Raw genomic sequence first — 283240 nt, forward strand, 5'->3', positions numbered from 1 at the left:
AAGTATAACACATTGTCCAAGCAAGAGTGGTAAGTGCTCTGGAGAAAATGAGTGCCGTCCAGCGCTGTGTTCCGGGGCCATTTAAATGCGGACAGGGCACATCAAGGGGATTGTGATGTTAAACGACAAAGCCACACGAGGCCTGACCCGAGGAGACCTGAGTGGCGGTGACGTCTGGAGGGGGTACAGGGAGGCGCCTCATGAAATCCAGGGGAAGAGACTTTCTGGGAGAGGGGACGGCAAAGGGCAGAGGTGGCTTCCCAGGGTGGGCTGCAGCCAGGGGACGGAAGGGCCCAAAGGCAGAGAGGTGAGGGCCCAGGCTGAGCAGGGCCTTCCGGGCCCCCATAACCCGCCTGCAAATCCTCGTACGGGTCTTATTTTTGTACCCAAGTGTGTGTTTCTTTCAAAACGATAATTTTGAAGAAATAGAGAGAGCAGCACAAGGAGCACGCCTGAGCTGACGCCCAGACGCCGAAATCAGTGGGCCCACCTGCATTTTACCACAGCCCCGCCACCATCAGGGCCAGCTGGAGCCTGCAGGGAGGTCATTGGTGGGTGCAGGCTGCCCTCTGCTGTCACCTTGCGGATCAGCACCCACCAGTTCCCCCAGAAGGGAGGCCCCAGCAGAGGGCAGATAACAGTTCTCAGGACAACCCCCCACCTGTACCCCACTGACCTGGAGCCGGGACAGGACAGACCATTCACCCTTGCAGTTCCCGGTCCTTTCAGCGGTTCTGCTGAGGGTCAATGAACCAGGGAATGCAAGTTCCTTGGAAACACTGTACACTGTGACAAGCCACAAAAGGGACAAACGTGACCCCTCTAAATAAAGAATCAGGAGGTGGTAAGTGAAGGGCTTCTTTGCTGATAGCAAACCATCTTTCCCCTGCGTACTGGTCTGCGGCAAATGTGAGGGCAGCGCCGATAGATGGCGGTGGTTTGCACGGTTGCATCCAAACCCAGGAGAGGTCTGACTCCCCATCCGAGATGGCGAGAGAGAGGACGACGCTTGCTCGGGAAGGCGGGGGGCAGGGGTGACACCCGGGAGCTTGGGCCAAGGACAGATAGGCTGGCAGACACCCTGCAGGAAGGTTTTCACCGCGTGGAGTTATGTGCCGCGTGGGGTGCGGGGCAGAGTTCTGCATCACTTCCCTACTAAACCTTCAGTTAACGCTTAGGAATGTATGTTTCCTTTCGCAAGGGATGTGAAGAAATACCACGTCCTGCTCTGACTGCACCACCTGTGAAAACTGCAGTGACCCCCAGGGAGAGGCCAACACACGGCCCCGTAACCTCCATGGCCTCAGGAGTTCCAACGACACAGAACAAAACATCTTCATTACAGAAATCACTAAAACAAAGCCTGATAAATATGGTAAAGGCTGTTCTAGAAATACACACAAGCACTGCAGGCGTGCAGTGGAGGGAGCGGTTCCCTACCTGAGAATCCGAGGAACCTTCCATGGGTGAGATGGCCGTTGTCAGACGGAGACATGAAGAGAAACCGCTGTGTGGGAGCTCACAGACACCGTCCCCAGGCCGTCACGCCTCTCCTCGATGCTGTGGGTACCAGAGCAAAGGAGGGCAGAGGCTTAGGAAACTTACTGACAATCAATTAGAGCACTAAAAAAAATAACACTAAAGGCCAAAAAAGAAAGCATGAACCACGTTATAACTGAGACTCGAGTTAAGTAGAAGAAGAAAGTATTGAACTAGGTGAAAAGGTCCACGTCCGTGATGATGAAAGCACAGCCCACATGAAGACTGAGCCGTCGTAAAGGTCGGTACCGTGACGTGCCCTCAGAAGCTGACTGCAGAAACAGCAGAAATGGCAAGGAGAGTCCCGCAAACACACAAGAGCAGTAAACGTTCACTCGAGTTTCTTAGCCCATGACAGATCAAGCACATAAAACGTAAGTAAGGTTACAGAGCTTACAAAGAAAACAAGGCTGAGCGTGTAAGTAGAGGCATAAACGTGCACGTGGGTGCTCAGTCTAAAGCTATTTACTGAGCGCCTCCCCTGGTCTACCCAAGACCCGTCCGGGTGCTCAAGCTTATGGGGTGAATACAACAGAAACAAGCCCAGCGCCATGGGACGGGCATCAGTGCAGAAGGGCTAAGGTGGCACATCCCAAGGGTCCCCCCGTGAGGAAGTCACTAGTGCCTTTCGCAAGGAATACATTTCTCTTGGGGACATGCTGTGAGCGGACGGACGTCCTGTTGCTCACCATCCACTCACTTGCTGGGTTCAGCATCCACTGCTGACTCGTGCCTGGTCACTGCTGTGCTCATTGCCTGGGGGCCCTCTGTGCTGCCCTCATTCCTGCACGTTACTGGCTGCGATTCCACAACAAGCCAGAGGCTTCCCTCCTCCCCATCTGGGTACTTATGCAGAGGCGCTTCCGTCAGCACAGACCCAGGCATTACTGTAGCGTAGGGATGGAAGGACCTCCTCCATTCCCATCATTAGTTACCAGGTGTTCACAGCGCCCTGACGGGGCTCCTGAGTCCGTTTCACGTGCTCCCCTCCCTCAGTCCTTCCCTGCTTCCCGGTCCAGGAGGCCCCAGGCTGACATCCTGGTTCCTGCCCCTGCCTTGGAATCAGCCATTTCTCCAGGAAGCCTTGACTCACTAGTGGACAATGGCATTTAGAGAACCCCACATCTGAACGCGTTTAGCTGAACTTGAAATTCTAAGTTCAAAATTATTTTCCCTCACAAATTTGAATATACTGATCAAATGGTGTTCCAGAGGCTTCCAGATTTACCCTCCATATTTCTTAATTTTTCTCCCCATAACTTCTTTTCTTTCCTTTTTGTCCTTTTATGCTGCTCGCTGGGACAAACCATCGCAGATTCTATGTTCAACGATGTATTTTCAATGAGTTAATGTATCTTAAGTTTTTCACATCAGAGTGACCATTTTAAGGTATTTAGTGGTTCATATCAACCTGTAAGATATTTTTGTGAACGTTATTTCTTGTCTAGTAACTCTTAAAATATAAATTGTGCTCATTTTAAAGTCTTTCTTTTCCACATTTCCTATTTTTCTGTTTCCTTGTGTGTGTGTTTACTCAAATTGTTACCTACTTTTTAATAATGTCATTTCCCAAATATTTGGTGATTCCTGAAAGTATGCTTATCTTTTAACTGATAAAAAGAATAACCAAGAAGCTCCAAGAAATAAAAAAAAAGTAAAACCAGTTACCAATTGAGGAAACAATAATAATATTGTGAGACTGCTTCACACTGAATGCCAAGAGACAGAGCAACGACGTCTGGAAAGTTCTGAGGGAAGTTATGTGGGATCCAGACTGCCAGTCCTAATCCAACTGTGAACAGTCAGTGCCTGCAGGCAAAGCCCAAGCTCATGAGAGAGAGAAAATCAGCCCCTGAAACAGTACGGTTAGGTGAGGAAGCAAAAGAAAGATGTTAAAATTGTATGCATGATAGTTTCAGAAACAGTTGATAAGAAATCACCTACACTTAAAAAAAAAAACCACAATGACATACCACCTCACCCCAGTCAGAATGGCTATCATCAACAAGACAAATAGCAACAAGTGTTGGAGAGGCTGTGGAGAAAAAGGAACCCTCATACACTGTTGGTGGGAATGCAGACTGGTGCAGCCGCTACAGAAGGCAGTGTTGGAGAGTCTTCCAAAAATTAAGAATAGAATTACCATATGACCCAGCAATGCCTCTTCTGGTATCTACCAAAAAAATCTGAAAACATTTATCCATAAAGACATATGTCCCCTTATGTTCACTGCAGCTTTATGCATAATGGCCAGGCTATGGAAACAACCAAAGTGTCCTTAGATAGTTAATCGGAAAAGAAGACGTGGTACATATACACAATGGAATACTGCTCAGCCATAAAAAAAGATGAAAGACTGCCATTTGTGACAACATGGATGGATCTTGAAAATATCATGCTAAGAAAAATAAGCCAGACAGAAAAAGTCAAGAACCATATGATTTCACTCCGATGTGGGATATAAAACTGAGGGCAACAAAGGAACAAGCAAAAACTCATAGACACAGACAACCGTTTAGTGGTTACGAGAGGCCGAGGGGGAGGTAAGAAGGCAGAAAAGGGTAAAGGGGTCACATACATGGTGATGGAAGGAGAACTGACTCTGGGTGGTGAGCACACAATGTGATACACAGATGACGTGTTACAGAATTGTACACTTGAAACTTATGTAACTGTATTAACCAATGTCACCCTAACACATTTAATTTAAAATTTTTTTTAAAGAAAAATAAATACTTACTTGGAAATTTTACCACCTATTAGCAAACTGCAGACGTTACAGACCTCGCAGCACAGAGGGAAGGAACCGCGGCAGGAACACGAGTGTCCACGTCTCTAACAGCATCAAGAGACAGTATCTAAAGATAACAGAACAAGAAATGAAAGTTTAAAGAGCATATTGATATATGATCTCTGTTTCTTTGTGCACAATTTAGTTGTTTTAATTTTTCATTTTTAAATTACAGGTGACAATCAATATTATATTAGTCTCGGGTGTACAGCATAGTGGTTAGACATTTATATAACTTACGATGTGATCCCCCCTGATAAGGGAATGTAAAGTACGGCACAGGGAATATAGTCTCTAATATTATAACAACTACGCGTGGTGCCAGGTGGGTACTGACTTAATTACTTTAAAGGAATAATTGTTAGAAGTACAAATAATGAAGTAGCTAAATTTGCGGTAGGATTTTAAGTAAGACCATTCCTTAACTTTCAAAGTAGAGCATGAATAAATAATTTATCTATGATAAATTACAAAGTATAAGTATAAAAATATTATTAAAGTTGTAAAAGCAACAGCAATGTATTTAAAAAGAGAAATGATTAAAAAGCACATTATTCTCGGGAGCAGAATGAGGGGCGGTCTGGAACCGAAAACCTTTTGCTTCTCACGTGCTGCCTTCCTGTATTGCTCCGCTTTTCCCCATATTTGTGCTCTAATTTCGTAATGCTTTCTTAATGTGTTAAACATTAGGACATCCACTGAAGAACAGAATAGGATCCATAACTTCCAAAACCCAACGTAGAAAAAACGAATCAAAGAAGCTCAATCCGTGCGACCAAACGCCGGAGAACAGGGCGGGGCAAGAACAAGGAAGACGGCAAAGAGAAAACCTTAGATGACAGGAAAAACACACACAAACCTCTTTAAAGGCAAACTGATCAGAAGGTAAACGTATCGTATTAAAGGAGAGAAAGATTAATTTAAGGAATAAACGTACAAGGGTTTGGATGCATGACACGTCTGTGGGTTCACAACCTGGGATGTCGTCCCCCACCCCGCTGCACGGAGGCCAAGGTGAGGCTGAAGAAAGAGACAGGCCACTCCAGACCGGCCGGTGGCGCTTTTCACAAGCGCGGGAACTGACTCATGAGGCTTGTCTTGGGCGACCGCGAGACCAGTTGACCTCTGCCCCCCAGAATCTGAAACTGGGTTCGGTCACGTGTACCATCCAGGTGGTCTCGACCACCCCTTAGTCTCTCGAGGCTGCATCCTTGGCAACGGCCTCCCTGTGGGAACAGTGGGCAGGACAGGGGAGGGGCTGAGGACCCACTGATCGCCCGGGGCCAGCTCGTGGGTCACCTGTTGGTCACATCCTCTCACTGGCCTCCTCCAACAAAGTCAAGTTAATGCAATAAAATTAAGTTGTGAATTCAGGGAGGACCTGAGGAGGAAAAGACTTAAGAAGAAGAAGGGAGAACAGAGGGTTGTATATTCTTGGGGCCCCAAAGCCACAGCTGAGTCCAGCTGGGACTGGCTGGGACAAGGGCCCTGTCTGACCACTGCCTTAGAGGGTGCTATGGACTGAAGTGTGTCCTGCCCAAATCCGTATGTGCCAGTCCTGACCCCCAGGACCTCAGAATGCAACTGCATTTGGGCAGAGGGTCTGTCAGAGGTCACTAAGGTACACAAGGTCAGGAGGGTGGCCCCGATGCAATCGGCCTGGCGTCTGTCCTCCTGAAAAGGAGACATGTACAGGGGACGACGACGTGAGGACACAGGCCGGGGACGGCCACCTCAAGCCAAGCAGAGGGCTCAGAGGAAAGCACGGTGCTGGCTCCTTGGTCTTGGACCTCTAGCCTCCAAAACTGTAAAAATAATCTCGAGGGTTAAGCCCTCGGCGTGTGGTAGTTCATCACGGAAGTCCAAGCAGACGCACACACAGGGTGTCTTCTTCTTGACAATATTAGAACGAGACAATCACAGGAAGTGAACAGAACAAGCAGTGAGTACAGGCAGAACAGCATATGGTGTAGCCAGCTCCGCCCTGACAGGTCTGGGGACCAGGCAGGAAGGTTCTGAGCAGCAGGCAAAGGCTGAGAGTGAGACGGTTTGGGACGTGAATCCAAGGCTCTGGGCTGAGCTGGGAGCTGGGCAAACTCTGGGCTGGTGCAGCCCGACTTTATCCTTCACTGCCACAGTCACAGCTGAAGGAGAAAGGGCTGCTAAATCCATGCTTCCTCATGCTTTCAGCTGATGGTCATGACTGAGTGCAGGAAGTCACAGGGGAAGGCAGAGCCCTCGTCCTGATGGCTTTGGGAGTCGGCGTACAGCAGCGGGCAGCTCTGCTTGTTTTCCTCTCTCATCCCTCACTGTTACCAAGAAAGACTGGGCCTGATTAAAGAAATTAGGACATACAGAAGGGAGTCAACAAGCTACATCAATAATCTCCAATTACAAGACAAAGACTGGATGAGGCTGGGCAAATAGATCAATGGAACAGAAGAGAGCCCAGGAAGACACACATACTCAATCCACTTACTTTCCACACGGGAGCCAATCAATGCAATGAGGAAAGAGAGGAACTGGTAACAAACGACGCTGGCACAACAGGGTATCCACACAGGAAATAAATGTCAGGCAGCCGCCACCTCTGCCTCACTCCACACACAAAACTGAACTCGAAATGGATCATGGACCAAAATGCAAAAGGCACAAAGCCCCATTTTTAAGGGCAAAACACCTGTGCACAAGCTTGAAAGCCAGCAACCACGCGGAACGTGCCCGGCATCACCAGTGATCGGGGAGACGCAGAAAACAAACCCTGTTTGTTTTTAAGTCCTGCTACCCAGCTACGAGCTGCACATTCCAGAAACTAAACTACCCCCCTAAGAAGTGCGAGAAATAAAAAGGATGGAGAACAAGGACTCACTGTTAAGAATGCTAAGTGGCGTGACTGTTTTTGGAGAGCAATTAGGCAGAATTTAACATCACTCTACGCGCAATGACCTTTGACCCAGCATACAGTGGAGGAACTACCTTAAGAAAACTCCCCCGGGGCACAAAGATAAGTGTACAGAAGTGTTCCCCGCAAATGTGTTTGGAGGGGTGGAAACGTGGGGAGTGGTTAAGTTACGGTGCCGCTACCACCCGCAGGACAGGACGGATGCAGTCGTGAAAATAACCAGGCCGACCTGGATTCACTGACGGGGGAGACCCGGTCTGCAGACCTCCCGCTAAGTAGAAAGCAGGGAGTCACTGAACAACGGAAATGCCCCATTCCTGTCACTGCAGATTTAAGTGGAGACGCATTTTTGCACACAGAGGCAAAGGCACGTTTCTAAAGGATACACAGGGGACGGGAACAGTGTTTACCTCTGCACAGAGGGCATGAGCACACCTTTCTGCGCTTTTCACTGTTTCCGTTATTAGAATTGTTTCTAACCAGGATGAATTTGCTTGTTACCTATGTAACTGAAAAAAAGCACAGCTTTGAAAGGTACTGCATGTTAATTATTCATGGAAGTGACGTGGGCAGGGCTGTGTCCACACGCTATGCTGAAAGCTTACACACACCATCTCACTAACCCCGTGAAATGAGCACTGGTGCTCAGGACACGAGGAAGCTGAACACAGAAAGTAAGTGCGTCCAATGGCACCTCTGAACGAAAGCATGACGGTGGGGCCTCCCCGGGACCTGGAAAATCAGAACCTCTGTGGGGGAGCCCAGCAGCTCTTTCTGTGAAAGCTCCCGGAGGTGATTCGGGAACCACTGGTTCACCTTGGTTCTCACCGCTGGGGGGGTCACACAGCCACGAATGGTAGAGCAGGGGCTGGAGTCCAGGGCTACGCGGCACTCCGCACATGGAAGGTGATATAAACACAGGCACACAGGGGCTGTGGACATACCCACGGGTGCGCACACTCAACACACGCGTTTTTCAATTACTGGTGAAGGCGTCTCAGGTAGAAAATATGCCAGGCCGTTTCCTCTTCTAGCTCCTTCCAGGACACGCACCCCTCCCCCCCGCTGCCACCTGGTGCAGGGGTCACCACAGTCCTCACAGACAAGGGCGCCGACACTGGACAGCCGGACAGCACAGGTGCGGAGCCCCAGAAGGGCCTCTGACCCCGTGATCGCCGGGTTGAACAAGTGAGGGCTCCCCAGGGAAAGCCACAGGGGCTGGCTGTCGCTCAGCGGGCGCGACACAACCACTGCCCACCAGCTGGCACGGAGCAGCCCCTGCTTTGCCAGCTCGCAGGGTGGTGCCGCGCCGGCCTGGGCCTGGGCTGGGCTGCGTGCTGATGTATTCACTGCCTGGAGGTGCTCTGCTTGCCTCTCAGGAAACCGTCTCGTGTCTCTCCCCCAAAGACGGCTGCTTGAGTGTTGGGAGAAGACCACGGGCCCGGCAAGCAACCTGTGGCCCACACCGCGCTGCCCCCGCCGCCGTGTACCCAGCAGCCCGCTCCCAGCCCCTCACACCCAGCTCCCAGGGGTCGCCATTTGCTGGTTGCGGCCACGTTTCCATCCTGAAGTGGCAGCTCCACTTATGTTTCCCAGATAATTTCCAAGATGCTAATTGCCACCTGCTGATTTCCTGTAAACACTGTTCTTTACACGTGTGATTAATCAGAGCTGTGGACGGCTCAGAGGAGGGTGTGTGTGTGTGTGCACCTTCATTACCGTGGCGGAATCATGTCACAGGCAATGTTTGCTCACAAAGTTGCACTACCTAAAACATCAGGGAAAACAAATTATAAAGTGCGGTGAACTGCTAGTTCCCAGACGGCACAAAGCACCACCTGCGTCAGCCCGACACTCGGAACAGGGTAGGTAGCGTGTCTACAGGAAACTGCGTCAGACGGGCTGTGTTCCCCGGAGAAGCCGAGCCCGAAAGCACTGTCAAAGGTTTCTGTAAAGCACACTCTCTGTGGACCCAGGAGCACCTGCTGCCAAATCCTAGCTCTTGCCCTGACGGCCTGTACGACCCCTGCAAACCACCTGGAGCCTCAGGCCTCCGTTTCCTCACCTGTAAAAGGAGACGACAGTTTCTAAGTCGCCTGAGACACCGTGTCAAACACTTATTTTGTGCGTCAGTCAGAAGTGTTTGGGTTGTGACAGAAGTTTAATTCAGTGTCTTAACCAAACAAGAAATGTACTGGTTCGAAGAATAACGTAGACCAGGGGCTCTGGCTACAGGTGCCGTTGGAACTAGGAGCTCAAGTAGTGACGTGAGAACTCGGTGACGCCCCCTCTGTTTGGGGGCCGCCTTCTGCCTGTGTGGACCTCTCTGCCAGGTGGACGCTACTGAAGGCCAGCTGGCCGCCAGCCAGCAGGCCCACACATCTCACCTTCTCAGCACCCCAGGGCACTGCAGACAGCGGCTCACTTGGAAAACGACCCATCGGCCATCGTCAGGCCACGTGCTCTGGGCAGGGCTAAGCGCCTGCTCAGCCTCCAGAGATACACATGTAAGCAGCCACGCACATGAAGACACAGCCTGACCTCTGACCCCAAAACAAACAAGCCAGTTGGAAGGGCACCTGGCCCCACCTGCCAGTGTTCATAAGGGGGGAAACTGGGGCTCTGGCATCAGGATGAACCCCAGGACTGAGGCTCAACCTTCCGTATAAGCAGATGACGAGAGACAGAAGTTGGCTCCGCTCAGAAGCAGCCGCCAGCCCTTCCCACACATGCTCACTTAGAAGGAGCTCATTTCAGTCCTGGGCCAACAGGGGAAGGGGTGGCTCACGGACTCAAACCCAGGCACATCAGGCCATTGTGTTTCCGAGCCTCTCAGAAGCTTATAGCATTTCCTACGGGAAATTCTCCCAGTACTCTAGCCTCGCCCCCTTATTTGCAGGGCACACGTTCCAACACCCCCCGTGGGTGCCTGAAACCGTGGGTAGTACTGAGCCCTGTCTATTTTTTCTATTGACACACACGCCCCTTTTCACTTGCAGGCAGCACCTCCCGGCTTCTCTTGGGCGTATCCCAATTGCCAGCAACACTACTCGTGCTTTGGGGCCATCGTCAAGTAAAATCAGGGGGACTTGTACACAAGCGATACTGTGACAGTCGATCTGATAACAGAGACGGCTGCTAAGTGACTAAGGGCAGGCAGTGCACACAGTGTGGACACAGGGGCAAAGCGTGAGTCACATGCTGGGCAGCACGGAGCACGACAACACGAAATTTCATCCCACTGCCCAGAATGGCACGCAATTTAAAACTACGGATTGTTTCTTTTGGGATTTTCCATTTAATGTATATAAAGGGAGGCAGCACCTCCCTTTCCTACAGAGTAAAGCGGTGACTATGGCCACAAAAGGGGGGGACACAGAACACTGCCACCCACCCCCCCAGGAGGGACGGGAAACATTCAAACCAGAAGCAACGCTACCAGAGCACCCTACCTGGCCACACACCCAGTGTCTTCTAACAGCTAAAGGTAAGCTGGTAAAATCAAAGTCATCGTCAAAGGTAAACACAGAATACCAAGCTCAAATACGAGAGGTGAACGGGTCCAGAATCCCCAAATATATCGCACCATCTAATCTCATGGTCCCTTCTCTGTCCCCCTATTTAATTTCTCAAGAGCCTTAATGGAAGTGCCACTCCCTTCGTGTTGCAACACTTGTTTTCCTTGGCTGCCAGGACACCACACTCTAGTGGTTTCCCTTTTACTTTTCTAGCGACTTCTATTTACTCTTCTTGCTAGACTCTTCTATAGTGTGCCAGGGTGGCTGTAACAAAATAGCACGAGCTTAGTGGCTTGACATAAATTCATCATTCCACAGTTCTGGAGCCGGAAGTCTGAAATCTGGTGTCAGCGGGGCCACGCGTCCTCTGAGGCTCTGGGGGAGGGTCTGTTCTCGGCCTGTCTCCTAGCTTATGGGAATTCTCTGGCTTGTGGCAGCATGAGGCCACGCTTCACATAGCATTTTCCCCGTGTCTGTGTCTACTGACAAATTTCCCCTGATACAAGGACACCAGTCACGATGAATTAGGCACCCACCTTACTCTAGCATGACCTCATCTTAACTAATTACATCTGCAACGACCTCACTTCCAAGTTAGAACAACTTCTGAGATACGGGAATTTAGGAATGTGGGGGGTGACAATTCAACTACAATTGTCCCAACTATCTCTAAATTATGGGGTGCTCAGGGGCACAGGCCTACCTTCTTTCCCTTCTATATCTATACTCTTCCCCTATATGTTTTCATCAAATCTGATGGCTTTAAATATATATTGATGACCTTGAGTTTTATCTCCACTCCTGACCTCACCCTGGACATATACCCAACTGTCTACGTGACACGTGCATATCTCAAAAGTATTGCATCCAAAACAGAGTGAGTGATTTTCCCCACCACAACTCCACTCCAATGAACCAGTTCTCCCCACACCAAAAACTGGGGTGCCATCAATGCAGGTGCTCAAATAAAAAAACCTGGAGGCCATCCACGAGCCCTCCCTTTCTTTTATGCTCCAAAACCAAACTATTGCACGTCCTGACGGTCCTGCATTCAGAAGACGTAGAACACACCCACTTCTCTGCACCTCTGCCGTCACACCTCAGTCCAAGCCATCACCACTTTTTGCCAGAACTGAATCCATAGGCCCAGACCTGGTCACTCTTCCTTCACTCTCGCCCCCTTCCCAACCACTCTCAGTGTCACCCAGTGACTGTGTTACACAGCAGGTCATGTCACTCAGAAGCTCAAAGTCCTTCAATGACAATTTTTAGAACCGATCACATGCCCCTCACACGGTCATTTCCACACTGTCCAGCCCTGCCCACCTGTGTGACTGGCTCTGGTCCCATTCAAACCCTTGCTTGTTACGCTCCGGCCACTCTGGTCTCCTCTCGATCTGCAGAACCCATCAGCTTCCCGCCTTGAGGTCTCTCTACGTACACCTGCTATCTCCCCTCAGGAATGTTCTTCCACCGTCTGCACATACATGGCTCCTTCTCATCCCTCAGCCTCCAACTCAAACAGGAAGCCTCGCAGAAACTTCTCCCGACCAAACTTTATACGTTAGCCCCAGTCCAGTTAGTTACTGTCTGTCCCATCCTCCTACTCATTTCACCCTTAGTATTTACAGCCTGAAATTATCCTGTTTATTTATATGTTTGCTTGTATAGTATTTGTCTCCTTCTCCAATCTCCACCAGAACATAAGCTCCTTAAGGGCGGGCAGGAGTCAGTATTTCACTACTTTACCTGAAACATAATTAACTTCTATACATGCGTTTAATGGACAGTGGGTGCACAGAAAATTAAGAGACCCTAGAAATCATCATATTCAAACCTGTCTGCTGAGTGCACAGCGGCTCTAGCCTAGGAGTCTGTATGGGAGAGACGTCCCCCGAGACACTGGTGCCCTCACCTTCCTACAGCAACGGGCACGCTTTCTACTGCCTGCAACATGAAGTGCAAAGTCCCTCCAACCTGCGTGACAGCTCCGTCTTCACCCCCCCCATACTAAGTTCATGGCACATGGAGCTTCATACATGTTGATGGTATCACCTGTCTCCCGCTAAACATCCTTCCCGACTCCTGCTGTGAAGCTTCTCCTGGAGGCCAGAGGAGCTATTCCCCTGTGCTTCATGCGCACACCTACCACCTTCTAATATATAACAATTATGCAACTAATTGTCCCCACTTTACTGCTAACACTTTGAGTAGAAGGGTTGTTTTATGTACCTATCAGTCCACTGGTGCCTCAGAGACGTATGCAGCCAAAGCCTGCTGACTGCTAAACCTGCGTATCAAGAATTAGCCAAGAATTTTTCATTATTGTATTGCTCAATGGAGTGAGAAGAACTGGAGCATTTTAACTGTTGTTATTCTGTCAGCTATCTGACCACCACCAGTGAGCCAGTGGGAGAGGCGACTTCTAATTTGTGAAATGGAAATTTATTTCAATTAGTTATAGCTTGTTTAAGAAGTCATATTTGAAAATATACTATGCCCGAAATAGACACACCAATACACACATACCCAACCTTTTCACTTTCCATTTTCAATTTTTAAAAATACAGATTGGATTTTTAGGATATAAAAGAAATAAGAGGTAACTGGCATTACTAGGAAATTCCCCAGCTTGGACTTTTTCTTAACTTAGCATAGGCACAGACAGCACTTCTTGAAAGGGTTTAACGTTCACCTTTGTGATAACCCTACCTTCAATCCCATTGGCCAACGCAAGTTCTAGCGCCTCTGGTTGCCGGCCAAGGGGCTGGAGGGTCAGCACCATGGACAGCGGGCGCCGCTTCTAAAACGACCGCTGGGCCACTCTCAGAGGCACTAACTACCAAGGAAAGGCTGGTTGCAGCGCTCCTCTGGGGTCGCGGGGACGGAGTGCGGGTTTGGGTCAAATCAGAGGATGGGGTCTTAGGAAAATAACCACTCTTCCAAGATGCCTCCTTCATTTATTGACCTGTATTGATTCACTACTCTTTCGATAATCTGCTCCTCTGTTCCCAAGGCGCCAGCATTTTCATGCTGAAGCAAATGCAAACACCTAACTGGAAGATGTGGAGGAAACTGTCCTTTTCACCTACCCAGTATCTACGATCCTTTCTACCTTGCAAACCACCTTTCAAATAAACAAGCTGTTTTAAAAAGATGCTACTAAGGAATTGTTGATGCTGAGGGGAGGGTTTGATTATATTGAAGTTGTGTTTAAAATGGGAGTCTGGCTTTTAGCAATACAGTCTGATAGTTACAAACAAAGTAGTATGTCTGAGATTTGCTTCAAAATAATACAGGATCAGGGGAGCGGGTAGACATACAGGAAAGAGAAGATTGGCAGTGAGCTGTTAATTGTTAAAGTGGTAAGATGAGAACATGAGAAGCTAATTCTACTTTTCTATGTTTGAAATTTTCCATTAAAATATACACATATACACAAGTGTGGGTGTCTTAGGAGAGTATTCCTAAGAAACGAAACCGTTCGTGTATCTCCCTGACAAACAGCAGCTGGGGCGCCTGGAGTTGAGGGCTTGGGGCTGAGTGTGAGGACAAGGTGCCTGGCTGTGCTGGTGGATCCAAGGTCAGTAACTAAAGTTCTTACCGAGTCACTTTTAAATATAAAATGGGCTAGACACGTAGAGGGAACCAAGGCATGATGCCAAGCACATTAGGGTGGAGAGGCACAAAAGAAAGACTCATAAATATTCCGCCGGGGTGGGGGTGCTCTTAGGGGCTTTCCCTGGAGCAGCCATGTCAGAAGTAAATAAGGAGCCAACGGAGAAGCTAGTGGATAAGATTTTAAAATGAAAGTAAAAGTGCTTCAAAACCTGTGAAGCTGCACACACGGGAAGAACTGCTGTATAGGCAGCAGGTGAGGGTACGTGCCTCCTATGCGAGAGGCACTGCTCTGCGCCCCAGCCCACGTGGTAACGAACAAGCAAACAAAACGCCCGCTACACTGAGCTAACGTTCTGGGGGGGATGGGCACACGCCTCTGCCGATTACTTAAGTGTGGTCATTTCCCCCGGCGGTTTCCTTCAGACAGGAAATGGGGCCTCCTGTTGGCCGCAGGCCCCACCATTCCTTATTGCCTTTTACTCGGCTTGCGTCACTCATTTGTTATCTGCCTGCGCCCTGCAAACGTGAAAGTTTGTGACCGCTGCTTGCCATGTCCCTGAGCTGCGTGTGACAGCTGCCTCTCCTGAAAACCACCAAATGGCCCGTGGACCATGGAAAAGCCCGTTCTTGTCTGACGCGCTATCCTGGGTCACCGCTTCACGGGAAGTAACCTCGGGCAGTTCCAGCACCTCCGTGTCCTCACGTGAAGGTAACTATGTCCCTGTCATGCGGGGTCTCTGGTCCCGCTCCCCACACAAGAACGCAGGTCACGGTGAGGCCAAAAAGCAACACCCACGGGGCCATAGGTAGGGGAGTCACACCGCTATGGTCTCGCTGGCGGCGGGAGAGACACAGGAGGCAGGAGCCACACCATCCGCACCCGCCTGCCGTCCGCTTCTCTGCCAAGCCACCAACGCGCCACGGCAGTCACACCGGCGGCTGACGGCTCCCTGGTCACAGCTGCCCGGCATCTACCACCCCGCCAGCGCCTCCCCAGCTGAGGCCGGACCCTGGAAGCCGCTCTCTGGGCCTCCGGCCCCGCGGGGCCGCCCAGCACTTCTGTGGGGCCAGACTCGGAGGTCAGCCTCGTGCTGCTTCCACTCCCTGGCAGGGCAAACCCTCGACGCGACGCAGGTCCTGGGCGCCACGTTCCACAGTGACCTCGGCACCCGAGCTCGGGGACGCGGAGGGACGCCCGCGTGTCCCGCGTGACGCGAGAGCTCAGCGGGGCAGGGACGGCGTCCGGTGACCGCCCAGCGCCGTGTCGGCCACAGGACAGGCGCCCGATACCCGTCAGCATGAAGGGCGGACGGCAGGGGCCGGGCCGCGGCGGCACGAGCGTCTCCCGTCTCCCGTCTCCCGCCGCCCGCGCCTGACGGCTGGTGCACACGAGGCTCCCGCCGCCGGGCGCCCGGGGAACTGACTCTGCGGAGCCGCCTCCCGCCTCACGCACCCGAGACCCAGGCAACGTCGCGTGTTAACTGTGAGGCGCTGAAGTTTAAACCACTTCGACACATGTGTCACCACACTGCCCCGTGGGCGCTCTACCCACACGGCGGGGTTTCCGTCCTCCCCGCCGACCAGGGCCAAGCGCCCAAAACACCGGCCACGGAGGGAGCGGCGGGCGGGCGCGGCCGCGCTTTCCCCTCAGCGGGACACGCGGGGCGGGGCGGGAGCGGGGCCGGGTGGCGACTGCGCTCCCACCGCGACAGCCACCAGCCTCCTCAGAGCCGGCGGCACGAACCCCCGCGGCGCCCTCCCCCTGCTCCTCGGGACGGCGGGAGCCACTCACAGGCGCGCCGGCACGACACGGACCCGTCCCGCGAGGAGAGCGGGCGCCGAGGCTCCTCCTGCGGCCGCCGCCTGCAGCACAGCCGCCGGCCCGCGCCAGGGGGCGCAACGCACGCTCCGCCGGTCCCTCCGCCGGGAGCGGAGTCCGGGCGCGCGCGGCCCTCCTTCCGCTACCACAGGGCTTCGCGCCACCTCGGGGAGCCCCGGGCGCGGCGGGCTGGGCGGCGGGCCCCGCGGTGACCCCGTCCGGGAAGCGCCCTCCGTCCGGGAAGCGCCCGCGCGCCCTCGGCCGCCGGCCCCTCAGCGGCGTCCGTGCGCCGCGCGCTCTCGCGAGACCCCACCGCACAGCCCGCTCGCGGCCCGAAAGCGTGAGCCGGACCCCGCGGCGCGCGGGCGCGGGCGGCGCATGCGTGGCTGCGGCTCCCAGCGCCCCCCGCGCAGTCCCGGGGCCGAGCAGACGGGGCTGCGCGCGGGGACCCGGCGGCCGCCCCCTGCGAGGCCTGGCTCGGTCCCCGCGGCCGCTGTCCCCTCAGGGACGGGACCGCTCGGCGGCCTCTCCTCGGCCGGCGGAGGCCTCCTGAGGACGCACGGCCGCCTCGGGCCCGCAGGAGCGCGGCCTGGCCTGGGACCCCGCACCGGCCACCGCAGCGGCCTGGACGCCGCCCGCCGGGGCCTCGAACCCGGGCTGGCGCGGCCCGCACGTCCCGCCCCTCCCCCGGGCGTCGCGGCCCCGAGCCGGGCCGGGGGCCGACACACCCGCCCCGCCCACCCCGCCGTCAGTCCCGCCGATTTTCTCCGGGTCCCGCAGCCGCGCCGTGTCCCACATGGCACGCGCAGAGGTGCGCCCTGGGCAGCCACGTCGCGGGGAGACACCCTGTTCGGAGAGGAGGCAGTTTGGGGACCTCGCGGGCACAGTCGCCGCTTCAGGGCCCGAGGGCAGATTTGCTCGGGCACCTGAGGACCCGTCCCGCTGTCACTGAGCAGGTTGCCTCGGAGGCTTCGCTGGTGTGAGTGGCGGAGTAGACGTGAGGCTGACCCTGGCTGGAGCGCGCACCGTGGGATGGACGCCCCCCTGGAGCTCGCGGGGCGCCCGACAATGAAGGTGGAGCAGGACCCCGGGTGGGCATCGGCGCCGGTGCCGGAGGAGCCCGCGAGCTCGGAGGCCGAGACCTTCCGCAGACGCTTCCGACAGCTGTGCTACGCGGACGTGAGCGGACCCCACGAGGCTTTCACTAAACTCTGGGAACTCTGCTGCCGCTGGCTGCGGCCAGAAGCGCGGTCCAAGGCGCAGATCTTGGAGCTGCTCGTCATCGAGCAGTTTCTCACCATCCTACCCGAGAAGCTTCAGGCGTGGGCACACACGCAGCGTCCGGAGAGTGGGGAAGAGGCGGTGGCCCTGGTAATACATTTGGAGAAAGAGACCGGAAGACTGAGACAGCAGGTGAGAGCATGTTCCAAATTCCTGCGTTTGGAAGTTGGGGAGCGGGTGAGGCAATGGGTAGGGACGCTCGGGCGGCAGTGCTCTTATGGGAGGATGGTAGTTCTAGTGAGACATTTAACGTGAATCCACTCAAAGGGGGATCAGAACTTCATATTAAATGGGGGGGGGGGGAAGCTTTGGTTGAAATAATATCCTGCAAAGGAAACTAAGCAGTGTGCATCTAAGTGTTTGTTTGAATGTTTGGCATAATGTTTCTCAAATGCATTATGTTTCACAGGGTTTGACTTTTGCAGCCTGATTCTAAAGACGGCTATGGGGAGGGGGGGACTTCCTCGGCTCCCCCAGGGCCCTCTCTCATCCCGTTCCAATCCTTGTCGTCTGACGTGCCCTCTACACCATCCATCATCTTTGTCACTGTCCCCAGTTTAACTGCCAGGTCTTCGTTGGTCAGTGGCTTTGCATGTTCTTCTAATTGTTTTTCAACAGTCCTTCCATTAACCTCATGAAATCCTGCAGGATTTGCAAGATTTGCAGTTTTGCCTTGCACCAGATTTGCATTTGTGTGAAGACATGACGGTCAGCACGTTGCCGCCCGCTGTGTTGGTGAAGGACAGACAAGAGACGCGGAGATTAATTTTATGGTTTCAGTTCACTAGTGAATGTATTTGTGTTCTGATAACTGTCACTTCTCGGTGAACCAAACAGATGTGAGGACTCAAATAACATCTATTCTGAAGACAAGAAGGCTCTGTGTTTCACGGCTGCCAGCCCACACCCCACACCCCACGCCCCCCAGGGAATTAACAAAGGACACTCCCTGTCCCCTCAGGTCCAGACCTACGGACAGTACTGCTACCCGGATGCCACTGGCGACGCCATTGGGAAGGCACTGAAATTTTCATTGTTTCTCACATCTCTGTCCTTTGATAGCTTTCTTGGGCGAGTTTGGCCCTCATCTGGTCCTCTTTCCCCCGCTTTCTCATGACAGCTTTGGCTCTTATTTCCCAGGGTGGCAGTCCTGGGCACTCAGAGAAGCGAGCCCCACTTGGAGCGGCATGGGACATGGCAGACTCTCACCCTCAGAGCCAGCCCAAGGTGCTGTCCCGGGAAGGAGCTGGTAGCCTCCACTCAGGACACCAGGAGCCGCTGAACCACAAGAGAGCACACCCAAGGACACGCTCACCCAAGGATGGTAAGGACTGAGGCCATGCCCAGTGCAGAGGCCATGGAGGGTATTCTGTGGCCCTAAGTGTGACTTGCTCAGAGTAAGGTGCCTTCGAGGCATAGTGGAGAATAAACTGAATATTTGGGGGAAAGGTTTTATTAGTTTCAAGAGTTGGGACTACAGCATAAATAAAAGGAATCTTAAAGATGGCACGTGAGAAAAGTTAGACTGCCCAGGCTGGCCTTGCGGTCTCCTAGTGTTATTGAAGAATCTGCATTCTAATGCTGTTCTAATACCTGAAACTAATACAAAGTAATACTGACTGTCAACTGTAATTGAAAAATAAAAATTAATTTTAAAAAAGAACCTCCGTTCTACAATCAGCTTGTGTTTTCAGTCCTGCCACGTGTATATGTGGGTCTGTTCTTGGCTGACTATAAACAACTCGAAAAACTGCCTGGAGAGGGAAACAAGACATTTATAATCAAAACTTGACTCACACGGCATCAGGGAAGTGGCATGTGAGGGGCATAAACAAGAGGGATTCGTAGAGAAGGGACCACTGCCGTCCACAGCTGCCGGAGTCATTGACCAGCCAAGTGAAAAGTGAAAGGCAGTCAGGAGCAGCCCGCCCGCCCCAGTCCAGTGACCTCCGTCCCCTGCAGTGCGCTGCCCGCTTACAGGGAGGGACGGGAAGGTCGCTGAGTGGACACCTCGGCTTACGTCCTGTCCCTGCCCCTCTCTGAGCTCAGGCAGGTAACGCACACTCCGCAGTGACGTGACTGGGTGACCTGGGTTCAGAACATACCTGTGCCATTTGTTGTCTGTGGCCTTCGTCAGGTCACTTCTCAAACTCGCCATCCTGTCACCTATAAAAGGAAAATAAGAGGATTGTTGGTGTAGATGAAATGAGGCAGCGTACAAGGGCCAAAGCATCGTCTGCTCAATCGATGTCAGTTTCCTCCCTCCCGTGATGACACAGCCGTCTGACCTACACAACCGCTCCGCCTTGTCCCTCCCCAAATTCATACTCGGATGGAACGCGCTGTGAATACCAGTGGTTCCTGAATTTTCTAGTGTGTGTGCATCAGCCTCTGAGTCCCCTTGACAGGTGGACTGGGTCACTATAGCTGAGCAGCCGTGTCCAGCAAATTCCTGGTGTTCCTGGATTTTGCCTTCACAGGGCGAGAAGGAATTCCAAAAGTGGAAAGGCTTGTTGGGTTGAGGTACTTCCTGGGGGTGTGGAGGACAGAAAACGGGATAAGAGGGATAAATGTGTCAGGAAGGTGAGTCCGTTCTAAGACAAGAGCTGGGATCTCAGGCACGCGTGCCGAAGGGCTGGTGAGACGGGACTCGGTTTGCTTGTGTAGGAAGCACCGGAGCAAGCTTTGGATTCTGGGTCCAGCAGTGTTTCTCCTGGAAGGTTCCCCAGACAGGGAGCTCTGGAGTAGAAGTCAGGGCACAGACAGTGCTGTGTGCACTTGCCGGGAGTGTCAGAAGCACGTGACTCCTGCATACGGAAGGGGATGAACTTCCACTACCGACTGCAAGCTGCTCACTCACGGCCAAGTCCCTTGTTTTGTTTCACTGTAGAGGGGATGGTGGCGGGGGGCAGATTTTGTTTGTTGGATTTTTAATTCTCAAGGTTTAAGACTTTGGCAATTTCACATAAAAGTCCAGATTTCTGGCTTCTCTTGAAAAACTGAGACGCTCTGGCTGTACCGGGGCCCAGGGGCCCAGTGAAGCACCCCGCTGAGCTCTGCTGCACCCTTTCAGTAGGACATGTCTCCCCAGTTCCGTACGCCCCTCTGAGCATGCCCTCCACCTGCCTGCTCCCTGAGGGTATCGGCAGCTGTGACCTGCCGTAGCCCCTGGGCTTCAGATGTGTCCTGAGCTCACTGAGAAGTGGCCGGCTTTTACTTGTTGCCCTTTGACACAGCTCATTCCCTAAGAGCAGAGGCAGCGGGAATTAAAGGGCCAGCGCCCAGAAGGCTAACTGTGCTGTCTCTTACAGTGCACTCTTCTCCCTGGGTTCCGGCCCCCGCTGGAGAACGGGACACCACATACCAGGAAGTGACAGCTGCCCGGCTTCCTGCTGGGTCTCAGGTAGGTTCTCCTGTTCTCTGGCTTCCTTCCTGGGGTATTCAGTCTCCGTCATTTCCTGGGCCTTCGCTCTCTTCAAATTTCTATGCTCCCTCCAAGAGCCTTGCCCCCTTGTCCCTTTTCCAGCCAAGACTGGACCTTCTTCTGAGCCGTGGGACCCCTTGCTGGATCATCTCTCTAGGATTCTTTATCTTCTGCTTTGTTTGGCACGTGATACACACGCGGTCCCTCGATTTCAATTCTTCTGTAGGCCCTTCCGCTTCTCCCGGTGTCGTTTACCCTTCGAAGACCCGTATGATTTTCTTGGTAATCACTGCTGTTGTGTCGTTCCAGGGGCCAGTGAAGGACGTCCCCGTGGCGAGAGGTTCTTCCTGCCAAAGGCGCGTGCGTCAGGTTGCTGCCCACAGAGGCCTCTACCAGGACGCTGGGAAAGGCGGTGCCGGGAACGTGGTCCCCCTGGGTAAGGCGTCATTCTCTTCTCGCCATGAACACGGGCACTTCCAACATCCGCATTTCTAGTGATGATGAGACAGTTACAATGTTAGCACTTACGGGACCTCCATGGGTGGGCTCTCGTTTCTGGGACTGGCTAGTGGTCACTTACCCATGTTCTCTCGCCTCACTCCTCCTTTTCTTCCAGTTGAAAATTTATACACCTTGTGATGCTTTAGTGATTGAAACGTCAGAGAGGCTCTTTTAGCGCAAGTGTAAACTTACATACCCACTAGACAAAGCTCCCCAGTCACAAGGTCTCCTTAGGGTTTGTTTTTGTTTAACTATATATAGGAAACCCAACAGTTTGCGCAGAACCTGACACGTGGGTGGGTGCCCAGCAAATATTTATGGGTTGATGGGAATCTTGTAAATGGAAGAAAAAAATTTCAATACAATAACCTTAGTAGCATGTTGTGAATTATTTAAATAGCACAAATGTACGGGCGTATATCACCCCTGGAGTGTCACTTTACAAGCCACCTTTTGAAGGATTCTGTCACCTGCTTTAGCAGGAGGGCCAAGTATGGTTCACTCCTATGTAAGGTACAAGTCAGACTACTTAAAAATAAAATTACATGCCTACAACGTGCACTGATACCCATGGGGATACTTTGTGCTGTCTGAGAGGGTAGCCAGTAGCCGTACGTGGCTATTTAAGTTGATAAAATTAAATAAAGTTCAGAATTCAGCCCCTCGGCAGCAGTGGCCACATCTAAGGTGTTCGGTAGTCGTACTGGGCAGCACATCACAGGGCATGTTCATGGATGCAGACAGCACACTGGACAAGGCTACACACAGACGCGAAACTATAAAGTGGGCCACACCAAACTCAGTGAATATAGATAAACCACAACTGTTTATAACTAGAAAGCAACTCAACCAACCGTAGAACAACGTCCGCCTTCAGATGACACACCAGTAACCAAGTGCCCTCCCCAGAGCAGAGGCGTGCCAACATACTCAGCTGCGTGCCCGACAGACGTCTGTGGGCCTCACCGTGGCCGCACCGCATCCAGACCCAGGAGGACGCTGAGCTAGCATCCTTAGTAAACGCTGCCGCGAGTGAGATAGGGACCATGCTTTGAGAACTCAGATTTAGCCAGCGCCTTCGCAGAGATTTACAGTGTTAAGGACCCAGGCCCAGAGACGCCTGCCCGGTCGTGTATCAGACTGAACGAATGGTTCCTGGGCTGACACTAGCCTAGGCACATATTGTGGCCTTGCAGTTTTAATTAAAAACTGGTTTGTAAGTCTGGAGTCCCAGTATCTCTTGAAAAATCCAGTGCCAGGCACCATGGGCCACCTCCCTCCTCACAGAGCACCAGGTGGCCAGAGCTGAGGGAGCTTGTGCCCATCTGCCACCACCCACACTCCTGCCACCTCACGCGTTTGCGTCGCCTGCCTCGTCCCTACAGCTCCTGTACGTGGCTGTCCCTACACTTCATTCTCTCACGTAAGAATACAGTGAGCCTCTGGCCCCAGGGTTTTCAGCAGTGGTTCGATTTGATGCTGCTTCTCTGGGAGAATTCTGTGAGCCTGTGTGTCGAGAGAAGAAAACTAAATCTTACTGTGTAGCCCTGGGCCTGGGACACTGCGCAGATTCGTTCATTCAATGTGCCCAGCGCCTCTCGGAGTAGCTGTGTTATCCCCTTGGATACGGAGGCTCAGAAGAAACCTCCCCGGTCTGAGTGCAGTGAGAGGTGACGTGAGGGTCCACATCCAAAGCGTCCCTCTCCCCGGTACTGGGACAAACTCAGTTTGCTTCCCTGTTCTTACATCGCTCTCCCAGCTGCGTCCAAAATTCCTGACTCCCATCTCTGACAGTGTGTGTGTGTGTGTGTGTGTGTGTGCGCACGCGCGCGTGTGTTGTCAGGGAGGCGGGAAGTGTGCGGAGCCGAGAGAAGCAGTTTATTTCTAAGCAGCAGTACTGGTCAGGGGCAAACTCTGAACCTAACACCGTGTTCCACAGAGGAAATAAAATACGCGTTGCTCACCCTCAGAGGTTTCCTCTAAGAACCGCTGCAGACAGAAGTGGTACATACATGAGAAGTAAAATGAGTGTCAGTCAGGGGATGGCTGTGCCAGAGCGCTCGTGTAAGAATAACTAGTACGCACGGTCGCGGCTGAGGCGTCCCTCCGAGCCGGTGACCGGACGAGACCTCACAGGACAGGTGTGGAGCGTGGTCCCGGAGAGCGTACTGCAGCGGGGAACGGGCACGCACTCAGGACCCTGGTCTCGCATGGACTGTGTTTCTCTTACTGTAGGAAGTGCAGAGTGTCCCTCTAATAAGAAAGCCCCGTCGGAGCCGAGAAAGGAGCCCTGGGCCACAGGCCTGCAGCCGTCTGGTGGCAGGACCATTCCGGGCAGCATCTCCGTCCGGGAGAAGTCAGCTGGTGCCAGGCAGCTGCCTGCCCGGGCCGCGGGCACGATGTGGAGAGAGCAGCAGCAGTGGGGCCTAGAGGACGAGAAGGTAGCCGGTGTGCACTGGAGCTACGAGGAGACCAAGACGTTCCTTGCCATCCTCCGCGAGTCGCGCTTCTACGAGACGCTCCAGGCGTGCCCCCGGAACAGCCAGGTGTACGGCGCCGTGGCCGAGTGGCTGCGGGCCTGCGGCTTCCTGCGGACCCCGGAGCAGTGCCGGACCAAGTTCAAAAGCCTCCAGAAGAGCTACCGCAGAGTGAGGAGCGGCCACGTGCTCGAGCCCTGCGCCTTCTTTGAGGACATGGACGCACTGCTGAACCCTGCAGCCCACGTGCCGTCCCCCGGCAAGCCGAAGGAGGCTGTGTCTGTCCCCAGGCCACAGGGCGCGGGGCTCGCTGCTCAGGGCCGTCTGGGCCTGCTGGCGGAGGACGGAGCCGCAGGAGAATCGGACGGGGAGGAAACCGGCCTCGAGTTCATCCGGAAGTCCAAGCTCCGTGGTGCTCCGGTCTTGTTCCAGAACCTGAGTGGTAAGACCTGTGCTTGTCTCTGGTTTGGAAATGGACGGTGTGGTCTTGTGGGAGGAGGAGGGTCCCGCAGGGACCAGACCTGGGAGTGCCGTCACCCACGCCTTCCTCTGTCACCAGGACTGGCTACAGGACTGACAGGCTCTCAGGTGTCGTGCCGCCCCCAGTGCCACCTGAGCTACAGCACTGAGTGGCCGTGGCAGGGGCTCTCTCGGGTTAGAGCACAGCGTGGTCTGAAGTATGGGGGGTCCTGTGGGAGGAAGATGAATGGGGTGAGAGGGTCGAGGCGCCACCGTTACCTGAGAGCTGGTATAAAGCCGTCCGTTGTGCTACGTGGTGATAAGTCAAAGACACACTATTATACTATCTAAGGTAACTGGTAAAGAATGTGTAACTGACACAAAAAATGAACGAAAAAATGAAATTCTAAAAGAAAAAAGGAGAAATAGATCAGTCAAATGGAAAAAAATAGTAAGATGGTCAGTGTGAATTCAAATATATAATTAATTACAGATGTAAAAGACCAAGATTTTCAGACATTTAAAAAAACAACCATATGTTGCTTATGAGAGATACATCTTAAATGAGAGAATAGAGAGAAACTGAAATTACAAGGACAGAATGTACCTTATACCACACACAAGAAAGCTGGCGTTGAAATTTGGGGACTGGGACATGCAGAATTGCACGGCCAGGTAAAGACTGTGTGACAGCAGACACATCCTGTAAATACCCTGAGCCCCCGCGTCCTCATCTGTAAAATCTGACAGAGAACACCAGGGCTGTCGTCAGTGGGAAATGACATGACATACGCAAAGGTTTCCTGCAAGTGTTACAATGCAGGACAGCACTGCCTGGCATCTCTGTTACTAGTAACGTTTCTCTGCTCCATCTGACGGAAAGGTGAATTCTCAGAGGGAAGAATCAACCAGGCAGGAGAGCTGGGAGTGTACTCGTGACTACACCTGTTCAAATGAAAGCTCTCAGGGAAAGATGGAAAGGTGTGTCCTGCACATACAGGTGGTCACCAGCCTAGAAACCCACGGACGTGAGGCAGGGCTCTGGGAGTGGTCCCGAAGGGCCCGGCGCTGGGCCTGGAAGGGAGCACCCAGTGACAATGAGGATAGAAAGACTTTTTCCCACTTGCTGAGCACATAGAAGCAGAGCCTAACAAACTGCATTCAGACGTGTCCTAGAAACTTCCATTCTGCTGTAAAAGCAGCACCTGCTTCTCGTACAGAGCCTTTCATCTCAAAGTACAGGACGCAGTGACATGAGAAATACTGACTGTTTATCCAAGGTTTGCAGACGCACATCAACCAGCAGAACAGTCTGCGGACCCCTGCTGGCACCCAGACGTCTCTGGTCCTCAGTCTCCTCGAGCCCTCCCATGTCCCCTTCCCTTGAAATAAAAGTGGCCTCAACTCTGTACTTTCTTACGATGCATTTGAGGCATCACCAGGGCTCCCATCTTCCCGGCTGGCACCTTCTCAATCATTAAACCTGCCCTGACTCCAAACTCTGAATATAGTTCTGTTCTCAAGGAAGACTGGTTAAAAGAGAGCTAGGAACTTCGGGGGAAAGACCCTACTGAGTGTCCTCGTCCACTACTCTTAGCCATTTTGAAAAAACAGCTAAATCCTTCCTTCATCACCTTAGCAGTGGCAGACGTGGGGACTGACTGCATTTTCACTCTGCCAAGCAAATCGAGATCAGTTTATTGATTTCAATTAAAAATCCTACTGGGATTTTGACTTCATAGACTCACTTGAGAATTGTCATCTGTACAACTTGAGTCTTCGTACCCAGAAACCTAGTATCTCTCCATTTTTCTAGTTCTTTTATGTCCTTCAATTAAATAGTGTAGATTTTTTTATATAGACCTTCTCGTTTAGGGCAGAGCTCGTACCAGGCATATCAGACTTCCCGTTGCTACTGCTTTCTCTTACTCCGATGTTCCGTAGCATAGAGGCTACAAACGCCTTCTCTTGTCTCTCACCTTTATCCTTGGACGGCAGGCGTGCACTGGGGATACGAGGAAACCAAGACTTTTCTTGGCATCCTCCGTGAGACTCGGTTTTACGAAGCACTGCAGGCCTGTCACCGAAAGAGCCAGCTGTACGGGGCTGTGGCGGAGCAGCTGCGGGCGTGTGGCTTCCTGCGGACCCCGGAGCAGTGCCGGACCAAGTTCAAAAGCCTCCAGAAGAGCTATCGCAGAGTGAGGAGCGGCCATGTGCTCGAGCCCTGCGCCTTCTTTGAGGACATGGACGCACTGATCAACACTCGGGCTTCTGTGCGCTGCACTAGTGCCGCAGAGCAAGCCCCGTCCCCCTCAAGGCCAGAAGGACAGGCCGTTGAGACGGAACCTCAGGAGGCTCCAGGCTGGGAGCCCGAGGAGACCTCCCAGGAGGCAATGGGAGACGACGGAGGCAGCGAGAGAATGAGCGAGGAGGAAACTGTGCACGAGGCAGAATGCCAGGGCTCTCCGCGTCCCCTGCAGGGCCCACGTGGTAAGGACCAGGGGTTGTGGTGCAAAGCGAGAGCGTGACCTGCTGGGAAACCAGACAGCTGCGTGCCCTGCAGGAGTGTCCACTCACTAAGCAGTGTTTGGGCATCAGTGCTGTGTGGGGAACAGGACAGAGCAGTGAAGGGACGGCATCGGATCCACTTCAACATGATGTGGGTGGAGGGAGCAGGGAGTGCGTGGGGCTCAAGACAAAGCGACTCGCGGAGTTTGCACAGTAAAAAGTGAATGCAAAACCAGAGTTAATAAGTGACGAGGACGGAGGCAGAACCAGAGCGGCCTGACTCCCAAGCCTGGTGCCTTCTCCACTTTCTGCTCCGTCCATAGGGGACGGAGTGAGGGGATCGTTCTGGTTTGGGGGACACTGAGAACTGAGGTCTGTGTGTGTGACGGCCAGAAACACAAAGTGACAGAGAGGACATGAGCTCAGAAGTCCATTGAGGAATTTGGACCTCATCGCTAGAACCTACTGTAAACGTTAGTGTAAGGTAGCGAGTGGAGGAAAGATGTGGAATTTTGAAAGCAGGATGAGTCAGAGTGGAAATTCCGGGAGAGAAGCCAGCTTGCTCCCATGTTGATCAGGATACAGATGGGGAATAATGGCTCGGATTATAATTCGATTCTGAAGACATTTCCGAAGGCCTGCTTTGCAATTGGTGTCGCTGGCTGTTCTTGGAACTGAATGAAATAAGGCCTAATGAGTCAGGGAACAGTCACAGGCCCTGAGGCCAGCCAAGCACGCGGGGATCATAACACACGAGCCTTGTAGGCCACACTGTCTGTGTTCAGACAGGACTGCTGACATTTTTATGGTCTTTCTTTCAGATTTTGAAATTGGAGGCCGTCCGAAAGGAGATGCGATGCAGGTGACCTGTGAGGACCCGGGGCAGCGCCAACCATTACTCGGCAGGTCAGAAAGGGCTGCCACCCCCCAGAACAGCGGCCCAGGCACATGCCGTACAAGGGAGTGTGTCTCAGGGAGGCCATGGGAGACCCTCCAGGGAACGCGGGCGGGAAAGCTGGTGGCGCAGCCCAGAGACCTGGGGAAAGCTCTCGTGGCTCCGAGGCCATTCCTGGCAAGGAGACCCTACAGGCTCCTCAAATATGGAGAGACTTCTGGAAGGAGCGCGCGTCTCCTGTGCCGGACGACCCACCAGAAGGAGAGTCTGTATAAGTGCGGGGTGTGTGGGAAGGGCTTCGGGAGAAGCAGGAGTCTGATCCGACACCAGAGAACCCACCCGGGGGAGAAACCGCTCAAGTGTCCGGACTGTGGGAAAAGCTTTCAGGACGCCTCCCACCTTGGTGCCCACCAGAGAACCCACACGGGGGAGAAGCCCTGTCAGTGCGGGGACTGCGGCGGGAGAGGCTTCCCCGGCAGCTCGCACCTGAGCGCACACCGCGGCAGGGCGCACGCCGGCGAGACTCCCTACAAATGCGTGGACTGTGAAAAGTCCTTCGGTACCTGTGCCCGGTTCCGAGAACCCCGCAGAGCGCACACTGGAGACAGGCCCCACGCGTGTGCCCTGTGCGGCAAGCGTTTCGGCAAGAGCTCCGTGCTGGGCAAACACCGGGAGGCTCCCGGGAGGGAGAAGCTGGGGCCCCACCCAGAGACCCCACAGAAGGGGAAGAGCGAGGAGCTCAGGAAGGCTTGTTGACGGTCGCCTCCCTTCCCTGATGTGCCCGTAGCCACTTCACCCGCCTTTCCCTCCTGGGAGCAGCCTTTTCTTAGCTGTAAAGGGGGACTCCCGAGGTGAGCCCGAGGACGAAACAAATGACCAACGGGGCCTGTGCCCTCCCCACCCCAGTGCCTCCTTACTGGAGTGGAGACGACGCGTTGTCTCAGTTCAGGCTGGAGCTCCTCCGGTGTGTCGCTCAGGAACCTTCACACAGGCCCGTGCTCCCGGGAGACCGACGTGCTGGGGGGCACTCTGTCCACTGCACGAGACCCGGGGGCAGCTGATCAGTTTCCCGTTTGGCCAGAACTTCCGGGAGTCAGGGCAGAACTCCATCAAGTCCCTTTGGTTCTGAAGATTTTCACGAAGGAGACAGATGTTGTCGCTTCCTTCAGCAAACTGTTGCCGTGCCCAGTTTCAGTGTCGAGCCGCTCACCCAGAACTAGCACAGAATCCCGTGTGGGGGCGAGAAGCAGCTGCTCACCCATCAGCTCCATGCACCGGCCTCTCCTGCCCGAGGGGGACCCTGTGGCCGCTGCTGCTCCGGCTGGAACGCCATCCACTTCCTGTGGCCATTGCCACACGTCCTGCTCCTTCATCTTCAGGTCCCAGTGCCCGTCCCACTCCTCTGAGCCATCACGCACCCTCACACCCACTCGGCTGCTTGCCCACGGCACGTCTCGTCAAGATGAAGTAGCTTTCAGAGCAGTCTAGCTCTGCCCTGTAACCTCTCGGGTTCTGTCTCGAACACGGCTGTACTGGCGTCCGTATGCCTCCCAGCCCCCACTGGAGCTGTTCCATGAGCGTGGTTTTCTGAAACTCGAAGGGGTCCGGAAGAATGAGGTGGGAGCCTGGATCGTCCCACCTCCCTGACACGAGCTGGACGCCTCAGGCCTGGTCCTCGGGGAGCAGCACCCCGCCCAGACCACCACCTCCAGGCTGTCTGCCTGCAGCCCTCCTCTCCTCGCCTAGTCAGGCGCTCTCACGTGAAGACGTGTGAGGCCATCTTTCTCCTACGAGTGCGTCAGAATCTGTTCAGACGTGTGAGCAGAGTACAGGGCCGTGGGCAGTAGAGGGAGAAATCCAGCTTGTGGTGCCAGCGTGGGGTGTGGGCTGCTGGGAGGTGGGGATCCAGGGAGGCGCTGAGAAGTGTCTTGTTCACCTGCCGAAACGCTGTGCTTGTTCACACCTGAACAGATCGAGCTCTCGGGTTGTCTGAGTGACAGCCCTCGGGGGTACATGCCGCTTCATGCCAGCGTGCCGTGCCCAGGAAGGTGCGTGGTGCCCATGGGTGTTGGGGGGCCCCGACTCTGGTGTGAGGTGCACAGTAATGGACGTCACCCCTTAGGAATACGCACGTGCGGTGGGTGACGAGCGAGTGACACGTGGCTCGGGCCGGGCGGCTGGTTCCCGCGTCTGCCCTGAGCTCAATGAGGGGGACGCCAGTGAGAAAAGGGGGCATGGGGCCTGTGCTCCAGGGACTTGAAACGCAACACAGGAAACGGTGCTGCCAACTCCCTGTGTGTGCGGCACAACCGCAGGAGGACGTCGCTTCCCTACAGAGGGTCCTCTGACTTGCCTGCGACGGGTTCTGTGCCTCTCAGACGCCCCCAGTGGCAGGAAGGGTGCAGAGCCCCCCATCTGCAGTGGGACAAGCTGCTGATCTGTTCCAGTCTCGTGTCGGGGATCGAGCGAAGGTGGAATTCGGGTCCCTTCCCGCTACTCCTGATTGCGAGTGTGTTAAATTAGCGTCATGACCTCATGACCTTCGTCTGTTCTGAAGCAGCAGGAGGCCCTGCCCAGCCTTAGGCCGAGACTGTGCGTTCCATCTTTCTCCATCCGGGGCGTGGAAGTCCACGGGACAGGTGTGTCGTGTCACACAGCACCTCCCTTAGGAAGGTCCCCAGGAAAAGGGTTATTTCAGCACCAGGGAAAGCTCCGGTCCTAAGCAGAAAAAAGGGTTATCTGACAAACACTGTGATTTTTATGACTTAATGTTTTTCTCTCTTTGTTCTTCTGGGTACTGGAAAGTGCGGCAAAATGCATAACCCACCTCAGCCAACTACCTGAAACCTCCAGTTATGTAATCCTGTCTTATTTCTTTGAAGTTCTCCCAAATCCTGTTTTTCTAAGTGGCATAAATGAGCAGACGCTTTATTCTCAGGCATCTTGGCGAAGGCGCCTGGACACTGGCCGTGCTCCCTGCCAGGCCTGCGGTTTGCCTCACAGACGCCTGCAGAGCCTGTGGAGACTGTCACACGTGCTGCCTGAGGTGCTCACGTGGAAGGAAACCTGCTTGTTTAGGAGGAACGTGTCACACACACAGGCCGCCCAGGGCCGCCTGCCATGCTGGACTGGGTGTCACAGCAGAAGCCAAAAGCTTGGTCTCGTTACTGCCACTTCCCAGTGTTGTCCGACAGACCACAGACTTCTGGGCCTGAGCGCCGTGTCTGCGGAGGGGCTGCACTTGGCTGCCAAGAGTGCTCCAGCCCTGGTGTCTCAAGGCCGGGGAGCACGTTTGGGTGAAGGAGAGGCTGTAGGACCAGGCCCCCCGCCCAACCCCCACTGCACACAGTGTTTCCTGCTTCGGGCAGGCACAGGGATGCACTGTGTGGTCCGGAGCCTGCTCAGAGAGAAGCCCCGACCACTCACGTCAGCAGCAGGCGGCAACCAGGCACCTCGATATCTGCGTGAGGGAGCCTACTGTGTGCGGGCCAGTAACCGGCTGGGGAAGCCTACTGTGTGCGGCCCAGTAACCGGCTGGGGAAGCCTACTGTGTGTGGGTGCCCTGGTGCCCAGTAACCGGCTGGGGAAGCCTACTGTGTGCGGCCCGGCGCCCAGTGACCAGCTGGGAAAGCCTACTGTGTGCAGTCCAGTAACCGGCTGGGAAAGCCTACTGTGTGCGGCCCGGCACCCAGTGACCAGCTGGGAAAGCCTACTGTGTGCAGTCCAGTAACCGGCTGGGAAAGCCTACTGTGTGCGGTCCAGTAACCGGCTGGGAAAGCCTACTGTGTGCGGCCCAGTGACCAGCTGGCAAAGCCTACTGTGTGCGGCCCGGCGCCCAGTGACAGGCTGGGGGAGCCTACTGTGTGTGGGTGCCCTGGTGCCCAGTGACCGGCTGGGGAAGCCCCACGTGCGAGGTGTGAGCTCCGTCTGCACACGTCTGTCCTCTGTGGTGTGTCAGTGTTCAATTAGATGTGTGTGAAATAAACGTCTACAGTACCTGACCCCCGTTGGTTCTGCCATCATTTGAAGGATGTCTCTCATTCATGGAAAAGCGAACTCCTCCCAGAGGCAGCAAGAGCCGGTGCTTGTGGCTGAGCCGCTCGATGTCATCACACAGCCGGCAGGGGTCTCGGTGTGTCCACAGCTGTTCAGGCTGCAGTCCTGACAGTGAGCAGGACACGCTCCCAGGGGAGGGCCGGGTCGACCTTGGTCCTGGGGGGCACTCGCCCACAGCCTTTCACAGGCAACAAGTCTCCACAGTCTCCCCAAGCTCTTGTGATTTCCAGTCTTGGTATGAAGAGTTCCAGTGGCTGCCGCCTCCTCCCAGCTCCGTGGTCATGGAGTCGGCACACGGCTCAGGCTGCTGGCTGACCACGCGTGCCCAGCTGTGCTCTCGAGACCAGGAAGAGCCACGGGGGGAGCGGGGTGAGACAGCCAGGGCGCCCCGACACGAAGCAGCGTCCACAGAGCACCTCCTGTCTGACCGCATGAGCCTGTACTCTGTGCGGCCGACACCAGTGGCCCCAAGAACTCAGCATCTAAGAGCCCCTGTGTGTCCCCATATTTTCCTTGGGTAAATGGCCACGAGCTTTTTGGAGGAGCTAACATACAGACTTAGGACTTCCGTGTGTGCTGTCACCTCCGAGTTCTCCCCCATTCCCTTACAGAGATTCAGTCTGGGAAGGAGGGGAGAGACTAAATCCCCAAGGGCCACCGATTTCCAATTCCTATAAACCACTTACAGCAATGGGACTCTGAGGGGGGGAATGGGTGCTCTGTTTCCGGCACTAACGGGACACAGCGAGTCACAACCCCAAGCTCTGGACAGGCCCAGGGACTTGGAGGGGACGTAGCTCTGGGTTCCGAGAGGCGAATGCCTGACCCCCCCTGAGGTGTGGGACACCAGAGAACGGCGGTGGGGAAGGCCAGGGAGGCCTCAGCCTCAGGTGCTTGGACCCAAGGGCCTGGAGCCCATGGATCGTGCAGGTGTGGTTGGCGGGGGAGGGGTGGAGTTGCCAGAAAAGGGCCCCCCCCTCCAAGAAGGCACCCTGGCCTGGTCGTGTGACTGGGCCACAGCACACGCCTGAGGACGCATCCAACAGCGGCACCACGTGGCAGAGGTGAGTGGCAGCAGGGCTGGCACCAAGTAATTTCCCTGCGAGTAGCAGACGGCAGCCTCCTTCCCCTTGGGCTGCTTAAGCTCACAGAGTTCTTGGGTGTCTGAGGGCGAGCTGCACAGTGACAGCCCAGACTCCTCACGACATGGCCGGAGGGGAGGGGTCAGCACTGACCCCCGGGCTCTGGAGCTGGGCCCGCCTGCTGCTGCAGAGGGAACGCTGACTGTGCCCCAAGTTCCGCCGGACAGCGCGATTGCTCCCAGCCCTTCCCCAGCGGGAGGCCCACGCATCCCTCTGAGGGAAGCTGACTGAGAAAACACACCTGTGCGGACTCCAGGGAGGACCCCGCCCCTGGCCATGGCACGCCGGCAGAAGCCTGGACTAGACAGTGACAACAGACGTGGGGTGAGTGTCCGCTCCCAACGTACCAGGCACCAGCATTACACACCTCTCACAGCCTTCTGAGGCAGCAGTTCCATTTTACAGACGGGGAAGCTGAGGCCGAGAAAGGGGAACTCCTCCTTCAAGCTCCTATGGCAAATAGCTGAATGTTCCAAGATTTAAAGTCGGGTCTTCGTTGGGATGCAAACTCGTAGCAACTACCTTTTACTGCTGTCAGATTCCAGCTGTAGTAACTGCTGGGACCTTGTTCCTGAGAAGACAGGCAGCAGCAGAGGTCGCGGTCAGCCAGGTGAGAAGGAAGTCGGGAGTCACTCGGGCCAGCCTGCGCCATCCCTTCAGTCAGTGAGGACTCAGTCCGTTCTGGGCAGCAGGCACTGAGCCAGACGTGGAGCGACACAGACGAACCAGCACTGACCTTCCTCTCGGGAGCTCATGGCCTGGGAATGGACATGAAGACCAGGACGTCCGATCCACTGCAGCTCAGGGGTGGAAGAGTGGTGACACACGTCCTCCTGTGTCCCTCCCCTAATGGGGCACTAACAGGAAGACACACACTGTCCCTCAGTCAGAACCAGCAAATGTGACGACAGAGACCACAGACCCTGCACAAACCCCTGCAGCCAGAAGGACCCGGCCTTAAATCCTAACTCATGAGACGGCATAACGTCATCTCCTGGAACCTGTTTGCTCCTCTGGAAAGCGAGACGAGAAGGGTACCTGCCTGCGTTAGTCTCCTGAGGCGGCCGTAACAAACCAGCACAAACCTGGTAAAACAAACAGCACAAACGTGCCCTCGCGGTCCTGGAGGCCGGAAGTCTCAGATGAAGGCGCCAGCAGGGCCAGGCTCCTTCCAAAGGCTGGAGGGGACCATCGTTCCTGCCTCTGTAGCTCCTGATGCCTCCCGGTCCTGGCGTGTGGCAGCCAGTCTCTGCCTGTGTCCTTCCCCCTCATGCCACCTGTGTCTCTCTGTGTCCTCTCCTGTCCCTTGTAAGGACACGCCCCTCGGATTCAGGGCCCGCCCTAATCGTGTCACCTCACCTTACATCCACAGAGAGCTTATCTCCACATAAGATCACATTCTTAGCTTCCAAGGGGACATGAATTTGGGGGCACACAATCTAACCCACTGTCGTGGGGAATAAATGAGAGAACACATGTAAACGATTCTGCCCAGTGGGGCCCCACAATAAACTGTTAGCTGCGCGTGTGCGTGCATGTGTGTTCACAAACCCAGGTTATTTACTAGATTTACCAAAGGTCTATTTCACTATTTCACCAAAAGAAATAGGAACATTCAATGTTTTTCACTCTTTGTGAGTGTGCTAATTTGTTTGTTTCTGACTTTATCATATTATTTCCTCCCGTTTTCTTCAGTAGGTTTGCGGTTGTCATTCGTGTTTTTCTTTTTGTTTTGGGCACATAGTGTCCATTTTCTCAATAAGAACTTGGTGATTTTCTCGAGGGAACATTTTCTTCATTTCTACTCAGGCAAGTATTTTGCTCACCTCACTGCAGTGGGTGAGTTTCTGTTTGTTGTTGAGGATAATTTTCCCCTGGTATTTCTTCACGGTGTCCTAACAACCATCTTCCAGAAATGACCCAGAGGTTCTCAGAGAGAAGATACGCCCTCTACTTGTAAGGTGTGAAGTTCAGGAGGTCTTTTTATCCTCTTTTATCCTTTCTTATCATTATATTCACATCTTCCATCAAAATGCCACTGTCCCCCCAGACCTGTACTTCACCCCACTATTTCCTTGGGAAACCCTGGCAGCTCTGGCCCCCCCACCCCCTCCTCGTCCCCATCTCAGTGCAGTGAGTGGCTGATCCGTGTCCTGGAAAGTCCTGGCGACTAAACCAGACCCTGGCCCCTGAGGGCTGAGATCGGGAACTGATTCTGACCAGTGTCCAAACCGGATTCTAGAATGAGGTCCAGGCAGAGCTGCAGCGGGTCTGGCTGAGGGGAGGCAGGCAATGGGTGTGACCTGTGCCCTGGTACCGTGTTGGCACTGTGCTCAGAGCCGGACTCAAGCCCTAACCAGACCCTGGACGCCGAGGCCCTGCTGGCCTTTGGCTTCCCCCCCAGCAGTGCCCATTTCTGAGACGGAAGGCAAGCCAGTGGGCACGCAGGAGGAAGGACTAGGCTATTTATTGCAAAGCTAGATTGGCAGCTGCAGAAGCAAGGCAATGGCTGACCACAGACGGCGCCCCGGTGACAGCGATCAGAGGGAGAGGAGAAGGCTGGTGGCCGCACAGCCACCTCTCCCGACGGCCCTCCCGACGGGGACCTTCGCTCTCAGCCAACACGTGTCTCACGTGCTGCCGACCCCTCCCTCTGGGCAGTGCTGGCCACACGTCCCCCGGCTGGGGCTCTGAGGAGCAAGGAGCATTCCCAGGGCCCACAGCACCCTCGGGACTCAGCCTGTCTGTCCGTCTGCTCAGCCAGGCCCAGGGAAGTCAGGGCAACACGTGGGCCGCTGCTCTGGGCCTGTGCCCCACGGGAAACGCGGCTGCCCTGCCCGCTGAAGGCGCCGGGCAACACAAGTCCCCCCTCGGCTTCACCGTCCCGTTAGGATTAGGCGGGTCTTCCCATCGCCAATGAAGAACCTGCAGAACGGCAGCCCAGTGAGGTCTCGGAACCCCTGGGGCAGAGACCCAGCCCTCCACCCACATCTCCTGAAGTTTCCAGCCTGAATCTCCAGACCCCCCCCCCCCCCCGGGAGAAGGAGAGACACTTTTCCTGAAGATGCCCATGGGTGCTGTTCTGAAGGCAGCAGACAGGACGACCAGTGACACTGAGCCACAGGCCACGGCCGACCCGCAGCGCAGTGAGGACACCGCGTCCTGGCCCCCCAGGGACAGTGAGGCAGGTGTCGGCCCGTGTGCTGGGTCCACACCCGACCCCTGCACGGCCCGGAGCAGAGAGAACAGGACGCTGGGGGCTCACATGACAGGCCGTCAGGCAGATGTCACCCTCCTGCTAACGCCAACCTGTCACCCACTGCACAGCTCCGGGAGCGCTGTTCCCATGACAGTCTATGTCCCTGACACACGCTCTTGGGGGCAGTGTTTGCACGGTTTCCTGCGTGGGTGGGGCCCCTGAAGTTGTATACACTCCACGGGGAACTACTCCCCACACTGGGAGCTACCGAGGACAGAGGCTGTGAGAGGCCGGGTCCTAAGACACTGCGCAAGCAGCTGCCAGACACCACTGCTGCCTGTACACGTCTCGGTGACGTGCGCCAGGGCGTCCCCTCTAGGACGTGACTGTGTTCCCAGAGCCCTCATCCTTGCCTCTGCAGAAGCTCCCTCTTCTCTTCCACAAACCCAGGTGACACCAAGTCCTCCAGCCGGACTCTCTGGGAATTCTCACCAGGTGTCGCCAGGTGGGCCAGTAGCCTGTCACCCGTACCTGACAAGTGCGCCCACGAGCAGGCTGGCCAGGAGCGGGCCGAGCCAGTAGATCCAGTGGAAGGTCCAGTGGCCGGCCATCACAGCGGGTCCGAAGGCCCGGGCAGGGTTCATGCAGGCTCCAGACACAGCTCCCCTGCAGACGCCAGCCACACACGTCACCAGGCCCCAGCCAGGCCCCAGCTCCCCTCAAGTGCATTTCCCGTCACCACCCAGAGCCCCCCAAGCTACCGTGTCATGGGGCTGGGGGCTCCAGAGAAGGCGCAGGGAAAGCGGCTGTTAGCAGTGCAAGTGAAAGGCACACACACACACACACACATCCCGGGCAGAGTCACACTCCCACAGCCCCTTCTGGAAGAATGTGCAGAAAGGGCTGCCTGTTCGGGGACGGCAGGAAGAGGACAAGGACCCAGGTTCCCCCCAAAGGTGAGAAGGCGAGGGAAGCAGCTGTCAGTCATGTGACCTCTGGAATCAAGCGCACCTAGAGTTAAAACCCAGCCCAGCTCCTTCTGGTGTGTGACCTCTGTCTCGGTTGTGGTCTGGGTTCAAGAGGAAACGCACAGGCAGCCCAGGTCATCGGTGTGACTTGTGCCGTGTTTAGCTGACCCGGCACCTCCCACAGTGGCCTGGGCCCAGGTGCACCTGTCCAGGCCACTGGCCGCACCCCTGCCCGATTCACGCACGCTGGGGTCCTGCACACCTAGCCCCACGCCCCACCCAGGACCAGTGGACACGGACCAGCCCATAGGCTCACAAGTGAGCAACAGCCACGAGGGGGCGGCAAAGCACTGCCACGCTTTCCACCTGCTTTCACGGCACCTGCCAGAGGATGACTGGGCTGGAGGGAGAGCCCGGAAGGAGCCGGACACCTGGGAGGGGCTCCCTCACTGTCTTCAGCAGGACGGGTGGGCTCTTGTCCCAGACTTTCACTTAATCTGCAGCTGCCCAGTGACCTTCAGGACGTCACGTGTCCTTTGAGCCTCAGTGTCCTCATACGTGAAATGGGAGCGATAACCCTGACCCAGCCTCACCTCCCAAATCCCGTCCCAAGTCTACGCAGAGGCAAGCTCTATAAATCCAAGGCCAAACGCTGGCCGTCCACCGGCTGAGCATAGCCTGGAGAAAGGTTTTCTTGATACCACGAAAACTGGGTGACTTCACATAAAAACCCAGTGTCCTGACTCCCTGGGAGGAACTCAGAGGTGGCTCCCTGCAGGCCCACCACCGAGTGTGTGACACTCACCCTGCCAAGATGTCCACGGTGACGGACAGGCCGATGGAGAATGGAGCCAGAGGGCCCTGCGTCTTCTCGTTGATGGCGCCCATGCAGACAGCCAGCACCAGCAGCGTGGTCAGGACGAGCTCTGCCACCACTGCCCTGGCCACCTGCCCCGGCTCCTGCACTGTCACGAAAGCTGCCCCTGACGCATTCCAGAACCTCTCCTCGGGACTCACGACCTAAAGAGAAGGGGGTGGCCAGAGCTGAAGGGCGGGGCCTAAACTGGCGGTTCCCCCCATGTGGTGTCCGTCAGGCACCTCAGGCCACGTCCCAGCTCTGCCAGTTTTTCCTGTTTGCTCCGTGTGAGCTACTGGACTGCCCGGGGCCTCATTTTGCTCACCTGTGAAATGGGGGAACCCAGCGGGGGCGCAGGTGTTACGGGCCTGGAGCACATGTAACTCAGTGGCCCTCTTTGAGAATACAAGACTGCCTTATTTTTACTGGCTCTGCAAACATATGTGACCCAGCGACTGCGTCACCAGCCCCTCTGAGGTCCCGTGAAAGGGGCAGGGAGCCCTGAAGCTCCACCGGCATCACAGGAAGTCAGTTTCAGGCAGGGGTCACCGCAGAACACAGAAGAGCCAGGTCAAGAGTTTCTCAGGAAGGATAACCTTAGTCATTCTGCACCCACTCAGTCTTTAGGGAAATGTTTATAGCATGAATGAATGAATGAATTAATTAATTAATGAACCAGTGAAACAACACTCCAACTAGCACATCCAGTCCAAAGCCGGAAATGGGCTCAGGAAGAAAAACCACTAGTCCTGAATTCTGCCTCCTGGTCTGTCCAGGGAAGGGCCTTGTCCAGACATGGACAGAAGGAGGCGGGTTTGGGACCAACCACAGGCCCTTTGCATGTTCCCCTCCCCAGCAGAGAAGGGCCCACCCGACCCCACTGGAGAAAACAGGAGAAGAATGGACAGACCCTCTCTCGCCCCCCCCCCCAGAAGCCCCATGAGAGCCAAAGCCACCAGCCCAGCTCCTCGGGCGCCAGTCACCCACCTTGGCCAGGGCAGCCCCGATGAGCCCCCCGCAGAGCTGGGAAATGCAGTACGGAAGCAGCAGCATCAGGTGGAGGCCTCCGACCAGCACGGCCGCCAGGGACACGGCAGGGTTAAAGTGTCCACCGCTGTCACCGCAAAGCAGATGGAAGCAGGAGGCCCCGGTTCAGGCCGTGCCCCGGGGCAGGCGTCCCAGCAGCCCTCCAAGCGGGCTGGGCAGCGCCAGAGTCAGTCCAGGGCCGGTCCAAGCAGGAAACAGGCACCAAGTCATACCCACCCCCACCAGGCGAGGGGCACGGGGGGCGCAGCCCGGCCCCGCCCCACGCTCAGACCCCCGATGCCCCAAAGGAAGAATGCGGCTGGACCATCCCCACCTCCATGCAGACCCCTCGGAGCCCCTCCCAGCCCATCAGACACACGCGCTGGTCCGAGCGAGACCCCAGGCTCCACACTGGTGGCCTGGTAAGGCCTGGTAAGCAGGCCCTGACGGGTCTGACTGCCCAACCAGGAAAACCCCCTGTGTTTTCCTATATCACCATCAGGAGGACCTGACTGAAATACGCATTAGTTCAGACGCACAACACAGTGATTCGGGACTTGTACTGAGACGCGACCCTCGCAGTTAGTTCACATCCATCAGTGTGTGTCACAGCTGGGGAGCGGGGCTGACGAGCACCCGGCCAGGGGCGGCTGTGGGGCCGCGTGATCACCGTCTGGGACATGCCTCGATCGTGCCCAGCTCGCATCAGCATTCTGGTGCACGCGTGGGTGTGCGGAAAGGTAACTGACGTGCACTCTGTGCTCCCATGTCCCAGGGGGGGCCCCGGGGTTTGGAGACACGGAGCATGTGGGCTGCAGAGCCAGGATGTGAGCCCAGGCAGCCCGCCCCCAGCCCGCACCCCGACCCACAGCGCTCCCAGGACCTGCATGTGCGGCCTGCTCCCCACTCAGTGCGACAGGTCAGTGCACGGACGGGTCTCACCTGATATTCCCCAGCGTGGCGATCACAAGGCCCAGGGCCAGCCCGTGGGCCAGTGCCGGCTGCAGCAGCCCAGTTTCCGGCCCGTTCTCGATGACCGACAGGCAGCCGATGAAGATGAAGAGGGCAGAGCCCAGCATTTCCACCAGGCAGGGCTGCACCAGCCGCTCGTACCAGAACCCACGGCACCTGGTTCCCATGCTCGGTCCCTTGTCCTTGCCACCGCCAAGTTCAAGGTCACACATAGACACAGCCGCCTGCAGAACAGGACAGGGAGAGTGGATGGGGAGCAGGGGAGCGTGAGAGGAAGCCCTCCACCCCCCACCCAGGAGGGAATTCCCAGGACGCCCTGGGCAGGCCCGGCCGCGAGGGAGAGGTCAGCAGTGGCTCACGTCTCCGGACATCAGCGCTGAGGCCACACGGGACCAGCGCCTGCCTGAGCGGCTGGGAACCCACACCTGCTGCCCTCTTATCTTGGGCCAGCTGCTGGTCCCGCTACAGGCTCTGCCCTTTTAAAGGTGCCGGCAAAGCAATAAAGCCTGGGTGGGAGGTGGCTCTGGGGCCCAGAAGAGGAAACAGTCATTGTTTCCAGTCCTAGCTGGGCAGGGCAGGCCAGGCCAGGGGTGGTCAAGGACCACTGAGCCTCCTGCCAACCAGGGGCAAAGGCGCTGGCTTCGCGGGTCACCCAGGCTGCACCCCAGGCCGCCCCAGCAGGCGAGGGAGGGCCCAGCCCCCAGCGTCCCACAGTCACCATCAGGGTCCAAAGGGGCCGTATGTATAAGTGGGGGGGTCCCACTGGCTTAGGGACACTCGTGGGAAGTGACAGCGAACTTCTCTTCAGAGGTTTCCCCACTGAATCCACAGATGTCTCCCTGGACGTGAGGCCCAACCCCCCCCCCCCTTCACTCGCCCCATCGCTGGGCCAGGGCTGGGCAGGCGGACGGATGGTCGTCCACTGACAGACACAGGCAGCAGACGCCAGCAGGCTCCGTGCAAAGCCTCCTGGGAGCCAGCAGGGCACAGCTGGGCATGTGGGGATCAGATCTCATGTTTGCCCGCTGTCTGTCCCCTGCCTGTTTCCACTTCTCTATGGGCTGATGGTGGTACCCTCCCCGCCCCTCCCCACAGGCCTGTTGTGTGGATTAAATGAGACGATGCACTTAGCACGACGCCAAGCAAGCAGCAGCTATTCTCGGGTGGGCACTAGTCAGCCGGCCCCGCGTGTCACAGTAACCGCGACATCGCCATGGCTAAGAAAAGGCAGTGTGTTCACATGTGGATCCCCATCGGGTCCCCAGGAGGCTCTTGGCCACGGGGTGATGGGGGACCCAGGCTGTTTCCATCTGGGAGACCCCCGTCAGGTCGTCAGACCTTCCCCAGCAGCCAGCACACAGGGCAGGGAGGGTGTGGGGCTCGCTGTGCAGGGGGTTCTGTGGGCTGGGCCCCGACGTGGCCAGTGTCCCTCTCATCCCGTCTGATTGGCTAGAATTCAGTCACACGGCTGCCTGACCACAGCAGCGCTAAGGGGATGGAGCCGAACTGAGTGCCAGACACAGGAAGGAAAGGCACTTGGGGAGCACGGAGCCATTTCTGCTCCCAGGTGTCCCCGGGCTGTCGCTCGAATCACGTCCTTCCCAGACATGCCACCTTCCAGTGCGTTCTACGTCTTTCAGGGCAAAGCCGGGCTCCCTTAGCCAGGAGTCTCCCGACTCGTCTGCAGCCACGTGACCCTCAGCCACTGTCAGAGGAGCCATGGCCCTCGCCCTCCCTGCCCATGCCGCCCCCTCCCTCCCCTTGGACTCTCCTGTCCTCTTGGGCACCTTCTCGTCATTCAAGCCTCAGATCAGGTGCCCTCCCTGGCCAGAGCCAGGGCTGGACTCACTGGCTCTAGGACCAGTACTCTCCAGGGAAAAGCTGGATGTCATTCAGGCAAAACAACGTATTTCACAGCACGGCAATTTTCGCACAGCTGACATGTCCCTATGCAATGAAATGACAGGTCTGCCAGCAGCGCCAGACCAACCAAGACTCTTCCTAAGACACTGTTTGATTGGCACTTCCCAGTCTTCCAATCCCAGGTCTCGCTGACATGACCAAAGCCTCTAATTTTTATGCCCATTTGAATGGCAACAGTTCAAGACGTCTCTGCCTCTGCAGGCACCTGTTTGCCATCCACCACTAGGTCCGGTCAGAGTGTAAGAGCAGGTCACACTGTACCCAGCACACCGCCCTTCCCTCTTTTCTCCAAATGATGGCGGCACTGCCATGCAAGAATGGGATGCTGGCGCCATGGCAGCTATCTTGAGGCCATGAGGTACAACTCGCCAGAGGGGTGCATGGCTGATGGCATCACCAGGCCGCCAGATGAGCCCCAAGACCAACTGCTCCAGACTTCTTGTTAAATAAACCTGCGTGTCCCAGACTGTTACCAGGGCACCACAGAGAACTCAGTGGGGCCGTGGGGTATTTTAAATTCCCAAGGAAAACAGTAATACTCAAAACCTCAAGGTACTTCACAGTTTGAGTCTAAAAAAGCCCCACATTCCTTTCGATGACACGCACAAGTGATGGCAGTCTCTAGGACGTGTCCTCGTGTGCCCGGCTTATTTCACTCAGCATAACATCCTTAAGGCCCACCCACGCTGTAGCACGTGGCACGTTTCCTTCCTTTTAAAGGCTGAATAATATTCCATCGTGTGTGTAGACCACACTTTATTTATCCTTCATCCATCGAGGGACACCTGGGTTGCTCCCACCTTTTGGCCATTGTGAAAAATGCTGCTATGAACATGAGTGTAGTAAATCTTTCTTGATTGCTACAGTCACTTCTTTCCTTAAAATTACCAAAGTCCCTTTTCTGTCAGTGGTTGGCTCCCCCCACCCCACCCCCCCTTATCCCCGCCCCCCTGCTCTGTACCTGTAACAAACGTCCAGCACTAGCGTCTGCTCAGGTCTAATCTCTCCTTCCCTGGGTTACAGCACCTTGACTTTCCTTGTGGAGACCACAGCTCCTCCACTCTGTGCACACAATTTGGGTCCTGCTGACACCCCTGCCCTCAGCACTCAGCCCCCACCCCATAAGGGCTGGGCATCGACCTATGTCCAGCCGACCAGACACCCCACATCCCAGGCCACCGTGACCCATTCAGGGATGGGCACAGGATCCAAGTCAGGCCACTCACATGCAATTTTGGGAATTTTTCTGGAGATTTTGGGGAAAGAGAAGTGCCCTTTCTCTGGGGTTGCTGGGGGGGGGGGGGGATATAGTCCCGCAGCTGCCAGCAGTCACCTCTGCCACCACGAGGGACGAGCCTACAGGGAACAGAGCCACAGAGGAGAATAGGGTGCTGACATCTGACCCCGGCCAGGCTGGACCACCCTGGTCTTTCCAGGTCGTTTTCTTTCTTATGCCATTTGGAGCTGGATTATCTCTTGAGGGGCAGGGAGCACCCCATTTACGACACTCCAGCTACCATTTGTTTTTCAGATTATGGAATTCTGAAACCAGGGCAAACGGGTCCTTGGTGTTTCAGGGTGGGTGGGGTCAGGGCGCCCTGAGTCACCTGGGGACACACCTGTGTATCCGAGAGAGATGATTGAGAGAGAATCTCTCAGAACTTTACAGTCAGATCAGGGAGTTGTGTCAGGCACGTAAATAACTCTTACAGAGGGAAAGATGTGAGGGCAAAAGCCACCGTCAGATAAACTGCCCTGCAGTTTATGGCTGACACCAGGATGCCCTCACCTGGGCCAAGAGACAGCTTCTGTCCCTTTGTCACAGGGCCAGAGGTTCCAGCATTACAGTGGTCGTTTGCATTCGCAGTCGTTATCTATTCAGGTCGTAGCTCTCGGAGGGAAGGGCAAGCTGGCAGGGCCAAGCAGAGGGCTCAGAGGACAAGGTGACCTCTGGCTGGACAAGGTGACCTCTGGTCACCACGGGTGGCAGAACTCTTGGGGCTGCGGTGAGAATGGAAGTCAAGTGACGTAAGTGGGGGCAGGACCCCAGGAGTAATGGGGGGGTGGACAGCAGCAAAGCCAAAGGCCCCCGTTTGGATCAGCATGCAGGGCAGTCAGAAGCTGGAGCCCAGCTGGAGTCAGGTGAGATGGGGAGGGGTTAAACCAAGGCCACAGTTCCGAGGGTGCCCGGATGCCAGTGGCTAGGCCCCAGCACCGTGGCTTCTGGCTTCATTTATGTCACTTAGTCCTCCCACAACGGTGAGGCACAGGGTTTCATTATTACGCCCAATGTCCAGAGGGGAAGCTGAGGCCGGGGACCACACACCTGTGAACAGGGGCTGGAATTCCACCATGACTGCGTCTAAAGCCGGCGCCTTTTTTAGTTCAAATTTGGTGGAATGTCATCTTACAATGTTTTCTAACTCTTTAGGCTTGGCAGCCACTCTGCAAACTAGTTTATTTCCATAATCATGGTGACAGCCACATGCGGAGGAAGTATTCATGCACAGCTACCTTTCTCAGCACAGAATAATTCCATCCTTCTGCTGCTGGGAAATACACACAGTCCTGTCACCCTGAAGAACACGAATTTTATCTTTCATATACAAACTGTTACGAGGTTAAAACAAAAAAAAGCTTCCAGTTAAAGAGAAGGCATACCTTGTTTCTCAAGGCATTCTTGAAGGGTTGGAATGGTTCTGATCTTGACTGCAGGGCACACTATCGTTTGTGAGATGTGTCCACTGCGGGAACTGGGCAGAGGACACAAGGGACCCTCTGGACCTTTCCTCACAACCGCAGGTGTATCTGCCATTATCTCAAAATAAAAGTCTTGATTTTAGAAAGGTAAGTACGATTGCATTAAAAATACAAAACATCTACAGAGAAGACCTCACATACACACAAAGCCAAAGACAGAGAGAGAACTAGGAGAATAGTTGCCACACATCAGACACACACGGCGCATTAATCTGTTGACTGACAAAGTGCTCACACATAGCAACAAAAAGACACCCCCGTTTTTAATCAGGCAGCATGTTGGGGAAGAAATGGCTAACGGATATCTGAGAATAGCTCAGTGTCACTCATTACGGCTTAACCTGGCTCAGAGGACTGCAAAGCAAACTAAGTATTCTGTTTTGTACCCATTCAGCATTTTATGTTTTTCTGGGATGACAGACATGAAAAACTGATGCTTTCAAACCCCACTGGTGGAAAGTACAGACTTGTTAGGAAAAAACTTGGGGAGCATTTTTCAAAATACAAGATTCACAGTCCCTCTGATCCAGCAACCCCACTGCTAAATCTATCCTCCAAATAAATGCACAAACACTTCCCATAATGGGTGTTCAAAGTACCTGTGGCAGCACTGTACAGAAAAGAAAAAACCAGAAATTATGGGAACACCCATCAATAGTTACATTTTGCTACATCTAAACCAAGGAATGCCACACAGGCGATAAAAGGAGTAAACCTGTACATACTCATATGGGAAGACCACTAAATTTTTTATTAAATTGAACTATAAATGTTTCATAATGTGAAAAAAGCAAGCAATAGCATCTAGGGCATGAGCACTTTTGCGTAAATTTTTTAAAGATATTTGGGTGTGTGTTAGTTGCAAGAATGTAATTTCTGGCATATTATAAATATTATGGTTGTAAGTTAAATCCATCCTGTCATCCTCTTAAAGGTACAAAGTGGAATGCCTGCCCCACGAGGTCTTCTGGCCCAGCAGGGGAGCCCGGGCTCGGCCACATCGTGGTCACATGTTTCCCAAGAGCAGCCAGAGAAGGGGGCCCAGGGCACAAGCAGCTGCCACGCTGCTGCTCACGGTATGTCTCTTACCTCCCATTGGCCAAGAAGATCACATGGCTCCCGGCGAGTGGGGAGATTTCAGAAGACGTTACGGCCCTTCTTCGCCATCCACCCCATGGCACCATCGGCACCACGCAGCAGCTGCCTGCTGTGACTCCTTCCTGCACATGGTGTCCTGGAATGGTCGTCTTAGAGTGACTGATGGTGCCTGGATGTCCCCCCCAGGACCAGCAGCCTCTCACCCCCTGAATGGGCCCGTGGCCTTGTCTCTAAACTCTGTCCCCTCTGCCCTCTGGAAGCCGCCATCCACCCTCAGGCTTCAGACCTCTTCTGTTCACCTTCGAGCTGACAGCTATGAAGCACGAACAAAGCACAGGCCCCAAACGGAGCCACGTGTGCCGAAGCCCACGACAGCAAACCTAGACTGAACACCCAACCTAACGACGGTTTTAACCTTCTGCAGTAACGTATCCTGTTAAGTCAGTCTGGAATTCTCCAGCCAGTACCACTGAGATAATCTGTCATGATCCATAGAAGGTGCCTGATAAATACCTGTGGGATGAATACAGATGCTGACAAATTTAGACAAGGACCAGAGGCAGGAACGGCTTTTAAGGAGGGGCGTGGGGCAGTCGTTTGGATCTGAGGCAACTACCGTGGAGGGCTCTGCCGCAGGCTTCCGTGTCCCTAGGAAGACCACAGCCCTGCCTTGTCGCACACCTCTTCCTCCCACTGAGCTGCCCGCCTCCCCTTCTGAGGACCCCATGGTTCTACTGGGCCCACCACATTCTCCTGGATAATCTCCCATCTCAAAACCTTTCATCACACCTGCAAAGCCCCTTTCGCCACATAAGGTGACATATTCACATTCTCGGGGCCATCACGCAGCCTGCCACAATGACTGAGGGAAGCACTTCACAGGCTGGTCTGGTGATGGCAGAAACAGGAGCAGAGCTCAGCAGCGGTGGCCTCGGGTCAAGATACAAGGTGTAACGTCACGTGCCGCAGACAAGAGTACACCACAGAGTCCCATAAAGGACCAAGGGCACGAGCTGCGTCTGACTCACAGGTCAGGACCTCTGGCTTCACTCAGGCTCAGGAGAAGCACAGCCACCCAGGGAGCAAAGGACCGGCACACAGGCAATGGAAACGTAGGTTTATTTAGAGGACAAATCAACAGAGCGGGAAGTGCTGTGACCGCCCTAGTGACGGGTCTGGGGTGGGATGGGCCAGCAGATGAGGCCTGGCTGGCGCTCGGGAAAGTCCAGGAAGACCAGGGCCCTCAGCATCCACTCAGCCCGAGCCTTGAACAGATGAGTACGTGATCTCCTTCAAACCTGAGGGAGGAAACACGCAGACGCTGTAAAGAGACTCCCGGCGTCGAGCAGAGCAAGTAGACAGGTGCAAATGCCACCTGCCAGGCCCCCTGGACCCCCAGGCCCCCAGCCCAGTGGCCGGCTTGGGCACAGGCCACATCCGATCATGGCAGCTCTGGTGTCCTGCTTCGTAAGATGAGGCTTCGCAAGGAAGCCCATGTCAGGCAAGGCTGACCACAGGGTGGGAAGGGGTTGAGAGCACTGCAGGGGTGTGAGCTCTGCAGCAAATGCCAGGCGCGCCCTCCAGGAGCACGACGCAGCAGGTGGGGCAGACCCAGCCCTTCAGCGCAGACATACAGGGCTGACGGCACAGCAGCCCGACAGAAGTGGGGGCCAAAGAGCCCCACGCAGGACAATGCCTGATACACTGTCGCTCTGCAGAAACTAACATCTGCTCAGTAGGCTCAGGGACAACCCACATTTCCAAAGGCTGGGAATGGCACAAGTTCATAAAGCCACTAGGGTTACGCTTGCCGAGCGTTTTCACAGCAAGGGGGAAACTCGTGCTGCAACATTAACTTGAAAAGACCTCGAATCAAAGCTACGCAAACACATACATTCGCTCTGCTAAAAACGGAACCAGAGCTAGAAAAAAAGGGGGACAGAGGGGGCAATGAGAGGTTCTGAGAGACGGGCTCTGGCGATTTTTCTTTCTTTGCCACACCTTTGCAAAGTTTCCAGTCTCTACTAAAAATTACATTGTTTTTAAAATGGGCTGGGGGGGGGGGGGATAACACTGTATAAAACCCAGTAACACATGACTTTAAATCAAAAGCAAACTGAAAAGGGTTTTGCTCCAGTGCACAGCTGAGTGAATAATGAAGTCGTGGAATAAGCCTCAGAAGGCTCAGGAGCAGCCTCGTGACCACCTGCCGTCTCCACCGGGGACACAGCTCTCGCCTGTCACCTTCTGCTTTGGACAGCGGCCCGTCTAAGGCTGTGTGCCACCGACGCGTCTGCAGGAAGCTAGAGCAGCTACAGCGTCCAAGACCAGAGCCTGCACCTAACAGGGCGTTCGCAGGGCTGGGGAGATGCCCGAGGGCGCCCCCGGCGGGAGCAGGACCAACGTGGGCAGCTACGAAGGAGGAATCAGATCAAGACCAAGGGAACAGGGAGGAAGAACAAGGACCGGGCACTCTCCCTGCGGCCCTACTGTGCCCACTGGGACACTGGTCCCGAGTCTCAAGGGTCAGGAGGGAGAGACCAACACACAGCTGCGTGGGTTTGTTAGAGGCAACGGCCTGTGTGTTCAACAGCGACTAACCTGCTGACCAGCTGGTTAAGACAAACATGGTCACTTTTATTAAGATTGTTATTTTAAACTCTCAAGGTCTCCTACCTTCCAACTGAGGAAACTCCACAGCCGACCAGTAAAGCGTCGCTGGTTGGTTGGTTCTGGCACACGGGCCCTACCTGACCGGCTGTCCGGCACGTGGGCTCTAACACACAGGCTGTGACATGACAGCTAATCCTGGCCACGCGGACGGCACACACGTGTGGTCCTCTAGTTCTCTCCGGCTGCAAGTCCCAGCTACACCTCACCGCCTTTGCAGGTTAAAAGCCCCCAGGTTCAGGTGAAAACGAAGGTGAAAGCAGGTACCTAGCTCGCGTCCTCCTTTGGTGGCCCAGCAGAGGCAGTAATGCTGCATGAGCTGCTCCAGAAGCTCCATTTCATCCAGGAACTCGAGGCCCTCTATTCTGTGGGGGGGTTAGAACAGAGCAACACAAGTGGAAACAATTCCAAATGATACAGGCTCAGTGAAAAGAGGCTACAAAATGGCACGTACGGTATGCTTGCAGTTTGATACATTTTTATGGACAAAAAGGAAAAAGTTCCACAAGTCAACACACAAACTAGAAAAAATTATTTGCGTTACAAATGACAAATGGAAGATCTCCCTGCTATGCTATTGCACTTGAATAAGAAAAATGTCAAAAATTCATTTAAAAGATGGGTGGGGGTGGGGAGATGGATGAAAAGGGGAAGGAGAATCAGAGGTTCAAACTTTTAGCTATAAAATAAGTCCCAGGGATATAAAGTAACCACGGGGAATACAGTCAATAATATCATAATAACCATGTACAGTGAAGGTGGGTCCCACACTTAGCGTGGTGACCACAGCGTAAGGTAAACGTTGAATCACTGTGTTGTACACCTCAAACAAACATGTTACATGTCAACTATACTTCCATAAAAATGGGCAAGCCCAGTTCACTGGAAAAGAAAAACAAGAGGTTTTCCATCATTTATGAGCAAGAAATAGAAACTGAAAACAAAGTAACTTTCCAACCATCAGATGGACAACAAGGAAAGGCTGACACATTCTCTAGAAAGGGCTCGGGGCAGAGGCGCTCGCCGGCGTCACCAGCGGCATCACGAAATGGGACAGCCTCTCTGGGTTTACGTGTGCACCTGTCGCTCAGCAGTTGTGAAGCGTTTACCCTCAGGCACAAAGACCCGTGTTCACAGTCCGTTGCGGCAGCCTCACAGCTGCTGGGCAGCAAAAACCAAAACCCTACAGACGGGAAGAGCTGGCTGGCCACACGAAAGCACAGGCGCACAGCAAGAGACTCGCAGCTGTTTAAAAGGCCAGGGCAGGTCTGTCTGTACGTGGTGACATGGAACAGCCTCCAGGACACACCGGGGAATTTAGAAACAAGTGGCTTTGTCAGCAACATGCACAGCTGACTACCAACTAAAGGAAAAGTCAGGGTGCACACGCGCATAGGTGAGGAAGCGATTCAGGGAAAAGGGACCTGGCCACGTGGTCATCTGGAGAGAGAAGGTACAGGCAGACAGTGGGATGAGGGCTTCTTTTCACTCTATACTAATTCTTCTTTTTTTAATCAAATGCTTGTATAATTTTTTTTTCAAAAAACATTTTAAGTGTAAACGTTTAAATATATATACACACACAAACACACACAAACGTATGAAATAGCTTTTTTACATAGTTGTTTTCGAAATATGCACACACCATGGGGATAGAATTCAGGCATTTCCAAAAAAGTATAAAGAAGAAAATAAAAAATGATCCATGTTCCCACTCTTCACAGCAGCATTTGCTAATGTTCTGGTATTACCACTGGTCCAGGAGGTGTGTGTGTGCACGTGTGTGTGCACGCTTGTGTGTGTACACATTTGTGTGTGCACGTTTGTGTGAATGCTTGTGTGTGTACATTTGTGTGTGCACGCTTGTCTAATGCGAGACTCTCTAGCCATAAAGTGCTTTGGCTCCTTCCTAACTAATCAGAAGACGTCCAAGACAGGTTTCCGAAAACCAAGTTCTAGAAGAAAGCAGCACCGTAACAGGTGGGCAGTACCAGGTCAGCTACCAGGAGACACGAGATGGTGACACTGCTCATGAGAACGTGGGCTCCACACACAGGCCGAGGCGTGGCCTGTTTTGATCACACACGGCACACAGTAGGCATTCAGCATCTGTTAAATCAACAGGCCTGCCTGAGGCCTCTTCTCATGCATCTGACAAGAGACCCTGGAAAATGTGGACACAGCACTTGGCACTCAACAGAGCTGCGGGGACCACTCAGCCTGGGGTGGGCAGACCAGAGCCGCCGGCCTCTGCTGGGGACACATGTGGTGTCTCCAAAAGGCCACGGCAACACGAGATGAACGACCGCCCAGAAGGTGCCCCCTCGTGGCCGATGCCAGGTGCGCCTCCTCCCTGGGCACCTAGGACTTCTCCATGACAGAGGCCAGACCAGGGCTATGAGAGTCGTCTGGACTCACAGCAAGTGAAAACCAGCCCATGGGCATGGAAAACTCTAGAAGGACCCAGGAAGCACTGTCCTGACCACAGAGACAGCGCAGACCCTCCAGGCTCTGAGGTACAGACTTGGAAAGGGTGACACTGCTAAAGGTGACGAAGTTCTGTGGAGGAGCAAGAACGAAGGTTCTTCTCACCGTCTCGCAAGAGACCGGACCCTCCAGCACCTCATACCTGAGATCGCCCAAGACAAGAGGACGCACAGGACCGTCGCCTGAAGAAGACCCGCTGCCACCCACCGTGCTGACAGCTGTGTGGGGAGCACCCTCCAGAGTTTTCTGGAAGAGGGCAATGAAAGCAGAGCACACGCAGCACAACTAACCCCACACACGCACGTATCGCAGGAACGCTGTGCACCCCCAACAGGCTGTGTAACCCTCGATGCTCTGATTCATAAAGATAAATACAACCTGTAGTTCGGGTCTTTAAAAAGGAGGGTGGTCTGCAGACTAATATGCGTAACATGACTCTACTGATTCAAAACACAGAAATCTGTGCATCAACACAGCTTTCTCTGCATACGCGTAGGAAGAGAACACCCCCCCCCGCCGAGCTCTCTGAAGGGTGCAGCTGAAAAGCACACCTAGTACACACTCCATGTGGCCTGAAAAGGGCTCGAGAGCGCATTGTGTGTATTTCTTTATAACGAGAGAAAAGTCCATTTAAAACTCCGTGAGCAGACTCTCCCCTTGTAGCAGCCCTCAGGCAACCTGGTTCTCGTCCCACCCCCACGCTCACCCCCACCCAGGGCTCGTGCCAAAATCCACCTCCCAGGCTGCTCTGGGAACTGTCCAGGTGTCACTGCTTACTCTGAGTAGGTCACCGTTTTGGCATAAACCCCATCGGGGTCACGAGCTAACGAGCTGCTCTCAGGGTCCCAGCAAGGTCCCACCGAGAGCTGGTGGCCCGTTTCACAGCGAGTCTAGCAGGCGGGGGTGGTTTCCGTGTGAAGGCGAGGAAGCGGGGCCGCGACCCCCGCACACCGTACCTGCTGACCTCGGCCCGCGGCAACTGGCTGTACAGCTCCATCATGTCCACGGCGGACGCAGCCTCCCACCCGTTTGAAAGGAGCCGTTCCTTCTAAAACGTGCGGGCAGAGAATGGAGAACTCTCGTCAACCAGGTGCCCTCTCAGCACATGGGGTCTCTGTCACTCTCGTCAACCAGGTGCCCTCTGAGCAGGTGGGGTCTGTCACGCCTCCTCTCACAAGCCCGCCTGGCTCGTCTCCTCCTTCTCATTGTCTGGGGTTCTCCACTGACCACTCACTGCTACCTACTTAAATGGGGCCGGGCTGGGAGGTGTCTCTCCTGCCAAAAATGACGTCTTTAAAAAGAGGGGGGACTATGATAGATTCCAAGAGATTTAGGGAAATATCGGCCAAAGTGTGGATCGTGTTTGCATTGATTCCAATGTCCCAACTATCAACGTGTTTTTAAACAACTGGGGGAACTGAACGTGAACTGGGTGTCAGACGCCACGAGTTACTGCCGATGTCACATGGAGCCGTGATCACGGTCTCGTCACCGTCCTGGGGGACGAGGCTCTACTGGTAGGAGACTCACACTGACGTGTTTATGGGGGAAAGGACATCCTGTCTGTCTTTGGCCTTAAAACATCCCAACGCCACTACCCACAGAGACTTGGAGGGGCGGGGGGATAAACAGATCAGCATTTGCAAACCATTAACTACTGAAGCTGCATGACGGGACACGGGGCTCACTTCACTGCTCCCTGTACTTTTCTGCTGTGTGAAAAACTGCAGACTAAGAGGCGGAAGTAACAGGGTGGGGGAAACACGTCTTTTCCGTGGGAAAGCGGCCTGGGTCCCAGCACGGTATGACTCAGTGGCCCACGTCTCACGTTCTCTGACACGCGAGGGGTGGTGGCTGAGGGCAAGACAGGGCGTCCCGCCCGCGGTCTGACCTGCGACTCCAGGGACTTGCAGGTCTCCACGCCTGCCAGGTCACACTGCCGCCTGCGCAGGTTTTCTATCATGATGTGTCCAAAACGGTCGCCCATGTTCACCTGCAGGGACAGGAGGCTGGGCATCAGCACGCGGGCTTCCTCTCCAGGCACACAGGACACGACACCCCACAGGGACCAGGCCAGCCACAGCTGTCACCCAGGCCAGGCAGTGGGAGGGCAGCCACCATCAATACTGCCTGTGGTCTCACGACCCACTGCCACCAACCCCTCCCGCAGATGTGCCTGCATGCGTGTGCAAAGGTACAGGCTGCTCACTGCAGCACCGTGCAGAATAGAAGAACCTGGAACGAACTCAAATACCCATCACTTGGGCTTAAATAAATTCTGGTAGGTTTCATATAATGAAACAGTGTAAAGCGACAAAAACAGGAAAGGAACACATACATATATATAGATACAGATACGGAATGAGCTCTAAGATCAAAGAACTCTTGAAAAATAAGACACAGAGGAATGTGGACAGTATTCTCCCGTCTGCCTTTAAGAAAAAAAAAATCTCTACATTAATGTGCGCATAGAAAAATTCTGGAATCTGGCAGCACCGCTTCCCAGGGTAGAGGGCTGAGGTCTGGGGTACGAGGGACTAAGTTTTCCTTGTCTACCCTTTTGTACTATTTGGTGTTTTTTAATTCTGCATGGGTATCACTTTTGAATAAAAAATCAAGTTTCAAAGGCCATAATCAACACGCCACAAAACATAACCTCATGTGCGCTACTGTAGCATATACAATACAGAGTGCGCCAAAAAAAGTACACACATTTTAAGAAAGGAAAACTGTATTAATTGTAATACTCAATATATAGCAATAACAAAAAATAAACACAAGTCACGTTTGACTCCTGCAATTACAAGAGGTGCTCAAAGTGGTTCCCGTCAGCGTCCTGACACTTCTGATTATGGCGAACTACTGCTTGAGCATAGATAACATTCTCTTAAAATGTGTAACTCTTTTTTGGCACCCCCACATATATACATTGTTACGTTGTCACATGTGCTACTGTAGCACATACACACTTTTACTCTGTCGTATGCACAGTAATAAAAACTCATCACTAAACATGGAAAATGATTCTCCGAGTTCGTATGACAAGGACCAGTGGACGCTCTTTGCTGGGTGCGTAAAGCTAGGTGGCACTGGTCACAGAGCACACTGTTCGTTCAGGGAACAGGGGTTTTGTGATGACATACGCTGTCGTTTCACTGCCTCGCTTGAGTCCTGGCCTGACGTTTAACAGCTGTGAGACCGCAGACAAGCCGCCTACCCGGGTGCCCTGGTCCCGTCCGGGAAACCACGACAGTCCGAGGACCCACCTTGTGGGGTGTGGTGACGATGAAGTTAATGTACGTGAGTCTTGTTGTGCCCATGCAGAGTCAGGAGAGTCTAAGCATTTGCTGTCATTGTGACCGTTACAGAAGCTACTGTCGTCCGTGTAGCTGTCATCGTAAACTAAGTAGGAAGTCATGTAAGGCATCGAGCAGCTGACACGGGAGGATGCGATGGGCCTAGACTTGTGGGAAAACTATGGAATGAAGGTCCATGTATGTTATTCACGAAGTGCAGGTGGCAGGTGGTGTGAGCAGCTCAGGGCCAGCTACGGACACGCTAGAGCAGCACGCTGCCGGGCCTGCTCCAACGACAGGATCCCCGGGCAAAATTCACTCAGCCCGCCACATCCATCTGGTGTTGGATAAAGGCTCGCTGAACGGAAGGACACCCAAATGAAGCCAGGTGGACAGAGCAGTACACACCCGACGTGTGGGGAAACGGGGAAAGCAGATTCATTTCCCCCAGGTGTGGTGTCCTGAGAGCAAGGACAGCTCCCAGGCCTTATTCACACCAAGAAGGAAAGACCAAGGAGGCCAGCTGCCCGCATATCCACTCACCAGGACTGGAGAGCTAGTGTGAGGACCAGCCCCAGGGAAAGAGGGAAGGAAGGAAACCAACCAGCCCGGAGCCACTGAGAGGGGGGGACGAGGTCAGGAGGCCAGGGTATAGCCCTAATGTGTCAGGATTGCATAACCTCGGGCAAGGCCCTCCCTGGACTGCTCTCATCTGTAATAAAATTTAGAAATAAAATGAGGGAAGATAGAATCAATAAAACTAAAGTAAGACAAACAATAAAAAGAATGAGCCCATATTCAGTGCTTCTCCTGTGCCCACAGCGAATGCCCATGACAACCAAGAGCTGCATCCTCCTCTCTTTCTGAACAAAGAACGGGGCCCAGGGAGCTGCCATCAGCGGCCACCACACATTCACACTCAGGGCAGCGTGGTAAATGCTGCTGCACGTTAACCCATTCACTCCTCACAACGACCCTAGCAAGTCGGGACTTCTGTTTTTAGGTGAGGACACTGCCCAGAGAGGTTGTGTGACTTGTCCGGGTCACACAGCTGGTCAGTCTACTTCCCGAGCATGGACTCCCAGCCCCCAAGCAATTCTGCCTACAGTCACCCAGTCAGTAATAAGAATGAGAGCTAAGAGTCGGGCCTGGCTGGATGGTTCTGAAGCTCTGAAACAACCCTTTCTGCACTAGATCAGAAGACGAAAACGGCGGCCAGGGAACCAAACCTGGTGATTTTCCAAATCAGGGAATTCTATATTAACATCCTGCATTTCCAACTTCTCCCGAAAAGCTGGGTCTTCCGACAACCCTGGGCCCAGGCCCTTCCCCCCCACATGGTGACGACTGCCTGGGCCTGAGCGTGGCTGCTCCCGTGAGACGGGACATCGATGCTCCCTCACCCCCACCACCCGACACCGCTCACCTGCCCACCTCCCTCCGTCTGCACCACCCGAGCCGGCTGCCCCTGCAGACCACAGCCCAGGCTCCTCCATCACGCGCTCTGACTCGACAGGAAATACGAGAAAGTAGGAACTCAAAAACTCTTACAAGGGCCAAGACAGAAGTTCCAAAACCTCTGGCTGAAATCTAGCAGGAAGTCAGGAGTACTGGGCCCGTTGGCATCAATTAATAAAGAAAACGTGTGTGTGGCCGGAGCAGAAGGACGACCATGAGTGGGGGCTTCCAAGGACCAGCAGAGTCCACGGCCCGTGCCCCCCTCACCTGTTCTCACCTGTTCATAGTTTACGAACATGGCCGTCCCAAAGCTGCTGGCCGCCCACTTGATCAGGTTTGCAGACTGCTCAGGACTCATGTAAACCAGCACACACTCGGTTATCAGGAGCGTCGGCAACCTGGAGGGGAGAGAAAGCAGCACGTGAGCCTCCAGCAGCCGGGGCTCCAGGTGAGCACGTGCGGTACTGGGCGGGCACGTCAGGCCCAGGAGAACAGGAGCGCCACACGAACACTGCGTCATGGCACGTGACACAAGTGTGACACCATCGCCACCCCAAGTCTGATTCTGTGCAAAGGTGAGCTGCGAGCAGCGGTTCGTCTGCTGGTGAAACGTGTTCAATGGCTACGAATTCTCCTCCACCCGCAGGCAACACGAAATGGCAGCTCCATCACTCGAGAACTGGGCTCATGTCCCTCCCTTGGAACCCAGGTCAGCACGAGCTCACAGTGGCCCAGGGGACAGCAGCAGGCACAATGCAGGGAGCAGCTTCACCATCACTCACACACACGCTGGCTCTCCGGCTGGAGGAGGGGAGAAGGAGGCAGCCTACGCACGTGCACGCGTGCACACACACACATATACACACACGTGTGCACACACACATGCACACAAGTACACACACGACTGAACTCCAGGGGACATCAGCTAAGCCTGCCCCAGCAACAAAACCGCCTGGCTAAGCCCAGCCCAAACTGCCAACTCAGACTCCCGGGCAAGTGAACTGTGAGTCGTTTTAAACCACTGAGTCTGGAAGGATTTGTTACAGTCAAGAGCTGACTGATACAATGTAGAAATGCTGGTATTTATTCATGTAACAGAATCTAATACTTCTTATATAAGTTTTTACCATCAGGAATTGAAGACGTGAACAGTCTTCAGAAATGATGTTATTAATTAGTATGCATTCTGACTTACCAGACCCAAAGGACTGAACAAATTATGAAACAGGAAAAGCAACAAACTCCTACGTCAACATCTAAAAGCCTTAATTTTTGTAAGAGGTCACAGATTTAAAAACAACACAACAAAGAAAACTGCCCCTCTCAGATAACTACCAAGCAGGAGAGGTCAGACAGGAAACCGGGTACGAGTCCCAGAAGCAGAGGACCCCAGGCCTATGATTTGCAGCTCTCACCAACCCACTGATGCTCGCTCACTAACGCACCCAGAAAACCAGCGCTGACCTTGAATGTGAAGACATCCCTCCCGCTGTAAGAACACACTACAGCCCGCAACCTGCGAGCCGTACCAAGGGCTCCCCAAAGCAAGAAGAGGCATGACTACTCGGCACAGGGCCCTGGCATGGCTCTCCGAATACTCGGTGAGACAAGCACGCAGAAAATGAAGCTGGAGTGACAGCAGCGGGCCCGTTACAGCCGTGCCTAACATTTGGGCGGGCGGGTACCGAAATCCTGACGACAACCTGCTGGGTGACTGCAGGCTAAACGCGGAAACAAGAGCGGCATAAGCAAAAGGTGTAGAAAGGTCGAGCTTTCACCCCTGCACTTCCCTGCCTCCGCCGCCCAAAGCTCACCGGTGTGAACCTGCCTTTACCCGCCTCCCTCCCCTCAGAAGAACGGGGGTTCCCTTCCCCCAAGGCTGTTAGCCTCAGTCCGCACTCTGCACCCTCCCTCTCTCTCCAGCGAGGGTCCCCCAGCTGCCAGTTGCTTTAACCATTTGCCACTGATTCTCTGCCTTCAATTTATGCTTTAAAATGACATCCCCTGACTGTACCCTGCCCTCAAACTTCTCCCTGGAGTTACTCACTTCAAATATTCTTAAAAATGTCATCTTCACACACACCCCCACCAGGAGGCTGTGTAGACATGTCTCTGCCTCCTGCTAACTCCTACTCCAGTCTAACCACGGGCAGCGTCGCTGTGCTAAGCCCCCCATCTCTGTGCTCCTGTGCTCCTGTGCTCCCGGAGGCCCCCTCTCGAGAATTTGGTGTGAAGGCCTCCGGTCCATTTCAATAGTTCTTGTGATGTCTTGTGATGTATATAAGGGATCATGAAAATACACTTCGGCGGGGGCGGGGGGGGGGGGGGGGGGGGGGCCTTGGTATCACACTACACATATGCTATCACACTACACCATTACTCTGTACCCTGCCTGCTGTTTCCACTCAGCATTAAATCTGGAGCTCTCCATGCTGACCTAGGCCAGGCCGGCAGGTTACATGCTACTCAGCCACTCTCCTCCGAAGGACATTTAAGTTGTTTCTCATTTCCAGCTACAGAAAACGGTGGCAGCAGTGAACGCCCTCCTGTGCATATGTGCAGGGGACACGCCTGGGACTGCAGCTGCCCTGCCTGTGGTTCACACAGAAGTACTTCCGGGGTGCACCTCCCCACGGCCGTGCCAAGTTCACTGCCACCAGGGTTGCAGAACCGTCCCTTATCCTACGGACCTTCGTCGGCACTTGAGAATGTCAGACTTTCACATTCTTGCCCAGTTGGTGGGAGTAAAATGGAACTTCATCTAATTACTACTGAGGGTCAGTACCCTTTCCAAGTGACATGCAGTTTCTGCTTTGAGCTGCCTGGTCATCTGTTCTGCGCCCATTTTTCTGTGGAACGTTTTCTTTTTTTTACAGTAGCTGCTCTTTATATATTAAGGATGTAGCTAGTCCTTTCTTTGTACATTGCCGTTGTATGCTTCTATGTACACAATTCTCTTCTCTCAAACTGTTTATACTACATGTCAGTAATTTACAAAAGCAATACAGGTGATTTGGGTGTAAAAACAGACTTGAAAAATAGTGCTTCTAAAACATTTCAGAAAATGACTCTACGTAGCAACGAAATAATTGCAGAACAAAAAATGGGACATGGTATCACACTGCACTTGCAGCCGGCCTTATCTCGTGTTAGCATGAAACCACAAATGTGAAAGAGATTAAAAAACAATCTCACTGTGTATTCATGTTACATTTCTTTAGTTTCTCTTCCAGTTCAGGTATGTCGCGGAGATCGGCTCCAATGATGGCATATCTCTTTGAATCCAACATGTGTCCATCTGCAAATACAAGCAGACATCATCGCAACAAAAATTAATTAATCAAGAGATTATAATTTCAGTGGATACGGTTTCTTCAAAATGAAATTCTCTGTTTTTCTCCATTATAAAAATATACTCTCATCATTTTGAAAAATCAGATAAAAGGAGGATGAAAAATTAACTAAAATCATGCCTTCTAAAGACAGCTTTTAGTGTTTTGGAGTGTAATATTCCAGACTTTTTTCCTTTGTGCTTAAACTCATATGCACAACAAAAACACAGCCTCTCTCTCTCTCTCTCTCTCTCTCTCTCTCTCTCTCTCTCTCTCTCTCACACACACACACACACACACACACACACACCCCATCTTGAAAAAGGAAAGCAGGAAAATGCCAAAAGACTCACACAGTCCTTGCATTGCTTGGGTTAAGAATACTTGCCGATTTGAAGTGGGCCCTCTGAATGTAACTCTACAATAGGTTTTGACAGGACAGGCTTGCACCTATGAAAGGTGGGAAAGAGGACAAAGGTGAGTCAGGTGGCTGAGTGACCGCAGAAACGCCGACAGCATCTGTGAACATGACCAGCCTGGATTGCCACGGTGGGGTCTCCTGTTCAACTCCGTTTGACCCGAGGCACGTACAGTAAAACATCAGTGGGCACAGGCCTCGGCTTAGGTCCGCTAAGCATTACACTCAGAATTTGACTCGATCACAAACTGATCATGAAACAGTCGGACTCAGAAATAGCCGAAGACAGGCTAGCAAGAAATTTCCCCAATGCGCCAGTGTTTGTCAAGCCTCTCTAGTTTCTGTCTTCTTCTCAAACACAATTTTAAAGACAGCTACTGTTCTCACAGATAACTGAAAAAGCTGACTCTTACTCAGACCTAAAGTTCAGTAACATTTATGTGACAACTCCCCTGATCAAGAATACACAAATCAGAAACTAGAGAGCTGAACTTTCGGCCTCCCGACAACTGCACAGACGCCCCAGGAAGCCACGTGGCCTGAATTTGGAGCCTCCTTCCTCTCCCTTCACGGAGTCTGTCCCGCGGAACTGGCTCCGACCCGACCAGAAGCCACACTTACTTGATGCAATGAAGCTTCCTGGTGACGATCGTTGGAAAGTCGACCTCAAAGTATTTCCTTGGGAGAAGACCTTGATCCTGAGAAAACAGTGAGCTTTATAATTCCTGGTTCGCGTGCACATTTACAGACCATCTACACACACCAAACAGGGGGCCCTGAAGAGCGCTGGGCACCGAGGGTTTCCAATCAGGGGAATCACAGTCAGGAAGGCACTTAGGTCACTTAGGTCTCAGCACGGAGAACGGACGGAGGAAAAGGTCAGGCGGTCACTGCAGTCGCCGGGTAAGAAAACAAGGGAGCCTGCGGCGGGCAGCGGCCGCGGGATGGATGGAGGTGGGAGCAGGTGCTTTTGGACGTGGGGCACGACAGCATCTGTCAAAGGCAGCTTGGGACCGAGCGGCGCAGGTCTGGGAATCAACATAAGCAGTGGGTGTGGCCAGCAGGTTGGGGGTGAACGAAAATGAAACAGCCACTGTCTGAAAGCGTCACAGGTAATGAGGGCAAGTGTGACCCAGTGACCCATGTGTCTGAACAGTGGGGCACAGTGGGTGGAAAAGGGCAGGTACTGGCGGGGACAGGGTTCTATCCCAGCCCCACTGCGGGTTTGCTGGGAGGCTTCCGGGGTCACGCAACCGTCTGGCCAAGGTTTCCTCATTTGAAAAGTAGAGAAAATGGTAAGACCTCATGAGTTGTGAGGGTTAACGAGGAAACACACGAGTGACACTCGGACGCGTGCGCCGTTATGTACAGACACAGGTACGTAGGTGTGAGCCCTGCCTTCCCGTGTGAAAGGCACACACACACTCACACACACGGCCCTGCTTCCCCCTCTGCTGGCCCCAGACCACCCAGTCGCCCACGGCCATCCCAACACTGTCTCCAGCCCCACCCTGTCCTGTCAATCAGCCAGCCCCGCCCACCATTTTCGAAGGCACGGGTCCCCTGGGTGCTGTCACCACCTGTGCAGACAACACCTGTATAACAACAGCTCTCCGTCTCGGTCTGCGACTCTCTTCAACCCCTAAGACTTAGCAAGAAGCCAGGCGCGCCTGGCCGCCTGCCGGGTCTCCCCCGGGTGCTCTAAACACGCTCATGCCCACCTGCACCTCAAACCCCAGGAGCACGGAAAGTGTTTAAAAAACGATGAAGAAGGAAGAAGAAGGTTGGTGAGAGCCAGAGCCTGGTGGTGCATGGGGCGAGGGTAAGGATGACACCTGGGCACGCAAAGGTGACAGAAACAAGAGGCGGAGAACAGGTGACAGGTTCGGAGGGCAGCAGACCCCTGAGCGCTGCGGAATGGGGCACAAGTCATGGGCGATCATTTCCTAGTTGGAAGGGGACCCCGTAAGACAGGCACCAGGCTTGTGGGACCCAGGGTTGTCACGTGGAGCGGGGTCCTCAGTGACAATGTGAGGGTCTGGTCTGGGGAGTGGCGGCATGAGGGGCAGAGAGACAGACGAGGTGGTGTCCTGACGTCTGCGCCGACCTCAGTCGGGCTAAGGAAACACTCCTGGAGGACGCGTGCAAATACCTTCCGCTGGGGAACTCTACAGCTCCTCTCAAGGACTTGTCTCCCAGGGTATAAAAGGGAAGGTGAGTGTCACATTCCAGAAGACAGTGCGGACAATGCACACAGGTGACGAGGAGGGCAGAGCACCCTGCGTCGTCTCTCTGGAAAGCCCTGCACGCTCCCCAAGCATCTGCTCCCTTACCCCTCACGAGGATTCCGAATAAGAGGTCACCATGGGGCTCTCCAGAGAAGACGTCCCCTCTCCCGCTGTCACGGCTGTGGGACTGAGGCTTCAATGGTTCTCTGTGGCCCTGGGGACACTCCACTTCCACGTGGCTCATGTGTCACAGAGGCAGAGGACACCCAGGACTGTGTATAACAACCAGAGAGCAGCCAGGATACCCCCCAACTCAAAGGGGACCCGACGTGGCCGACGGCCTCTCAGGCCACGCAAACGGACCCTGCTGCCCCCACGTACCTGACCCTTTGGTTGTGCACAAGCGGAATTCAAGGGACACCATGAAACTGGGGCCCCGTAAGGGGCTTCCCTCACCCTTTAGTCTTTATGACACTACCGGCCTTCCCTGGTCCCACTCTCGCCCGCCACCGGAGACGGGGTCCTCAACCGTCCAAGCGGTCTCAGGCCCTGGGAGCAGTGACCGAGCTCACACAGCAGTGGCAGCTTCGCCTCGGCTGGTGCAGCCAGGGGCCCCCTGATGGGGGGGCATCAGACAGCAAAACTGATGACACAGTTTTCACGGCTCTCCCAGGAGCACATAAAACAGGAATTAGCAAACGTCTGTGAAGGGCCAGAAAGGAAGCATTTCGGACTTTACAGGCCCGCTGGTCTCTGCTGTCACAGCGCCAAGGCAGCCATGGACAGAGGCAAACAAACGGGGATGGCTGCGTCCTGGGAAACTTTAGTCACAAAAGCAGGAGGCAGGCCAGATTTGGCCTATGCAACCTCTACTCCAAAGAGCAAACAAGCATATATGGCTTTTTAAAAAAGAGGAACTTTGGATTTTTAAAAAACCCTTTTGAGCAACACAAAACTTCCACAAAGGACTTTCATAGCCTGTGCTATTCTTCCTTCCATCCTCACTGCGGACGGACAACCTTTCTCTTGGAAGGGGCACGGAAGCCTCGGGGTCCCCCGCTCAGGTTTATCAACTATTAACCCGCCGACAAGACAGGGAAGAAAATACCATGTGACCACATCAGAGGGTCCCAGCCCAAATGGGGGACATGCGCAGGGGCCCGTCCACCAGCCGCACATCCGGGCGTCTGCTCCACTTCCTCCTGCCACAGCACTGTCACCTGCGGTGACCCCCAACAAACACAGGGTGTCACAGAGGACAGAAGGAGCATGAGTGTGACGGGCTAGAACCCAAGGGTTGGGCCACGTGCCAAGGCCACGGGCGGTCCCTTGTGGGGAAGCCACGAGCCCTTCAGCCCCAACTGTGGGAACCCCCTCAGTGAGCTCTCTGTGAATTCAGGGGTCCTGGGTGTGAAGGCACTTCAGCAACGTGCGTTAACCATCCTGATGGAGAACCGGGCCCAGCAGCCAGGCCTGAGGCCGTGTGGAGGCTGCTGATTTCCCGCACAGTGAGCGAGGCCTTCTCATCGGGTGAGCTGAAGGGGCCGGGAGCTACGCAGGCCGGGCTGCACCAGACACACTAATTTATCTCCCTGTACGTCTCAGGGAATCTGGGGACACGCACATCCCATGCCTGCTACACAACTGACCTCAGAGAACCAAGAGAAGTCTGTACACACCCACCAGACAGGAAACGCTGTCAGTGAGGTCGCTGTAGGGAAGAGGTTTGGTGGTAAGGTTCCGGCCCAGGAGTCGCAGGCCTGCCGTTCAGTGCCAGTCCTGCCACCACCTGGACCCAAGCCCCTCACCTGTCAGTGAGTGTGGCTGAACCTGCCCCTGGACCCTAACGGGGCAGCTAGGGATCGTGTCACCATCACCCCACTGTGCAAGCCGCCAAATTCCACCCAAGACCCTGTTGTGCCGACAGCAAAATGTTAGTTATCATCCAAATTACAAATGCACGTCCTCGGTCTCAGCGCTGCCACTGGTGGAATGTTTTCTCCTGATACATCTCCACACGTGCAGAGGGAAACGTACACTCGGATGTTTGTCATAACCCGGTTTGTGACAGCGAAAGACGAGACACAACACACAGGGGCCATGACGTGTGGCCTGTGGGGACGTGCCAGCCGCTGGGGACAGGGTGGGACAGGCCGCCACAATGTCCCTTTTAACATATTTTTAAATTTTTGGAACCAGGTGAACACCTTCAAAACCTCAAATGCAAACCGCTGGGGAAAGAGGAGTTTGATCTGACCTTTAAAGTCCAGAAGGTGGTGTCCATCCCCGCCCCGAGGTTGATAATTTGACAATGACATTCTGTCTTCCGCAGAAACGCCTTTATAAGCTGACTAATGCCGTGGACTCGAGCAAAATACCCTGAGAAAGAGGCAGAGAAAAAAGCTGTCGCTCGCTTGGTGGCGACAGAAAGGGCCCCTCAAAGCAGCAGGAACGGGACACAACCCTCTCCTGTCTTCTTCAAGGTCACGGTGTGTCTGTGGACTTTCACATTTGCTTCCTTTTTGTTTTTAAAGCCATTGAACCAAAGGAAGCACAGTCTATTTAACGGTGGAGTTAACTATCTTAAGAAAACATCGTACAAGTGTGCTCACGAAAGACATGGTTTTACATCAAAACATGGGAGCTAAACGTTCCTCTGGGAAACGACCTCTTGGAAACTTGACCTCTGGACCTTGCCCGTGGCTACAGAGAAAGCTGCTGAGGGTTCTGGTCAAACTCAAAACTGCAACTTCTAATGGGAAATAATATTTTTCGGTCAGGAAATTGGGCAGATGAATGTCAGCACGAAGGCTGGATTTCTTCTCACGCTCCTTTCATTTCCATCTGCACGAGGGCATCAGATGGGGGCGGGGGGCCAAAGCCCAGGGCGGCCTGATGAAGGGACCTGTTAGGCTTAAGGCCTCTTAGCCAGGCCTTGCCCAGGTTTACGATGCCTGGTCTCACCCTCAGCTCAAGGTCAATACCACGTCCTAATTCTCAGGAAGCCCCACTTTAAAATGTCTTCGCGTTTCTTACATTCTTACAGATCCTTCCTCTCGGATCCAGCCTGCAGGGCCAGGCCTCCCTGCGCACACAGAACTGTTGTCATGCGGCCGACGTCTCGACCTGGCTGAGACTAAATCAGGCTGCCTCGCTGCCGGAAGTTACTGGCACAGCCCAACGGGGTTGCCAATGATTTAAAAAGGCAACAAAAAGTATCCCATCTGTGAACAGACAGTTCACAGTGAAAGATGTATACATGTGAATGTATGAGAATGCTCCTCAACCTTCCCGCAAATAAGAGGAATATAAAATAAAATTACTCCCAGATACTACCGGCATTTTTCAAGTATCAGATTAGCAAAGATTAAAAAGGTGCGTAACACACAGTGTTGGTGAGGATGTTGGGAAATGAGCCCTTCCACACACTACTGGCCCGAGTGCACACGGGAACGCTCTTTCTAAGAACGAACCCCTAAAACTGCAGGCCTCTCAGCTGATGAGCAGATGCTGGGGAGAAAGTGCACTTGCCTCTGTTAATCTCAGGGGCCTTCCTTTCTTTCGACAGGCGCACGAGATGCTGGATGTAAGGGTCGTCCCAGTAGCCAATGCTGACTGCAAACCTGCAAGGGATGACAGAGAAGGCAGGTGAGTGGGGTCCGCGGGTTCCGGCCAAGGCCACGACCAAACGCATCGACCTCACACAGCCGACAAATGCCCAGTCAGTGCACCGGACACACTACGCAGACTCATCCATCCATCTTTACGTTCCCATCCGCGTCCCATCACGTTTCCCACGGTGGCCGTTTCTCACCTCCATCTTTCCTCATGTCACTAATTCCTTTCCCAGAACACTAGACCACCTCACCCCATACTTCACAGAGACCTGCAACCATTTATTCACTCAGCAAACTCACTAAGCAAAGCTTGGAGTGTCCAGAGGAAAGAAAATGCAAAACGACTTGGCAAAACCCACCAGTTACACCCTGAGTGTCTTAGCTGCCAGTCACCGGCATCCGCATGGCGGTCACAGTGGGGAAGCCAGGAACAAATAAACTAAACAACTGCAACGTGGAGAAAGCCGTGGTAGCCAACCTCTCTCGCCCCTGGTCTACACTGCAAGGAGTCCAAGGGTGAGCGTCCGAGCCTGGGGGCTGAAGCCCGGAGCACCCTGGGAGGCTCTGGCGAGCATGAGCGGGGCAGCCGTAGGACCCAGAGAAGACAGGGAAGGAACCTGGGCCCCAAGGCCACACCACGTCACCGTGGGCCTGGGGCTGCTCTACCGCCCGAAGGATATTCTGTGAGATGATAAACGTCCACACTCATTTCCACGTTGCTTAGTAAGTAAGCGGAAATTTAAGGTGTGTGTGTGTGTGTGTGTGTGTGTGTGTGTGTGTGTCTCAGATGCGGTCTGAGCCCCAGAAGCAGGTCTCCCCGCTTTCCTTTCTATCCACCAACAAGGCTTACTGCCTTGACAAGCCCTGATGCCATAGGGGCTGGTTCTGCAGAAGGATGTCCGCACCGTTTGCGCCCACGTTTGCACGACCACGGACGTGTGTAAGGAGGCACGGGCGGTCTCACTGCAGCCATCAGCGCAGGGGCACACACAGCGCTCGCCACCGTCTGCCACAAGCCCAGACCGTCCACGGAAAGCGACCCAGAGCTTTACAAGGGCAAATTGCTCATGGCCCAAACTGTTCTACACACACTGACCCACTGAGATCAATTTCATAGTTTGCAAACCTGAATTTAAAAAATGAACTCAAATACAGCGAGATAGAAAGTACCAGCATCCGCACACTAAGGGCTAAGACTGTTTTGTGAAGCTTTTGTTTCACGTGTGTGCTGGGGAAATCATCTTTTTTTCCATTGTGATTTTGATGAACAAGTTTTCAAAGGAGTCACTTAGTGCCATCTAGTGGTAAAAGCCACATTGGCATTGAAGGGAGCCGGGTAGTCATGAGAACACACAGCAGGTTAACGGCTGGAAGGGGCCTTGGAAACGACCCAGTCCACCCGACAGCCGGTGCACACGCGCCTGCAAAGACCACCCAGGGAGAGTGACAGTGTCATCTCAGCACCTGGATACTGAGAATCCAGCTCTGCAGCCATCTCCATGGCAGCCTGGCTTCCCAAAGCCCCGAGAACAGCCCCCCCATTTCACGTTGAAAACCCAGAGAACCAAGACGCTAGCCTGGGATAGGCCTTAGGGCGTCCCCCGCTTTCATTCAGCCCACGGCTGTCCCCACGCATTCACAGACCACGCCCTCAACTGAGCGTGACTTAAACCAACCCGCTCTGTCGAGTCCGCAGCTCTGATGTGCCGCCTGACATTTCCTTCTAACACACACACTAATAACTCACTTGCTACAAAAATTTAGACCATCTGTCTCTGGACCGCCTGAAACCATCTTGCATTCCTCCCACGGGAAACACTGTCCAACCACCTGTCATCCAAGGAACACGCTCTGGCTTTGTCCTGCTGCCCTGCACGTCCGCTGCAGCAGCAGAGGCTTTGTGAGCAAGGTGGGGGTGCCCCACAGGCATCTCTCCATCAGGACTCAGATGGGAAGCCCCCGTCCCCCCCACACCCCCCCTCCAGACGTGGATGAAGGTTCACGATGGCCCCAAACTGGACACATCTCCGACCCCAGCACCGGTGAGCAGACGCACAAGCGGTCACACAGCGTGACAAGGAGAAGCGCCTTCCACTGACAAACGCCCTCTCCCGGCCCAACGTGAGCCAGGCTCCTCTGGCCCCTTCTCGGCGAGGCCCTGAGGGTACAGTGTGCCTGAAAGACCCAGGCCCTCAGGAAACTGTCCCCTTTCCTGCGAGGTGACCCAGTGACCGCTGGCATGTCCAGGGGGCATTATTTAATTTGGTTGAGAAAGCAGATTAACTGGTATCGTTTTCACAGGGCAGCTGCAGCCTCACAGCCCTGGTCTGCTTCCTAAAACATACCGACCGCTCAAAACCAGTGAGACAGAAAAGTGGATTGTTGAGACCTGTCAGGTGGTGTGACCTCGAGCGCCTGCATTCAGCCTGGGCACGTCGGCCCATGACAAGCACTGAGGGTGTCTGCAGAGCCCTGGGCACTGAGGTGGCCACGGGCCCTGCTTTGTGTCGTGGGAAGTCAGACCGGGCGCCTGCATTACAACTGCCTGCCCGGCCACCACAAAGCAGACGCACAGGGTGTCATGAGATGTGCAGCGGGGCATGTGCAGGGCCTGGGGGTCAGACAGGCCCCCTGGGAGGAGCCTCCGGAGGGAGCCAGAGCCCGGGGCTCCCCCACATCGGTCTGTGAGGACGTTCTCTCAGTGCCACCGTCAGAACGAACCTGGAGCCTGCCGGTCCTGCTCGTCCGCCCACCTGATGCAGCCCCGGGCGCCGAGCACGCACGGAGCCCAGCTGCCCACTAACTGACCCCGCCTTCCATCCTCGCCCTGCAGTCTGCTCTGCACAGAGAAGCTGAAATGTCCCCGTGACAACCAGTCAGGCCACCTCCGTCTTCAGTCCAAACGACCCTCCACTCCAGCCCGTGGCGCCTACCTCCAGCACCAGTCAGGTCCTCACACGGCCTAGAACACATGTCCCCACGGCCCCAGGCAGCAGGTCAGACCAGCTCCTGCCAGGGCCTCTGGACTCTGCTGTTGGCCGGGGACACGTTTCCCCGCACACGTGCCCCCGTCTCTCCCCAGCACTGAGCCAGCTCAGGGCTCCCTCCGGGGCCACCTCACCTCCCACTACAAGCCCCCCCAGCACTCCCGCGGCACCCGCCCTGTGACGCCCCAGATGCTCTGCCTCTGGCCAGCGGCTCCTCGGACGGGCCTCCGGGCGCCCAGCAGGCGCTCAGCACAGACGGGCAGGAACACAACTGGTCTGAGGCCTCCAGAAGCCCCCCTGGCCAGGGAGGTGGGGAGAGGAGGATGCTGAGGCCCGGAGGCCCCGGAGGAATGTGGGTCTTTTTCTAACAGCAACAAAAGCCTTCACACTAGGGAGCGGCAGGACCAAGCGTGCCTTTCAGACCTCTCACGGCAGGAGACCCAGATTTGGGGGACGTAAGCGCACGTGGGAGGGCTCAGCCGGTAGAAGGAGCCAGCGCTGGGGCCACAGACGACCTTCGTTCGGACTGCGCCGGCAGAAGCAGGGGTGGAGGGAAGCAGGCAGATGCCAGACATACTCAGCAGATAAAATCAAAGGTCTGGGTGAGTGATGGCGGAAGGGGCTACGTGAAAGGGCAGCTTCAGGGTCACCCCACCTGGTTAACCTGTGAGCTGAATGGCCAGTGGCACCTTCACTGAGTTGGGGACGAGGGTGGTGAGCAGAACGTGGGAAGGTTACCCTGAGCACAGTTTTAGAAATAATGACTGAGATGATCCTGAGACATCCAAGTGGAGACGTGCTGTTGGCAGTGAAACTTCCAGGGCAGCAAGACCAGATCACAAACGGGGCGGTGAGTCAGGCAGTGTCCGGAGGTGAACCAGGTCTCAGGTAACCAAGTGCTACAATGTGAGGTTCTGAAAAATCACCCCGGCCACTGTACGACCACTTGGGTGGGGAAGGGGCGCGCCTAGAAGCGGGAGGAACGATGTGGACGCCCCACAATACACCAGGCGGGCCGGGAGCCCGGAGCAAGCGCTGCCGCATGGGGAAGAGAAAGGAACAGGCTGAGGGGAGTTTTCCAAAACACAGCCCCGATCATGGCGGCTCCCCCACGCCCAACCCTCCGGACCGTCCACACTTTGTTCTCTGCCAACGTCCCCAGAATCCCCTCTTGGTATCCACTCCACCACCAGCGACGAGACCCCCTAACACCCCACTGTGCTCAGTCTCTACGCTACTCAGCTCCCACGATTTTCCTCTGCCTGGCGACACTTTTTTGTCTTTTTGAGACTCGCCTCCCCCACTGTGAAAACAGAAAGGCAGTGCTGACATCCAGGCACTGGCCCGGCCCCGATGCGAGCCCTGTTCTGCTGTCGGTGTCACCTCGCGGAGTATCAGCAGCAGAAGGTCACTGCAACAGTGAGAAGTGAGACCAGACCCGACCGCGTCATAACTTTATCTAAACCGAAAACAGCAAGGCTGGCACGCCACCCACAAAACGGCAAACAGCCGCTATGAGGGACGGTGGCTCCTTTACGAGTTACAGCACTTGTCTCACTGTCGTCACGCCTCCTTCCAGAAAGACCGACTGAGCGACTCGGTCACAGAAGCACCCCCGCCTGCTGTCCGCACCCAGCCCAGAGTGAACCCCTGCTTCCTCAAACTCGCCCCCAAGTTATCCAAGCAAAACGCAGATCCTGTTAAGTTCTTTCTAGCACCCGCTCACTGACAGGCTCCACAGCCCCGGGACGTCAGTTCTCCCTCTTACAATGATCGACCCAACTTGATTAACTACAGGAGTGTTTCTCGTGGTCTCTGCTGGAGGACGCCAACAGCTGGCACCAGACGGATGGTTCCTTGGAGGGAAGGTAGGGGAGTGCCAAACTGCCGGCTTCCATTTTTTGTGAAGCCAAACCCACAACATCACTCACGTTATCTTGAGAATGAAGCGAGGGTGGGGTCGAGGACAAGTGTGAGAAAAGCTAAAGGGTCTGAAGTACGCTTTCTGGAGAGCAGGACAGTGCACTGAGCAGTCATACCCCACTGGTCATTCTCCAGAGACGGGCACAGGGGAGGCTGACACGAGCCTCCTGCTGTGTGATTTCTACCACCCACGTTCAGTGTGAACAGGAAGTCTGGTTCAAGCAGAGGTTGGCGTTTACGAGGACCGAGGACCCGGAGGGTCAGGGAGAAAATGGTATTGCCAAGAGAACTCCTGAATGACTCACTCTGAGCTCTACGCTCATCCGAGAGGTAATGGACTAGAGGAAGCATCTAAAGGGTGGAGAGAACCATGGAGGTCCCGTGGAAAAATATGCTGAGGGCAAAGCAGAAACAACTGATCCAGCCAGCTGGAAAGAAGCGTCCAAAAAAGCTTCGACGAAGTGTATCTGATGGCGAATATCTCTGGTCTTCCCAAGCCGGGACCGATCCCAGAAGCTTCTGGTTCAGTGGGTCTAAAGCAGGCCCCAAGCACCTGCTTGTTAAAAAGCCCCACAGGCCATGCTGCTGTGCAGCTGGGGTGGGAATTAAAGCGTTCGATTCTCTGCAGCTGCAAACCCAAACTTCCCCTACAGGACTCGGACGACTGTAGACACAGAGGGCCCTGGAAACTGAGGCAGAGAAGAGCTGAAATGATAAAAACTATCCAACAGAGAGCCAAAGAAAACCAAGCTCTAGTCCTCTTTCTGCATACTTTTCTCTGTACCTGAACTATTTTATAGCTAATTTAACTAAGCAAGTTTCCAAAAAAATAAAATAAAAGTTGCAATAAATATTAAGTAAACCAATAATGAACAAACTATGGAAAAGCATTTTACTTCCCTCTGATAATTCTGATGGCACTTCAGATTCTCTTAGCAAACAGCAGTCAATATGAGAAATATTACTTCTAATACAACAGCACCTAACAGCTGGAGAAAAAACAAAGTTGGGTGTAATTCCTCCACATTCACAAACGTCACCAGGGACGGCCTCCAAACCTTAATTCTTATGCACATATTTATCTGTTTCTTTAATCCACCACCACTAACGCATACTCCATGCCAGACACTGACCTAACATTAAATGCCATTTAACCTTCCCAGTCACCGGTGACGTGGGTATTCTTACCATCCTGACTTTACAGATCAGGAAACTGAGACACGGACTGGTTTAGTAACTTGCCCAAGTTTACACAGCTAGCAAGTGGCAGGGCTCAGACCAGTGTGACCGTGGCTCCCGAGTCTGTGTTCTGAAGCACGAGGCTGACAGTCCAAGAACCCACAGGAGTGCAAGCCTTCAGGCCACACGCTGGTTTTCGCCACCTTCCTGTCCCCTCTGGCCCCAGCGTCCAGGGCTGTTCAGTTGTGCTGATAGCCCACACCCCTCCCCTGCTCTCCCCAACACACTCCACCCTCCTACCTCCCTATTTTGTTTTAGCCGTTTGTTTTTAGCTTAAACCTCACCGCCTAAATTACAAACGCCAGTGGCACACCAATTCTCAGCGCTCCACACCAAAGTGTAATTACGCATTCATGGGTAATTATTCGTTTCCTCTTTTCCAACTAGGCTGTGAGTATACCAGGCACCATCCATCTTCGTCATCAGGCGTGTGTCCCCAGTCACTGATTCCCCCCCAGCCAGCGCGCAGGAAGGGCCTAAAACAAAGTATGGAGGACACTCAAGTCTGGCGCTTCCCTTCCCATGCGCTCGGGTGTGTGACACACGCGTGTAATCCCAACGCCCCTCCCCCCACTCCACCCCTCACAGTGTGGCCTCCTGTAGGTCGCACACAGGTAAGAGCGCTGGGAAGTGCCAGCTCTGCACGTAAATATCATGTGGCCCTGGGCAGGTCGTTTCCCCCCGACTGGCCTGAGTTTCGGGTGCACAGTGGGGATCGTGACAACCCCCCGCCCCCACGGAACGTAACCTACGAAGAAGGGGGAGCCCGCACGTCCCCTAACCCACGTGTGTGCTTCACGGCTGTCTCTCCGGCCAGACCTCAGCTCCGCGGGTGCCCGCCCGGCTCCGCGCCGCACCCCAGACACCGTACCCGGCTGGCCCCGTGCCTGGCACACGGCCCACGCGGGACAACCAGGAGTCGCACCAAGGAGCCCCCGCCGTGTGCGCCTCCAGGGGCCGCACGAGCTGACCGGCGCCTGCGGGCGTCCGAGCGCGTCGCTCAGACCCAGCCCGCCTCCCCGGGGCCCCAGCCGCCCGGGAGGCCGCCCCGAACCCCGCGCCCCGCACGCACCTCTTGCACATAGAAGCATCTTCACAGGTGCCGCGCACGCCCTCGTCGTCCGTCTCGGCCGCGGAGGAAGAATAGGAGGTGAGCGCGGACTTCCGGAGGCTAGCGGCCATGGGCGTGGAGGTTCCGGGGTGCTGCGCCCACCCCGGACATGGAAGCGGGGTCAACAGCCGCCGGGGAAGGAGCCAGTGTCGGGGACGGCAGGAGAGAGGGGCAGGGCTGTACCGGGCTCAGCTGGCGCGGCTCAGTGACGCCGCCCACGACCGCTGCCCCAGCAACCTTCGCGCTTATTGGCGCCTCTGCCCAGACGCTCATTGGGCAATTTCCCCGCCCCCTCAGCCCGCGGAGGTGATCATTGGACAACTCCCTTGGCCCCGCCCACACAACCCGGAAGATCGCCGAGAGGGGGGAAGTAAACTAAAATTGACGCGAGAGCACCGCAATGCTTTCTGGGAGTTGTAGTCTCCGGTGTGTTGGCGAGCCACCGGGTTTCTAACTGCTGGTCTAAATTTTGCGACTGTTATTAACTCAGGGCGGAAGGGCTAGCAGGATCCTAGCATTGGGGCGAAGGGCAGAGAATCCAGCCGGAGGAAACAGGTGTCAACGTGACAATCATTGAGTGCTCTCTGCGCCAGGAACGTTCACCAGAGACCTTCCTGTCCCCGGGCGCCAGGCGGCGCCCCAGCTTCCTCCTGAGCGTGAGCTCGGGCGGGGGCGGGGGGGCATCTCCAAGGCGCTGCGACGCGGACTGTGGGAGCCGGACCCCTGGAGACGGGGCTCAGCTCTGCCGAGCAGCGTCGCCAGCCCCTTTGCTTCCTCTGCGGTGTTTGTTCTCCAGCTCGCGGGGCAGAGAAAACTCTCAGCGGATGGCGTCTGCGGAGGGAGTGGGCCTGCAACAAACAGAAATGTGCTCTGTAGGGCAATGGGGGTGGAGGCACAGTTTCAGTGTAGTGAGTGCGGGGAGCATTTCGGGGCACGGGGTACTTCCGAGGTTCCCTTCTCAACTTAAACTTGCTGAGTTAATGCACCGTGGAAGGAGGTCTAGTGCTTGCTGAGCAACGGACAAGGGACAGGTCAGGATGCACCCACATGCAGTTCTGTCAATGGAACAGCTCAGGGCAGCCAACACCGGTGGCATGTCCCCGTCTACTCCCAAGGGAAGACGCCAAATGCGGACCTCCGGGAGGCACTGCCATCAGAGCCACCACCCAGGCTGTCACCCACACTTTGCTCCGGTCCCACCCCTCTTCCAACTGTTTCCACTGGAAGCGAGTTCCCTTGGAAAGTAATGGCTTCTGACCTCTGCACTGGGCCTGTGGGGCTGTGCATCGGCCCCCGGGAGTCTAATTGTCTCTAGGTGACAAGAGACGACGTCAGGACTGGTGGGAGCAAAGGAAGGGCCTTACCCATGAGCATTCACAGGAACAGCCAGTCGACGTCTCTGGGGCACCTGGTGGCTGGTGTCACTGCTGTCATCAGGCCCTCTATTCTTTCAGACGTCCTCAGTCACAGTGTGACCCCCGATGTCCTGCCCACAATCCCACCTCGTTGCGCGTGCGCACACACACACACACACACACACACCACCACCACCACCACCACCGTTCTGCCTCCAAGAACGATAAAGTTTTCATATAAACCACAGAATATATTTAATTCAAATTAAACATGAAACTAGAATAATGTTCGGTCCTTATCAAGTAGCAATTACATTGTTTTTTAAAAAAAGAACAGTACATTTCTTTCTACACTCTGGCAATCCAACAAGGCACAAGTCACATCCAGTTTGCCAAGGTGACAGATCCAGCAGTCACCATGAGAGCGAACGGGACACAGGGCACAGGGCACACAGTGACCCGGCGCCAAGTCTGACTAGCGACAGCGTAAGGGGGCGGGTCCGGTGGGGGGTGCAGGCCACGTGCACGGTGTGTTTCGTTAAACACTGAGGCTTTGCTGCTTTTTCCCGATGGCCGTGGGTGCTGCCTGCGCGGGCGGCGGTGACAAAGCTTCCTGTGCACGGCTGCGCAATAGCACTCTTTCCATTCTGGGTATTTTGGGGGGCGTTTTTTTGGCATGGTTTCTTTCCCACGTAAAGAAAGCCAACTTCTTTAGGACACAGGTCATTCAGCTTAAGTGTCAGCCCCACGTTCTCGTCGGGCTGTGAGAAGAAGGAAGCCAAGTCCTGTGTGGTCAGGCCTCTCTCTTGTCCACTGAAAGCTGTTCACTGGTCCGCAGAGGTCAAGGTCAGCCTGCCCGCCCCGCCCACCAGGGGGAGGGGGCGCTCTTCATAGGGCGGTGCTCTCTGTGTCATTGTCCAGGTCCAGTAGGACGTGGCCGGGCAGGTCTTTGCTCCCCGAGTCTGAATGCATTTCAGGAAAGATGCTGTGAGGAGGTTCTGACACTCTAGAACTGGCGTCTGGACAAAAACAAAGATGTGGAGTCAGTGCGCGGTCACGCCCCAGGGGTCAGCCGCGGGCGCTCCGAGAGGAGAGAAGCTGGAAAGAGTCAGCTCATGCGCGCACACGTCCCCTTCCCAGAGGCTCCCCAGCCCTGAGAAGCTGAGTCAAGCCTTTGAGAACCCGGGCAGCCTCGTGGCAGAGCCACACCTCCTGCTGTGCTGGTCCCTTCTGAGCCCCTGGTGGTCCTGAGATGCCAGCCTCGAGGCTTTGCTTGTCCTGATGTTGGAAGGGACCTTCACTCTCCCCAATGCCTGTGATGCCCTAATTGAGACGTGATAGCACCTGGGCTGCAGGGACAGGTGAGCCTCACTGGTAGAAGTTCCCTCCTCCCAGGCTGACAGCTGTTCCTACTGTGACTGCTGGGCCCTCAGCCTCGGCACAGGTGACATTCTGGGGTGTGGGGGTGTCCTGTGCACTGCAGGATGTTTAGCAGCCTCCCTGCCCTCTAGTCACTAGATGCCAGTGGCACACAGCCCTCTCCCCTAGTGTCTAGTGTGACAACCAAAGACGTCCCCAGACACTGCCAAACGTCCCATGAGGGTGGGGGGCACAATTACCTGTGGCTGACACTCACTGAGATAGATTGCCAAATCTCCTGCAAATATTAATTTTCTCATCTGTCTCTAAAACTTCCATTTCCAATTTTTTCCCATGTCTTCGTATGTTGGCTGGAACTCCTTTAGCAAGACTGCAAATGGATGGCCACTCACTCCTGTGGCCCAGCGGCCTTAACCATCACAGCCCCTTCTCATCAGGCGGGGCACCCCGTTCATTCATTCACCAACACCACTTACTGAGCACCTGCGCGGGCCAGCCACTGTTCTACCTGTGAGGACATGGCATTGGGCAAGCCAGATGCAGCTTTAATGGCGCCTGCGGTCCAGTGGGGGAGACACCGCCCGTCAGGACAGAAGGGTTCGCTTCTCCGAATGATGCAGGCTTGAGCAAACAAGGGCCTTGTCAGGATTTTAGGGCTGGGACAGGAGAGAAGGGGGTGCTGAGACTTGCTGTGGTCTCCCTGGCCAGGTTAGAGCGAGTCTTAGAGGGAGCTGGGAGACTGCAGTGGAGGCGGGGTGCTAGGGAGCCCCTATGCCTCAGGGCTGCTCAGGGTCCCTGGGGGGTGGGCTCTCACCACATCCGCCCCCAGGAGTGGCTTTGGGTGGCACTGTTCTGCCTGCCCTCGCCCACAGGTGCAGTGGCAAATGCACGGGCACTTCTGGGGGGCTCAGCGTGGGGGCTGCTTCCTCCCCTACAAGGCCCAGCTCTGAGCTGCGAGATCTGACCTCCTGGGGGTCCCTTTTCTCATCGTGACTCCTGGGTTTCCTATGCACCACAACTCAGAAGTTTCTGGATTTACGGAGGTGCCGAGGTACTGAAGGTCATTTCAGACGATCAGGTCTAATGAGGATTGTAAAACCCAGTGAACTGTGCTGAGGCGCGCTGTCCAGCGGTGCTCGTGCCCAGCACGAGATGTCTCCATTTGTCCTCAGCGGAGCGGAAGTCAACAGGACAGGGACCTGTCTGTCTGTTCACAGTGCCTGGAACAGTGACTGGTTAGTGGCAGCTGCACAGTAAGCTTCGTGGCTGGCCAGCTGGACGGACAAACAGACGGAGGAGTGGATGGACAGCCATCCAGCCCAGCCATCTCTGCAATGCTCCGGTAAAGAGGTGGCCAGGTCTGGAAGACCACACCGGTACAAGAAACCCAGTGCAGATTCAATCCCTTTTCCCTAAGCCAACAAGACAAGGATGGACACGCCTAGTGGGCATGATGCAGAGGGCGTGGCCACGCTAAGTAGATTTCTACCTGTTAGCATCTGTATTTACACGCAAACCTAACACCTACCAGCCCTGTGTCTTCGCAGGACTCGCTGCCGTCTGTCTGTGTCACACAGATAATTTCTGGGTTTGTACTCTTCTGACTTCCTGCAGCTACATATAGCGCACACACATTACTCGCACGCGCAGAAACTCCTGTCTTCTGCCCCCCGCCTGCCCTGTCTGCTAGTTTCTTTCCCCAGCCCCTCTCTCTCACTGACACGAGTCATTTCTTAAAAGAAAACAACCAGTTTACACGGGAAAGCGGTAAGAGCCGCAGCTGCAGAAAGAGTCCGACCCCCAACACAACAGGTGATATTACCGAGCAGCCACGTCTACCAGGCATGGTGCTTGTGTTCCAACACATCACCACAGCATCTCACTGGGCCCCGGGCCGCGGGGCCTCCTCCGAGACAAGGAAGGGGATTCACAGAGGCTCCACGCCCCGCATGAGCGACACCCCAGCACTGGACTGAGGCCGGGAGCCAGGCTGCTTGGACTCTGGAGTCCAGTTCAGTGGGCACGAGGTGTGCCCTTCTCCCCAGAGAAGACTGTCCCGGCCTGAGGGTCCTGATAGAGAAGACACTATGTGAGGACACAGGGGGTCGGGTCTTAAACAGTCTGGTTCATTTCAGTAACAGGAGAAGGTGATTTTAGAAATGATTTAAACCTCGTATGCCCTCTAAACATCCGCTCTGCATTTGCATAAGGCATCATCTTGCATTACATGGGCAGTGAGGGCTGGTATTAGATTAGAAAAACAAAAACAAAGGAGAGGCCCAGGGAGCAGCTTCAGCTCAGGCAGGAAGTGGGCCCCCCAGGGCCAGGGCTGGTCCTCTGTGGCTTAGGGTACAGTCCTGCAAGATTTATGTCGCTTCTACAATTTTCAATATGTGCTTAGGTTGGAAACCTACCCTTCAAAAACTCCAAGCTTATTCTGACAGGTAACGGACCCAAATGCATCCTAGAAACGAAGCATTTCAGGCAGGAGTGCAGGGTCAGCCCACCCCCGCCCCCACCGCTCATGTCTCTCCTAGAGTCTGAGGGAATGACTGCCTTCCACTCCTCAGTTTTCAAGGGCTCTTAAAAGCTTCCTGGCCTGTAACAGGCTTGGAGCCAACGTTTCATCACTTCAGTAAAGGACAGAGTCTGCTCAAGTCCCACTGGGTGTTTACTGTGACAAGATGCTGGTAGCTATTTACCAAAAAACAAACCGCAAGCGAAGCCACTTAACTGTACAGCTATGGGCAGCAGCCCTCTGCTCAATGAAATGTTATGTGGCCCCTGAAAAGACGGTGAGAAGGACTACATACAACATGGGAAAGGGCATTCGCTGTCAAGCAAAATAGAGGTGCAAGACCTCTCTACGCCAAAGGGTCATGGTCACGTACTCCCTTGCCTTTTAGGGGAAAAAACACAACACGAACAGTGGACTTCTTCCACTGTAAAAAGGTGATTTCTGATTATTTCTAGTCCCCCAGTTTGCTCTAATAGCTATGCTCACTTTTAAAATGCATCCCTTTCCTGATATAAAAAGAGTTTGATTTTATGAAGGACATACTATGAGAACCAGCAGGGTGGAGTTTGTACTGAGCACTGTGGGAGTGGCCGGTCCCAGCTGGCACCGCGGGCAAGTGGCTGCTGGGGTGTCTTAGGTCACTGACTTAAGACAAGTCTTTTACTCCCGAGCACCTGGGCTCCAGGCCACCGGCGTGCAGGTCCTGCAGGCTGGGTCTGGGCATACGAGGTTTAAAACTGCTGACTTATGAACCTAATACATAACTGAGGTGACCTATTTTCTAGATAAAAATGATAATAAACAGCTCGCATTCATTTGGACCCACCGCACGTGAACAACCATAAGATGCTTCTCTTATGTAATGTAACGCCTGCAGCAGTAATTCCCACGAACACCCCATCTTACAGGTCACCCCCGGGCACCCCGCCTGACTATATCACACAGAGCTGAGACGGAATTCAGGGCGTCTGATTCACTGTATGTCCTTCCTCCCACACCTCCAGCCTGCCCGCTATAGGAAGGAATGGAAATTAAAGGGGGACCAAGGCCAGCCCTGTGACCACCTATCACACGTCTGTGAACACACTTAGCAGTCAGAGAATTGGCAGCAAGCGTGAACGAGCAAAGCCAGCCTCCGTGGGCGCATGCGTGGTTAGTGGGCTGCGAGCGGGCAGGGTCAGTGCCGGTTAGTGAGCCACTAGCGCAGCTCTGATCTCCAAACAGCACAAACACGCTGGCCAATCAGGTGCCTTTTCCTTACCATCAAATACTCCAATTTCAGTTCTGACTGATTATGGCAGGTCAGACATCTAGATTATTTAATAAAACGTTTAAATTAGAACACTCTTTGCTAAAATCTATTACTTTAAAGACAGCAAGATGGAACGTCTTGTACTCGTGACACGAACACCGGCCTGCTTTTTAGTGACAACAAAGATAAGACACAACACGGTGGGTGGGAAGACCCTCCTGGCAGCAGTGACCTTCCCCAAGAGCTCATCTTAACCCCCAGGCCTTAACTCAGCTTTTAAAGATTAAATGCTCTAAACGAACAACCTGTTTTCAGGAATGCGTCTGGGTCAAGTTTTGCAAGTGAACACCTGATGCCACAATAACAGGCTGCCTGTCAAAGGAAGTTCCATGTTCTATTTTTCCTTCTCGAAACACCCAATGACTCTGTCCAAGAGTGGTTCACGCAGCACGACCGACCAACCCCGGATGCAGACGTGGTGTGTGCTTCTCATGGCAGTGCAGGGCGTTTGGGGAGTGAAAACTTGATTCTGTAACACAAAGGTAACTGTGGGGGCTGGTAATTTCCTGAGTTATGAGAATTCATAGCACAGGTTGGTTTTTAAATATTTCGCTAATATCCTAAGGAAAAGTATTTTCACTCTGAGTTTTCACTTCGCTGCAAATTGTCAAGCGAGGAGCTCTCACTACAGGGCTGAAGCAGACCAACAACACAACCTTCTGGGACGAACACACCGCAGGTAAGGGTGGTGCTGAAGAACAGACATAATTCTAGTTCATTGTCTCTCCTCTAAATCAAAGGAAAGGTCTGGGACTAAAACTGTGGTGTGTCACAGACACTGACGTGTTCAAAGGCTCTGCCTTAATCAGGGTTTAGTCACCTTACTCTGCAAGTGACTGCAACACCCAGCCTTTTGGGGGCACCTCCAAGGAGTTGGGAGGTAGAATGACGCCTGTGCCCTCCTCCCTGCCTCCCAGGTTGCGCTGTTTCCCCTCCAGAAAGTCTCATGCAGGCCACACTGTGAGTAATGGCTACGTGCCCAGGAACGGCTTAAGGCGGGACCAGCTGCCAGAAGCAGCTGCACACGCAGTGACAGCCCTGCGCCGTCCCAGTGGGGTCCCAGAGCAGGTGGGAGGGGCCTCACTGCACCTTCTAAAAAGCTCGTGAGGTATGAGGAAGCAACATGTAAGTATGCCAGATTACAAAGGCATTTTAGTGTGGGGTCCGTGGAGGAAGATATTTTATTTTTGTCCTGAGAATTTTAAACATCAAATTAAGAAGCTCCATGCAGTTAACTTGCACTTAAGATGTAAACTTCAATTTTATCAAATTAAAAATTAAAGCTCCAGACACGAGGGACAGTTTCCCATTCTGACTGCACCAAGTCCCCTCTGGTTGGATGCGACGAGCCAGTCACTGACAGGTAAATGACACCGAAAAGAGCCGACGCTTGGGAAAGGCTTACCACAGCGAGAGAAGACATTCTGAGTATCTTATCTGAGCGGCTTGAAATCGAGCTCTCAGTCTAGGGACATGTACCTCGTGGACTTGGAGCGCTGAGGCTCAAGTGCTTCTGATAAAAACAAAAGCCACATGTACGTGCCGCGGGCGGCTGCCCCGAGCGCACACTCTAAAGCACACGCAGAGCACAGCTAAGCAGGAGCACGTGGACACATGGGCAGCTGCCTGGGGCTACAGACCTTAGTCCTGGAAAACTTCCCCACCTGTGGGCGCGCTAGGGAGGGCATCTATGGGAAACAGACAAACAATCAAACAAACCAACGTGGCTTTGTTTTCCTAAAATAAAGGCAGAGGTGTCATCAGAAAAAAGATATCAACCACTTACTTACAGCATGTGCAAATTACCCATGATGTTCCTGGGGGAAAACAAGTTATCAGGAGACAGACTAGTTGGGTACCGGTTTGGGGTGCCCTGGTTCATTTTCAGCTGAGAAGTCACTGGGTCTGGTTGGGAAGCCCAGAGGTATATTTCAGCTTCTTCTCTAAAAATAGCTCCACTTGGAAAAATTTAAAACTCAGCTGTTGCAAGACATGATTCAAAGCTCCTAATTACCATTTAAAAAACACATTTAAAGGAATATCCATCCTTCCCATCCTTGAATCAAATAGTAACTTAGAGCACGTCGGATGGAAATTTTATTATAAAACCATCGCTAAACAAAGTGGTCACATTCTGGATTGCCTGTGAGAAATGCCCCATTAGGGAGCCCCTGAGTCTGTACAGGCACAGCCCACCCACACCAGGTCTCCACGGAATCGGGGAAAACCTCGATCCTCCCCCTCTGACGTGATTAGGCCTCAGAATTTCCCTTCCCTGAGCCTCCAATTTTGCACAAATCAGGTTTTTTAAAGTTATACCTGAAGTACCGTGTTTCCCCGAAAATAAGAGCTAGCCAGACAATCAGCTCTAATGCATCTTTTGGAGCAAAAATTAATGTAAGACCTGGTCTTATACAACACAATATAATTATAGTATAGTATAATATAATACAATATAATATAATACTGGGTCTTATATTAATTTTTGCTCCAAAAGACACATTAGAGCTGATTGTCCGGGTAGGTCTTCTTTTCGGGGAAACACAGTGTAACTTCACTGACTATGAACATTTTTACCCTTAGAAGGAAAATAAGCATTTAATGAGGAATTCACTAGGAAAAGCATTTCACGCTCATGCTGTAGAATACCTTCCACCTGGGTTAGGGCACTGTATGCAGACACATGGGAGTGCAGTCCGACCGTAAACACATCATGAAACTTGCAGTCAGGGCTCAGCAAACTTCAAAGGCCACGCACTACGTATTTTAGGCTCTGCCAATCATGTGATCTCTCCAATAACTTAGCTGTTTCATCACAAAAACAGCCCGAGACAGCATGTGAACAAATGTGTGTGGCTATGTGCCAATAAAACTTTATTCGCAAACACCAGCCTGGGGGCTGGATCTGGCACCTGGCAATTTGCTGGCCCTGCTGTGAAGGGAAGCCCGCGGGAATGGGGCAGAAGCCTGGCACAGAGCCCCACTCACCTGTTACTATTTTGGAGGCGGTGGACACCGTGTTGCTGAGGCTGCCATCCCCTGCTGGGTGGGCGCCCGGAGGGTGAGGGGGTGGGGGCACGCTGGGTCGGTTCCTGGGCTTTGGTACTGGCCGCGGTCTCGGTAAGGTCCCGCCATGTGCTTGCGCAGTCTCAGGGTTACCCACCGCCTGGCTCTGAGAGGCCAGCGGGCCGGGGCTCTGCTTTCCCAAGGGCGGGGTGCTGGGGGGCGTTGGTGTCTGGGGAGGGGTGTGGGCAGGCTGCTCCAGGCTGGGCTCTCCGGGCAGTGCCGTCAGGTTGGGCAGGCCCTGGCTCCCCGGCCTTGCCTGTGTGGGGGGCTGTGGCGGCGGGTGGCTGGGCGCGTGGATCGGAGCCAGGCTGCCGGAGGACCTCCGCAGTGCGGGGGGCTGCGTGGAGGTGCTGGGGGCGCCAGGGGCCGGGCCTGGGTGCTGAGCGGGAAGAGAAGGGCTCCCGGGGGCAGCCAGCTTTGGTGACACACTGGGCGCGTGCTGCGCTGTTCCTGGGGAACTCGAACTCTGGCCCCCAGGATGGCCCGGAGGTGGGTTTCCTGGTTTCGGGGGGGCGGGAGCAGGCTTCTTCACAGCTGCACAAAGAGCAGAACACCGTTCAGTGAGAGGGCGCAGTGAGAGCCAGTGTGCACACGCCAGGGGTCAGGGCTCACCTGACGGGTGGAGGTACGCTGACGGCTGCACCCCAACCAGGACAGGTCAGGTAGCAGGCATGTCATCTCTATGCTCTTCCTCCCCAAACCCAGAGTCCGTCTCACCCTGAGAAAAGCATCTGACTGACCAGTGCAAATGGAGAGGCTTTCTTCAAAATGCCATGACCAGGGCCCCCCCAAACTGTCAAGGCCATAGCAACACATGGGAAGACGGAGGCACTGCCGGCCCAGAGGACTAGGGAGACGGGTGAGGAAGCACAACGTGGCGTCCTGGAGGGCAGCGAGCCTGGACAGGAAGCGGCCATCATGGGAAACGCGGAATCTGAACCAAACATGGGCCGCAGTGGATGGCGATGAGCCAGGGTGGGCTTCTAGCCGTGATGAATGGTGCCATAAGATGAGGGCAGGGGAGCGGGGGAAGGGCATGCGGGGAGGGGACTCAGCACTACCTTTGCAACTTTTCTGTAAATCTAAGATCATTCCAAAATACAAACTGCCTTTTGAAAAAGTCCATCCCACACACATAGGCCTCCAAAGACCTGCCTTTTTAACATCCAACAAGAACATTCTGCTAACAAGAGTCAGGGCTCCAAGCCACCCAGCAGCCCTTCTGTCAGCACCCTTCTTGAATGACAGGGGTGCAAGGGAAGAGACAGAGAGAAGCAGGAAGAGCTATGGGGCGACCCCCGGGCACGACTGGTCTGCCTGGACACACGGAGCCCCCCTTTGCCTAAGCCTCTTCTCCTAGAGGGCTGGATTTTTATTTATTTATTTTTTTAGCTAGAAATGCTACCAATTCCAGAATCATTTGAGCTACAAGCTACATTCTGGATGAAAGTACAAATGGATCTGGAAGACGGCCTTAGAATGAATCGCCTCAGCGAGGTTTGAGGGGGCTTTGCCTGGAAGCTCCTGGGAGCGCTTCTGGAGAAACGACCATTCGTTCAGCTTTGCAGCTCAAACATGTTCTTAAACGAGTGCTTTTCTGCTGCCTGGTTTTTCATTTCCCTTTAAGGATGTTTCTCGTTAACGACTGATTTTTCTGCTTGCCATTTTATAACGGACAGGGGAGCAACAGTCAGAAGCCTGCCAACCCTCCCTGATTCTCCCATAGGGGCCTACACGTCCCACCCCGAGGGCACAGGGGACAGGTGGTCACTCACCTCTGCGCAAAGTGTGAGGGCTGGAGCCGGCTGAACCATGCGCCAGGCCGACAGAGAGCTGATGGGAGCTGGCCGCTGTCTGCGCCTGGGTTGGGCCACCGGCCACCTGACTGCTGGCCCTGCCAGGCGCGGGTGCAGCTGCAGAGTCCTTGGGTTTGGGAGGACTATGGGGAGAAGAAGTCAGGTCAGACGCAGGCGGCACAGCCCGAGCGCTACGCACGCTCTAACACAGACGATTCCAACCAGAGTTTTCGCCTCAACAGCAAGGAGTGATCTGAAATTTTACGGAGCTCCCACTGGGCCTGTGACGCTAACACTGATTTGGTGCCACACAGGTTCACGGATTTTATGAGAATCACGGCATCAGACTGTCTCCCCACTATCGGGCCACTCAAATTCCACAATAGAAACGTTTTCACAGCAGCCAACAGGAAATTTCAAGCTCTAGTTTGCTTGCGCTTACATTGGGCAATATTAAAAAACGTGGAGGGGCTTTTGGACTTCAAAATAATGCGACTTTGACATATACGTGAAATAAAACTAAGCTAATGCTCGGTGCTGTCTACAGTGTGGGCGTGGGGAGAGGGAGCCCTGAGAGGCTCAAGGGCTGGTCAAGCCCAGAGCTGCTGGGGCAGGGAGAGCAGAGCTCGGGCTTCCAGGTCCTGCCTCAGGCCTCGTCACTCTGAACTTGACAGCGACACTTTGTCAAGGTTGCCAAAGAGTGAACGCCATTCCTGAAACACACACAGAAATCTCTATGGACTAAAACAGGAAAAGAAGCCCTGGAAGTTTGAAGCCTGAGTTATTTTTAACCTAAAAGTGAACGTCCCCAAACTGCGCAGCAAAAGGAACCCAGGAATGCACGAAGCTTTCAGAGTCAAGCTCAGAGGACTTAGCCAGATTCTTATCTCAGTAGCTGTGTCACAGCTAGAGGCACTCCCTCCCACCAGAGAAGATAAGGTGACAGGTCCCCAAGGCAAATTCATTTCCGACTGTAGATAAACAGGTCGTCCTTGTTTCATGCATTTACTTGACTCTGTATCTGATAATTGGGGCTGTACAGGCAGCCAAAGTCCGGGCACAGTGCTGGCACACAGCCTGCAGGCACACCTCACCACAGCTGCCCATCTGAACCCTGAGAGGCCACCTAGTGGCCTTGGTACTGGCCTGCCTGGCTCAGGTGGGGACTGAACTCACGCCAATTAAATCAAACTCTCACGTTCAAAGGGGCTTTTTCTTGAAGTTGTTATGTATTCATAGTCCACTCCAGGTGGCTAACCCTAAGGTTAAGCAACAAAAGAGCTCCTTAAGAAAATCACCGTATTTTGTACCTGGTACTCATGGGTCAACTCCCCTCCAACACTGAAAGCCTGGGGGTGGGGGATCTTAGTCACCTGGTGAGCCTAGTGCCACACCTGGCACATATTACTCAGCACTGTTCTTCAGTAAATCTGACTGGCTGGCTGGCTGGCTGGCTGGCTGGGTGGATGGGTGGGTGGGTGGTGGGTGGATGGATGGACAGACGGACGGGTGAATGGATGGATGGATGAATGAATGAATGAATGCCAGGAATATTCTAACCTAACTAGCGTGCTACCTTCAAACGTCTGCTCGCTCGCACACTAGACGACAGCAGCGAAGGGCACATGAACACGAGTGCACATCACAGGTACAAGAGGTCACACTGCCAGACACCGGCTGGCTCCCAGCTCTGGGCTCCAAAGCAGGAAGTAAAGAACGCAAACAGAAGCACTTTCTTTGGAAAACAGGGGAGGAAGCAAGCGACTTGCAGTCATTTCCTTTGCCCACCAGGGAGTGAAGGCAGCAGGGCTCACTGCACACGGGTGGCACTCGGGCGTGCACACCGTGCCCACAGGCCAGCACCTGCAGGGAGGAGGGGCGCCCGGCACCCCGCCAGCAGAAGCCGGCCTCCTTACCTGCTGTCGCCTGGGCTGGGCCCCGGCTCCAGAATGCCCGCAGAGGAGGGGACAGTCCCACCCCCTGTGCCGCTCTCGGCCCTAGAGCTCTGGGCGGGGGTGTCTGGGCCCGCTGGAGCCAAGGTGCTGCCATCTGGGGGCGGGAGTGGCGGCTGGAAAGCAGGGGACACGTGCTTTCTAGTTAGAGTGCCACCCCGCCGGTAGGCCTGGAAGTCCATAAGCTTCACAGCAAAGCTACAGAGAGAAGAAACAGTCAACACACCATGCGAGCCGACTACTGACATGGAAGCCCGTCGGCCACGCGTGTTAAAACCCACATACGCAGACAGCCACCACAGTTGCCCGCGTGCAGTGAAGCGGCAATGCCCAGAGGAGTGGGCGTCCCTCGTCCCAAGGCAGCAAGTAACCTGGCTTCACGCTGAGCGCGCCAGGGGGCCTGGTTTGAGCAGTGCCCTTCTCAGTGTGGTGTGAGCAGTGCCAGCACACGGGCCGTGTCGTAACGTCACGTTGGCACGTTACCGCTACAAGCCCACCGTGTTTGTCAGATCTGCATGTTTGGGACACAAGGTGAGAGCTGGGTGCAGAAATCGCACTGGAGGCGGGGGAGGGGTCAGGCCACACTGCCTCTCAGCTCAGACGTCCACACACTGGACACAAAGACTGTCTGAAGGACAGGGTTGGAAACCGCTGCTTGGAGCAGGACGTTGGTGAGACACAGGGAGGAAGGAAGACTCACTTTGCATGTGAGCCCAGTGGGCTGTGAACTTTAAGACTCTCTTTTCAGTTCAGAAAAGGAAAAGATTCATGGTGCCCTGAGCATGTTTCTGGGTTGCTGGCGGGGAGAACCCACCCAGGCAGACACCCGCGAATCGTTTGTCGTTGCTAAGGGACCATGAGCAGTACGTGTTGTAACTCACAGTGGAGGCTGACTGCAGTGGGGACTTGAGGGGGCCCTGCCGATGTGTGAGTGGGCAACGGCTGCATGTGACAGATGCGGTCACGTGCAGAGGGCAGGACAGGGAACTGAGCTTTTTCCTTTGCAGTGGGTTTTAAAAAAAAAAAAAAAAAAAAAAAAGCAAAACAAAAAACAAACCCCACTCAGCGACTAAAATGAGAGCTTGTTGTTTAGTTTTAAGGCAAAAGTACTCCCAGTAATACTAGCGCACATGGACAAGAAAGCACGTGGCTGAGCAGGCGTCTGACTCCTAGCGCTGCCAGTGGACACAGTGGCATTTCATCCCACAAATTGGACAGGCTGGCATCTGAAGGCAAGAGTTACCAGTAGCCTGAACAACCTTTGAGAGTCGCACGGAGCCTCGGGTGGACAGCAGCTGCCCCCACCAGTCCGCCAGGCCATTCCTCCCCTTCCGAAGGGGCAGCACCGAGGCCCCCCGCTGCCCGCCAGCTCCAGTGGCTGGCTCCCACAGAGGGCCCGCTCCCCAAACGTGCCTCCTTGCAGACCTAACCCACAGCCACCACGAGGTGGGCGGTTCGCCATGTGTCCTCAGTAGTGAACGTTTTTTCTTTCCTCTCCAATCAAGTACATTCGGGGAATGTGTAACGTGCGTGCGATGCCATCCACTGTGGGCATGTGGCAGAGCACCAAGGACAGCCTGAGTGCCAAGGGCACAAGAGTGAGTGACAGCTGCAATGAGCTACAGCACAATCCTGAACCGTCTGGACCCTCATCGTCGCGGCCCACAGAGGGCCACTCGCACGCCCAGCCCCCCGAAGGCCTGCTGTGAGCGCCGCGTCACCGTACCTCTCCTTCTTCACCAGGTCCCCCTCCATCACCGCCATGCTGGCCGGGCGCTTCCTCTCCAGCGTCCCCGAGTCAGACTCATTTCCAGTGTGGGACGAGTGGTTGGAGTTTGGGGTGGTGAGAGGTACGAACGCTTCTGATACATTAAATTCCACCTCTGCAAGAAGAGGAAGAGACGTGTGACTACGAGACAGAGACCAGAGGTCGAGAGCTGGAAAACAGCCACGGGACAGGAGCTGTGGCTGTTTCCAGAAGCCAAAGTCCCAGACACGTCCACCTGCTTAAGCACGGCTGATGTAAGCAGGGGCGGAAAGACAGAAGGACTAGCGGTGATGTGGGTATGATTCAGAATGTAAGTCACACAAGTCCTCTGGTGTCCTTTTTGTTAAAAAAAAAAAAACACATGGAACATGGAAAAGGACAAGGAGCATGGGTTACTTACTTGAATCATAAAATGAGATGTATTTACTTTGATATAAAACAGAAGTAAAAGCCTGTATCACCTCCATACAGCCTAGAGCAGGGTTTTGGGTTTTTTTTCCAAGACTCTTTTTGCCAAAGCAAATCTTGGGCAGAGTGCCAGTGCCCATTCACCCATCACACGCTTAGTGAGCCGCCTGCAGGAGTGGGGAGTGATTCCTGGAATAGGGACAGCAGGCTAGGAGGTCCAGACTTCCAACACGTGCCCAAGCAGAACCCCCAACGGGGGCCACGGAACCTCTGAGGACCCCAGGACTGCCATGAACATAGTTTGAAAATCCACCGCCATAGGGCGAAGCCCTAATTCTCAGACTGAGACCCTCACACACGGGCCAGGCCCTCTTTCCTGCTTTGCCTCCCACCTCGCAGACCCACAAGCTGCCTAGAGAAGCAGATGCCTTCTTCCCAGAGCAGCACTGCTGCTCGTCCAGTGCCACCTGCTCTCAGGGCACGTCCGATCTGTCGCACCCTTGTCCATCCACCACACAGCATGGGTCAAAATTTCTCTGCCCATGTGGCCACTTCTGCAGTGGCCTGAGCACCTCCGGGGAAGGCAGCGTGTCTCACCGGCAGACACATGGGGCCTAGCAGGTATTCAGAGCACGCTGAGAGTGAACGACCCTGGCGTTCAATGAACCAGGTGAAACATGAAATCGTGCGGCTGCCATGATGTCACAACACGAATGCACAGCAACGTGTCACCAGCTCCGCACCATGGAGGGGACTGAGCACCTTGTGCTGTGCCTTCCCGGCTGCTTTGCCGTCAGCGCAGCTGCAAAGCCACTCACCTTCGGGGAAGAACCAGTCAGCATGCTGGATGATGGGCTCGATGACCGCAACCACGTGCACGGAGGTGGCGGCTGCCATCTCAGCCAGCGTCCTGCAAGGAAGCACAGAATCACATGGCCCCGCAGCCTCGAATTCCCGCTGAGTCAGGGCCATTCTTTCTAAAGGATGTGCCATGGAGGTACAAACGCAACACTTAAAGCCACGAGGCCCTGGCCTAGGGGTGTGGGGATCGCCCAGGAAGAAACGTGACTCGGCTGGCTGGCTATCACTCCTTAGCCACACGGTGGTCACACGACAGGGTGCGGGAAGCCCGCACGTCACATGCTGGGTCTACACAGGTCTGGGATGGGGCTGCATTTCCCACTGGGGCACATGACCCACGTTCAGTTACTCTAAGACTCTACATGACCATGAACCAACTTTGCCTAAAATGTAACGAGAGTGTGGATTGTTTGTGTCCCTCTGATTCTGTCCAAAAACCTGAGCCCTCACGGCTACTCGTATTTTTAAGGCTGGTTCCCATATGCGTGTCCAGAAGTTGAAAGTCTGAACGCCAGGGCTCAGAAGCAGAGAAAGCGCCACCATCCTGGCCGTCATGCTCCTGGTTCTGGTTCTGGGTGGGAACGCGATGAGGACAATCGGTGCACAGCCCCCACGTTTACCCCGCGCCCATCACATGCCACTGCCTCAGGTTCTTCTGTCGTTTAACTCCATCTCTCCAACACGGGGACTGTAACATCACGTCATGTCGTCTCATTTTGTAAGTGACGACCTGGACCCCCAGGAAGCTGGGTCCCAGGGCTGACCACCCCAAACCTCTGTCCACTCTCCTGTTATCGCTCTGACCTCTCTCCCCATCAGTAGGAACATTCTCACCCCAATTTCCAGCCCTGAAGAAAGTTCTAGCTCCTTTCAAATTCCAGCTCAACGGAGAAGATGCACCTGTTGGTTCCCCTCCCCCTGGGTCCTGTCCAGTCCGAGAGGAGCCATCCACTCACGTTCTCTGAGGACGGACTGTCTACTGATTCCCAAGACCCTGTCATACATTCAGAATCCTTCTGGAGGAACTCCTTCCCAGGTTGGGAATGGCTGTTTATTTAAGGAGCTTTCTGACACACAGAAGTTCCTAGCTGCCATCCAGCCAAATCTGTCACATTTTAAATTTGTTTCTTGCTCTGCTTTTATGTTTAGAAAATCCTTCTCTGTCCCAAAAGCTAACAAAGGTCTACCTGCCATGTTCAGGGTATCACTTTTATACTGAACCCTTTGGGCGACCTGGAATTTATTTGCTCTAAGACATGAAGTACGCAGTTAACTTTGTGTGTCAACTTCTCTCCCATTTCACTTTATGATGTTGAATATTCGTAAAGAACCTTCTCCTTTCTGCATCGCGCTTCGTAAGGTCTGTGGTGTCTGCATACACCACTGCACCGGGTCACCTGCCCACTGCCCGTGAGCCGGGCCGGTGACAGCTGGGACAACGTCTCTACGTCCTGCGCATCAGCGCAGGGACCAGCCCCAGCTCACAGAGGGCTCCGAGAACGTCAGCGAAATGGAAAGCCCAACTGCAGAACATGCTACATGCGTCTGGGCGGCGGTGTCTGTGTTGTATTTCCACACCCCCGGTGGAAAGCAGGAGCAAAACCCCACGGTGTAGGGCGAGGCCACTCACCCTTCGTTTCTGGCCCACAGCAAGTTGGGGCCCAGCACGATGGCAATGTTACTGGGCGTCATCTTGTTGATGTCACTGGTCTGAGCGAGCTTTGCCAAGAACTTGATTAAATACCTGGGGGGACAGAAAAGGGGGCATCTGCTGAGAAACCTGCCGAGATGCCATCTTCCTGCCCATATCACTCAGTGCCAGCTGCAGACTGCGCCTCAGTTACACCGTTTACAAACATCTGTGCTTCGTTTCAGAGAACGGACGTTAGGGCTTCACCCTCGAGTCGCTGTATATTTCTAATCCATCTCTCCGTTGGGCCCTGCCTGCTCTCCCCCTGAATAAATTACAGTGTGATTAACAGTGGCTTCAATACAGACAAACACAGTGCATACAAACACAGTAAAAGGAAGAGAAGAGTATATACAAGCATAGGAAAAGACAGAAGTGTAGGGATATTGCTTAAAGGAAACTGCATTTGAAAATGCTTTATGTTGTCATCATAAAAATATCCAGTTTACGACAGAAATGGACTCTCTTCCACTATAAAAATCAAACAATTGAGAACAACCCAACTATCCACCAATAGGGGGCCAATTAAACAAATTGCAGTATACCCAGACAGTAGAGTACCACGCAGCCATAAAAAACAATTAGGCACCGATGTAGAAAAATCCCCAACATGGGTGTTAAGCACAAGAGCCAAGGAGAAGAAGGACGTACACAGAAGACACTACCATCTGGTTTGGGGAAGCAGGGGCTGAGCGAGAAGAGAATGCACGTCCATTTGCACGCGTGTCTGCTCACACACGCACCACCGCCCGCTGAGCAGCTACACAGCCAGTGTCTGTGTCTCAGGAGGGGCACTGGGAGGCAGGGGACAGGCCCTGTACACTTCCTGAATTTTGAGCCATGGAAATGTATTCTTATTCAAAAAACAATTAGTGAAAATTATAAGAGTAAAATAAAACAAAAGGCCAAATCTCAAAGGACCGAGAACTGGAATTCAGTCCCCACCACCGGACACCGACTAGATGCAAACCAGCCGCAGATCCAACCTGGGGGTGTGACGTGGTCAGCGAGGGTCCTACGCGTACTAGCGCACTCCAAAGGCCAGGCTGACACTTGCCGTGTGAAGAGGGACAGTGCTCCTAGCTTCGTGACCCAGCCCAAGGCTGGATTTAAAGGTCAGGTGACGTAACTGGCCTTTCAGCAGGAAAGCATCTGCCTTTCTGGACCAAGGCCTCTTACAAAAGTTTCTGTGATTTTAGACGACTTTATCACCAAGGGCTGGCGACCACTTCCCTTCTCTCTGTGCGTCTTCAAAATTACGTTTTAAGTCAAAGGGAAAACAGAGGTTCAATTCCAGAAATTTATTCTATGGGAAATTTTCTTAGCAACACAGTTATCCCATAAAGTAATCCATCATGTCCGTTTCTTCAAAGTTTATAATAGGATGATTTGTGCTCTCTTTAAAACACATTCTGCAGCATGTATGAAGACATTACAGAAAGTACAATGATTAACTTTTGCCTTTTACATACCAGTTTGGAGTGGGTCCCACATACGGCCAACCAAACTTTTCACAGTTTTTCCCCACCAGCTGCCGCCGTGGTAGAAGGACGGCGGCTCAGCTGTGATGCATCAGGTGCCTCAGTGGCCCCAGGTGACCCCGCAGCACTCTAAACGTGCCAAGCAGACCCTCTGCTGGGGGCTGAACCTACGTTCACTCTCCAGTCATTGCCATGTGGTGGCCTAATTGGCAGAGTGCTGATCGTACGTACCTAAAGTTGACAAAATTTTGTGGTGGCAACTTCTGACAGATTCTCCATAAATCCTGAAGTTTTTTATCTTGATCCTGCACACTGAGAAAAAACAATTTTGTCCATAAACCTTCACGGAAACACACCCGTAGTACTTGTGTTCACATGCGACATTGACAGTGAAGCCTCAGTCAGAAAAGACCCCCGGCTTTGGAAACGGACTGACTCAGAGTGAAATAGTGCTGGTGAATTCGACCAGCCACGCCATTCATGGGGGGCCGCTAGGTCTTCATTCCCACACATCACACACAGTTCAGCCAATTCCTTGCCCACACTAATGACCACAATGCTCAGTAGTTCACCCCACACTTAAGAACAGAGGCACAGGTTAGTTCACAAATATGTTACTTTATGATTCCCGAGAGTAAGACGGTTTTCAAATGGGACACAGCATTACATCACTTCCTTTAAGTTTTAAACTCGGGGTTCTTTAAACTCACCTTGCAACTTGGGTCCACTCCTCATATAGACTGAAAGTCATCAGCGGTTCAGGCAGTTCCCGTAAGTAAGACTTTAAAGCACCTGAAACATTAACACTTCCTTTGAGTATGAAGGGGGGAGGCTAGGAATGTCAGCACGTATCTTGTGCAAACTGAAATGATCGCAATGACAACCTTCCAAATATAGAACATATCATGACTTATTGGCAGCGCTTAGAGAAGAAAATGCTCCTGAAACAATTCTATCCCTGGCAAAATGTACCGAGAGATGGTGGAAAATGAAATCCACTTCCACAGGCAGGTGTGGGGCTGGAGGTGAGAGGAGGGAAGCAAATACAAGATGGTCTCCCAATACTCGTATGATCAGCTACCTTCACCTTTACCAGGTAATCAGAAAACCAAACAACAGGCATAGACACACACACACACACACACACCTTTCCCATTCTGTCACCTACGTGTCTAAGGAGACCGTTTCACTTAAACCTAAAATCCACGCTGGACTTAGCACTGGCCATCGGTCAGAGACAGGATTCGCCCACCCCCTGGAGGGCCACCCCATGGGCTCACCTGCTACGGCGTGAGGGTCGGAATAGAACTCATCCAGGTGAGAAGTGGAGCAGTCTAAAGCAGCTTTCAGTTTCTTTAATTTCGAGGCCCCAGCCCCAATTCGGAAAAGGCCCTAGAGACAATGAAAAGCCACTAGCGTCAAGTTCAAGCGTGAGCCTGACACTGAGCAGCAGTGAGATTGACTCCAGCTGCCCCCAGCTGTGGCGTGGTCACCCTGGCCGCCTCATAGGCTGCAGGAGCGATGGCAGGACCCAGCATGCCCGAGCAGAGAGCAGGCAGCGGGCCCGAGCCCTGGTACCTGTTAGAAATCTACTTAAAAGTCACGGGTGAGCGCTATAGATTTTTCTAAATGTAGGACAACTTCTAAACAACAGACATCGCAAGACAAACTGCCAGGCTAGCGTGCTAGTCACTTTCGCTGCCCTAAGTGGTACCTAGAGAGGAAAACACGGGAGGGGCCGACCGGGTGAGGTGGCTCTGAAGACGCTGGGCCAGACTGGAAGGCGAGGGTTTTCGGCAAAGCCGACCCTGGCGGGGCGCCTCAGCCTCAGAGCTGACCTGCGGACCTCTGCAGTGGGGGCCACCCTGTGCGCTGTAGGGTGTTGGCAGCGTCTTGGCCTCTACCCTCTGGATGACAGGGCCAGACCTCATCAAAATGGCCCCAGGGGGACACAGCGGGCCCCCCTGGACGAGAAGCGCTGGTCTAGGCTCTTGGAAGTTGGGGTCAGGGCACTGAGGGCGGGGTAGTGACTGGAAGCAAACACTAGGGGGGCTCCTGGGTGCTGATTGCGTGGTGGCTCGGTTTGTGAAAACTTACCGAGCTGTTCCTTCACTCCACACGTCTCTGCATGTGCGTTACACTTCAATACAAAGTTTTTACAAGGAAAACGAGGACCTTTTGATTGTGGCTCTGCCCCAGCATGAGCCTGCACGCAAACTCCCATCTCCACTGGAGGCACAGGGAGACCCGCCCACCTGGCTCCTGGGCTCTTCTGGGGTCCAGGATTTCAGAAAACAGAGCGGGAAGAGCCCTCACCCGCAATGGCACAGCACTGCATACCAGGACGCTTGCTACAGAAACTGGAGCTCATGGAAGCTGCGGTCCCTCGGTGGGTCCGAAATCCACTCTCATAATCACAGCCAGTGATTACGAAACAACCAAGTAGGACCAATCAAGTCAGTGGTGTGCAAGGGGGGAGGGTCAACCTCTGGGGGGAGCGGGAAGCCATGACGTCCTTTCTAGGGGCCCCGGAGAGCGAGGCCGGGGCCTGCCGCCCGCACGTCCGGGGAACCCGGCGCCCTCACCTCCTCCTTCATGCCCGTCTCCAGCAGCAGCATCACGCAGGCTTCGATGGGCAGCGCGATCTCACGCCCGCTCCGCTTCAGGTGCTCCTCCAACGGGGTCCCGAAGGCCGGCTTTTCCGCCCACTTATCTAGAGCAGCAAACCAGTCAGTAAGACCCGACAGACAACCTCGTGGTGTCACCGAGGCACTGTCAGCCCCCAGCTACCAAAGGAGACTTCTTTTAGCAGCCTGGTGCTGAGGCTTTGGGAAAGTGAAACGTCTGTTCTACCTGCTTTTGTTGTCTGCCTTCTGCTAGAGCACAAATAGGTGCCGGGAGAGCTGACCCGTGGGTCAGAAGGCCTGACGGCACTGCCGGGCACCAGTGGCAGCTGCGGGGAGAAGGGGCGCTGCCCCCTGCGCCGGCCTCACGCCCACACAGCACGCGACAGGTGGGCACCTGGCGCAAAAACCAGGATGCTCAGAACACAGTTTTCCCCGAGAAGAAATTTAGTCTAGCCATGCAAGGAAGACAAGAAACAGACTCCTCCAGCAGGAAAAAGGAAAGACCTTTAGACTTCAAGCACAAGCCACGCGTGTCCATAGGAAACGGGAGACGCCAGTGTGAACGCGTGCTGGGTGCACAGCTGCACGCTGCACCCCAACACGTCCCCCAAGTCCCCAGGAGGAGGGAAGGTGGTGTCTGCAGCCCCAAAGCGGCCCGGGCTGGAGGCTTTCTGCCACTTTCAGGTCACATCCTTTGCTTCGTTCCAGGAAAGACCAGAAGCCACTCAGCAGAAACACACAGTGAGGCGGGAGGGCAGAAGCAGGACCTGGGAAGGGCTGCACTGAGCCAGAACAGGCCGTGTTTGGGCCGTTCCAGGGGCCGCAGGGCTCCAGTACCACCTGGGAGGCACGAGAAGCACTGAGGGCACTGGCTGGTGACAAGTGTCCAGCGACAGGGAGGGCTCCCGCCCTCCTCACAGCAGTAATGGGCATGGGTCCTCCCGCCCCTTTGCTGTTTGAACCCTGGATCCAAAGTGGGCGGCATTCCCTGTTCCCTTACGCTCACTCAGCAGGGGAGCGACACACAGAGAAGGGAGAGAAGGGACACCCGACCAATCCATGGACCCAAGTGCTGGTGAAGAGTTAAAATTCAACAGAAAAGCAAGTGGGCAGAGGCTGAGGCAAGGGCTGAGGGAGGGGGAGTGGACAGAATCAGAAGAGCCAGCAGTGCCCTCAACTCCGGCCCAGCCCCCCTAACAGAGAAGCAGCCCGGGGGCCGTGATGCTGAGAGGTCACACGCTCCAACCCCTCCTGGAACTTTCTGGTGACCCCTGGGGAGTGTATACCCCCCACACTTGGTAAAATGTTGGCAGAGGGTGGGTGTGAGAACCGCTGACCTGGAGACAAGTCCTGGGGCAAACTCGGGCGCAGGTAGGGGCCTCCCGAACAACAGACCTACTATGTGCCAGGCACCAGGGCTCACAGGGACCCCCACCCTCGGTGTCAGAGCGGTCTGACTGTGAACAAGACACAGGACACACATGTAAACACGCACCAGCAATGAATGAGACAAGACGCGTTTGCAGTCATAGCAGAAAGATGGTGTAGACAGGGTCTCAGACAGAGCCTACAGGACCAGGGGGCCTGCCCACGGGGTCCCCCGAAAGCTAGTGCTGCCACGCGGGACAGCACACCCGGTATCACCAGACCTTCTGAACTTTCAAGGACAGCCAGAAATTAGAGTTGTGATGGGAAAGGGTCTGGTTTTTAAATGATGGCACAAAAATGTTTTTAAATGCGATGTGGCAGTTTGCGACTCCTGGTGCAGACCACACACGCTGGAGCAGTTCAGGAGATAGCGGGGTCACTGTCGCTTCAGCTGTCAGAGAGCGCCCTCAGGAGGGGAGCGTGGCGGGTCTTTGGAAAACGGACAAGAATCAAACAGACAGAGGAAAGACCAGGAGCTGGAGTGAGTCTGGGAACGGACACTTCGGCCCAGGGCCCAGCACAAGGTGACGAGGACACGGAGCTGGAGCTGAGGGGCGGTGGGAGTGGGCAGATCCCACACGGGCATGAGCAGGCAATGGGCAGATGCTCCGGACGTCACGCTGGGAGTGTGTGGAGAACAAGACAACTGGGGTGAGGGACAGTCACTAAGGTGACAGCCAATCATTAAGTGACTGACCTCTGGGGGCTGCGAGATGTAGGTGGGAGCCCAGGTGTCAGAACGAGGGTTTTCCAAGGACACAGGGAGGACAGAGGGAGAGGTGGGAGAGGAGAACATGGGGCAAGGACAGGACCCCCGGAGGGCTGCTGTCTGGGGGGGGCAGCAGCACGGAGAGAACAGCCCCGACAGTGAGACAACTATCAGGAGATGTGAGGGAAACCACCTCTGCCAGGAGAAGGCCAGGTGGTGTCCAGCGCCAGGGCTGACGACTAAGCCCCTGGACCTTTGCACTCAAGCGACAGTGCCCTTTACTTTTCTTCAAGAGCAGAGTGACTGGGAGAAGAAAGCAGGCTGCAAAGTGCCCGGAGAGAAGGTGGGAAGGTGCAGGGGGCAGCGGGCATGAGCCACTCAAGGAGCCCCCAGAAGGATGGCGGGGAGATTAGACAGGACCCTGTGGACAAGGCCCGCCGACCGTGAATGTGAGAAAGCTGCGCAGGGGCCTGGGGCAGTGGGGTCAAGTCTGTTTTCTGTCATAGGACACTCGGGGTCTTTCTGAAAACAGAGAAGACAAAAGGAGAGGAGACAGGACTGAGAGGAGAGGTAGGTCCGAGGATAGGCAGAGGTAAAGGGGCTGAGGGCCGAGGCTTCGGGGAAGGCCGCGCCCTCAGAGAAAAAGAAAAGGGCATCCTGTTCCCTCCACAGGCGGTGCCCACGTGCCAGCTCCCCTCTTCCTGTCCCCTCCTGTCCCCCTGCCTTTCTGACATACTTCTCTAGGGAAATGGCCTTGGGAGAGAAACAGAACGGAGTTAAAAAAAGAACTGCTAAAGACAGCTTCTCCCTTTGTGCTTGTTAGTCAGCTCTTCTGGACCAGAGCTGGAGCCCCGCAGAGGTGAAGGTGGCAATGTGTACCCACTGTCCCCTGCATGCAGCAGGTACCCCACATGCTCTCGGTGCTCTGAGCCGGTCCAGCAAGTCCGCCGAGCCGGGCTGCCATGCGCCAGCAGTTTTGTTCCTCTGCACTGTCACTCAAGCTCATCAGTCACCAACTAGAGACGATGTGACTCACGCTCATCAGTCACCAGCTAAGGACGAAGGACAACTCGTCCTGCGGAGAACGGCCGAGCACACCGGACACACAGCCACACCGCCCTGCAGACTGCAGCGAGGCAGGGGACAGAACCTTCCAATTCCGTAATCTAAAAACTTTTAGGCACAAAGCAAAACCTGTTGGGACCTCCTAAAACTTGGGGCACAAGTGGCATTCTTGAGGGTGCCAGTGTGTGCGCACCCCCACAACATACACAGGGGCACCCCCTCTCTGTCACCACACTCAGCCCCTGGCTCCACCATCCTCCATCATCCTCCAGCTCAAGACCAGCGTTCTGCCGGGGGAACCTACGCACCACAGGCCGGGTCTACACCACAGGCCGGGTCTACACCACAGGCTAAACAGCACCACAGGTACACAGACAACAGAGTAGTTTCTGCCGCAGCAATGCTTCCTGGTCTGTGCCGCTAAGTGCCCTGATGGCAGATCAGAGAGAATCTGAACAGAAAGCTGTAACGTTCAAACAGAGGAAAAGGGCAGGGCAGAGCTGAGCACACTCAGAGCTGTGGGTAAGATCTGCCATGTGCTGGTCTGTGTGGCAAAGACAAGGGCCTCATGCCCAGACGAGCAGGAGGTCTGAGAGAAGTGGCCACGGCCCTACGATTCTACCACCCCCATTAAGTATGTGATGATGGCGCATCAGGACTGGCTGGCTTCTAACATTCCTCCGTAACGTCCAAAGCTGTCCCAGCACGTAGCTCGTGCAGGCACGGGCCAGAATCAAGGCTCGGGGAATAGAGACTGCCCTGGGAAAAGACCACGAGAGGCTAGAAGTTTTCCAACCCACTTAGAAAACAAAAACACACAGGTATTCCCCCAAAGGATCCAGCTTTCACTTTAGCTGAAGATTTCAGAAGAACTTAAAATGTGCCGTTAGTGTGTTAATGGGATTTGGAAGAAATTAGAGAATGCAGCCAGAAAGATGAAGTTATGCTGGGAAACGGGACCCTCCCAGGCAGAGAGGCTGCTCCCAAAGGCAGTGCATGCAGAGGGCTCGGGGACAAAGGACAGAGGCACAGGTAGCAGTGGGGGGTGGCAGCCAGCACGCAGGTTACGTTACCTTGATGGGCTTGCATTTCGGGCAGGGCCTTTTCTAAGACTGCTAATGCTTTTCTATGGTAATCTGCTTGGGCTTCTAATAACTGAGAACAGACCCACATTCAAAAACAAAAGTAACATTAGCATCGGATGGACACGCACACAATGGCTGAGCAAAACTGAAAATGACATCTTTTGCAAAACAAGCTGACATGGCTGAATTCGTACAACGCTTCATCGTGTCCGGGCCAGTGCTTACCGTGACAAAGAACTTGCCGTACTCCCCTTCTTTGGCCATGAAGTTGTACATGTCCGCTGCGAGCTGATCCTGGGTGAGTGAAGAGAAGGCACGTCACTGAGGGAAACGGCATCTCAGTGAAAACTACCCTCTACGCTCCTGGAGCAAAATGAGATGCAGACGGCGCCGGAGGAATGGTCCACCCGCGGACGGGGAGCACCAGTGTGGGGACAGCAGACGCAATGAGGAAGCTGGTGACAGACCCGCACAGGAAGGTCTCCGAGGTACACTGCTAACACACCATGTGAAGAAGCCAGTAGGTGCCCTGCTTACGGGACGTCACTATGTGGGTAAAAGGAGGAGGAAAGTATTCTACTTTTATTGCCGTATTTGTATAAAAATATCTCTAGAAGAAAAACAGAGAATCAGTAACAGTGGTTACCTGCTGAGGGCAGTAGAAATAGGCCAAGGGTGTAAGAAATGTTACTGTTACTGTATATTATTTTATATTTTGGTATTTTTTAACTAATGTAAACGAATTACATAAAAATTAAATAATTTTTTAAAAAGTGATAGATTAGCCAATTGGATATACATAATATTTTCAATGTTCATATATATACACATACACATTTGAATTTCATACATATATATATACACACACACACACACACACACACACACACACATACATATCTTTAATGGACCAGCTTCTGTTTTTCAACATCAAGGTGCACAAATAAACATGAAGGCCCCTTGTTTATAAAAACTCTGAAAATCTAGTTAGGAGCAGTAACAAACATTCTTTTAGAATAACTAGGAAAGCAACAAAGTAAATTCATGGGTCCCCACCTCCCCCAAAACAATAAATAAAAAGAGAAAGAGAAGGGTAAGGTAGGGGAGGGGACGGGAGGGGAGCGGGGAGGAGAGTCCACCGTGGACAGAAGCTGGGTTGAGCTGCTGTGAGTCTGTGCTGGGCTTGGTGGCCAAAGCATTGAGTCTAGCAGTCACGTGGGATCAGGAGACAGAAGATGAAGCCTTGGGTCTGGTGAGCTGAGGAGCCATAACTGACACAGGTGCAGACGTGTCACAAGATAAAACTCCTGAGAAACTATACCCTCAATAAAGGGTGGATTAGAAACAAATCACTAGCAGCACGTGGAAATAACAAGCTGTTTTATCTTTTTGGATTGGGGTCCGGGTCTGGGAAAATAAAACATTTCCCTGAGATTTCATAAACATAGACCTGCTTTCACGAGGGTTTGAAGTTTGAGTTTAACTACATGTGTGGTTCAGGAATCTACAAACTGAGGAAGTTGAATTTAAAATGGCCCACCCTGGTGATACTCTTTGGGGAGACTCACTCCTGAATCCCCAGGGCCCCCCACAGATAAAGTCCCTCTTAAAATGAGTTCACAGGCCGGCCCAGTGGCTCAGGCGGTTGGAGCTCCGTGCTCCTAACTCCAAAGGCCACCGGTTCGATTCCCACATGGGCCAGTGGGCTCTCAACCACAAGGTTGCCAGTTCAATTCCTCGAGTCCCACAAGGGATAGTGGGCTCTGCCCCCTGCAACTAAGATTGAACACGGCATCTTGAGCTGAGCTGCCGCTGAGCTCCTGGATGGCTCAGTTGGTTGGAGCGCAGGCTCTCAACCACAAGGTTGCCGGTTCAACTCCCACAAGGGATGGTGGGCTGCGCCCCCTGCAACTAGCAATGGCAACTGGACCTGGAGCGAGGCTGCGCCCTCCACAACTAAGACAGAAAGGACAACAACTTGACTTGGAAAAAAGTCCTGGAAGTACACACTGTTCCCCTTCCCCAATAAAATCTTTAAAAAAAAAAAAATGAGCTCACAATACAAAATTGCAAAACACACGAGGAAACAATCCACTATAAAGCAAACTCCTATAACTCCCACACACAATTTCAGAAAATAGAGTTACCAGAAGATTGTTAAATAAGTATATGTAAAATAATTAAAGATACTGAAAATTAAGTACTAAAATAGAAAAACGTACTATCAAGAAAGACAAAGAATTAGGACTTTAGAAATGAAAAATACAGTCAATAAAATTCAAAACTCCATGTTAACTACTTAAACAGCAAATCAGACACAGCACGAGAGAGAATCAGTGAAACAGAACTTACACCTCAAGAAATCACCCAGAAGTTAGCATAAGGAGAGAAAGAGAAACTATTTTCCTAAGTTTTCACCATTTGAAGTGACAAGCCATGTGTGGATTTTTAGACAAGAGACCTCAGCCCATAATATACGAACTCAGATTTCCCAAACTTCTAGCCAAATTTAAGTCCCATAAGTAGCCAACAGCCAAGATCTAGGTGAGACCAGATATGAATAAGACTAGTGGGTGAATGACACTGGCAAAGCTAAAACTCTTCTAAACAGGAATAAGCTAGCATGAGACTATTTTATCAGAAGCATTTATCTGAATATCATCTTTTTAAATGCAAAGGCTATGCATGACTTCGGGAGCTCAGTGTTAATTTTAAGTGACTATATTATTTTTAAGAAATCATTTTACTGCAGTTAATAGATTGAGGTCCGCTATCTTGAAAAGTGAATTATAGCATGACCTGAATAAACGAAAATATAACAGACCTACAGCTGTCTAGTAGAATACAAAGATCATTTTTGGAAAATGATGAATAACAAGAGGAGGACAACTCGAAGTTGATTATCCTAAAAGTCATCAAAGACCTATGTCTTTACCACCTCAAATAACATTTGGAATAAACATTTTCATAGATATATGCACAGAAAATGTGAACACTTAACTGTCTAATCTGGAATTTATGAGATAGAAAGTTATATTTATCTCAAATTTCAAAACAATTGTCCCAGCAACATTTAAAAAATAATCCTTCCCCTCCCTATGGATATATGATGACCCCTTTACTATATATTCAATCTTTTAGTATAACAGCATTTGTTCTAGGAAACCTGAGCTATTTTTGTGCCTGTTGTGCATTGTATTAATTGCTGTAATTTTATGACATATTTTGCTATAGTTTTATCTCCTTTTTAAAACCCATTCTTTATTTTAAATAAGCTTAGACATTTTTGTCAAGTTTTCAAAAACTATCCTACTTGAATTTTTTTAAATAATGCTTTATTCTGATTATAAAGTAATGTTGAGTCTTGGAAAATAAAAAAAAGGAAGAAAATGAAACCACCTTTAATATCATTCACAGTATTCTGACAAGAAGTGTGTACAACACTAAACAACTTACAATGTTTGACCTTTCAGCCACCACTGGCGAAAACCACAAGGTTGATGAAAGTGCCTATGGCCGTACCTTGCACTGTTCTACTTTATTTGCAGCTTCATCCATCTCTTCCTTTAGGGTGTCGATTTTTGATGGGAGCCCCTGAGAGGTGGTTCCTGAAGATTTGTGAGCCTGGTTCCACCTGCAAAACACACAGGCAGCCAGGATGTGAGAACTAGCTGTACAAACTCAACCTTGGGTCCTAATGGAGACAAACTCATTTCCCACACCGATTCTTCCTGGGACGGGTACCGGTACCCAGGACGCCAGCTTCTCTGGGGTTTCTCCTCTGAGAATGGGAGCAAGCAAAAAGGGCCATTGGCTTCACCCAGCCAGGACGCGTGTCATGCTGGGAGGAGATGTCTACTTGGAGCAGAACGGACCACATCTTGTCTCACGGAAGCCCCACTGCTGGAAACCAGCCCGTGAAACTGCTCCCCTCCGGTCACAGAATCCTTGCCAGTCAACACCCCGTCGCTCTCCTGCTCCCATCTGGGAGGCCCCTGTGCCACTGGGAGTCAGTTCCTGGCTCCCCAACTCGTCTTACTCCCCCGCCCTGTGACTACTCGCAGCAGTAAAAAGCCAGAACTTCACTCAGTCGTGCAGCTAGAAAGCAGTAGCTACGGAGGCGCTTTAGGAACGAAAAACACCTGCAAAAATTAATATTCTAAAGACAATACAGCAAATCTCAAACCTAATATGGAATACTTATGTTCCCTTTATAGTAAGCCAAAAGGACCAAAAAAAAAAAGGAAAAACAATTACACGACAGCAATAGTTGAGGAGGGCGCGGGGGGAGTAACGGATCCGGGCATTTCGTGCAGTGCTGTCCCCACAGGAGACAACACTTAGTGGCGCGTCTGATACTCAGCGGCATCTCAGGAGCGAGGGCAGGCAGCAGCGTTAGGGATTCCCTCAATCTGTGATGCAAGCACCTGACACGGAGACACTCAGTATGTGACAGCCACGTCTCCATGCCCCGCCCAGCAGAAACAGCCCTGCCCCCTTCACAGGAGTGCAGCGAGGACCGAAGGAGTGTGTGGGTGGAGGAAGTTTTACTGGGACACGGCCACACTCATTCACTCCGCTGTCCAGGGCCGCCTATATGTGACCCCAGCACAGCTGTGCAGCTGCGACAGAGACCCGCTGAGCTGAGAAGCTGAAGACACTGAGTGCCTGGCCCCTCACAGAAAACTGCCAACCCTCGTGAGAAAGCAGGAGAAAGGACCGATGGTGGGGCGGCCTCCCCGCTGCCAGCCCCCACGCCGAGGAGAGACCACCAAGGCCGCCAGGACCGCGCCGGCCGTGTTGGGCAGCAGCACACAGCCAGCAGCCTCTAGGCCGGCTTGGTGTGACGTGAGTGGCCCCTGGGGAGTGCAGCAGCATGACTCGGGAGCCATCGCATGGGGCGCAGACGCGTGGGCCCGCACAGACCTGCCTGTTCCCCCCGGCTTTGCCGAGAGCAGGGCTGGTGACACAGCCTGCCAGCGCCTCCTGTCCCCTGGACACTGAGGCTTCTTTTTCCCTTTCCTGTCTCTTCCCCGTCGGGTCGCTGTGAGACTGCCATTTGTGCATGGAATGGTCTTTCTCTCGCCCGTGTTGGGGACATAGCTGGGGGCTGGAGAGGCGACAGAAGCTGGGTGACAGGTGACCCTTCCGGCGTGGCCTCACCTGGCCCTAACGGAGTCCCAGTCTAACACCAACTTGGCGAGCTGCTTCCTCTGCTTCTGGATGTTGGGAATCTCCACCTGCAAGGAAACAGCACACACCAGATGGATGCTCCAGCCCGGCTCCACCTCCAAAGCACAGCGCTCACGTACAAACGGTTTTTCTCTTAGGTGAAGGACCGCATGCCCTCAACTCACTGCCCTCATTTCTAAAAAGAAGTGTGTACCAAAGGCACCGATTCCTGTGAAAGCTTGGGACACCGCGAGCCACGTGCCACCCCACGCCCCGGAAGCACGCACCTCTGCTATGGTGCACAGGGGTTCCACGATCTCCCGCTCCACGAAGACCTCGTGCTGGGACAGCTCCACAGCCAGCTGGCTCTCGGCATCGCCACATGTCTCCAGCATCTTCCTTTAGAAACAAAACACCCGACAGCAGGCTGTGCTCACTTCTGCTCTCCTGAAACACCCAGCCCACTCCCACGGACCCGCAGGGCGCTTGGCCTTCTCACCCCAGGAGAGAGTCGTCGAGCTGGGAAGCCGCCTCCTGCACGTTCTGAGCGAGAGCCGTCAGCGGGAGCTTTTTCTGGAAGGAGAGACAGGGTGTTGTGCCGTCGTCATTGCCTCCCCCTCCATTACCCTCTGCAGACCCCCACTGCCTGCTCTGCCAGGCCACCGCTCAGGTACGACACAGTCCATGTGGATTCAGGCTCCAGTCTCAAGGGACCTGTGTGACTTAATCCCTGTGCCAGTGTCCTCGTGCCTGAAATGCAGGGACGCTAACAGTGTGAGGGTGCCAGGGCCGTCTGCTGACCTCAGAGGTACTCAGCACCAAGTACCTAGCACCTAAGTGCTCAGTGAACGATAGCTGCTTTTATGCTGCTGTTGCTGTTACTATTGCTATCAATTAATCAAGGGTACACTACAGCCCAGGACTGGGGACATAAGACAGACACCTTGCCGATTGTCACTGCAAATACTAATAAATGCAACAGGAGCTCAATTTCAAAAACTTTTACTGAAATACTCTTTACACTGGCTCTTAATTTGGCTATAATCATAAAAATTTAGCACGTACCTAAAAATATCTAGCTAAATACCCGAAAGGGTGTTTTTAAGCACAAAGCCACTCATTTTCCTCTCAGAGATTTGTTTTCAGCTGGAAGTGGCCATAGGGTCATCTGGCCACTGTCTAATTGGACAGTCAAGGAGCCTGAAGGCTGGACATTAGGTGGCCTGGCCAGGTACCCCAGTGAGGGCCACCGAACGTCAGGTGGCCTGGCTACGTATCCCAGCGAGGGCCGCAGAGCTGGACCTCAGGTGGCCCAAGCCCAGGTCAGCGTCTTTTCACCACTGGCTGATGGCTTATCTCAGACTATGGGCAGAAGAGGCGCGGATGTCACAGATGGGTTGGCTGGCACCCACAGCCTTACAAACACTGCTGGCAGGGCCGCAGGGCCCCACGTGACGGCCTTCCCACTGGAAAGGACCCTGCTGTCAGACAAGGACCCCCCACCCTCCGGTCACGGCTCTGTTGTGCCGCAACCTCGGGCACGCCCCCATCCTTCCCGCTTTCAACAGGCTCCATGCGACACACTCACACCCCTATCTGCTCATACTGTACAGACCATCTCTGGAAGGTTCCCCAAGGACTGCTGACACAAGTGCCCTGGAGAGGAGAGCATAGCTGGGGACAACCCCCGGTACGTTCTTTTGTACCTCGTGGATTTTGACCGCGTAAACGGACAGCTATTCAAACAGCAATTGACACTTATAAATAAATAACAGCAAGTGTATCTACCCACCTCTCCTCCCCCCCGTTATTTCACTGAAGGAACAGGCTTCACCCACCCCACAAGGGGCCCACTCGAGGCGTCCATGCTTGTGGACTAGGAGGCAGGAGAAAACGGGCTTGGATCGCAACGGGACAGTGCCTACATCCCAGTGTTGCTGCCCTCCGAGGGGATTTAATGCAGTAATCAGGAGAAATACACTTTGGGCAACTCCGAGCTCTATGGGGAAAAGCCACAACGAGAGGGTCATCCAGCTCCCAGCTGCAAATAGCCCGTGGGTCCCGTGCCCCGACCCCAGGCCACGCAGCCCTGTTTCCTGATGTCCCCAAGTGCAGGCACTCTGTTTATTTAACCCTGAGCTCACTGGTGAAGATGCTGTCTGCCAACACCAGACTCCTCCATGGAGGGCGGGCGGCCTCCCAGGCATGACCGGCCTTTTCTCACTTAAAAAGCTCTAAAGTCGTAATTTATAACGTGCATGCCAAGTGCACAAAAAGAAGTATTTCCAAATCTACTACGACCCACACCATAAGCTCTGCCATGTCACTGGCTGGGGCCCGAAGGCCACCTGCCCAGTCCCTTTCCTCAATTCCTCCTCTTTGGCTTGTGTGGGACCTTCTGCTGGGGCTGCTGTGATGTTCTCCACGTTACAACCGCCTGTGGTCCCCTAGCTCCTAACATTTCCATGGTGACTGCACTCCCCGTGGAGTGGAGAGTGCAGACACCCTCCGAATCCTGTCTTGGGACTTCTGTCTGAGGTTGGAAACGGAAGGCTAAGGCATTAGGCTTTAGAAATGAGGGCCAGGCACCTTTTGTGTCTGCTCCCTGGCATATGCTCAGCACCTGCCACTCATTTCCCTCCTTCACAGCGAGGCTACCGCCTCCTCCAGGAAGCCTCACCTGACTACCCTTCTCCTCCTCTGGTGCCATTCTTGGTCTTCCCATAATGCCCTGTGCGTGTTTTGTTTCTAATTATCCATTTGTGCGTGTCTCCCCCTCCAGGCGGAGGTGACCTCTTACTCATATCTCTAGCCCTTGTACACAGAAGCTATTTGATAAATATTTATCTGCTTGTTTTTAATGGATATATGTGACCGCTGGGCTAGGTCTCAAAGCAGACACAAAAGGAACAAGGCATAACTGTGAAGGGCGATGGCACATGGGCCTGAACGGCCGGAAGCGGGACAATGAGATCAGAGAACGAAGTCGAGCTAAGACTGGGTTGAACCCCGCCAGCAGGAGGCAGCACGTCCCCACAGGCACCACTGGCATTGAGTCACCTCCTGATGACCAGATGACCAGCATCCTGGTCCCTGCCCTCCCAATGCCAGTAGAGTCCCCGTCCCTAAGGCAACCAAAACTGTTTCCACACATTTCCCAATGTCCCCAGGAGCGTGACTGGGGCCCTGCTGAGACTGGAGAATGTGACTCGATTCAGATCAATGCGATGCCAGACGTTCCTATCTGCCAAGGGCTTGGGGTAAAGGTTTCTCACTCCATGAAGAACAGCGCTGGACGGGATGCTCTCTGCCCCTGCTGGACGCATGCAGGAAGCCACTGGGGGCCGCCCTGCAGCCATGAGGGCTGCCCCCAAGGCAGGGACGGAGCCGGCGCCAAAGGCGGCAGAGCGGAGACAAGGAAGGAAACGGGGCTCTGGTTACGTCGCTGAGACGCCAGGCCAGCCTCAGCTCAAGTCCATCCCAACGCCTGGACTTCCCAGTTCATAAGCCAACAGTCTACTTTCTAAGTCAGTGTAAGACCCGCTTTCGGCTCTTTGCCCTCAAAGGAAGCCTAACTGACATGTCTGTGCTTTTATCAACGACACACGGCTCCAGTCCAAGCACCTGGGGAGCTCAACACGAGCAGGGCTTCCACCTCGGCGATGCCCTGAGCACAGCGGAATGTGTGGGCAGGCAGGGCCAGGAGCATGAGTGTGAGCGTGAGCGTGTGTGAGTGTGAGTGTGAGCGTGTGTGAGCGTGAGCATGTGAGCGTGAGCATATGTGCGCGTGAGCATATGTGAGCGTGAGTGTGAGTGTGAGCGTGAGCGTGAGCGTGTGAGGGTGAGTATGAGCATGTGTGTGAGCATGTGTGAGCGTGAGCATGTGTGAGCGTGAGTGTGAGTGTGAGCGTGAGCGTGAGCGTGTGTGAGCGTGAGTGTGAGCCCGAGCCTGGGCGCATGTCTGCCACAGAGGCCTGGGGAGGCCCCACCGGCCCAGGGCAAAGCCTCTCGCAGACACGCTGGGAGCGCGTGGGTACTCACATGTCTCCTCTCAGCGTCCGTGCCGTGCTGGCCCTGGAAGCAGGCCAGCAGGCGCTTGTGAGAGTGGTGGCACACCGACCGCACCGTGTCCAGACGCCGCTCAATCTGCAAGACAGGGACGGACGAGCTGTGTGAGGCTGCGGCGCAAACCCAGCGTCTCAAGCGGCGCTGCCTTAGGCAGTCGGCGAGCTCTGAAGTGAGTGGAAGGGCTTCTCGTTCCTGGCTGGCACTCTGGGCCGGGTCCCTGGGCTGCGGCCAGTGGTCCTGGGTATGGCAGTGTGCTTAGCGTCACCTCCACTCACTGGAGGCCAGCAGCACCACTCCCCCGGCTGTGACAACCAAAGACGTGTCCCGACATCGCAGAATCTGCCGGGCTGAGAACCCCTCAGCTCTCTCCTACACCAATGGTTTAGGGTCCCAAGGCTGAATCTGTCACAGGGAGAGGACAAGGTCCCGCCTGACACTTGCTGTCACAAGGAGCGGTGGCAGGTAGCGGGGGGGGGGGGGGGGGGGGGACAGCCACGGGGCATTCAGCTCATCCTGCACCAGGCATGAGGCCGTCTACACATACATCAGACAGAAGAAACAAAATTAATGTCCCACATTTAAACCCAGGACCCGTGGTTTCAAAATTGTTCCTCACTGGGCTTGGGATGGTTTTTGTTTTTGAAATAACTGTCTGAAGCAGAATGGACAGCCAGCAGTAAGAAACACTGGCTTAGGGGACCCCTGCATCATGATTAGCTTCCCAAAGTATGAGCACTGTTTATGGCAAAGGGAGCTGCTTTTTACAGGAAGGAATGCCAAAAATGCGTCTTCTGATGACTCATTAAGAATGAGAGCTGGCCCTCAGGGATGCTTTCTATTTTAAAGAAAAGTCAACAGATTCAGAGCAGAGTGCATTTTTACCCCCAAACATTCCACCCAACTGGGTGGTTTTGTGCGTCCTTCTCAGAGGTCCTCACGGCACCAGCAGTTTTTCTGCAGACTCAAGCTGGGGTCCTCAGGACCCCGTCTGCCAGGCATGTTTCTATTGAGGCACACCAGCTTCCCAAATCTGACATGGGCCAGATCTTAAAACACTGGAAAACTAATACACACTCTTCACCTGCCACAAAAGCATGGGAAAAAAGAAAAACAAAAAACCCAAACTCCATTTCATTTTGATTCCAGTTCCCTCCAGAGTGTCAAGTCCGGGGGGAACGGGGCCTGCTCTCTTCTGCTCCCTGATTTATCCCAAGTGCCTGGCACACAGATGGAAGGTGTTCACTAACACACATGGCAGGATGCATGCACACTGAGTCCCTGTGCAAGGACAGAAAAACCAGTCAGTGGGTGCTGGTCCTGCGCTCCCGGTGAGACAGCACAGAGCGAAACGCCTGCTGTCACCGAGATCTACAAATGAGGGGGAGGGCACAGGGCCAGCTCAGGGGCCTTTCACACCAGAAACAGGTCACCTCCGGGGCTCCCCACGTGCTCTCCCTGGTTAACTCAGGAACCCCCTACAGCCCCAGGAGGGGATACCTCTTAGGGTACCCTAGGAGCTAATACCTTCCGAACAAACACTTGAAATATATGACAACAAAGAAAGAGGAAATATTATGAAGAATGTGATTCTTTGATAAACCTCTGCAAAAAACCCAATCCTTATCGGAAACTTCCAGTCCTCCAAAAAAGAAGAAGAGGGGCCCTTACAAAGCTCTCCCCGCAGGCAGGGCCTCGGCAGGGCGGGGTGGGAGCACCACTGAAACATGAGGCTCCTCCCTCCACAGGAAGAGACAGACCGTCACCTGCAAGCAGGTCTTTGGTCCTCAGGGACTGGCTCGGGCAGAACTGCACGTTCTGGAGCCTCGAGAGTCTTGGGGACAGGCGAGGCGGCGCCACAGCGACCTGCGGGAAGCCCCCGGTGCAGGGGGTGTACGAAGGGTCCCGGGAGGAGCCCAGCCCCAGAGTTAGGGAAACCCTGAGTGATACAGTGCGGCGGAGACCGCCCCTCCCTACAAAGAGGAAAGAAAGTCAGAGCTCGGGACATGAGGCCACCCTGCAGCGTCATGATGGCTCCGACAGATCCGGTCACTGTCACTGAGACCCTAAGTCCCTTGGGACCCAACTCAGCCCAGAGTCAGGGAACAGGACTTCTGAGAGGGAGCGAGAGGCCAAACCTCTAGGTTGGAGCCAGTGGGGCCCCTGCTGCAGCTGCAGGGCCTGTCCCATCAAGGGCACTGTCACAGCCCTGAACTGGAGCCCTCAGCCTGCAGGGGACCCGTGACCAGGCCACAGTGCCAGTGACCGGCCAGGCCCCTCCCCACCCCCACTCCAACACCTGGCACTTGAAAGCACGGCTGGCCAGCCCCGTCTGAACTTCAACATGACACCAGAGTTTCAGATCCCCATTTATCATCACACTGCTCAACTGCTTTTCTTTCCTGCTCAAAGCTCGCACTCAGCTTTATTCGGTTTTAGGGGAGAGAGACAGAGAGAGGAAAAAAAGAAAAGAAGAAAAGAAAGAAAGAAAGAAAGAAAGAAAGAAAGAAAGAAAGAAAGAAAGAAAGAAAGAAAGAAAGAAAGAAAGAAAGAAAGAAAGAAAGAAAGAAAGAAAGAAACCATCAGCTGCAGTTCTTGCCTACGGATAAACACAGCATTTGAAAAAGGCTTAATTTTGTTACCTGTAACAGGTCATCACTGAGGACTTCTGTTTTCTCAGCTCTGTGGGGAAAATTTAAAGTTCAGAGTTAGAAATCCAGAAATGAAAAGCAACTCATGATAGTTAATAATCATAAACATGGAGTTTAAAACAAAATAGGTAGAAACGAATGATAACAAGGGAGACAGTTTATGAATTTTTCCATCAGAGGGCAACTTAAGCAAAACCAAAGAAAAACAAATAAGTCTGCAGAGATTAGCAGCCCCAAATGAGAAGAAATGAGCTAGATAAGTGGCTGTCAAACTCGGGGGGGGGGGGGGGGGGACTCTCAGGACTCACCTCTGGGGGTTATGAGTCACCAGTTTTGGAGCGAGACCCCGTACCTTTTACAAGCCCCTGCCTGCCCAGAATTCCATGACAACCGCACTGAGAAAGGACTGCTCTTACAGACGAGGACAATCCCGAGTGTCACCTCACTGACTAGTCTGCCACAAGCCCAAAGCACTGCACAGTGACACCCAATACCCATCAGCACTCCCTCCTGCAGATCTGTCCTCATCTTCACTTCACTTTAAAAGTGATTTTCACAACGTTCCCTCATCTATGCCGTAGAACTGTTAGCGCCACTGACCTTCCAGAAAACCAACACGGAGGCCAGAACGCAGCAGAGGAGGGTTCTGCGGGAGTGCCAGCGGCCAAGTACAGAGCTTTGTGAGAAGACACTGTTCAGCATCGCTCTATGATTCCCAGAGTCACGGCAACCGAAGTGCCCGGACTTCTGGTTCGAATGCTGGTTGGAGCCAAGTCAGCAACAACCCCACCAGATTCCCATTAAAACGAACAGGGACATTTCTAACGGGACAAGAAAACGTCTGTTGCAGCCCTCACCACTGGGGGTAGCGGAGGGAAGGCCATCAACGAAGCAGGAATTCTGAAGCCTTTTGTATGATCCACTGCAGAGCAAAGGCTGCAGGACCTTCCCCACGAACGATCGACTGTGAGACAAGGAAGCGCCATTTGCCCAGAAAGTGGATGGGACCCCCTAAAAGTGACCTCAAAACACCACTAAGCTCACAGCAGTACCAGCTGCCGGAAGTATGGCGCTGCACACCTCCAGCCTGCGCTCGCCCGTGGCCTGTCAAGTCAAACCTGGCATTGCCACAGCAGAGCCCTGGTTCACGTGGAGATGCCCAGGGGGTGGGCCCTCTCCGGTTTCTGCAGGAAACCCAACTCTGATCGCACTCAGTGCCTCGCCAAAAGAACCCACTCTATTTTGCCATAAGCCTTTCACCACGATTTGACTTTCTTAACTACATGTCTACATAGTTTCAAGTGTTTTAAAATAGTACATTAATTGCATTTTTAAGTACCATGCTTGACACATATGTACTGATGCATGACTTCAAGGGAAGCCTAACTCTAAAGCACAAAAGTCCAACACAACACATATCTCAGAGTATCCAAAATACAAGGCAAACCAGAATACTTATTGTCCTTTTTACAAAGTGACAACTGGACCTTTGCTTTACATTTAGAGGCACTTTACCTGAACAGGTATCTGGAGGGTGAAAAATATATGAAACACATTACATGGAAATGTGAAGAATCTACTAAAAAATAAGTGTACCCTTTATTTCCTGCCTTTGTGGACACTTTGTATATTACACTGATAAAATTAATTTTAGAAAGAGATCCAATGCACCTTCTTCACCGGGTTTTAGGGTTTACTGAAATTATTAAACAATGACATATAATCAGGAAAGGTTACTTTCCCCTCAGCTTTACTGATGTATAATCCACAAAACTGTATCTATTTAAAGTATACAATGTGATGATTTGACTTCCATTTTGAAATGACTAACGCTACCAGGTTAGAACACACCCCTGGCCTCCCATAGTTACCTTTTTGTAACAGCTGTTGCAAGAATGCTTCCGATCTACCCTCTTGGTGCATTTCCAGTAGCACATAACACGGCGTTGGTAACTACAGTCACCGCCCTAGGAGACCCCGTTAGACCCTCAAATTTATTCATCTTATCACGGAAGGGTTTGTACCCCTTGAGCAGCAGCTCCCCACTTCCCCCACCCCCTCGTAACCACCATTCTGTTTCTTTGAGTTCTTTTCTTTTTTAAGACTCTACGTGTCAGTGAGATAATTGGTTTTTGTCTTTGTCTGGCTTGTTTGCCTGGCATCATGTCCCCCTGGTTCCTCCAGGACGTCCTCGTCACGGTGGAATACACCCCAGTGTGTGTGTCTCACAGCTTCTCTATCCATTCAGACACTTAGCTTCTTCTCGTGTCTTGGCCACTGTGACTAATGCCGCAGTGAACACGGGGGTGCAGGGAGCTCTGAGATCGTGGTTTCATTTCCTCCAGATAAACACCCAGAAGTGGGATCCCTGGGTCACATGGGAGTTCCAGTTTTAATTTTTTTTTTTAAAGATGTTATTGGGGAAGGGGAACAGGACTGTATTGGGGAACAGTGCAATTGACTTTTTTCCAAGTTAAGTTGTTGTCCTTTCAGGCTTAGTTGTGGAGGGTGCAGCTCAGCTCCAGGTCCAGTTGCCATTTTCTAGTTGCAGGGGGCGCAGCCCACCATCCCTTGCGGGAGTCGAACTGGCAAACTTGTGGTTGAGAGGACGTGCTCCAACCAACTGAGCCATCTGGGAGCTCAGCGGCAGCTCAGCTCAAGGTGCTGTGTTCAATCTTAGTTGCAGGGGCGCTGCCCACCATCCCTTGTGGGACTCGAGGAATTGAACTGGCAACGTTGTGGTTGAGAGGACGCGCTCCAACCAACTGAGCCATCCGGGAGGCAGCTCAGCTCAAGGTGCCGTGTTCAATCTTAGTTGCAGGGGGCAGAGCCCACCATCCCTTGTGGGACTCGAGGAATTGAACTGGCAACCTTGTGGTTGAGAGCCCACTGGCCCATGTGGGAATTGAACCGGCAGCCTTTGGAGTTAGGAGCATGGAGCTCAAACCGCCTGAGCCACCGGGCCGGCCCTAGTTTTAATTTTTTTTAAGGAACCTCCAACTGTTTTCCATAGTGGTTGCACCCATTTACATTCCCTCCAACAGGGTAGAGTGTTCCAATTTCTCCCTATTTTCACCCACATTTACTTCTTATGCTTTTTATGACCGACACCCTAGCAGGTGGGAGGTGGTATTGCACAGGTGGTTTTTCATATACACATTAGCCATCTGTGTATCTTCTTTGGTCTACAGTCAGGCCCCTCATGACATTTCAGTCTACGACAGACCAAGGTCCCACACGATTATAACGGAGCTGAAAATTCCTATCCCCCAGTGATACTAACACCATCATAACACAGAAGAATAAAGGCTGCAAAGGTCGCCAAGGCTGTGGCTGAGACAGCAAACGACCTAACCTGGGCACAGGTGAGGACGGCATCGGGGGGCTCCTTGCGGGGTCCCCGAGGAAATGACTGATGAGGTGCTGTAACGGAACAGGGGCACACAGCTGAAGAACAGGCCAGAGAAAAGGAAACCGCAGAAGAAAAAGAGCCCCCAAGAAAACTCCCAGGGAAGGGTTTAGCAAAAGCCTTTTCAGACCTCAGCAGGCTCCCTGCAAAGTTTAAAACTGTGGGCTGCAACATGGAAAGGTTTTCACGGTACAGGAGAATGTTCACACTGCAGTATCTGCTTCCAAGCACATGGATGATGGAAAAGAGGAACAAAGCAAGCAGACCGCCGGGGACACACTGCTGAGGCGTGACACCCCATCAAGAAGAGCCTAGGGCCTGTTCCTTGGGAGGTGTTCCCAAGGCAGTGTTGTCACAGAAGATGACAGCTCACGGGTGTCACTGCCTGAGACCTTCCAGTGGGACTAGATGGGGAGGGAAAAGCAGTGGTATTGACCAACCTGAACCTGTGGGGCCGAGGCTATTGTGTGTGTCTGGGTCTTAGTACTTAAAAAATAAATGTAAAAAGTAAAAGAAGAAAAATTTTAAATGTTAAAAATAGAAAAAAGCTTACGGAATAAAGATATTAAGAACATACTTTTGTACAGCTGTACAATGGGCCTATGTTTTAAGTTAAGCGTTGTTACAAGAGTTGAACAGAGTAAAATACGTAAACGTTTATAAAGTAAAAAGTTACAGTGTGCTGAGCTTGTTACTGAAGAGAGAACAAATGTAATACATTGAGTGCAGCCTAAGTGTCGTGTGTGTGTCCCAGGCCTTCACACTCGCTCACTGAGCCAGTCCCGCAGGCTCCACACACAGCTGGGCCATTTGCATCTTTCGTAGCATCTTCATGTGCCTTGCTGTGCTTCAATACGTTTAGATACACAGACACCACTGTAGTACAATTGGCCGGTGTGCTCGGTACAGTAACGGGCCGCACAGGTGTGCAGGCAGGAGCAGCACGCGGTGCATACGGCCCTGCGAGGAGTATGGACATTTAAAAACTACCGATCCTTCCAATCCATGAATATGGGATATCTAGGAAAGATTACTTTTAAGTGACAAATCATGATTCCGGAATGTAATGTACAAATCGGGGTGGATCCGTCCCACAGAGAATTCCCCACCGGCCTGTCCAACCCCACCACTGTCCCCAACTGCCCCAGGACGTGGTCCACATGACCCGATCTCCCTCCTTACTGTGACTGGTCCAAAGTCGGCCGTCTCGATGCCGAACTGCTCTGAAATATTCATCTTAACCAGAGACGTGGAATTTTTACCTAAGGAAGTGCAGCATTTACTCAGAATACTGGCCCAGGTGCCCATTCAACAGGCACTTACGTTAGCCAAAGAAATGTGGTTTTTACTGAGATGTGTTATCTTTGATCAATTGTTTGTTTGTTTTTAATCATTAATAAAACAAGGGGGAGCAACATACTGAATTTGTCAAGGCACCCAAAGGCAAAAAAGTGAAGCAGTGGACCAAGTGACCCAATAATAAGAATAACGTTTGCTAAACTGGTCTTAAATTGGACACTTCACTACCCAGATCTAAACTTTTTTTTTTTTTTAAATAGGATAGTTTATTGAAAGCAAAGAGTCAGAGCTCCCGAGAGGGAGGGGGTCCCAAATGGGGGTGGCCCCCCAGATCTAAACTTTTGTATGTGCGTATTTTTGCTGCTTTGTCAGAGCCTTCTTTGTCCAGTGTTCTGGGCTTGAAAACAGCCCTTGAATGTTTCCTGTCTGTAGATGGAAAACAATACAAAGCAGGAAGGCCCTTCCGCCACGTTCCCCTGGGGCTGGTTTTCTCCTATGCAGGTCACTGCGCAATCTCACTAGCCATTCAATCAAGGCTCACATCGGGCAGGATTTTTCACTTACTTATCACTTTTTGGTAAAGCGCAAGATTTTCCCAAAGCCTGGAAGCAGTAGCAAGATGTCTGCCTTTCCCTGGACCGGCGGCGGTACCGTCCCACCCGGCAGTGGTGACTCACAGGAAGCGCCTCTCGGCCCACTTGCTGGGCCAGGAGGAAACAACATTCCCCACGTCCAGTAGTTCATCGGAAAAAGCGTAAATGAGGAGACTGGTCACAGGGCAATTCCCTGTGGGCCTGACAGTTTCCATCTCTGACTATGGACTGGCCTCCGGACGAGTGTCATGCTCACCGGCCAACGGCACCACGGTGGACTACCATGGCGTTTCGCGGGGCACGGACCTCATGTGCAGCGCCCACAGGGCCTCACACAGCACGGCTTCCGGGAGCCATTTGTGCTCAGGGCCATACCGCCGACGCCTGCGACCTTCCCAACACTGAGCGGCACTGGCCTCGTCCCCGCTGGCCAGAGAGCTCGTGGCACAGAGGCCACCCCGCCGCCGCCATCACCACTCCCCCAGCTCCTCCCTTAGCACCTGCCTGCCCCACAGCAGGTACTGACTATAAACTGAAGGAATAAATCAAAAAGTAAATGGCTGTCACCTTGATAAAGAAAGGTTTGAAAAAAATAATATCCTAGATGTCAAATGACAGAACCAGAGAAATATTCAGTAAGACGAGGCAGGACAGCACACATCTATGTGCAGAACTGCCTTCCATGGTAAAATCCACAGGGACGAGAATGAAAAGGTGATATCGCCTTCCAAAAGTAATCTGTTTTAATGCAGAAAACACAAAAAGTAAACCATCCATGTAGCCAGGAGTCAGCAAACTATGGCCCGCAGGTCAAATCCAGCTCACCGCCAGCAGGCTAAGAATAGATTTTATTTTTAAATGGTTGGAAAAAACCAAAAGCGGAATAAATTATTTTATGACGCAGAAAGTTCCATGAAATTCATGATTCAGTGTGCACAGGTCGCGTGTCCTGCAGCGTGGCCAGGCTGAGGGATCCACGCACGGCCCGCGGCCACCTTCACGCTCCAGTGTCAGAGCTGAGTCTGTCACACAGACCACGGGGCGTGTGGAGCGCGAAACATTCTCTCTGGCTGTTGACAGAATCAGCCTGGCGGCCCCTGGTCTGCACCCGTGCCGCTAGCAGGGCTGGTGCGTCCGGCCGGCCTGGACGTGTCCTTTCCCTCCCTAGCCGTCCGGCCTCATGGTGGAGACGCAGCTGCCAGGATGAACGGGAGAGGCTGACCCTGACAGCAGCGTCCAGTGTGGAGGCGCCGGCGACACTAGTGACAAAGGGAAGTCAGACACTATGTCTCTCCTCCACCTACTCACTTCACCCCCCCATGTCGTCCCAAAACGCTGAGCTATGACAATGATTGTTTTCTTTCTGAGCCCTGGTTATAAACAGGTTTCAGGACAAGATCTAAACAAATACAACCGTCTACGTTAGGCGTCAGCTACCGTTTCTGGAAAGCCCGAACAGTAAACACTTCAGGCTTCAGCCATGGAGTCTGTCACAACAGCCAGCTCTGCCCTGGAGCACCAAGCAGCAGCACCGACAAGCAAAAGGAAGGAGCCTGGCTGTGCCCCAATAAACTTGCTCTCTGGACACTGCAATTGGAATCCACACAATTTTCATATGTCACGAAACCTTCTTCTTCTTTTGATGTTATCCAACCATTTAAACATGCAAAAACCATGCTGAGCCGCTGCAGGCAGATTGGGCCCCCAGCCTAGGGTGTGGGCCCCGGGTCTGTGTACAGGTGACATACAGTGTCCCCAAAACTCCAACCCCTTTTAATCACTTCCCAATTCCTCTCCCGGGGAAGGGGGACTTCTGCACCTTTCCAACCTGCATGGCAGAAGCTGAGGTGCTGCTTGCCAGGACCCCCAGGTTGCCAGCTTGCTTTTTCACGCCTTACAGCCTCTCTGGGGCCTGGAGAGCAGAAGCGCCCATTCCCAGTGCCCAGCGCACTCTCTGCCCACCCAGGATGGCACACGAGGCGCCTGAGAGCCAGCACTAACATCAAACAAACTTCAGGGGTTCCCCACTGTCCCCACAATCCCGGCACTACTGTGTTTGAGCGGACACTCACACAGACCACAGATCTGTTGGCTTTTTACTTACACACTTTGACGTATCAATTAAAACGAGCAGAAGAGGTGGGGCGTGGGAAGAATGTTTAAGAAGCTGACTTTAAATCCCGGTTACCTACACGTATCTAAGTGCACCTTTGCTGAGTGAGACAAATGCTGCCGCCCCAGCCCCACCCCGCTGATGACTCCCCCACAGGCGCTCGGGCAACGGCCTGCGTGGTCACTGCGCACTGGACTTCTCTTCGCAGTGACAGCACCGTGGCCCGACCGTGGCCACATGGCGCTTCACCTGCTGTCACTGGGCTGGCGCAGCAAGCCACGGGAGCCCGTGCGCCCACTCTGGACGACACTCGGTTCCAATGTGAGCCAGGGGACTACTGAGCTTGTCCTGTTCTGTCTCATTAGATTAGCTGTCTTCTTAAATTCCTGGGAAGGAAGCTGAAATCTCCCTAAGTGGATTTTAAAAATGAAGGACCTGCCGACACTTTAGAAACAATTTGTTACACGTTCCACAAAGTAGCTGAAAAAGTTTTAAAAGCGGGTTCACAGAACTCTAAAGGGTTAGTATGGGACAAGAGAAACAACTGCCCCTGCATGCCACTGAGGAGAAAAACAGGTATTTATAAGAGGGCAAAGGGTCCAACAGAAAGTATTCTGGTAATAACAAGGGCCAAATACACGCAACAGTTCTATGCTCTGAAGCATTTCCCCAAACGGTGGGGTTTTGCCGTCACACTTACAGCTTCTCTAAGAGAAGCGACAATTATTTTTTACTTTCAACAACAATAACAAAACTCTTACCAACCGTAACTGCATCTCCATAATATGACTTGAACGCCAACCAGTGACAAAGACGAATTGTTGTATTTTAAAAGCAACGGAATTGAGTTTTATCGTTTTCCTACACATGTGAGTTGATCGGCAGCTTTTTGTTTGGTCAGTTGGCACTGTCCCCCTGGCACTCGCAATGGAATCTGGCCCTGCCATAACCTGTGCTGCGTCTAAAGCCCCACCGACCGTTCCTGCTTCTGGCCACCAGCACACTCAGCGACTCCCAAGTCCCCCGCCCCCCTCCAGCCGGCTCTAGGCCCGCACAGGACCTGCTGGGACCTGGAGGCAGCTGAGGCTGAGATGGCGAGATTTCTGTCAGCAGCAAAGATACGTGGGAAGTATTCTGCAAAGTTTCGACGCGGACAGCGCACGTGGACCTCTGGCCCATGAGGAGGACACGGGAGGGGCCCAGGGCACTGCCATGGCAGTCAAGCGAAAGTGCCAGAGGCAAGGCCACCCGGCGTGGGGGCTCAGCTCTGAGTCAGTGCCTGGCCTGGCAAGGACGGAGGACTCCGCCCCCGCTTCTCCCCAAGCCAGCGTTCCCATCGCAAGCAGGTTCCAGTTTACAGCTTAGCTGAGGGACAGCCCCAGCAGGAGCCATGCTGAACCCAGGGGACAGTGGGAAACAAATGCAGGACGTGGCGGTGGTTCTCAGCCACGGCTCCACATGACAGTCCTGGAGGCTTTAAAAATAACAAAGGCTTTTAAAATAAAACGGTTCCATCTACATGAAACGGCCAGAAAAGCCAACGTATAAAGGCAAAGAATAGGTTGTTAGCTAAGGGGGGGGGTAAGGGGGGGTGCACAGTAAAGGGCGCTACAGGGCCTACTGGGGTGATGAAACTACTGGAAAACTGGAGGTGGTAATGGTTACACAACTCTGCAAATTAACTGACAGCACTGAACACTTAAAACGGGTAAGTTTTATGATAGATGAAGTATCTCAACGAAGTTGTTTAAAAAACAGAGTAACACCTGGGTTCCCACCCAGAATGGCTGAATCGGACGTTGGGGGTGGGGCCTGGCTTGTCTGAAGCTCCCAGGCCAGCCTGAGGTGCCGCAGGTGACAGCACCCGTGGCTGCTGGGTGGCTCCTCGGGGGCAGGGCGACTGTAGGACAGGGCAGGAGGAGGCCCAGCAGTAAGTGGTGGCCAGAGGCAAAGACAGTCTGGAGTGTTCCAGGAAAACAGGCCACGCGGCCCTTCTCCAGGTCAGGACTGCCTGGCATGTGGTCTCCTGAGCGTGGGCTTAGTCTCGTCCTCCAGGCAGAGAACACGAGTGTGAAGAAGCCGGTGGATCCCAGGTGCTAGGTTTCACTGTGGCAAAGGCTAAGGAGGGCTCTGGAGTTTTCAGACCTGACAGCTGCCGGGGGAACTACAACTGGGACTCGGACGCCCCCTCCCCATCAACGGGATGATCCTGACTATAAAACAGGAGCAACGATAAACCAGCCCCACCCTGGTCGTCCGGAAGCACCGGGGGTGTCTCATTAGTGAGGCTCCTGCAGTGTCAGCTAGTGTGAGATGACAGCAATGAGAGCCCCTCCCGATGAGTCCTGTGCAGTCAGCCTCACGAAGAACGACCTTCCCGCAGTCACCAAGCTGTTCTAGCTTCTGGAAGAAGTCCCAGCGCAGCCCAGACCACACAGAGACAAAAGGCAGTGGCAGCTCACAGCAGGCGCGGGGCAGGCTGCTCCCTAAAACCACTCGGCTGTGCCGGGCTGGGGGCTGGAGAGCCACAGGCACACCACACAGACCCCGGGAGGACGTGCTGAGGGGGCAACACCCTGCAGCAGCCGATCCACGTCCCACAGGCTGGACTGGGCTGTAAAGCCAGCAGGCGCGCGGCCCGAGAGGGTGACAGGGCTGCAGAGAACCCACCCAAGGACGGTCCTGACACTGTATTTAGATGCTCGTTCATTCACCAGGATTCACGGGGCTCTCACCCACCGTCCAGAACTGGGGAGGAACAGAAGGAGACAAATGAGGCCCCGCCCTCGGGGAGCTGATGGGAAAAGCAGGAATGTAAACAACCAGCTTGTTCCGGGAGCCCAGAGACCAGAGTGATGGATGGGCTGTGTGGCCAGGAAAGGCTTTGGGGGCCGGGAAGCAGTCCCAGCAGATCTCAGATAAGACAGACACCCACAGAGCATGGGGGAGGTAATTGGGGCACAGCGCAGGGGCAGGGGGGCGAGGGGACCTGGCTCACTTGCTAAGGACCTAGGGGGCAATGGAGTGGCAGGTCTGAAACTCGGATTTGAACTTGAGGATGCCAGTGCTGGCGGCGCCCTGCAGGATGGAGGTGGGGAGAAGGCCTGGGGCCCCTGCGGCTGCCCAGGGGACAGACAAGAACAGACCCCACCCCACCAGTCCGAGCAGGGCCAACGCGAGTGCTGCTTTAACAGAACTAGCGAGGCATCAACTTAAAAACCACTTCAACAAGTTCAAAACATTTATAAAATAAGGCGCTCTGTCTGGTCAAAAGAGAAGCCAGTCACAGAAACTGGGATTCATATACGGAGCACAACCCATTCAATCACCAGGCTTCCAACACTAAACCGAAAAAATGTTAAGTAATACTTTGCACATTCTTTCATGAAAGTACTTTCACATATGTTATAACATGTACCCTCTTATGGGGCAATTTTGATTATCCCTATTTTCACAGGTGTGGAAACTGAGGCAGACACCCATTAAATAAATTACATAGAAAGCCTCTGGACCCTCAGAATGAGAACGGTTTCAACATCGCTGACCAAAGCTGAGTGTCTCTTCGTCAGCTTTCGTGCTAGCTGCCGGTCTTGGCTGCACCACAAACCAGCCATATGATCCAAAAATATACCCCTTGACCTTTCTGTACCTCACTTTACATTTGCATCAACAATCTCACATGACTTTTCAAAGACCGCAATAAAACAGCAAATGAGAGAATACTGTGAAACCTTCAAAACCGTGCTTTGCAAATGTAGGACTGTATCTCTATAAACAACAATAAACATTCCGTATTTTTAAAAAACAGATTGTACTGAGAAATTGGGTAAGTGTGGACCTTCTTGGTTTATACGAGGAATATACATCCCAGATGTAGCCCGGAAAGTTCCACGATTAGCACAGTGCCCGAAATGAAAGGCAAAAATACTCGCCTGGAAAACTGGGTGAGACAGCTTTTAGGGGGTGACCGATGGACTCTGGGGGAGAACACCAGTCTTTCCTTGTCCTTTTCTAAAGGTCAAAGAAGAGTGTGCCAACAGCACAGTGACGGGTGGAAGCAGGCTGCCGATGACTCAGAAGGGTGTGCAGGGTAATGCAGTAGCCAAGAGGGACCACGCAGCCGGGCCCTGTTCTGCCACGGCTGCTGTCATGCATGCTTCACCACTAACCTTTCCATTCGCTTAGTCACTGAACAAATATTTGTTGGGTTCCCTTCCATGAGCCATCCTGAGTAAGAGATATGGCCCTGCTCTGACAGGGCTCGAGGACTGTCGAGGAAAACACGGATCCCACGCCCGTGCGACGAGGCCTGTGACAGGACAGGCTCAGGGCCCCTGGGAGCTGCGGGCCGCGTCATCAGCGGCATGGCTAACATTCGCTGAGCGCATGCCCTGTGCCTGGCACCGTTCCAGGTGCTATGAAGAAAAAATTCCCTGAGAGCTCACAGTAACTCCATGAGGCGTGTATTATCACCACCTCATTGCAGATGAGAAAACTGCACAGAGAAGTTACGTGACTTGCCCGAGGTCACACAGCTGGGCTCTGGATCTGGGCTGCTTTGCTCCAGAGACCCTGTCAACTTCTGTATTAAGGTGCTGCCTACAGAAACTCATTTGGTCCTCCAGATAATTAGGAGAGCACTACAGTTACTATACCCATTTTAGAGATGAGAGACCCACGCACAGAGGGAGAAGTTAGAGCTTGCGTAAAGTTACAGACATGATGGGGGCACAGGTAATGCCGACCCAGGATACCACAAAGGTTTCCTGAAACTGCTGGTGGCTTCTGAGACCTAATCCATGAGCTGGAGCGAGAAGCATGGGTGTTAGGTGGCAGAAGGGTCCTTCAGGCAGGGAGGACAGAGGTAAGAGAGCAGGAGAAGAACGGACAGATGCCTGAGGGAGACCCTGGCCCCCCTGCCCCGTAAGCTTGGGTGTGCGGGGCCTGCTGAATTCTGAGGGCAAAGCAGGGGCCTCAGGGCAACCGTGCAGGCTCTGGGCCTTGAGGTGACTGCCAGGCAGTGGTCCTCTGGCACGGGGAGGGCTGGGCAGCTGAGAAAAGGCCTCCTGATGCAACTGCACTAGTCCTACTAAGTGTGAGCGTAAGCCTGGCACTGAGATAAACAGACCTGCCAAGGGGGTTCTCATCCCGCCCCCAAATAAACCGAAGTCTGCAGCGAGCTGAAGGGACCAGGAGCAACAACCACGCCCAGACTGGTCGGCCTGAGGCCGCACACTCGCAGCCTGGCAGGGAAGAGGCGTGTCCTCAGTGCCCACGCAGCTGGCGTTCAACCAGAACTTAGCACAGGGTAAAACAGAAACTAGGGTGCCTGTTTGAGACAGAATCCAGTCAGCAGACCTAGCTCCAAAGACAGCCAAGATTGGAACTGCCAAGCAGGGATTTTAAAACAACTATGATAAGTATGCTCAAGGATCTAGTAAAAAATGTGGCCAGAATGCGTGAGTAGATGAGGGGTTTCAGCCTCTGGGAAACTGCAACAAATCATCCAACCTAATATACAAAGAGGAGAAAACTGGAACAAAGTAGTCAAGATCTGTGGGGCATTATCAAACAGTCTATCTATCATGCATGTCATTAGACTGCCAGAGGGAAAAGAGAGAGAAGTTGGGCAAAAGAAGAAATATTGAGGAAAAAATGGCTGAGAAGTTTCCAAAATCAATGAACAATAACCAACCCCCTGATCCAAGCTCAGAGAACGCCAAGGAGAATAAACACAAAGAAACACAGCCCTAAAAAGATCAAGGGCCGACTGCTGAAAACCGAATATAAAAAGCAAATCTTGGAAGCAGAGAGGGGAAGGTGTTTTAGGGAAGGTGTCTTACATACAGCAGCCCCAGGAACAGTGACAGCTGACTTGTCACCAGAAACGCTACGACCAGATGGCATGCAACGGCATCTTCAAAGTGCTGAAATGCTACAGGAAAGAAAAACACTCCTCAGAGATGAAGGCAAAATAAAGACATTTTTGGCGAGACAGAGGAGAAAAGGATTCCCCCTCCTGAAGATGTCACCACTCTGACACTGGCGCAGAAGAGGAGGGGAGAAACATCAGCTGGTGACACCTGCACTGAGCCTGTCTGGGTGGGGACGCCGCCTAGGGAACCATGGCCACCAGCTTTACTCCCGATGCCAGCGCTGGTTCGTCATGGCTGTGGGCAGCCCTGCACAGAGGAGGACCCGGGGCTGCAGCAAACTCCTGGGAGAGACAGCCGGACGGGCTGACGGACGCACGGGCCATTCTGACGGGCCATTCTGACGGGACATCTTTTGCTCCAGGTTAAACGTCGTCCTGGGTGTCACCTTAAGGGTCACTGTGCAGGCAGAGGAGGCACGTGAAATGGCAGATGTTACCTACTGTCTAGTAAACTGCTAGGCTAGTTGGCCCTGAAGTGGCCAATTTCCAGCTTTCAGATTTTACCTTCTATGTCTCTGAGGTCTTGGGGCGCAGAGGAAACGCCTGGGCTGCCAGTCTGCTGTGCGATTTAGAGTTAACTATTCTCAGACGTGGCACTACTATGCACGGACATTCTGGTCACCCCAGTGGTGACAACCAAAATCATCTGGAGATTTTGCACATTGGGGGATCTGGGGGGAGGGCTGCAAAGTGGCCCCCAGTTAAGGTGCACTTAGTTAACGGAAAGAACCTAGTCTTTCCGCGTGAAGACGAACGGGGGCCGGAAGACGGGAAGGAAGGGGAGGGCGCGCCTCTGACTCCGCAGTGACCGAGAACGTAACTCGTCTGCGTTTTATTTGCACGATTCCTGACGATGTAAACTTGGGGGAGTCCTATGTTCTGGACAATGAAAGAACAAAAACTTGCCTTACTTCCTTTCGGAAGACTTTCTCTTAGTTCCCCGAGGCTTTTCATGAACTGCTGACACTATTATATTTTTTAATTTCCAAAAACTCTTATCTGTTGTTAGTCACCTGCTCTTTTATTTTGTTAAATGGACGGAAAAGGCTTCCCTCGGATTTTTCGTGCATCGTCTCCTGCCTTGGATGGTGAACGAGCACCAGGAAACTGCGCTCGCTGCCGTCACCCACAGCTGCTCCTTCAGGGCACTCCTTTTCTGAATGGCTTTCAGCACCATAGCTTTCAATTTCCCATTTCCCAGAATTGTAAAACATGTGTCTGCTAACATTTCAGTGGATTTTAATGGGCAGGGTGGCCGAGGGGGGGAGGGAGAGAGAAGCACGTGTGTCCAGTGAACCCCCTTGAACGATTCTAGAATGTCTCCCATGAGGCCTGCAGTTCTGTCAGCAGACAATCTTCCTCCCATGAAAAATTTCAGGACCTTACCAAGCAACCTGTGCTGCTACGACACCTTAATGTGAATTTGTCGCAAATTCCAAATTATAAAATCAATGAACACAACGGCAGGAAGGGGAGTGGTCAGAAGTGAGCGTTTTAAGCAGGCCTAGGCATTTCTGCAGCATTACTGGGCAGATCGAGCACTTCCTCAGGTGTGGGGGCCGGTCCACCAGGGCACCGGCCGGCCGTTTGTCATCAGCACAGAACGTCTCGTGCAAACACGTCTCCTTTGCCACCAGCACAGAAAACGCCCGTAAAAGCTCCAGTTCAGACTCACTCCTTGTATGTGGGTGAGGTGGCTGAGCGTAAGAGCTCAGGTCCCCATCTAAAAGCTGTGTGACCACGAGCAGGTTACTTAACATCTCTGTGCCTCTATTTCCTTACCTGTAAAAAAGGAGGCATTCAGAGTTTCCAACTTATAAAACTGCAAGGAAAAGAGATAATATATGCCAAGTTCTAGTTCCTAGAAAGCTCATAGTACAGTCAGTTTGTTGTTCTGACATAAGTAGTGAAGAGACAGACTTCCCAGCTCCGCAACCTCAGACAAGTGACTGAATCTCTGTCTTCTCTCCAGTAAAAGAGGGTGGTACCGAACCGATTTCTCTGGGGAGTAACGAGTCAGTGCACGGCTGGCACACAGCAAGCATCTAGCTGCGAGCCGTCATCATTACACTATTTTGGGAGGGTCTTCTGGCAACAGTGTGGGAGCCACAGGAGAAAGTGGGTGAGCAGAGGGGGTCGGGGCTACGAGCAGGCCTTAGTGATGTGGTGCAGATGGAAGAGAGGAGAGCCAAGGACCATCACCGAGGTTCCAGCCGGGGAGGAGCCAGCCCCCAAGGCTCTTCACCCAGGGAGAAGATCCGGGAGGGTCGGAGGGGGGCAGTGAGGTCAGCTCCGGAAAGGCTGAAGGCAAGGGGCTGCTGACTGACCGTCGGGTGCAGACGCCCGGTGTGTTTTTGGCTGTGTGGCTCTGGGTGGGAAATTGGAGCGCGCGGTAAGCAGAAGCGACAGACACGGATCTGTCTGTCATGCAGGGAGCTCACGCAGAACGTGGACCCCACAGAGATGGTTGAGGCTAAGGACCAAAGCCCTGGGAACATGACAGATGGAGACCCAGCTCTTCTGGAACAGGAAAGGAATTCCGGGAGGGTGGGAAGAAGCAGGAGTGTGGTGTCAGAGAAGTGAGGACCAGTGACTGGCGAAAATGCCAGCTGCGGCAGAGAGCGCAGGAAAGTGCGAGAATGGCTACTGGACCAAGACGCAAGCCACGCCACGGGAGCCACGCCACAGCCAGCAAGCTGAAGAAAACGTGGACAAACGAGCCGCTGCGCAGATCCAGTGGACGGGGGAAGGCTGGCCATTCCGGGCGCAGGGGAAAGCCCGGCACGGGTGGGGACTGAGACAGAAGGGACGCAGGTGGGCACACTGGAGCGTCAGGGAAATGCGACGGTGTCCAATTTTCTCAGGAAACCAGGAGACAGGTCATCTGAGGAGAGTGGGTGTGTCTGGAGTGGGGTGGAGGAGGTTTGAGGAAAGTAAGAGTCTGGCAGAAGCACTTAGGAAAATGGGACCGGAGACCAGCCAGGGACTGCAGGCAGCCGTGAAAAGCCAGCTGAGCTCGGAGGCCGCACAAGTCGGGCAGCCCTAACCTGCCAAGTGATGGGCTCTGCAGGCCACGCCCTGCGTCACAGGTACAGGAGTGACGAAGCCAAAGCCACAGAGTCAGGCTGTTACTGGGCAGAACCCGTGAAAGACCTTCAGAGCTGGGCAGAGTCCTCGGTGACGTCACCCGGAGGCTGCTGACTGACAGGTCGGAGGAGGAAGGGGCTTCAAGGGCGGCAGAAACTTCAGGGCAGAGGAGTCTGAAGGATCAGCGGTCGCAGGCAGATGGCGGACAGAGAATTAGGGCTCCGGTTTTACAAGTGGCTCCTAACACACAGCGGCAGATTTCTTTCTGGAAAAGAATGCCGGTTTGCAGCAGAGGACGGAGCCTCGCACGCGTCTCCCAAGACAGTGACGTATCCTCCTCCCGAACTCTGCCAATGCGGTTATTGGGCAGCGGGGCCCAAAGCTTGGTGCTGCTTCGATTACTCGTCATTCTGAAGGGTCGCATGGATTCATGAATCGCCTGTCTTTCCTCTGTGAACTCTCTGCTCCTGGTATCTGCTCATCAAACTGAGTGACAAGAGAGCCTGCTACGTGCATTACGGAGTCAGTCCTCTGCTGGGGCTGCCCCACTTCTCCCCGTTCACCATTCGTCATAGTTTTCATTATAAGACAGACAAGTTGGCTTCTAATGTGGACTTGACCTACAGGTTACCCTGCATTGTTCGTCTTCCAGCTTTGATGCCAGGGCAGGAAGTACTTTCCATATTTCCTTCTGTTTATTTTACGTTTTTGTGGGGTTTTTCTGTGTTTGTTTTTTTACATGCAACTCGTAATCCATTTGGAATTTATGTTGGCACCTGGCGGTGAGCTGCAATCTACCTATTTGGCAGACACTACCCTGTTTCCTCACTGTCTCGTGATGCCTCCTGTGCCAGCTTCTTCACCCTGCCAGGCTGCTCCGTGCGGTACCAAGAGCCCTGTTCCACGAGGGTGGGAACACGGCAGGGAGGCGGCTGCGGCCAAGGTCAGAGAGAGCTGGGGCACGGCACGGCCGGCGGGTCCCGCACACCGCTCACCTCACACCCCCGCCCTGAGGCTGCGTCAGCTCGCGGAAGCCCATGTCCACACACACGGAATTCATTAGCTGTCAGAAAGCTGATCACCAAGGGAACATATCTGACACGTGAGCGCCAAATCGCATCCTGGAGAGAAGTAGATTCCTGCTTTTGGGAGAAGCTCTCATCAGACGGCCAGCACGACGCACACAAGCAGACGTGCAGGGCGCGGACGTGCGGGGTGCACACCTGCGCAGCTGTAACGCTTCTCTAGAGGTCAGTTCGCAGCACGGGCACCGCACCCAAGCAGCTCCCCGCTCACTAGTACCTTCCTGCGCGGCCAACCACAGGTGGGTTTCCTTCAGTGCATGGGCTAGCGGATGTCTGTGAAGCCCGTGAAATGTGTGTGGAGGGGGGCTGTTTTCTGGGAGGGGCTGCTAGAACCTCCATGTAAATCTAGGCTCCTCCGCCCGAGGCGCGCTCTGCGGCTCACACTGCAGAGGAGTCCATTCCTCGCACCACTTCTCACCTTGCTCCGCCAACGCCTTCCGCATGGAGCGCACTGCCATCGTTTTCTCGACGTAGCTGGGGCCTCACTAATTCAGCACTCTTCCTTTAAGATCACCTGCCAACCTTACAACTAAGACACAGCATAAAAACTCAAATATCAGACATACTGAAAGGTGCGTGCCTCAAAACAGTGAGGAAAAACGCTTGCAGATTTCCACTGGGAACCACTCAGATTGGGACATCTGCATTTTAGTGGGTCAGACATTCCTTACCGTGTTTCTGGAATGCCCACTAGGGTGCAATCGCATACCCTTTAAACAGCGTTGCTATAAACAATCAGACTGCTGCATGTTATGTTGGAGAGCCTCACCGATTAAATAAGGGATGAAAAACAATCACTGACGTAAATAATAGGAAAGAAGGAATAGAAACATGACACAGATAATATTCTATACATAGAGTCAAAGAAGTGACAAAATGATTTGTAGCTAAATAAGTTATAAAGTGAATATACATACAAACATGATTATCACCCACGTTTACCAACTAATTAGGTGCTATTCTCAACAACAACAAAATACACAAAAGCTCTGTGTATGTAAGATGTGCCATGTTCACACTACGAAGATATCACTTCTCCCCATGGTTTAGCTCAGACATTTATTAGCCCGTAGCTCCTGGGTTTTATTTTCCTATCCTCGGACGAAGCCCAGGGCACGCACTCAATAAATACTATGTGAATGAATGAGCACCAAGCTAATCAAATTCCCAAATGAATTTTTCTAGGAACTAGAAAGGAAGTGATACCAAAATTCATTTTTATACAAAAACAGGAAAGAATAACTGAAGAAAAGCTGAAGGAGACCAGTTCCACCAGATTTAAAACACATTACAGATTAACAGTTCTTAAAACAGTGTGGTCCTGGCGCGTGCGCGCGCGCACACACGCAGAGCCATACATCAGTGGGAGAGAAAGCCCAACGAAAAGGCAGGTATAAGAATTGTTTTTAAAAAAGAGAGCAGCAGTATCAAACAATAGAAGAGGGAAGAATTATCGTGACCTATTTCAGTAAATAAGATGGAACCATAACCCCAATCTCCTCACTTCTTCCCTGTCTCTGTTCCTCGGCCCAAACGCGAAGGTGTTAAATGTTGTTCAGCTCAACCTGCAATGCCCGTCTTAGCCCCGGGGGCAGCCGGTCTCCGGTCCCCTAACCAGCAACGGCTCCTAACCAGGCTCTCACCGCCTCCTCCTTCCCTTCCTCCACCATAACTCCGCCTGCCCAGAGTTGTCTTCCTAAAGCACCAGCTTAATGTTCTCAACCTTCTGCACAGAAGGGCCCCCTGAATTCTACCACAGTGGCCCTCAAACCGAGATTCCCCCAAAACTGACACAGAAGCTTTTCTAATGATGGTTTTCCACAGCTGACAGCAAAACCAGTCAATGCTGCTCGTTTCCAAAAGGTGAGGTTCACGGTCATGGTCATGTATGTGAGTCCTGCCTTCTCGGGACTGGACGGGAGCACTGATTATTCACCTGGCACGTCCAAGAACACAACGCAGGGCGAGTACCCAGAAGGCTGGAGGAGGAGAGGAACGAGTGTCATGGGACCCGAGCTACGCTGTGTGTGGGGCATGACGCCTCGGATTTCCAGTGGACGACAACGCTGTCTGCGTGGGAAAGACGGCCATCAGTTTACACGAGCAAAGAAAACTGAACGTGCTGGTTTTAAAGCTTCTCTTGGATGGAAACGCAGCCGGGGGACTTGGGAATTTAAATCCCAGTCACTGAACTTGACAACATGTGTATCTACACACAGCATTTGCTGCCTGAGGAATTTGAAAATAAGGGCCGGGTAGAGTTTTTCTGCTGTCAAGAATCAGATACAGTGTCTTTTTCCAGTTTAGTGACAAAAAGTATTAAATTAAAGGCTGCAATTTTCAGGGTGCTAGCTTTTCCCTGCGTATTTTTCTACTCCCAGAACTCTCTATCGCCTGTATCTCCACCCGCCTGTTATCAAGACTGCCCGTGTCACATGACAGAGCCTGCCCTGGGCCCCAAGCACGGCTCAGAGCCCCCACGCCCAGGCCTGGCTCCCTCTGTCCTAGCACTCACCATGGTAGCCAAGTAGAAATGCTTTGGTGTATTTCCCCAAGGTACAGCTGGGCGTGGGTTCAAGTGGCCACTCTAGCCCGTGCCTCTGAAAGGATCCAATGACCACGTGAAACCCAAGCTGTAGGTTTATGAATGTTCACACTGGCAGGTGACAGGTAGCTAGCTGGGAGCCGCTGAGAAGTCTGTGCAGCTCTGGACATTTACTCGTTTCAATGTTTGTATTCATCTGCACCCCTGCTTACTCAGCCTGGGGCTTAGGCTTTAGTCTTCAGGAGGCATAGATTTGGCTGCCCGGTGGCGAAGAACCCCGAGAAGCTACCGAAGTGCTGATGAAACTTTAAAGACCAGATCAAGTTCACTGCTAGACCAAAAGGTATCTCTGATAAGGAGACACCTAAAGAGCACTGTGGGAAAGGGGAGCCTGGAGGAAACCCCTTAGGTTACATCAGAAGGAAGTGGCCTATGCAAAAACCAATTAGCTGTAATTAGCATGAAATATCAAGACCAGGAAACAAGCCTTCACCCTGGCATGGGACATGAACTGAATACCGTTCTCATATCATTTGGTACAAGTAGGTTCTACCTGTTCAAAAGCAGTTTCTTACATAAATCACAGGTTTGGATTTTCCACAGAATCAGCTCCACCTTCTGAAGCTTGTCCCAAACCTGCACCGACGGGCTCTCAATATTCCATCATCGCACTCATTAAGTGACGCACCTGAGAACAAGAACACTGACTTGTCGCTATTAAAATATGTGGCTGAGTGAAGACACGGCGCGCACACTTCAGCACTGACACCTGAGGTCTGCTAAAATGGGTACAATGGGCTGTCTGTGCGTCTGCCTCCCCACCCGAGTCCCTGGGAACTGGTTACAGCTCTAACCCAGCCTCTACCTCTGCGCAGCTTCTCAGGAGACATTTGTTGAACTGAACCGGTAATTGAACAATGAAACTGACAACAGCATTCATTCCATGGCAATGAAATAAAAAAATGACACAAACAGAAAATCCATGTAAGGAAATACAAATAAAGGAACAGTGGGAAAAAATAGGTAGCAAATTTTTTAAAGGCAATATCTTACGCCACTTAGGTGGTGCTGAAACGGGCCTTCCATCACGTCCTGCGACGATATGTGCTGCGCTGTAGACTAAATGACAGCACTGTCCTGTAAGAGGGCGGTCTGGCAAACCTGTAGGAAATGTAGAATTTCCTACAAACGTAGCAATTCTCAACTCCAGAGAATTCACAGCAGGGAAAGAAAATTCAGAGGGGAGCACTATACCCAGAAATGGGAAGGGCTGCCCCATGCAAGAGACCAGGCTGGTTTATGCTGCCCCGAGGATGCCCACGGATGCCCAGCTGGAGAGCTAGGGAACGGGCTATCTCAGGAGGTGCTGGGTCCTCCACTCCTGGAGCGCATTCAATCTCTGTCATCGGGGAGGGGCAGCAAGGGGTGGCCAGATCAAAACAAGCCAAGCAGACCCTGGGCGAGCTGACGGCGTGCCCCAGACAGATGGGCCAGCGGCTGCTCAGCTCCTGGGGAACACCAGACATTGTCAGGCCTTCCAAGATTTTGGAAGATGCTGGAAATCCCGGTTTTTGTGTGAAAACTCTGGATTTTTAAATATGGGCCCATGATTGTAAAACATACATACATACTGAACAAGCCCAACAGGACACATCTACATGAAGCAAGCAGTGTGAACCTTTGCCTTTGAGAACTCACACATCCAGAACCGGCAGCACTGGACAGTTTCCCAAGCTCAGCACTCTTGGCATTGGGGACCGATCACTCTGTGCTGGGGGACCGTCCTCTGCACGAAGGATGTTAGCAACAGCCCTGGCCTCTACCCACTAGGTACCAGTGGCACCTCCACCAACCAAGTCATGACAATCAAAAACATCTCCGACATAGGGGGCAAAACCATCCGTGATAAGAGCCACTGGACCGAAGCAACAGCCAACTCAGCCTCCAGGATTTCCTGGAAGCGTCACTTGTAACTAAAACAAGGGATCTCTCACAGAAGAGCTGCCCAGGTTGAGTACGGATTTACAGCTGCTTCAAGTCAGGAACCTGGGTCTGAACTCACAGTGCTGCCACTTACCAGCCTCTTTGAGTTCTGGCTTCCTGTCAGTAAATCAGGAAAAAATAAAATCACCTCGTAGAGTTGCTGTGAGAAAACAAGGAGATAATTTACGCCAAACACGGAGCCCCGCAGCTCAAGAAGCACCAGAGACGCTGAGTAAACGTTAATCCTGGGCAAGGCCACCCAGTGTCCGGTGTCGGACGCCCTGGACCTAGTCCTGCCTCAGCCACTTAGCTGTGTGAGTATCACAAAGTGTCCCTCCTTCTTTATAAAACAGAAGTGAGAAAGGCCGGTAGGCAGGACCCAGCCAGGCGGTGTGGAACAGCACTCAGGGAACCAAACCCCTATGGAAACATCGGTGATCGTTGCTATCAGATCTTGTAAAGATTTCTGGACAGGACAGGACAGTCCTGCAGCAGATTCAAAGAACAGAGAAGGCAGGAATACCAAGGGAAGGTACAGGAAAAACAGTAACAGGGATCATTAACCTCCAGGCCCTTCTAGACAAGCAACGGCCACGGCCCACAGGCCAAATCTTCCGCTTCGCCCCACCAAGTGTCATGGTGGTGCTTGAATTCGCATTGAATGCCATCTAGTTCTCATTAAAATCCAGATTCCAGGCTTTTCTCAAAACTTCACAGGTTGGTCACACTAGGCCCATATTCCCATATGCCCGTGGTGAGACAAGTACCGTTCAGGTCCCCGCAGGTCCCCCACCCCGCAGCCCTCACCTGGCCTAAGTCACTCACTGATTTTCCTAGCCTGGCCCCTCTAGGCATTTGAATTTGTGACCCCGGCTTATCTAAAGCAACTTATCTGGCAAAGCATTCCAGACCTGCAGGGAGCACTTCATCCGTGGCTGGGACCAACACCCACCGAGACACTCCCTTCCAGAGGCTCGCCTCGGTCCGTAAACCCTCCTAGTAGATTCCTCTTCTCCTTGGCAATTCGACTTCACGACCACACAGGCAGTCCTCAGGCCCCTCATCCTGGTATGCCCACCCCTTCTTCGACTCAGGACATCAGCCCCCCAAATCACCTTCCTCGACTCAGGACATCAGCCCCCCAAATCATCAGGTCCACTGGATTATCTCCATCAAGTGTTCTCAAGAAACCAAACAGGGCGGCCCGGTGGCTCAGGCGGTTGGAGCTCCGTGGTCCTAACGCCAAAGGCTGCCGGTTCGATTCCTACATGGGCCAGTGGGCTCTCAACCACAAGGCTGCCAGTTCAATTCCTCGAGTCCTGCAAGGGATGGTGGGCTCCACCCCCTGCAACTAAGATTGAAAGGACAACAACTTGACTTGGAAAAAGTCCTGGAAGTACACACTGTTCCCCAATAAAGTCCTGTTCCCCTTCCCCATTAAAAATAAATCTTAAAAAAAAAAAAAAGAAACCAAACATCTTTCTTTTTAGTGGGACTCTGAAGACGCGACCTCTGCTGGTAGCAGCACTCCAGTTTCCTTCGGGGAGCCAGAGGGACCACTCCGTCTGTGGTCTGGGTGGGGCTGACTCCATGGCCATTTCCAGGGAAAGGCGTGTGACCCAGTCAGAAACATTCAGCCAGGCCTGGGACTCTGGCCGCAGTGACTGGGAGGCCGGTGCTCTCTGTTCCTCTGGGACTTGAATGAGGACGAGGGAAGACTGGGGTCTCCTTGTGCACAGGGCCTGTCTGAAGAGTGGCACCCAGCCCAGGCCAGGCTGCAGCCATACTCCTCGTGGGCTCTTGGGTTACATACCAGCTAATGAAATCCCACCTTTGCTTAGGGCAATTCGAACTGGCTTTTCTCACAACCAAAAGAGACCTAATCAACACAAGAAATTTCAAAGAAGTGCTGGCAGATGGAAAAAGGAAAGGCTCTGCTCAGATTTCCTCCTGTTTTTTGTCACCTCCCGCCATGCAGGAGGAGCCGGCCCCACTCCGGGCATCGAGCACCCTGCTGCACACTCAGCTCTCGCACACGACTGTCCTGCTGGCCTCTTGCCCCGCAGATCTGCTGAGCTCCTCCAGGGGAGGGGCTGTGTCCTGTTCACTGTGGGTCCCTGATACCTTGCACACAGCACACAGTTTGCGCTTATCTGCTGTCTGTTGAATGGATAGATGCACAAGGGGCAGGCGGATGAAAGGAACCATCCCAATTCTCTTCTCAGCGACGGTCAGGGCATGAGACCACCGCAGAAGCCTTGCCCCTCTGACACACAAACCACCTTCTGAAACAGACTCCCACCCACTGTAAACCAGTTGCATCATGGGCACTCACTCCTCCCAGCAATTACTAACTCTCCCACAGGCCCGCCCCAGGGAACCTCGCCGCGGGGTTACTCACAAGGTCCTCACTCTGGGAAGGGAACAGTTCATTGCCAAACACCATCGCAGACTCTACGAATTGATCACACACACCAAGGACACGCTAGGCACACATGTAACTTCACTCACGGGGCGGGGGGGGGAATCCTTTGCTTTGTGGTCTTCATCCTGACCCAGCTTCACCCAGAATCCTGACTCTCATGCCCACCCACCTCCTGCTTCCAGCAGTAATAATTCTAGGCTGTCTCCAGCCTTCATTTCCCCTCCCTCGTCCTTCATTAATTACTCCATTGGAAAAAACGACAAATATATCTAGGAAATCAACAGCAGTAAAGCAACAGGTCCCAGGTAAAAACAGTTTTGACTTTGGGCACATAATGGCCACACCCTTACAGCTCTCTAATAGCTGCCGCTCCCACCGGCATCTGGCAATAAAGATGTTAGACCGTCAAAGGTCAGGGCCAGAATTACGGGGCGGGGATGAATCACCACTGACTCCATCCAGTTTTCCTCTTCCCATACTTGGGCGCACCCCACCAGGGTGATCTAGTAAGAGCTCGATGAACAATATCTACGGAGCAGCGACCGTGTGATGTGACAGGAAGCACGCAGACCCTGGAATCAGGCGAAATAACCGGCAAGGCCCCGCAGGCGGGTTGTCTACTGGGCAACACCGACAAATCCAGAGGCAATTACATTCTAGCAAAACCGGTGCTGTGTGGCATTAGGAAAGCACCCAGGAGGGTCAGCCCGTGTGGGTGGGAGCAGGGGGAAGGCCTTTCCGAGGCAGACGCCTTCCCGGGGAAACCTGAAGATAAGCAGGGGGCGGCTGGAGGGCAGGTGTGGTGAAACAGGTTTATGGGGCATTCCGGGGGCGCGAGCTGGTGAGAGCACGGCCTCCTCTGGAAACTGAAAGTCGGCAAGTATGGCTGGAATTCCTAAGCGTGAGACAGAAGCTGCCACACAGAGGAAGCAGGGGCCGAGAGCCCCGGGATGGCTTTCAGTTTTAAAAGCCTCAAGGCTTTGCTGGGAGCCAACAGCCCTCGCCTGGCACAGTGTACAAACAGGCCAGGATGGCAGTCTGATGCACGGACCTCGGCACCCACTAAATGAGGGTTCCACGGAGCGTGTTACGGGGAACATCGGAGGGGTAGGACACGCACCAGGATTCCTTCTCAGGTGCTCACAGATTCCTGATGGGAACGTTAGCTCTCATCACCGCTCTCCCTTCCTCTCAGCCTTCGCTCCGTTTCCTACAAACAGCAGGGAAGCTGGCGGCCCCCAGCTCTGGGAAAATAGTGGGCAGTGTCTGGAAAGAGGGAAAATGCCCCTGCAGAGGTCAGGGTGCGGTACCAAAAAAAAATGAAACAACGAAAGGAAGCAAAAAGTTGGGGGAAACGAAACCCTGAAGAGCAAATTTAGCACACCCAAGAGGAAGTAAAAGTATTTTCACACACCCGAAAGAAAGAAGTGCCCCGCGTGCTTTGGCCAAACCCAGCTGCCCCCTCTTGCTTTACTGTGGGGTGAAAGGGAGCGCGAAGTGTGAAACATTCACAGAGCCCACAGTGAACCCCCACGGTACCCGGACCCCGCGGAAGACGGCGAGACCCTCCCCGCGGATAACCCGGCACATGACACCCACCCGGGGACGTGCCCCCGCGTGAGGCTGGGCCGGTCTGTCGTTTCAGAACCAAGTGTAGGAAGCCCGGGTGGTGCAGGTGGTGCTGCCGCCCTGGGGGGGTCGCTCCCCACGGCGTCTACGCGCTTCACCACGGCGCTGCCCACCTGCACCCCGCGCGCGACCCAACGCAGCCACAACCGCAAACTGCAACACAGGCGGGACGCGCACTCGTGTCCGGGACGCTGACTTTCTGCCAAACACTCGACCAAAGGCAAAAGCCCACAGCCTCGCCGGCCTGGCGACGGCCGCGGCCCACAGGCCGAGCAGCAGCGTCCGCAGCGGCGCGAGAAAGACGCCGCTGCCCGTTGTCACAAGTGGGCACGGCGTCCCCGCCGCCTGCCCGCCCGGCCCCGACGTGGGCACGGCCGCCGCGCGCGGCCTCCGGCTCCGGCTCGGCCCGGCGTGGGCGCCGCGGCCCCGTCGGCCCCCCGAGGGCGCTGTGGGGCCGGCGTCGGTCGCCGGGTCCCCCCCGAGGCCGCCCGGGCCCTGGAGGCGGCGGCCGCGGGGCCTCGCTCGGGCGGGACCGGGTGGCGCGCAGCCCCGCGCCCGCCCCGCGCCCGCCCCGCGCCCGCACTCGCCTGCCCACGGTCTGGTTGGCCAGCTGCTTCATGCGGTTGAACTGCTTCTTCATGGCGGCGGCGGGGCCCGCGCTCGGGCGGCGGGAGCGGGGCGCGGACGGCCTGCGGCTCCCACCTCGCCTCCCGGGGCGGCGCTGGCGGCCGGGCCCGCCCTCGCGCGTCACTTCCAGCGGCGCCGCCCGCCGGCCGGGTCCCGAGGCAGAGGCGTCGCCGCCCGGGCCGCTTCCCGTCCGTCCCCGCGCGTGGGACCCGGCCGGGCCGCGAACGCGCGCCGGCGATGGGCGACCCCGTCCCCGCGCCCGGGACCCCGACCGGCGGACGGAGGCGGCGCGCGCCGGGCCGGAGGAGCGCGTCGCCGTCGCCGGGGGTCGCTGACGCGCAGGCGCAAACCCCGCTCCTAGCGCGCCCACGGCTGCGTGTCGCCGTGGGGATTTACCTCAGTTTCTAAAAAAAAAAAAAAAAATAGGAGGGGGGTGGTGACGTGGGCATCACCAGCCGCGGGACAACCTGCACTGTGACAGGAAAGGCGCAGGCGACGGGCGCTCGCTCTGGCCCGCGCGCAGGGGACGGTGTGTGGAGGGGGCGCCTGGGGAGCGGCCGTCATGGCGGCGGCGTCGAGGCGGCCGGGGCGCGACGCGGCGCCGCACAGTCACCGAGGCACCGGCGACCGCGGAGGCACGCGGGCCGCGTCCCGGGCCAGGGGTCGGGGTCGGCCGCGCTCCCAGGCGCCCCGCCCCCGCGCCGCCGTTGCCTAGCAACGCGCCGCTGTGATTGGTTCTCCGCCGCGGGCGGGCAGCACTTCCGGGACAGTGGGCGGGACTGTCCGCCGGCGCTGGACACTTGTGGCGGGCGGGCCAGGTCAGTCCCGTGTCCCGCGGCGATGTCCTCCTGCTCTGGTGGCCTTGGCTCGGGCGTAGGCCGTCCCCTGGGGCACGTGGGAGGCAGTGTGGCTTCCGTCACGGACCCCAGCTCCAACGTCACAAAAGATGTGCTGATGAGGGACCCCAAAAGGGGGAAGAGTCACCTGACTCCCAGAGGAAGGAGGTTGGAGCCATTCGGGCGACCTTAGGATCAGAGAACGAGAGCCTGCAAACTGCGCTTAGGGATGTAGGACAGAAGCAGGAGCAACACCAGAGCTTCCAGTAAAGCAGCAGCGTCTGCTGCATCGGAAAGAGCAGAAATCAGACTTCTTAGAGGAAAAGACTGCGCGACAGGGTTAGTTGCTGAAGCTGCAGGCGGCCACTCGGTAAATTCTGGAGCTGGCGCTGCGCCGTCGACCCCTGCGTGACCTTCAGTGGGACTCGAGGCTGAAGTTAGTTACTGGAAGCGTGTTGCTCAGACTTGCACGGCCAGGAGCAAACGGCTTTGATCACAATGAAATCCACAGGCTGCAAAACACCGTCAAGGAACTTCAACAGAATCCAACTAAGAAAACTGGTGACCATCAACTTGAGCTGCCAATGTTGCAGAATGTTCATCAACCAGAAACTGGCAGAAATAACTGCCAGAAACTGCCAGAAATAGGCATCAAGAAAAAATAAGTGAGTATGAAGAAAGGATTGAAGAACTAGGAAATCTGTTCTTCACCTTGAGCAGGGTGGCTCAAGAAATCAGAGTTAACTGATGCCTCTAACATGAATGATATGCAAAAAACTGTTCAAGTTCTACAAGCTGAAAAAGAGTGTGCCAAGAAGATTGAAAAGCTTGAGGATAGACTAAAGTTCATAAATTAAAAAAGTTATCTTCTGCAGAAAGTGAGAGAGATGTTTTAAGGAGAGAACAGGACCCAATAAATGAGGAAAAGAAAGAAAAAAAATTGAAGGATGTGAATTGAAGCCTTATGTCGGGAAGCAAAGTGACATGTCACAAGAGGAAAGAGTTCTTCCAGAGTCCAGACTGCAAAAAGCTCTGATACTGAAAATGAAATAACGGGACTGAGCAGCTTAAACCAGGATCACAATCTCATTGATGACAATCTGAAACTTAAAGAATGAGTTCAAGTTTTCGAAAAAGAAAATTTGTTAAGAAGAGGAAGAACTTCCCAAGGGGAGGAAGCCTTTTCTGGGCTCCACGGCATCCAATGTCCCTTCAGCAAAGCCTGTTAGAAATTTTCTCCCTGTGGCTGAAGCCCTCATTAGCTCGGGAACCCCTGCGAGCAGGGACCATGTCTGGCATAGAGGAGGGACCCATCATAGTTTTTAAAAATACAAATAAACATATAAAGTGTGAAGTAAAAAAAAGAAAAAAAGAATGTTTAGCAGACGGATGCTGACCATAAAGAAACTAAGGAAATGTCATCTAGTTTAGAAGAGCAGAAGCAATGGACACAACTAATAAAAGAGAAAGAAATTTTCACTGAAAAACATAAAGGAAGTTCAAGGCTCCAGGATAAATATATTCAAGCCTTAAGGAAAAATGAAATTTTACAGCAAACCACAGAGGAAAAAGACAAGTCTTGCATCCATGAAAGAAGAAAAGTCATCTCAAAAAAGAATAGGGATGAGTGTGGGAGCCACAGAGTCAGACTGTACCTATGGTTGACCCTAAAATGCTAGATACTCGAGTCATTATTTCAGTACTAGAATCTAAGGTATCGCAACTGAATGTCATAAGAGGTAGTCTGAAAGAGGAAATAAAACATCAAAAAGTGTCTGGAGTTCAAAACCAGAGCAAGCTGCCACACTTCAATCTTTACAAGAGCAGAAACAGGAACTGACCTTCAATACCAGTACAAGCAAATGAACATGAAACACACTCAGCTCTTTTCGGTGAAAGATGAGGAAATTAAGACTTTGCAAAGCACAAGAGAACAAATCAAAATGCAATCGCCTGAAGAAAACCAGCACACTCAAGCAGAACATTCTGATGGGTTTCAGGTAACAAAAGTTCAGAATTTTAATATAGAAAGTGAAAGTGAAAAGCGTGATTTATCTAAAGCTGAAACTGAAAGAATAGTGAAAGGAATAAAAGAAGAGATTAACTTCTAACTGAAAAGAGCATTTCTTTAGCTGAACAGACAGATCAGTTATCCAAAGATGAGGTTGGTAAACTAACTCAGATTATCCAGCAAAAAGGTTTGGAGATGCGAGGTCCTCAGCTTCCTACATCCAGCAGCAACTGCAAGCATATGCTTTGAAAAGAGAACTAGTATTAGCTGTTTTAAAAGATGGGAAAAGAGCCGTCTGAAAGAGAGTATCACAAAATGATGGGTATAATTGTTGCCAAAGAAGCAGACCTCGTAGGGCTGCAAGGTGAACATAAAGAACTCTCCACTAGATTTGAAAGTAGTGGTCAGAAACCACTCAGAATTTATCACACAACCTCCGAGAAACACATAGAAATAGATGCATTAGGGCAGAAATGTCAGACTTTACTGACAATTTTGCCAACATCCAGTGCTGGTAATGAGGTTACAGGTATTAATATGAATCAGTTTGAGGAGCTTCTACAGGAATGAAATAAATCCAATAGCAAGTTAAGATAATGGAAGAGTGCAAACAGCAGGCAATAACCAGAGTACAAAATACGCAGTGTGAGTCAACCCAGCATCAGAAAGAACGCCCACACCTTCAGGCCAGGTTTTAATCGACAGTGGTAATAATTCCAAACTACAGATGAACTATATCGACATGATCCAAAATGATAAAGTCAATGAAATCACACTAAAAAATTTGGAGGCGTTAGCACACATTCAGCTCAGCGTACGGCAGCTTTGCAGTGCCAAGGATATTCTTTTAGGTAAACCTGACCTTATTTCACCACACCCCTTCCCAGTCAGAATCCGCACACTCTCTTGAAGGCAATTAAATCTGATGAACCGCGTGAGTCTTGTAAAATGCTCCAAGAAGAGGTAGAAAAGCTGAGAAAATCAATGCAGGGAAAAGATACAATTAGAACCCTCCAGAAAGATAATCAGAGATTGTCTGATGCAATTGCTGCCACCTCAGAACTAGAAAGAAAACAATGTTTGAACAAACTGATTCAGAAATCAAGCAGCTAAAGGAGAAACAAGGTGTTTTACAAAATAAGGATAAAGAACTCTTAAAGCCAAAAGAGATGAATTACTTTAAGTGAAAATTTCACTAATGAAGTGAGCGAAAGTGGACTTTTGAGGCAGGCAGTAACAAACCCAAAGGAGAGAATATTAAATTTTGAAATGGGTATTTGTGAACTAAAACAGGAAAATGAAAAAACAGTAGAAACATTTACAGAAAAGAAACATAAAACCAAGCATTACAAGCAACAAATATGGGACTTTCCGTGATGAGGAAAGAGAAAGAATTTGACTATATTGCCATGAAAAAGAAGGCTCTTGCTTTTGAGCAACTATTAAAAAAAAAAAAAAAGGAACAGGGCAAGACCGGGAAATCAAATCAGCTTTTAAATGGAGCTACATCAATGCAGGAAAAGACAATTATATTTCAACAGGAGAGAGATGAAACCACGTTGGCACTGAAACAGAAACAAATGGAAAACTGCCGTACAGAATGAGGTCCAACATTTACATGACAGAATCACGCTTAAACCAGGAGCTGGGGAGATGGCATAACGATGCTTTAGAATGAGAAGATTGTGTGTCCACGAAGCTTTGGCTACATATGATAGAGAGGCTAAGCTACGAATGAAAGTCACAGTATTGGAGGAAAAGCTACGTTCACCCTCTAATTCAATAGGAAATGCAAGCCATCAAGCTGTTTTTCAGGTGGAGTCACTGCAGGAATAATTGAACATTGTCACCAAGGAGAAAGATGAAACTGCATTCTGTCTGCCAGGAACAAGAAAAGCAGCATGCTTGCACACGAGCTAACCTGGAGTTGGTACTAGCTGCATGGGTGGAGAAGCAGTCTAGAAGAAACACTGGTGTTGTTACAGAGACGTTTGGATAAAGCAAAGGCTTTACTTTGTTTAATAAAAATATTCTTCGTACTTAAACGTGACTTTTAGGGACTGCAAAGTTATTCACCAAACTTAGAACAGTGGTTACATCTTGTGAGAGTGGGTACTGGCGGGGTTGGAGGCTGTGGTCAAAGGAGACGTCAAATATCATTTGTGGTCCTCTCTTTTATTTTCTGTTTTTTGGGGTTTTTTTTTAAACCAGGAACAGGTACTTATGTATACCTTGGGTCATTAAAACATGAACTTGTGTTAAGGTTCAAAAATTATATAAAATACATGAGTGCACACTCCTTGTAAAAGAAAAAAAGGTGGAACAGCACAAACGTACACGATGCATAAACCAGAAAAAAGGAAAGTTCCGTTTTCCTGGTGAAGTCCCACTCCGCTTTCCATGGCCTAGGAAACCAGTCCGTTGGGAACCTGTATTCTCTCAGGCCTTTTAGAAATCTGTGCACACTTGTATTGATGGGAGTATATTATTCTCTGACTTGCTTTTTAAAAAAATCACTATACCTTGGACATCTTTCCAAATGTGAATGAATTCCATCTTGTTCTTTTAAAAAGCAGCAGTCTGTTGTGTGGATGTACACTCATTTATTTCACTCCTACTGATCAGCATTGAAGCTGTTTCTACCCCAAATCCTATCAAATGCCCCTGGTCAACTCCCTTGTCCATTTCCCTAAGAGAAATAGATGATTTTCATGGCTTTCCTCAAGCATGACCGTGTCTTCTACTTTCCTGAAGATATCAGAGGCCAGCAGTCAAGAACTCTGTTTCCCACACCTCCTTCCTATATTCAACCATCCACCCATTTTTCTCCATCTCTAGTCTTTCCCTTTTGTTTTAGAGGAAAGGGGATCCAGCTTTGCAGTTCAAGGCTAATTGCTCCATTGTACCGTGGAAACCATCCATTCAGACGTCTTCAAAGGCCTCGGCACTAATTGTCCACCCTGCTGTCTCTCCAGCCTGTGTCTTCCCCTAAGCACGTGAGCACGTCCGCCCTCTCCCAGCACACAATCCTCTCCTTTGTGTTCCTCCAGGTGCCGCCTTCTCTCACTACCTTTCCCAGCCAAGCTTCAAAAGAGTTTGTACTTGTCACCTCTCACTTCTCATTGACTTCTTTTTGAAAGCTCCACAAAACCTTGTCTCAGGACTATCCCAGGAAATTTCTAACGCACACTCTGTAGCCCTTTATTTATTTAAACTCTCCGTAGTGTCTCATCAGTATCATCCACGTCTTTGTTCTTTAAAATTCTCTCTACCCTCTTTCTTTTAGGGATGCCAGGTTCCCTTTCTACCAGTAGATCCTTCTTTCTCAGCCTCCTCCGTGGCTTCTTCTGACCGCTCCTTAAATGGATATATTCTCTAAGGTATAGTATTTTTACCATATATGCAGGCTTCTCTGAACAAGGTTAGTTTCCACCACTACACAGTTTACCACTGGGTTAGTTTTTCACACATTCCTCTCTTAACATCTCAGGCGATTACGTGTGTAGAACACATAACACCTTCTGGAATGTGGCGTGTGTTCCGGCCCCAATCCTGAATCACAACAAGACATGCCTCCTTATCTTGATGCACGTCAGTCTTCACGTGCCGCCCATTGTTACAGCAACCTCCCTCGACGGCTCCAACCTAAAGAAAATGAAACCTACATGACTCAGCGTGCATCAAGGTCAAGCCCAAATTGAGGCTACCGGCCGTGTTGACAGGTGAGGCCCCGCGTGGGGCGTGAGGACTGGTCTTGCATTAAAGCCGAAATGGCATCTCGGTAGAAGCATCTCCAAGGTGCCACAGAGACTCCATGGCCCTTGCTGGGGGAGGGGGGGTCACCACACTTCTGTCCCCTTCCCCTGGCATTGCACACGGCAGAGCTCCCCAGGCAAACTTCCACCTTCCCAGACTCTTCCCCACCCACCTCCACCTTCACATCCACACAGGTGTTCACAAACCAAACGCAGTGTCACTTACGTGACAAATGTCCACACACTTAGCGGCTTAAAGCAACACATTTACATGTGGGAGTCTGGTCGTCTGCGTGGGTCTCACGGGGCTGCAGTGAAGGTGTCCGTGGGGCTGGGGTCCCATCTGGAGGCTCACCTGGGGAAGGAGGTACTCCTGAGCCCCCTCAGTTGCCATCAGGACTCCTGACCTTGCGGTTGCAGGACCTGCTACTCCTGGGCATGGGGGCTTCCCGGGGTGGCTGCTCCCCCACCACGCGAACGCCAGGAAGTGGGGGTCACTGAGGGTCATCTTAGGGTCTGTCCATCACACACATCAAAATGTCCTCACATGTGGGGGATTCTGAACCAGAAATTGTTTTTGGAAGTCCAAAAGCGAATTGAGCAGGGTTCCATTTCCACCCTCTCTACCTGTATATGAATTAGGTTTTTATGCATAGCAATAGGTATAGCCGAATGACCCAAAAGACATTTGCACACCATTTCATGGTAGAAACTTAGCATTTTTGTTTTCACACAAAGACCCTTAGAATTGAAGCCAGGTCTTGCAAATAATCGCTGTGCGTCCTCCAGGTAAATACTGAGGGCTTCCTCTTCCATACACGGGCCTAGACCCTGGGAACCACCCTGAACCCCAAGCACGGCCTCAGCCCAGGAGGCTCACAAACCAAACCAGCCCCCAGGAGGAGAGGGAGGACGTGGGCACTCCTGGCAGGAGGTGACAGGGCTGAGCAGTGGTGACAGGCACACAAAGTCACGTGAGAGGCAGGCAGTGGGCTGGCGAGGTGAGGGGAGCGGGGGTGGGGGGGAACCATGACAGGCCTTACACCCCATCACCCCATGTGCGGGAGCTGTCAAGGGCCGGAGGGGCTATTGTGGGACGAGGGGGTGACAGTCTTCTCTGTATGCAGAACATGGACCGGAAGCAGGAGACCCGCGGGCAGCTGGCCTAGATTCCAGTGGACATGACAGACAGGCGGATACATTGTCAGGGCGGCGGAGTCAGGACGGTCCCCAAGGTGAGTGCTGGTCATGGGGCTTTGAAGTTCCACGCTGCCTAAGGCCAGATGGCGGTCACCTCACAAGCTTGACCCCAGGGAACTCACTCGGTGCAGGAACAGTGTGTGTTCCTTGGTCAGAGGCGCCACCTGGGAGCAGGGGCTTGTGTATATGAGCTAAGGAGCCAGATGACATTTGTGTGAAGGTCATCCAGTCATTCATGTGCCAGGCACTGTGCTTGGCGTCAGTGTGGCGTGGGGGACACATCTGCCCTCAGGAGCTTCTGATGGGCGACAGCTAAGCAATCAACAGTAAAGCAAAATGCCTGCTTTGAAGGCACATGTCACAGTGGAAGTGGGGTGACCCGGGAGGGCTTCCTGGAGGAAGTGATTTTAAGCAGAGACAAGTCAGCCAGAAGAGGAAGGGGGATGGTTAGGCAGAGGGAAGACCAGAGGCCAAAACCCATAGATTGGCTACTTATCAACCATACGTATGGGCCCCCTGCATGCCAGCCACCATGCTGTGCCCAGAGGAACACATGGGAAGTGTGGGTACGAGGCGACCTCAGCCTGCGAAGGCAGAGCCATCAGAATCGAAACTGCACAGGGGCCTGGCCACCAGGGCTCTTGAAATTCCCATCATGGGGACTGGCCCGGTAGCTCAGGTGGTTGGAGCTCCGGGCTCCTAACTCCGAAGGCTGCCGGTTCGATTCCCACATGGGCCAGTGGGCTCTCAACCACAAGGTTGCCAGTGCAACTCCTCGACTCCCGCAAGGGATGGTGGACTGTGCCTCCTATAACTAACTGGGCCGGGAGCTGAGCTGTACCCTCCACAACTAAGATTGAAAGGACAAAAACTTGACTTGGAAAAAGCCAAAGTCCTGTTCCCCTTCCCCAATAAAATCTTAAAAAAAAAAAAAAAAAAAAAAAGAAATTCCCATCATGGATGTGGACGTCGTGCTGGGAGTTTGGGAGAGGCCACGTGGCCACGGTCAGGCTGGAAGGTCTTGGGGTCTCTGCTTACTTATCCGTTGACTCTGGATGGAAAGAGTGAATAGCCAGCCTTCTGAGACAAGGAAGCTTTCACGCGTCTCTCCACTTAGAGCTTCTAAGCTCCACTCCCTTTCAAGAAGAAAAGAGTAAATGTCACATTAAAAATGGCCCATAAACACCCTTGAAGCCTTGTGGTAAACAAACAAAACTTTATTTTTTTTTCCCTTCATTAAAAAACTGGGGCGCAGTGAGCCCCCGAGAGCGTGGACCCCCGAGCTGACCGCGCACTAAGCAAAGTAGCCCCAGAGGAAGACACCGCAGCTGACACAGGCGACGAGGCTGACGTCCAGGAGGGTCTTCACCCAGGGCTTTTCCTCCAAGGAGGCAATGCTGGGCCCTGCTGTGCTCGGGGGCTGCGCCTGGCCCTGGCCCCCCATTCCACAGAGCCACAGGAAGGCCCTCAGTGCCCTGGACTTCTTTTGGGTCACATCCCCTGAAAAGAACCCAAGCAGAGGTCAGAGGATGGGCCGTGTGTGCAGGGAAGAGAGGAGGCCATAGCCTGGTGTGTTCCGTGCGCTGCGATAAACACCTTAGGTTCCTTTTCTGGAAGCTGTTCATTAACACCTTAATTCTGGAAGACGGGTCGTTTCAGACGTGTCACCCTTTTCAGGTCCCCACTGCCTGTGCAGCCCACATGTCCCTCACCTCCACCAAGCAATGTCCTCTCTGTCATTTTTCTGGAAACACATGGCTTTCTGACTCGGTCCTTGAGTTCCCACTTCAGGTTGATGTGTGTGCGTAGCCACAGTTATTTTGGGGGAAAAGGCCACGTATGGTAAGTGACCACCACAGCCCCGGGGTCATGGAGACAACAGAGGCTGGTGGGGACCTTGGCTAACAGAGGGGCGCTCCCGACGTTTGCCAAGCAGACGTGTGGGCCCAGTGTTGCCAGATCTTCCCATTTTCCCAGAGAAGATGGACAGCTGGGATTTTATGTGAACTCTCCCAATTTAAAAATCTTCCCTCGCATTTTGGTAAAACTGTAGGTAGGCTAGACTGAAATACATCTGTGGCCGCCGGTTTGAAACCAGTAATTCCGAGAATGCAGCTGCTCCAGGCTCCGTGGGGTTGAAACAAGCCGTGTTTCCGCATGCACCCCACAACTGTGTGCCGTTACTGCTCCTGAAGAACCCACTTGCGGGAGGTGGGGGGGGGAGCCAGACCCTGGGGGTCAGGGGACACCCAAATCCAAGTCTGCCCTCTCCTGGCTGTAGTGATGGCGGATTTACTCTTAAACACGTAATGCTTCTAGAGGCGCCCCTGTACCCGAGGGAGACGCCACTCACCGCTGTGCATCTTGGGCTTGTCTTCGGGAACAATGTCCAGCTGGATGCCGGAGCCACTGGCCTCCGCTGTCCCACATTGAGACAGCACAGGAGGCAGGGTGCTGGCTGGTGGCCCCTGTGCCTTCTGGATCATGGCGTCATGACGAGTGAACCAGGTCAGGCGGCTGACCTGCAGGGCAGAGACGGCACGTGAGGCGGCGGTCACCCCTTTCTCCAGCCTCTGCCCAAGGCTCAGTCCAGCCTGCACGTCCGAGTCTGCGGCCAGTCTTACCGTCTCAGTCCTATAAGATTCCGCCCCCACACCCCTCAGGATCAGTGGGCCTCTCCCCCCTAATTCTCAAGCTGGAGCCTAACCCTCCCTCGTTCCAGTCCCCAGAGCGTGACCCTAGCCCTGCGGCACTGGGGGACCCCACGGTCGGCCACTCAGCTCATCTGCTTCTCTGGCCACAGCAACCAAATTGGTTGATGGGTGAGCGTGTTGTGTTGAGCTGACCCCATCCACGGGGACCGGGGACTTAGCTGGGACACACATGCTCACGCTTCTGCTCAGTGAGAATAAGAGGACAAAGCCCGAGACGCCCACCCCAGTGGCGCCTGAGTGCAGCAGCGTGAGAGCTGGTCCCGATGGGCTCCTCGGGGTCCTGAAACCCCGCTGTCCCTGAAGCCCAGCCCTGGGCCTCGAGCTTTGCCAACACTCCATCCTCTTGGCTTTTCTGCCACTTGCGGTGACAGAAGGGATCTGTGGATCCAGCATGAACCTCCACGTACCATCTCCTGGGAGGGCGGCTGTGTGGCCCAGCTCACGGCGGACATGACGAGCAGGGTGACGCCAGACAGAACCATGGAGAAGTAGAGGTAGTGCACGTCCTTAACCACGGAGGGGCGCTCGTCTCGCTGGTCACAGCGCGGCTGTGGGTAAACGAAGTCCAGGAGCAGCCGGATCAAGCCTAGGAGAAGGCCCCAGATCAGACCCCAGAAGGCGCCCTGCAAGTCAGAGCAAGGACACCTCAGTGACATCTGGGCTGGCGGGGGGCGGCTCGGGCTCCAGAAACCCCAGCGAGCCGTCACGAGAGCTTGTCTGTGTGGGACGGTCCTCGCCGGGGTCAGTGGTTCGAAAAGGGCTGTAGCTACTGATGTGTTTTACCTGTAATTAGTCAGTTACATACAATGTCCTGTTCCCTGTCCCTCCACGTTCCCCGTTTTATGGCAAAGTCCCTCCAAATAAGACCCCTTTGCTTGTTCCCAAAGGTGAGGTACCACCCCGCCTCGCCCCCCACAGAACGCATCCTCTCCAGCGACGCCCCAGCCCCCGCAGTTCCCTCCGCCCCTCCCCATGGCAGCACGGGGTCCTTCACAGCTACCTTTTCGTTGGCCCGCTTCCAGAAGCATCCCAGGATGAAGACCACGGCCACCGGCGGCTGCAGGTAGGAGCTGATGGACTGGATGTAGATGAAGAGCTGGCCGCCCTGGCTGGCCTGGATCACCGGGATCCAGAGGATGGAGCCCAGCACCAGCAGCAGCACGAACACCCTGGGGCCGCGGGGACACAGCCAGCGTCACAGCAGCCCTGAACGTGCTGTGTCCCAGCGTCACTGACAGAGGCCACCTGACTGTTGGGAGCGTCTCAGAATGTCCGCCTCCCCGGAAAGGTCCCCACGACCGGGCACAGAGGGCTCTCGTTCCCGCCCCAGGCACTGCCGCGGCAGCCGGGCCCATTCTGGCCGTTCCACGTAACCATGCGCACAGCACGCGTCTGACCGCGGGCCCTTCCACGCGTGTGTCTGAGGTTTGTCGTGCATCAGCCTGTCCTGCTTTCTGGCCGCCGTCCTGTGCCCTGTTTATCCTCTACCTGTGTCTGCTGCTTTGGGCTGTTGTGCAAGCGCGGCGGGGAACATGTGTGTAAGTCTTTGGAAAGACGTATGTTTTCATTTCTAGGATTGCAACTGCTGGGTCGCACGGTAAGTTTATGTTTCACTTTTTAAGAAACTGCCCAACTGTTCCGAATAGTTGAACCATTTCACATTCCCACCTGCGAGGCAGGAGGTTCCATTTTCTCCCCTTCTGGTGTTTTTTTCTTACAGCCCTTCTGGTGGCTGTGTGTGTGGCGGTATCTCACTGGAGTCTTGTAGGTTACAATCTTGTTTTCTAGATTGTTCTACATCCCAAGTCCTTCATCAGATATATATATATGGTTTGCAAATATTTTCTCCCAATCTGTGACCTGCCCTCTCGTTTCCTTAATGGTGGCTTTTGAAGTGAAAAGTGTGACTTCGGTGACGTGTAATCTGTCATTTTTTCCTGTATGGCTCATGCTTTTGCTGTCGTACCTAAGAACGCTTCCCCCAAGCCAAGGCTGAGCTAGCCATCAGCGAGCCGACTAGCATGTACTTTACATAAAACTTGCATGCCACTCATTTCCCTCACGCACTCCGCATTCCCGTTGCTGAAGGCTGGGGAGAGGAACTGACCCCAGTACCCAGGACACGCTCACCCCTTTCACCCAGCTAACTCTATTCACCCCCAGGTCCCGGTCTGGCCCCAGGCACAGCCCTGTGGGGCACCAGTCTGGTTACCTGTCCTCCTCTAGTTCCGTGGAGGCAGAACTGAGTCTTTCCCTCCCACTGAGTGTGTCTGGCCCCTGGCACACAGTAGGTGTTCACTGAACGCCTCCTGAATGAATGACTTGCACTTGGGGTCCCTCACTTTTGCCACGAGGGGAGGCTCGGCCTGGGTACATGGTGCTTGGACGTGGCCTCTGGGTGGCCTCAGCCTTTCCCTCCCCGGGCACCTGGCCCCCCGGAGACCTCACCTGCCCACGATCATGAGCTCCTGCTCAGACGCCCGGGGCCGGACGCGGTTCCACAGGTCCATGGTAAAGATGGTGCTCGCGCTGTTAAAGATGGAGGTGAGGGAGGACATGAGCGCCGCCACCATCACGGCGATCATGAGGCCACGCAGCCCTGGGGGCACAAGGGAGGGACGGCCTCACTCAGGACCCGGACCCGGGCCATCGCCAGCTGACCGGGGAGGTTCAACTCCGGGGACACAGAGCCGGGGCAGCCGTGAGGGAGGCCGCAGCAGGTGGGGGCAGAGCCCTGCACGGCCCGGGTGCCAACTGGAGGCCTCGGCCCAGAGCCTCTTGCCCCACCCCCCGCCGTGGTCCCTCCTCGGATCAGAGCCCAGCCAGTGTCCCCCTGCTGGGTGCTCCAGGGGACCCGGTGCAGGGGGGAGGGCCATTACCCGTGGGCAGGATTTCCAGCACCAGTTTGGGGTACGCAATGTCGGAGCAGCCGGATGGGTTGCCACAGACCTTCTGGCAGATGTCCGGGTCTGCACAGGCCACTTGATCTGCGGAGGAGACATGGTCAGAGGGCAGCACACAGAACCTCAGGCACCAGGCCTCGCGGAACCATGACCGAGCAGGCCCACTGCAGGGCCGGACGCGTGCGTGTGAGGAGATGGCTCACGGATGACAAGGAGCCCAGACTTCACCATGACCTTTCACGTGACCTTTCTGAATGGCAGTTTGCATACCTGCGAATTGGGGACGATAACAGAGGGGGACTGAGAGCACTTAGCCCAGGGTCTGATGCAGGGGATGTGCCCGGTGTGGCCACTGTAGTTCCTGTGACCCAAGTGGAGCCGAGACGCCAAGTGGCCGGTCCCCCCCCCGGCAGCCCCCACAGGACACCGGCAATATCCATCGTCGCCTGCGTTCCCGGAGGTGCGGAGGAGAAGCCACGGCCTGGCGTGTGTGCGGTTCCTCTCCTCCCCCTTCTTCTCGGGGGCTCAGCGAGACGCACGGCCCCGCTGTCAAGCCCCACTGCCTCTGTCCCTCGCTCTGCATTGTGGCCCCAGCTCTTCTCGGCCCTCAGCGGCCTTCTGGTTGTCCCATGGAATCCAGCTGCCTTCCCGGCATCTCCTGTCCTTTATCTTCCCGTTAGCACAATGACCGCGTCGCCCTCGAGTGGCACGAGTAGGTGCCTGGTAAGTCTGTGTGGGGACAGGCCCGCTGCCATGTTATTATTGTGAACGTCTTCGTCACCGTGTGAGGAAGGCAGGGATGAGTTTCACCGTTTCACAGGTGAACAGAAAGTCTCAGAGAGGGAGGTCACATCAGAGGCAGAACTTAAACACAGGTCTCCCGCCCCCGGCATGTTTCAGAGAAGGGAGGCCAAGAGCGTGGAGCTTTGCCGAGTCCGGCAGTTCCCGTCCCAGGGCCTTCATAGCGCTCTGTGCTGTCTCGGGCTTGGCCCCTCTCAACTGAGAGTTTTCATGTCACCTTCTGTCCCCCTCAGCTCCTAGACCTGAGCTAACCCATGGTGCACCACCGTCCCAGGCCTGCCCGCAGCACGCACCCCGCTGGACCACTCACCACTCGTCCAGGCTCCCCTGCCGGCTGGAATAACGCCCAGAATAATGCCAGGCCCCAGGCGCCCCTGCTCGGGCCAAAGCCTCAGCCCTCGTCCTCATTCCGATGCTGACGCTGCCCTTGGCCCACCTGAGGGCGACTGGGAACGACCTCAGCTTAGCGGGGACGCAGGGCCCTGCATTGCTCGCCCCACCCCCTCCCTGCTCTGATGCCGTGTCAGCGTCCAGGTGACCAGGTAGTTGGGGCCTCAAGTTCACAAGTGGCTCCAATGCATATGTTTGACCATATCCAGATAAGTGGTGTATGCACGCTCTACATTTTTATCTGCGCTAAAACTTAATAAATGTGAACATATACAGTCCACCACAACTGAAAAACCCAATATTATAGTTCCGTTTTCTTGTTTAATGTAACATAAGACCTAAGACATGGAAATAGCCTCGGGCCCTTCCTCCCGGCTGGGACTCTCCACTCACATCCCCCAATGCGAGAGGAAATGGGTGCTGAGGCCACAACAACGCTGACAGCGGTTGCTGGGGAGTCAGGAGGAGCCCCAAACTCGGATCAGGCTTAGGCAAAGCTGAGACTGTGACCCAAAACGATCCTTGCTGGGCTCACCGAGAAGAAACAATGCTGTCGCAAACAATTCTTTCGCGAGGTCCACATTCCTGGCTTTTTATGACTGTTCTGAGAGAGTTCAGGAGGCGATAAGAAAATGATGACGTCTGGAAGGACACTGTAAGGAGCCTCCCAGGTGGGGAAAGGCCCTGTTTACTTCCGACCATACAGGCTCTGCCTCTCGGGCCAAAGCTGCTGACTGCAGGGCACCCATGAGGAAGCATGGACCTCCCTGCGGTGTTTCATTAACTACAGAGTTTCTGTTTAGCCTTCTAGCAATGAGCCTCTAACCACAAAAGACGTGACAGATACAAAGTTTGTGACGCTTGCTGGAGGTGCCAAATTGTGTCCGCTAGGTCTGAAGACACCGCCCTGAGCCATTACAAGGGATGCCAGCAGCTGTGGGCCCTAAGCCACCACTCAGTCACATCCGCTCACCTCTCTCTGCTGGGTCAATCTCCGTTTCACACATGGAGTGGGTTCCCTTTTCAGGCCCTCTGATACTTGACGTGAAGGATGGCTCTAGCACAATCAAATCCAAACATAGCACAAACCCCCTTCTTCCAAATGCCATCAGTCATGGAAGGCTCCCTATGATAAGGCTGCAAGTAAACACTGCATACACCTCCTCATGTGACCTTTACAACCCCATGGGGAAGATACTGCTATTGTACCCATTTTAAAGACAAGTAAACTGAGGCACAGGCACATTAAATCGCTCCTCCAAATCACACAGCTAATAAATATCGTGGCTAAGTCTCAGGTGGCTTTGTAAATAGGGACATTTGTAGACTCTGGTATTTTATTGTCTTGAGGGTTATTTTGCTTCTCTCTTAATTTCCACTAGAGTTCCATTTCTCAGGTGGACTAAGCGGAAGAGGCTGTTTTCCAGGCTCATGAGAGCTCAGGATCGGAGCACGCTCTAGGCAGTTCCGGACCCCGTTGGAATTCAGTGGGGAGCTGGTGGAGCCAAGATGGGGAGAGACGGGGGCCGGGAAGGCAGCACTTTGCCCCAAGTCTGGCACGTCAGGCCTGGGCTTCTCAGTCTTCTGGTAGGCTTGCTAAATAAAAACAGACTGCAGGGCTCCAGCCCCAGAGATTCGGACTCAGCAGTTGTTGGATGGGGCCTGAAAGCCTGCACTTCTAACAGGTTCCAAGGTGACACTGCTGGGCAGGGCCCACTCTGGAGAAGCACTGCTCTGGGCCTGCCAGTACCTGATGCCCACCTCCGTCTGTCTCTCCAGTTCCTTTCGTATGTACTGCTGGCACCACACACGAGTGTCTCCATATAGACTGTGTGTTCCTTGCTCTTGACTACCAGACTTGTCTGACACATTCCACAGTCCTTAGGCGCGCGGAACACGGCCATGTCGCGATAATGGTGTTTGGCTGGCTGGCTGCTAAGAGCGGTGGTCAGGGTCTGTTACTGACCTTGCACACACTGGCCCAAAGCTCACAGGGTGATTTTCTGAGAGAGGCAGCAGCACAATTAAGGGCTGATGGAGGCAGATGTACTGGGATTAAATCCTGGCTCACCCAGCTCCAGCCCTGTCACTTAACCTAGGAGTGACCAAGGTCCCTCTTTTCCTTAACTGCCGCATACGGTCCATCATTAATCTGGTTGGTTTCCCTCTGAAATATGTTTTCAAACCATCCACGTGGATCAGCAGTTGTTGCTGCTTCACAGAGGCCGCCCATGGAGACCCTGTCCGCCGTGGGCGCTGCCCAGCACTTAGCAAAACCAGTGAATACGTCCGTCACGTGCTTACTCACTTTTCTATCTCCTCCACCACTACAGGGTGGGTCCCAGAAGAGGGGGGCTGCATGTACCCCAAGCCCGGCTCCCCTTTCCTGCAAACAGGACTGGTGACTTCCCACCTGGGCTTCTGCCTCCCCCCGGGAGCCCAGTGTCTAGCACCACGGACAGCTCCCCACCTCCCTACCCCAACACTTTCTTCCCGGTTCTTTCTGTCCTGAATCATTTTGACAAAACTGGGCCACCTACTGAACAACTTTATCCTAGCGTTTCTTTACCTCTTCATGACATTGTGCAGGTTAAGGCACAGGGGGCATGGGGGTGGGGGTTGTGCCATGGGCCCTGCACAGTTCTAACAGCCTTGGCGGATACCCGCTCACTGGGCACAAAGCGGAAGGCTTTCTCCCGTACACACTACCACTGTCTGATACCCCAGTGACTCCCAAGAATGACCCCCGCCCCCAGTCCTGTCTACTTCCCATGGTGGAAGCTCCATCCCTTTACCATATTAAAAAAAGAAAAAAGCCATGGCAAATCCTCTGGACGCTTTGATAGCCCTCATGTTTGTGAAGTAAAATACCCCCAAAGGGGTCCACGGAATCAAAGTTACTGGGCTCAAACACTAAAGCATGAGAGGCACTCTTACCATGAGACTTCAGGGAGCTGACACCGGGGGCCTCGAGATTGCAGCCTAGTTTGTGGTTTCAAAACACCGGAATTGAGACAAGGCCCCCGAGGGGTCTCCACTCCACGTGGCCTGAGACATCGTAGGACAACTGCACTGAACCGGTTTGGGAAGCACGGTGTGTCCAGTGAGTCAGCAGGAAGGGACCCCGGTCGCGCTCACTCAGAACACGAGCCAGGGGCCGCGACGCACATGACGCCCCTCCTCGCAGCCGTCTTCTTACCTGGGAAGAGGACGCGGCTGACCATCCCAGGCATCACCATCATGAAGAGGGGCAGCACCTTGAGGTACGCGGCCATCAGGGAGCCTCCTTTGGCGTGCGACAGGTTCTTGGCGGCCAGACTCCGCTGCACAATCACCTGGAAGACGGTTGTGGTGGTTGGGAGCTGAGGGGGCTTCCCCGGAGGCAAACCAGTGCGCAGCACCCGGGACGGCGTCACGTGCTTGGGTCTCGGTCTGCGGCTTCTTGTCACTGTTCTCAGTCCTGGTGGCCCAGGTGGGACAGCGATGACCCCACGCTGCCCCTCCCCGCACCTCTGTCCCGGGGGCTGGCCCTGGCCCGTTCAAGTCTCTGTAGAATTACTCCACCCCTGGCCCCATGACTGGTTACAGGACAGCATGCCCCACTGCAGGCCACTGGCAGCTCTCCACGCAATGTTTTCCTGAGAGACAAAGCACAGACGCCCCCCGCCTACGGCCTCCAGGGGAGGTGCTGACTGAGGGCAGCTTCCATCCCGTCGGCCTCTCCGCCATCCGTCACGTCAGGAAAGGCTTCCTGAGATGGAAGTCACCTCAGAGGGAAGAAAATGAGGAATTGGAGAGAGAGAGAGAGAGAGAGAGACAACTTCCAATGACACAGTGTGGTTTACAGTGCCAGCAACTCTGGAGACCAACAGCCTGGGTTCAAATCCTACCTCCCCACTTCTTTGCGGCATGACCTTGGGCAAACAATCTTACCTCTCTTTGCCTCAGTTTCCTGCTCTATAAAATGGGGAGAGTACTTGGGCCGTTTGACAATGAAATGAAGTAAAAACATTTAGAGTATTTATAATGGCGTCTGACACAGAGTAACTGCACGGCAAATATTAGTTGCTTTCATGGTTGTTACCACCCTTTGGCCCCTAGTCGTGTGGGTTAAGGAAAATGCCCTTTTATGCTTGAACTGCTTTTTTCCTACAAACCGCTAAGTGTCCTCACTAAATCGGCCAAGAACCCTTCACGGGAGACGTGCCGAGAGGTGGAGCGTGGCCCAGTGCCACACACACCCGAACAATGTTTCAGGCCCCACGGAACAGGCAAACACATCTACTGGGAAGGACCACTGAATCTGGGGGCACGTTTCATCTTCAGAACCCATGGGCCTGGACCTTGTCACACAACTACCAGAGGACAGCAAGATGACGCAGGACGCATATGAGCTACGCAACCATGGCTAATGGCCTAACTGCAGGACACTGGCATGAGCTGAGCCTGTGCCCATTGGGCACGCCCTTTCAGCCATCAGAGCTCGAGGAGCCCTGGTCACACAGACTGAGGGGTCAGTTTCTGCAACTGTCAGACCCTACGGGGGCTGTAGGGGGCCCTTGGTAAGTAACATCTCAGTCGGAAAAAAGTGAACTAAGAGGAATGAAAGGTGATACAAAATGGGGAGCCCTGAATGAGTCACGGCACCTATCATGCACCCACCGCAATCACACAAATGTCCCCTCCCTGGGGTGGGGAGGCCCGTGGGCTTCTGCACAGACGTGCAGCTGGGGTGGCTCTCCCTCCCACAAGGCTCTGGATAAACCCCAGAACCAAGAGATCTGGAACGTGCTCTCAAGCTGTGAACCAGGAAAGTCGCCTCACAGGACAAGCCTAACGCAGTGCTGGCCACACCGTGTGTCCCGGGAAACCTGGAGCGACAGCATCCAGCTCAGCAGCCACACCGTGTGTCCCGGGAAAGCACCGGGAAACCTGGAGCGACAGCATCCAGCTCAGCAGCCACGCCTGTGGTCAGGGGCTGCGGGGCCCTCCCGCCCCGCCTGGCGTTTGGAAGGAGCCGCCCGCGGACTGAGGCAGGTCATAAACACTGCAGGTGGGCAGCAGGTGGCCTCAGGGGCACACACTGCAGTCCCAGCTGACGAGGGTTTGAGAAATCTCAAGCGAAGGTTTGTGCAGATGAATAAAGACTAGCCGGGGAGCTGTCACAGGCGTGGGGACAGAAACCGCAGTGGAAATGGAGCTGTTCTAATGTTTGTTTATCTACTGTCCCTGCAGCAAGAAGACCACACGCCTCAGCTGCCCTCTCTGTAACTGTCAGTAACCCCCTAACAGGAAACAGGCTCAGAGACGTGAGACAGTAGGTCTGGGTTATACCCCCGAGCTGTTAGCCTCCATCTGTGCTATCCCAAGGGCCCTCCTGCCCGAGGTCTGCCAAGGACCAGGTCGGGGGGCTCCGCCTCTAAAGGGGCACCGTCTGGGTCGTGCTACGTGGCTCTTCACGCCGAGGCGTCCGGCCCGTGGGGGCCTGCGCACGTGCTCTGCAGCGTCTCCTGCACCAACTCAGTGGCCTGACTCCACGCTCCTTACTTCAGTCACACTCTCATGAGCCCTGACTGCAGTGGAGCTTCTAAAGTGCTACGTAGACCCCTGGTCGCTACGGTAACAGAACATTCCAGCCAGTGCCGCTGCCCGTACCTGGTCCGTGCACCAGTACCAGAGGGACGGCATGGACATTCCGAACAGGATCCCGGGCCACGGGAGGTCAGAGGTCAGCGGGTCTCGGAAGATGTGGAAGGCGTCTTCGCGGGGCAGCCCGCAGCTGCTGTTTTCACTCCGGTTAGAGGCCAGAGCCGTGAAGTACTTCTCCGTCAGGCCTTCCAACCCGCCCACGGCAGCAAAACCTACACAGAAGAGGGAGTCCCAGTGAGCCGATGGGGCTGCTGGAGCACAGCCAGCAGGGAAAGAGGTCCCTACCGGGAGAGGCGCTGCCACGCGGGGCCCCACTTACTGTAGCCCATCAGGGTCAGCGCGCCCACAAGCATGATCACAGTCTGGAGGGCGTCTGTGTAGATCACCGCAGCCAGGCCACCTGGTGGGGAGAGCAGGCAGGTGACGGCCGTTGCAAAGATGGCAGGAGTCGGGCTGGGCCACCCAGGAGCCCCCGCAGGTCGAGACCCACCCCTGGACGTTGCTCAGCGGTAGCTGCCCGCTAGGACGGCCGCAGTATCTCCTCCCTGTGCGGGTGCCCCTTCTGAGATGGGACTTTGCGGCTCCCTCTGTCGGTGACGTTGATTTATCTACCTCTCGAGGCGGGGCGAGGCCAAACTACTTTCTCTGACCAAGGGTGAGTGCTGTGCAGCCCCAAGGCCAGGCCTCCCGGGCCCCTCCAGTGTCTGTTCCTGCTCCCGTGTCTCCCTGAGGGCCCCCCTGCTTCTTTAAGGAACCCAGCCCAGGGGAGGAAGACGGCCCACGCATGGGGAAGCCCAGCTGGCAGCCTAGGCTAACACCAGCCGTGCGTATGAGGCCACCTTGCGCCAGCCAGCTGTTTGGGTGACGTGCAGCCACAGTTGAGCAGGACGGCCGCCAGGCCACCCACAGAATGAACTGTGGGGAACAAGAAACCACTGCAGCTGAGCCCCTGCACAGGCACGGGGTTTGAACACAGCAGTTTCCAGGCGACGTCAGAGCAGGGCTGGGGCCCCAGTCCCCTTTATTTTCAACCCTGGAGACAGGATGAGAGCACCAGGTCGTTGGAGCCCTGACAGGGTCCCAAACAGGCTGGTTGCCCTCAGCGGATTCTCGTTGGTTTTGCCACCTAGAAAAATCTAATGAATTCTGATCTTTCCAGTGTCTTCCCTATTCCTCCCTCTTTCCTTCTTCCCCAAAGGGGTGCGGACACCTACCTGATATGAACATGTTCACTAGTGGGCAAGGTTAGCATTCAGGACACATGTGCACGTGGGGTGGGGTCCTGTGGCCCCACCTCCCTCGCCAGGAAGAGGCCCCGCCCAATGGGGAGCGGCCTGGCCTGGGTTCCCCCTGCGCCACTGGGCAGCCTGAGGGTCGGAGACCCTGAAGGGGGCAGCGCTGAAACCACCATCATTTCTACTCTAATGTTTCTCACACACCAGCCACTATGTTTAGTATTTGAGTCAATCGTTCACCAAATACCTGCTTCTACGTGGCCGGGCTACAGAGGCCAACTAAGCACGTCCCCTGTCCTCACGGAGCTTACAGTCTAGTGGGGGACACCCCCCCCCAAACCAGGAAACACGAAGAGAAGTGGCAGCTGTGAGCAGCCCTTCCCTGTCTCTGGGCCCCAGGCACACGGCTCACTCAGTGCCGAGAACTTGGCGGAGACCTTCCAGCATCAGGCCACTGCCTCTGTCGGACTTGGTCGCCTGTCTGATGCAGTTGGGGTGCATTTGTAAATCCTCCCTCTTCCATAGGACAACAGCCCAGGGAAAGCGTATCCTCCGGGGGAATGGACAGAGGCTGAATGAACGAGTGGTCCTAACACCCTGGGACACCAGCAGATGGGCCAGGAAGACCTGCGGTGGCCCCAGCCCCTCCCACCTCTCCTGGCGTCACCTCACTCCGTCATACCTGTGATAGTGTACAGGGCGGTGATGGCCAGCAGCCCCGTGGTGGCCAGGTACAGATCCAGGTGCAAAGACTGCTGAATGAAGATGGCGCCTGCATACATGTCCACCTGTGGGAACACGAGGGTGTTGGACACGTGAATGAATCAGTGAATGGATGAGTGAGTGAATCAACGAATGGATGAATGAATGAATGAATGAGTTAATGAATGAATGAAAGAACAGGCATGTGCAGCACAGGCTCCCTTAGCTTAGACTCAACCCCAGCTTAGATTCTGGCAAACACAGGAGAGTCATATATTGTCCTTTCTTCATCACCTCTTCCGGGGTCTCAGACGGGAGCCCTGTGGACGGTGACATTTGAGACCCGCTTCCCTGAGCTAATACAACGCCGCCTCCATGGTCCATGTCGGCCTCTGACACGCCAGCCTCCACACCCCCATCAAATCCCCTCACACATGCCCTCCTGCTCCCCGTGAAAGCTGTGCGCTGCCCCACTGCCCCCAAGACGTCTGAATAAAAGAGGTGGAGTCACAAGCCAGGCCCTTCCTGACCTGCCTGCCACTCGGCCTCATTTCCTTCCTTGCTTCCTGTTCCCAGTCCCCCAGGCGCTCTGAGTGCAACCTGTCCGCTGCCAGGTCAAGTTCACCCCGGCCCAGGCTTCTGCACGGCCCAGAACCTCTTTCTGGAATGCCACCCCCTTCCTCTCAGAAGGCTTCCTCACGGCACAGAGCCAGTTACTGTTCGGACTGATGAACTCCTCTGCTTGTCACCCTCCCGCTGGACCAGAGACAGCTTCCGTGTGAGGCACGGCCCTTCCGAGGGGCAGCGGGGCTGGCTCAGTGGGTAACGGCTGGTCATGGCCCCAGCAAGGGCTCTCGGGAGCCCCAGTGACCGGCACCTGCCTGAGATGCCACCAAAGCAGCTTTGGCAGGAGGGGGTGAGGACTCCTTCCCCCCACCTCTCCGCCCGACCTCCTGCCCATGCCTCCCTCACCCCCATGGGCTCACGCATGGGCAGTGACTGCCCTGTGGGGAGGGGGCCTTACCGAGATCTTGGTGAAGATGTAGATAAACAGGTAGAGCACAGCCAGGGTGGTGGGGATTCTGTTGCCGCCAAAGCGTTTCCTGAGATATTCCGGCATCGTGGTGACCTGGGGACAGAGTGACATCTTCCCACCCACCCGCCGACTGGGGCACGTGGCCTCAGACTCTGGCCCTCCCCACCCACCCTCCACACTCAGAAGCACAGGTGGTCTTCTTGGGTTCTCCACGTGAGACTCAAGGAGGGAGGAGGAAATGGGAGCACCGGGGAAGGACATGGTTTCACCGCGTGACTGTCGGTGGCCCCGTGCCAGCACCTAAAATCATCTCCAGCTTCTCCATCTGTCTGTGTTCCAAGCTCGGAGGGTTGCCCTGCTGTGACCCTTCAGCTAAATCACCACAAAAAGCAGGGGTTTCTATCACAAACCGCGCTGGCTGCACAGACGTCCCACCAGGCGACAGTGAATTACAGCAGGTCCCTCATGCCCGACGGTGGCTGGTCCGAAGCCTGTCACCCCCGTGGGTCACCCCGGGGACTGGGCCATGTTCCCGAGGACCATTATTTGGGTGGCACTTTCTTGGAGCTGGGCACGTCCTTTCCCCACCTCCTCACCCCATGGTACCCGCAACGTGGGGTTGAGACAACACCAGATCTAGACTCTGGGACCTCAAGCCAATAACCATTCTTCTGGCAGGAGCCAGATCTCAGATGGGGAAGGAGAGCGTAAGGGTGGTGCCTGCAGCCCCTTATCCAGGCTGCTGCTGCTGCTCTAACCCAGGAAGGAGAAAAACGGGGACCCGGCCGTGATGAGTGGTGAACCCTCCCTTCCAAGGTCAGAGTCGGGAGGCAGAAGAAGCTGGGAGGGGAGGCTGGATGCCCCGACAGTCACATGTGGCACAACAACAGTAAATTGTTCATGGGAGGACCTGGCAATCGAAAATACAGGGTGTTTAGTGTCAAACTGTTTCAACTTCCACGCATGTTTGAAATTTTTTTCATAATAAAATATTGGCCAAAAAGAAAGAAAGAACTTCAGGAATAAATGGACATTTTAAAATAGAATAAAGAACAAGCTTCTCTTTCCTCCTCCTCGTCCCAGAAGGGCCATCTGGGCTTGGAACCCCAAGAATGTCTCGCCTCGACCCTCGGATCTGCTGCGAACGCAGCTGGCATGTCCCACAAGCACTGGTCTGAGCCCTGACACTCTCGGGGACCAACACACAGAGGCACCGGATCCCACCGAGTGCAGTGCACACTCCTGGCTGGTGTGACAGCTACTCAGAGAGCACGTGAGGTGTCAGCCCCTCCGATAAGGGGTGCATTGTCTCCGCTGTGAGTGGCAATGGCCCACTGGCCTCATTTGGGGGCTGGACCCCCGCCAGCGGCTGGCTGCCTGCATCTCGTCCTAGAGAGAAGCACGGCCTCCACTCACAGGATGTTTCTGATGAACAGGCGGCAGCAGTGCTGGGATAGAGAAATCTAACTCTGGGGGGTGTGACACTGGCACAGGGCCTGGCGGCCGTGGTGGTGAAGCAGCCGGGAAGGCAATATGCCAGCAAGCGAGGCTGAGAGAGACAGACAGACAGACAGACACACACACACAGACAGACAGTGACTAGTGGGCCTCACGGGAGGGGGTAGCCAGCCCCAGGGCGCTGTGTGAAAGCCAGCAGGAAAGGAGGAGTGGCAGCTGTGCTGGGAGGTGACACCCTCATTCCTGAGTCTCCCCCCCCCCCCCCCGCAAGTGGGGCGGCCAGGGGACGGCAGCACCTGTGCGAAGTCCCCACCTCAGCCATTGTCACACTCCCATCCTCCCCTCAGGTAAAACCCCTCCCTCTTCCTGGGAAACACGCCCCACTCCCTCAGCCCTGCCCAGCATTCTTCACCAGCTTCCTCCCCTTCTAGAATTTTCCACCGTGTGCAAGCGGCTTCAGGGACAGCGCTGAGAGCCCACAGGCAACACCTTAGTTTTTCAGCCCCAACAGCAGGTGGGCATCCCCTTCAGCCACCTGTTTCTCTGAACAACACGGGAACCTCGTCACCTGCAGGCCCCCAATCACCTCCGATACCCAACTTTTCAGCAGCGCAGCTCTCCCATTTGCTAACTCTGGTGCCCCTGCTGAAGGACCGTCCCTTGTTGGTGCCAGGTCTGGTGTGAGCTTATTCCGCATCTCACTTCCTTTGTGCGCCCGATACTGGGTCATTTCAACAAAGTCTTACTGTGCATCTACGAGGTGCCAGGCGCTTCTCCAGACCAGTCGTCCAGAGCACGACGAGCTGGTTCCGTCCCCTAGAGCTCAGTCTGACAGGACAGACCCACGGCCACCCCAGTGCAGTGACTCTCCACCCCAAAGACTGAACCTTCACTGGGAACACATGGCAATGTCCAGAGATATCCTGGCTGCCAGTTTGAGGGGCGCTGCTGGCATCCAGTGGGCAGAGGCTGGGGACATACGCCCCAGACCATCACGCACAAAACAAAGAACGTCTGGCCCAGCACGTCACTGCTGCAGAGGCTGAGAACCCTGGTCTAGCAGGAGAGACACAGTGCAAAGGGAGAGACATCTCAACTTCGTCACGACACAGACCAATGCAGATCCAGTGGAGGAGGTTCCCTAGTCAGGTCGGAAAGGGCTCCTGCAGGACTGGTGGCTTCGAGGAGGACTTGGGGGGTCAACAGGGCTTAACAGCAGCACCGAGGGCAAGGGAAGGTTTGCAGCAGGCGGGAAAACATCACCCGGCCTGGCTGCGGAGCCCTGAGCCTGGCGAGGTGGGGCTCATCTCCCTGGGGTGGGGCTGCCGGGAGCTGGCACGCAGCTGAATTGGTGCTTCTCCAGTGAGTGAATGAATGAATGAGCTGACAGAGGCACTTGGTGGAGGGAGATGGGGGGGGAGGCCAGGAAGTCTAGTCTGTTCCCCATATTTGTGAGTAAGACTGGCCTGTAATTCTCTTGCGGGGCGGTATCAGCATTACCCTATTCTCAAAACATGGTTGACAAAAGTCCGCGCTAGGTGGCTAACGGACTTCCACGTGACACGTTCCAGAAGAGAACATAGGGGAGTATCTTTTTGACCTTGGAGCAGAACATCTGAAATAGACTTACGTCGAGACAGTACAGGTGACTGAGAGCTGGCCGTAAGATCAGAAACGATTTTTAAAACTACTTTTTCAAAAAGACTAAAGCAGCATGATTTGGTAACAAAAAGTATGATATTTCACATCAGCCAGAAATAACTATTACCATTTTGCACGCAAAAGGAGAAAAAAACAATTACTGAATCCTATATACATGTAGTTAAAAGCAGTACCACGTTATGTGTTAGGCAGCAAAGAGAGAACGTGAGTTTTATCACAGAAAGAACGTTTCTGAGCCCAGTCCTTCCAGACTCTGAAAGTCCCGGGTGCATCTCTGATGTGTCACCAGTGGGGACCGCTAGGGACAAGGTCCTAACTCTCCCTGGCACATCGTCCCTCTCCATGCTGGGACCGCTGAGGGGCTGAGGGCGGAGGGGGGCAGGGGAAGAGCGCCGCGGGGACTCACCTGCCCCGCAATGTAAATGGGGAGGAAGATCCAGGCCAGGATCAGCACGGAAAACAAACCCTGCGGGAGAGACGCAGTCAGGACCCGGCCCCGCCCACGGCCCCGCCCACGGCCCGCCCAAGGCCCCCCAACACCAGGGCTCCGAGAGCGGTAGGTGCTCCAGGTAACCCGCCAGCCAGGCCTCTGCTTCCATCTCCTACTTCCTACTTGCGGAGCGGCCCACCGCCCTGGGCCATCGTGTGTCCATGTTTAAATGGGAGAAGGGATGGAGGAGGGACCAGTGACAATAGAAGCGTCTCTGACACTCCTAGCTCAGTGTCTCCTAAACCTTGCGCCATTCCCGTGACCAGGTGTCCCCGTGTGTGTGTGTGTGTGTGTGTGTGAGGGGGGCAGTGGTTAGTACAAGGCTGCGAGGCCGGTGGGGCAGGCAGCGCTGACCAGTAGCTGGTGACACCGGGAGAGTGCATTTTCTCACTGTGAAATGGGCGTGGCAGAGCTGCCCTGGGTCGTTTGCAAGGACACAGTGACAGGAAGCTCAGGGAGCACTCCCTGTGCCCTAGCCCTCCTCTGCCCCTTTACAGGCATCATTTCCTTTAAACCTCGCAGTGATTCCAGGGTGCAAGAAATGCTATTATCCCTACTTTACACATGTGGCTCAGAGAGGGCAAGCCACTGGCCCATGGTCACACAGCTCGTTCTAGTCGGCAGTGGAGCCCCGTCATGTTATAACGTATGTGACGTACTTAAGTCTGCCACAGAGTAAACACTAAAACGTCAGTTACCACGAAGATAAGCCCATCCCCTTCCCCTCTGAAAACTGTTATCCTGAATGACCCCTGCTACGCGGGACAGCTGCCCCATCTCTTAGGTATCTGCTGGGTGGCCAAAAGGTCAGAACCACTGTAATCTTTGTGACACCAGTTGGCATCTAAAATGCAGAATGCCCTCCAGTCCCCGCATGCCTTCTATCTTCTGCACCCAGCAGGGGGCAGTCTGAGTCCTGTTCCCCACACCTCTGCTTGCTGGGGACCTGGCCATGCAAGTCAAACTGATTTGTGCTGACTGGGGGTGCCCTGGCGCTGCCTGTTTGATTTTTCAGAAAGTGCCACTCCAGGCACTCACACAGCTGTCTCCTAGGCTCTGCCCACCACGGAGAGGGTGACCCGGCCAAACACTCACAATAAACTCGTAAGCAGCTACAGAAATGCCCGCGGCAGCACCCGACCCTGCCAGGCCAACGAAATGTCCGCTTCCAATGTTGCTGGCAAACAAGGATGCGCCTACCTGTGGGGAGACAGACAGGTCATATGTTGGAGCCAAGGTCCGGGGTGCGGCCTCCTCACCCCCAGTTCTTCCCATGCTCCGAAGGGATGAAGAAAAAAGGAGACATGGAGAAGACAGAGCTATTCCTAGCCTATCCGGCACATTTTTCAAATTAGAAAAAGACTCTCCTTCCCCAAGACTCTCACTTCCACTGGTCAGAAATCAGCACAATAAACAGGCATATCCAAGATGCCTAAAATGTCAATTGTGTCCCCTAGGATTGTGCAGTGCACAACGTGAACAACTGTATGCGGCATCCCTGGAGGGAAGGATCACAGGTGCTGCAGAAAGTGCTTCATGAGGAGGAGAATCAGGGGGCCTGTAGTATTTGAGGAGATCATTAGTAAAACTATTATCCCCAACCACCTACCCAGGGTCCATGAAGTAGAGGCCGATGTCCACGTGTGCTATGTGCATGCACGCATGTGTGTGTGTGTGTGTGTGTGTGTGTCAATGCCTGTAGACCCACTTGAAAATAAAATAGTGTAATGGCCTCCACTTTGGCTCTAGCCCCTCGCATTTCTCATCGTATGCCTCAGGGGAGGGTGCCCCCCACCCCAGCCCAGACTTGGAGTGTGTGACCCAGGCTTGAGCCCGTCAGCGCATCAAACTCCCCTGGCCACGGGGGTTGGCACTGGGACGGGCATGGGACATCCTCAGAGATGACACGTTTTCCAGGGATACTGCCCTGGAGGCAGGTGGTCTTTCCATGCTGAGCTGCAACTTGAGAGGATGCAAGGTCTGAAGCATCTTTTTGATATGACGTTGAGCCTATTTGGGAAAAGCTCCCATCCACAAGAAGAGATGGATGGATGGATGGATGGATGGATGGATGGATGGATGGATGATGGATGGAAATAGAAAGAATAAACAGAGGGGAAGACCAGGCCTAATAATATAATTTGAGTCCATGTGCTCAGCCATACCTAAAACCAGCTCAGCTCTAGATTTTTCCCTTAGGTGAGCAGATGAATTCTCTTTTTGATGAAATACGTTTGAGTCGGAGCTAAGCCTTCTCTAATTGAGACTGTGACGTCCACACAACATGCAACGAAAGAGTCCTGAGACCACAAACGCTAGACGGCACATCAGCAGTTGGAAATTCTTTGAGAAACGACTTGAGTCGAGCCAGAGACCACTTACCGGCCACCACATCATGTCCCCTCCAGCCAGGAAGTAGCCTTTCACTGTGTCTCGCTTGGTCTTCACCGTGGACTGAAACAAAGCAGAAGGGTGAGTGAAGGGAAACAATACTATTAAGAAGCAGAGGCATCCCAAGAGGGCCTCGGCCACAGAATCTAAAGTGGGAGACCAGCAGGCCAGATTTGGACATCAACTATGTTTTGTCTGATTTGTAGTTTGTCAGAAGCTCTGTGACGTCCCAGCTGCAGCCCAGTGGTGTCACGGCTGTAAGAAGCCAGGCAACAGCATAGTGGGCTCATGAACCTGGCTCGCCCCAACCGGCCACATCCCCCACAATGGTGGTGGTAGTGCCCTGAGACCAGGCAACCTGGACACAGCGGGGACACCCACCACCTCTGTCACCCAGGCAGTGACTCCCACGACCACAGTGACACGCCCCCCCTCTGCCTCTACCTTGACCCAAAGGCACAAGAAGCGCAGGTAAAACCAAAACTTGCATTAGAGCACCATCTGCTGGAAAACAAAAGAAAGACCTCTAATTGTCAAGCCGCTGAACTGTTAAAATCAAAAGGTACTTGAACAAGAAAAGTGTCCACTACGTCAAGTGCACCGGCAGAGGAACAACCAAGGTAACACAGTAACACAGAGAGAAAATGACACTTCTCCAGAAACCAAACCCAAAGTCACGGAAGATTGTGATCTATGAGATAGAGAATTCAAAAGAGCAGTCATGAGGAATTCAACAAGATACGAGAAAACTCAGAAAAGTAGTTCAGGAATGAAATTAATCAATGGAAGACTACTTTACCAAAGAGACTGAAAGTGAAAAAGAACCAAACACAAATTCTGGAGAACTCAATACATGAGCTGAAGAATGCATTAGAAAGCAATTAGAGCAGACTACATGGAAGAGAGAATTGGTGCGCTCAAAGACGGAAATCTAGAAATGATTCACGTGGAAGAAGAGAGATAACTAAGCATTTTTTTAAAAAAATAAAAGACCCCTATGAGAACTATCTGACTCAATTAAAGAAAGAATTCTCAAGGCAGCCGGGAAGAAAAAGACGGTAACTTACAAAGGAAACCCATCCGGTTATCATCAGATTTCTCAGCAGAAACCCTACAGGCCAGGAGAGAGTGGAATGACATATTCAAAATACTGAAAGATGGAAGCCACAAGCCAAGAATAATATATCCGTATAAGGCGAAGTTATCCTTAGATATGAAGGAGAAATAAAGCTTCCCAGACAAACAAAAGCTGAGGGGATTTATCACCACAAGACCTGCATTATATAAAAATGTTGACAGGGGTTCTTCTATGGGAAACAAAAGGACGAAAGTACACAGAACTTGAAGTGAACAGATAGAAGCAGAAAATTGCAACTCCGTTTCAGAAGAGGGTGTGTAAGGGGGAAAAGCATCCCGCAGCTGTGCCGTGGGTACGGTCACAGCACCTTCTGCACACGGACCTGTGCCAATTCCATGAGGTAACGTCAGTGCACGCACCCAACACAGCAGTGACCGTCTGCACTGCCGAGGTTCTGGGCACCGCAGGCCCTGAGCGGCTGTGTTCCCCTCCCCGCCTCCCCGGCCTGGCTTACCCAGAGTCCCACGGCCAGGACAAAGAGGAAGTAGAGAACCAGCACAGTGATGTCACCTGCCTCCAGGCTTCTCTGGGGAAATGCGTCCAGGGGGTCCGAGAGCGTGGGCGGAGGGCTGCTGGGGCCGCTGTCCATGGTGCTGAGCGACTTGGGCCTGTGGAGGGGGAGAGTGTGTCAGGTGCCAGACCGCCCTTCTCACCCGTCTCCGAGGCACCTCCTTGGGACAGCTGAGCAAGATGACGCACGGGAGGGGTGTGTGAAGGAGACAGACCTGAGGGTAGAGTCCTCCACCCAGCCGTTCATTCCTCTGTTCAACAAATATTTACAGGGAAGTTATGCCAAACCCACAGCGGCTTTTTACCAATTCACTCACTCATCTGGCAAAACCTAAAGAAGAATAAGCATGGAAATGGCACAGATGGTTTCACCACCTTCTTCCACGTACTAAGCACACGTCCAGGCATGAGAGACCAGCAGGACACCTGTCTCTGTGTCCCTGGTACCTCACAGCTGGGCGCAGGCAAGCCAAGGATTTCGTGGGAGACTCGGCCGGAAAACACTGGTTTCAATCCTGGACACAGATTTGCATGTAGTGAATAAACGCCTACATAACACCTACTACACGCCAGGCATCATTCCAAGGCTTTACAAACCTGCAAAGCAGGAACTATTCTTATTAACACCAGTTTGCAGACAGCAAAATTGAGGCCCAGAGACGCTAGGTAACTTGCCCAAGGTAAACAGAGCTGGGAGGTGAAGGCAAACCATCTTGCTCCAGAATATACGTTTGGAACCGCTGTGCTAAGCTGTGCTCAGTGGGATTCCTGTGGGGGTACCATCATGTCCCCCTCAATGACGTTTACACCCTTATCCCCGGAACCTCAATATGAACTGACATGGAAAAGGACACTTAAATTAGCAGATGGAATTAAGACTGCCAGTCAGCTGTCCGTAAAACAGGACACTGTCCTAGATCACCTGGGTCACCTCAGGACGCCTTTACAGGGGTCCTTAGACATGGACAGGAAATCAGACTGTGTAAGGACGCAGATGGAGGGACAGAGCCACGAGCCAAGGATTGTAGGTGGCATCTAGAAACTAGAAAAAGCAACAGATTCTCCCCTGGAAGCTCCAGGAGGAATTCAGCCCTGGGGTCACCCAGCCCAGGGAGACCCATTGAAAACGTATGACTTTCAGAGCTGCAGTACCCTGGTCTGTACCCGCTAGATGCCCCTCAGCTGTGACAGCCACCAACGTCCCCTGAGCTGAGAGCCCAGGGGCCTACAAGCAGCTGGATGTTCCCTTAGAGACGACGCCTCAGTGGGAGCTCAGTGAGCTCGCGTTCCCTTCCCACGCCCAGGACAGCTCTGAACTTGTCTCCCTGACCTTGGGCCTTGCTCTTGTTCTGTTGGGAGGCTGCTCACAGCTTGTCAGACCTGGGACGTGGTAGCCGTCTGAGCCACTGTTGAGCCACAGCATTTGTGGTGAAGGACAGAAAGGAGAGAGGGGGCAGGAGGGAAGACAAACTTGCCAGTACCGGGCATGCCGGGCTGCAGGCCAGGAGCCCCGATTCCAGCCCAGCCCTCCCCGCCCCCGAGCCTCTGTCATCTGTAAAATGGGATGATACAAATCCCCTCAAGGCCGGCTAATGGAATCGGAGAGCTCACAGGGAGGAGGGGAAGGGCGGGCAGACGCTGGAGCTCCGGCGCTTTCTGGGCCGTAACTGGGAGAGGCAGGCTCTGAGGCTTGTGGGGAGGGGGCTGGAGGGTCTCGAGGATCACGCCTCTCAGGTAGGTATGATCTTACTGCTCTTCACGAGCGAGGAGGCGTGGCCACGCCTGCCGAGGGGCAGAGCTGAGACTCGGACCCCGGTCTGCCTGACTTCAGAGGCTGCATTTTCAACCGCTTCAACGTGCTGCTTCCAAAACAGGGGACGTGAGGGACGAGCAGGACGAGGGGTGTGGGAAGCAGCTTAAAGTGGACGCTGATGTTGAACTGGGGCACGGGGTAGAGTGTTCCAGAACCCAGCAGGTCTGAAAGGAAGGAAGGGGTGGAAGGAGGGAGGAGGGCAGCGGGCGACGGGCGAGCCAGCCCTGCCCTGTCCCCAGCCCCACCAGCTGCCCCTTCCAGGCCTCTGCCTGCCAGGCACCGAGAGGGGTGGGGGCAGATAAACAACGTATTTGTCACCCTGCTGGGCCGGCCGGCTGGCACCAGCTCTTCCTGGGTCCAAAGGGGGGGCCTGGAGGGACTGGCCGTGTCTCCACGGTGGGCCCAGGAGCTCGGCCCAGTGAAGCCACAGCCAAAGCTCACAGGTGCCCCTTGTTCAGCAAATCTCTGGGCACCACTTACCGACGTGCCAGGCATGGAGCTCACGTCACACTTGTCCCCCTTTCCCATCCTCACCTGCCGGGGAGGCAAACCTCACACCTCCATTCCACAGGCAGGAAACGAGGCACGAAGCTCGCGGCATTGTCCTGTACGGGCTAGTCCACCTTCCTCCCCTCCCTTCCTCCTCCTCTTCTCTCTCTTTCTCTCCTCAGCTTCACTCCTTCCCTCCCTTTCTCTGTTTCTTTTCCATAAGCACCTATTAGGCACCAGCTGTGCACCGGGCTCAGTACTGGGCACGGAGGACAAAGTGGTGAGCGGAGCGGCCCCGGCCCCCACCCTCGTGGGCACATTGTGTGAGTCCAGAGCCACTCTGTGAAACGACCCCCAGCGCCCTGAGCCCTGGCGCTGCCCCAGGAGCCCCGCTTGGCCTCCTGCGAGGGGCCGACCCTGGATGGGAGGGCAGGGAGCCGTGCAGAGCCTTATAACAATGGTCTTGTTTGCAAGAGTGCCCTGCCCTGGGTCCAGCAACGAGCAGCCAAGAACAAAAGGCAGCCCAGCGGCCTGGCCGTCACCCACTTCCGTTCACAGATGTGGGAATTTTCCACGGCCAGGGTGAGGGACAGACTGGGGACCACGTGGCAGGAGGGCTGGGCACTGTGACAGCTTTCACGCCCACATGTGCGTCTGCAGCGGGAGGTGGGGGGAGGAAGGGGAGCGACATTATTCTTTATAACTTTTGTGCATCTGAAACATTTCATAATGAAAGAAAAAGAAACTAAGAGAACAAGATTGATGGCATAACACCATCCATGTGTGTTCAACACATTCAAACCTATAAAACTGTAAGTACTTGGCTAGGACGCAGGCACAGCTGCCAATGACGACAAACAAATCAGCGGGGACAAAGAATGGGACAGACCCAGAGATGGGGACAGAGAACCTGGGCAAGGGGCCCGCACTGACCACAGGTGACAGTGAGCATCGAGTGAGCAGGTTTATCTACAGGCAGCACGTCCTCCTCCGAGCAGCTGTGTGGTGACGGGCGTGGGGACGGCAGGACCGCACCAACCAGTTCAAATGCCATCACCACCTCTTACCACATTCATGATCTTGGACAACTAAGCTGTCTGAGGACCTGTCTATGAAATGGGGACAATCGTCAGATGTGTGTCCCACGTTTGGGAAACGCATTGAGCACGTTCATTATGTAACGTGGTCAGTTCCAGAACCTTGATCCTCTAAAACCATTAAAAAACAACCATGAAAACCATGAAAAAAAACAAAAAGCACAGGGCGTAGACTTTGTGGTCAGGCGATGCTGGCCCCCCCTCCGTGTGCGCAGCTCACAGAAAGCACACAGCACCCCTAGGTCGGGTCTGACGAACCCCACTGAACAGTCATGGAGAACAAAGCCCAAGGTCACACCGCTAGTCAATGACTGACCCAGGGCTCCACCCAGACCTGACCTGCGAGCTCTTCACCCCTGCCTGTCACATGGACCCTTGGCAGGGAAATTGCAGGGCACCTCCCAGGTGGCCCCGCTCACGCCCTTTCTGGCCACTCCTCTGTGGTACCTGCTGTGGAGGTAGCTGCCCCCGCCACAGCCACCAGCCTGGCTTTTGACCGGCTCTCGTCTGGGATGGCCAGAGCAGCTGCCAGTGGTGGGAGGGGTCCAGTGTGTGAGGCAGAGCGGGCAGCGGGGCCCAGAGCCACAGGGAGGGGCCGGACGACCACATGTGGCCGGTCCCCCAGCTGATGCTATGGGGCTTGTTACGGGCAGGGCTCTAGAAAAAGGCCAAGAGGGCAGATTCCGGGGCACTTTGGCGGAAGCAGAGGCCAGGCCGTCCGCAGCCAGTAGGAAGAGCCCCAGCTCCGCTATTTAGGAAAGAAACCCCCGGCAGGGCCGGGCGGGCAGCTTCCCCCAAACAGCCCACGGAGGCTACCACATGACGCCCAGGGCACCCAGGGCCTTTCTCCTGGACCCGCCTTGTCCCTTCAGCGATCACCTGGGCTCACGATGCCTGCAGAGAACAGACGTCACAAACACCAGGCTTGTCCGTCCACACGCCGACAGGCATTGCTTGGGGGGCCGAGCAGCATCTGCCCGACAGGTGACGGCAGCCACCCTGCCGCTCACGCCAGAAATGCAGGGCTCGCCCTCGGGTCGTCCACTCACTCTGGGCGGCGTCTGTGCCCAAGCCCCAGGTGCCACGGCCACACACATGCCACATGTCTCAACTGCCAGAATCTCCCGACCCCTGACCCCACCCTAGGCGACTTCCTGCAGCAGCAACCTCCACCCTGCCTCCCGACTCCACTGCTGCTTCCTTCCAGCGGCACTGGGTCCCGGCCTGGACGCCGGGAGAGCTCTGGCCATGAATCCGAGCAGACCCCTCTCCTGCCCGCAGCTTCCCCAAGGCACAGCCTCCTCTCACACGGGCCTTTCTATCCTGTGAACATGATTTCTGGCCTCAGGGTCTTGGCCATTCTGTTCCCTCTGCCTGAAGTGCTCTTCCCTACACTCTTGCTTGACCAACTCCTCCTCGTCCCTCCGACGTCACCCTCCTGTCACATCCCCAAGGGAGCCTTGTCTTGGCCTCAGCCTAAATTGGGTCCTTAAGTTATCTGTCATCAGAGCAAACATGACGTCTCGCCACGGCTGAATCAAGCATGACAGCGGTTTGTGTGCCTCCCGCTGCTGCCATTACTGTCCCCAATGCACTGGACGCGAGGGCGAGGACCACTGTGTCTCATTCACACTGTGTCCCCAAAGCAGTGTTAAAAAAGAGAAACAACATGGGGCCAAAATCAGTCACTTTTGCTCAGCTGAGTCACCAAGCCTGATTGCAGCTTCAGCCCCTCCCAGGGGGGGAATTTTAAAGCAATCGTTCTGGAATGGCCTGCTCAGCACTCGTGAGGTGTGAGGTCTGAGGTGTCTGCCTGATGAGACCCTCTGCCTCCCCTAAGGGACTGTGACCTTCCTGAACTAACCCCCTCAGTTCACCTCTCAGCCCCACCCTCTTTCTGCCTATGGAAACCTCCCGGTGACACATCGCTTCATAGAGACAATGAGACCTCAGGCGGCCTTGGTTGAATTCTGTTCTGTCACCAGAGCACCCAGTAAACACTTGTGCACCAAGCTCTGTGGGACTTCTGCGCCTTTGCCATATACCCTGCACACTGTGACCCCCTCAAAGTCCCATCCCCAGGATGCCCTTGGGGGCGCCCTGTCCCAGCCGCTGCCCCAGACGTGGTGGGTCAGCACACGGCCCGGGAGCCGGGCCGCAGCCCTGCCACTCACCGTCTGCGGACCGTGGGCAAGTCTCGGAGCAGCGCACAGGCCTTGTGTGTGAATGCGGTGGCTGTGCCAGCTGGACGTGCCCACGGGGAACAGCGAAGGGGCCTGCCTGCCTCGTAGGTGACAGCAGCTGTGGCCAACACTACAGCCCTGTAATGTTTTACTGTTCACAGACAATTTCACCTGCTTTATCTCTACATCTGTGGGCTGGGCTGGACTGAGGGTCACCTCTCCCAGTGACAGATAAGGAAGAGCTGAGGCTGGGCTGCCCCTCCAAACACACCCCTGTCCCTCCTGGGCCCCACCCCCTGCCCCAGGCTCACAGCTGGAGCCTTTGCTGTCAGCACAGGTCCTGCCCTGGCCAGGTTCCCCAGTTTGGAGAGTGAGCGTTGGAAGGGCAGTCTTACCTTCTTCTGGATGCAGAGCCACCTGTCCTGGAGCCTGCTGTGCTTCTGAGGCAGGAGAGGCACAGACAGCTGAGGAAGAAGACCCTCGGGCTCCTGTCCCTTGCGGCCTGAGCCAGGGAGGACAGTGGTGGCCCTGCCTCCTCCACTGCCTGCTGATAGGACTTCTTGCAGGTCAAACTCCAAATTCCAGGCTGCAGCTGGGATTAGGAAAAGTGAGAATGATCTTTCCAGGGACAGAGGAGAGGCCAGGCCCAGCCCAAACTCTTGAACTTGAACTCAAGGCTGGCCCCTGAGCTCCACCCACGGCCTCTGCGGGGCCCTCACCTGATAGGGGGCCATGGCAGGGAGGGCTGGGGGAGCCATTGGGGCCCAGGGCCGTCCTGCTGCACTCACCCACTCTTCCACTGGCCGGCCTCCATGCTGGGGACGGGCGAGCTTGGGACAGCTGGAGGAAGGGGGAGGGGAGCTGCAGGCGAGGGCGGCAGAGGACAGGGGACGTCCCAGGAGAGCACAGCAGCAGCAGCGACAGTGACCACTCTCGGTCCAGCCCCTTTTCCGTGGGTCCCAGATGAACGCCAGGCACAGAGCAAGTGTCAGGGGTGACGGAGCCACAGCCAGGGGCCCACATGTGGCCACGGCCCCAGGACAGGCTGGGACAGAGGAAGGCTTTCATTGGATACTCAGGATTCTGAAAAGAGTTACTAGCACGTGCAAAACAAGAGACTGTGAACAAGCGTCTGGATACATCACTTTCACAGAACGGGAGATGTGGCCACACCAGGCCACATGGCCACAGGACAGGCCCTGGCCATGGTCTCTGTTACTGGCACTGAGACACCACGGACGCGTCTCGGAAACTCTGGGCCCACAGAACGAAGCCAGACACCCCGAGTGCATGCCTGACAGCTCTTCTCTGTGACGTTCACAACAGGACAGAGGATTTAGGGTGACAGAACTCAGACCGGGGCCACGAGGGCACGTTTTGGGCGATGGAATGTCTGTGTCGTTACCACATTTTTTGTGGGAAACGAGTAAACTCGTCATATCGCCTCTAGTTGGAACCGGCAAAAATTTTGCCAAGTAAATAAATAGAGACCTCTTTTTAAACTAAAACACTGAAAGTTTCATAGAAAAATATCAAATAGATCGAAAGATATGAATATTTTACGGAAAGTCTAATTTTGGCGAGAAAATGTCAAAAAAGCCCCGCGTTACGACACGATTTGGCGGGAAAATGCCCGCTTACAAAGTTAACTGGGCGGCAATTACATGGCTGCACACGGTCATTCAAAGCCCCTGCAGTAAATGATTACGATTTGGACATTTCACTGTGTTACAAGACAAAATCCAACAGACTAAACGTGAAGGGTGATCCGAGGGGTTGTACCAAATGGGAGGTTTTTACGGGAAGAAAGAGGGTGGGGCCACAGAGCTGTGCACAAGAGAAAAGGCAGGGTAACTGCTGAGCAGGACACCATTTCTGAGCGACAAGAAGGAGAAGGGATTTTATCATGCAGATGGCCTCTTTTGTCTGTGGGGGGCATGGAGAGGGTTTACCTGACAGATGACCGCATGGTGCTTCACCAAAAGTTCCAGACTGGCTGCTTAGGACTCTGTTTCTGGGAGAGGCTGAAACTGTTAGATCAGGTGTTAAATCTAGGTTTGGTGGCGTGGGCTTTTAATCGTGCGTAACCCCATTTCAAGAGAAACCAGCAGACCCCAAATGGGGTCACACCTGTCGGGGCCGCGAGCCCAGTAGACGTAGTTCTGCTCTGAGGGTGGAGCCTGTGCTCCTTGGCTAACGGTCACCTCCCAGGAGCTCATCCCAGCTTGGTGTGTCCCCCTGACGTTGTGGGTCCCACCGCTGCCAATGCCTCATTTTTCAAGAGACAGCCCAGAGTCTGGGCTTTTAGGTGAACGATCTTGTCTTAGAAGGTTTGGCAAGTAATTAGAAAGTAACAAAAATAGTTAAAACACTGTGTCAAGCGATGCAGGTGGCGGCAGCTTGTAACCCTGTGTGATACTGTGATTTACAATGAATACATTTGGTCTCCGTCCCTCTTTCTGTCACAGAGCTTGTGAAACCCTTGGAATTTCCTCAGTGACAAGTGTGACCAAGGTGCCTCACGCTGTTATAAAGTGACTTTTGGACTTCACCTAAGGATGGGGGCTGGTTGCCAGGGGAACCAACCATGTGCTCAGGGGTTGGAGCTTTAGTACCCCCCACCTCAACCCCCAGGGAGGGGAGAGGGGCTGGAGGTTGAACCAACCACCAATGGCTGATGATGTCATCAGCTGTGTCTGTGTAATGGCGCCTCCCTGAACCCAAGAGGACGGGGTACTGAGAGCTTCCGGGCAGGTGAATACGGGGGGATTTGGGGAGAGTGGCACCTGCAGAGGGCAGGGAAGCCCCGAGCCCCTTCCCCACCCCTCGCCCTGTGCTTCTCTTCCATCTGGCTGCTCCTGAGTTACATCCTTTCAAAATAAACCAGCGATCCAGTGAGTAAAATGTCTCTCTGGGTTCTGCGAGCCGCTCTAGCAAATGAACCAAACCCAAGGATGGGGTCATTGGAACCTCCAATCTCCAGCCAGTCAATCAGGACAGGTGACAACCTGGACTTGTGATTGGCATCTGAAGTGGGGACAGTCCTGTGGGACTGAGCCCTCAAGCTGGGGGACCTGACACTACCCCCAGGCAGATGGGTCAGGATTGAGTGGCATCGTAGGGCCCCCAGGAAGTGTCGGAGAATTGCTTGGGGGTGTCAGAATTGGTCCCTGAAGCATACTGTGTCCCCAAGTCACACCCCACCTAGTCTGGGGTCCGAGCTGAGCTATACGGGAGGTGGTGTTACTACTCCCTGAATTTCTAGTCTTTTAGAAACACCCTCACCCACCCATACACGTACCCCCCAATGTAGCTGTTTATTGTAACAGCTGAAAAGAACAAACTTCACACCCAGACCACGTAGGTAAGCAGGCGGGGGTGGGACGAGAGCACAGTGGGGGAAGGAAAACAACAGACCTTTTTTTGACCTAGTAACTGAGACGCAGGCACATCACACAGCCTCTCTGAGCATTTGGTTCCACCTGCAGGGGACAAGCGAGGACTCAGAGACTCTCAGGGAAGCACCTGGTCACCGTAGGCCCCTCCCTTCTCCCTACACCGAGCCCCTGAGTTACTGCCTTGAGTTGTCACTGAGAAGGTCAAGTTTTGTTTCTCCTTATGGTGGCTGCAGCCAGAAAGTCGGTGCCTTTTTTCTCCTTGTTTTTTTTTTGGGGGGTGGGGGTTGTTTGTTCCCCATTCCCAGAGTCACAGTCACATGCCTGGAGGGCCTTCCCCCGCGGCAGCCTCAGGATGCAGTGGGGTGAAGAGCCGGGTGGGGGGCAGGCAGACCCCGTCTGGATCCCACTCGTCTGTGCCCCACTGGGCGTTCTCGTGTGACTCACAGGCTCCGAGCCCAGATTTTCTCATGTGAAAAAGGGGGTGTCGCAGTCACGGCACTGAGTAATTTCATCAGGAAGGCTCAGGGAGATGACCCCTGTAACGGTCCTCAGAACCCTAAGATGCTGTTTTCCTTTTGTGCTTATTATTTCACGAATGTCCAGTGGAATTTTCCAGAGGCCACAGGACATGAAACGTCACGATGGAGTACATGCAGAGGCAGATGTCACGGTCCTCCGTCTTCTATTAAACCAGACATTAAAGAGGTTTGCAAATCTGTAGGACAATGCCACTCACTCCTCTCACTACATTTGTTGGGAAATAAGGTTGTGTTTTTTTCATAAAAATGTTTATTTAACATGCAAGGGGTCAGTTACTGTTCTTTTAAAATGAATTGATAAGTATTGTTAATTGTTTCTTCGTTGAAATGTCTAATTTGGGAAATACCCACATCAATGGAATGAAGGGGGGCCTTCCTTGCATTGGGGTCCCGACAACAAGCTGGGGAACAGCTGCACTGGCACAAACGTGCTGCGAGCCTGTCTGTCTGGGGAAGGTCCCACCCAGGTTGTGAGTGTGCGCGAAGCCATGCAGCGCGTGAGAAGCTGGGTCCTGGGGGACGCGGCCTCCCGGGAAAAGCCCCTGGGCAGCAGGTGTGCAGTGGGTGGTTAATGAGTGAACCAGGGCTCCAATTCCATTAATTGCTAAACACTTTAACAGCAGGTTGTCCGTGACGGAGAGGGTGAAGTTTGGAGTGTGATTTCCACCAACTTGGAGATTATTTGAGTGGAACGGGGTGCTGGGAAAGCCACCTTGACCCAAGCTGCCACCAGCACGCGTCTGGGCCACCGGAGGCTTCTCACCAGGGCCCATCGTCCCCGGCGTGTGGGGTCCCAGCAGGAGCAGGGCCGTGGGTGCCTGGGCTGTGCCCGTGGTGTCTGCTGACACCCTGGTTCCACTAACGTGGTGGCGCTCGCCAAGTCCCTTCCCGCTGTGTGCCTCCGTGTCCCCACCCATCAAACAGAGTTGTAAAGATCAAACTAGAGAACGAGCAGGGTGGGGACTGGCCAGCAGCATGTGCCCTGGTGCTTTCTGAGGATGCTGCCGGCCCCATGTGAGGCTGGGTGCAGCCAGCTCCTCCTTGGACATGTGCGGCTGTATCCAGGCGACTGCTGCCCTCTGGCTTCAGAGGGAGCACCAGGCCGTGAGTCCCCGCTCTCGCCCGCCTTCCCACTGGTCAGATGGTGACCCCCAGACCGGCCTTGGAGGCCACGTGTGGGAGACAGTGATGTCAGCAGCCTGGGGTGACAGGCTACCCCTGAGGGACCCTCCTGTGGCCTGAACCGCGAGACAGAAAGGACTTCCCTTAAGCCAAGTCGTCATGGGGTGTTTCCTTACGCGGCACAGCCTTTCTAGAACATTCGTGAGAGCATCTTGACAAGCAGCGGGAAAGCTCTGCGGTCAGGACCCCCGTCTCAGCGCAGGAAACACACAGAGCACGTCCTTACCCTCTGGCCTGCGGCTCAGACACGCGCTTTCTGAAGACTTCGCGAAGTGTAACCCTGAGCGAGTCACGTCCCCTCACTGAACCTGCTTCGTCCTCTGTGAAGCCACCTCCCCACGGGTCAGGTCAGGCTCCAGGGAGCTTGTCCCAGAAAACCGCAGAGTTGCATTCTGTAAGCGCTAAAGAAATGTGCGCCCCTGTCTTAGTGACAATTTCAGTTCTTCTCGTAGAGACTATCCTGTCAGCTCAGGTGGCATGGCTTTGGGGAAGGGCCATCTCAGTTCTCAGTGACGCTGCATCCAAGTGAGGGAGGGGCATGGGAGCGGTGTGGCCGCCGTGGAAACAAACGAGGAGAACTCGGGATCCAGGCCCCTGCGCAGGCGGGAACCAACCTCCGACGACTTTGACCAGCCTATTGAGTCTAATAGCCGCAAAGGTGTGCAACCAAAACGTCATTCTTTTCTCAAAAGTCACCCCCGTTTTTCCCAAAGAGAGCCAAATTAAGACTTACTTGCTCGCAAAGTGAGTCTGCGTTCAATCAACTTGGCCTGGTTATTTGCACAAGCCCGCAAGAACAGCAACCAAGCACACAAGCTCTTTGAAATCGGCTTTGCTGAGATGTTTCCTAAGGAACCTTCAGACTGCACTTTCCAAGGCCTCTCATGGTAGAGAAAGCCAAGGACTTTCCATCAGACGCCACCGGCGATACCTTACATGCTTGGGTGAGTTCCTCTCTTCTTGAGGTCCCCAAAATATCGGCGGTCCCTGCACCTGCCCGAAAGTGACCCTCTACTCACCTGGTCATGCTGCTGTACTCGTCTACGCAAGACGCCAGGTCGATGCTTCCCAGAGATGCTTATCGGCTTCCTGAATCCAGTCAACCTGAATTCCTGAAAGCCGTCTGGTCACATGTGCATAGTCTGTGCCTCTCTCTCAAACGTGACCTTGCAATACAACCAGTTTCCAGTTGTGTCCTGTTATAAGGAGAACAGATTCTTACTGAACTTATGCAAACAATGGTTTTGCCATGAAAATAAGAAGACTTACTTACTAAGAGTTTCCAAATTCTGGAGAGCTCAGGTAGGGACAAAAAGATAAATGTTGCCAGTTGGCTTACACGTGTATAATGTACCAAAACGCTGTGAGTCGGAGCTAGTTTCGTTTCTTTGCCTCAGTCTTAGGAATTCAAGACGATAAAGACAGGTGGGCTTTGAACTACCTCTCGGCTGCAGCTCTGGTTTCGCAAAGATTTTAAAGACATGGAAAACTGCTCTCAATTTCTCAAATGATATCATAGGTTAGGTTCTCCAGCTATATCATTCTTAATTTGCTTTTTTCCCTCTGGGTACATAGTTTTATTTTAGCTTAGGGTAGGAGGCCTTCAAAATTCCCCATTAGGAATGTCGACAGGTCCTGATTTTATAATCCTGGGTAAGAGAAGTGTTCCCAGCCAGACCTGGTGTCACTCCCGGAAATCATTCAGGTAAAGCCGACATAACTTCTGTACAGAAGGCTTGTTTCAACTTCCCAGTTTTCTTAATCTTATCCATCTTTACACTCCCGTATTCTTTTCATCTAATCACAGCTTCGCTGATGGGTTTTGGTATCATAGCTCACGAATTTCTACAGCGAGGAGTCTTTTCTATCCCCTGACTGTTGCCCACTCTCGAGTCAAAAGGCCTGTGGTCCCCAGCAAGCGGGTCAAGCCCAGGGACCCTGGCCCTGTTTACTTGACTGAACGGCTGACTGCTGCCCCAAGTGGTGGCTGGTCAGGTTTCTCACTGTAATCTCCCTGCCTTCCAGCTTTTTAATTTTCTCCACACTTGTTTGGGGCTCTTTAATTTGGGGGACTACCAGGGGTCCATTTGGTCCATTCTCAGCACTTCGGCAGACCTGTTCTAAAAGCCGTCTTTTAGCCGCGTCAGTGTCTGCCTTATTCATCCTCAATTTTGTTAAACTATCTAAAGATTTCCACCCATAGGAAGCACTCCTGTGACTGACTCTCCTCTTTGTTTCACTCTTACTAATATTTCAAAATAGGTATCCCCTCATGTTTATTTCATTTGGAAGCCCATGCTTTTCAAGGGTCCGTTTAAGTGATCTAATCTAATTACCATAACTGCCACTGTAGTTTTAGGTGGTAATTTCCTTGAGAGATGCAGCACTTTCATAGGGTAAGTGGAATTCAGTCCGCGACCCTATCTGGCCATATCTTGGAGCTTCCAACTTGACCGTTATCAAGCTGAGTTCTTAGGCCGTAAAATTTTTAGGTTGGCTTTTGTAAGATTTTGCCATTCTTTTTTCTTTCCTTTCTCTTTTTAGCTGCAGGACAATTGCATTTCCACTGTCCTGGGTGTTGTTTTTGTTTCTGTTTTTTGGGTTTTTTTGTAAACAATACCTGCAAACGTGTCTGTTCTCACTGGCTAGGATGTGATTTGGCCCATGCAGACGAAGGACGGAAGAAGCCGGGGCCCAGCGCTGGCCCCTCCCGGCCGGTCGGCTCGGGGACCGAGCAGCAGAGCAGCACAGCCGCTGCCCTCGGGGGCCTGCAGTCCAGCTGGGGAACCAACGCCCTTCACATCCAACACGGGCACCCCCAGGCCCGGGGACCGGCCTCTGCATTTTAACAAGCTCCCGGGCGAGTCCTCGCACCGTAAAGTTCGAGAACTGCTCTGCTACCTTAATAACGGGCGTTCCACTTGTCTGCAGTTTTCACCGACCCGCGAGGTTGCAGCGGTCAGCGTCCTGTCCTGGGCAGAGCCTGCCTTGGTTAGAGCCTCGCTGCGCACTGCCGGCCCGTGCCACAGGGACCTTTACGAAAGATTTTGACAGTGGTTTGTTTGGCTTCCATTTTTTTTTTTTTTTTTTAAAGTAGGACCATGTGGGAAAGCCTGTTAATCTGCTCCTACACGACTGCACTGAAAGCTTTTTCTAGAAAAAAGGGGTCACAGTGCGCCCCCTGGTGGCTGATTTCTCCACGTACAGGCAAGTGGGTCCCGGCTTAAAGGAACCGTAGCCCCAAACGCGCCAGGGGCTCGTTCAGCCCACAGGTAACGAGGGTTCTGCTCTGCCCAGGGCTGGCCGCGTGGCTTCAAGGCCACTTCCCACGACAACCGCTGCAGCAAAGAGTCGTTTGCAAGAGTACTTTTAATACTATCATGTAACACTGACCAAAGAGTCTTATTTTTGTTTGTCTTTTAAACAATGGCTGTAGGGAGGGAAGCGCGACCGAGGCACAAACACCACGCACGTTACAATGTACGGTGGCTGCGAGCTGCCTTATGCACGCAGCGCGGGGACCGTCGCCACAGACAACAGTCACCATGTCCCAAAGCTTCCTAGACAAACACAGACCTGTTGCGTCGCTCAGATGCGTCGGCGCGTTGTAGAAAGTTGTCTAAACGGCCGTGCACGGTGTGCGCTCTTGTCTTGTCTTGTCTGGCGTTTCCCGCTGCGCGTGATTGACCGCGTGGTGTGCGTATCAGGGGCCCCGCTGTCCAGACACGTCACAGATTTGTTCCTCCGCTCGTCTCTTGACGGGTAGCTGAGTTTTCCGTTTCAGGCGCTATGAGCAACAGCACGTCCTCGTGAAGACACAGCCCTTCCTTTCCCTTGAGTTACTTCGTGGGCGGGAAATGGCGGGATCCCGTGGTCCCTGGACATTTAACTGCTTGAGAAGCTGTGGCTCGCGGTTTTCCCAGTGGTTGTGCCATTTGCATTCCCACCAGCAGGGGACGAGCGCCTGGTGCTCAGAGGGGCGCTGACCACCTGCCTTCCTGGCTGCTGGTCTGCAGTGCGGCAGGTGTGGGCTCAGGCCCTGGACTCCCGCTGGGCACCAGCTCCCTGATGACCACAGGGCCACTCCGCACACAGCCCTGAGTCTGCACCGCTCCATCCTCCATGGCCCCCCGGGGCGGGCTTCGTCCTTACCCCAAACTCTCGGAGAGGTCAGCTTCACGTCCGTTCTGCGTCAGCGGTGGTGGTGCGGCTGCTGACGCCACCCGAATCACCCTCCTGTGTTTCATAGGTGCTCCCATGGGTGCTGCGCGAGGCGGCTCCAGAAACAATCCCGCCAGCGTTCCCGCACGGAGACCCGGAGCTTTTCTCCCTGTTATAAGCCCTGTAAGTAGCCTCAAGTCAGTTTTGTGCCGGACGTGTTTGCCACAAACTTACCCCACAGCCTTTGGTTTTCTGAGCTGCTTGGATTCCAGAATCGCAGATGAGGGGTGGTGGACCCCGGCGGTAGCCCTGTTTTACAGCCCAGGAAGATGACTCAGAACCATTACATGTCCTTGAGAAGGCCACCCAGCCCTGCATTCCTTTGGACAAGGTCAGATGTCCACAGGGGCCCATCACGCACACAGGGCCTTGGGGTTCATGCTGGAGGCTAGGGAGACGACCTGATCTCGTCATCCCTCTGCAGTCAGAGGGATGGGAGGATGACACATTTGTTCTGGCAAGAGGTGACGTGTGTGAGCTACGTGTGCCATGTGCTGGATGGGGTCTCCCGCCCTGGGCACCCTGGGCACCTGGAGCTGGACAGTCCACAGCAGGGGCAGCCTGTGCACCTGGATGGCTGGTATCTTCCTGGGCTTCTACCCACCAGGGGGAGGGGGAGGGTCTGCTCAAATCCCACCTCCTCAAAGCACATTGCTCAGGGTCGTCTCAGGTGGTTATCAGTCGCTGGCATGTCTCCATGGAGATGGAGCCACACAGTCCTAGGGGAAGGCTGAACCAAGGCCTGGAAGCCCGGCTGAGGACACCCTGGCAGGGCCTTCTGGTGAAAGGAGGAAACCCTGACTTGCTGACTGGCCAAGAAAGCATCCCCTCGCAATGGTCTCTGGGAGGCACGCTGGAACCCCTCCAAGTCTGTCGGGTCCCCCCAACTCCGACAGAGGAAGTTCCACCCAGAACTAAATGCATTTTTCAGTCTGTCCTGTGTCTCTAGCTCTCTTTCAGTACAGCAAAGTGGCTCTGGTTTTTCCTCACGTTATCCTTTCCTTTGTCAAGATATTGACTTAAGAAGTTACAGTGGTACCTCGGTTTTCAAACGTAATCCGTTCTGGAAGATCGTTCGAGTTCTGAAATGTTCGAAAACCGAGGTGCAGTTTCCCCAGAGAAAGTGATGCAAAAATGGCTGAATCTGTTCCAGACCTTTTAAATCAACCCCTAAAATTGCAAATTTAGCATGAATTTTACTATCTAATTATACCATAGATGCAGAAAATTTATGGTGTTCGTAAACTAAAATGTTCATCAACGGAGACGTTCGAAAACCAAGGTACCACTGTATTTTAAAAACTATGGGCCAGTGGAAACGCAGGGGGCTCAGGGATGGGCTAGCGTCGTAACAGGAGCTGTGGATTGGAGTCAGGCCTGCGGCCAGCTTAGATCCTGCTGCCACTTAAAGTTGTTCTCTTCCGGAAGTTGTCTGGACTGTGGACAGGGGTCCCCAAAGCTTCCTTACCTGGGGGGGTCTGCAGCCAGCCAGGACTGGGCGCCGGTCCCTGAGGCAGGGAGGTCACTCGCGCCCTTTCGCTGCAGGTCGGCCTCTGCCACCGAGTCATGCTGGAGCCCCAGCCCCACGTCCTGAGGGCACGAGGGGCCCCGTGGCTCACCCTCGTGAAGCACCAGCCTGGGCAGCAACGTAGCTACTTCCATTTCCATCAGCTTCGGATGCACAGGCAGGAACCTGAAACACAGAGCGGAGCTGCCCCCAGGCCCGAGCGCCAGTACACACGCCCCCTACCTGCAGCCTTTGGGGCCGGGGGTGGAGTCTGAGAAACGCTGCGATCCGATCCTGTCTGCTGCACCCGGGCCGGGCGGGGGCGCCCGACTTACATGAGGGAGCGTGTGCGAGCCCTGGGGATGTAGAGCCCAGCACTCGCACGGCTGCCTCCCTGACCCCCTGACCTTGCAGCCAGGCCTGCCGGCTCGAACAGCGACCCGCCGTTCACACCTGCAATCCAAGAACCCACAGGGACAGATCTGACTTTGGGGAAGGGGGGAAACAGGCCAGGCCCCGAAGCCCAGAGACGCCGGCTCGCTGGGCTCCGACTCAGCCCAGCCCGTTGGTCCTTCCTGTCGTGGCCGACGTCTCCCGCGGCACCTCGGTGCCCATCGCTGTCCAGCCTGCACTTGCCCGGTCAGCCTGGCCAGTTCACCCGCCCTCACAGTCCGCTAAGTGGCACTGCTAGGACCTTTGGTGCTCAAAGGTCCCCAGGTGACAGCTCGTTCCTTCCAATATTTAGCAACTGCCACATCTGACCCTGTGGATGCCAGAAACAAGCATGAGCTTATCCATCGTCAGTGCAGCGCCCAGGGAGCGAGGGGTTCGGTGTGCCAGGCAGACGGCTGCGCGGCCACTCGCTGAGCTGCCTTCAGAAACGCACGACTGGACGTGTTCACACGCTCAGGCCAACGCCTGCGGGCGTCAGCGACTCGAAGCCATTAAGCCGGGGGAATGTCATGGTCACAGAGCCTGGACCAAGGGCACGGGCAGCTGGGACAGACGCAGGGAGACTTTGGTGAGACAGTCGCTTAGGAAAGCGCTCGGGCCGCACTATTAAGGACCAGGCAAAAATCAAACCGCTTGTTAATTTTTAAAAATCAAACACTTTATTTCCACATAACAAGCGCAAAAAACTCCCAAACACTGTAACAATACAATGAACGCAGTTTATGAATTATATACTACTCCAAACCCCAGACGGTCAGTCAGCGTAACGTCCACATGTTTCCAGACGTGGTTTTTCGAAGCTACCTTTGGTTTTTGGAAAAACCAGTATGGAAGTCAACACACAGCGAGGGCACGGATCATGAGCTTACACCTGGCAAGTTGCAGCGAGACTGAAGTCACACACTGGGGACACGCACAGGCTTTGTCCCCGAGCGCCCGCAGAGCCGTGGGGTCTGTGCCGCACGGAAGGCCAGTCCAGGTGGTGGGATTTCTCGCTCTGTAACAGAGGTATGAGAGTTTAACACGAGAACACTGTCACATCATAAGCTCCATGTTCCGAAGGGTCTCTGGCTGAGGCTTGAGATGGGCACAGGTGGCGGGCAGATGAAGTCACAGAAGTTTTGAGCAGCAAGACCCCACAGGTGCTCAAAGAGGGCAGGAAGGAGCAAGCTACAGTTTCCCACGGTTCTCACATTGTTTCAGGGTGAAAGAGTGGATACGTTCAGATAAAACGTTCAGAGATTTGCTTGGATTTCCAATCAGCTGCTGCATGAGAAGTCTCATACACAGCAACCTTGAAACTTTCATTATAAAAAAGAGCGTACAAATAAATTCACAAAAAAGAGACAGGTAATGCTGAGCAGCCAAAAAGTCGTGGTTTATTGTATCTGAAGAGACTTCATAATTCAAACACAACCCAACTGTACATTTTACAATCACGTTCTATTTGTAAACAGTTAAAAAGCCACTGACTTCCTCTGCGTAATGGGATAGACAGTTAGAATCAAGGCAATGAAATGATGGCAAATTGTGTAGTTAAAATTTTTACCCTTGTTTAGTCTCTCCTTTGACTAACAAGCATTATAATACCATTTGTGGGCAAAAAGGGGGGGCAGGAGAGAAAGACATTGTAAAAATGGTGTAACTCGTCAGTTTGGAACAACATTTAAAATTTTCTTTGTACAATGAACAATTCTGTAAGCCCACACCTCGCTTACAGGATGCATAGTTACTGATTTCGGCTTTAAGGTACAACAGTTAGACATTAACACACTCACGAGAGCAGGAACAGAGCCACGTGATGGAGTCACAAAATTGTTACCCATTTATGGATCATCAGCAAATCATCATCACTCACTAATAAAAAGACAGCATCTGAAAGCAGAATGTCAAACTCCAGCTTGAAGCGTTTTTTTTTTGTGGGTTTTTTTTTTTTTTGGCAGAGAAAATTCTTGAACACAGCAATACATAGTATCAGAGCTAAAAACTGGGGGGGTTTCTTTCTTTCCTGTAAGAAACTACAAGGATTTTTTTTTTATTTTTTATTTTTTTAAACTGGTTTTCCTGAGAACCATGCTCTTTGATTTAGGACAGGAATAGAAAGACGAGAGAACATGGCCAAATGCTGCTCTTTTTTCCCAGAGATAGAAGCATCTTTTAAATCATCCTCCTTTTTTTTTTTTTTTTTTGTCTTTTAAATTTTTTTTTAAATGATGGAAGAGTAAACATTTTTTTTTTCTCAAAAAACAAACAAAAAAAATCTGTAAACAAGAAGGTTCAACGTGGGAACCTCCAAAACAAAATGGAAAGCGTAGTCAAAGTGCAGGGCCCGTCCTGGGTGGCAGGTGGGCTGCAAGTCACAGCTGTGGCCACAGTTTTTCAAACTGCAGAGAGAAATCTTTAGTTTCATAACATGGAAAAACTGGTGCAAGACTTTCGTTTAGAGTCCGAAGTCAGTATTACTACTCGATCTTTTAGCTCCACGACAGATAGCACGGAAGGCAGACGTGTCCCGGCGCGTGAGCACGCACGCCCAGGACATCCTTGAGTAAACATCACACTGGAACAGCCGCCCCCACGGTGCCGACGAGCCGGCCAGAACATCGCTCAGTGCAAAGGTCAAAGCTCATACATTGTCAGCCCCAAAATGGTTTCGCAAAAAAAAAAAAAAAAAAAAAAAGGGGGGGGGGGGTGAGAAAAACCAAAGAAGCAAAGCAAACATGATGCATGTACACACGTGAGCTCACGCTACGCGATCAGCACGTATGGCGCTACCGGGGAGTGTAAATCGAGATACTTTCACATTATAATATTGGCCTGCATGATTCAAGTATTCAAACTGATATGTTCTGGGGAAAACAAAGTGGAAAATGTGCAGAGAAGAGCTGTCCCCACAGGTGGCCCCGGCGGCAGGCGGTGGGCCCCACTTGGTGCCCTTTCCTTCCATCCTGATTGAGGTCACGGTCGTCGTGTCTCCATCTACCTGTCACATGGACTCTCCACCCCCACCCAGGTGGTCAACAGAAAGAAAAGCGTTAATGGGCGATGGGCTGCTGATGCCCCGGGGGTCGCTGCTGCTGGGAGGACCCCACAGGCTCGTGGAATAGTGTGGGGCCCCCCAGAGGGAAGTGCCGTGAAGGTCTCCACAGTTAGTTCCCGACAGCCCAGCACCATTCCAGTGATTGAGCTCAGTGCGGCCGGAGAAGGAGTGGGAACAGTCGAGGGGGCCCAGGCGGCTCTGGCTGGAGCCGAGGGACTGCCAGCCGGGAGCGGGGGCCAGAGACTGACTTTGTGCAAAGAAACGGCTGATCTCCTCTTCACTGGCGAACTCGGCGAGGATAGTAGTGTTCCCCAGCACACACCTGGGGAGAGACGGCTGGGTGAGGACACGGCGATCGAGCCAGCGGCCGGGCGGTCGGCCTGACGCAGAAGCAGCGGCGGGCAGGGGAGGACACACGGGGGAGCCCCTGCGACCCCAGCCCGGGGCACTCACATGTGCAAGGACTTCTGTGCCTTGAGCACCTCCTCCTTGGAGCTGTAGCGGACCAGGGCGCTGCCGTGCGGCAGGTTCAGGTGGAATGTGATCAGCGGGCCGTGCTGCATGCACAGGGTCCGCAGGGTGGAGCCATCAATCTAGGACGGGGCGGAGGGGGCTGCGGTCAGCGGCGGCGTGAGCGCCACCAGGGAGGTGGTCCCAGGGCCCCCTCCCACCTGCACAACCCGAAGCCTCCTCCTCCCTGGGGCCGAGAGGGGTGGCTCAGAGCACCCAGCCTGCAGAGGCGGCTGTCCAGGGACTGAGAAGACGCTCTCGTGGGAAGGGCAGACCCACACTGTCTCTGGCTGAGAGCAGGGCCATCCACGTATGTGTGGTCGGTTCCCAGGCCCACGCTGCAGGTAAGGACGGCTGGACCAGACCCCAGCTGTCTCCTCTGCCCCCGCAGGCCTGGGTCGCCCCCACTGCGCCTCCCCCCCCCCCCACCGGGCACCTTCACTCCCGGGGCACCGGGCGTACTGTACAACCCAGGCTCCCTGGCCTCCTACCTGAGGTGTGAGGTTCTTCAGAACCAGCCAGTTGGTTATTCTCCCTGAGCTGCTCTCACCCCAGCTGGAGCCTGAACAGGACAGAACAACCATGTTCCGAGACTGGGGATCCGGGACAGACGCATCCCAGCCGCCCACAGGCTGCAGGACGACGGCTGGGCTGCGGCTCCCGCACCTCCTCCCAGCCCAGGGCCCACCCCAACCGCGGCTCCTCGCGTGGCTAGGGAGCCCCTAGGACCATGTCCCTCTGGGACCAAAGCCGTCTCTGAATGCAGAAAGGCCTCAGTCTGATGTCGCGCGGGTGGGGAGGTGGCAGAGCGGGGACACGCCTCAGCTCTGATGTGGCACCGGTCTGCCTGTGGGTCTGCCTGCTCTGCCAGAGCGTGGCTGGGACACGCCACCAGCAGCCCTCACAGGTGCCTCAGGGACATGTCACTGCAGCTCAGGAAGGCAGCTCCAGGACACAGCCCCTCCCCCCAGCATCTCTACAAAGACGACAGGGAACCCTATGCTTGCCCAGGTCTTCAAGCCTTGGCACCGGCTGCTCCCTCCGCTCTGCCCGGCTCACTCTCACAGGCGTCCTGGGTCCCAGGCAGCTCCACCAACCCTCCCTCGGGTGGGGGCACCTGGGCCACTTTCATGAAGTCCCTCACTCTACCAGCAGTCACTCAGCTGACATCCACAAGATGTCCGTGGCCCCAAAGGACCACTTACACGTAACTCCCATGACATTAATTTGCATTTAGCAGCTTAAAACACATTCCATGTTCTGTTTACATACTCAAAACTTTCCCCAAAGAAAACACTAAATTTTATTTCAGCCAATCACTGGTCAAAAGACCAAAGACTACTAATGGGGTTTTACCACCATTTCAGGCTGGAGATAACAAAGTCTGGAATATTTCTGGGGCAGGACACAAGAAAGGTAAGACCGTCTTTCCTGGGGGAGCTGGCAGGGAGCTCCGAGCCAGAGCTGAGGGTGTGTGTGTGGGGGGCACATGAGACCAGGACAAACCCCCTGCTAGTTTTTGGCAGGAGTGAGGGAGGGGAGCCACGTGTCCCTGTTTTCTAGGACAGTCTGCTTTACGCCTACTGGCTCTGTATGATTAACGAACAGCAGCCTTTCGCTCTCAAATGTCCCCGTTTAAATACATGTTATCATCACCCTAAGTCTAGGCCAAGCTTACAGGGTCCATTCTTTAACGTCCATGTGGTCTCTGCCCCCTTTCCCAGCCCTGGAACCTAACAGCTTGTGCTGTGTGTGACATGGGCATTCTGAAAGGAAGGAGACCCCGGTCCATTCACTCACCACTGACTGTTGTGTGCCTTTGGGTTACTGTTACGTAAACTGGGCAAAATGCCCCATAAAACCTAAGACATGAAGGCATGGGAAGCAGAGGGGGCGGCGCCCCAGGCGGTGTGTTTCAGTTCTGGTCCTACCCCGGGAGGGTCTGCTAGCCCGACTGCGGTGCTGCCCCGTGTCCCGCAAAGAAGCCACGCACCCATCCGCACCCCGTCTTACCTGGGGTATACCTGGCGTCAGAGTTCCCCCATCCTCCACCTACACGAAGGGGAGAATTCTCCCACGCAGACAAGGGTGGCTTCTGACCGGTGAGCCCCGGCGGCGGGCGAGATGGAGCAGTGATGGTTTTAGGTGGCAGAGGGACCTTCCACAGCTCGTGGGCCAGAGAGGTGTTGGTGACTGAACCAGGGGACCACGTCAACTTGGGGTCACTATTTCTGGCTACTCCAAGGGGAAGCAAGGGGCACGGGGGAGACAATGCTTTCAGAAGAGAATTTAAATAAACACCCTTCCCCCGCCAAAAGCAAATCACATTTAAAAAACAACAACTAAAAACCACCAAATCAAATCAAACCAAACCGTCAAAGAAAAACAAAGCAAAGGAAAGTGGCCCCTGCCCTCAAAACCCCGAGCCCACTCGTCTGTCACTCATCTGTCACCTGCGGGCGTCTTAGTCCCGGGGCACCACCTGTCCTTTAGCTGAAGCCAAACAAAGCAGGAGACAGTGCTCTGTGCTGCTGTGACAGCAGCTGGGACCTCCTTACCTCACTCACTAACCGTCCCTGCGTCCCTCAAAAGCATCACATAGGCCATTAAACCGATTGCAGCCCCACTCAGGAAGCCAACACAGCAGGCATCGCTGGGCCTCCCTGGGCTGAGGGCACCCGGCACCCACTGAGGAGCAGAGGGCTCACGCCATTGCTCACGGTCCAGGGCAAAGCCAGGACTCGAACCCAGGCCTGTCTGTCTGGCTAAGCAAACAGCGTGCTCCTTCCCTGATGCGGCCGCCTCAGACACGGGGTCCAGGCACGGGCGCCAGGGGAGGAGGCTGGGTCGGCGGCCAGGCGGGCGAGGCCCACCTGAAGTGCTTTGTGCTGTACTGCTGAGGGGGACGCTGTAGTTGGAGGCACGAATGGATGACCAGGCACTAGTTGAAGGCAGCGTGGTGTTCAAGGATGAGGCTGACCCTGCAGGCGGAAGAGCCTAATTAGTCGGCCCCATAGCAAGGACGTAGCATCTGAGAATCAGAAAAGCGTCCAGCAAAACTGCACCTTCACAGCACAGGAAGGAGGGTCCCGGGCTGCCCAGGATGCAGCTTCCTGCCCTCTGCCCTGCCCTCAGCCCCCGCCCGCCTCCCCAGCAGCCTACTGAGAGCTGGCTCACTGTCCCCACCGCTGCTCTGTCACAGGTCTGAGAACGCGCTCCGCCTCCCAGCAAGGGGCCAGAAGGAGGACTCATTCTCACTGCTCCCAACTCCTGTCTCTGAACCCCAGGGACTTCTTCCTGGACCCCACAAAGGGCACTGGGCATCAGCACTGCCAGTCACCAGCCAGGCCCCCCATCCTGACCGTGAACACACGAGCACCCGCACACGCCTATGGTGAAATGTAACCGTGTGCTGGGCGGCAGGACGACTGTATGTGACAACCGATTAAGGAATGTGTCTGACTGCAGGGACCCCTCAGTTGGTCTTATTTTCACTCTCAGAGACAGAAAAAGCCAAACGGCTTCTCCAAAGGAAAGCCCTTTAATAGCCAGTGTGTAGAAACCAATAACAACATGGTATCTTTTACAAGAAACGCCTGTTTCTAAGTAACCATAATACTGGAACTTGCGGCAAAGTACGCCACACGCTGAGACTCTTAATACAACACAACAGGAGAGCAAATACTGGCAGGTCCTTTGTCCCCTTTGTTAACTGAATTAACACACGTTTCCCACATCAAGTGATAACAAATCCTCCTCCTCTAAAAAATGGCGGAAGCGTCACCTGGGGGAAAACCGACAATTCTGTTTTCTCCCCTGCCCCCGGGTGTCAGGCGACCTGCTGTGACATGCTGTCCCCTTACCGCTGTTCCTGTCCCTGAGGTGGTCCGCTTCCCGCACAGTATTTACTGAGACACTGTTGATGACACTGCCAGGAGTGACGTAAGGGTCAGTTTCAGGGTCAATGTTTGGATAACCTTTCCACGGTTCACCAGGGCGGAACTCTAGGAACGAAAAGGTGAAATGAGATTGGGCTTAATCACCATTGAAAATTCCTTTAGCAAATATCTCAGGAATATCTTTTATTCCTGAAGTCTATGCAATTCTCAAGTATTTTGATTCAGTAATAAAATTGAATTAAAATATATGCTGTTCTTTAGGAATAACTTGCAAGATTTACAGCGGAAGTCAAGACTCTGCCTAGAGGTCTGAAGCAGCAGCTCAGGTCCCACGGCCACAGCAACGGGGTCGTTCCGGGAACCCCCCCAGGGCGGCGCGGAGAGTGGCCCGGGGGCGCACGGACAGGCTAACGAGGGGCACCGAGGCCACCGGTCACCCCCCACGCCAGCCCGAGGGACCAGCCCACCTCAGTGCTGGAGCCTAAGGCCCCGGGGACAGGCTGGACTGGCCGCTGCCGCCTACACCCCCCTTAGCCTGAGCACTCAGGCCGATCACGCACATGCGGGCTGAATCGCAACCGACTGCGCTGCGCCGTGGAGGAGGCGGGCGGCCGCATCCTACCTGGTGGCCAGTTAACACTGCTCGAGCCGCTGGGCGATTTGGCACGTGGCCAGCCGTCTCCCACGGGCGCCGGAGGGCTGGCTGGCGAAGCACTGCTGTTGATGAAGTCGTAGGGGACAAACGGGGACTCTTCCAGCCTGAAACCACTTGAAATAGCACCTACAGGGGGAAAGCGAGTGAGGCGGCGGACTCGCTCCAGCTCCGCGCAGGGCGCCTCCCCCCGGTGGCTCCTCCCCCGGTGGCTCCTCCCTCCGGTGGCTCCTCCCTCCGGTGGCTCCAGGCCCCGCCCAGCTCTGCTCGCTGCTCCTCAGGGCAGCCCGTCCGTCCTGTCCATGACCTCGACATTGGGGAGAACAGCAAAGCTTCCTCGGCCCGATTTCCTGTCTGAGCACCAGGCCTCTGCCTCTCATGTCTTACCGGGCCCCCCACACTGAGGTATCCCCAACACACCCACCCTGTGTGGGCACCACGCTGCCTCCTCTCCCGCATCCACTTGGCCATGAACTGCCCTGCGCCCACGCGTCCCATCACCACCCAGAGCTGCACGGTGCCCTCCTCGTTTCCCACAAACAATGTGTTAACTGTGGCTCAATGAATGGATAACATTAAATAAGGTGAAAGTGACATTGAAAAATATGTAATTAACTATAATCAATGGAATTGTAACAGCTACACACGACGTCAGAAGGACAGTGGACTGGGGGCGTTATCACTTTGTGAGGGTGTAAATGTCTAACTACTACATTGTTTTGTACACTAACAATAAAAAATAATTTAAAAAATAAATAAAATCACATAATTAACTGATGAATAATATTGAATCTAAATGATTTACATAGCCACAAACTATATAAAGGAAATGTGTCAATATATAAGAAAACTGATAGAAATCAAATGATGGTGGAAGTTATTAATACCCTACATCAGATTAAATTGTGTAAATGTTAACAAGTAGAACATTATAACAATAAAATCAATTGCAAAAACCTAAACGACCATCAAAAGGGAAATAATTATTTTTAAATGTATAACCTGACTTCTATTTTGTACACTACCATGATAAAGGTTAACTTTCGTTTTTTTTTTGTTTTAATCAAGGTTGACTAGCTAATAAAGCACTTTTTAAAAATGAGGAAAAGTTCTAAGAGAATCTGGCTTTGAACAACTATCTGTAAGACCGAGGGAAGGCCGGAAGTGCGCATGCTACTTCGAGAGGCAGAGCGTGAGAACGTGCTGCTACCATGTTTGCTGGGGTTCTGATCCAAAGACGTGTTCACAGACATGCTGTCCACGGTGGTCCACTTCCGCAGTCTTGACTGTGGTTCTTTAATACTGTTCAAATCCATATTTACATTCAAGTTTGAGTTCAAGCCTTAAAAACAAAATAGTGATTAAAAGAACCTTTATTAAAACATAGCACATTTTCCTTCTGGTACAACTCCCACTTGTTAGAGAAACACACGGTACGTAACAGACCCGATGTTTGCAGTCCTGCCCACTGTTCATTAACGTCACCCTGCACATGTGGCCCAGCCCGAGAGTACAAAGGTGAGGGCAGAGGCGGTGGCGGTAGCCAGGCCAGGGCCAGGCTACCAGAGGCGACACACAGAAACCCCAAGGTACCACTCGGATCCTCAGTGATACAATGTCTTCAGGCCATGAAACTGCTGACACTACAACTGCGTTCGTTAACTGGGAAATTATTTCTCCATATAATTTTGATTATTTTAAAATTCCTTGGCCAAATAAAGATAAATTTTAAGGAGACCAAATAATAAAGTTTATACGTTTCTCTCTAATAAAACTCTAGCTATTTCCCAAGAGTACCATGAAGAGAGAATTATATGTGATCACTTTTAGTTGCTATCTTTTGCTTGTAAACTGAACAATTTTCAACTGGCTGATTAGCCAGAAGACACTATCAGTTAAAAGTAAGACTGTCCTGCTCTAACAGTTGAACCTCAGGGCGCACAGCAGACTGAGACATTCTCATGGAACAAAACAAAGACGGTAATTTCTCTCTCCAATACTGTGTTGAGAAGATTGACCACTAACCCAGAGCTTCTTAAAATGTGATCCAAGGGCCATCAATGTAAGAAGCATCAGAGATGCTTGTCAAAAATGAAGACTTTTCAGCAGGAGCCAGCATCCTAGCACACACCAGCTGGTTCTGATTCTAAACTTTCAAAAACAAATGGTTTTGAATACTTGATTCTGATGAGCGTCCCCGTGATACTGGGTCAGCCAGAGTTAAACACTCTAACAATATGAATTCTCTAATATCAACCACCCCTGTGTTTGGAGAGAGCAAGTCTCTGCTGCTCTCTGGACCCATCACTTAGATCCAGGAGTCGGCAGTTTTTTCTGTAAAGGCTCAGACAGAAAAACATCCTCACTCTGGGCCACAAGGTCTCAGCGTCTCTGTGCGGTTCTGCTGTGGTAGCACAAGGCGGCTGTAGAAAATGTTAACAAGAGAGCTGTGCTCAATAAAACTTCATTTACAAAATCAGGCAGCCGGCCAACTTTGGGCAATAGGACGTAGTTCACCAACGCATGACGTAGAGAACCATACTGGTGTCAACACGGGTTTAAATCAGGAAAAAGCATCTCTTGCTGTAAAGCCAGCCAGGACAGGAAACCCACGTAGAGAAACTTCTCTCCTGCTCGGCCCACTCTAGAGGTCAAGTGCACAGCCAAAGAGTGCGAGTTGGCTTCCTTCCCCAGTGAGACCAAAACTTCGCCACGGCATTCGGTCTTCTCTTATGGCTATACATGTTCTGCGGTCCCTGGGACCACCTGGTCACCAGCAAGTGGCTTCTGTGGTCTTTACCCACAGTGGAAACTGACAGGGAAACCACTTCTGGGAACATGAAGAGACGGCTAAGAGTCCCAAGGACTCCAAGTGCCCCGTGGGTCCCAGCCGAGCGTCCATGGCAGTGCCGGGGAGAGAGCCCGTGTCAGCTCCATGGAGAGGAGGCGACAAGGCAGGAGGTCTGCCCACAGCCCAGGACACCCAGGTCACGGGTCATCTTCAACCCTGTCGGGCTGGCAACCCACAAAGCTGCTTTCCAAGACACTACTGTGAGGGAAGAGAGAGAAAGCAGCAGCAAAATGAGCACAGTGTGAACCACCAAGGGTCAAAAGTGGTTCAAAATGGCACGAGAACAAAAGGGACCTAAGGAAGGAGAAAACATACAAGCCCGAGGGAGTACAAGTCTGGAGACAGGACGGAAAACAGAGAAAGGGGAAGCAGATGGGATAACGGCAAGCCCTTCTCCCACTTCATTCCGAACATTGATTCCAGTACTCAGGTATGACTATTTAGACAATAAGCACAATTGCAGGTTCTGAAAACTACAAATGCTATAGTTGTCGGCTGTTTCCCCAAACCAGCACTGCTCAGAAGTTCTCTGGTGTGGCTGTTTCAGTAACAGTAAGTTTGGCCCTCCCCTCTCTTTACATCTTACAATTAAGACACCTGGGTCTCAAAAAGAAGTATTTTCTTTATTCTAACCGACTGCAAATGCAGTGTGGTTTTCTCAGGTGGAGTGCATGCAGCCCGCTGAAGGCCTGGCTGGTTTTCCCAGGGAGCAGAGCTAGAGCGTAGGAGGGACCACGCACGCCTGCGGTACCCACGCATCAGCTCCCGTTTTGGCCAAGGAGACCCACCTATAGGGAAGCTGCTGAAAGCGTTGACTGGCGACGGCCCTTTCTGCAGCTCAGGCGTAGTGTGGGGCATGACATTTTCAAGGAACGATTTCATGGCTGGCTGATGGAGTGACTGCTGCTGAGACGGTGGCGTCTGCTGCTTCACCAACAGGTTTGGATCAAGCTGACGAGACTGCTGCATCATCTGCTGCTGCATACTGAGAGGTCGGCCCTGAAGGCAACAAGACGACCGGGGAGAACTGTGAGGAGGTCTTTACAGATGCCCAGCACGTTTCATTCACTTCCCTCTCTGCGGGGAGAGGCGGCCCCTGTGCAGCCATTAGCACGACCAGGCAAACGGCACACCTCACTGGTTTGCGAAAGGCATTTCCAGGCTCCTCCTAGTGGAGGGGTTGGGAAGGAGGTGGGGTCCCAGCAGAAAGGGGAGGCTCAGGCCTACCTGCTGGTCCGGCGGCTGGCGGCCCCCAGAAGGCACGCTTCTCTGACTCTGCGCCCTCTGCTGCTGCGCTAACAACCGCTGGGGGGAGATCGCAGACAGGGTGTCGGGATGGCGCATCAGCGACTGGCAGCTGGCCCTGGGGCCCCGCCTCCCCCGCCACCCCAAGTCCTGCACTGCCTCCAGCCGTTCTGCTGAATTCAGCCTTTTGTTCAATCGAGGCTCGACTTTGTCAGGAAAGTTCCCTGGTTGTCCGGTACCCACAGCACCCCCGGCTCGGCGGGGCTTGCTCTCCCAGTGCCAGGCCTGCCTGTGGGACTCACCGCCTGGCTTCACTGACAGACGGTGAGCTCCACGGCGCCGCCATGTGCCTGTGGTGTTTCCGGCCCCACTTCCGGCACAGCCCAGGACCAGCACACGGCAGACCCACTACACGTACCTGCACAGGCCAGAGTGTCCTTACCTGTAAGTGGGAGATCTGAGAGAGCTGGTTCAGTTGGGAGAGCTGGTTCAGCATGGCCACCTGTTGAGGGCCAAAGAGCGGGTTCAGGCCACCGCTGTTGGGTGCGTACTTCAGCAATGAGACTGGAACCTTAGGACGACAGCGGGAAGTTAATAATGCGACAGATGATGTGCACTAGCGAAAGGGACTGTGCAACGTCAGCTGGCAGTAGGGCAGTTACGTTTGTGGAATCCGGGGGCGGGGGGGTTTCGAATCCCTCGAACTGTCTCTCGCGGCTTCACTAACTTCCTGTCACATACACTTTCACGGGTGAAGTACAAGGTGACAGATGAATCTACATCCGCACATCTACTGCGCTACTGCCCCCTGGAGGTGTTTGTCGGAGACGAAGGCAAGCCTTAAACTGCTCGGAATCACCTCGCCCTCCTCCATCCTTTCTAATAGCAACTAATTCTGCGTCAGCTGCCTGTCAAGGTGCCAGGAAAATGTGCGATGGTCCATGGGTCATGTCCGTCAAACAGGAAACTGTCCAAGGCCCTGCCAGGGACACAGTGGGGCGAGGGGGCGGGCGGGTACGGACCTGAGCGGGGAGCAGTGGAGGAGGCACTTGAGCGCGGAGATTAGGCTGCGATGAAGGGAGAGCTTGTGCTGGCGGCGGCTGCACGCCCCGGGCTTGTGCTGCTGTGCTCCCCACACCAAACACGCTGGGGTTGCCGTTCTGCAAGGACAAATGGCCGGGTCCTGAGGGGCCACCGTCAGCGCCACACGCACGACTGACTCAACGCAGTCACGACACACACGAACGCGCATGTCGCTTCTACACATCATTCAACAGAGCCTGTAACGCACGTGTGCACTTACCTGTCTAACAGAATTCAAGTTTTGCATACCCAGCCCTGCTATGGAGCCGAGGGCCTGGTTAGGTAGTGCACTATTTGAAGGGGGGAGCTTCACGCTCTGACTGGACATAAACTGCATGTTTTGGGGTTCATCTGCTACAATGCCGTCCTGATTGGACAGACAGACAGATGTGCAACAGCAGCCAAGCAAACAAGTGGAAGGGAGAAGCCATGGCAGGAACAGAAGTCACATGACATCCCAGCACCAACAGGAGGGAGACAGGCAGAAAACAGAAGAGATCAGATTAGTGTTACTCCTGAGCACACAGAGAACCAAACACATTTCATGGGGTTAAGCAGCAAATACAGATGCAAACCCTAGGATCCACTGAGACACATAAAGGACAATCAACTCGAGATCCAGTAAGAGGGTGGGCACTGGCATGTAACACTTTCTATCAAAGGTTCGAAAATGCTGATGAGACAGTCATGCTATTAAGTGCACCGTTTTCTTGGGCACAGGGGTCACACACACACACACACACACACACACACACACACACCACCACCACCTACCTTATCAAAATAAGGACTCCGTTCCACGGGACACTCTTTGGGAACCTGAGGCCGAGAGGCGGGGCCTTTCCCGACCGTCCGAGTGTAATCACCAATGCTTAGGCTATGCTTATCTATCTCCATCCGTTTGTCCTGTAACATTCCTAATAAATGCAGGAAACTACGTTACCAAGTAGGAAGGCCGCCTCTCTTCTCAGATCAACTTGCGGCAGAAAAAACAGTCACTTCACCAACGGCAAAGGGACACAGGACAAACGCACGTGCATTCCTCAAATGTTGGCTTTAGCAGATACTATGCCTTCACTGAGTCGGTTAACTTGAAAACAGACTAGCAGACACAAGGGGAGATACCTCTGACCACCTCTCATCTGCTTAACCTTAGGATAAGAACACAGTTTCCAATAACAAATGAGAAAAGAGCACCTAACAAATGCTTGCTACGTATGGCTGGGCACTGTCCAGAGGCCGAGAGCTCTGACTCAGTGCCTGTACCTACAGTTGTCACCCGTCAGCAGGTGGGGACCTGGTGACCTGACCGCTTACGATCCCCCTCAGGTCCCCTCCGTCCATTACTCCCCACTCCCAGACCCCTGTGCAGTAAACACGGCCTCCTCTCCCGGAAACCCCCGCCTGCAAAGTCACGTTTGCTCGAAACACTAGCCCCCAAGCTACCAGGCAACCTCAACAAACCTTTTCCAAGTGGACACTGCTCGTGGCCCCCATGCCCTGAGCAGTGTCTGTTCTGGCTTGTCCCCGTGCCCACAGCTGACCCCACTTGGCCTGTTCAGTTGGGACCCGCCAAGGCTCGCTCAGTCCAACGAGGACACACCCCCTCTCTCAGCCCTCAGACTCGTGCAGCACCAGTGCGTCACCACTTGCTGCCACTCACGTGAGCCTCTAATACAAGTGTCTGCTTTGCCGGCACTCCTTCGCTCAGCCCCACGTCCTTACCTGCCAGCTAATAAGCACAGCCACTCAAGTGCCCCACTGTCACTCAAACAGGTGACACCAAACACATTTCCCCCAGATCTTCCTTCATGGAACTTGAACGTGGGATCTTTCTTCTCCTAGTCACACAGCCTTGAAACCGTGGTTTTCAACTCGAGAAACTCTCCTTCGCTCCGTCTCCCTGTTCCTTATGGCTCCCCATTTTCTCAGTCCTCAGCTCTCGTCCTTTCTTGGCAATGGCCGCCGTCCCTGCTGCAGACACCACAACTCTCACCCTTACTTCCTGCCCTCCAGGCAAGTGGGAAGGAAACCTTTCTACCTAAACGAATGCTGTTGGCTTCAGGAAGTCCTTGAAGGATTTCCTCGTTGCCAGACGGCCCTGAGGCTGTCAGCAGAGGGTGCAGGAGCCGGCCTGCCCTCCCTGTACTGCCCCTGAAGCTCCCACCAGCACCCCAGCCGTTGTGGAGCAGAGCACGTCCGGGGGGGACACTGCCCCTAGGAGGTGGGCGTTGCCATGGGGGTGACACCTGTGACGTCTGCCTGGCAGTGAGCTCAAGCCATGTCCAAGAGTCTGGGTCCCGGCTGTGGGGTGCAGTGGGACGGGGGGGGGGGGGGGGGGGGGGCTCTTCCTCGGGCATGCTGTCGGGCCTAAGGTTAGTGAGTTCTCCTTCACGGCCTGCGCTTCACGGCCCGTCCTGCCTCTGACCACCCACCCACCTGCATGCTCATACATTTCTGCACGTTCGTATTGAACCTCCCCTGTTCCGATTCCTGAGCAGCCTCCCCCGCCTGGACTCAGACTTGCTGTGAGCACCCTGCACGCCCAGGCAGGCAAGTCGGGACCGCCTGTTACAGACCAGCTCCCTCACCTCCACAGCACCCGGCTCAAGCTCTTGCTCATTCTCACTCCCACGTCTGCGCTGACTTCCATCCTGCCCACCCACCGTCTCGCTGGCCAGCGTGACGGGTCCCTTCGCGGTTGGCCCTGCTCTGCTTGGCACCGCTTGGGGCCAATGTGTGCTGCGTGCTGTCCTAAGGTACTTCACCCTGGGCCAAGATGACTTTTCTAAAACCCAACTCCCAATCACGTCAGCTTCCTGCTCCGACCTCTCGAAGCTCACACGGCCGGCATGGAGAGCGAACCCCAGGCCCCTCGCCTGGCGTGTTCACACCTTCACCCAGGAGGCTCCCAGCACTCCCACCCCTACACCCCTATTTCTCGTCCCCTGCAGGGACCCTGTCAGCATCGCTGCAGTGTCACAGGCATGGGCATCTGTGCACCACCCCATCCGCCTGGAGAAGTCCCCCTGACAGGGCCCTGCTTGAGACAACCACAGGTGGCGTCCCCACGCACGGCCTTAGGTCTGCGCTGACTGGCAGTCAGAAGGCACACGCCTCTGCCACATGCCTCGGGTCCCCGGCTCACAGCCAAGGTCAGGGCTCTGCCTTCCAGCGGGGCCATGGCACAGATACGCCTGTCCATCCAGAGGGAACACACACTCAGACTGATCTAACTCTGTCTTACCTCCAGGCAGGTCCATCTTATTGCTCTGTACGTTTTCTTCTGGCGTCTCTCTCTGAGGGTAAGAAAAAGCAGCATGTTAGCAGACCTTAATTCATCAATGAAAATAAATAAAATGGGAGAATTTCACTTTATTTCATGATTTGTGAAATGCAAGTGGATCATAAAACTTCATTTTCTCTGCCTCATAAAAACACTAGTTTCAGACAGAAGACACGTGACACCGTCGATGGTTTTAGCTTGAACGAGAACAATAAAGCCTTCATGGCCAGTTCTGCCTAAGGTCAAACGTGTTCACATGGACTCAAAGATAACTTACTAAGAAAGAAAAAAGTGAAATGAGGGGAAATTTATGGACCACCATTAAGAGGGGAGGGGCTGCTGGGGAAACATACTCACCGAAAAACTGATATTTGAAAACTGCTTAACAAACGGGTTTATCCACGCGTCTTCCTGCTTGTTTCCACCTTTCATGACTCCCTTTGTAAAACAAAAGAGCAGAAAGATGCCATGGCCACCTCTACTTATCTGGGCATAGTGACGGTTTAATACACTTCAAGACAATTCCCAACTCTCATTTTTAGCCAATTTCTCCTCCAATCAACTCTTAACAGAGTTAACAATTAAAAATCAACTTATTTGATTTTCAACTTCCTTTGCTCCAGCCGTCTGGGATAGCTGTGATGCACAGAGAATCTCTAAAGACAAGCAGTCAGAAGGAACAGACAGAAGCAAAGGGCCTCTATGAGCCCCCAAAAGGGTCCTCTGAATAAGTGAGAATCCAATTTACAAATGGACTGTGTTCTGCAGGATTAATTAAATTTGCATCTTAGAATTCTCACACCAAACCAAAGTACAAAGAGTCAATGGGTTCTCAGGTTAGTCCAAAGAAACCAATTTAACCCGTAATTTAATTATGCCACGAGCGCTGCACTGCGGGAACACCATGTGCTTCCACGTGCCAAAGTAGTTTACAATTTCAGGCCATGGTGCCAAGAACACACTGGCCCCTGCTTGCTGTTGGCTTTGTGGGGCTGGCTGGGCTGCGGGCGGCGCAGGGCCGGCCCCCTGAGAGCAGGAGGACTCGCCATGATGGGGCCGAGGCTCGGGGTGCCCACCGGACCCTGCACCGCTGCCTTCATCGCCGGCCCATTGCGACCAGCTGTCCCTTCTGACTGTGGAACAGAGCACAGCTTCACCTCCCGAGTGCAGGTCTCTGCAGCAAGCGCCTAGCCCTTCCGAAGTGCCGCAGCCGTCTGGCTCCCTTTGCTTTCTCCCCGCCCCAGCCTGCTGGCTGCCAAGGCCTCAGGCCCTTGCCCTCGACCTCCACGCCTGCCCCCAGCCCACACCTCCGCTCTAGCTGCGCGACGCAAGCCTTCCCAACTGTGACCCTGACACTGGGCCCTCCTCTGTCCCCATTTGGCTGTCATTCTATGACCGCTTAGTGCTCTCTAGAGAAATGCCTGGTAAAAACCAGCCAATGCCGCCTTCTAGTCAATTTCACTGGCGCCATATTTTATACAGACTGAAGTTCACAGCACTCGGCACAGGACTGGGAACACTTGACAATCTGCCTTCACTGGACTACAGAGCCAGCGCGTCTTCTCTCCAGCTAGTCTACATCTCCTTTCTCCGGGCTGCTGTTCTCCTCCACACCGCCCCGCCCCTCTGACCCACGCCACGCGGGGCTCCTCGGAGGTGCAGCTCTGTCCTGAGCCCCCAGCAGAAGCACAGTACCTGGCGCACAGCAGAGGCTAAGTAAGTGCTCGCAGCTGCTGTTAAAAGATTTCTACAGTAGAAACAAAGGAGAAAGAGTAAAAAGGCTACACACCCTCTCCCTTCTCCTTTTCTTGCCGCTCAGACCCTGTGAGGAAAGACAAAGTCACAACACAGCACCGTCCACGGGGGGCACAGGGTTGGGCACGGGAGACGGACGCTAGGTCCCTGCTGTCACTGACTGGTCACGCCGCTGTGGGCGGCCACCACTTCTTCCAGCCTCAAGTTCCGCAGGACTCTACCTCGGCAGGTTATGAGGACCAAGGACTCACGGGACATGTGCAAAGCACTGCACAAGCCACATGGTGAGGCAAGAGGCAATTTCAACTAGATGGAAACATTCTTTAAATGGAAATGGCAGGTCCCAGAACTCGAATCCCAGGATTCAGAGAGGAACCCGCGGTCAGCTGGTGTGCTAGCAGACACCTGACTCCAGGGCCGCTCAAAAGTAATGGCTCTGACAGGTGGGGAGGGTGTGAGAATCACCTGGGGACGGGGTCCCCGGGAGAACCAGATAGCGCATCCAGCCCCACCTGCTAAGAACCACATTGTAGGTCGGAGGTGCTCAAACCTGGCTCCGTGGCAGAGATACTGGGGGGCTTGTCTGGGAAAGAAACATGGTTCACGCCCCCCACAGCAGACTGGGGGGCTGGAGGCTGCACGTCTAACACATGCCATGGGCTTCTGACGTACAGCCAGGTTTGGGAATAAGATCTGTCCGCGCGTGAAGAAAGCAAAACCGAGCTCGGCTCACTCCTAGGGATTGTCGTCACGGGACCTTGTGGAATGGGAAGGGACAGAGATGACGGACGGATGAGGAGGATGGGGACTCGGGTGAGCGATGGGACCTGAGCTGGCAGTGGGATGGAGCCAACATGGAGGTTTGCCCTGCTCTCCCTGACAGCACGCCGCCCCGTGGGCAGCCCCCAGCAGCCCTGGCGCAGGGGGGGAGAGAAGCCCCAGCTGTAGCAGTGGGGGGAAAGGGAGTCCCTGGGGACGGCTTCTCCAGGTGGCTGCCACACAGCACTACACCTGAGTGGGGCGCCTGGCTCTCCTGCGTGCCATGAGTGGGCAGGCAGGGCACTCATTTTCTGTGGGCAAACTACCTTTGGAATTTCACATTTCAAGGGCTTTGCCCTTGAATGTTTACCTTCGATGACATTTTCTTTGTATATGGTGGCCAATTTAAAGATGCATTAAGCTCTTGCGATGAGTTACTATTCCACATTCCAATCTCCACGTCCTCCTCGTCCTCCCAGCCGGTGGGGCGGTTGGCAGGCAGTGGCATGTCATCGCCACACCAGCCGTCTTGCATAGGTTTTGGCCCTGATGGTGGTTGGTGACACAAAGAGAAACATACTTTAACAATTCTTTCAGGAGCACGAGCATACATTAATTAAGGGGGGGGTGGGGACGACAATCTAAAAACCCCACTTTTATTTTCCTTCCCAACTCACAGAGCAGGAATGTATGTTTATACTGAGCTATAAGTCCCACGAAACAAGAATTTATCTTTATTACACATTTCAGTAAAACACTTTCCAAACGGGGCAATGGTGGTGGCCGTTCACACCCATTTAACGTGGTGACACCGGGCAGGTGATGGGTGACATCTAGGAGACTTCGTTTCGATAGATATTTTCCAGGAGAATGGCCAGGAAGCAGGGCAAGTCACAGGCAGAAAGGACCCTGCCTCCACCCAGCCTCTGGAGCTCCTATGGGGTGTCCCTGGCACAGCCTATAGGGCCCGACAGTGTTCCCCTCGACAGCGGGGGTCCTCCCGGAACTCGGCTCATTCTCTGTATAATCTCCAGAGGGTCATCTGGAAGCTGGGCTAGCCAGCGTGGGTGTGTGTCCCCAAGACTATTACACGCAGTCTCTCGTGTTGGGAAGACTGGAAGTGGCTTGCCTATTTATAGATAATCTAATCTGGCAAAATCTAATTTAGCTTTGGGGAAGTATATGCAAATCATTACTAGTCACAGTTCTAAGGAAAACGAGAAAAGAGAGGGAAATTCAGAAAGATAAAAGAATGCTACAATTCAAAGAGCCACAGAGTGTCGTCTAGTACGATGACACGTGGCTCCCTCAACAACGACAAATGTTATCCAGTGACGTGACTACAGTCAACAAAAGATCCCCACCACCACACAAGGGCCCCCAGGGATTACCAGTCACTTACCAGACTTGCTTAACACTTGTGGACCAACAGAGCTGGAGCCCCACGTGGGTGTGCTGGACGCCACAGCCATGGGTTCCCCCCAGCTGGGACCACTGTCTATGGGTTTGCCCCACGCTGAAGTACCATTATCCACAGTTGTGGCTGCAGTAGAAGGCTCCCCCCAGGGCTCACCCCAGCCTTTAGAAAGTGTGGGAAAAGAAGTCATCAGCACATGGCAGGGGTACAGCGGGACCAGAGAAAACAGGAAACAACAGACGAAGAACTTCACATTTACGTATCAAATAAGGGCACCATGACAGGCACAAAAGATGGCATCTGTTTTGTGTAAAAGAGGTAAGTCATTTCCCGTTACTGTGATTTAACTATCAACGCGTGAATGTTTTTTTCATCTCTTGGTTCGTAACTGCCCTCGGGGTGTAGGGCAGAATCTTTTGAAAAACCTTAATTATGGCATGTCATCCTCCTCTGAATTTAATTCCTGGAAGGTTATTCTGAACCAAACCTAGTGAATCAAAGCAGGTGACCAAGCTGGGTACCAGTGGGTGTATAGAATTTTAACCTTACGTGCAGCCTTTCAACATCACTGTTCTGGAAAACAATGAATCATGTCCAGTTAACAAAGACAATGCATTCCAATGAGACTTCCTGCAAACGTCCTTGTCAAGACAATTTGGAGAGACAGAAATTAGTTCCCTGTGATAAAAGTGGGAATTCCTGGAACGGTGTTGTTGAGTCTGGTCAGCACGCACTGCATCTACCGGACGTGGATTTCACGCTTACTTAAACCACTTCTAAGGCCAAATGGAGCACCTACTGTTTAGAGTATCGTTGCTAACAGTTCTTTGATTTCTGGGCATGTTTCACTGCAATAATAAAAGCAAAAAGTAACGGCCTGACTCAGAAGAGCTGAGAAGTGTTCGGCACCCCCACTGGACAGCACGCTTCCACTTCTGCCTCGTGCAGCTTTCCTAACGGACAAGAGTCTGGAATTCAGCACCAGAACCGCGGGGGGCACAGCTGCTGCCAGACGGGGCGCACGCACCTTCCCCGGAACCTGATTCCCCGTACGCGTCTCCAGGCCTTTGCGTGCACCTCCGGACGCTCTGCTGAACCCACCTCACGTGACACTAAACCCAAACCAGGCTCACGCTTCTGGGCCATGCTCGGAAGCCCATCAGACCCCACCCAGGGCACTTACCGGAAGCACCGCCGGCCTCTGGGCTGGCACTGCTGGCACGTGCAGACGGCAGCAGCTGCTGTCCCTGTGCTGGCTGGTCTGAGCGGCTGCCGTTCGGGATATTCCGGTCCCACATGTTCACATTTTTGTAGCTGTATTTGCTGGGATCTCCCCAAGCGGAAGTTCCATCATCAATCTCCATTTTGCGCCGTATGGACTCCGGGGACGGCTCCTCCCAGCCTGTGGGCTCTTCTTCTTTTGTTGGGGCCGGAATCGGTCCTCCCAGCCAGCCCGTCCCGGAGGCTTTGCCTGGAGCTGGCGGGAGTCCCCAAGAGCCGACCACGTCTTGTTGCTTGCTCCAGTCCGGAGAACTGACTGGCTTTGTCGCCTCTCCCCATGCCAGAGACTGACTAGACTTTGGAGGATCACCCCATCCCTGGGAAGGACCAGGTTTAGAAGATTCATCCCATCCTGACGAGTTATTTGGATTTAAGTTATTTCCCCAAGTAAAAGAACTAGTTTTACCAAGTTCATTCCAACCGGAGACAGACCTGTCACTGTCACTACCTCCTGAGCTAGATTTCTTAGTAGCCTCACCCCAATGGTTACTCCTCGACGTGTCGGCCCAGTTGTCACTGGCAGAAACGGACCAGCCCTGGTTTGATCTCTGTCCGTCACCCCAGCCCTGTTTGTTCTTTTGCGAATCATTCCACGTGCACTTCTCCTTGCAATTCCCCCACTGATTGCTCCTGGCCATTCCTGTAGCAGCAGCGTCGTCTTCCCAGCCCCCCTGGCAGCTCGAGCCTTTGGAATCTCCCCAGCGCAGAGCGGGCCTGGGCTCTCCCCACCCCGCTGCCGAGGACAGATCACGACCGTCAGGGCCCGTCTTCTCCGTACATGCCCCTGAGTTACAAGTCTGTGCCGCCGAGCAGCCCCAGGCCTCGGTGCCGTTGTCGGGCTTCCTGTCCCCGCTCGGCAACGTCTCGGTGTCCCAGGCAGTATTCTGCTTAATAGGAGTCTGGCCCCAGCCGGCGTTGGACAGGACGCGCGGGTCTAGGTCAGCCCTGCTCACGATGCTTTGCAGTAACGAGTGCTGATCAGCTTTTCTCCTGTCTCGGCTCTGACTGTCCACTGTTGCTTTGTCCTCGAGGCGCCCAGGGCTCTCCACACTCCCCTCGCTGTCCCCCGTGCCTCCCGCTGCGGCCCACACCCCACCCTGCTCACTGGTCTGCGACGTGCCAGAACCTGGACCATCCTCCTCGGCAGACCTCCACCCGTTCGTAAACGTCTTACTGCTGCCATTTGCGCTGTCACTGGAATGCTGATTGCTGGGCAGTTTGCTCCACTCCACGCCGGGGACGCTGGCAGCTGTGTTTTGTGCAGGGCTTCCCCACCCTCTCCGACTCCCTCCGGCACTGGCACCGTGGGCACTTCCCCAGGGCGCACCCTGGGAGTTGGCTGGTGCCGCCTCCCACACGCCGCCTCCCTTGTTTGTGTTCACCTGGAAGTTAGTGCCCACGGGCCCGTTGGCGCCAGGCTGCATTGGAGTTGCGTTCACAGTGTCACCAGGAGCAGGGCCATTGGGGCTCGCGCACGTGTCGCCTGCGTAGCTGGCGCCGTAGGCCCCCCACGTGGTACCGTGAGAGCCTCCACTTTTGGCGTCCCCGTTGCTAAGGTGAGCCAGGGATGTGCCATTCGTAACCGACGGCGCCTGTATCTGAGGATGGGACACTGCGCTCACACGCCAGGCCCCCGGATTGGCAGGCAGCTCGTTACTCGGTGCTGAAGCGGAGTTTGGTAAACTAGAGGTCATGAAGTTAGTAGTGTTATTTGGCCCAGCCACGTCAGTGGTGACATTCTGAGGGTGACCACTGAATGACACCTTCTGTGTGCCACCTCCTTCGGATTCACCAGCTTCCTGAAGGCCCCCCCAGGCCCCGGGGGGGGCAGAACCACCCCCTTTAGAATTAGTGCTCTGGCTGTGAGGCCCCTGGCCCGTGCAGCTGCACTGGGCACTCGTGCCAGCACTGCCACCCCCTCCAGGCCCTTTCAGGGCGAGTCCGTTGCTCTCTAACACTGGCCAGGCCCCGTGGCTGCTGGCTGAACTCAAAGTGCTCAGATTTAACCCTCCATTGGATGAAGAACTCACAGCGCCCCAGGCAGGCATCCGACCCGTGCTACTCTCTGACTTGCTCTCAGGAGCTTCCGCAGACACCTGACATGTGCTTATTCCGGCCCCGTGGGCGACGCCCCAGGGCCCAGGACTACTTCCGGCCCCCCCGCTATTGCCACTGCTGCCGACCACAAACTTGCTCTGGGCGCCCAGCCCAGCGCTGCTCCGGAGGCCGTCCTTTTCACCACCTGTGCTCCCCGAAGCCATGGCGGGGAGGTTTCTCTCGGACTCAGCACCGGAGGCAGAGTCAGCGGCCACACATTCTGAAGCCAGCTCCGGGTCACTGCCAGCGACCGAGGGCCATGCTGATTTCTCCGTGGGCTCGTTCACAGCAGCATTCTGACAGCTCGGGCTAGAGTCACTCGTAGAAGACGCAGGTCCCTGCTGAGATGTTTCATAATGGGGTCCGGAATCACTGTGGTTTGTACCTAGAATGAAAGAGAAGCAGCCAACTTTATGCAGGGTTTGGAAAGGTGACGACTGGAGGATCAGCCTATGTGGCTCCCTGTGTCACAACACACGATACCTGCAGTACGGTTACAGGGCGCTGGTACGTGCCAGCCATTTCCCACGGCCGCCATCAGCCCCACACAGGCGGCCGCCGGTGCCCTGAGGGCCCAGAGCCGTCCTGGGACAGCACTGCCGTCAGTATCTGCGGAATGAGCGAACTGCTAACTCAGCAGCAAGCAAGAGTCTGGAGTCAGGAAGGACTCGGTCAGGCAACAATGTATCAGTAGGTAGGAGGGAGCCCCCGAGGCCCAGGCCTGCCGGACAGAAGGGCTGGGAGGGACAGAAGGGCTGGGAGGGACAGAAGGGCTGGGAGGGACAGAAGGGCTGGGAGGGACAGAGGGCCGGGGAACAAGGAGCACCCAGCGCCCTGGGGGGTTAGGGATGCAGCCGGAAGGAAGCCTCTGCTCGAAGAACAGCTTTCCCACACACCTGTCTTGGGTTCTGTGACAAGTTTCTAAGAATGACACAGTCTTTTCTGTTATGTTTCCATCAGGGTTCATGTTCAACCTCAAGTACCGCACACAAGTCAGAGCATGTTTCCTTGTGCTCTCCTTCACAAGAATGTCTTTATGTACCTACACCGCCGTGTTTATTAGAGACAACAGAGAAACGGGTAACTGACATGCTGACGTCAGGTCACGGAGTGATTCTGATGAAAACGCGGCGGCTGGTACTGACGCCCTGGGACCAGTGGTGCCGTCCCGCGAGCCTGGCCTTGTGGCGGTGTGTCACCGTCTAGTACGCTGCTGACGGCGGGCAGTGCCGCCGCTCCGCCCCAGGTGCAGGGTATGGGGGTGAGCAGTTCCTCACAGGAAGGGACTGAGCTGCACAAGGTGTCTCTAAGGCTCACACTGCAGTTCTCTTCAGAGCAATCATCAGTTAGTAGCAGCGCTTTGAAATAACACCCACACCCAAGTGTGATGGACCCAGACCTCATGGACCAACCACGGGGGCTGGAGGCCTACAGAATAAATGTAACTCACTACTACACATCTTTTCAAGTTCTACAAATGACCGATTTCCACTCCCGGTTTAAGAATCGTTTTTCTAAGCTGACAATGCCTGTCACCCACCAGCAGGATTTTTCTCAGGAAGTGAAAGAGGCCGAAAAGTCAGAATTACTGGATAAACACAAATCGCTACACCTGCCCCTGCTCCGCACGACGGGCCACGAGCTTTATCCACACGACTGTCACTGATCCCTGGAAACAACCCTAGAGCACAGGTCCGACCCCACAAGCACCTGCTCCCCAAGGAGGAGAATAGTCCTGCTTCTGTACTGACTTTCCTCATCTCAGGAACTCACCTAAGATTCAGCCCGATTCCTTCCAGTGCACAGCAAATCCAAACCGTCACCAAGTCCCAAATCCATCCACTTTCCTCTGAATCTAAGACAACGAAGCCATCATCGTCATCTTCTCACGGACCACAGCGAAAGTATCTCTGTTGCCATTATTTGCATTTTCGTGTGTGTGTGTGTGTGTGTGTGTGTGTGTGTGTGTGTGTGTCTTGCTACTTCCATACAGCAGGAATAAGATATAAGATGCGGAATGTTAGAGAAAACTACCCAAGTTGAAAATAAAGGAAGGGACCTGGAATTGAACAATAGAAAATCAGAAGCATTCCCATAACAACCGGAAAAGATAGGAATATCTGTAACCAACACCACTGCTCAATGTTGTTCTAGAAGTACTACCTGATGAAATATAGCACCCAAATGAGGTGAAGATAGAAGAGAAAAAAAAAAAAAAAAAAAAGGTTAACACGTAAAAAGCAATGATTTTCCTACAGACTAGGCATAATCGACAAGAAAATGTGATGGAAAAAAGCCTCACTGTAGCAGCCACGAAAACTACAAAGCAACTTGGAATAAAGCGAACAGAGGCTTTTAGTCACGTGGGATTAAATGTCATTACAGGCCCAGAAGACGCCTTGACTAAGTGTGGAAGCTTGTTCCTGATTTGGAAGTGCAGTGTGTCCTAAGTTTAATGCACTTATGAGAAACTGCTGACAAGAGTCTGTAACTTGATTACAGTGATTTAAAAACTCATATAAAACAAATAAGAGAATTTTTTAAACCTCTGAAAGAAGACTTATAGGGTGCCAGGGGAGGGTGGGCCGCATGTCCTCGCAGCACTAAAAGAGCAGCGCACGGTCAGAGTAAGTCATCCAGGAACAGACCCGAGGACATGGCAACGGTCAGCATTTTAAACAGAAGGACAAAATGAATATTCGATACTTTAAAAATGAAGCAATTTTCCAGAGTTCCAAATGTTAAAAGACGAAACCATGAAGTTATCAATGAATGAGAAATTGTTACGCAGGAAAGCAAAGAAACCATGAAAGAAATGACACAGATCTGACTACTTATAAAGAAAGTGAAGCTTTTTTCTGTCGGAATACATCAAAAGCAAGAAAAGGCAGCAGAACACACATTTTGTAAACCATTTCTATGCCCCATAAAGTTTCCACTTCTCCCAGAATCAGAGACGGGAGACGGGGGCTGGTGGAACCCAGGCTGTGGAACAAGACGCCTCTGCGGTCACAGCCGACCCTGAGACTTGGAGGAAGACAGACGATGCGTTTCCCGCACCCAAAGGGGAGCCCAGTGCAGTCCTCGCACTGTGGAGAGGACGCACAGGTGGCACCAGGCTCTTCCAGGAAACAGCCAGGGGCACCGCTGTGGGGGGGCGAGGGGGCAGCTGAGTGGCCCTGGGCGCAGAGCACAGCACAGGCGCTCGCCCACCGCACTGCAGGCCCTCTGAGCAGGAAGGGGCAGTGTATTTAATAACACCCTCTGATCCAGTCCTTGCTCACATTTCTGCTGGTGTCCCAGCGTGTCTTCTGTAAGCACGCGAGACAGCATTATAAGTTGCTCAGGGATGAGTTAAAATAGAGCATTTTGAGAGCTGCCTACCCGGTTACCCACTGGGGAAGGAAGGAGGTGTAATAAACGGGTTACACGGGAGTTTTATACTATAATATGTAGTGGATGTAATTCTTAAGGTGAGGGGTCTGTGGGTGCTTTCTTTATTACTCCTTATAGCCATTCCTGCATTTGAATTTTTTTTAAAGGAAGCTCAAGGACATATACGTGTTTCCCCGAAAATAAGACCTAGCCAGACAATGAGCTCTAATGCATCTTTTGGAGCTAAATAAGACCTTATAGTAAAATAAGAGCCGGTCTTATATAATATAATTCTAGGTCTTATATTAATTTTTGCCCCCAAAGATGCATGAGAGCTGATTTTCCGGCTAGGTCTTATTTTCGGGGAAACGGTGCGCCCTCAAGGGGAATGACCAAGGACGGGGGCTGTTTAAACGGAGGACTGGTAACGCTAGTTTCCAGCAATGTCTGAAGAATAAATACTGTCCATCCACCTATGTGCTCCCCCGTCTTTTCAGTGTGCTGTTCATCCTGGCCGTCTGCGCCTTCCACATCTCAGCCTGTCAACGTACTCCAGTCTCTGTCAGCCTTAACTTCCTTTAAAGCCCCTTGTCTGGAGGCTGTTGCCGGTTCCTGTCCTCCACGCGTCTCCGAGTTCTTAAAGGAGCTGCGTCCCTGCCAATCCTTCTGTCGTCTCCCTGGGAAGTGCAGGCCCGTCTGTAGAAGTTTTGGGGAGACCATTCATTCAGTGCCAAGTGGCAGGCACTAAGCAGGCTGCGTTCCACGTCACAGTTTAATCCTCAGGGCACCCTAAGGTTGGGTCCCACCGCCCACACTTCACAGGTGAGTTCAGTGACCTGGCCAGGCCCACACGGCTCTGAGTGTCTCGGGGTAGGGAGCATGAATTACGTCAGGAGGGTAAGCGAAGTTTGCACCCTGTCCTACGTAACGCGCTGCTCCAATCACCTGTGTGCGCATCACACCTCTACCTCGTCCCTCCCAGCCCTGCACGGTGGCTCCAAGCACAGCTTGGGGGACACACTGATGGTCATACGAGTCCAGCTGTCCCCCTCACTGGCTGTGAAATAGCACTTATGGTAGAACGTGGAGTCGTTCCTGCTCTTGGCAAGAGAGCGCAGAGGTACCTGGGACGGGGACAAAAGGCTGCCCGGGGGAGACGGAGACACGGGGCATACAGGGGACTTCCATCTGGCTCGGGCCTGTGTCAGCACCAGCAGGCCGGTGGCTCCACGTGTGGGAACCGTGACCCCCTCAGGCCTCTCTCGGGCTCGTGATGAAAGCTTCAAAACAGTTTGATAAATGAATGGGCAAACCAACCATCACCTGTCAGAACCTGTCAGGCCGTGTCGAAACGCACGGGGCTTCAAGAAACTTGTGACCACATAGTAGGTGTACTTTCTGCCCCACCAGCATCACTGAGCTGAGACAAGCCACTCTAAGGGGACAGCTGCATGCACGTGCTGTCTGAATGTCATTTCCATGAGTGGCCATCTTTTTGTGGTACATGGTAAGTCAGTGATCTGGGCAAGTTATTCCGTGTCTTCAAGCCTGTTTCCTCTACTGAAACGTGGAGCTAAGAACAGCCCACGCCTCACAGGGTGGGTGAGGATGGAGTGCAGGAAGGAGCACAACTGCTCGGCGAGTAACGTGTGTGTGTGTGTGTGTGTGTGTGTGTGTCTGTCTGTCTGTCTGTCAGTTTTAGCTGCCTTAGGACCAGCACCAGCCAAAAGCTGCTTATCAGTAAAATGGTTAGAACCCGGACCGAGTGAGAAGAAAACGACCACTTCACCAGCAGACGGGTGGTTACGCACAGGCCGCATTTTAAGAGTCCCCACCCCAAGCCCCTGCGCAGAATTCTCATTCTGCCCCAGCTGTGGACGACGCCAGCACAGGGCCCAGGGCCGTGACTCCCAGACCTGCCCCGCTCGCCTTGGCTCACCTGCCTGCTGTCTGCCGTCCAGTACCTCTGTGCTGCTGTGTGGCTGGAGACTCGCGAAGGGGCTGCTCTCGCACTGGCTGCTTGGCGCTTTGACAGCGGGTCCCAGGTTCGCTGCGATGGCAGGGAAATGCTGGCCTCTCTTCAGAAGCTGTTTATGCTCCTGGTGGCGAAAGCGCGGTGGGACTTCGCGAGGGTACCGAGGCAGGGCCTGCGGCTGCGGGGGCTGCTGCTCGCTGCTGGCTGGGGCGTGCCGGGCATCGTTAGCGGTGCTGCTCGCTGCCGAGGGGCCGTTCTGAGCGCTGGCAGGCGGAGGCTGGCTGACACTGGGCCTTATCTGGTCTGGCACTGGGCCCAACAAGAAAGGGGTGAAAAGATTAGCCAGGAAGTGTACCTCCAAGGGGAGCCCTCCAAGTCAAAAGGCACCACGAAAACAACCCTAAAGGAGCAGAAGCTTCTCGCGTGCGAGAACTTTCTCATTCCCAGGCTCTGGTTTCCCAGGAGAGCTCACTGCCAAGAATCCATGTGCCTTCTGCAGACCCCAGTCCGGTGAGGTCATGGAGACCCTCGGCATTCCCGGCCTGGGTGACAGCTCACGTGTCTCCCCCCAACCCGTACCCCGCGTCTCTGATCAGGGAACAAGGCCGATGACACACTAATTCTACACTGCGTCGGCCTGACGGCGACAAGAGAACAATGTGGGACGTTAAGTGCCAGTGGCCCTGAAGGAATCGGACCCTCGGTTCCCTGGGAACCGTTCTTAATCCACTTCCTCTATGGCACTTTCCGTCTTTGAAGGGCAGCACAAGAACAAGGGTATGAACCATCTGTCAATTCCCTTACAAAATGGCAACACTGACGATGTTTTTGTTGTTAGAATCCGACAAGACAAACTGAGAGCAGGGAAGTAAACACCAAGATAAGAGAATGAAATCTGAGACTAACCAGAACTGGAGAAGGATTTGGATGGCTTGGCAGGAGCAAATCCGAGAAACAGCCACTTGTCTGCTGTGTGAACACCAAAAAACTACAGAGAGTGCATTTTGGGATCCTAAAAGCAAACCAACTGATGGAAATGCCGTAAACCAGTTCAGATACACGTAATCTCTAAAACTACCGAGAGGCAGCATGGCAGATGAATTCTGGTACCAGAGGGACCCAGGTTTCAAGCCCAGATTTGCGCCTTTGGGCAAGTTGCATAAACCGGACGGAGCCTGTGGTGTCCTCTGGGAAACGGGGATGACACCTTGCACAGCTGTCCTAAAGCTCCCAAGGGACCGTTTACAGAGCACCAAGCACAGGGCTACATAAACTGACTGGACACCACCACCTTAAACGTCCGCAGCACTTAGTGTTTCTGTGACACTGATGCACCTTCAGATGCCACTGTCACGTGAAGGAAGTGAGATGTCTCCACGCAAGCAGTGCAATACCTGCTCAGAAAACTGCTCAGGGTTAGTGCTCCAGGCCTAAAATGGAAACAGCCCAGACTCACGAGGGGACTTCTCTGTGTCTTTCTTCCTGTCCTGCAGTCCAGTCTTGGCCTAGCACGCAGCATGATGCAAACACTCCAGAAATACCAGCTAGTTCTGAGGCCCAAATAAGACAGCAGCCATCAAATGCCTACCACGTATATGACGCTGTGATCAGGTGTTCCCAGCAGTCCCCCAACTTCACCCTCAGTGCTGGAGCCCCCGCATGTAACAGTCTAGCCCCACCGTCGTCGTCTTTCTCTGAACAACCGATGGATTTCAACTGTATCACTAATACTCATACCTTTTAACATGATTTGGGCCTCTCAGTTTGTTAAATGTGACTTTGATCTAAAGTAACACAAGCAAACTACAGGGCAGGAGGAATGACACTGAAATTTACAAGCACTCTGTTGCTTGGAATCCTGTTCATTTTCCTTGACGGCATCGGAGATCCTCTCACTGACAACCATTTGGGACAAGTGCATTCAAGGTTTAATGACTTTACGTGTGAAAATTTCACCTCCCAATGTAATGCTCCCAGGATGTAGCAAAAATGCATACTTCTTTGTCATATGGGACATAAGGCCTCGGATACTCTAAAGTACCTCTGAAACCAAAAGAAGATAAAGTATATGCAACTCTAACATTGTAAGGAAAACAGAAACTTTAACTCAGTGTTTATACGCTTAGCATTTGAACGTGACCTTAAAGTGGTACAGTTACCCACTGCCAAAAAACAGGAAAAGATGGTGATGGCAACTTAATACCCCAACAAGATGTTACTTAGGTGAGATGGCAACAGGAAAACATTCTTTGACACATGCACAGAATTAGAAGACAACCTACAAACACTGGGAATGAGGCGGGATTTACTATACATGCCACCCCCGCAACCAACCCCGCCCCTATTTCAAATTCAAACAACTGCTGTCTTCTTATCAGAAAAAGTGCCAGGAAGAAAATAAGACTCAGGCAGGTACTCACTTCTGGGGCCAGAAAACCATGAACACCAGTAAAACCCTAAGGCCATGTAATGATTGACTGAAAAATGAAACAAAATAATGTCAAGCACATCCCAGATGCCAGCATGGGAAACAGCAGTGAAGAGTAAAGGAGAAGCTAACAGTCATGCAGGTGGGGGGGAGGGTGGGGTGCTGAGTAACACATACAAATACCGAACAGTATTTGGCTACTGTGCATGTGTAGTTAAAATTTAGGTTAATTAGGTCGGTAAATAAAAATAAGAAAACTTGATCCATTCAACAGATACAGAAAATGCCAGAGGAAGAATTATTTCAACATTGTGGTTAATATGTAACATGAATGAAACGCTGAGGGGATGCTCAGAAATGTCTGTAATCAAAACGATTGTGGGTGGGCTAAATTGAGTTGTTAATAAAAGCTCTTAAACTGGATTAAGAAAAAAAAAAACAAATTTAAGGAATGTACTTTGCAAAAATCATTCCTGAAACAACAGGAAATAGAGAAAAATACAGGAAAATTGGGGGGGAAGTATAGAGACGGATACCACCAAGAAATGCTAACAAAATTTAAAGAAAGCATTAGTAATATCAGATTTTAAAACTTCAACAAGAAAAGCACTATGAAGGATAAGAGGTATTCTGGATTTATAATAGAAACCAATTAAAAAGATATAACTGCTAAGAACATTATTATACCAAACTTTAGTATCAAAACATGTAAAACCAAATGGAGACAAAGAGAAAAACTGAAAAAAAAAAATTTTTTTTAATAGCAATACCATAGACTTCGAAAACGGAGAATATATGGTAACATCTTTTTTGACAAGTACCCATGAAACAGTCATAAAAAGTTCTCTCTCTCTCTCAAGAAAACATCAACAAGTTGCAAAAAGTAGAATACAAACATTTCTGGATTACAATGCAACCACAACAGAAACAACAAAACTAGCAAATGAAATTTCACTAAATTTTGAGTTGAAGAGTAAATACCAAAACTGCATGATTATCAAGAGAATAATAGTGAAAACAATACACAATAAATTAAGATACGACTAAACCAGTGCTCAAAAAAAAAAAAAAAAATCCAAAAAAAAAATCCACAGCCCTAATTATTTTCGGCAAGCATGAACATCCATTTCAAGCTAAAAAACAAACCAAAGAAAGCAGAAAGAAGGAATTAGTCAAGATAAAAGTAGAAATCAATGACTTTAAAAGTGAACCAATAAATCCAAGTCATGGTTCTATGAAAAAATAATAATAAACTACTAGTTAACCTAATTTTTTAAAAAATCAAAATGGAAAAAGAGATGCTTTTCTAAAATTAAAATATTTCTTTAGGCTCAACTCTATAAATAACTTGAAAAGCTGGAAGCAAAAATTACTTAACACGTTGCGTACGGATCACGAGAATCTTCGTTTTTTTCTGAGCCATGAATTAAGGACGGATAACGAGAATTCTCGTTTTTACTGTTGACTCTTTTTACTTTGCATATTTTATTGAATTATTTGTAGAATAATTATTTATAGAATAATTTATAGAATAATTTATTTGTAGAATCTATTATTTATAGAAAAATAATAAATGACATAGAAGCATTTACGCTTTAAAGAGAAGGGTGCATTTTAAAGTAGTTTCTTTTAAAAACCTGCCAGAACAGAGGGGTATGAGGGATTTAAACCCCGCCGTACGCAACGTGTTAACAATGACCCCAGAAAAGGAAAAAGAAAAAAAGATTACTATAGAAGAAATGGAGACATTTATAACATGACCAATAGGCTCAGATGGCGTCAGCAGTCGATACTACCAGACATTCTTCTGATCAACTCGAGTGTGTATAGAAAGTCCTAGGGAAACACACAGTATCAGCTTTACATAAACTGTCCCGGAACAAAAAAGTGCAGGTCCAGAGACTGGCTGGATTCACGTGTCGGCCCTGCAGCTTCCGGCTGCGTGGCTGTGGACAGAGAACCTACCCTACTGTGTGTCTGTGCCCTCCTCTGTGAAAGAGGGGAGCGGGTGTGCTGTGAGGCTGTGACGGATGATGGGCGGACGTAAAGAACTAAGAAGAGAAGGCAGCACATGGCCAGGGCTCCAACTACGCGTCCTCTCGTGCACATCCAACACCGGCAACGCTCCAAAGGCTAGCCTGTTGCTGTGGTGATACCCCTCTGCCTACAGGGCCCTGACACCTTCTCACCAACCTCCTGGCCATCAGTCCTCGGCGACAGCTCATCACCCTGCACCCAGACCCGGCGGATCTGAGAAGCTCTGTGACAACCACTCCCAGAATCACTCAGGCATCCCTTGGACTGCGCGTGCTCGTACGTGCGACTTTCTGACTTCTCCCCCCCTTTACCGTATCGCAGGCACTCCCAGCACCAAGCGAGCACAGCAAACGTGGGAGAACTACTGGTTGAATGAACAAGAACTGCCAGCATACATGAGCTGACTGAATCCTAGCTACACAGGACTGTACTGGGGGTGAAGCTTTGAAGAGCGCTGACATGCAAGAGGCAGAATCATCAAGAACCAGGAAATGAGAGGAAGAAAGCACGACCCAGAGAAGCAGAAAGAGTAAGGCACTGGTGGCAGCTGTTAGTACGCTGCTGAATAACTCAGTGGTTACAAATCTCTGGAGCCGGCGTCCAGAGAACAAGGTCAGTCAGCGTATCGTTAATGTGGAAAGAGACCCTAATTGGCCGTAACATTTACTGTCCATAATACCAGAGAGACATTTGGAAGGAATTTCACTCAGCTAGCGTAAGATACACACATACCCACTAAAATCTTTGATTGTACATTTTTTTTGTCATGCTGTGACCCAACTTGTCTTTTTGCAGTGTTTAAAGGAGATGGGCAAAATTTGAAATGGCCCAGAAATAAACAAGTTTTTAACTTTTAAGAATAAAAAAATTACTCATTCAAAGACTTTAAACCAACATTTCCCTAAATTGTGCTCCAAATCAAGACTTCCCACTTAGTGAAACAGTGAAATGAACCAACGTTACAATTAACTAATTTTTGCTACATTTATGAGTTTTCTGATGACATTTCCTATGTAAAAATATCTTGTCATTCTGTAAACCTACAACTATTCTAAAACATAGTCTAGCAATTGAAAAAATACCATAGTAATTGTCTTCAAGTAAAAAATCAAGAATAAGTAACTATTTAATATCCAAAGTTCTAAATATACCAAGTTCTAATTTATAAAAACAAAGTTTGTTATTTACTCTTATTCTTTTCTTATTGAAAAGATTCAAATCTTTTAAATGAATACTTCTTTAAAACTTTAAAATAAGATTTTTTTATAATGCCATTCTAATAAACTTATTTTAGGAAATATTAAGTAAGTGAACTTCCCTTTGGCTCTCTTCAAGTTTAAAAGAAAGCAGAGACGAGACAGGAAGCGGCCGTCAGTCTTCCTGGATTATCAGCAAACTCCCCAACACCACCCTCCACGCCTTCCGCCCTCAGGCCCTCCTTTATTCCAACCCTTCCAAAGTCTACAATTCAGCTTTGCACAATACTGTTTTCATAGTGGCTACACTGTAAATGTTCTAAAAACACCTGCATAAATATTGGGCATCGTATACAAAACGCCATTTTAAGGCAGGATTTCACTTTAACAGAATGAAGTGTTAAACTGACCTCCAAAATAGGAAAACCACATATAAATTTGCATTTGAATTCTTAAAAGGACTGAAATTGTAAAATTTTACCAGCTAAAAATATTACTTAGTAAGCATCTATAGAATAGAGTGCTTTTTAAGACTTCTTCTGGAAAGAAGAATTTCTATTTTTAATCCCAATTTGTATCATTATATAGGAAAAACAAAACCATCAAGTTAAGCTCTTGGAAGACCAGACGACATATTGCAATGAAAGCTCAAGTTAGAAAATTTTATTCCCACATAAGAGCCATAATACAAGATTTGCCTAAGTATTTATGTTTTATTTTTATTAAGAAAAAAATTTTACCATCTCAAACTAATGAGATTAGGCATAATCAACAAGATAAAAACATACTAAAGCAATTTAACAAGCCAGGAAGTCGGGTTTTCAAAAATTAAAAGGCAAAATTTCTAAGCTGTGAAACATTAGGTTAAACTACAAATGCTCAATGCTTAAAAATAATCCTTACAATTGCTCAAAGGCTATTTTTAAAAACACGTGTCATCTTGTTTTTAAGATAAACATTGTTTAAAATTTTTATTATAGGGAATTATTTTATGCTCTTAAGGGCCACAAAATAACATTTGTAAAAAACGTTAACATGTAGCAAACTAGTATATTTAAATTTTCACTGTTTGTCAGGCAACACCACATATATTTATCTTTCCACTCAACTGTTTATGTTTCTAATAGGAAATTATCTCTTTAAGCCTAAATTCTCACACCAATTATTCTAGCTGCTGTGCTGAAACAATAAGGTAGCTATCCAGACCATTCCCTTAAAGAATCTGGCTCCTGACCACAAGTGCAAACAAGGATGGGTGAAGTCAGTCTTGCAGCTTTCCTGCTGAGTGAGCAGCGGCGGGATCACTTCACTGCGACAGATCTCAAAAGGCACAAACCTGATGAAAACATCAAAGCACATGAGAAAGTTCTCTGCACCGAGAAATCCCAAAGAAAGGTGTTTCCAGCTTCTGCTTTTTCACTGTGTGGCTTTCATTAGAAAATGGAGAAAGGGCAACAGGGCCATTTCATGGCTCTAAAGCCTTGCCCGTATTTGAGGCCCAATCATTTGAATTCCATCTCCTTATACTTGAAGGGGGGCAAGAGGGAAGAGACGGCAGCTGGCTGAACAGGGCTAGGGCAGTTCTATTCATTTACAATGAGCTTGAGTCAGATTTATTTAAAACTCGGCCAAACATCATGCCACCGTGAAAACCCTCTCCCTCCTGAGAATAAGCAGCACAGTGGATGATTTACGCGGGGCTGCCCCTGTATAATGCCACCTCGCGTCCAGTGCTAACTGCAGTGACCCTACAGGGCTGCAGGGCTCAGGGGAAGGTGCTGTAGGATGACAGGGGTGGAGCTGGAATTTCTGTCGAGGACAAGTGCTGCTGGTCAGCCTGGAAAGACCTCAACGCTTGCCAATCCACTAACTTCCGCTCCTCGTAGCAAGGAGGCTGAACTGAACGGCTGCTTGAGAACTTAATAGGACTTAAAACCTAACGTGAAATACAACAAAATGAACAGTCAGCCCTCTGCAGCCTTGGGTTCTGCATCCATGGACCCCACCAACCTCAGGGTCAAAAATGAAAAACTAAAACTCTGCAGCTGCTGCCGTGTACTACTTGGGCGAGAGGCTGCACCTGTCCTGCACACGCAGACGTCATGCGTCCCTCCGCAGCAGCCCGGTGTGTTGGGCATCGTAAGCACCTAGAGATGAAGTCAAGGCCACAGGAGGCTCGCTCCTCCGATGGCGGCTTGAGGCTCGGCCGGCCGCCATCAGGAACAACAGGTACCATGGGAAACAGGAAGGTCATGACCACCCGACGACGGAAACAAATGGTCAGCCACGTCCTTCATCCCGGGACGGAAATCTGGGGGAAACTAGTGAAATGCCCAAGACCACACAGACGCCATCTTTGTGTCAGACCCCGTTTTGGGGTGGCCAGACAACTGGCTCTGAGGTGATCTATGATTCTTTGGATTAAGCGAAGAAAAACAAGCCCAAACATAGACTTGCAGACCTGGCCCATCTGAGAAGAGTAGGACCTCACACAGACGGCCAACGGCACACGAGGACAGAATGCAGAGTCGGGGGCAGCAGAGGTCAGTGCCAGGGCCGGAGAGCAGGGGGAGGAAAGGCTTCTCAGGGACTCTGTCTGTGGCGACTACAGACTTTTCATGAGGATTAATAAACTATACCTTTTATGTAAAAACAATTTTTAAACTCGAGTCTACAGAGGGTGTGTGTAGATTACGTGCAAACACTGCGTCGTGACTTCTGGTACCCGCGGGGGTCTTGGGCCCAGTCCTGTGTTTATATTTTATACAAGCAAATCATAATGTTTCTGTTAAAAGTTCCTCAGTAAGGAAAAATACCAAACAGCAAGAGCTCATAAACAACCAGTTCAAAATTAGTATCAAATTTAAAATCTGGAGCCGGCCCGGTGGCTCAGGCGGTTAGAGGTCTGAGCTCCTAACTCTGAAGGCTGCCAGTTCGATTCCCACATGGGCCAGTGGGCTCTCAACCACATGGTTGCCAGGTCAATTCCTCGAGTCCTGCAAGGGATGGTGGGCAGCACCCCCTGCAACTAAAAAATTGAACACGGCACCTTGAGCTGAGCTGCCGCTGAGCTCCCGGATGGCTCAGTTGGTTGGAGCTCGTCCTCTCAACCAGAAGGTTGCCGGTTCGACTCCCGCAAGGGATGGTGGGCTGTGCCCCCTGCAACTAGCAACAGCAACTGGACCTGGAGCTGAGCTACGCGCTCCACAACTAAGACTGAAAGGACAACAACTTGAAGCTGAACAGCACCCTCCACAGCTAAGATTGAAAGGACGACAACTTGACTTGGAAAAAAGTCCTGGAAGTACACACAGTTCCCCAATAAAATCTTAAAAAAAAAAAATTTTTTTTAAAATAAATACGAGGTCGAACTCCTTTAGTTTTCATTCACTTTACGAATCCTAGAGAAATGAGACGTGTACCTTTCCCGGGTCTTAGGGAAGCAGGAACTCTGCTTCCTGGCAAACACCTATCAGAGACAACCACACAGGGAGACAGCGGTCAGCCTCACTCCAGACCTCGAGATTTTCATCATTAAGTCATTTCCCTGAGTTTCATTAGTGAAATTCAGGAGAAAACCACCTAGTCACACATTCTGCTCTCCAGCACACCTGAGCACGGGACATCCCCCACACAGGGCAGCTCTGGAAGCTTCCGGAACTGGGCACACTGCACGATAGGTGCAATATTGGATTTCCAAGACCTCTGCTCACTCTGTCCATCACATCTTGTCCGAACGTGTGAGATCCAGACAGTGGGATAGTGAAAGCTAGTTTTTCAGGCAGAGGCACATGCTTTAAAAGAAAAAAGACTGCTCTACGTCCCTCTTTCAGAACTCAGAATTCTAGGGATGGTGCCCACATTGGTTTAGTTAGAACTGCTGTGGGGTACTGCGTAGAAAAACAGATTCTCTCGCCTCACAGACTCACTAAGTCAGAACACATACTTTTTTAAACAAATGCCCCAGTGGCTCTCACGTCTGAGCAAATGTGGAAAACTCTTCTTGTAGATACTGTACCATCATCTAGAGAGCTTCAGGCCTCCACTAGCGACTCAAAGAAAAAAAACACCTAACAATCAACTATAAGTTAGTAAGGAGAATAAGGAAAAAGTCCCAAACACACTGAAATGCAAAAAATAAAAATAAAAAATAAAAATCAAGGAGGGTCACAGAGTTACAACACAAAGGAACGGCCAGAAATCACTGAAGATAGAATTTATTTTAACAAACAGGATGGCTAATTGATTTTTTTTAATTAGAAAAAAGTCCCAAATATGTAAAAATAAAGCTCAATTAGTTAATGCTATAAAATGCTACATTTAAAAAAAGTTTTTAGAAAACATAGGCAAAACTTGTCCTAAATCTGGATAAATAGGTTTTTCTCAACATAAAAGTGAGTCCAAAAAAAAAAAATCAAATAAAAAAGTAGAAATTTAAGTTTGACCAAAAAAAATTATGCAGCACATTTTATTTTTTCAAGGTGTGTATATGTATGTGTGTGTGTGTGTGTGTGTGTGTGTTTATTCCAAACTAAAAGGTTAAAGGAGTCCATTCTCTCCCCTCCATGGCCCACCCCAATTTCTCCAAACCAAAGGACAGGAGGCGCTGTCCTGGTCAGGGCTTCCAAAGCCTGAACAGGGAAGGGTTCAACAGTTACCAGAGTTTAGGACCAGAGTCCAGGCTAAGAGTGTAACTATAACTTACTTAATTTGCGTTCCTTTTTCTGAACATATACTTGCATCTTCCGTGAATGTAACCCCTACAGTGCCTAATATTGGTCAAAACTTACGTATTTCTGCCCAGTATCATCTTCAGGACAACTCTGAACATACAGCAGAGTCTACAATGATCAGACACATCAGATGGAATGCTCACGAGGTTACACAAAGAGCTCTTGTGTATCGATAGCAAGAACTCTCGGCCCAAGAGGTAAATGGGTAAAGAACAAGAATGGGTGCAGAGCAATCCACAGAGGAAAAGGGACAAATAATTACCCAGATGACACGCCCTTTTACCAACAGACACATCCAAGCCCCCTGCCACTGATCCTGGCCGACCGCGTTAATGAAGACGGCACAGGCCAGCCTCACGGTGAAACGTGCTCGTGCACCCGACAGACGCTGCACCGTGCTGGGCTGGGCTCCACTCTAATCAGAGGAAAAGGCCAGGTATTGTCGGGGCGTGGAGGAGCTCCGCAGCGACTGGGGAAACTGCGAGTGCACCGTCTGAAAGGCGCTGAAGGACGGCGAGGACGCTGCCAACCAGTGCTGGAAATTAACATGGACCAAGCACCACTGGATGCCAGGCAATATCCCGGGGGTGCCAAAAAATGTACACAAGTGGGCACTTTGGTCAGCGCTGCTCAAGCAGTAATTCGCCGTCATCAGAAGTGTCTAGACGCTGATGGGAACCACTCTGAGCACCTCTTGTCATTGCAGAAGTCACACGTGACTTGTATTCATCTTTTGTTATGGGTATATATGGAGTATTACAATTAATAGTTTTCCTTTCTTAAAACGTGTATACATTTCTTTTGGCGCGGTCTATAGTATCTCTTTATCCTTATCGTGATCCCATAAATTTGAAAAATTATTTCCATTTTGCAGACGAGGAAGCCAGGACTCAGAAGAAGACCGCCCCTGATGAAACATCCAGTAAACGGCAGAGCTGGGATTTAAAACCAAACCCGATGTTCCTTCCAATACAAATTAAGTTTCATCTCACCCATAAAAGCAAAACTACACTCTCCAGCATAGGAGACTGCCGAGTTAGGGCTCAGTCACTTGTATCGACAATAATGAAACATCAGTTACATGCCCAGCATCGACCACCTCGGGGTCCTGGGATTCACATCCTATCACTTCATTCCCACAACAGTAAAAGCCTGGATTATCTCCTTTTAATGGTCCGCCGAGGCGGAGAGCTTAGGGAACTCGCCCGACTCACAGGAATAAGAACCACACAGACAATATTCACAGCCACGGTGACCTGACTCAGAAGCCTGGGCTTTGAACCACTGCGCTATCTGTGCCCGAAGTCCAGGGTTACCTTTAGTGATGAGTGAATGCTTCTGGCTTCTGGCCAATACTCTCTTTCAGTTCAGTCGTCCCCCCTTATCCGTGGTTTCATTTTCCATGGTTTCAATTACCTGTGGTCAACCATGGTTCGAAAATATTAAATGGAAAATTCCAAAATGAAACAGCAAGGTTTAAACTGCATGCTGTTCTGAGTCTCTCCGTCACCTCGTCATGCAGGCAGGGTACCATCTCACAGCATCACAAGAAAATGTGTGAGTACATACAAGACAGAGATTTTGAAAGAGAGAAACCAGTCACGTAATTTCTACAACGGTATATTGTTGTAGAAGTTCTATTTTATGATTGTAGTTGATCTCTTACTGTGCCTGACTTATAAATTGAACTTTATCACAGGTATGTTTTTATAGGAAAACACAGTACATATCGGGCTCAGTACCAGCCCCTGGGGTCTTGGATGGGCACCCCCGTGGGTGAGGGGGGACGGCTGCACTGCTCTATCAGGTGCACGTCTGCTGAGGATACAGCTACTACTCTTACTAGATCGCAACGAGCACAGAAGGGCACATTATGACACCACAGAGCTTGTCCTGGCCTGCGGCTTCCTCCTACCTGGTGATAACTGGCAGAGCTCCTCTTGCTAATCCACCCTGCTCTACTCCAATATTTAAACCAGAAGACTCCCGATTTGTGGTCTTTGAAACTGAACACCTGTTCACGGCAGACTCGTAGGGCTTGGGACACAAGCGCAGGGTGCTCCCAGAGCCTCCAACAAGTACGGGCTCCTGAGGCCCCAAATCAGGGTTCTCAGCAGTTTACTCTGCTGACTGCACCGTGCTCTCCTGCATTCGCACAGAGCAGCCCCGCACACCACTCCTACGTGGGCTGCTACGTGAACAAGGCCAGGCGATGGGCTCCATCCAGCCCTTTGGCCTGAGCCTTCTCCTTGGAAAATCTACACAGTACAGCAGTCCTTTGTCAAGCCACCCAAGTGCCTGAATTTCCTTACTGTCACAAGGGCTGGCCATGCAGAAACTTAAGACTTCATGGAGAAAATGGAGTGGTAAGCTGAGGTCACCGGTGAAGAGATTCACCTTCACTGAACAAAAACGGAGGTGAGGATGGAAGCAAGCGCGTGCAAGGGAGCAGGACTCGGGCGTGTCCTGCTCACACACAGAGTGACCACACAGTGCATGGCACACAGTGGACATCAGGAAACGGTGGCACTCCCTGGACCCTACATCTGGGAGAATAGGTTACCACACAATTGTCTTTCGTGTCTTTGTTTCCTACGGAGACCTCATGAGACTGAAACGTGGCTGATACCAGCAGCGATGACTGAAAAAGTGAAGTGCATTTCTTATGAACAGGAGGGGGAGAAATCAATCACTTTTCTTCCTTGGGTCATGTCAGGAGGACCCAAAGGCTACACTGTGCCCTGTAACTTTCCCAATTCACCAGAAGGGACTTCTCTGTCACCCAAGGCCACCAGAAGGGGCTCTCTCCACCCTTTTGCAGAATGCATGAATGGAGGCTATGTGGCTTGTTCGTCAGAAGTCTCTTTACACCTCCCTTAACGAGCTGGTGTGAGACGTTTCAGAAGGAATTAGCAGTCAGTCTCGCTGCTATCAGTTTTTACTGCATAGAGGTCTGCGTGTACAGGACGCTTTTAGGATCAACTTTCTGCTGGGTCCTCAAAACGCCCATTCTTTCTCACCAACACTCAGAGATGGACTCGGCAGTTTACAAGCTTCCTCTACGGATTCCTGAAAAGATTCCTGAAAAGCCAGCCGCCTCACGTGCAGCAAAGCTGCCCCCTCCTCACCAGCTCAGCTCTGCTGCGGGCGCAGCACTGTTTTTATTTATCTGCGCTCAACCAGAGGGAAACAGTACCGAGTCTAAGGTCTTTCTGGAAAACTGTAGAAGACGCAGTGCTTTAGCTCATTTCTGGAACGTCACCGCAGACAGCCATGGTGCGGCCTTTCTACTCCCGTTCCTTTCGTGACACCACGGCGCTGTTTCCAAAGCAGCAGCAGAGCCAGGCGAGTCAGCCGTCAAATCATGGCTCATTCGTGCGCTGCATGACCGACTAGTGAGCAAGTCACGTAACTTTCCTTTGCCTGACTACCTCTGACTAGGGGTCACACGCCGCAGCCCCACAGGGCAGCTCACAGTTGCTGGGACAGTGATGAAGCCTGCCCTCACACTGGTTTCAAACACTCCCCATGTGCTGCCCTGAGTTCCCAGTCTGTTGCCGTGGCCCCGCCCCTGGGCCCCCACCACGTCCCCAAATTCTACGGAAAGGCCAGTGACTCTGAGGATAGGAGGCTTTAGGACCCCGCCGCAGTACGTGCTGCGAATCTCAGGCACTGAAGAATCCAGACCACTCCCCTTGGTTAAGTGAAACACATAAAGTACCGTGCATGGCACACGGCAGGGACGCAACGTCAGCTGTCAGGACGTCCCACTTGGTGAGGAGGATGCAGCAAGTAGCTGGTTTAGCAGCGTGTCAGTGTTTTGATCACTCCCTAGATGAACAGATAAAAGCAGTGAGACTGTGTTTGATCAAAAAAACAGTAAGGGGAGAATTGAGTAAGAATAATGGTTTTCTACTGTGGCAGGAACAAAAATGTGTTTTAAATGTTCATTCAATTTTCTTGAGTTTTTAATCCAGAATGAGAACAGCAGTAATAAACTCTGCTTCCCTATACGATCACCAGAAAAGAAGTCTTTTGCTCTGTTCCTGCTTCCAGCCCAGCCTCCCTTCAGCTCCTTTAGAAGCTCTGGGGTTCATTAATCTCTGAAATATAGCCTGCTTCGAAATCAGCTGAAGAAAGCACTGGAATGATTGATAGATTGATAGATAGATAGATAGATAGATAGATAGATAGATAGATAATGGAGGAAAGAAAAGCATCTGTCAAAAAGTATCAGCGCTTCCTCTTTTGTGAGGAATGAACAGTCACCATGTCTCCAAAACAAGCCAGTGTAGAAAACGCCCTCTATTCTCGGTCAAGTTCCCAGGACATTCTTTGCGCTGTGCTGTGCCGGCCACGGGCACCTTCAGTCCGTCCATCCTCTGCTACACCTGCTGTCAAGCTGCAGCACTTCCCTCCCCGACTGCGTCAAGGAAATATTCATAACACACATGCTTTTAAAATACTTCAAATACTCCAACATTCTTCTATTCATGCTCCTTACAGTTTCTCACAGGTCAAGTCACAAGGTAAGAATAAAACTTTCAAGAATTTCATTGTCACTCATTATATTGCTCCATATTTTCATTACATGAATCACGAACCCACTGTGCCTAGAAAGAAACATCTGATTGCGTATAAGAAAGTCGGTCAAGAATCTAATCTAGGACATTACAAAAACCCAGGTTGTATATAAACAGTCGTACCACTGAGTGACAACATAGGAGAGTATCGTTCAGCTGGAAAGGGCAGCAGCCTTAGGAAGGACAGCTCGTCAGGTGGGATTCTGTGGAGCTGCCACCTAACGGGCAAGCCCAGGGTGAGGAGTAAGATCTCGACTCTTAGTAATCCAGAAGGTTCTAGAGCTACGCAGTCCAATGACATTAAAACTCTGTTCCTCGGTCACATTTCAGACTCGCCAGCCGCACGTGACTGAGCTTGGGCTTCGTACCGAGTCTCCCACACGCAAAGACAAACCGCAGCTCTGGATCAGATGGATTTTCCTGATTTTTAAACGCTGGCAATCGATTAAAAAGTGAGAAGATGACAATGACAGCAACACTGTGTGGCCACCAGAGGAGACTGACAACTAAATGCATCGTGTGCCCTGCACTGGATCCTGGAACAGAAAGGAGGGAGGGGAGCAAAGAGCACAACCTTAACCCCGGCTGGGTTCGGTCAGCACCTCAGAAATATCAGACGTCAGTAACTGGGAAACTGGGTGAAGTGTGCAGGGAACCTCTCTGCAGGATCTCTGCAACTCTTCTGTAAATCCCAAATTATTCCAAAACACAAGGTTTAGTGAACACCAACAACTGCGTGGCCACGGCTGTGCCACGGGCGTCCTGGTGGTGCTTTCTCATCACCGGACCCAGAACCATGACCGCCACACATACACCGCACACAGCAAGAGGGAGGCTGCACATTTTCATGAATCGGAACAAACAGGACCCATTATAAAGGGAGCTGTCATCGAAAGAAGGGTGAAGTGAGTAAAACAGCTGGCCGAACAACGTAACATGCTCCGAAGTGACTTGCACATGCTCGGCCTAACATCCTCAGAAGATTCCACTATGTTCGCATGTGATGTACGGATGTGAAAGGGTGACTAACGTTAGGAAAGGACATAAACAGGCATTCAAAGATCACGTTGGAGACAAACGTCCACAGGCCAGTCAAACATCTAAAACGTAATACAATCGAGGGCCCCCAATTTAAGATACATCATCACCCCAAGAATGAAAAAGTTAGTGCGACCCCTTAGCAGATGAGCTGAGAGGTGTGGAAATGCTGAAAGGCATCCCTGGCTGAGAGATGGATGAAAAAGAAACAGGAAGGAAGCTGGGCGGGAGGAGAATGCTGAGAAGTGAACAGACCAGGGGAAGCGGGCTGGCCGCAGGGGGCGGAGAGGAGGGCAGGGCCTGCACAGGGGAGTGGTGGGCGAGTGCGGCTCTCAGGGCAGTGACGTGGTCACGCTCCCACTCAAGTCGGGGGACAGTGACCCCCCACATCACTGCACAGCCTGCAACGTCCTTAGACGTCCCGGTGCAAAGCCCTCTATCACCTTCCATCCCTCTTCCGACCTCAGCACTTGGTAAGTACACCCCACGGTCCGCCCCCCACCCGCCGCGCCCACGGCCTGCATGGCCATTCAGAAGGCGCGGGGCACTACTGACGAGGTTGCCTGTGGTCACCGCCCCGACTCTGCCGCCTCCCGCCGGCCAGCACGCGGCCCCCGGTGCGCCCACTGCACGCGTCACGCCCCCGACGCCCGCACTCACTCTCTGAACACCCCTCGCTGGCTGCCTGCCTCCTCTGCCCAGCGTCCCTTTCTGCTCAGACGCATCGTTCAGGCAGCACTGTCCACGTGTGACTGACAGCTTTACAAAACCACAAGGAAACCAGCCCCGCCCCGCCTTTCCTTCCACTCTCCCACGGCCCCTCGCTGCCTGTGGAAGTCCCGGCCCCGCAGCCCACACAGGACACAGGCCTCTGTACCCACCCCCCCCCCCGCCTCTCCGGGAAACCCCGCAACCCGCCCACTCCCCAGTGGGTGCTGATGTGCCAGGGCCACGGCCACGGCACGCAGCGTCACGCCATTTCCTGTCCCTGTGCTCAGCACGCTGACCCTCTGCCACTTCGTTCTTTGGACTGTTTCCTCCTTCGAGGTCCCCAATCTCAAGGGGCCCCTTCACCCCATGTTACGCTAGTCAGCACCCTCTATGCTCCGGAGGCGCGTTCACTTCAGCCAATCACATCGCGTCCCACGACTGCACTCGCAGGAAAACACTGCACCGCTGCGCCCTTCAGGCGTCCACAGTGCGCCCGGCCGCGCCGACCTCACACGAAAGGGGGCGCCCAGCGCAGACACCTGTCCGTGCAGCGCACTCAGCGCGCAGAGTCCCGAGCCCTCCCCGTCCTCCCCAGGCAGCCACTCCCAGGAGCGGGAGGGGACGGAAGGCGGGCGGCTCCTGTCCCCTTGGCCCCTTCCCTTCCCTCCCAGGACTCTGCCCGGTGTGCCGCGCGCTGGTCCTCCCGATGCCGTGTCCGCAGGGGGGAGCCCAGAGCCTTCAGCGACAGCACAGAATGGAGCTCAGTGTCTGCCCACAGGAGGGAGTGGGGACAGCAGTGAGCAGAGAATGAGGACTGTGCCCAGGACGGGGGAGCCCTAGAGCAGCCCCCCAAGATGACTCGGGACAAGGAAGGCACAAGTGCTCCAAGGCAGGAAGCAGTGAGGTGGCCCTGAGGCAGCTGTTCTACCTCAGGATCCGCATGGCGGGCAGAACCCCCAAAGGCTGACCCTGGGCAGCGTCCCGGGAGAAATCTGGCCCCACACTGAGTCTTTCATCTCGCCTCTCTCCCACCCTAGACTTGAATAAAAATGCATATCAACAACCTTGCTTTCATGAAAAAAATAAAATAAAAAATAGCTTTAAACAACGTACCTTTGAGTTTTTGTTCAGTGGCCTAAAATAAAAACAAACAAACAAAAAACAATGTAAATATGAAACCGAAAGAAATGGATTGTTATGATAAAAATGCTCATATATCACTATTATATAAGATATATACACTTTTATTAAATGAGGAATATGTCATTTTCATGAACTGCATAGGAAAAGATATGCAAAGAAAGCGTGCTTTTCCCCCTAGATGTGTCCGACTGGCCCCGATACAATGTTTATCAATAAAAATGTTTTGAATGTTTCTGTAAACACAATGCACATCTTTGTATGACAATGTACAATTAAAAAAACGGGACTGCACTTTTCTCATTGCTTAGTTTTAAAGTGATTTTTATATAATTGTCACCTTTCCATTTAATGGATCTAACGAGTTCTGTAGTATGTTTAAACGGCTTCAAAAATTCTTGTTGCAAATGATAGAAGATGAATTAAGTTTTCTGGAAGAAAAGCTGCAGATAACCACTTTGGCCAAATTAGTAATCAATTTTACTCCTGGAGGTTAGGCTGCTATGACAGTTAAGCATACTTAACTCGTAAGTATTCTGGTTGGGAAAGCTTCACACACATTTGTCACTCCTGCCCCACCTGACACCTCACTGAATCACCGTGTTCACACGGTAAGCAGAGACCTGAGCCCCTTGTCCTGCACCTGCCCCCACTTCTGTGCCTGACACACCTGCGAGGGGGGCTGTCGCAGGTGTCTCCGAAAGAAAGAACTGATTATGGACAGAGGTCACCTTTTTGATTCAGACCAATTGTATGTGAGCCCAAAACATAAAAGATACCAGGATAGGCAGGGAGGAAAGACTGACTAAGATTGAATTATTAGTAACTAAGAAAACTAGGAATTGCTTCTAAGTGAAGGTAAAGCATTTCTTCATTGCCCACCATGGGATGGGACAACTCCCCTTGCTTAGTCATATTAGGCTAGTGTTACTGGATTACCATTTTCTGAATTACATCATTACGGGACTATACGGCAAAGAACTGTATGGTAACCACCCCTGCGCTGATGGCACACCAAACATGAAACTTTTCCCGGAAAGCCAGAGTCAGCCCGGCACTGAGGTGCTTTAGCACATTTTACAGCACGACTGATACATTAAATAATGGAGGCTCGTCTTTCACTTTTTGGGGATCAAATGTTTTTTAAAAATTGATTGGAGGACAATGGCAAATGGCCAGTCAACTAGCTCGAACACTTAACTTATTTCTGGAGATTGTTTTAAAAATCTAATAGTAGTAAAACAATCTTATTAGAGAGAACTCCGTACATGAATACTCGGAAGTATTAAAAGTATCGTGTCAAACAATAAGATACATAATTTTCCGAAGCCAAAATATTAGCATAAAAATTATTCGGCATTTTGAAAATACATGTTTTTAAACTCTCCTCGCCTCTTCCACAGTTTACTTTCAAAGAAAACAAAGCTACAGTCCACGGAGCCGTGATGGCAGGACTGACTCCCTGACGTACAGTACTGGTCTCCCACCCCAGCGACCCTCACTGGGCAGCTCCTCTGGAAAACTCCGTACGCTTCAGCACACGCTGGGTCTCACTCAGTTTGCTGTCATCCACAGAGATGGCACCCAAGGGACCCCTGAAGGGGTCTGCCCATGCACATGACTAACACAGGGAAGTGGAAGGCTAGCACCTAACGCTGTCAGCTCCATTTCTTCAAAGTGCGTTTCTGTGGGTTGCTCCAGGCCCAGCATATTCCTCAAAGCAATAAGAGAACTTTCCAAGTGGGTTCAGTGAATCTAAGAGTACTTATCTGGCCCGTTCAAAACAGTAGCTGCAATTCACATGTGGCTGCTGACCGCTGAAAAACAGCTGGCCCGAATGGATACGTATAAAATACATAGCAGACTGCTGTTATTTAGTGTTTAAAAAGGTGAGGTAGCCTCATTAATATTTTATACTGATTAGGTGTTAAAATAGTAATATTTGGGTTGTATACTGGGTTACACAAAATATATTAAAATTAATTTCAACTGTTCTTTTTTTTACTTCTAAATGACCTTGCCATTTAAACTTTCTGGGTCTCAGCTTCCTAATTCCTCAAACAGCTCACCTTTCAGGGCTATTACGAGGCTCAAGTAAAATATAAAAACATCTATTCCAACATGAGATGTCACTGTGGGGCCTCCTGCGCAACAGAATGAAGTGACTCTGGAAAGTCTAGAAACGAAATGATTTGCATTTTGAAGACTTTTTTCCCTTAAAAACCAAACAAACCTGAGCTGTGGTTCCACAAGCAATTCACCCCAGGCCGCACTTGTTAATGAAGGCACCAGACGGGGGCAGACACACAGCACGCGAGGTGCCTCGTTTCTGGGGGGCTCTGCACCCCACCCCCGTCCCCATGGCTCCATCCCTAAGATGCTCCGGTGGGTAAGAGCTCTGAGTCTGAGGACAGACTGCCTGGCTTTGAATCCTGGCTCTACCACTGACACTGTGTGACCTTGGCCAAAATTAGCTAACTTGTCTAACGCTGGGTTTCTCACCTACAAGACAAGAACAGAAACACTCCCCTCAGTGTGGCTGAGCTTAAAATGAGGTGACTGACTATGAGGAGCGCAGCGCATCTGCAGGTACCAGCAGCTGCGGCTTCCACAGCCACGCCCACCACGCTTTGGCTCAGTCCTGTTTCCCATTCGGAAACGGCCTCCAAGTCCTGCTTTCTTCTAGCTCTAATCACCTACAATGTCTTAACAGTGCCCGGTATTCGAATAGGAACGACTAGTTCAACTCAACTGCTTTAAATGAGGTAGGTAACTCGTGGTCAGAGAGCTTTTCTACGATTTCTTAACAAAAGCTCCCAGTCTAGAACCCATGTCTGCTGAATAAAATGAGTTTTAAAAGAAAAAGAATACAGCCATGCACGGCTTAATGATGGGGGTCTGTCCCGAGAACTGGGTCGTGAGGTGATTTCATTGTGCGAACGCCATGGAGGCACTTACACAGACCTAAGTGGTGCGGCCGAGTGCACACCTGGGCTGGGGGGCAGGGCCGAGTGCACACCTGGTGTAGAGCCGAGTGTGCTGTAGGAGAGGAAAAAATCTTCTAAGAGACCCAGGAACACTGGGTAACTCGCCCAAATGGCTGAAGCCACCACCTTAAATACCATGTTCAGCTGAAGTCGGAGGGCGCTGGGGGCGCCAGTAAAGCAGGGAAAGTGGGCACCTTCTGCACTGCCGGCTTCTGGAAATGAGGTCATCCCCCTCTTCCAGGTTCAGTGAGGGAGACGCCTGTACAAATGTCAGTGTCTATTACAAAGGGTAACTGCTGCTTGGTTGTCAGAGCTTCTCCCAGATCTGCTGTCTCTTAAAATTAATCAGCCTTAAAGTAATCCTTCTGCAAAAGAGACTTACTTTGGGGGTGACAAACTATTCCCCTACAGCTCCTAGGCTACAAAGCTGCAGGGCATGCTACCTGTACTGAATGCTGGAGGCAACTGTAGCACGACGGTATTTACATACTGTGCTGGGCTACAATGTTACAGGGCTCCCAGGTCACTAGGCAATAGGAATTTTCAGCTGCACGAGAATCTTATTGGACCCGTTGTCCGTCTGTCCTTATGCAGCCCATGGCTGCAGGAAGCTGACAGAAGGGGCAGGGCTGTAAGAGAAACTCTAGGGCCCTCGGAGGAGCTGAGCATCACGCTCCAGCCTGGGCCGGTTACCAGCAGGCTGCCTGGGAAAAACAGCTGCCTGGACTGCTGAAGGTGACCCCTCGGGTCAGAGCAAAATGGTCTTTGGGGGGCATGAAAAGTACCACCATTTCCAAAACGGGGAATGAAGCTAGAGGTTTTCTACAACCTAAGTCTCATCTAAACTCAAATCAAGCACTTTTGAATCCACAAAGCCTATAAAAATCCCTTCAGCTCTTCACACAGTACCAAGATGGTCTCAACACCGAAAGGTCCCCCTCTGGATTGTGCTTCTCTCCAGCGCACAACCATTACATGCTTTCTAGGAACTACAGTTACAAGCTTCACATGCAGGCCGCACTCCATTATCCCTCCAGAATCAACCCACCTCTCCACCTCCTTTTTCCTCCTCACTACAGTTCCCTCAAGATTCCTTCCAGAAATGTCTCCTAAACACAGAACCTGGATATAAACCTACGGTGACAACGCTGCTCCTGCTGCTGCTCCTCTTCCAGCACAGACTCCACACTCCCACGCCATCTCAAGTTATTTTCTGAGTCTTAGAATCAGAAGATAAGTAAATAGCCATGATTCTTAAATGTGGAATAGAAGGCTTTCCAAAAAAAAAAAAAAGAATAAAAAACAAAGCCATCCACTGATCTCTATTATTAGAGATGTACTGGGGCTGAAATATAATAAAAATCATTTTGTGTAAAATTTCCTTAAAGGGGAATTTAAATATATTTATATTACTTTTATATAAATATATTTTTATATTTATCTTTTAACAGGAGACAAAAGAAGAGAAACTATCACAGTAAAAATACTGTAGTGAACCTTGCTGGTGCCTAATCATTTATGTAAGCAGTTGCGATATCTGGTTTTTCATTTAAAATAAAAATACCTCATGGTCTGAAGTTACATTTCTTTAAAAGACTACAGTTCTCTGTATTCATGGCATAAAGACCTTTTAAAAGCCTTATAAAATTACCACAATGTACTATCTCCAGTTTTAAAGTTCACCTTTAGATTGTGAAAAATTAAGTAAAAGTATCAGATAATGTCCTGTAGCAACAGGATGAGACCATGTCACTAAGCTCTGGAAAAGCACCAGCTGAGGGACTTAGGTCTCAGTGCCATTCCTAGTTCTGGCTCCCCGATGAACCCCTGTGCCACCTCACTCACCTGACTGCCGGGGTCCTTGCATATAAAATAACGGATTAGAACACATAGCATCTGAAGTCTTCTCAGAAATTAAATACATCCTTTTTTTAAGTGATGACATGAGACAGGCAGATTGGTTTTCCTGTAGAGAGTTTAGCCTCCAACATGTATACCATGGGCCGGCCTGCCTACCTGGCTTCTGTAGACGTCTGTCACCTACCTGGATCCACCTGCTGGCATCTACTGCAGACAGTAGATGAGCTTGAGGAACTTGTCTTAAAAGTGTTTCACTCACAATCTTTCGTGTGGGCTGGAAGTGTGCCGGCCTAGGGCTGTGTGTGGTTTTCAAAGCTGCTCGGCAACAGCGTATAGAATAGCAGCTGTCCTCGCTTCACCAGTGGCTGGAAACGGGGGATGTGAAGGGCAGTGGCACCAGCAGTGGCAGCCGGGCCCACTGCACTCAGCACCACTGCGTCACCTCTGCCTCACTGCGTCCAGGGGCTCACAGCCCTGTCTGCGCACCTGGCAATGGAGGAAACCCCCCGCCTCTCAGCCTCTGATGGTGGCCCTAGGACTAGGCTGAGGGGAGAGCCTGGACCACACGGGGCGGGAGGGCGGGAGGGCGGGAGGGCGGGAGGGGAAGGAACATGAAAGCTGTCACTTAAGAGTTGGTCAGCAGCCAAACAGCAGGGACAATCATCGCGCATGTGTTACAGACACTCGCGTGGTGACTCAGAGACTGGATGTGAAGGAGTGTAAAGACGCACTGTAACCACCAGAGCCATCATCTGTACGCTGCAACTTAAACACTATACTCCCATTGCATAGTTTAAAAACACAACATGCAAAGAAACCATTCCAGCCAGCCCTCCCTTTTCTTAGAATTTCCTCAGTAAAGAGGGTCAATTCCACACAAACAGGCTCCACCGTAAGCGACCTTAGGCCTCTTCTCTCAGCACTGCAGGCACATCCTGACTTCGCAGCTGACCTCAGGTCGCTTGGAAGCAGGGTCGCAGGGCCCACGCGACAGCCCATGCGTGGCAAGCCACTGCCACTAAGTGAAGTACACCAACGCCTTCCTCAGTGACTCCCGAAGTTTCTTAGCAGCTCTTTTCCGTAAGTAAATGGCCTCCACACCACGGAAGGCGAGTCTGATGCAGACGTCCCCCAACCTGACACTGAGAGAGAACTTTTCCGTAACAAATGCTAAGCAGACTGCAAAGGCCTTGCTGCGTCCACAGGCCCCACAGCGGCCAAGGCACGGACCCCCTATGCAGGGCGGTCTGGCCTCATAGTGCAGTGCTGTGACGTGGCTGTCAGACAGCAGGGAGACCGGACAAGGAGCCGACGATGGCGCTCACTGCCACGTCTGTCCCCAGCCACTCCTAAGAGCAACCAAGGGCCCACGCTGGAGTCACCTGTGGCCTCGGTCTTGATGCCCCCTGCTCTGGACCCCGCCCCGCCTGCCCAGAGCTGCAACGTGCACGTCCTCACTTTACCCCCGCTAATTCCTAGAACGGGGCGGAAGGAATATCACAAAACCCACCGCACCACAGGTGTCTGGGCGTGGACAGGAGTTAAGCTCCTACAGCACCTCATCAGCCTTACGATGAAAAGACGTCCCTGACGTCCCCGAGGACTGCGTGCAGCTCTCCACCCCTTCCGTGCATCCCCAACCTGGTTACCAGCTCCCAAAATGGACTCAGTCACTCAGTCTGGAGCCTAAGAGGCAATGTAGGGCCCTGCCCCTTCCGATGTCTTCAGTCACTTCTGTGGATCCCTGTACCAGTCCTTTCACCCGTAGCTCAGGGTCTACTTTCTACCCTTTCCAATCCGGTTCCACAATTTTCCAAGGGAAGCTCAATGGTCAAAACCCCGTGAGGAGCTGACAGCTACCACCACCCTCTGCAACCTCATCCCGACATTTCTGCACTGCCCCCCCCAGACCCCGTCAAGACCCACACTTAGCACAAGGCTCCGGACGCCTACCTCTGAGGTTACTCTGATGGAGTCCTTGTCTACTCTGCTCCTTCTTCACTTGGCTCACTTCTAGTCTAAGAGCCTGCCCAGGCCCCTGGCTGCTCAGGCGGAGAAAGCACTGCTCTCTGCTCTGACAGCTCCCTCCCACTAGTCTCGTGCCTGACGTTTTTCCCTGTGAAGGAACGGGGAACGAGTGCGCTGCTGAGGTCCATACCCAGTCCCAGCAGCGCCCGGCACACACGAGGGATGTATTAAAAACTAAAGTCACAACTTCCCACTAGAACAGAGGATGGGCTGGTACTTCACTGGGTCTGTTAGAGCATTTTGAAGGTCCCTGAAACCCTGACTCCACAGGAGTACGTAGTTAACTGTCATAAGCCTTTAGCAGTAACTTATAAAATCTTTATAATTACGGATATCATATTTTCATTTTCTGCAATTTGTATTGTTTTGGTTAGTTTCTGACAACATACTGGCTAGAGATCTTCTGCAACAAATCAGTCCAGGTACTAAACAAAAAGGAAAAAGGAAACTGAGATTTTATTTCCAATTATGTGTGTTACTATTTCCTTTATTACTGCATTCCTGTATTACTTTATTTCCTATTATGAGTATGTATTACATCCTCTCATTTAATTCCATTCTCATTTACAAAACACAAGAAACCTATGGCCACAGAGGCTACATAAAGTCCAAGGACACACAGTTCTGCAGGTCACGTGGAGGTCAGGCTCCAAGCCCCGCTGTGCAAGCCCGCCCTGCTCACCTACAGAACTGTGCCCTGTGCAGGCCTGCCAGCAGCTAACTGACAGGCAAAGACCTACGTAAAGCACTTACCTTTGAAAAAACTACCAGCAAGGTTAAAGAATGACACATTAAGTTAATTAAACTGTACACACTTGGCAAGTTACTATATATGCATATCCAAAGACATTCAATATTTTTTGAAAACGCCACTAAAGTTAAAACATTAAATCAAGTTGCTTTAAAACAACCCAGTGAGAGTAAATGTCTTTGTAAGTCTGTTTAAACTGCTTAATACAAATAATTGGTTTATACACATACCACCTTCTTTTGAGCAGCTTCCTTCTTTTTCTTGTCGTCTTTTTTCCTTTTCTTTTCTTCCATCAACTGTTCCTCTTCTTGCACTAAATTCCTGCACCACACAATGTAGTTAACGTTCCCAGAAGCATTAGGAGTAAAAGCATGTAGCACACATTCACTTTCGCTCTCACTGAAAGGAAAGACGCGGCCATTCTTCTGTCATCACTCACGGAACAAACACACACTCCACCCTCAGCCTAACGGTACGGCCGGTACAGCCGCCATTCAGTGTCTTCTCTAGTGAGTCACAAGCAGTGGAGCTTTCATGTTAATGTCATATCAAGGAAGACGTCTTAAAACTCGCAAATGTGACACAGGGACACAAGCTGCTGCCTCCGGTTCTAGAGTGTAAGCGGGGCCCCCACTGCCAAGGGCAGTGCCTGGAACCCCCCACAACCCTCTCCTGCCCGGCATCTGGGCTGTCTCTGGCTTTCCTCATTCTGAAAAGCTTTGAAATTGTTTTTAGAACACAAGTTATTCATACATAGCTGATGTTTTTCAGCATTATCCTCACTTCATATTCTATAAACATTCCAAAGTATTCTAGGAAAGATGGGAAACAACAATGCACTCATTACATAAGTTTGTTTCAATTCTTCAAATCACAAATACTCAAGGTGGTCAACAGAACCTCTGGCTCGGGGCTTCCAAAGGACACACATGTGTCTGCTGTCTCCTTTCCTCGCTACCTACGGGCCTCCAGTCAGCCCGCGTGCCTGCCGCGTCCTGAGCCCGGCACCGGTTCTCAGTGGCACCCAAAAGGCTCTTCCTTCATCCCACCTTTGTCACCACACTGTGGGCTCTTAATATGCGGAAACCTCCGGAACGTGCAGTGTCTGTGCTCCGTGAGTCGCAGACAATCCTTTTCTACTCTCGTCCTTGGTCACTGTAATTTCACTCTCTAGGATGTTCCCTTACGGGCGACCTGGAATCTTTTCTCCCTCCTCAAACTTGATTTTGAAGGCTTTTTGATAAGGTTAGCAAGTATTTTCCAGGCCGAAAAGGGTCTCGTTAGTACTTAAAAGATGGACCACATTTCCTCAAGGAAATTTTCCAGCATCAGCCACCGCTGCAAGCACAGGGCTCGGTCATCAAAGCCACGAACCCCTCTTCCCACACCTCTTCTTTCAGAACGCCCACGGGAGAAGCGGAAACACACCACCTGTGCCCAAGCACTTCAGGTTTCAGATTTACACACGAGGACAGACTCACTCAGGACAACCGACTTGCCCATTTACCACGCCTGCCGGAAGGAGTGCGGCTGACAGGTCAGCCAGGGGTCAGGGGCCCATCGCGGACACCTGCCCACATTGCAGCCAGCATCACCGGTGCCACGAGGCCCCGCGGCGGGAGCCGTCCACTCTGCGAGTGTCACAGAGTCAGTGACCATGCTGTGTGTCCCCACTTAAGGGGTACCTTCTCAAAGATGACAGAGGAAGAAACGGAAGCTCAGAAAGGCTGAGTGACTTCTCCAAAGCCACACAGCTGGTGTGGACAGAACTTTGGTTCTCGAAGTCGTGCTCTCCCTTCCCCCACACCACGAGCCTCCCAAGGAAAGGACTGGAATAAATGCTTTCCCTGCAGCCAGGTTAGTGACTGACCTTCCTGCTTCTGTCGTTCCCCCAGACTGTGTGCCGCCACTGTCCTTTCTGATTTCCTTCTACCTTTTACAAGGACACTGGTAGCAGAATGTACTGCAGGAAAGACAAAGTATCCAAGTTCCAGGAACACCGGGAAGTGTGCTCAGGAGCAAGGATAGCTCAAGAATCAAAGACATGCCCTGGGCAGCCCCTGTTTGCACACGAGGCGAGCAGGCCTTGGTGGTCTTAAGAGCAATTTCAGTATTTTGATTACATGAATGTTTGCGGGAGAAACAACTAGACCACAAACTAGTGAGTAGCTATAACGTCCCATATTCGAGGAATTCAATAGCTTTTTTTTTAAAGGGGAGAGAGCGAGAGCGAGCGAGCGAGCGAGAGAGAGAGAGAGAGAGAGAGAGAGAGAAATAGGAAGGTATCTAGAAAGTATCAGAAATTAGCAAAAATGTCCTTCAAAAACCCTCCCTAGGAGGAACAGCAGGTGAGCAACAGAGTACATAGTACGCTACTGTTTGTGTAAAAAGCAAGAAAGAAGCTACATATTCCTAGTTACCTGTATTTGTATAAAATGACTGAAAAAACACCGAAGGAACTAATAGTGATTGTGGGGGAGGGTGCGAGAGGAAGTAGGCAGATGGGAGACCAACCAGAGGAAGAGCGATCTCACTGTATAAACCTTTGGATATATTTTAATTTCTGAGCCATGTGCATAAGTATGAAAAAATTAAGCATTAAACTTTTTTCAAGTATTAATGTCAACTGATTGAATTTAATATTTAAAAGGTGAAAGGCTGTTCTGCTTCTGGTTTGCTGGGAGAATCAGCCATGGGTGCACGCTGTATTTTATTAGATTTCTTTTCTGTATCTATGGAAATGGTTATATGATTTAGTCTTTTGATGGCTGATAGGATTTAACTGTACCGATGGATTTTCTAGGATTGAACCAAACCTGTATTTGCTAGCACAAACCCAACGCAGTATTTTTTTTAATAAGTTGCTGACTTTTCTTCCAAATAAGGGCAAATTAAAACTTTAATGCTACACCAGTTTTTAAAGCTAATTTAATTGGCAAAAACGTTCAGGAGTAATAATGTCCAGTGCCGGCAAGAATGAAAGTTAAGTGGTTCTCTTATATTGCTCGTAGAAAACTCCTAACACTTCTTGGACAGTATATGGCAATAGCTTTAACAATGAAAGCTGTACATATATATTCTAACCAGCCACCCCACTCTTCTTCGGCATGTAGCTGACAGTAAGACAGCTCAAGTACACGAGGCCATTTCCCAAGGGCTGAAAAGCAGAAAACCGGAATGTTCAGCAGTAAAGAACCGTCCTATCACAGCACAGCACTGTAGTGAAAAGGAGTCGACCTGTTCGCAGATCGGAAGGGACGGGCCCAGCATATTGTTAGACGGAAAAAAGCAAGTTGCAGAACTGTGAACAACGTCATTCATAATTTTTAAGTTGGGTATTTGTTTAGCTTTGTACAAATTTAGAGGAAGACAAGGAAATACCTGTGAACTTTGAACATCTGCGTAACCTCACAACTGGACTAAGTATGTAGAGAAATTAAGTTTTTAAAAGTGAACATCTCTATTTAAAATGCTGTGGTAAGCATGCATTGTCTTTGTAAGTTAGTACAAAAGTGTTTAAACACTATAAAGTCTAGGATTGACTTTCAGTACTCCAGGCCCCGCCCCACACCCCCAAAAAAAGAAAAGAGAAAAATGAAACAAAAGGTTGGCAACTGCCGAAGCTGGCTGAGGAGCCGTGGTTCCTACTTCTGGCGAGTTCTATTTGTGAGTTTGAAATTTGCATAACAAAAGACAAAACCAGCACACACCTCCACGCCAGTGATGAAAGGCAGCCAGGCCGGAAATTGGAGAAAAGAAGCAGCAGGTGGGTGAGGGCCAAGAGCCTGGGAGCAGGAGGGTGAGGCCAGGGTCGCAGGTGACTGCAGGACACAGCAGGGCCTCACACCGTCCTGCAGCGTCCTGCTCTCCTTGGCGCAGCCTCAGATTTCCTGCGTTCCCACCGTGATCACGCCAAGTCATCGCTTCTAGGGGCATCCTTGTAAACTGCTGCTGGAAGCGTGGGCTGTAAAGCCCTCCGCTGAGCAACCTGGAAGTATCTGCTGACACTCAGCATCTCAGTGTCACCACGTTCATGACCCAATTCCAATCTAAGCCTCAAGGAAAGGAACTGGACAAAAAAACAAAACCCAAAACCCCTGCAAACTAGCCCAGTGCCGTGCAGTAGGGCCTCGCACTGACCACTCCGCGGCCCTAGGGAAGGCGGCAGCGGTTTCCGCGCTGTGCAGACGGTGCCACGGAGGCGAGAGGGGCTGGGCGAGGGCGAGCTGCTCCGGGCTGGCATCCAGGAGCTTGGACTTCAGGGAGGCTCCCGCCGCAGCCGAGCTGATCCCAGCCACAGGCTTTATGCTGAAGACCCGCTTTCCTAGTGGAGCCCGGTGTTTGGGTCCATGTTGGGCAGAGGCTGCCTGAGGGACCAGCCCCCTGTAGAAACCTCGGGCACTGACATTTCTATGAGGTTTCTTGTAGGCATTTCACACACATTGTCAAATGTGCTGCTACAGAAGCTAAGCACGGCCTGTGTGGCGTCACGGGGACAGAACTCCTGGACAAGCCTGCACCTGGTTTCCTCTGGATTCCGTGCCTCTGCCGACTCTGCTGTCTACTCTTCCTGTGACGCATCACAGGGGCACGTCCAAACGCCCAGCCCTGCGAGTCTTCCCTGTAAACCATCAAACCTGCGGGTGGTCTTGGGACCCCCAACAATCACAGCTTTACAGAGAGGGAGCTCCCGGACATACTGCTGAGTCAAAAGAGGTCAGAGTCCAGATTGGTATAGCATGCTAGAGAAACAAAAAGAAAACCCCGTTTGAAGTACACGTTTGGCACAGGGCAGGAGGAAGCGGAGGGAGCAGACCCTTAAGGTACCTGGCCGCGCTGACTGCATCCAGATTATTTAATAATAACCTACGCAACGTTTAATCGACAAACCAAAAGCACGTACTTAGGGACTCCTGCAAACCAAGCAGTCTGCTGTGCACGGACAACCCAAGTAGGAAATGTGATTTTCAACTACAATTCTATAGAAACAAGTACTGAATACACTTAAATAAGGAAATACACGACCGTGTGCTAAAGGCTGGTATCCAGCTTGGGAGCGTCAGACATGCCTCTGGAAAGCTGCAAGGAGCAGTAAGAAGTTGATCTGAGTCTTGAAGAACAGGCAAGGTTTCTAGCCGGAGCTGGGCCTTTTCAGGCAGGGAGCTCACAGCGGCATGGGAAGCAGCAAAGCACGGGGGCCGTCAGCATGGCAATTTCAGAACCCACTACTGACGTGGATACAAGAGGGGAGGAAAACGCTGGGTAGAAGTAGAAAATCAAATCACTTAACAAACAGGGGAGAAGACTGTTGCAGGAATCCGAGTCAATGAGTAACGTCCGAAACCCGATGGTGGTAGCAGAAACGAATAGCAAAGGACAAATCCAAGCTAATCATAAGAAGTGAGAATGGTTCACATTCTTCATAAGAATGAGAAAAGGGAGACATGTATTAATGACAACTCCAGATTTTAGAAAGCAAAACATTTTAAATGGAGACGCTGCTGTCAGTAACAATCATGGGACAGGAGTCAGATGCTTCTATCCTGCTCCAGAAAAGAGAAAACAGGCACCTTCCCAGCAGGCCCGACCAGCCGACCAGTCGGGAACGGCCCACACGCGGCTCGTCTTCCCACAGAAGCCAGTTTACGCTACAGGCGAGCTACAAAAATACATCTCACGCCTTCTGCCAAAAACGTCCTGCACCTACGTTTCCCCTTACACTTTCCTTCTCTTTTCTCCGTTTCCTGCTTCCCTTTCTATCTGCTGGTTGACGCCCCATTCTGTTTCCCTCCTCTAGTCCTCCCACACTGAAGTTCATTGCCAAAGCCAGCCAAGCGCTACACAACAGGTCACCTCAAAACTCTGCTTCACCAGGTAGGAGAAACGGAAACCCAACTGCAGCAAAAGTAGGTTAGAGTGAAGTCAAGGGTTCAGATACGTTTATCAAAAACTTTAGCAGCGATATAAAGTGAAAAGGATAAAATGGTTTTCAGGATTGTTTTTGTAAAAAGGCTCGTACTTGGGGGCGTCCAGTTAACGCCGTTGGTCAGAGTGCGGTGCTCTTAACAACAAGGTCGCCGGTTCGATCCCCACATGGGCCACTGTGAGCTGCGCCCGCCACTAGATTGAAACAACTACATGACTCGGAGCTGATGGGTCCTGGAAAAGCACACTTAAATAAAAGTTTTTTTAAAAAATGCACTTAAAAAATAAAATAAAATAAAAAGGGTCGTACCTACTTGGAGGTAGAAAGAGGTTGAGAAATAAAGGAATCAGAGAAGGTGATACGGATGGGGTAACGAGAAGCTAGCTTACAGTCACAGGTAGTTCATATCCACAAATACCGAAGAGGTTACATAAAACGGTACATCCATGACGGAATACTATGCGGCTGTAAAACAGATAAAGAAGGTCTCCACGTCCAGGTACGAAAGGACGTGGAAGGTGTCCAGCCAACTGGGAAAACACAATGAAGGCTCAGCACACGACCTGTGCGTTAAAGGGGAGGAGACACGAGCGTGTAGCCCACGTGCTTGTAACCGCCGCACACACGTAAAATGACGAGCTGTGAGGGGAACGTGAGGGGAAGAGGACAGGGACCAGGGCGGCAGGACACCGTGTGTTTCCAGATGGCATCTGACTTCGAAGCTTGAAGCATCGGCAGAGAGCTTAGCCTTGAGGGCACGGGTGGCAGTGAAGAGTCAGCACACCTTCATCTCCAGAACGAAGGCGAACTAGGACGGAAAGCGGCAGCAGTGAGGACCAGGTGATAGAGTCTGGATCTCTTCCAAAAGAAGGCGGTTGAGCTCCAGGGGGGGTTTCCACTAGCCCATCCTCTGAGCCATGAAACTCAGGTAAGCCCCCACTTAACACAGTGCGTGGGTTCTGCAACTTGAAGCAAAATGGCCTAACGAAACCAACTGTGCCCCAGCAGACGTGGTTAAATGTTGACATCCCTACAGCATCTCATCAACGTTACAACAGGACGGCGTCACTCGAGGACTTGCTGTGGTGCTAGTAAAGGATTACAACCCACTGAATAACCCAAGAACCCATGAGTCCCTCCTGACATGAATGAATGAATGAATGAATGAATGAACAGGGTCAAGGCACAGGCCCCACAGCAGAAGGTCCACACGTAGCAAGACTCACAGACTTCGAAAGCCCCTATGTGGCGCTCCATTGAGCCACACAAGAATCGCGATGAGAGACAAGGTATCTACATAGTCTCACGTCCTCCAACAACGTCATTAGCAATTACACAGAGGAAACACTAACTTCACAGGCAAAACCGACAGGGGCCTCCTTCACCGAGCACAGCTGAAGTTCCCATGACCAGTGACGGGACCCACGAGCTCCGGACCTGCTGCTCAGATACACTAAGCAAACACACCAGTTCTGCGCTACCTGCCAAAAAGGCCCCCGAACCTAATCAAGAGGAAACCACGCACGCAGGCTAAGGGACATGCCACCAAATAACTAGCCTGTACTCGGTGAACAATACCAAGGTCTTCAAAAACAGAGACTAGGAAACAGTGCCAGAAGGCAGGGAGCTAAACGAATGTGGAAACTGAACGCAGCCTGTGTTCCTGGATTGGATCTCCGACTAGAAAAACTCTTCTGATTGGCTCTCAAGGCACTACGGAGACACCTGGCAGATTCTGAGCAACGTCTGTAGATTCTCCGTGGCTATCGTACCAATATTGCTTTCCCAATTTTCATAACGGTACCGTAATTATGAAGAAAATGTCTTTGACTTTAGGGAATAAATATTTAAGTTTTTAGGGGTAAAAGAACATATCTCCAGGTTACTTTCAAACAGTTCAGGGGGAAAAAAACTGTGAAAAGAGAATGATAAAGCAAATGTGGTTAAATGTAGACATCTGAGGGACACAGGTGAAGGAGATTCAGGAATTCTTTGCTCTATTGCAAAATTTCTCTACGTCTGAAATTATTTTAAACTGAAAAGCTATGGAAGACACTGGTAAGCTTAGCTATCTTAGAAAACAAACGTCCCACCCTGTGTACACTGACAGAAGCGCCCTGCAGTTTACCAAGCCCCCGGAGGTACAATCCACTTTGAACCTACACCCCTGAAACGTGGAGCTCATGTGAGCCCCAGCTGACCAAGAACCCAGGGATCAGGCGTCTGAGTGGCTCGGGCGGCAGACGGCAGGGGGGAGGCTGCCCCAATCCGCTTTGCTCAACTGCCCTCCCACACTCTACTCCTCATGTGAAGCTGAACTTAATTGCTAGTTCCTTTTCAATTCATACAAACCTCAACCTTGACCTCTAAATTAAACAATGCTCATTTTCTAATTATTTCAGATGTTAATCTCACCCTTCCAAACAGAACTAATTACAGCTCTGGGCACAGAAACCAGTTCTACTGGTACCGTCCTCCCAGCACTGGGCATTGGACTCGGCGCCACGTCCCGCTCCCCTGCTGTCACTGTCACTAACCCCCTGCCCCCGTCACCACCACAGAACACGCACTCTTCCCTCTGCTACCACATTCTGCTTCCCTAAGGGCCCGCTCAACGCCAAGCTCCTCTGGGCCACAAGGTAGGCGGTTAGGAGCGCCGCTCCAACGCCAGAGGGAAGGAGGCGAGAGTCAGGCCACCGCCTGCCGAGCCAGCGCCCTACAGCCGTTGTCTCCGCATCTGTGACAGGTCCCACACTGCACCTCCCTCGAGGGGCTGCGTGAAGATGAACGTAGGTGACCCCAGCAAAGGGCCTCACAGATGCAGGCGGGGCGCGGCCCTAGTACAGAGCCGCAGGAGCTGAGGGGAGGACGCGAAGACGGCGGCAGTCAGCGAAGGCAGAGCATCCGGAAGTGAGGGAACCGACACCTCTCAAAACAGAAGCCATCAAGACGACGAGAGATCAGAAGTGCTGGCGAGGCCGCGGAGAAAAGGGAACCCCCGTGCACTGCTGGTGGGACCGTAAATGGGTTCACCTACTATGGAGGGTCCTCAAAAGACTACAACTACGGATGACCCAGCAAACCCACTTGTGGGTTTATATCCAAAGGAAAGGAAAGCAGGATGTGAGAAAGAGCTGCTCTCTCGGGTTCACTGCGGCAGCATTCAGGACGCCAGGATGTGGGAACCACCTAAGTGTCTGTCAATGGACGAAGATAATGTGGGACACATACACACAATGGAGTATTAATTAACCAGGAGAAAGAAGAAATCCTGCCGTTTGCGGTAACATGGGTGGACCCTGAGGGCGGAATGCTAAGTGAAGTAAGTCAGAGAAAGACAAATACTGTCTGGTATCACTTATATGTGGAATCTAAAGACGCTGAACTAGTAGGAACAGGTGGTTACGGGGATGGGGGGCGGGGGACAAGCGAGTCCTGGAGACCCACGCACAGCACAGTGACTAGTCCACACTGTATCACACACTTCACAGCTGCTCAGAGACTAGATCTTAACTGTTTTCAGGACAAAAAAGCAATGGTGACTACGTGGCATGACAGACGCCATAGCTAATGATTTGGTGGTGATCAAAGTGGAGTATTTACATGTATCACATGCTCTAGCCTTAAACATATACAAACTTAGATGTCGATTATACCTCACTTTTAAAAAACCACACCACTCAGGCAGTACCCTAACCGTTGGGGGTAGAAAAGCAAATAGAATTGATTTTACTTGTGAAACATACCTTTAAAAGCTGGACAAAATAGACAAAAGCGAAAATGGAACTGAATATATAAGAACAATTATTAGAGCAGAATGAGGTAGATGCCAAACCAACAGCCCCAGACCCCCGATTCCAGACCCCAAACCCAAAAGGAGACAAAGATCACAAGAAAACTACAGCTCAATAACGGACACAAAGTGTGTGACTACAAACAGAAAAGTCCTCCACAAAGACCAATAAATCCAGTCTTGCAACATGTAAACAGGACAACACACCATACGCAAGTGGGATTTATCCCAGGAATGCAAGGTTGGTTTAACATGAAAAGCAGTCAGTGAGCGGCCAGTTGGCTCAGTGGTTGGAGCGCACTGCTCATAACACCCAGGTCGCTGGTCCGACTCCCGCAAGGGATGGTGGGCTGCGCCCCTGCAACTAGCAACGGCAACTGGACCTGGAGCTGAGCTGCGCCCTCCACAACTAAGACTGAAAGGACAACAACTTGAAGCTGAACGGCACCCTCCACAACTAAGATTGAATAGACAACAACTTGACTTGGAAAAAAGGCCTGGAAGTACACACTGTTCCCCAATAAAGTCCTGTTCCCCTTCCCCAATAAAATAAAATAAAATAAAGAACTCTTACACAAAAAAGTCAACAAATAAAATATAATGAGATTTAAACCTCGACACAGGACTTGAATAGCCATTTCTCCAAATCAGCTACACAAATGGCCGACAAGCCCGCGAAAGGACGCTCGTCATCAGGCCTCAGGGAAATACAAATAGTGGGACAGCGAGTTAGCACCCCCTCCCCCCAACTAAGATGACGAGGATCAAAAGAAACAGTAACCAGTGTCGGAGCAAAACCTGGGCCAGTCGCTCACGGCTGCTGGGAAGGCACAGTGGTGCGGCTGCTCTGGAAACAGTCTGCAGGCTCCTCCAGACGTTAGACACAGAATCACCATTCGCCCAGCAACCCCACGCCTCGGCACAGAGCCGAGAACCTGGAACACGTGTCCACACGGACACTTGCACACGAACGGCCATGGTATTAATATTCTCGTAGCCCAAGGGGAGACAACGCTTCTGCCTGCTGACGGACGAAAGGACAACACAGTGTGCTGCGGCCTGACAATGAAATATTTTTCGCCCATAGAAAGAATCAAGTGCTGACACATGCTCCAACGTGGATGAACCCTGAGAACATGCTAAGGAAACAAGCCAGACACAAAGGCCACATATCACATGACCCCATTTGTATGAGCGTCCGGAACGGGCAAACCTGTAAGACAGAGCGTGGTGAGCAGTTGCCAGGGGCTGGGGGTGGGGGTGGGGGATGGCGAGTGACTCCTTATAAGTACAGGGGTTTTTCCAGGGGCAGGTGACTAAAACGTTCTGTTGTGATGATGGCACAACTCTGTGAATAGAGTAAAAACGACTCACGATTATAATAACTTGAGGAGAAAGTGAAGGGAACAGTCAAAGGGCAAGACATAAAGGGCCAAGCTGAGCAGACTAGAGTTTGGGCTTGAAGTCCGGAGCCACTGGGGAGCCAGCAAAGCTCTCTAAGAAACAGTGAGTGACAGGCTCCGACCTGTGGCGTGACAGTGATGAACGTGCAGAGATCACACGCTCTGTCCCTTTCTCTCACTCCAGTGACACTCTCACTTACGTGCCTCGTCACCCGGGACTCACCGTGGAGCATCTCTCTGGCATCCTTTGTGTGGCCAGTTATCAAAGAATGAAGCAATGCTTACACATAATGAAAATCAGTGCATATTTAAGCACCACACAGCACTCTTTCCTTGTGTTTGGGGGGGCGGGGGAGGGATACTCCCAAAGAGTAAGAAGGGACCAAAGTCAACAAAACACAGATGTCAAAATTATGAAAGTATGCGCTGTCACTGCAGCAAGCTGCTCGGTAAATGCTAGCTAACTCAAAACCCCGTGAGAACAGCAAAACACGTGACTGGGCTTAACCCTGTTTGTCATTATACAAAATCCAATAAATCACTGTTTGCAGAAAATATTCTGTAAGGTTCAAAGTATAAAATTCCTGACCCAGGTTCCAATCTGTTTTGAACATTCCATGTGGACCGAAAGCCAGCTGAGTCACTGCCTCACAACACACTACAGCTGAGAATTCAACAGGCTCGTCCTTAGCGGCAAGAGGAGAAACGCTCGGGCTTCTGCTTCCCAGCCAGCTCAGGAGTCTGCCAATCATTTAAAAAATAAGACCAGCGTAATAAGTTTATACTATATCTATTTTCATGTTTGTTTGTTGTGGTTTGTTTTGTTGTTTTTTGAGAGAGAGACTGTGCCTTCTGGAATGTTACTTTCTCGCTTTTGAAGCTTAAAACCTCCCCTTTCCTGACACTATCCAGCACTTCCCACACCCTCCCTATGACACAATGTTTCTTAATCTTCCAGGGAGCCATGACCCTCTGAAATCTGATGAATGCTAAGCACCAGCTCTTTTTTTAAAAGCACACATTCAATTTTCAAACTACTTCATTCCCTCTGAGGCCCCTCAGTGGAATCCGGACGAGACCCCCGTCTGGTGGCACAGTGCCACGCTCACGCCAGTGGGCCTTCTTCTCAAGACCGCGTGTCCCGAGTCCACGCCCTCCGTGTCATCTTCGGACCAGGGCTATCAGTTTATCACTGGGGACAGCGGGAAACAAGGAACCCTGTTGTCCAAGAAGGAGGGAGCTGCCTTCCGAATAACCTTCAAAAAGGCTGCAGTCGTTACAATTGAAGACCTGTAATTACTGGAACCTCAGCAATTTAAGTTCTAGCTCAGTGTAAACTAATTGTTTGGCACACCCTACAGAAACAGTGAGTTAGTGTGAAGGTACCCACTGGGTAACCTTTCAGCTAATTTGCTTTAAAACGTGTGTGTGTGGGGGGAGGGGGTGACGCACTGAGAGAAACACATCATCTATGGGGTTTTCCTGCCAGAAAGGTCTACCCTGAACCTAATGACACAGAGACAATCAGACAAATCACAACCGAGGCCTGCAAGAACCAGCGTCCTGTACAGGGAGGAAAGGACAAGGGACTGGCCCCCAGGAAGGAAATGACTGCCACTGGATGAAGGGACTCCAGGAAAAGAACAGAGACGTTAAAGGACGGCGCTGGGACAAGTGGGGCCATCTGCCCATGGACTGAAGAGCTCAGGCAGTTAGTTACCCAGCCTCCCCGTGTGTGATGGTTTGCCGGTTGTCACGCAGAAAGCCCTCGTTCCTGGGAGCTGCCTGTTTAGGGCTGACGTGGCCGAACAAAAAAAATGCGGCCAATAGTACTCGGTAAACCCAGGCAGAGGTAGTTGCTCACTGTGCCGTTCTTGCTTCTCTACTTAGGGTTAGAATGATTTTTTTTAAACTGTAAGTGGGAGGCCATTTTCTCAAAGACTGAGTGACAGACGTGTCCTGACTCCATCTGAGAAGACACACTGCACACATCTGCCTTCCTCTCTGCAATCGCGGGCGAGACTTCGGAGTTCGTCATGAAACAACCGGAAAGGACTAACTCCTACCTGCAGACTGACTTCAGATGCCCGAATTCACAAGAGGTTACAGAAAGGCACTCGGGGTTCACGGTTCTCTTGAAATTATCCAGAGGGTCGTTACACATTTTGAAGTTAATCTTAGTTTGTGATTCATTTATTCTATCAACTCACTGACCACAGGGCTGCCCAATCAAGCTAAAAAGAAACCTATGGACATGAATTTGCTGGCCACAGACCATACCACAGAAAAGCTACAGAAAAGCTTAACAACCTCAGATAATTTGCTTTCCAGATAGAGGTCGATGAACTGCAAGAGCAGGGTCCCCCTGCCTGGGGGACCTCACGCCCTGGTTTCCGCCTGCTGTCCCCTGTCCCAGGCAGAGTGTCTCAGGTCAGAATGCCCGGTTCAGATGCTACACAACACAGGACTACAGCATCTTTACCAATCTTTTCTTTATGATGGCATTTGGCAGTTGGTTTAGGGGAAAAAGACAAACAGCACGACACGAGGCGGGTAGCTTCTACTTTAGACAACATACTGTCCGTTTCAGCAACTCCATTCCTAGAATGGGCACAGAATGTAGCTACTTGTTCTTCCATTTTCAGAAGGAAGAGACCGAAATCCTGCTTTTCTATTGGGCAGCACGAAACACTGCGGTTGGAAGAGCCCGATGGGGAGGGAGGGGCATGAGGCCTGTCACTCGGAGGACGGGACCTTCACTAAGTTCCTGGCTCTGTCTCAACCATCGCTTTCTCGTTTGTAAGATGAAGGGATCAGAACAGCGACTGGTCTCTACATGTAACGTCATGGCCCCACGCTGCGGCCTCCCAAATATTTTTAATTAGATCAGTTGAGGTTGATTTTTTTTTACCCCTAGAAAATGGAACTTACCATCTTCTCTCCCCAGACTATTTGTCCTGCCCTCTGCCCTGTTCAAAGCCCTGGTCAATCTCCCCTTCGCCCACGAGGGAGAGCCCCGCACACTCACACTCCTCTCGGACTCGTCCTCAACCCACGTCCCATGTCCTTAGCGTCCCAGCTCGCCTGTCGTCGGCCACCACGCCACTGCAGGCCGTCATCAGCTCGTGCCCGGACCACTAGTTGCCAAACCTCACCAATTTGCCAAAAAGCTCCCCACTAGCTGAAGATTTGTGCAAAAAGTCCTCAGCCTGAATTCCAGAACTTCTCCACCTGCCCCACCCCCCGCACCCCGCCAGCCCCGCTGCAGGGCTCATGGGCACCTCAGAACCCCCTCTTCCTTCATTTCATGCCTGCGTGTCTGCTGCTCTCACCACCCTTTTCGCTGTCTTTCAAAATTAATTCCTGTTGAAAGCCCAGTTCAGTGGTGACCACCCCATCTAGACACTGACACAAAGTGACAATTCTGATGGCCAACAGTGAAGAGAGGTAGTTTACCTAGGCTGCTAAACTAAACTGACCTCTTGCGCCAATTCTGTGTACCTGGCACCGGCTCCCTGGCACCGTGTCTTGGGGATTCACAGCTTAGCAGAGGGCAGGACAATGGCAGGAGGACGCTGACATTCGGAGGCTAGAGCTCCAACCCGGGGTCCACAGAATGGGACGTGGACTCCCACGGTACTAAAAGGTGCTTCAATGAATTGGACGTTTAAAGGTTTAACATTAATACGGCTATCTTCAGGAAATATGAAGTTCTAGAACACATGTTCTCAACTGGAGGGGATTCTGCCACCGCCGGGGGCCTGTGGCAGTATCTGAGGACGTTTCTGATTGTCACAACTGGACGGCAGTGCTACGGGCAAATGCTGCCGAACGTTCCACAACCCAGGGAGACAGGACAGCAATAAACCATCCAGTCCAAAATGTCACAGAGCCCAGGTCGAGAAACTCTGCGTGAATCTGTGGCTTCTGCCTCCCCAGACATTCACATTTTTCAAGGCGAAGAAGCCGCTAGTAAGAAGCAATCAAGTCCGCGGCCCGACAGCCCCTTCTGTTAGCAGCACTGTGGCCCCTGAAAGTCACCTAACGTCTTTGTGCCTCCAAGTCCCCTGTAAACCAGGGGTAATAACTGCCTGACCTCAGGCTCCAGGGACCAGACGAGTCCATGTAAGGTCTCTGGGAAAGCACGCCAGGCAGACAGTAAGCACTCAGTCAAGTTAGTCACTTCCATTGTGCTCCTCCCTGGCGAGTGTCTCCCTGCTTGCATTCGGAACATAGAAGATGCTCAAGAAATGTTTACGGAATGAAGACTGCCCTGACTTCCTGGGGAGGGCACAAAGGATAAAGACAGACACACTCTCCTTATTCGGGAAAAGGGAAGCTTAGCGCTCCAGATGGAATTGAAAGGAAACATTTGCCCACCTGATTGCGTCTCCCTGCTCGAATACTCTGAAGCTTGGGAAGCGTCCCCCTCTCACAGTTCCTAGTACACACTGCCCTACAATGTCCTTGACACTGGTTACCCTTTGTCCCTTCTGACCAACTGCACACCCTCAAGTACGGGTATGCAATGGTGTCGTCTTTGACCCCTGCCGTCATTCACCCTGTACTAGTTACTTACGTACTTGTAGTCTTCCTACTAGATTGTACATGTTTTCTGTGGCCAAGGAAAGCACGTGACTCTTTTTTATATAACCCAAGGGGCCTACAGACCTCAGCAACTGGCTGGCCCAAACCTCTCGTTTTATAGATTAGGCACAGAGAGGCTAAGTGCTTTGTCAAGAGCCAAGGTCATGCTGTAAGCGGCAGGGCTGGCATTCACATCGATACACAGCTGACACAGAGACTCCAAGTTCTATCTAAGAGTAACAGCATAGGAAAACTACACCTGTGGTGGGCACAATTTTTTAGTTAAGTCCTAGAACACCTCTATAGGAATTACACTGGTATCATTACCTGATAAAGCAAAAATGGAGGGAGAAATAGACCCATACTCCAAGCTCCTTTCTGCTGCTGGAATTACACCTTAAAAATTCCACCTGTTTTCTTTAATGGTTTCATAGCTTAACATTTCCTTAATAGTTTCTGACAACAAAACGTATTTCAATGTCCAACAAACAGTTAAGTCAGGGATGTCAGGCTTAATTGCCTTTCAATGGTCCTGTAATCATCCTGAGTAACAGAGAATCTCTGATTTGGAAAACCAACGGTGCCCTTCCCTCCCCAGCTGTGGGGTTTCTTTCACGATCACCTTAGAAGAGTCAGAGAGCTCAAACACTCAAAGAGCAGCCATTTGGAATGATCCTATACGGTGAAAAATATTCAGACAACTTTGAATTATGTTAACAGCCTCAACATAAACCTAAAACTTACAATCATCAAGCACAAATTACATTAAGAAGAAATTTTATTTTATTCTATTCAAGTGCAAGAAAGCTGCTCACTGATTCGGTTAATCTAGAAGTTTCTCTGAATGTCCCAAAATGATGCAAAAGAAAGCAGCGAATAAGAAAGGAAAAGACTGCAAGACAGAAAATGTGAAAGAGTTAAATACAGTGCAATCCCTGATGCTTAAGCAATGACACTCAACAAAGCTAAAGATTTCTATAAAGGCATCTTTAAAAACCAAAAAAAAAAAAAAGACTCCCTCTGGGGTGACGATGAAGTTACCAGTGCAGAAGCAGGCAGGCCCAGTAGGAACGATAACCACCTATTGGGAACAGATTTTTTAATTTTACCGGCCGATATAAAGAGCACACACACCAAAGAACGAAGATACAAACACAGGTAGTTAGTTTCAAAGGAAGAAATCAACGCAGTTTCTGCTTGGTCAAGTTCACGGGCAACGCTGTTCCCAGTGCAACAGAAAGAATCCGCCTGACTACAGTGTTGCCAGCAAGAGGCGAACACATAGTATCTTTTCATAAAGGCAACAATTTGAGTTACAAAGTAATAACGGGGAAGCCAAAACAGTTTGACAGCCCGCCGTCGGGCCGCCCCACTCGTGAGTCACACAATGCCTGCAACCCTTTACAATAGTAATTAATGCACAAGTGCCCTAATTAAATCCTGAAAGGGTGAGAACGCTTTCACTAAGTTTACAAGAATTGCTTCCCGCTGCCCACGCCCCCCCCCCCCCGCAAGGGCCCCGCGCGCCATCCCGCAGCTCCCGCAACCCCTCCAGCCGGCATTCCCCGCGGGGAAGGACAAGGGCCCGGGGCGCGGGCGGCCGCGGGGCGAGAGGCGGCGGGCGCGCCCATCTTACCTGCCGAGATTCCTCTCCACGTCTTTGGTAGCTTTAGCTTCCAGTTCTCTGCAGCGGGAAGAAAAGAGAGCGCGCACTGCGCGTGAGCACCGGGCCGCTGCGGCAGAGCTGGCGGCGGGCGCGGGGCGGCCCAGGGCAGCGCCCGGCCCCGGCGGCCCCCGGCCCGGCGCCCGCGGCCCCTCTGCTCCCGCCCAGGCCCGAGGTCCCGGCGCCGCCCGCCCTGCGGCAGCGCCCGCGGCCCGGCCGGCCCGCCCGCGCGGAGGCCCCGCGCCGCTCACCTCATGTGTGTAAAGTGCACGAGCGCGCGCGGCGCGGCGAGCGAGGCCCGCGAGCCTCACGGCCTCCGCAGCGCCGCGGGGACAGGCCCGAGCCGCTGCGCCAGCGCCATGTTCCACACCGACCCGCCGCCGCCGCCGCCGCCGCTGCTGCCGCCGAGCCGCCGCCGCAGGCCCCAGGCCGGAAGTGGATGCCCCGCTCCGCAACCCCTTCCGGGGCGCCGCGGCCGCCGGCCTCAAAATGGACGCCCTAGCAACTAGGCCCGCGGCCCCCGCAGGCCCTTGGCAACCGCCCGGGCGCCGCGCGCGGACCCCGAGGGGCCTCCCCGGGGGCGCAGCCGCCCAGGCGTCCGGCCCCGCCCCGAGCCCAGCCCGTGTGGCCGCGGGCGGCTCCTGTCTGACTCGAGTCCCTCCCGGCCTCCCCCTCCTTTGCTGCGACACAAGTTCCTTTCCCCGCGGCCCGGCCCCTCCCCCACCCAAACACACCAAAAAAAAAAAAAAAAAAAAAAAAAAAATCGCCTAAAGCGCAATTTGTGCCCCTGCCGCAGCCGGATGAAAGACGCCACTGGTGACGGTTTTGACCTTGGGCGGGTAATTCCACCCCCGTGCTCCTGGGTCCGTCCTCGGGCCAGGGCTGCATGCCCGAGGCGGCCCGGGAGGGTCCACGCGGGTTTCCCCCCGAATTTGGCAGGGCCGGCGGCCCGGGAGGGTCCACGTGCACGAGTTTCTATCCAGAGAATACCCCTCGCTTGCTACACATATTTCACCCTCCAGATGACGAGGACGGCGCGGGGCAATGGAAACGGCCGCGCCGTCCAGCGGGACCCGGGGCAGTAAACACGGAGCGCCTGGCCGGGGCTGGGCTCCTGCAGCGACGGTGGGACGCGGCTGCGGTCGCCGGAGAGTTAAGTGCACGGTCGGGTCCCAGAGGGGCTCCCACGCGTGGGGACGTGCGGCTGCGACGGGGGTCCACGCATCGCCGGAGGACGTCTGTCCCGAGTAGCGACAATGTCTCCGGCAGCCACAGGTAGATGCCTGCAGCCGTGTGCACAGCCGCGCGGAAACTATTGCACACCTACGTTCCCGTGCATCCGTCCCCATCCTGTCACACCGGCTTTGATGCGCCCTCCTCTGTGCGTGAAACCCATTCTCTCCCAGAAACCTCCCCCTGGATCACCCCATTTTCCACTTTCTAAATTACCAGGTCCTTCCACTGGCTTGAAAACATGCCCGTATCTCTCCCACTAAAAAGATACAAACCACCCTGGACTGCCCAGTGCCTATACGGTCTGAGGGAGACGATGGGTAATAAATAAATACATGACTATATATGAAAGACCGCATGCACAGAAACTCCTGAAGCATATGCACCAAAATGTTAATTTTCTTCTCTTACTGTATCTAGCTTTTTTGTCTTGTCCTGTTCTTGTACAATGAGCACGTAAAAAAAAAAAAACTTTAAAAAAATCAGGTTTACTGAATTTAAAATGTAAAATGTGAAATGTAAGAGGCACCAAAGAAATGCCAGTGACTTCCTTTTCCTGCCGTCATCCCTCCCATCCAGTCGTCTGTACGTACATTTGGTTTGGTGTTCTTTTGTGGTTCTTTCTATTTGACATGTTAACAATTCTATTACAGTATTTCTTTAGGAGCTAAGAAATAATGGTCCACGTCATGCATTCACACCAGGTTTATGAATAATTTCCCACGACAGCATCAGGCAATAAAAACGGGAATATTTATCAATATTTACACAGCTGTTAAGATTACCTGACTTGCTTTTTAAAGTAGACTGTCGTCCGTTTGAATGACTCAGTGGTTCTCCATCAGGGCCATGTGCCCCCATCCACTCCCAGGGGACATTGAGCTAGGTCTGGTGTTTGGTTCCCACAATTGGGTGCTACTGGTATCTAGTGGGTAAAGGGATTCTGCTAAACATTCTACAATGACCAGGGCAGCCCCCCACCACACAAGAGTATCTGAACCGAAATGCCCAAGGTTGAGCAAACCTGGAGCTAATTCCCAGCGCCAGGGATGCCGAGAAGATACGATTTCGTGAAGACCCTTCCAGAGCAGTTTGACATGTCCCAGGTGACCCCTCCAGGGCTGCATTATGAAGCCACGCTAATCACTTTTTAACAGTCTCTTACTTCATCTTGGCGCACGGGAGACAATCAAAGCAGCATGACAACACAGTAAGACCAGCACTATTCCTCAGCAAAACTCTACTATGGGACCCCTATCTTCTCTTGGGACCCTTTCTCTATTAAATAGTCTCCCCATCATCATACAAACGTATTCTAGTAACTTCCACTAAGAAAACAGCAACACACAAACAAAACAGGAAACAATTCCACTGACGCTTCATTCCTCTCTAGCTCCATTTTTCTGCTCTCCTTCCCAGAAAAGCTGCTTGAGAACGGTGTTCTCCACAAGCTCCCCTACCCCCCATTTGCTCAGCTGCTTTCCCAACCCACTAACCCGACATCCCAGCTCCTACCCCAAAATTACTCTCATCAAGGTCACAAATGACCTTGAAGCTGCCAAACTCGGTGGTAACATGGCTACCCTGATCTTGATTTCCTCCTTAGCTGTCAGGACCATTGCCACCTTCCTGGGAGAGACTGTTTTCTAGGCTGTCTTGATAGCGCATTCTCCTGAATGTCTTTTTACCTCCCTAACCATTCCCTTTTTGTATCCTTTGCCAGAATCTTTTGCTTTATGCCAAATACATGTTGGCGATCGTGGAGACTCTGTTCCAGACTTTTCCGCCTCTATCCCCTTGCTCCTTGGGATGGGCGATCTCATTCATTCTCCTGTATTTAAATGCTATTTAAATACAGATGACTCTCACAGTCATATCTTTAGCCCGTATCTCACCTGTGTAGCGCAGAATGCCAAAACGACAATTCACCCACACAACAAATACTTACTGATCACCTACTATGTGCAAGGAGCTGTGTTAGGCTCTCGTTCTCTGGCACGTGTGAGAAACTACTCTGATGAATTAAATCGAATGGGGCGGGCAGATTTTTTTAAGGCAAACTGTATAATTACAAACTATAACAAGTGCACAGAAGGAAAGGAATGTTGTTCTAAGAACATAGGAGCATATCACATAGATTGGCCAAAGCCACATCTGAAGTCAAAAATACAATGTGTTTTGACAAACACGCCCATGTGATCACCACCATAGTCGGTACATAAAACACTTCCATCACCCCAGAAAATGCCACTGCGCCCCTTTCAGTCACATACTCCCCACAATGCACACATCTGACACCAGGAAAGCACTTTTCTGATTGACAACACGATAAATTAGTACTATGTTCTAGAACCTTCTCTAAACAGAGTCAAACAGTCTGGTTTCTCTTGCTGATCAGCGTCTATGAGACCACTTACATTGGTACATGTGTCAGAAGTTCTTCCCTTTCTGTTACTGAGAAGCATTCCATCGAGTGAATGAACCGTTTGATTTCAGTCCTTGTCGGTGGACACTTGGGTCATTTGCAGTCTGACATAACTATGAATAAAGCTGCCGTGAACATTCTTGTCCAAGTCTTGTTTTGTGGACAGCAGACATATGTTTTTATTCCCTTGGATAAATACCTAGGAATAGAATCACTGAGTCACAGGCTAAGTGTAGTTTTGAACTCAGAAACTACAAAATGTTCCTAAAATGCGTAGACCAGGCTACATTTCCAGGCCCAGGCAGCGTTCTGGTTGCGGCACAGCCCTCGCCAGAATCACCCACATTCACTCTCGGCCTCTTGAAATCATTCCCCATATAGCAGCCTCAGTGACTTTTCTTAAAATGAAAACCCCATCATCTTATTCTCCAGCTTTAAACAACTCCAAGGCTTCCCAGGGCTCTTGATTCAACGCCGAATATCGTCCGCAGGGTCTGCGGTGTCACCCACTGTTCTCTCACTCCCCACGGGCTCCAGACAATCCTATCGTTTCCTAAAAGGTGCCCAGCCCCTTCGCACAGTCTGCTCCTAACCATCTCACCCCCACCCCATGTAACTTCCTCAGGAAAGACTTTTCTGACCACCACCCTCCTCGACTCTGCTGGGCCCCCCAGTTATGTATGCTGAAGGCACCCCTACTTCTTCAGAGCACGACCACATGCATACTGAGGTATCTGTTCCCGTTTGTCCAATCTTTGGCTCTCCCGATTCCCTGTGAGCTCCGGGAGAGCAAGGGCCACGCCTGCCTCATTCTCACTATGTCTTTAGCATCCAATGCAACGCCTACTGCACTTAGGCCCCTAATGCTACGTAGTGAAGGAAGGAAGGATTTTTTCCATGCTTTGCTCACCTCTCTCTACCACACCGCCACCGAAATGGTCTTTCTAAGTAGACCTGGCCAGGTCCTGCTGCGGCTTCAAACTCTTGCACAGTTCTTGATATTCTACTAGAACACTGTCTGAGACCCCTTGCCTACCCAAGGCTCTTCAACTCTTACCCCCGAACCCGCCCAATTTCCCAGAATTCCTAGTTTGCAATGCAGGATTTTTGTTTTTCAATGCCTCTGTGCCTCGAACGTGATTATTTCCTCCGAGTGGGATATCTCTCCTGTGATGTCTGCCTAAAAACTGACTTCAAAGCCCAGTTCAAATGTCTCCGCCTCTGACAACCCTTCCCTGCGATTCTCTGGCCCTCGTAATAATGTGGGTGGGATTCGAGTTTCACTACTCACGTGGACTTCACCAATGCCTGGTCCCTCCTATTCAGGGGGAAATGCAGCCCCCGGAAAGCACCCCTTGGGCACTTAGGACTGGAATCTCACATATTCTCACGAGAGAACTCATTTTCATCCGGCCCTGTGGACACGTAGGTCCCTCGAGAGCGGGCACTTGTCGCTGTGTTTAGCCTGTGTCCCCCAGCACCTAGAGCAGTGCCCAGGAGGTATTACACACTGAATTAATGCCTGTTGAATGAAGAACAAGTGCTGTCCTTCTTCCAAGCAGCTCCATAATGCGTGACGAGGAGTGTCACTGTCCTCCCAGGTCCCTGCCTGTTACCATCCTGACTACCAGCAAGACCGAGAGTTCCCTCAGCATCCCCTTGGGGTCTTAAATCTACTTCGTTTTGCTTTATCTTACAGATGCACACAATATTCTTTCCACAGCGCTCTGCTTTCCACCAGATCTGCAAGGCACCTTTGTATTTTGTTGCAGATAAAGTGGGTCTTTCTACCTCTTACTAAGTCCCTCAATGTTGCCCCCCTAAACTAATCAGTTGTTCCCTATTTTTTTCTCTGAGTGGAACAAGCAGTAATGGCACCCTGCTTTTTTTGGGGGGGCACCCTCCTTGGTAAATAATTCCTAAAGTCCCTGGGATTTTCAGAACCGTAAGCGAGCAGTGGCTTCAATTGAAAGTCACCAGCTGCATGCGCCCCTCACAGGACAGTAACCTGTCCTTCGAAGCTTTGAAGCCAAGCACAGACTGCCCAGATGGCACCTTCTTCCAATATGACACTGTTCCATCTGCACTGAAAATGTGTGGTTTAGTGCAGCCCCTTCATGAATTCTCTTAGCTGGACCTTCTGGATAACTGGCTGCTTCCTCTCACATTGATGTTATGGAGACAGCTTCTCTCCTTTCATCTCACGGACCAAGCTCTGCCAGCTTCACACTTTTCCTCTGCAGCTTCCTCCCCTCTCAGCCTTCACAGAACTGAAGAGAGTTTGGGCCTTGCTCTGGGTGAGGCTCTGGCTAAGGGAATGTTGTGGCTGGTTTGATCTTCCACCCAGGCCTCTGAAACTTTCTCCACATCAGCAATAAGGCTGTTTCGCTTTCTTATCTTTCATGTGTTCACTGGAATAGCACTTTTAATTTCCTTCCAGAACATTCCCTTTGCTTTCACACCTCGGCTAATTGGCAGAGGCCTAGCTTTCGGTGGATCTCGGCTTGCGACACGCCTTCCTCACTGAGCTTAATCATTTCTAGCTTTTGTTTCAAAGTGAGAGCCCTGTGACTCTTCTCTCACTCCAACACTCAGAGGCCATGGGAGGGTTGTTAACGGTCCTGATTGCAGCGTTGTTGTGTGTCGGGGACCAGGGAGGCCCGAGGAAAGGGAGACAGAGGAGGAACAGCCGGTCGGCGGAGCAGTCAGAATGCACACAACATTTACCAATTAAATTCGCCGTCTTAAGTGGGGTTCCTGGCACCCCCAAAAATTGCAATAGTGACATCAGAGATCACTAATCACAGATCACCACAATAAATACAGTAACAATGAAAGAGTGTGAACCGTTGGCAAGAATTACTGAAATATGCCAGAGACACAAGGTGAGAAAATAATGTGGGAAAAATGGCACCGACAGACTTGCCTGATGCCACAAAGCTTCAATTTGTAAAACATGCAGTTTCTGAAGCGCAATAAAGAGAAATGCAATAAAACGAGGAATGCCTGTATGAGCGTCTTCAAAATTTAGGTTGCTGCAAAAGTCATTGCGGTTTTTGCATTTTTAACATTTTAAACCGCAATGACTTTTGCACCAACCTAATACCTATATTGGGTCTATTTCCAGATTCTAATCTGTTTCATTAATCTGCCTTTCTCTTCCTGTAACAGGACGAAACTTTTTCACCAGGGCAGCTTTACGAGACACTTCAGTACGTACTAGGGCTAATCCCTCTATTCCTTCCCTTTTTCAGAATTTTCCTGGCGAGCCTCACTTGTTTATGTTTCCACGTGAACTTTAAACTCAAGTGAGTCTACTTCCAAAAAAGCCTCACTCACGGTGTATTTTTTTATTGACAGAAAATTAAACGTACACATTAATTTAGAGGAAATATGCTTCTTTACACCATGAACTCTTCCTGATGGGCAGGAGTTGTATTTTTATTTGTTCTTTCACTTCCACTCATTTTTGTTGTTACAGAGGGTCTTGGTGCTCTTTTAAGTACAATTTTTTCTTCTATTTTGTCTTTTACTTTTCCTCCCCCTGAAACACAGAAATGCTATTGATTTGGAATAAGAGTTTTATTTTTCCAGTCATACTCTTGGAGTGTCTAGATAGGCAACTAGATTACCGGCACCTAACCATCCTATGGTCTGTACTTTGCAATTCTTAAATTTATAGTTTGACCTGGTACATCTAGAATAATGTTTTGTTTTTTTTAAAAATGTGCCAGTATTATTTCACTTACGCTGTTCCTGACTTTAAAGGAAAATGCTTCTAATGTTCAACCTTAAACATGATACATTTTTTTTTCAGCTTAAACATGTTTTCATCAGGTCAATAATGGATGTGGAATTTTCTTAAGTACCTTTTAATCTCTAAGAAGGGTCATGTGGTTATTCCCCTCTAACCAGTATTAAGAGTTCTTCTAATATCAATAGGGAGTCTGTACAACACAGAGTTTGAGAGGCCAGCTGGCTGGCTGAGACCCCAGATGTCCCACTTACTATAAGTGTGACCTGGGCAGGACTCTCCATGCCTTTATTGCTTCCTTGATAAACCAAAGCCAGCAATAGCACCTAGCTCAGAGGACTGCTGCAGTATTTAAAGGAATGAATACAGATGAGGTGCTCGAACAGTGCCTGGTTCACCGGAAATGCAACCCCAGTCATAATGCTGAGCTCTGTTTGTTTGTTTAAATAAACTTGTTTATTTATGGAAGTAAAACGTGCATCTAGAAAAGTGCAAAGCTGGATGAACTCCTACAACAGTGAACACACAAGCAACCCCAGGAGACCCCCACGCGCCTCTCCACCGGAAACCACCATCCTCGTTGCTCATAGGCTGTGATATTATGGTTAAAGGAGCTACTGGATTCTGGTTTCTGTATCAACTTTAATGGTGGAACAATTTTGAAGACTTTTTTTTTCTTTATCTATTAGGTAGAATTATACCAAATTCTGAATGTTCAACTGTTTTGGAGCTATAAAAACAGCAAGTGCATTAAAGAAGATTACAGGGGATCTCGAAGAGTTAATATTGTTAAGACAGCAACACCCCTCAAATTGATTGAGAGATTTAACACAATCTGTGTTGGAATTCTGGGGGTATTCTTTATAGAAATAGACAAGCCAACCCTAACATCTATATGGAAACGTAAGGGACCCAGAATAGCTAAAACCATCGAGGAAAAGAACAAAGACGGAGGACTCACATTTCTCAATTTCAAAAGTTACTTCAAAACACAGTTATTATGTTTGATCCCTAACTCACACCATGTACAAACCTTAACTCAAGATGGATCAAAGACCTAAATGGAAGAGCTAAAACTGTAAAACTCTTAGAAGAAAACATAGGAGTCAATGTGTATAATCTTAGACTTGGCAGTAGTTTCTTAGATGTGACAACCAAAAAAACCAATAAAATAGATAAAATAAATAAATTGGACTTCATCAAAACCAGAAACTTGAGTGCATCAAAGGACATTAGCAATGAAAAGACAATCCATGTATCCATGTGATAAGACAAAAGATCCGCAAAGAAAATACTTGATGAGGGACTTGTATCTAGAAAATAAATATAAGGCACTCTTCCAACTCAAGAAGAAGAAGACACGTCACCCAAATAAGGAACGTGCAAAGGACGTGGACGGGCACTTCTCCAAGGAAGATACACAAATGGCGAAGAAGACATGAAAATAAGCTCAACAACATTAGTCATCATGGAGATGAAATGAAAACCACAATGAGGTGTCACTTCACACCCACTAGCAGAGACATAATGAAAAGGCAGATCGCAACAAGTGCTGACGGGGACGTAGAGAACCTGAGACCCTCACACATGGCTGGTGGGAACGTGAAATGGTGCCGCCACTTTGGAAAACAGTCTGGCATTTCCTCAAACAGTTCAACCCAGAGGTTCCATAGGAACCATTGACTCCACTTCTAAGTATCTACCCAAGAGAAATGAAAACATAAGTCTACACAAAAACTTGTACATAAATGTTTCTGACAGTTCTATTCATCATAGTTGACAAAGTAGAAACAACCCAAATGTCTATCAACTGATGAATGTACAATCAAAGGTAATATATCCAGTCAGCAGAATATCATTTGCTCATAAAAAAAGAGTGAGGTACTGATACCTGCTATGATGTGAGCGAATCTTGAAAACATTGCACCAAGTGATAGAAGACCGTCAGAAAAGATACATATCACATGATTCCATTTACATGAAATGCCCAGAATAGGCAATTCTATCGAGTCACAAAGTAGGTTGGTTGTTGCCTAGGGCTGGGGTAGGCGATTGGGAGATTGGGGGGATAGTTAAATATTGGGGTTTCTTTCTGGACTGATGAAAATGGTCTAGAATGGACTGTAATAATGGTGGCACAGCGCTGTGAATGTCCTGAAACCCATTGAATTGTACACTTTAAGCATGTGATTTGTAAGGTACGTGAATTATATCTTACTAGAGCTATTATGAAAACATGCATGGCCGTGTCCTATCGTCCAGTGTAACCGTCTATGACATCTTACACACCAGCGCTGACACTGCAGCGCAGACTTGACAGCGTTTATGCAGGAAGCTGGGGAGAGCAGAGGAAGTGGGAAGCCTGTTTGCGTGGGACAGTGGGACAGGAGGCGAGCGGTGGGCTTGGTGGAAGGCTCGCTTGGTGAGAAAGGAGAGAGCTGGGCTTCTTGTCCAGATGGACGAGAAAGAGGCGGCCAAGTGGGAGATGGTGAAGAACTAGGAAAAGGTTGGCAGCCAGACTCCAGAGCCCGGCGGACGGACGGACGGACGGACGGACAGAAGCGTCCAGTCTCTCCTCCAGAAGACCAGAAGGAAGGAGGCAAGGAGTTGTTCAGGGACTAATTAGCTGACGGTGCAGGGAACTTTTTTCTTTCTGGCCTCCATTTTCCCCAGAAAGAAGGCAAAATCATTTGTGAAAATGAGAGAGGAGAAAGCGAGACTGGGTTTGAGGAGGGAGGCGAGTTAGAAGGGCTCACTCAGCAGGGGTCTCAGAGGCCTGGCTGCCAGCGGAAGGATGAGCTCTGACGCTTGAAGGTCCCCTGCCGTCCCCTGCAGCCTGGCTCGGGGGCCATCTGCTCCTCAGTCACCTCTGCTTCGGGCCACACGACCCCAAAGCCCTCAGTGTTACTCATACGTTTTAGCTCTGAGCCGCTCGCTCTGGACCGTCTCCTCTGAACTGGCCGCCTTTTGGCAGCCTTCCTGCCAGAACTGAACGTTCCTCCCGTCAGGGCGGAGGCAAGCCCGCCTCCCGGGTTCTGGGCCCTGTGCTCCCGTTCATTCAGCCTGAGATGACCGGATTCCACTTGGCAGTGACCGGCAAACCAGAGAGCACAGAGAAGCCTGGCTGATGACTCATCGATCCTCTTGCCAGTCACAGGGGACATGGGACAGGAGGAGAGCAGAGGTTGTCAGAGAAGCTAGAAGGACGTTTAACGTGTTGATGAGTGGAGACTGTCTAAAGGCGGGGCTTTGGGATCGGGGTGGGTACGGATATGTGGGACTTTCCCCAGAGCAAGCATCTCAGCGGTGAGGCCGGCCAGACGGACACAGCACCCGTCACCTTGAACCTAGACACTGAGCACAGCCAGTCACTGAAGCCCCAGAGCCCATGAGGATTCAGCAGTGCAGCCAGAAAAAGAGGGTGATGCCAGGGAGACCCCAGGAAGAGCACATGCCCTCTGGGAAGAGAACGCATGGCTTCCAATGTTGGCTCTGCCACCTACCGACACCAGGATTTACCCAGTCTGTGCCTCAGTTTACTCCTCCGTGAAATCAGTCACAGGGTGCCATGGAGACGGGACAAGCTACTGTGGCATAACGACTGTAACAGTGCCCAGAGCCAACACCTTACACGTGTTTCATAAACGTCTGAAAACTGCCACACACGGGTCCCCCGGCGTCTGTCCCCCACACTCCTCCTGTCCCACTCCAGCTGCCCGTCACAGCCTAACCCAACCCCTCAGGGTCCAGCCGGCGTCGGTGGCCTCAGCCACACTCCTGTGATGACGGCCACTGTGCCTCCTCGCACCTTGATGTAACTATGCCTCAACTGACCGTTCTGCAGGTTCTGATTCAGAAGCTGGGGCATCTCCCTGCCACTTGAGCTCAGATCTGTGACGAAGGGGGATGAGGGGAGGCTCATTGGACGGCTGGTCTCAGAATTACCGCTGACCCCTCGTCTGTGAGCAGAAGAAGCACCATTAACAGGAATCCTTTATCAGGAAGATCTCAAACTCTCATACACATGACGAGAGCAGGGGAAGCCCCCCCACACCCCCCGGCAGCTGTCCCCTTTCTAGAGGCAACAGCAGAGGGATTCTGCCTTGATAGAATGGCTACTATCAATAAGACAAGAACTCACAAGTGTTGGCGAGGCTGTGGGGAACAGGAGCCCTCGTACACGGCTGCTACAGTGTAAAATACAGAAAACCGTATGGAAGATTCTCAAAAAATTAAGAACAGAGCTACCATATGACCCAGCAATCCTTCTTCTGGGTATCTACCTGAAAAATCTGAAAACATTTATCCGTAAAGATATACGTACCCCTATATTCATAGCAGCACTATTCACAGTGGCCAAGCCATGGAAACAACCAAAGTGTCCTTCGATAGATGCTTGGATAAAGAAGATGTGATACATGTATACACAATGGAATACTACTTGGCCATAAGAAAAGATGAAATACTGCCATTTGCAACAACATGGATGGATCTTGAAAATACCATGCTAAGTGAAATAAGTCAGTCAAGACCTTATGATTTCACTCATATGTGAGATATAAATCTGAAAGCAACAAACAAACAAACAAGCTCATAGACACAGACAACAGAAGGGTGGTTACCAGAGGGGAAGGAGGTGGGGGCAGGGGAAGAAGGTAAAGGGGGTCGAAAACATGATGGAAGGGGATGAGACTGCAGGTGGTGACCACACAATAGAGTATACAGCCACACAACCCCCAAAAAGGATATCCACAGAGCACCCTTTGCTTTGCTTTTTGGCCCTTGGGTCTCTAACACGGGGTTTCCATAACAACAAGGTTTTCTGATTGTTTGTTTTGTTCTGTTTTGTATGAGAAAGTGACAAGGAGGCCTCTCCCTGAAATCTGGTTGACTCGCTGTTCCAAGCCAAGCACCAACGACCTTCACCTTTCCGGAACGGTCCAGACCACCCACAAACTGCAGGCAGCCCCTGCAGATTGTAAGTCTGGCAGCGAAAGGGGGTGCTACGTGGGTAATGGGGAGATAACCAAGACCATTGGTGAAAAGGCTAGCGTCACCTCGACGTCGGGCTTCATTCATTACAATGTTTCCCCGAAAACAAGACCTAACCGGAAAAGCAGCCCTCGCATGATGTTTCAGGAGGACATCCCCTGAACAGAAGAAGCCTTAATGCATCGTTTGGAGCAGAAATTAATATAAGACCCCGTCTTATTTTCAAGGAAACGTGGGAGCCATACCTTGTAAAGACCGTTATACTTCCTCCCATGGAACACTTATCTAATTAAACAGAACCGTTATCATGAGTTCATTTTCTCTGGAGCTGTCTGATCCAATACTACTAATTGTAGCTGCGAGCAAACATGAATTTGGAATCAAGAGAAGTCACCCTAGTAAGTCAGCAGCTTAGAGTCAAAAAGCAAAATAAAGGGCTCAGGGCTGCAGGGGCCCAGGTTTAGAGCTACTGCCCCTTTGCCATCTCGGGGGCTTGCTTCCCCCCTCCTCCGATGTTCGATGTCTCGTCTATAAAACAGACACCATCGTCCCTTATTCATGGCTGCGTGTTCCACAGGTTCAGTTACCCACTGTCCACTGCAGTCCAAAAATAGTAAATGAAAAATTTCAGAAACAAGCAATTCATCCGTTTTCAATAGCGTGCCATTCTGAGTTGCGTGAGGAAATCGCACGCTGTCTTGCCCCGTCTCTCCCGGGAGGTGCGCCATCCTTCCGTCCAGTGTGTCTGCCCTCTCCACCTTCCCCCTCATTGGTCATTTAGTTGCCGTCTCCGTTATCAGATCGACTGTCACAGTATCGCTTGTGTACAAGTCCCCCTGATTTTACTTAACGATGGCCCCAAAGCATGAGTAGTGATGCTGGCAATTGGGATACGCCCAAGAGAAGCTGAGAGGTGCTGCCTGCAAGTGAAAAGGGGCGTGTGTATATAGAAAAAACAGACATAGGGCTCAGTACTAGCCACGGTTTCAGGCATCCACTGCGGGTCTTGGAATGGATCCCCCATGGATAAGGGGAGACTGCTGGATTACGTAAAATAGTATCTGTGAACAGATTGGAACAATGCTTTTGGTTTTCGTATCGTAGGCACCCAATAAATGGTAGGGTCCTTTTATCACAATATAAATCATTTTTGTGTACCTAGTCAGCCGCAGAATACTGAAAGGTACCGTCCCTTGAAGCTTCTGTTGAGAGCTCCACTGTAGACGACGGCAGAGTGGGACCTTCCGGCTAAATCATTCTCCCCCGTCCCTCCCGACACTCCGTATTCCTTTTCCCTTTAATGTTTTTTTTTTCATAGCCTGTGTCACCCCACAACTGGCTTCCTATGTGTCCTTATTCTTGTTGTTTACTGTCTGTCCCTCCACTAAAAGGTAAGCTCAGCAACGGCAGCGATCGCTGTGCGTCTCGCTCACGGCCGTATCGCCAGCAGCCAGGGCAGTGCTGCAGCAGAAGCGCTCAGACAAATGTGTTGGAGGAATGAACGGATCTGCCTGAATGTTCTGTGGGCCCGTCATGTGGCCCCACAGACTCAGCACATCTGCAGTCTGAGGAAGCACCATCGTCACCCTGATATTTCAGCCTCCTGTTCTAGGCGTCTCTTTCGTCACGTCCGCCCCAGACACGTCACAGCAGGGTACTGCGTCGGCTCAAATCCTCGTCACTTTCCTCCCTGCCACCAGAGGGCTCTTTTTAAAGCGTTGGGTCAGCTCATGTGACTTTTCTCTGGAAGAACGTCCGTCGCCTCTTGATGGCGAGATCCCCATATTACATGTTCGTACCAATGAGGACGCTCCTCGGTTGTTGTTGTTTTTTTAACCAGGAAACAAGCCTCCAACTGGCTTAAAAACGCGGAGATTAACTGAGTGGGATAACGAGTCAGACGTGGAGGCAACGGCGGCTGTGGCTCCGTCCTGCGTAGATTTCCTACACGGGCTCGTAGAGAGGAAGCAGCTTCAGCACAGGCCTCACGTCACCCCACAACGTCCGAAGAGGGGAGAGACCAGTGTGTCTTCAGCGTCAGGAGCCCTTGGCGGACTTCCGCCGGCCTCCCTGGACCGAGCCAGTCACTGCCCTTTCTTAAGCCAATCCTTGTCTCTAGGAGAAGGTCAGAGTCAGCCCGATGTGGTCGGGGTTTCTGAATCAGCCACTGACACAGGGGATGAACTGTCACAAGTGGTTTTCATCAGCCAGGCTCCTCCCTTTTCCTGCTTCCGGGGACCTGCGGGTGAGCGCCCAAGTGGCCTCAGAATGGCAGAGAGGGTGGAAATGGGGTTGAGGGGGGAACACAATCTCCACAGTTTATCTCACAGCATCCTGTACGCCACTCCTTCCGTGATCACAAGTGTTACTTTCTGTAACTTTGCGCACATGAATAGATGAGTGAGGAGGGCTTCACCTGATCGGGAAGAGAAGGGTGTCCCAAAGGTTGGAACAGCCTACAAAGCCACTGCTTCTTACAATTTGTTACAACTAGAGCCTGGGCCAGGAGGGCCAGGAAGACTTCCCAGAACTTAGACGGAGCGTGTCGATCAGGGTTCTCCAGGGGAACGTGACAGAACAGGACATATATACGAAGAGGTTTATTATAAGGAATTGGCTCCCACGATGGTGGATGCTGAGACCCGGACAGCCGACGGCAAAGTGCCAGCCTGAGTCGGAATCCGAACGCAGCGGAGACCGATGTCCCAGCCTGAAGACAGTCAGGCAGAGAGAGAGAATCCTTTCTTCCTCGGCCTTTGATTCTCCTCAGGCCTTCAGTGGATCGGCTGGGGCCCACCCACACTGGGGACAGTGACGTGCTCATTAAGGCTACTGAGTCAGAGGTCACCACACCTGGATACACTCGCCGACACCCCACAACACCATTTAACCAAATCCTTGGGCCCCTTGTGGCCCAATGGATCGTAGTCAAATCGTAAAAGGTCTCCAATTCCATGATTAAGAGGTTGGATTTGTCCTGTAGCCAGTCAGCCGTTCTCACGTTCACTGATCTCCTCCTCTGTGGGCTGCGCTGGGAGGTGGGGATAAGATGGTGAAACTGGCAGACATGATCCCGGCCTCCAGGAAGTAGGGCAAGATGCAGGCACTGAATAGCCAATGATCTAGAAGCTACCTCCTCTGGTAGGGCCTCTCTCGCTGCTCACCTCCCAATTCGCCAGGAAGACCGAGCGTGGACTCCCAGGGTCCCTGGAGGTAGTGGTACTAATACAGCAGGTCTGAGTGCACTGTGCTCACTCAGGTGCTTACTCCTAACCATCGCGTATCTGTGCCCCAAGTGGGTACCACCATTATCCCCATTTCACAGGTGAGAAGACTGAGGCACAGGCAAGGATTTGCCGAAGGCCACAGTGGAGTTTAGGAGCCGAATCTGAATGCAGGCAGGCAGCATCACAATTCCACACCACCCCCGAAGAGGCACCCGTCCTGCAACAGTGTTGGGTTAGTTTCAGGCCTGTCTGCATTTTCTAGGGCACAGGCTCCTCGAGAGTAAAGGCCTCATGTATTCCCCTCCTTTTCTTTAGCTCCAGCACGGTTTGGGCATTTAATCCAGTCTGGAAAGGTTTGTTGAATGACTAAAATTATGAATGAATGAATGAATGAATGAATGATTGCTAGCAAAGTTCCAGACCCAGAGTAGGGCCTCTGATTAGAAGGATTTAGAAATATTCTTAGCACATTGGGGGTGTGTGAGCCTCTGTTTCCTCAGCCTCAGGAAGAAACAAAACCCTTGAAAAGGAAGAAAGAAAATGGGGCGTAATGAGGATTTCGGGCTGGATTCCATGACGTCACCCTCAAGTCAGATGTCTGGACCAGTAAACAAAGGCTCTTGTGACACAGGCCCTGGCTGGGCTGGCTGCTCGGTCGGTTGGGGTCGGCGTGGGGGAGGCAGGGAAAGAGGCCTCAGCAGTGGCCTCCACCCCGTGCTTTAGCCGGGGCGCCTCTGCATTCAGCAGGTATCTCATCCAAGGGAAAACCAGAACAGGAAATCACGTTGCCATGGAGACCAGAGAGGCCCTTCCAGACAGAGGGGAAAATAAACACAATCTGGCTGGACTTAACCCCCACGAACCCAGGGTGGCCTCACCTCCTGGTCTGAGAGGTCCCGGTTTTCACTGGAAACATCCAGTGGCCTGTCCTCCAAGGGCTGTCAGCACAAGGGCGGAGTGGCAGCTGCAGCCCACTCAAGAGTCCCAGGGTGAGTGTCACCCCCGGGCTGCGGGGGGAAGCCATTTTTTTGCCCAGACCTAAGACCTCCTCCATCTCCTTCACGCTGATAAGGACTAATGTCTACTTGGTGCCTGCCGGGCGTCGGGCACATTCCTACCCGTTCTAGACCTACTAGCTCATTCAGTCCTCATGACAACCCAATGAGGAAGGCAGCATATTGTGATCACACCCATTTTACTGATGCGGAAACTGAGGCCCAGAGGAATTACGGGAATCACCCAAAATCACCAGGTAGTTGATGGCGGCACCAGATTTTGAGGCACTTGGAGATTTCTCGGGCAACAAGAATAGCACTGAAGCACCCAGGTGCCAAAACTAGCTACGTGACCTTGAACAAGTTGATTAATCTCTCTGAGCCTCAGTTTCCCCACTGGAACATAAGCACCTACCATGAAGGACTGTTGTGGGGTTAAACTTGATGCACACTTACTGAGCACCTACTGTGTGCCAGGCCCTACAGTGGGCCTCGAAAGCGCAGTGGGAAAGGAGACAAATGTAGGTCCAAGCCCAGGCAGCTGGTGGACGGCCAGGCAGACACGGGACAGAAAGAAGTGCCACTCTGGAGGGCCTGAGGTGGGGAGCCCCTGGAGGAGATGGAAGGCCAGAAGCTGGGCCCCCAGAGGGTGCAAGGCAGACTTTTCTCCAACTGGAAAGGGTGGGGTTTGCTCCCAGACCCACCCTGAGCGAGTACAGAAGGAAGTTGGGCTTTACATGGGCTGCTGGGCGGGGGTCCATCCTGGTGTCCAATTACCCACTGAGTCTCAGTGTGGCCTGCTCCGTGTTTTCGTACAGCCCGGGAACAAAGAGTGGCCTTACAATTTTTAAGTCATTGAAAAGGAATCTGAAAATATTATTTTGCGACCTGGGAAAACGGTAGGAAATTCAAGTGGCAGGGTCCACAAGCGTCATTTTCTTGGCACACAGCCACCGCCGCGTTTCGAGACTGTGTCTGGCTGCTTGTTGGTTGTGCCGGCCCATCAGCAACAGAGGTGTACAGTCCGCAAAGCCGCAAACATGGGGCTCCGGCCCTTTGTGGAAAGCCGGTGCTGATGCCTGCAGAAGTCGTCTCTGGTCTTGGGGTGCAGCGTCTGCTGAAGGAGATATGTTCCATCAGGGCTTTGGAAGGGAGGCGGTGCCCTGTGAGTCTGTGCTGACAGTGACATGCGGGGCACGCGCCGTTTTCACTCCTGAGGCCCTCACAGCAGTCCTTCTGTGACCACCTTCGCTGTACACATGAGGGAGCAGGCCGGGGCCAGGGCAAAGGAACCGCCCAAGGTGACACAGCTAGTCCATCACAGCCCAGAACTCGAATTCGCACACCTTGCCTCCAGAATCGCTTCCAGCACTGTGCTCACCACCTGTCCCTGGAGCATGTCCGTGGGGGGTGCCTGGGGTCTGGGACGCCAGGCCTGAGCTCCGCCTCCTGTGCTGTACGAAGCTGCAGGAGTCTGTTTGTCCCTCAGTGCTTATGCCGGCTGTCGTCTGTGCTCTCCGTCAGGTCCCGGCTCCAGGGAACTAAGAGCACAGGACCTGGGAGCCCTCCCAAACGAGCTGTGTGATGGTGGGTAAGTTCATTAACCTCTCTGAGCCTCAGTTTCCCCATTGGACTGTAAGTGCCCACTTTGAAGGATTACTGCGAAGATTCAATTCAGTGACACACTTACTGAGCGCTTACTGTATACCGTGTGCCCTGCGCCTTGGCACGCCAAGCACACAGACTGTTCAAGGGGCTCCCTTACCGTCTGGCTTCCCATTGGCTCTGACCCCTAGGGAGCCCCAGAAGGTGACTGGGGGAAAGGAGACAAGTGAGGCTGGGTATCCATTCTGCAGCTTCCTCCCTGTGGCATCTCTGGGAGGGCTGGTGCCGTAGGGTCACCGCTTGTGCCAGGCGGCCCTCTCCACGCAGACTTCTCCGTCTCCAGGTTACAGGAGGACTGATAACAGAGCCTGCAATAATTAGTCCCTGACACCCGCCTTCCTTTGGAAAGAGACCCTTTATTAAATGCTCCTCAAATTACCTAATTAGAATATGGCTTCTCTTTCCTGCTGGGACCCTGCCTGATGCACACTTTATTTCAATTAATTTCCCAGGCGTGCCCGGTAGGCGCAGCACCTCCCGCCCCGTCTCAGGGAAGACCTGCGCTCCAGTTCCCCAACACAGTGTGTATAGGGGCGCGTCCCATCACAACCTGATGGCAGGGAGGCACTACGTCCTGCCCCGGTCAGGGTGTGGAGGACGTACACCCTTTTCCACACAGATGGGTGGGTATGTCATACAGTGGAAGCCAAATGCAGACGAATTCATTCACAACATCTTTCAACATTTTAAGATATCCCTTTTGACCCAGCAATTCGATTTTTCGCAACTTATCTCAAGGACAAAGTCGTACTCGGGTGAAAAGACGAACACTCATGGAATCAAACCAACTGTCGATTGGCAATTGACTAGCTACATCGACTCACTCAACGGACGTTTTTGAGCACCTACTCAGAAGGAAGCTTCAAGCACTGTCCTAGCCCCTAAGGATACAGCAGGAAACAAGCTATGAAGTTGTATTCTCATGGAGCTTACACTTTAGCAGCAGAATTAATTACAACGCGGGCTATGGGATACAACTATGCAAAAAACAATTAGGAGTTCCTTGCGGATGAGCATAGAAAGCTGTCCCCAATATATCATGGAGAGAAAAACTATCTGGCTACAAAATAGTAAGGAAAATAGGACCGATTTTTATATAGTGTATTTGGAAGAAAGTATGGGAGAATACAAAATAAACTTATCAATGGCTAATTGGACCTTGATTTTCTATTTCATACAACCTGTACTGTTTGAATTTTAGTGGAATAAGCCATACCATTTTAAAGAAAGATATTTCCATTTTGAACAATGAAACCTTCCTTCCTTCCTTTTAAAGTAATATTTGCTTTGTTAATTACAAAAATATACAAAAACATATTCTTCGTGTAACAATTTCAAAAATTGCAGACAAAGTGTAAGCTCTAAACAACCCGAAGTAACCGCTGCTACCGACAGATAGTTTTACTTCCAGAATTATTTCCATGCATTTACACACGTTTGCACGTATCGACAATACACTGTGTGTTGAGCTGGTTTTTTTCCACGAATGCTATCACGAAATACGCATCGTCTGTGCCTTGCTTTTTCAATACCTCTGTTTGAAAGTCTTTTCTCAGTCGTACGGACAGAACTACTTAGTTTCTCTCACCACCCTAAGGATTCATAGCGCGGATATACCACAGTTAACTCAGGCTGTTAGAAGACTGAGCCCTTGCAGTTTGAAAATGAGCCTTAGGTCATGCATTAATTGTCTATATTTACGTAACAAATTACCCTGGAATTTAGCAGCTTCAAGCAATAAATATGTATTATCTCACAGTTTCTGTGGATCTGCGTCTCTCCCAAGGCTGCAGTGAGCGGGTCGGCCAGAACTGCGGTCTCATCTGATGGGTCGGGTGCTCGGTGGCTGTGACCTGGAGGCGCTGCTTCAGTTCCTTGCAATGTGGGTGTCTCTACAGGTGAGCCCACAGCACAGCAGCTGTGTCCCCTCGGAGAGAGCAGGCAAGAGAAGGCACACAAAACGGAAGCCGCAGTCTTCCCATCCCCTCCTCTTCGAAGGGACATCCCATCCCTTCTTTGGCAATATTCTATCTATTAGAAGTGATTCACTAGACCCAAGCCACGCGTAACGGGAAGATTGTACAAGGGCATGAACGTGAGAAGGCAACACGGACTGGGGGCCACTGTGGAGGTCACCTACCATTGGAGATAATCCCCATGTGGACAGTGGCCCTGAGGGAGAGAAGAGAGGGAACGCAAGGCAGGGGCTGTTCAAAGAAACTCCATTCATTTGACAAATAGATACCCAGCACCTCCTCTGTGCCCGGACACGATTCTAGGCTCTGGGGAATCAAGTGATGAACAAGACAGAGCAAGTTCAAGCACTCAGGGACTTTACAGGACAGCAGAGGGGAGACAGGCCACTGGAGATCGTGGGCCCAAGAAACACAACGGGAGCCCTGCAATCCACATGTCCATTTCACAGGTCGACTCCCCAGAGTCTGGACTGACCGGACGTGCTGAGTGAGGCCTTCAGGAGGACAATGGTGATTCAAGGTTGGGGCGCCGGGGGGGCCTGCTGCCTTTGCCCGACGGGTAGAAAGCTGGATGGGAGCAGACTTAGGGAAGGATCGCACCTCCAGTGTTGAGTTCAAGGTACCGATGGGACAACCACGTGACGTTCAGGATACAATTGGACGCCAAACTAAGAGCTCAGAAGTGACGCCTGAAGTGGAGGCTGAAGATAAGACGTCAGTGGCACGGCCACATCATAGGGAAAGCCACATCAATGAATGGAGGGAGAAACGAAGGCTGGGGGGCCCTGAGGGACTGGGACATCTAAGGGGTGGGGAAAAGGGCAGAGAAGGTGAAAGAGAGGCAAGAAGGGGATGACGTGGATTCTGCAGGAGGAAAACTCGGAAGGAAAGGAGTGATCAGCTACGTCAAACAGGATGTCTCCCTCGGCGCCCAAAGGAGGTCACCGGTGGCGTGATGAGAACAGTTTGTAAGCGGCGTGGGGAGGGGAAGAAATAGAGACCGTGAGTGTAGACCACCCTTGACTGCTTTCCTCCCGGCACACGTGTGCGTTCTGAGGCATCACCTGGATTCAAGGTGCATCGCTGACTCATCTGAGCATCTGACAGGCAGCCAGGTCTTCCTTTCCCAGTCAGTCCAAGGCCTTGGTTGGGGACAGTTCCATCAGGCAGGCAAGGAGCACAGGGGTGCTTTCGACAGGTGGGAAAAGAATACAAAGAAAAGCCAGAGTGGCACGTCCTCTGGACTGGCCTTGTGAAGTCGTGTCACCTCCAGGAGACAGGAAGCGAGGTCTCCAGCTGTGTGAAGGTGGAGGTGGGATGTCCATAGGCCAGGTCTACATGGAACCCTCTCCCAAAGCTAAAATGCCTCCCCAGAATCTTAGGAGAAGCAGGAATTTAGTGTCCAAGGCAGAACCACAGCTTTTCTAATGTGAAGTCCTTTTGTACGTCTCTTGGAGTTTCAATTTCTCCTCTGGGTGCCCCAGACGACTTGTTTCTTTGGTGATTTCCCCCTTTGGGATCAGAAAACTGCTCGAAACGGGTAGTGGCGGTTGGGGAATTTGAGTGGATAGACCAAGATGGTTCCCTTGGCAGCCTTTCCATAATCTGTCCGGTGGTGACTCTTTCTAAAAAAGTGTATTTCACATGATTGTTCAGGTTTAGACCAACCCCTGTATGGATCTGTGTGTGTCTTGAGGGAAGGGTATTTTAAGAGAATAAAGAATGCTCAAAAGGATTACTTTTCAGGGTGCCAGCTTCTGTCACAATACACTGGGTAATGTATCTGCTTGTGTGTGTTACTCTGTTGCAACGGAGAGAAAATCCAGCCTCCATTACTTGCCAATGATGACATACTGTTGTTAACCCAACAATAAACACCGAGATTCAGTGATTGCTAACATTTTGTTATATTTGCTATGCGTGTATGAAATATAATAAAAAGTATTTGATCTTTGCCCAGGTTCCTGGCACGCAGCTTCCAGGACCCTTGCGTGATGTGTGTCTTTTATCTGCTAATGAGATGACAGGTAGGGCCCCCCCCACATAGGTTCAGGGTGAGGCTGGTCACCAGAAAGTCCAAGTGCTGGTTAAAGGGTTGGAACTTTCAGTCTCCCCAACTTCAAGGGAGAGGCGAGGGGTCAGAGGCTGACCTATCCAGCAACGGCCAGTGATTTAATCCGAGCTGCCCGTGTAATGAAGCCTCCATAAAAACTCTAACGAGGCTGCTCACAGAGCTTCCGAGGGGCTGGGAGGGTGCAGGAGGGTGGGAGCCCTGTGCCTCCCCATCCCCACACCCCTGACCCCACCCTGGCCCCGTGTGTCTCCCGTTTGGCTGTTCCTGACTTGTGTCCTGTATACATAAACCAGTGAATGCACGTCAAGCGCTCTGCTGAGTTCTGTGAGCTGCGTGAGAGCAAATGATGGAACCCGAGGTTTGTGGGAACCCCTGAATGTCTAGCTGGTCAGTCAGAAGTACGAGTGACAACCTGGGGTTTGTGACGGGTGTCTGGGGGGGGTAGCCTTGTGGGAGAAGTCCTTGCCCTGTGGGGTCTGGGGAGTTAGTGAAGGGTTGAGTGAAAGCCTAGCATACGCTGTTGGTGTGCTATGGGTCAGAGAATTGGCTGGATGTGTACAAGCATACCACAGCCATCGTGACACTCGTCCCCAAAATAGCTCGGCCCGTCTCCCCTAAAAATAACACATGCTCCTACGTAAGCACACGCTTCGCGAAAATTAACCACCATTTCCTAATGGCACCTAATGAATATGCCGTCCATATTCACACGTCACCCAACGTCCCTCAAATGTCTTTTATGGCTGTGTTTATTTTCCATGTCAAGATTCAAGGTAGCGTCACCAATTGCATTTGGTTTTGATGTCTCTTTCCTCTCCTTTTTTTTTTCCTAGAAGAGATCCCATCCCTTTCGTCCGTGACATTGATATTTGTGAAGAGGCCAGGCCACGTCTCCTGTAGATGTCCCACTCTCTGGATTGGCGTGGTGGTCTTTCCTCAGGGTGAGAGACTCTTCTAGGCCTCCTGTTCTCATCTGGAGAATGGGTATAGTGACAGCAGCTGCCACATGAGTGTGTGGCACCCAGGAAATGCTCCCCGAATGGCGCCGTTGTCAACATCACGATTGGCATCGTCGTCCTCCTGGTATTTGTCACCACCGCCATCCACAGGATGCCAGGCTCCAGGTTGCACTGGCCCAGACTTTTCTGGCTCCTGCCTCACCCTCCTGGGCTGTCTCTTGCCGGCCTTGCTCTGTTCCTTTGGTTCTGGGGACCCTACGTGATCAACCCTAAGCTAGAGGAATCTCTCGGCCCCTCTGAGAACTGGAGGGGAGCGCTGCCCACCCCCTTTTGTTAGAATCACAACTTTATGACCCAAATGGCTCAGACGAACGTGAGACCGTCATTGGGTCTAAAGCCCACCCAAGGAGGAAGGCGGTGCTTCATCCTGGTGGGTCTGGTGGTGACCTTGATGCCGAGGTTGCTGGTGCCGCAGTGGTAAAGGAGGGACGCTAGGAAGCAGATTGGCTGGCGAGGACGGTGAGGAATGTGCTGCCAGAAGACTTGGCTCAGTGCCAGCTGCTAATTACGACAGCCTGGGGTGCCAGCACTGCTGTCAGCCGTCATCCAAGGAAGTGTGGGGGCCGGCGGGAGAGGGGAGTGAGGGAAGCGGGAAAGGTGAGAGGGACTGACAGGTTGGAGAAATCCACTTGTCCCCCAAGGGTCCACCCTCCCTTCAGACACAAGCTGTCTGGGAGAAAGTGTGGCTGTCGCCATAGCAACAGCAGCAGCAGCTGATGCCCAATGCTCAGTGTCTGTATTAGAGAACTTGGGTCAAGCTTGTGCCAGTAGTTTTCCATCTGAATCTCATCTCTTCAGTGACATAAGAGACCAGAGGCTGGGGATGGCATTGGTGGGGCGGGGGGGTGGAGATGCAGACAGATATTCTCGCGGATTTCTGGAGATCACAGATTGGAGAGAAGCAGATTTTTTACATTGCTTTGGAAAGACGTAAGTTAAATATTCAAAGTGCTTCAGGATCCCCCTCAATTACACAGGGATTGCTGAAGCTGCACTCCCAGTGCCTTCGGGAAGGGGCAACGCATAGCATTCTGGAAACCTCTGCAGCGGGGGTTGTCTCTGGTCGTGGAGAACACAAGGCTGGGAGTCGGGCTGACCTTAGCCTCTCAGCTCTGCGGCTTCCGAGCTGAGCGGCTCTGGGCCGATGACTTCGTGTCATCTCGTCTCAAGTCTCTTGTCTGTGAAACGGGGCTGACAACGGAGCTGCCTCACAGGGCCATGGTGAGAACTCAACGAGCAGCTACGTGGAGACTTAAGCCTGACACCTGACCCACGTTAGAGGCACAGTAAATGGCTGCTACTGTTACTGCCACGAGTACTCCTGGTACCACAGTACTCCCGCCCACTGTTACTGGAGCACCGAGGGTACCACTGCTATCACGGCTCTTCCTGTCACTTCTGCTCCCCGTCCTCCTTCTGTCACCGTGGGGATAACACCCTTCGCTGAGCAAGAGTTATTAGTCACAATGACCCCTCCTCGCCCACGAATGGTACCGCAGAGCCCAGCTTTGCCCTCATCTTTGTGACGAGCTGGGGTCACACACTGGGAGGACACCTCGTGGTCAGACGTCCTAGGAGACTGTGACTCGGAAGTAGACAAAGGCAGGACGCCACCAACCCCCGGGGGACCCTACAGGAGCTGTCGGGTTTCCGTTAGAAGAGGCCGGACCGCTGACGTATTTCAGGATTTTCCAAACTTGTCCTTCAAGTGGCCCCTCTCTCTCTTTAAATCACTTTCCATTTTGTTGGCCAAATAAACGCGGGGTCTAAGAACACTGGACAGCACTGTGAAAACAGTGAAACTGCTACCGCTGGCCGTGGGAAAAAGTAGTTGTAAAAATAAAAACCGGGGACACAATTCAGCGCGGTGGAATTCTAGCTGATACTTTTCTCCGGCTGGAAGTTACGACTGCGCTTGTTCTGGCAGGCGTCCGAGAGGCAGTGAGGACGCGCGAGCCTGGTAGGAAGCGAGCTTGTGATCAGACGCAGTGAGAAATGTCAGGAGGGGAGTGTCTTTCTCACGCTGTGGTTCAGTGAAGTCTAATGCGCCACGTGTGTCCCACCTGAAATCGCTGATCGTAAGTGGGAACAGGGAATCACCTGGTCTCAGAGGGGAGGCAGTGGGGCCAGCCAGCAGGGACAGGTAGACTCCCAGAGGGAAGGGAGGGTGTCAGTGACAACACAGGGTGGTATGAAGTATGTTGGTGGGGGGGACAGACGGGGCCCACATCGTGCAAACTCTGCTGGGGACACATGAATTCAGATTTCACTCACCGAGTGAAGCGCAACTACGGAGATCTGTGAAGAGTGGAATGACAAGATAGCAGCGAGGGCTGATGACGCACTGGCATCAAAGCGTCACCACAGCTCAGGCTGGCAACGCACCTGCTCTACAGGTGAGCCAACCG

The 283240-nt window shown here is 52.6% G+C and overlaps 6 protein-coding genes, 1 long non-coding RNA gene and 2 pseudogenes across 36 annotated transcripts in view; 4 read left to right on the forward strand and 5 right to left on the reverse strand.

Annotated features, from left to right (window-relative positions):
- The first annotated feature begins 16598 nt into the window (after positions 1–16598).
- ZKSCAN2 (zinc finger with KRAB and SCAN domains 2) lies at positions 16599–31736 on the forward strand. Its single transcript, XM_019750197.3, has 7 exons — positions 16599–17603; positions 18612–18795; positions 20783–20874; positions 21205–21331; positions 23632–24315; positions 26331–26822; positions 27662–31736. Exons 1-7 carry the CDS (start codon positions 17223–17225, stop codon positions 28489–28491), a joined length of 2790 nt encoding a protein of 929 aa, XP_019605756.3. The 5' UTR covers positions 16599–17222; the 3' UTR covers positions 28492–31736.
- A 3648-nt stretch (positions 31737–35384) lies between these two features.
- AQP8 (aquaporin 8) lies at positions 35385–46697 on the reverse strand. 2 transcript variants are annotated; one of them, XM_088801145.1, is made up of 7 exons: positions 45727–46697; positions 44539–44695; positions 39925–40178; positions 38944–39070; positions 37906–38120; positions 36664–36798; positions 35385–35858 (listed from the first exon to the last, which is right to left on the reverse strand). In XM_088801145.1, the coding sequence occupies exons 3-7, from the start codon at positions 40164–40166 to the stop codon at positions 35810–35812; spliced, it is 768 nt and encodes a 255-aa protein (XP_088657271.1). In that variant the 5' UTR covers positions 40167–40178; positions 44539–44695; positions 45727–46697; the 3' UTR covers positions 35385–35809. The 2 variants fall into 2 exon arrangements, with proteins under 2 accessions (XP_088657271.1, XP_074178951.2); XM_074322850.2 differs by lacking the exons at positions 44539–44695; positions 45727–46697 and adding an exon at positions 40314–40446.
- Positions 46698–46837: 140 nt separating this feature from the next.
- On the reverse strand, positions 46838–72733 carry LCMT1 (leucine carboxyl methyltransferase 1). Its single transcript, XM_019750199.3, has 11 exons — positions 72463–72733; positions 65156–65247; positions 63882–64003; positions 60018–60094; positions 59367–59428; positions 58842–58944; positions 55924–56044; positions 52784–52885; positions 51849–51940; positions 48673–48770; positions 46838–47033 (listed from the first exon to the last, which is right to left on the reverse strand). The coding sequence occupies exons 1-11, from the start codon at positions 72570–72572 to the stop codon at positions 46990–46992; spliced, it is 1023 nt and encodes a 340-aa protein (XP_019605758.3). The 5' UTR covers positions 72573–72733; the 3' UTR covers positions 46838–46989.
- Positions 72734–74094: 1361 nt separating this feature from the next.
- ARHGAP17 (Rho GTPase activating protein 17) lies at positions 74095–137793 on the reverse strand. Of its 17 annotated transcripts, none has more exons than XR_012493177.2 (22): positions 111243–111433; positions 110882–110921; positions 108216–108320; positions 104674–104747; positions 104462–104573; positions 104166–104242; positions 102525–102636; positions 99228–99296; positions 98991–99072; positions 94674–94801; positions 93369–93480; positions 92799–92880; positions 92320–92400; positions 90548–90661; positions 88875–88966; positions 87607–87763; positions 85845–86078; positions 83908–84071; positions 82055–82666; positions 80707–80754; positions 79016–79064; positions 74737–74875 (listed from the first exon to the last, which is right to left on the reverse strand). XR_012493177.2 is itself a non-coding variant. In XM_074322879.2 (21 exons), exons 1-20 carry the CDS (start codon positions 137631–137633, stop codon positions 80708–80710), a joined length of 2547 nt encoding a protein of 848 aa, XP_074178980.1. In that variant the 5' UTR covers positions 137634–137793; the 3' UTR covers positions 74095–74875; position 80707. The 17 variants fall into 17 exon arrangements, 12 of the variants coding, with proteins under 12 accessions (XP_074178980.1, XP_088657274.1, XP_074178983.1 ...); XR_016022485.1 differs by having other exon boundaries at positions 80472–80754; XR_016022484.1 differs by having other exon boundaries at positions 74095–79064; positions 80472–80754.
- Positions 137794–138398: 605 nt separating this feature from the next.
- On the forward strand, positions 138399–139850 carry LOC109457328 (thyroid receptor-interacting protein 11-like; annotated as a pseudogene).
- Positions 139830–142586, forward strand: LOC141569500 (thyroid receptor-interacting protein 11 pseudogene; annotated as a pseudogene).
- Positions 142587–142621: 35 nt separating this feature from the next.
- On the reverse strand, positions 142622–175129 carry SLC5A11 (solute carrier family 5 member 11). 3 transcript variants are annotated; one of them, XM_074322883.2, is made up of 17 exons: positions 174803–174921; positions 174479–174675; positions 168446–168599; positions 166845–166916; positions 165558–165662; positions 164379–164438; positions 160841–160945; positions 159797–159902; positions 158199–158279; positions 157886–158091; positions 155430–155565; positions 151016–151123; positions 150585–150735; positions 149137–149305; positions 148544–148759; positions 147776–147944; positions 142622–144112 (listed from the first exon to the last, which is right to left on the reverse strand). In XM_074322883.2, the coding sequence occupies exons 1-17, from the start codon at positions 174839–174841 to the stop codon at positions 144084–144086; spliced, it is 2103 nt and encodes a 700-aa protein (XP_074178984.2). In that variant the 5' UTR covers positions 174842–174921; the 3' UTR covers positions 142622–144083. The 3 variants fall into 3 exon arrangements, with proteins under 3 accessions (XP_074178984.2, XP_019605753.3, XP_088657276.1); XM_019750194.3 differs by lacking the exon at positions 142622–144112 and adding an exon at positions 146608–146922 and having other exon boundaries at positions 174872–175129; XM_088801150.1 differs by lacking the exon at positions 142622–144112 and adding an exon at positions 146608–146922 and having other exon boundaries at positions 174803–175129.
- An 11608-nt stretch (positions 175130–186737) lies between these two features.
- TNRC6A (trinucleotide repeat containing adaptor 6A) overlaps positions 186738–283240 on the reverse strand; it is a 126522-nt gene continuing 30019 nt past the window's right edge. The window contains exons 1-25 of one of the 11 annotated variants that reach the window (XM_074322875.2): positions 257724–257908; positions 257446–257493; positions 240331–240421; positions 232448–232469; positions 214573–214917; positions 207064–209643; positions 205866–206042; positions 204834–205009; positions 203739–203771; positions 202307–202387; positions 201911–201962; positions 199438–199580; positions 198884–199030; positions 198603–198740; positions 198023–198151; positions 197563–197640; positions 197124–197334; positions 194695–194826; positions 193455–193613; positions 192797–192937; positions 191807–191914; positions 190947–191168; positions 189425–189495; positions 188877–189016; positions 186738–188745 (exon numbers count right to left, since the gene is read on the reverse strand). In XM_074322875.2, coding sequence (XP_074178976.2) covers positions 188370–188745; positions 188877–189016; positions 189425–189495; positions 190947–191168; positions 191807–191914; positions 192797–192937; positions 193455–193613; positions 194695–194826; positions 197124–197334; positions 197563–197640; positions 198023–198151; positions 198603–198740; positions 198884–199030; positions 199438–199580; positions 201911–201962; positions 202307–202387; positions 203739–203771; positions 204834–205009; positions 205866–206042; positions 207064–209643; positions 214573–214917; positions 232448–232469; positions 240331–240421; positions 257446–257493; positions 257724–257728 — 5805 coding nt within the window. In that variant the 5' untranslated portion in view covers positions 257729–257908 and the 3' untranslated portion in view covers positions 186738–188369. Of the gene's footprint in view, positions 188746–188876; positions 189017–189424; positions 189496–190946; positions 191169–191806; positions 191915–192796; positions 192938–193454; positions 193614–194694; positions 194827–197123; positions 197335–197562; positions 197641–198022; positions 198152–198602; positions 198741–198883; positions 199031–199437; positions 199581–201910; positions 201963–202306; positions 202388–203738; positions 203772–204833; positions 205010–205865; positions 206043–207063; positions 209644–214572; positions 214918–228723; positions 228747–232447; positions 232470–240330; positions 240422–257445; positions 257494–257723; positions 257909–283240 lie in introns of those variants that run through there. The other 10 variants (XM_019750172.3, XM_019750174.3, XM_019750171.3 and 7 more) reach the window with 10 other exon arrangements.
- LOC141569483 (uncharacterized) lies at positions 258172–261267 on the forward strand. The gene is made up of 2 exons (XR_012493178.2): positions 258172–258747; positions 258925–261267. It is a non-coding gene; the product is annotated as an uncharacterized LOC141569483 (long non-coding RNA).

Source organism: Rhinolophus sinicus, chromosome 10 (genome assembly GCF_057876585.1).
Source record: "Rhinolophus sinicus isolate RSI-liver-muscle chromosome 10, RSI-T2T, whole genome shotgun sequence".
Taxonomy (NCBI): domain Eukaryota; kingdom Metazoa; phylum Chordata; class Mammalia; order Chiroptera; family Rhinolophidae; genus Rhinolophus; species Rhinolophus sinicus.

Bases quoted from the DNA above. Each gene is read 5' to 3' on its own strand.
- ARHGAP17 (XM_019750184.3), bottom strand. From the start codon at position 111,418: ATGAGGACAGATCTGCAGGAGGGAGTGCTGATGGGTATTGGGTGTCAC. The intron at 90,662-92,319 runs GTACGTACGATC...CTGTCCCCCCAG, and splicing joins CAAAATTTTGTCAACTTTAG to GTATTTAATCAAGTTCTTGG. The intron at 86,079-87,606 runs GTACGGTGACGC...TTCTCTCTGTAG, and splicing joins GACCTGGTGAAGAAGGAGAG to CTTTGCTGTGAAGCTTATGG.
- LCMT1 (XM_019750199.3), bottom strand. From the start codon at position 72,572: ATGGCCGCTAGCCTCCGGAAGTCCGCGCTCACCTCCTATTCTTCCTCC. The intron at 59,429-60,017 runs GTAAGTGTGGCT...CACCTTTCATAG, and splicing joins AGGAAGCTTCATTGCATCAA to GTGCAAGCCTGTCCTGTCAA. The intron at 48,771-51,848 runs GTACGGTGTGCG...ACCCCCCCACAG, and splicing joins CCGCGGGCCGAGGTCAGCAG to AATAGAGGGCCTCGAGTTCC.
- ZKSCAN2 (XM_019750197.3), top strand. From the start codon at position 17,223: ATGGACGCCCCCCTGGAGCTCGCGGGGCGCCCGACAATGAAGGTGGAG. The intron at 17,604-18,611 runs GTGAGAGCATGT...CTTATTTCCCAG, and splicing joins CCGGAAGACTGAGACAGCAG to GGTGGCAGTCCTGGGCACTC. The intron at 21,332-23,631 runs GTAAGGCGTCAT...CTCTTACTGTAG, and splicing joins CGGGAACGTGGTCCCCCTGG to GAAGTGCAGAGTGTCCCTCT.
- SLC5A11 (XM_088801150.1), bottom strand. From the start codon at position 174,841: ATGGCTCCCCCAGCCCTCCCTGCCATGGCCCCCTATCAG. The intron at 168,600-174,478 runs GTAAGACTGCCC...CCCCCTCCACAG, and splicing joins GGCTCTGCATCCAGAAGAAG to GCCCAAGTCGCTCAGCACCA. The intron at 158,280-159,796 runs GTATGACGGAGT...TCTCCCCACCAG, and splicing joins CGCCCTGTACACTATCACAG to GTGGCCTGGCTGCGGTGATC.
- AQP8 (XM_074322850.2), bottom strand. The intron at 38,121-38,943 runs GTGGGTGACTGG...CCTTCTCTTTAG, and splicing joins TCGGGGCTGCCCTGGCCAAG to GTCGTGAGTCCCGAGGAGAG. The intron at 35,859-36,663 runs GTACGGGTGACA...GCCGTTCTGCAG, and splicing joins CTCGTGGGCGCACTTGTCAG to GTTCTTCATTGGCGATGGGA.